At 36.9% G+C, this 243,793-nt stretch overlaps 7 protein-coding genes across 22 annotated transcripts in view; 3 read left to right on the forward strand and 4 right to left on the reverse strand.

Annotated features, from left to right (window-relative positions):
- phc2b (polyhomeotic homolog 2b (Drosophila)) overlaps positions 1–35,428 on the reverse strand; it is a 45,171-nt gene extending 9,743 nt beyond the window's left edge. Inside the window, exons 1-7 of one of the 3 annotated variants that reach the window (XM_065279690.2) lie at positions 34,251–35,428; positions 15,662–15,917; positions 12,115–12,273; positions 11,617–11,694; positions 11,332–11,493; positions 6,681–6,830; positions 5,952–6,237 (exon numbers count right to left, since the gene is read on the reverse strand). In XM_065279690.2, coding sequence (XP_065135762.2) covers positions 5,952–6,237; positions 6,681–6,830; positions 11,332–11,493; positions 11,617–11,694; positions 12,115–12,273; positions 15,662–15,856 — 1,030 coding nt within the window. In that variant the 5' untranslated portion in view covers positions 15,857–15,917; positions 34,251–35,428. Of the gene's footprint in view, positions 1–5,951; positions 6,238–6,680; positions 6,831–11,331; positions 11,494–11,616; positions 11,695–12,114; positions 12,274–15,661; positions 15,918–21,459; positions 21,605–34,250 lie in introns of those variants that run through there. The other 2 variants (XM_065279689.2, XM_065279688.2) reach the window with 2 other exon arrangements.
- Positions 35,429–61,790: 26,362 nt separating this feature from the next.
- On the forward strand, positions 61,791–81,839 carry slc2a1b (solute carrier family 2 member 1b). Its single transcript, XM_065279691.2, has 10 exons — positions 61,791–62,093; positions 72,679–72,774; positions 77,348–77,508; positions 77,646–77,886; positions 77,970–78,132; positions 78,206–78,393; positions 78,510–78,614; positions 78,701–78,802; positions 78,887–79,090; positions 79,188–81,839. The coding sequence occupies exons 1-10, from the start codon at positions 62,079–62,081 to the stop codon at positions 79,383–79,385; spliced, it is 1,473 nt and encodes a 490-aa protein (XP_065135763.2). The 5' UTR covers positions 61,791–62,078; the 3' UTR covers positions 79,386–81,839.
- Positions 81,840–83,692: 1,853 nt separating this feature from the next.
- sun2 (Sad1 and UNC84 domain containing 2) lies at positions 83,693–97,082 on the reverse strand. Its single transcript, XM_065279692.2, has 18 exons — positions 96,806–97,082; positions 94,083–94,206; positions 93,841–93,968; positions 92,374–92,457; positions 91,257–91,316; positions 91,080–91,173; positions 90,496–90,557; positions 90,294–90,415; positions 90,110–90,187; positions 89,960–90,013; positions 89,753–89,796; positions 89,549–89,666; positions 89,248–89,466; positions 88,482–88,566; positions 86,509–86,624; positions 86,259–86,426; positions 84,869–84,958; positions 83,693–84,780 (listed from the first exon to the last, which is right to left on the reverse strand). The coding sequence occupies exons 2-18, from the start codon at positions 94,202–94,204 to the stop codon at positions 84,667–84,669; spliced, it is 1,758 nt and encodes a 585-aa protein (XP_065135764.2). The 5' UTR covers positions 94,205–94,206; positions 96,806–97,082; the 3' UTR covers positions 83,693–84,666.
- Positions 97,083–109,344: 12,262 nt separating this feature from the next.
- Positions 109,345–209,298, forward strand: rap1gapb (RAP1 GTPase activating protein b). Of its 9 annotated transcripts, none has more exons than XM_065279699.2 (25): positions 109,345–109,596; positions 152,567–152,602; positions 167,945–168,041; positions 176,976–177,011; positions 178,532–178,579; positions 179,867–179,905; positions 179,996–180,181; positions 190,314–190,417; positions 191,680–191,758; positions 191,900–191,953; positions 192,031–192,114; positions 192,197–192,297; positions 192,556–192,685; positions 195,633–195,788; positions 197,446–197,517; positions 198,760–198,846; positions 198,933–199,073; positions 199,296–199,427; positions 203,665–203,774; positions 203,864–203,977; positions 205,298–205,439; positions 205,685–205,787; positions 206,139–206,194; positions 206,290–206,342; positions 207,449–209,298. In XM_065279699.2, exons 4-24 carry the CDS (start codon positions 176,994–176,996, stop codon positions 206,296–206,298), a joined length of 1,965 nt encoding a protein of 654 aa, XP_065135771.2. In that variant the 5' UTR covers positions 109,345–109,596; positions 152,567–152,602; positions 167,945–168,041; positions 176,976–176,993; the 3' UTR covers positions 206,299–206,342; positions 207,449–209,298. The 9 variants fall into 9 exon arrangements, with proteins under 9 accessions (XP_065135771.2, XP_065135772.2, XP_065135774.2 ...); XM_065279694.2 differs by lacking the exon at positions 109,345–109,596 and adding an exon at positions 148,276–148,395; XM_065279696.2 differs by lacking the exon at positions 109,345–109,596 and adding an exon at positions 148,276–148,395 and having other exon boundaries at positions 203,867–203,977.
- On the reverse strand, positions 180,832–189,491 carry LOC135769653 (zinc finger BED domain-containing protein 4-like). Of its 5 annotated transcripts, none has more exons than XM_073815253.1 (7): positions 187,617–189,491; positions 186,193–187,084; positions 184,928–186,097; positions 184,524–184,611; positions 184,304–184,418; positions 182,327–182,365; positions 180,832–182,232 (listed from the first exon to the last, which is right to left on the reverse strand). In XM_073815253.1, exons 1-2 carry the CDS (start codon positions 189,326–189,328, stop codon positions 186,961–186,963), a joined length of 1,836 nt encoding a protein of 611 aa, XP_073671354.1. In that variant the 5' UTR covers positions 189,329–189,491; the 3' UTR covers positions 180,832–182,232; positions 182,327–182,365; positions 184,304–184,418; positions 184,524–184,611; positions 184,928–186,097; positions 186,193–186,960. The 5 variants fall into 5 exon arrangements, with proteins under 5 accessions (XP_073671354.1, XP_073671355.1, XP_073671356.1 ...); XM_073815254.1 differs by having other exon boundaries at positions 184,928–185,738; positions 185,949–187,084; XM_073815255.1 differs by having other exon boundaries at positions 184,928–185,004; positions 185,547–187,084.
- On the reverse strand, positions 209,282–223,578 carry padi2 (peptidyl arginine deiminase, type II). 2 transcript variants are annotated; one of them, XM_065279705.2, is made up of 16 exons: positions 223,353–223,578; positions 219,938–220,106; positions 219,241–219,310; positions 218,990–219,051; positions 217,306–217,423; positions 216,926–217,081; positions 216,550–216,740; positions 215,041–215,144; positions 214,850–214,961; positions 214,173–214,280; positions 213,923–214,074; positions 213,693–213,840; positions 212,325–212,418; positions 212,165–212,238; positions 211,932–212,072; positions 209,282–210,076 (listed from the first exon to the last, which is right to left on the reverse strand). In XM_065279705.2, exons 1-16 carry the CDS (start codon positions 223,550–223,552, stop codon positions 209,843–209,845), a joined length of 2,133 nt encoding a protein of 710 aa, XP_065135777.2. In that variant the 5' UTR covers positions 223,553–223,578; the 3' UTR covers positions 209,282–209,842. The 2 variants fall into 2 exon arrangements, with proteins under 2 accessions (XP_065135777.2, XP_065135776.2); XM_065279704.2 differs by lacking the exon at positions 223,353–223,578 and adding an exon at positions 221,753–222,007.
- Positions 223,579–225,791: 2,213 nt separating this feature from the next.
- On the forward strand, positions 225,792–243,490 carry lrig2 (leucine-rich repeats and immunoglobulin-like domains 2). Its single transcript, XM_065279706.2, has 18 exons — positions 225,792–226,410; positions 229,172–229,246; positions 229,439–229,573; positions 229,753–229,893; positions 230,075–230,218; positions 230,554–230,697; positions 230,806–230,949; positions 231,479–231,559; positions 231,642–231,713; positions 233,350–233,418; positions 233,559–233,722; positions 233,926–234,237; positions 238,140–238,421; positions 238,514–238,957; positions 240,094–240,246; positions 240,832–240,972; positions 241,219–241,485; positions 242,074–243,490. The coding sequence occupies exons 1-18, from the start codon at positions 226,214–226,216 to the stop codon at positions 242,259–242,261; spliced, it is 3,153 nt and encodes a 1,050-aa protein (XP_065135778.2). The 5' UTR covers positions 225,792–226,213; the 3' UTR covers positions 242,262–243,490.
- The last annotated feature ends 303 nt before the right edge of the window (positions 243,491–243,793 follow it).

Below are 243,793 nucleotides of genomic sequence, written 5' to 3' on the forward strand. Positions count from 1 at the left end.
TATGTGGATAGAGCCCAATAATTCCCTTCTGTTAAAAATCTTATGAGCATTTTCATGCACATGTCAACCTTAGCATTAAAATTCAAGTTTGTACTTTCATACTGATACTTCAGATGTCAATATTTAGTGGTTTTAAAATCCATGCAAAATCTTTATTAAAGTTTTTAAAACGATAGTTCACCCAAAAATGAAAATTCTGACATCATTTACTCACTCTCATGTTGTTACAAATCTGTATAAATTTCTTTGTTCTGATGACCACAACGGAAGATATTTTGAGGAGTCTTTGAAACCAAACCGATCATGAGCCCCATTGACTTCCATACTATTCTGTTTTCCTACTCTGGAACTCATGATCGGTATCAAACATTCCTCAAAATATTTTCCTTTGTGGTCAACAGAACAAAGAAATTTATAGAGGTTTTTTTTGTCACATTCATAATGCATGTACATTTTCCTTATTTAAAGGAAAACACCACCGTTTTTCAATATTTTACTATGTTCTTACCTCAACTTAGAAAAATGAATACATACCTATCTTTTTTTCAATGCGTTCACTTAATCTTTGTAAAACGCGTCGTGAATGTGTTAGCATTTAGCCTAGCCCCATTCATTCCTTAGGATCCAAACAGGGTTGAATTTAGAAGCCACCAAACACGTCCATGTTTTCCCTATTTAAAGACTGTTCCACAAATAAGTATGGTGGCACAAAATAAAATGTTTTGATTTTTTAAGCGGATAAAAATGAGAACTATATTGTAGGGCGGAAGACTTAGTTTGCAGTTTTTTATCCGCTTAAAAAATCGCCACGTTTTATTTTGTGTCACCATACTTACTCGTGTGTAACAATTCATATAACAGTCTTTAAATAGAGAACACATGGAAGTGGCTTCTAAATTCATACCTGTTTGGATCCTAAGGAATAAATGGGGCTAGGCTAAATGCTAACACATTCACGACCCGCTGTACAAAGATGAAGTGCACACATTGAAAAAAGATAGGTATGTATTATTCTGTCTAAGTTGAGGTAAGAACCTAACTAAATATAGAAAAACGGTGGTGTTTTCCTTTAAATTAAAAAACAGTTTCTCTGTTTGCAACACAATGTTTGCATCCAAGACAACAGCAGTGGAACCTGGAGGAGTTTTACAAATGTGACTTCAGGAAAATGTGGCTTGAGGTCAGCTCAGCAGGAGAACATTAAAGCACACACAGAGAAACACGCAAAACCCTAAGAATTAGGTACGTTGCAACACAACCTCAAATATTTATGCCCAAGTAAGGAATCTGAGGAACTCCAGCAGTTTATGTTGTTTATTATTTATGTATACACGAGTGTGTGTTTTCTAGCATTACACGCACACCGGATATGCAAATCAGAAGTCAAATGTCAAAACACTTAATGTAAAACAGAAAAGGTTCTGAATGTTCTGTGAATGGTGTGGGATTGTGTGTAGATGACTCAATCTTCTGTTACTTTCTTACACTCTCACTTCCGGACGTTCAGAAAGGAGTTGACGAGTTATTCCCTGCAGAATGCAATGCTGGAAAACCCCAGACTTTCCTGGCTGAATTTTAGCTGTAAGCCGTACGCAGAAAACTGACACACAACATCACACATAATATGTTTAAAGATTTGCAACCATTTGTGACCACAAAACCATAAGAGTATATATATGTAGTAACTACCAACAACACATTATATGGGTCATAGTTTTTATGCCAAAAATCATTAGGATATTAAGTAATGATCATGTTTCATGAAGATATTTTGTAAATTTCCAACCACAAATATATATAAAAATGTATTTATCATTAGTAATATGTGTTGCTAAGGACTTCATTTGGACAACTTAAAAGGTGATTTTCTCAACAATTAGATTTTTCCACCCTCAGATTCCAGATTTTCAAATTGTTGTATCTCTGCCAAATGTTGGATTCAATACATCAATGGAAACATTTATTCAGCTTTCAGATTATGTATAAATATCAATTTCTTATGACTGGTTTTGTGGTCCAGGGTCACATTTGTCTCTTCTCTTTCCTAAAACTGTGGAAATCTCTCCAACAACAACCGACTGATGTTTACACATGAATCTCACAAATATTTCATGTAAATTTGCAGAAGAGATCTCAACGTCTCACACTGTGCTCACGTTTGCCAAAAAATTGTTAAAATGGTCCCTAGCTATCACCCTTTCAAAAAGTACACCTTTGTACCTAAAGTTTAAATTGGCACTAATGTAAAATTACAGAAAAAAAAATTGTATCACGGAAAATTTCTGTAATTTATTGAGCCCGTTATTTTACGTTATTTTTCCGGCACCCCAGCTGCCACAATTGTACGGGTTTTTTTACGGGTTTTTTTTTACAGTACATATTTAGTACCTCAAGGGTACATATTGGTAGCAAATGTATACATATCTGTACTTAAATGGATAGTTCACCCAAAAATGAAAATTCTGTCATTATTTACTCACCCTCGTGTTGTTCTAAACATGTATGAGTTTTTTTATTTTGATGGACACAAAAGAAGATATTTTGATAAATGATGGTATGAAAACAGTTGCTGTAACCATTGACTTCCATAGTAGGAAAACAAATATTATGGAAGTATTGTGATAAATGATAAAGAAGATATTTTGATAAATATGGTAAGCACACGGTTAATGGTACCCATTGAATTCCATCGTATTTATTTTTACTACTATGAAAGTAAATGGTTCCAATTAGCTGTGTGCTTATCATGATTTATCAAAATATCTTTTTTGTATTAATCAGAAAAAAAATCATGCAGGTTCAGAACAACACGAGGATGAGAAAATAATGACAGAATTTTTTATTTTAGGGTGAACTAGTCAACATGAAGTCAAACAATTGTGACCTTATTGTTCAAAGACTTGGCTATGGTATCCATATTTATTTTACAGCTCCATAATAAACAATCTGTTGACATCCAAGGCAAAATTCGGTTATATTTAAGTCTTCAGGGTAGGAAAATACTAACAAATGTTTTACATTATAAGAGCACGCGTAAACAGAATCAAGTGTGCTAAAATGTTTTTTGTCTCTTTATCATTTACGTTTTCTCTTTACGAGCAATAATGTGGGTGTATGCAAAAATATTTAGCATACATTAGTACCTTGAAACCATAACAACATAAATGAAATTGACCTCAACTGGTTGTGAATCGTAATCTAAAATTGTAAAAGATTAATTATAACAAAAATCCAAAATAAATCCAGTATCAACTTCTAAATGGATTGTGAATACGTCTCAATTGTTCTGTAACAATGAACACTCTTCTTCTGAAGTACAAACTCATAATTTCTCAGTTCAGTTGAGCTAATAGGAAAAATCAGCTTGTGATTCCACATCTGTGAATGTTGTTAATGCCCGAGGGAAAAATCCAGCAACGAAAAACACATCACAACAACCACAGCGGCCCTTTGGAGCTCAATGGCATAGCAACCACATTTATCCCCACACAGACACACATACACATCAGGTGGCTGTTTACACACATCTCCACACCCTCTCACAAACTTCATTCATTCTGTTTTTGAAATTTGTGTATATACACATACAAAGTAATGTACATCAAGCACCTGCGACTGAAGAATGACACAGATGTGACTTGAAAGAGGTGAAGCTCTCCAAAAAACAGAAGAAAATAAAGTCGGTGTTATTGATGCACAGATGCAAAAACAGCTACGTTAACCAGAATTACAATAAAAGTTTTACATTTAATTAAATTACGTTTCAACAGTAGCCCTAAATGAGTTGGGTGTGTAAGATACCAAATCTAATGTTGTGTCATATTAATCAGTGTCTTGTTGACTAAAACATAGCATCATTTTGAAATATGTCTGCAGCTCTTAGCAACTTTTTTGGTGGGCTTGAAAATATTTTGACCCAGCGTGGTTAATTGTAAAGCTGTGTTACAACTAACCCCTCAGCAATTATGATATGAAAACCGCTAACGTTAGCTAATTCTTGCCGTTGTTTTAACTAGGCTACACACGAATGATTGCTGGCTGCCAACAAAATAAATGTGTCTGTCTTATCAAAAATTGTGTGTCAAATTAATTTTGTTCATATCTTTAATATTGATTGAATAAGGTCACGTCAAAGATTTTAATCATAATGAAATGAATGGCTAAAATCAGACTTTGATGCTCATTATCTCAGAATTAGATTTTGAAACTTTAGTATGGTTATCACAGACTGGGTCACATATAAAAAAAATTTTTGTCATAATTGTGCTGCTTTTTCTAACATATTTATACATTTGTATCCATTTATAATTGAACTATTGTTAGAAAAGGGCTGGATGAATGAATACAGTGTGAATACCTGTCTATTATAGACAGATATATAAACAATATCCACTTCAAGTATATAGACACAATAATATTGAAATATTTGCCTGCAAACTTAATTTTAGCAAGTGTTACAACTAACCCCCTGCCTGTTACAATGAACCCCACCTATGGGGTAAGTTGTAACGTTTGCAATTCTGTCATGTTTGGTGTAATTGTCCAAGAATGGTAAGTAAAAGAAACAAACTTCAAATGGTCATTTGTAGCAGAGATGTGTGTGTTGCTTGTGTAAAAATATAATTAATCAAACTCAAATATTTTTTGAATGATTGAGCCAAAACCAAACAGCGTTAGGTTTCCCCCGCTCTCCCCTACTATAATTTTCAGGTGACATGAAACTGCTATGGTATATATCAAAGCTATAGAAAAAAGAATTCAAAATATCAGTCAAATATTTTGGACAGTGCAGCTAACCAAAAACGTTCCACTTTTGTAAAAACTCAAACTTTTTGGTGGCTACTCCATTACTGCGCAGTCTCTGCATGCCTTGGCACGCCCAGGTACCTGTTCCTAAACATGCGTGATAATCGCCTGTTAAATTAAGATTACAGACCTGCCAGATGATTGATGGCGTGTATGTCAGATGTGGATTGGCACTGAAAGCTTCAGTTGGAGAAGTGTGTGCGTGTCCTTTAAAGGATTAATGCATTAATGCACCTGAGCCTCAGCCATGCAGAACAAATGTAGCCTTGGGTGCAATTCTCAATTTTTTGCTACTTAGTCTGTGACAACTGTGTGTTATTAGAGCGCACAGTGTTTCAGGATGTATTATGTTAATCATACCATCTTTTACGAGTCAATTCACAGCAATTTATAGATCGCTTTAAGGCAACGGGTCCACAAGCTTTGAGGTAACATTTTTCATTACTCAAAGCCATATCGTAAATACCTGCATTTGTGTCAAGTACTCATCACCTTTTTTTTTTCAAATAAAGTGCCCCAAAGGTATTTGGACTACGATAAATACATTTTACAAGGACACTTCTCATGCAAAAGTAAAAAAGAATGTTTTGTTGATCTGTTATTAGCAAATTTTGCTCTAGATTTTGATAACAAAAGATTTTTATGGTTCAAGTTGTTTTGCTGTAAACCTATAAGAAAATTCCTACTATAATCCATAAGAATTGGTTGCAAATTGTCTTAATTCAGTTTGCTTCAAGGATTCACCCTTCGAATAGGGACACGGCTAATGTTTTATTTAAAGTCACCATGAAATTATTAATTTAATGTTTAATGACTTATATGTTTTATTTAATTAAAATATTTTAGTTCTCTGTTACCTACACTCTAAAAATGCCTGGGTTATTTTTGACCCATGTTGGGTAAATATTGGACAAAACGTACCGCTGGGATAAAAATAATCCAACGCTGGGTTGTTTTATCACAACTGGTGGGTTATGATAACCCATTGTTGCATAACCATAACCCAACCTTGGATAATTTAAAACAAAGCATGTGTTTTGTCCAATATTTACCCAATATGGGCCAAAAATAACCCAGGCATTTTTATAGGGCAAGTGTCCAAACACTTTTTAGGACCACCGTAAGCAGTAAAGTACTGAGTTTACCTGGTGCGATTAGGGGATGTGAAGAGGAGACACTACGACTCATGTTCACAGCTTTCATCTCCGTTTGCGTTTCGGACTCTCCGTTCTTCCTGTCATCCGACGAAGCGGCGTTGGGGTGGCTCTTCCCAGCTCCGGTGCCCGAGGTGGGTGCAGCCTGGCTGGGGGTCTTGATGAGTGGGGTGGGCTGAATGGAGACCGAGGTCTGCTTTAAACTCAGAGCCTGAAGGCCTGAAGACTGAGAGGTGGAAGGCGCCCCCTGCTGGCTGCGCAAGGTAAGATTTTGTACCTGTCGGAAACATTGAGGAGCTGTTTACATCAAAATGAATATATGTGACAATACGTAACAATATGAAAGCTCTCGCTTTTTTCAAAGCAATTTTATGTTAGACATTTCAAAGGACATTCACTTGGGATTTTCTGTCTATAGGATATAGAAGTAAAGGCTTGTTGTGACATTGCCTGATGTGCTTTTCTTAGTGTGTCATTTATAAATAAATAATGTTTTTCGTAGCTCATTTGGTGCTAGTGACACCAAGGTCATGTGTTCAATTGCCAAGGTATTCGTGCGCTGTTAAAGTGTATACTGTGAATGCACTACAGGTGACTTTATATGAAAGCACTTTCCAAATGCACAGATGTCTATGTTTACTCATGACTTTTGAATGCGTTTCAGTAGTGCAGTTAAGGAGTGTTCGCCTGTATACTGTATCAGTCTCTATGTGTGTGTACCTGTGCAGATGCAGACTGTGTGCTATTGGTTGCATTAGTGTCAGACTGCAGAGCGGTTACTGTTGCTGTTGGTGCGATGATCAGCTGAGAAGAGAGAGGAACGGCTCGGCCCAAACTCCTGGCCACGTGCACAAGGTTGCTTTGCTGAGCCTGCAATCACATGCATATATACAATGTCAAGTCTTAAAACCTACCCATTATATGCATCCAAATCCGGATAATGGTATTTACAATGCATGTTAAACCTTACAAAATTAACCATGGTTTTATTATAGTAAAAGTGCATTAATTATCATTTTTTTTAAATAAAGTGGCCCCAAAGGTATTCAAACTCCGATAAATGTAAAAATAAATAATGTACAATTTGCAAAATGGTTTTACTACAAAAAATCTATGGTTACTGTAGCTTAATTTGTGGTAGCAATAACATAAAAATTAGTAATTGGCGTTTTAATGCTTAATTCTGATTGGCCTATCCTTGAATTATGTCATCAAATATTACTGACATTAACCAATACCCTACATGCTTATGCTAGGTTTCATATGTTTCATATATTTTCAAATAAAAAAATTATTTGTCATGCAAATCAGAAGGTATCTTTGGTGTGAATATACCATTATTTCACTCTTTAAAGCAATACTCCAGCCAAATATCAAAATGACCCCTTCCTTCAGACGAGCACATTTGTGGTTATTATGTTGGCTTGAGAAAGCCAACATACTGTTGTTGTACATAAACTTTTTATTATTATTATTATTCTTCCGTGTTTTCTGAGACAAAATTTCTAACTCTAACTCGTCCTAGAGCTTTCAAGCTACAGCCATCAAACTTTGGACATACCTTCGGTCTGATCTGACTTGAGTTGCTATATCTTTTCTAACTGATGGGACCTTCCGAATTCCTAAACGGGGCGCTTAACCACCCCAAAATTTCCATTGACTTAACATTGAGACAAACTTTGACGGGTCATAGCTGTGAGTGAGAAACTTGTAGAAACTTGTGGCTTACCACATTTAAGGAGGCTGACAGGCTGTGTAAGAACATACTTCACAATGGGGTGTAAGCTGTACCCCTGGGGTGTAAGAGGCCCCCAAAATTTCCCATTGACTTATAATGGGGCAGGAAACATGCCCATAAAAGGGAATAAGAGCGTCCCAGATGGAATATCTTCACTTTAGAGTGTCTTAGAGACATGGGGGTGGGCTCATTTTACTCAAGCATCCAATCAGTCTCTTAGGATCACCCCAGAGCTATTAAGCCACGCCCCTAGCAACAATTTTGGGTACCCTAGCAACATCTCCCATAGACTACCATTATAAAAAGCCCAGATGGATATCTTTGCACCAGCGTGTCATAGAGACATAGGGGTGGGCTCATTTTACTCAGGCATCCAATCAGTCTCTTAGGATTCTTATTGAGGTATTAAGCCACGCCCCTAGCAACAAAATATCAAGACCCTAGCAACATAATAAACAAAGCCTTATATCTCTGGATCTGAACATCGTAGAGACACAGGGGTTGGACCGTTTTACTTGTGGCTTGAAGTGTAATCATTATGGGATGCCAATTTTCTCCCTAGCAACCAATCTTAGTACCCTAGCAACGCAATAAACAAAGCCTTATATCTCCGCTTCAGAACATCATAGAGACACGGGGGTTGGACCGTTTTACTTGTGGCTTGAAGTGTGATCATTATGGGATGCCAATTTTCTCCCTAGCAACCAAACTTAGTACCCTAGCAACGGAATAAACAAAGCCTTATATCTCTGCATCAGAACATTGTAGAGACACGCGGGTTGGACCGTTTTACTTGTGGCTTGAAGTGTGATCATTATGGGATGCCAATTTTCTCCCTAGCAACCAAACTTAGTACCCTAGTAACAGAATAAACAAAGCCTTATATCTCCGCATCAGAACATTGTAGAGACACGGGGGTTGGACCGTTTTTCTTGTGGCTTGAAGGGTGATCATTATGGGATGCCAATTTTCTCCCTAGCAACCAAACTTAGTACCCTAGCAACGCAATAAATGTTAGCTTCATGCTAGCTTCCTGCTAATCATGCTAGCTTCATGCTAGCTTCATGCTAATCATGCTAACATCATTCTAGCTTCATGCTAACTTTATGCTAGCTTCATGCTAATCATGCTAACTTCATGCTAGCTTCATGCTAATCAAGCTAACATCATGCTAGCTTCATGCTAATCATGCTAGCATCATGCTAGCTTCATGCTAATCATGCTCGCATCATGCTAGCTTCATGCTAACTTCATGCTAATCATGCTAGCATCATGCTAGCTTCATGCTAATCATGCTAGCATCATGCTAGCTTCATGCTAATCATGCTAGCATCATGCTAGCTTCATGCTAATCATGCTAGCATCATGCTAGCTTCATGCTAATCATGCTAACATCATGCTAGCTTCATGCTAATCATGCTAGCATCATGCTAGCTTCATGCTAATCATGCTAGCATCATGCTAGCTTCATGCTAATCATGCTAGCATCATGTTAGCTTCATGCTAATCATGCTAGCATCATGCTAGCTTCATGCTAATCATGCTAACATCATGCTAGCTTCATGCTAATCATGCTAACATCATGCTAGCTTCATGCTAATCATGCTAGCATCATGCTAGCTTCATGCTTATCATGCTAGCATCATGCTAGCTTCATGCTAATCATGCTAACATCATGCTAGCTTCATGCTAATCATGCTAGCATCATGCTAGCTTCATGCTAATCATGCTAACATCATGCTAGCTTCATGCTAATCATGCTAGCATCATGCTAACTTCATGCTAATCATGCTTACATCATGCTAGCTTCATGGTAAATCATGCTACCTTCATACTTAAACATACTAACAGCCAGATAGCCTACTAAACTAAACTTATGTCAAACCGTTTTAAACGTTCAGGCTACGCTTTCTCAAGCCAACATAAAGTTTGTCTTCAAACTTTACTATCTAGTTTTAGTAAATGTCCTTGCTCTTCAAAGCTTTATAATGGTAGAAAACAGGGATCAGAGAACAACTTAAAACCCCAATAAAGGGCATCCATCCTTCACAGATGTAATCCACATGGCTCCAGTGGGTTAATAAAGATCTTCTGTGGGTAATCAATGTGATTTTGTAAGAAAAATTTCAAACTTTATAAACTATAACGGCGCATTCACACGGGGCATAAGCGTTAACGCTTAACGGAAGGCTTGTCTGAAGCGTCGCCAACAGCCAATCACAGGGGCCGCAGCACATGCTCCAGTCTTCCATAAACGTAATTGGCTGGCTCTGCCTAGGTTATTTGCTTAAGGCAATCTGATTGGCCGTCGCTTGCGTTGCCGCTTGAAAATTTGAGAAATGTTCAACTTCTGCCGCGAGCAATGGCAGTGACGCGGCGCCGACGAATCCACAATTCAGTTCGTCAACGCTTGACGTCACCCATTAAAAGTGAATGGGAAGCGTCAATGCTTACGCCCCGTGTGACGGTACATTCACACGGGGCGTAAGCGTTAACGCTTAACGAAAAGCTTGTCTGAAGCATGGCCAACAACCAATCACAATGGCTTCAATACATGCTCCGGTCTTCCATAAACGTAATTGGCTGGCTCAGTCTATGTTATTTGCATAAGGCGATCTGATTGGCTGACGCACGCGTCGCCGCTTGAAAAGTTGAGAAATGTTCAACTTCTGCCGCGAGCAACGGCAGTGACGCGACACTGACGGATCCACAATTCAGTTCGGCAACGCATGATGTCACCCATTGAAAGTGAATGGGAAGGTTAACGCTGACGCCCCGTGTGAATGTGCCGTGAATGCGCCGTAACCGTGGGTTCACGCCAGCCGCGTTTGGGGCGTCAAAATCGCGTCTACTGTGCCTAGTTTGCCACTTGAACAGTTTGAGTTTACTTGCTTCATTCACGCGAGAAAGCCGCGCGAGAAATTCTAGTCATCGAGACATTTACGTGAAAATTCGCGTCATGGGAGGGGCTTCTGCGACTCCGCTCGCTTCCTGTAATCATGTCACTACTAGAGCAAGCTCCTGATTGGTTAACATTTTTCCGGCAAAGTTTAAAATTTTCAACTTGCGCGTTTGGCGCGGCAACGCTCAATTCGCGGCATTGAGGCGGAATAGCGTCTATCGCGCCGCTCTAAACGCCTTATTCGGGCCGCGAGACCTCCAGACGTGCATCAACGCGTCTTCACATTGACTTAACATTGAAATCACTCGCGCTTGACGCCTCTACCGCGGCTGGTGTGAACGCAGCATAATAACTAGCTTCCGGTAAAGGGGAGAGTTTCGCATCGATTACCTGAAGAAAAAGAGCTTTCTTGGAGCCGTGTGGATTACTTCTGTGAAGGATGAATGCACTTTTTTGGTGTTTTAAGTCTTAAGTTGTCCTCTGATCCCTGTTTTCTACCTTTTTAAAGCTAGGAAAAGCAAAGACATTTACTAAAAAAAACTCTAAAATGTGTTAGTCTGAAAGATGATGGATGTGTGAATCTCACATTGCTTGCGGGTGATTAAATCACGGGGTGATTTTGATATTTGGCTGGAGTATTTAGCAATGCCTCTATGCCTGCCTGCTATGACTGTTTTGCAAACAGTCAGACGGTTGTGCTTTGGCCCTTGTGGGTCTGCAGGAGTGCTTACCATCTGTGCCCGCAGGTACATTTGGGCTTGGCTGGCTGTCAGGGTGGAACTGGATGCATTGCCAAGCAGCACGGCCTGCTGGGAGATCCCGGAGGGGGCGGAGTTTACGCTTTGCGCGCGGCTGATCAACTGAGCAGCGGCAGGGGAAGTGGTTAAATTAATCTGCAGGAATCAGAGACACAGGTGTGACATGAATAGCCTGAGTAATATGCCACAGGAAAAAACATAACTTAACAACCATGTGCTGGCTTGAATTTGTATGCTAGATAAGAGATGAAAGCTTACTGTGGTCTGCGATGGCCCGCTTTGACTAGAAGAGGTCCCATTCTGGTTTGAACTCTGTCTACCAGCCGCTAAACTGGCCTGAGAGCAAAAAATATTTCACATGGGATATTAAAAGACATGTCTGTGAAATCCACACTTAAGTCTCATAATATAATGATGAGATTAGCAGCATCAAAGTTTGATTTCAATCTTTGACATGACCTTACTCAATTTTATCAATATTAAAGATATCAAGGTTATATTTTTTACACAATGTTCAGAAAGTTGCATAAAAAATGACTTTCACAGGCAAGGTCACATAATGTCGCATCCAGGGTGTTGTTGAAAGCAGTTTAAATCCTAACACTGGTATTAGAAACTGGTTTTAGGCGGTGCTTGTCTGTTATTGGTACAAACTAGCCAATCCCAGCCCAGCACTGGTAAATAAGAAAATTCCTGCCGGTCACCAGCTCCAGGCTGTTGTTTTATTCAGTAGGGATGTTATGAGATGCTACACACCTGCTGCACTGCTGCCAGACTCTGCAGCTGCGCTGGACTGAGGTGTTGATGCTGTAACGCCGCTGTCTGTAGCATCAGGTGCTGCTGTTGAGCTGCATACATCTGCTGCAGGTACTGTGCTGCTGTGTTGGGCTGCCGCTGCAAGGCTTGCTGGATCACCTGACATTCAACACATACAGAGATTATGTAGATAGAGTATATATTTTGTTTTGTGTATATTGTATTTATAATTTTAATTTGTAATAAGTAATAGTAATATTTTATTTTAGTATATTTATTAGTGATTATGTGTTAATGTTTCTCTTTTTAAATGTGTGTGTGTTTGTAAGTTGATGCTTTGGCAAAGTTTTATTTAAAACAAACAAGCCAATAAAGATATTTGAAACTGATAGAGAGGAGGAGGCAGAGAGCATTGAAATTTGATCTACACTGCAAAAAATGATTTTCAAGAAAAATATTTCTTAGTATTTTTGTCCTGTTATCAGTAAAATATCAAAAAATTCTTAAATTAAGATGCTTTTTCTTGATGAGCAAAACGACCCAAGAAAATAAGTCTAGTTTTTAGACAAAAAAATATAAAATTTAAGTGATTTTGCGCATAAAACAAGCAAAAAATGTGCCAATGGGGTAGGCAAATTTTTCTTGAATTTAGTGTTTAAGAAAAATGTTCAAGATTTTTTTGCTTACCCCATTGGCAGATTTTGTTGCTTGTTTTATGAACAAAATCACTTAAATTTGATTTTTTTGGTCTAAAAACTACACTTATTTTCTTGGGTCATTTTGATCATCAAGAAAAAGCCTCTTAATTTAAGAATTTTTAGATATTTTTACTGATAACAGGACTAAAATACTACGAATTTTTTTTCTTGAAAATCATTTTTTGCAGTGTAGTTGTGCTTTGAAGTGCTTAGCCAGGTTTATCTGAATGCTTGCTTACTAATTTAGATAATTTAACCTTCCCTGTAGCAGTGTTTGGTTTGTTTTGTTTAGTCTCTTTGCCTTTTTCTCCACCTTTTGGTTGGATTATGAATTGCATGCAAAATTCTGAATGATAAGTGGCATGGGTATTCAAACCAGGGGGCCTCCAGGTGGTCCCCAAAAAGACAAAACATTGTCAATTTTATCCTTTAGGTGTTTTGATTTATGAGATTCATCTCTCAATTTTTGCTACATACATTCCAAAATTGTTTATATATTGCATTTGGTTTCTATTGTTTTAGTTTTCTTATTACAGAGCTCTTTATCTCACAGTGATGTTTGTAACTCATTATTCCTTATAAAGCTACTATGAAACAAGATTTATTGCAGAAGTTGCTGCGGTACAAATACATTTGAATAGAAAACGTTTCTCTTCATGTTTATACATTCAGCATTACTCTAAGTCTATAGACAATTATATGTGTTATGCATAAAAATATATAAATTGATAAATATTTAGGTATCATATTTGGTGGTCCTTGATATTATAAAGTTTGAAACCCCCTGATCTAGAGTACTGACTTATATCAGCCTTAACAGTTATTAGACATAGAATATATAATTATCAGACAAAATATCGATATCCAATTAAAACAATAACACATTGATGTCTGCATATGGTCATAGTTCAATTCATGACACTTTTGATTTAAATACAAATAAATGACATATGCATTAATAAGACTTAATAAGAAAGCAAAATCTAAATCATACGTTTGATTTCCAATATGTAAAAAATGTACACTGCAAAAAAAAAATGACTTTCTTACTTAGTATTTTTGTCTTGTTTTCAGTAAAAACATAAAAAATTCTTAAATTAAGATATGTTTTTTTGATGAAAAAAATGACCTAGGAAAATAAGTCTAGTTTTTGGATATAAAAATATAAAATTTAAGTAAATTTGTGCTTCAAACAAGAAAAACAATCTGCCAATAGAATAGGAAAAAAATTCTTGAATTCATGATAAAAGTAAACTTATTTAAAGAAAATGTTTCTTATTTCATTGGAAGATTTTTTTTTACTTGTTTTAATAACTAATTTACTTAAATTTTATATTTTTGTCTAAAAACTAGACTTATTTTCCTAGGTCATTTTGATTTAAGAATTTTAAGATATTTTTACTGAAACAAGACAAAAATACTAAGTAAGAAAGTCATTTTTTGCAGTTTACTACTATTTAGAATAGATATAAAAAAATCTATAATAATTCTAGTATGAAATTAAGTAATATGGATAAGAAAATCAATTAAACAATTAACTTCTAAATGCTAAAAGACTTCAGCAAAAATAGCAGTTTCACCATGTGCATCACAGCAATCCACATGATTAAATATCATCTCCATCAAGCACATGGTTTATTTTTGTCATGACTTAACTGCCCACAACCAACACAGTTACTAGGCAACAAGCATCATGACCCCTGAACTTGTCGTGGGTAAAGCGGAGCATGAACCGAATGATCCCTGTTTAAACCAGTGATGCTGACTATGTCTGATGCTCTGTTAAAAGAGATCTTAATTATTTGAAAATACAAAAAAAATTAAATTGACATACTTGTTATGATGGTTACAATTAAATATATTCAAATAATATTTATTTAAAATATTTAATATATTTGTAATTCATTTTTTTAAATAAAAAAAAATTATAATTCAAATTACAGTTGGAGGACCCCTATAATACCACCCCGGACTCCCTTTTGAAAACCCATGATAAAGAATAAGATACAACTAAAATATAATACTAATATTAATCAAAACTAAAGTATATTAGGTCAAGAACTTTACTATAAGGTAAACTTTATTTATTAGGTCAAGAACCTTACCAGCTATATGGTTGAATGAAGATTTCAGAAAATGTGACCCTGGACCACAAAACCAGTCATAAGTCGCACATGTAAATTTGAAGCAATAGCTAAAAATACATTGTAAGGGTCAAAATTCTAAATGTTTTATGCCAAAACTCATTGATCATGTTCTGTGAAGATTTTTCCTACCGTAAATATATAAAAAATGTACTTATCATTACCGTAGTAATATAAGGACTTAATTTGAACAACTTTAAATGCGATTTCTCAATATTTAAATTTTTTGCACCCTCAGATTCCACAAATAGTTGTAATGGCCAAATATTGTCATATACTAACAATCCACACCCTTATGACGTTTTGTGGTCCGGGGTCACAGTATCTGTGAAGCTTGATGGTTTTAGTTGTATTCCACTAACTGAAGTTCCTAAAAGCACCAGCAGATGTCAGTGCAGACTAGAAAGACAATCCTTAAAAATGTAGGTGAGGAAAGCACTGAGTGGTGCATTGCGGTGAGCTTATTGAACTGGAGTTTGATAATGAGAAAGTGGTGTGTATAATCAAAGCCACCGTAAGGACGGCCTGGCTTCATATTAAGATCACCTGACCCACCAAATTCACTTTATCTTAGTAACCCCTCACTGTCAGTTCATGCATGACATTTACATGCAGTTTTGCCAACAGGTGCTATTTAAAAATTCAACACTGAGATAAGGGCGTCTGTTTCCTAGTTCTGTGTTTTGGGGTGTTTGTGGTACAGACCTGCACAGTTTGTCGGTCGGGAATACCACTGTATACGGATATCTGGGGAATGGCTTGTCTTCCACTGCTCGAACTGGTGATGGTGGAGCTGGCTGTAGAGCCACTGGTTGTGCCCGTTGAGTTTATAGTGGAGGTACTGGTTCCTGTGCTGCTGCTGCTGGCGCTGGAGGAGGGCGTGCTGTGCTCACCCTCCATCGTGCCGCCCCGTTGCTTCACCTTTGAACTCCGACCACCCTGCTTCCACACTCGACGCAAACTGAAAGTGAGAGAGAAAAGCAGAAATTATGTGGAGGGTGAAATTACATCAGATTTGTATTAAAGATCATCCAACACAAAGGCCGAACCCTAGAACTAGATTTTCTAAACAGGTATCTCCAGTTACCAATAAGCAGAATAAGAGTCATATTTAGACATGCCTGTATATTTACAGTACGATACAACACTACATTTAAAGGATTAGTCAATTTTCTTAAAAAAAAAAAAATGCAGATCATTTACTCACCACCATGTCATCCAAAATGTTGATGTCTTTCTTTGTTCAGTCGAGAAGAAATTATGTTTTTTCAGGAAAACATTCCAGGATTTTTTTCATTTTAATGGACTTTAATGGACCCCAACACGTAACAGTTTTAATGAAGTATAAAATTGCAGTTTCAATGGACTCTAAATGATCTCAAACGGGGCATAAGGGTCTTATCTAGCGAAACGATTGTCGATACAGAGTAGTATTTTTTTTTAATTTTTGATTGGGTGGGCCAGCTGTCAATCTGGGCGGGCCCAGGCCTGTCCATAGCTCCGCGCCTGCTTTTAAACCACAACATCTCGTCCACGACCTCACGCAATACGTCATCACGTCAAGAGGTCACGGATGACAAATGCGAAACTACGCCCCAGTGTTTACAAGTGTGTTGAAAGAGGACCGTTCCGACATTGTTGTATGTGGAATGATACTAATTAATGTCTTTGTGTCAGTTTATTGTTTACAATGGTCCGCAAATGTGCTTTCATATATATAACGCGTGACCTTTCCACGGCATTACGCAATTACGTGAGGTCGCGCTGGCGCGTCACAGAACCGGAGATAGACGAGAAGTTGTGGTTTAAAAGTGCAAATTTTTTATTTTTCTTGTCAAAAATGACAATCGTTTCACTAGATAAGACCCTTATGCCTTGTTTAAGATCATTTAGAGTCCTTTGAAACTGTAATTTTAAACTGCATTAAAACTGTTAAGTGTTGGGGTCCATTAAAGTCCATTAAAATGAGAAAAATCCTGGAATGTTTTCCTCAAAAAACATAATTTCTTCTTGACTGAACAAAGAAAGACATCAACATTTTGGATGACATGATGGTGAGTAAATTATCTGAATCCAAAGCAACTTGCAGCGCATTCAAGCTAAATGTTTTACTAGTATGTAAATTCTGTTATTGCATTTAGGTTATAAATAATGAAATCCGAGTGTAATGTGAAGTCAATTTTATTTATCAGTTTTTGCTATTTTTTTCATACAATTTTAGGGTCATTTTAGTGGGTGTAAAGGCCCCCCCCCCCAAAAAAAAATAGATGTCCTATCAAAGTAACTGCAGGTGTAGTTCTTCACAGTAGCTATGGACATACTATACCAATTTTGCCTACCAAAAGGGTTCAGATACAATTTACACATACAGTATGTTTACCCATTTGGCAGACATTTTACCAAAGTGACTTGCAGTGCATAAAAGCTTTACATTTTTTGTCTTTTTATCAAAATGCATCAAATATTTCATGATTTAACAAACTTCTCTTTTTGGAAACTTTCCGCATATGCAAGTAATCCTTTAAAATACAGCTTGGTTTGATTTTTTTTAAATAACACAAAGACATGCACTGCGAAAAATTATTTTCAAGAAAAAAATTCTTTGTATTTTTGTCTTGTTTTCAGTAAAAATATCTAAAAAAATCTTAAATTAAGATGCTTTTTCTTGATGAGCAAAACGACCCAATAAATAAGTCTAGTTTTTAGACCAAAAATATCAAATTTAAGTCTGCCAATGGGGTAAGCAAAAAATCTTGAACATTTTTCTTAAACCCTAATTTCAAGAAAAATGCAAGAAAAATTTGCTTACCCCATTGGCAGATCTTTTTTGCTTGTTTTTTGCACAAAATCACTTAAATTTGATATTTTTGGTCTGAAAACTAGACTTATTTCCTTAGGTCGTTTTGCTCATCAAGAAAAAGCATCTTAATTTAAGAAATTTTTGATATTTTTACTGAAAACAAGACAAAAATACTAAGAATTTTCATATCTTGAAAATAATTTTTTGCATTGTGCATTCAAACTTAATTTGGGTTTCACAATGTTCAAATGCAATATCAAGTTCAAATACAATTTTTGGAGTGATGCACTCAGAGGAAATGCAGAGAGTCATATGTCTGATTTTCCCATCATCCTACCATTAACCATGTGATCACTGTGGCTAATCGGAGCTATAGAATGTAAATAGTCGTCATCGAAACCGGATCACTTGAGTCGCCATAGGGCGGCTTAACCGAGTCCTCTTCCTGTTTCTCTTCTGGGGTTTGTTATTCATGGGGGTAATGATAATGGAACTGAAATGGGGGATAGAAGAATATGTTGGGGTGGTGGTGGGGGGCCGTAGTTTTAGAGGGGAAGTGTGGAATGGTTTCAATTATACTCATTTAATTACTCGCACACGTGGTGGAGAGCTACTAACCTCACACGCTTCAACCCCATTCCTGAGATAAACCCCAAACGCCCCCTCTTTACCCACAACAAACCATTATGGCTAAACCCCCCCAACGCCTCCCCAAACACCCACCCACACACACACACTTCTCTCTCGTTCTCTTTATGGATCTGTTATTATGGCAAGGGATGGTGTAATATCCGCAATCCCTCCCCCTAAGCCATTTCCTGCGGTCTCTAGAACTAATGGAGTTTGGCCATTGTAATTAGATAATCTAAATATAAGTCCTGAGTCTCATTAATATGTATTCATGGAAGGACCACAGGGACATCTGCGTAAGAACATGGTAACCAAAATGAAATAGTATTAATTTCTGTAGAAAAGCTTTGAGGCTCTCTTTCCTTAAAATTATTACAAATAGTATTAAATAAAAGTTATGTATAATTCAAAAAATAGGTTGGGTTGTTTCAAATCATGGTTGGGGAAAAAAATGACAAACACAATTGACTTTGTGCTTAAATTAACCTGTGCTGGGTTTTTCGGTAAATATAGATGAACACAACTGTTGAGCCTAAATTGACTATGTTGGGTTGATTTAACCCAAAAATGGACAAATCCAATTACCCTTGGAATTAAACTAACCTATGCAGGGTTGTTTCATCCTGTGGATGGGTAAAATATGGACAAACCTAACAAATGGTCTTTAATTAACCTATGCTGGGTTGTTTCAACCAATGTTTGGGTAAAATGAATAAACCCAATCACTGGGCTTAAACTAACCTATGTTGGGTTGTTTCAACCCATGGTTGGATAAAATATGGACAAACCCAACAAATAAGCTTAAATTACACTATGCTGGGTTGTTTTGACACAAAATATTGGGTTGTTTCAAATCATGATTGGATAAAATATGGACAAATCCAACAAATGACCTTAAATTAACCTTTGCTGGGTTGTTTAACCCATAGTTGGGTAAAATATGGAAAACCCAACAAATGGTCTTAAATTTACCTATGCTAGGTTGTTCCAACACAAAATGCTAGGTTGTTTCAACCCATGGTTGGATAAAATATGGACAAACCCAACAAATAAGCTTAAATTACACTATGCTGGGTTGTTTTGACACAAAATATTGGGTTGTTTCAAATCATGATTGGAAAAAATTTGGACAAATCCAACAAATGACCTAAAATTAACCTTTGCTGGGTTGTTTAACCCATAGTTGGGTAAAATATGGAAAACCCAACAAATGGTCTTAAATTTACCTATGCTAGGTTGTTCCAACACAAAATGCTAGGTTGCTTCAACCCATGGTTGGGTAAAATATGGACAAACCCAACAAATGGGCTTAAATTAACCTATGCTGGGTTGTTTCAACCCAAACTGCTGGGTTGTTTCAACCCGTGCTTTGGTAAAATATGGACAAACCCAACAAATTGGCTTAAATTAACCTATGCTGCGTTGTTTTATCCAAAAATGCTAGGTTGTTTCAACCCATGGTTGGCTAAAATATGGACAAACCCAACAAATGGGCTTAAATTACTCTATGCTGGTTTGTTTCGACCGAAAATGTTGGGTTGTTTCAAACCATTATTGGGTAAAATATGGACAAATCCAACAAATAGGCTTAAATAAACCTATGCTGGGTTGTTTCAACCCAAAATGCTGGGTTGTTTTTAACCCGTGCTTTGGTAAAATATGGACAAACGCAACAAATGGGCTAAATTAACGTATGCTGCGTTGTTTTATCCAAAAATGCTGGATTGTTCCAACTAATGGTTGGGTAATATTAATAAACCTAACTACTGGGCTTAAATTTACATATGCTGGGATGTTTTAACTAAAAAATGGACAAACCCAATTAACCCTGGGCTTAAACTAACCTATGCTTGGTTGTTGTTACCAAAAATGCTAGTCTGGATAAATCGAATAATTTAAATTTACCTATCCTGGGTTGTTTAATCTCTTGGTTGAGTAAAATATGGACAAACCCAACCGTTGGGATTACATTATCAATGCTGGGTTGTTTTAACCTAAAATGCTGAATTAAACTCAAATGTACTTATGCTGGGTTGTTTAAACTCATGGTTGGCTAAAATATGGACAAACCCAACCGGTGGACTTAAATATGCTAGGTTAATACAATCCAACAGGGTTTGTCCATATTTTACAAAAATAGGATAAAATGCATTTTTCAGCATATAACACATCAACATTTAACATGATTTATAGAAAAAAGACTCAATCCCTAAAAATCATAATATTCTTACCCCAAAAAGAATACAAGCCAAGATCCTAGCAATCGCCTTTAATTCATAAGGGCAAAAAATAAAGTGCTCAGTGCTAAGAAAAGTTTTAGTCAAACAGGACCTCTCTCAGTGTTCAGGATTAATTTTAACTTTCAACTTCATAAACAATTTTTTACGAATCAACACACATGAATTTAATCAATCCATTATACACCAACTTCTCAAGTGCAATTCACTAAAGGAAAAAGGACAAAAAAGAAAAAGCCCAACCAAGGGTTGAAACAACCCAGCATTTCTAAAAGTATACTTTTGTTTTAAAAGCGACACAGAGGCAAAGTCTTTGCTCCTTCACTGTGATGCATATGAAAATCTCAAACTGTGTTTACAACTCAAGCTCAGAATACATATTTATATTTCTGTCCCATGATCAACGTCCTCAACTGTCATTAACTGTGTACCATAGTAAAACTCTTTATGGTTCATTTTTAGCACTTGAGTGAGTCTCGTAATGAGAGAATCTGTTGTATTGTGGTACCGAGCCCCTCTGAGGTTTACAGCCCGACCATCCATACACGGCCGACCACTGAGGCATACTATTCAAACTATTAAATGCGTTGTCACCTTTAGCAACACTAAAATAAGTCAAACGCAGAACAAACTAACAGCCCATGCCAAAAGTAATATAACGATCTGATGCCAAAAAACAACCAGAGCAAAAAAAGTTAAAGTGATACGAGATGAGAAACAGACACGAGGGTTGAAATAGATGACAGCAGACGTACATCAATATGCATGGACAGGCGGATTTCACAGACGTCCGGGTTAACCAAGGGCCCATCTCGGAGACAAAGCCCAGCTCCTACCTTTTCTGGGGGGCTACACGAGCTCCGTTCGGCCCCGTGGTGAGCCCCATCCCTTAGGACCCCGATGCTTCTTTGTCTAGTGTGCGTGTGCACCCCGGTCCTGCCTGATCACGTTAACATCCACATCCCGGTTGTCACGCACAGACACTCTCTCTCTCTCTCTCTCTCTCTCTCGCTCTCTCCTGTCTGTCTCTCTCTAACACACGCATAAAAGCCCCCCCTCAGCTCTGTGGTTTCCTAGCGACAGCCAACTGGGGTGCCTTTTGGAGCCCCATTCCATAGCTGCGTGCTGATTGGACAATTGGCTCTGCACTAATGAGGATGTTGGTAATGATTTTTTTATACCCCCTCTATAACCATCAACCCCCCCACCCCAGAATATTCACTGGTGATTGCTTGTACTGCCAAAATAGAGACCTGTCCCATACAAAAACCAGACTGAAAGGACATTTTATACTTCAAATGGATTTTTTATTATTTTAGGATTAAAAGAAGGAGATTTTTGAGATGTTAAATACCTCTAGGCTTACATACTACATACATAGTCGCAATGTACGCAAGGTTTAAAATATCCGCTGGAGCGCAGTACACGCGCACTCTTTTGATGACAAAAATTGCTTGTATATGTGTAAAAACGGGACTATACTTTCGAGCACCTGCCAAATAAATAAATGAAATAAAAAATAAAATGCCATCAAAGTCTAAGATAACAAAAAAGGCAGACGGGATGCCAAAGACAATCGGGGTAAAAGGGGAATACGCCGCAGTTTCCAGTCTGGGTTGATTAAGTGCCGTGTGCTGATGAGACCCCCGCTTAATATTCACTAAATAGAGCTTCGCTTAGCAAATGGTAAACACCCACAACTGCTCTTGCAATCACAATCAAATCACACGCTTAAAAAAAAGACAGTATGTACCTCTTTCAAGCACACTTTCAAGGCACCATAACACAAAATTAAAATTAAAATTAGGGCACGTCAAAAAATATTCAGGTCGTTTCTAAATGGAAAAGACACACCTAAGATGGGCCGCATCCTGACCCCAGAGAAAGATACGAGGGCGCCACCGTCATAAAAAGCAAATTGAGGCACTTATTGTGTAATATCTGATGATCATGGCTGTGAAATGTATTCCTTCATCTGTACCGCCTCACATAATATCATATTGATTGCACGCAGGAGAGCACGGACGTCATTGATTGCGATCTGCTTATTAGCATATAGATTAGCTTTTAGGGGGGGCGCCTAAATTAAGGTGGAGCAGAATGTACGGGAGGGCTGGAGGGATGAGAATGGAAAGAAGCAGGCCAAGTAAAAAAAAATCATCCTGAGGAAAAGCAATGCACAATGAATTTATTCACTCGTATAAAAGATTCTTCCCAAAGAACATTTCAGTCACAATTTCTTGAAAGTACCATTGTTTTTAATTCTTATTTTTTTTTGGGGGGGGGGGCATTTTGTCTTTAATAGATTATTGTATGGAGAGGACAGGAAAATAACAGGATGGAGAGAGTGGAACGGGACCAGCAATGGATGGCGAACCGGGACTCGAACTCGGGCTGCCGAAAGCGCGTCTGCCCTAGACTCTTTATAGTCTTTAAAACATTTTCCACTAAAAAAGACTTTTTGTGCGACAGTAAAAGGGATAGTTCACAGAAAAATTTAAATTCTGTAATTTACTCACCCTCATGTTGTTTAAACCTATATATTTTTATATTTTGATGAACACAAAAGAAGATATTTTGATAAATTATAGTAAGCAGAAAGCTGTCGTAACCATTGCTTTCCATAGTAGAAAAACAAATATTGTGGAAGTATTGTGATAAATGATGAAGAAGATATTTTGATAAATGATGGTAAGCACACAGTTAATTATAACCCTTGACTTCCATAGTAGGAAAGACAAATATTTTGGAAGTATTGTGATAAATGATGAAGAAGATATTTTGATAAATGATGGTAAGCACACAGTTGACTGTACCCATTGAATTCCATCGTATTTGTTTTTCCTACTATGAAAGTCAATGGTTACAATCAGCTGTGTGCTTACTTTCATTTATCAAAATATCTTCTTTTGTGTTCATCAAAAAAAAAACCTTCATACAGATTTAAAACAACACGAGGATGAGAAAATGATGACAGAATTTTTACAGGGTTCCCAAACCTTAGTTAACTTTAAATTCAAGGACCTTTCAAGGACTTTCCAGGTCCAATACCCTCAAATTCAAGGACTAAATTTGGGGACACATTTCAAGAGCAAGGTTACATTGTGTAACCTTTTAAAATACATTGTTACAGTTCCCTTTCGAGGGAACTTGCGCTGCATCACTGCGGTGACACTTTGGGGACGCCTCCAGGTGTAAGTGCGTCTTAATGTGTATATCAAATTCAACCAATGGTGAGGCTTAACGACAAAGACAGGGTGACGTGGGAGCCAGGAAATATATCGCTATACTGTATGAAATATTGCCAAAGATGGCATTACAGGGATGCAGGAAGTATAGCAAGGGAGATGCAGCGTCTCGTTCCCTTCTCAGGGAACAACAGTTACATACGTAACCCGAGACGTTTTCATGTGTCAAACACAACTATGCAAAAAAGCATTTTGGTATGAATCAACATTCGCATACAGAAGATATAAGCATTTAAAGTGAACAGTTTAGCACGTGTGCTTTAAAAGGCTAGAAATTTTATGATATTATCCTACACTACACAGGGAATAATATGGATTTTTTTCCCCAGAAAACTTCTTGAATAAAATAGATTCAAGCACTTTCAATGACCTGTATCTATGTATGTATATTTTCAAAAACTTCCCAGGGCCTTGAATTTTCGCCCCCCAGATTCACAAACTTTCAAGGATTTCAAGAAACCGTGGGAACCCTGTTTTTATTTTGGGTGAACTATCCCTTTAAGGGTTAAAAGTTCCGTATGGAACCATGCAGCCTTACCAAAAAGCTTAAAGGAAAATTTAGTTTTTAAGAAGGTACCTATAACACACAGCTTATGCTAATGAACACTGACGTGGCCAAGTAAACAGGGACATTATGAGTTACTCACTGGCTTACACTTTTAAAAACTGCAACCTTATACACGACTTAAAGGAATTCAAATCAAAGACATACAAACCGTCTACTAACAAAACACATCACAACATCTGTCATGACTCACGCCATGGAAAATTTACAATCAGATATTCATCCAGGATGGCTAAGTTGTTGAATAACCAAGACAATATGGGGAATACTTTAAAAGGGAAACTATGATGTGTTCGTGTCTTTGTGACAGGTGCAGTTTCACTGAGAGGCAAACACTGTCCCAAGCTGTTTAGCTAAATAATCAAATAATTGTCATAAGGGATATGTTTATAAAATAAAATTATGATAAATAATAAAGCAATTTTTCTTTTACCTGCCATGGAAAGTACACTTCGGACATTGTTCTTTTTTTGTGTGTTCCTAGTTTTATCACCAATGCTTTATGTGCTTCATTCATTCAGACGACAAGATGTGATGTGGGAACAAGAGAGTAGAAAAATGACCGATGAAGTGTGAACAGAGAAAGAAAAACACGAGGGCTACATACAGATGTGGCCATCTAGGAGAGAGTTTCATGACGGATGGGTGAATGAGAGGCGAATACAGACGGGAGAATGATTAGAGAGGTAAAAAACATAGACAGGAGAGGCGGGCGGAGGTTGAGGCAGTAAATGTGGATGAGATGGGATGGGGGTGCTGCTGTCTGTCTGGTCTGGGTCTGATCCATATTACTTACTCACTCATCCACTCAGCACAAAATGAGTGGGGGCTGGGGAAACGTGGCGGCCAGCCACCAGAAGCGACAAATGGGGCGAGAATATACAGGAGAGAGGTTCGGGAGATGGACGAATGCTGATTTCATGGTGTCTCGCACATCACTAAATTTCGATTCGATTAGGGCATTTAAAACTCGAAGCAAACCCTTGCATGACAGCCGTAACTGGTCTCATCTTCAGAAAAAGGATTTTGTTGGTGATATGATGGAGGTTAACCTGTAGTTATCTTGGTAATGAGGCCTATTTGATGCTATTTTGCCCGATGACTGCTTTTACCAGCATGCACTTAGTAACAAACACAGGGATGTAATGATATATAACATTTTTACATCACAACTAAAGATTTTTTTTCAAGACCAGTAACCCTGAATAATACACTTTACATTTAACCCATTTTATTTTATTTTATTTGCCTAATTTTATTTATTATTTATAATTTTTTTAATTTTCTTTCTTTATTTTTATTTTATTTTATTTATTTTATTTTATTTTATTTTTAATTTATTTTTATTTTACCTTTACTTTTCCAGGAAGGTCCCACTGAGATAAAAAGCAATCTCTGCCAAGACGGTCGCACAAAATATTTCACATTAAAGTTCACGTGAACACACAAAACAAATTCTAAAAAAGAAAAAACATAAATCGATATCTGTTTTATAGCTATATGCTGTGGCTTATAAAGAAATAGTGTGCGATAACTTTTACAAATAATCCGACTAATTATTTTGTTTTTCAAAAAAAAAAAAAAAAAACGGGAAATATGATCAATATAAAAAATAATTGAAACCTGAAAAAGATCTAAGCATAAGAAATCTTTATCAAATGCATAGCAACTTTATAAAACATCTCACTTTGATTACCAAATGTTTTTGGTAACACTTTATTACAGTATAAGGTTGGATTTGTTAATATTAGTTAATGCAGCTAACATTAAACTAACAATGAACAATACTTCTACATCACTTATTAATCTTAGTTCATTGTATTTAAAGCATGTTGGTTACTTTTAATACATTTTTTAAAATCAAAAGTTGTAACTGTTAACATTAATTAATGCACAATGAACTAACATGAATAACTTTAACAGCATTAACTAACATTAACAAGAATTAATAAACAGTGGAAAAATATGCTCATTGTTAGTTTGTGTTAGTTAATGCATTTACTAATGTTAAGAAATACAACATTATTTTTAAGTGTTATCAGTATTTATTTATTTGAAAAAATAAATATATTGTAAAATAAATATAAATAAATATAGTTTGAAATAAATACAATATAAAATAAATAAATATAAATATGTTTTTAGGGATACTATATTGCTTAGAGCATTGTGTTTGCAGCGCAGAAGGTCATGGGTTCAAACCCAAGGAATGCACGTGCTAAAAATTTATTTGCGTACATTTTTCGCATGTGTATATGTATAAAATGCTTTTCCAAATATGTAAATGTCTTTATAACTAAAGCATCAGTCTAGATGTGAGCATCAACCTTTATAATATCTTTTTTTATAAAATCGTTTTTTTTTTTACCGTTGCCAATAAAAACACTAGACACCCTTACATTGATCACTGACCCTTAAACAAAACAAAAGTTTAAAGCAAAATCTGCTGTCAATGGCTGGCTTTCATCTATTAAAAAATAAGTAGCAGATACCGTCCTCTATTGACGGAAAATAATAAAAATAATACAAAAACAAGAAAGAACTGTCTAGTCCTATCAATCTATATCCATTATGTTGCATTCTGTATGGCATGAACAATCCGAGCCACAGAATGCCTGTCAATGTCCGCTGCTTGACTAATGGCAGCTTACGACTGTGAAAAGTCTCGTCGTAACCCCTTTCACCTTCCCTCTATCCTGCTCTCGTCTGCCTCTCCTTTGAGACTCATTTAATTGGTGTCCCCTTGGTACCGCTGCAGCGCCAGACAGACGCTCCCAAGTGACTTCATTTCCCTCTGCAGAGCTTCAGCATCAATGCAGGGGAGATGGATTAACCCTCCCTAAGAAGGTTGTGAATATAGTGCACGGATGATGACCACTAAGATGGGTAAGCGGGGGTCCCTCATACTTATTAATGGGAAAGAGGAAATGAATGTTAGTAATGAGCACAACTGGAGATAGAAACTGTATTATGATTGAAAAAACGTATGGATGTTCTTGTTATTTCTGCATGGATTAGATGACATTTATAAGCATGCATGATTTTGATTCAACATGTCCTTCTTAACTGGATATCATTTAGTTTATTACAAAGAAAGTTTTATGAAAGTTGAAGTGTATTATTGTTGTGCCACTATTGTTGATACACTGAGATAACAGACTTACATTGACAGGCTTAAACAAACTGCGTTTTGACCTGAAGCACAAGAAAAGTATGAAATTTTTGCAAGGAAAGAATTATATTACATTTAGTGTTAAGCAAACGATTAATCACGATTAATCGCAAACAAAAAAGTTTGCATAATGTGTGTTCGCATAAGATGTGTGTGTGTACTGTATGCAATTATTATGTATTTAAATACACACACACACATATACATATATACATTTAAGACAATTGTCTTATATAATTTTGTATATAATATATATATATAATTTTTTATTTATATATAATATATATAAAAAATAAATAAAAATCTAAACAAATTAAATGTTTCTAAAATACATACATGAATGTTATATTTATATATACATAAAGTACACATGCATATTTTATGCAAACTTTTTTTTGTTTGCGATTAATCGTTTGTTACACAGTATGCAAAAACTCTATATTCTATGCGATTATTCGCGATTAATCACTTGCCCGCCACTATTATTATATTAAATTAGTGACTAGGGCTATTTTCGATTAATCTGGGGGTTTTTTTTGGGGGGGGGGTTACGTGGTGGATTCAAAATTGATTCTCAAAGAGCAGAATCGATTTTTTTTTCATATTTATTTCCGCAAACACTGAACGTAAGATTAACGTTAATCTAATTACTAGTCTTCTTTACTAGATGTCACCCTCTTTTTTGCCTTGCCCGATGTTACCAAGGAGCGAAAGGTGAGCCTGCCATTCATTCATTCAGTGCTTAAAATGGCGGTTTCAGGTGCTTCATTGACATTGATGCCACCTTCACATAAAAAGTCAAAAGTATGGAGGCATTTAAGATTTCGCAAGCAAGCTGACGATGATAGTGTTGTGACATTTAAATTCTTTTTATTAATTATCCACTTGTAAACTGCTGTTCATGCTTCTTTTTTATTAATATAGTATTTTTATTAAAAAAATATTCATTGAGTTGAATCGAGAATCGAGTATAAAAACAGACCTGAGAACCGGGATCGAAAATTGAATCGAGAATCGAAATCGATTTGATAGCTTGTGAATCGAAATCGAATCAGTCTGGAACATCTGAATCGATACCCAGCCCTATTAGTGACATCTTTACAAAAAAAGCCAAATGACATTTGTTTTTTTATGACAATGGATAACTTTCCATGTCTAAATATCGGGATAAGTAACTGGAGAAGGATTTGTTCTTCACGTAGATCGTAAACCATTACATTTACACATCTGGCAGACCTTTATATCCAAAATTACTTACAGTGCTTTCAAGATATACATTTTCAATCGAACCCACAAACTTTTGCCCTGTTAGTGCTCTACGCATTGAGCTACACACTGAATTGAAAATCTTATTGTGTATTTTATCCAGTAACATACATCTGCCTATTCACTTGTGTGTGATAGCGCAGTCCTGGCGTTCTTAATATTGGAGTGCCTGACCCATCACAGCTATAGGCAAAAGCACTCAATGTGCGTCTATATATGTTTATGGCTAGGATGCTCCAAACAACAGAGGCACAGTGTTTACAATTTTCAGGGCAATCAACCAATGAATGGCTTACTTGTACAGTAGCTGTCTCTATGTCAGCTTTTTAAACCCCCACTAAACCAGAGCATGCTCATTAGACGTGCTGTTTTGATTTTCTTGTTAATGTGACATCACACAAACAAAGCTCTGTCCACGACCACTAACTTACTGGTTCATTTTACCCAAAAGCTTTTAAATATACTATTGTCTCAGACTGTATTCACAGGAAACAGAACTAATTTGAACAGACAGCGCTCACTGTATGTTGGTAAGGTAGTGAGGAGCAGTGGCTCATTTGCATTTAAAGGTACATACATGAAAACAGCGCTTATTTGCTCCCACCCAAACAGCATTTTGGACATGCTATAATAAATGATCTGTGGCGTATTTTGAGCTGAAACATCACAGACACATTTTAGGCACACCTGAGACTTATATGACATCTTGTTAAAATAGGCATAATAGGTGCCCTTTAACTTAAAAATGTACACCGTTAAGCAAAAACAACTGCTTTCCATTCCTTGGCAAACGTCCTGTAAGTTACACACTTAAAGAAAAGGATTTAGATCGTTTCTAAAAAATCTGTCTGTGTCCTCTGAGTATAAAGTCTTTATTTGTGAATGTCACAAAGGTAGAAAGCAGAACACCACCGAGGATACACTGGAGAATGTAAACGTCGGCACAGAAACACATTGTCACATCATGTGGACAGTATGGAGTACCTGTGAATCTGTGAACATGTTGTCAAAGCTCAACAAGATGTTGTTGATTCAGTTTTTTTATTAAGATTCATATGTTAAAATGAATGTGTTTTTTTTTTGGAAATGATTCTGCCTCCTATTCTTGATACTTACAAACCAAACATTGAAAACCCAGCTAAAGTCTTTCTTATTTTGATGTACTGTTTTCTACATATCATCCTACATAATGTAAAGAACATAGAATGAAAATATAACCTTGATATGTTTAATATCGACTGAGTAAGGTCATTTAAAAGATTGAAATCAATAATTGGGCTGTTAAGCCCTTTGCATTATGGGAAGTCTAATATGGGGACATAAGTGTACAGATCTACACTTTCAAGCAGTTACACACGCACACACATTTATACACTGATGGATTTGTGCTAAACTCCATGGGTTAAAACTGAGACACTTGAAGCCTTTATTCCTTCAAGTAATCTGCACATTATAAATTAAGTGCACAAACCAGCGTCCCTGTGCAATTAACCTTCAGTTCCACACACAAGAGTTCTGGGTCAATGCGCACAGGAAGATGACGGTTTATTTAATAAAACCCACTTCAACAGCCTACCAGAGGAAGACGTTTAGACAGCAAAAGCAAGCATCACCCTTTCGATTGCTTTGCTTTGGAGGAGGTTGGTTGTAAACCCCTAACCATAAATAATATAGTGCTGAACATCAATCTTACTACAAATCGCATGTCTTGATAAAAGTGTCAGGTGTGAGCTTTCACTTTTCTAAGAGACGGGGTTAAAAATCCTTCAGATTTACATTAAAGCCTTAATGTCAGAGCAGAATATCAATGAGATGTTTCTAAGCCAGCAATGCTGCGGTCACTAGAATTTTCGTTTAATTTATGTCAAACCAGAAATGCAAGCTTTTGCAATTTTCCAGTTCTGCACATTAAAAAGTTCAAGTTTGGTGACCTCTGAAAGAAATATTATCATACAGACATGTGACCAATAGATGATCCATAGTTCACAGCATGACCACTAAAATTGTACAATCATCAGGTACAATAAATAAATAATATACTAATAATAAAATTAGCAAAGGGGCGGCACAGTGGCTTAGTGGGTTGCAATGTTCCCTCACAGCAAGAAGGTCTCTGGTTTGAGCCTCGGCTGGGAGGTCTCGTTGCATGTTCTCCCCATGTCAGCGTGAGTTTACACCGGTTTCTTCCGTGTTCAGTCCAAGACATGCAGGTTAAGTAAATTAGAGATGTCAAATTGTCCTTTATCAGCTTGTTTGGTATGCATGATGCCTGTCCATATACGCAAGGGTCTATGTAAAAATTCTAAAAGTCTAGCATGTATGAACCTCTTACACTGTTAGAAATAAAGGTACAAAACTGTACCTTTTCTGTCACTGGGGCTGTACCCTAAGTTTCTGTTTGGTACCTTTACAGGAATACAAAACAGAATACAATTTTTGGTAGATTACCGTACCTTTAGGACCTAGAGTGTTAGAAAAAAGTCAAAATATGTACCCTAGCTGTCAGTGGGGCAGCACCCTTTAAGAAGGTAATTGTATGGACCATTAGGTACAGATGTGTAAACATTTAGTACCAATATGTACCTTTGAGTTACTAATATATATTTTTGAGGTACTAATAAGCTCTCTTTGGTCCCAGCGTGTACTTCTGAGGTACTAAAATGAAATCCTTAGGTGCAAAGCTGTACTTTTTGAAAGGGTACAGCCCCAGTGACAGAAAAGGTACAGTTTTGTACCTTTATTTCTGAGAGTGTAGAACAGCCAAGAAACCACTCAACAGCACCCTAAACCATGTAAAATACCCAAGCCGGCAACAAGTAATGTGCTGAAGCCACTCAGAAAAACTTCATAGCAATGCCCTGCCAACTAGAGGTCTTCTCGTGTCCCACCCGAACCAAAATGACCCAAATCACTTTTTACCCGACGTACATAATTTTTTTTTTAAAGTAAGAACGACGCAAGAAAAACCTGACAAAATTATACCCGAGTCCGACCCGACCCATATGCGCTTTTGTGGAACCCGACTGGACCTGAAAGTAAACGCCTCGAAGTGTGTGCAAGTCAGCAGCCTGCACGCACCAGTCAGACAGAAATCATCCCTGATGGCCTCACAACCAATTTGCTGCTTCATTTATTTTCATTTGTTTCATTTGATGATGATACCAAGTTAACCACCACTACAGTGTGCATTCACATCGATTGACAGGTCTGGCTCAACCTCAATGAAAATTAACCTACCGCCAGACATACGATGTCGCAAGCACTCTTGGTAAACAGAGGGCGGGTTGGAAACCACCGAATAGATAGTTTGGGTATTCTTGCAAATTTTATACTCGACCTGTGTCCGAGGCACACATGAAACTTTTATGGTAGGACCTGGGGTTTTCGGATCTAAGTGAACCCGTGAAGACCTTTACTGCCAAGCCCCTGGAGATGGGTATAAACTATAGTGGCTCAGTGGTTCATGTAGGTTATCTACAAACCGGAAGGTTGGTGGTTCGATCCCTGGCTCCACTGGACCAAGTGTCATGGTGTCCTTGAGCAAGGCACCTAACCCCAGCTGCTCCCGACGAGCTGGATGGCGCCTTGCATGGCTGACACCGCCGTCAGTGTATGAATGTGTGAGTGAATGGGTGAATGTGAGGCAACACGTACAGCGCTTTGGATGGCCATAGGTCTGTTAAAAGCGCTATATAAATGCAGTCCATTTTTTTTATATAGTAAAAAATATGGACGTAGTGTCCGTGACCTCACCCAGAGGTTTGTGAAGAGCTTTGTTGAAGCCGATAGTAGGCGGTGCCTGCCGTCGCCATCTTGGCTACCCGTCACAACGAATCAGAGATTTAAAATAAATGTTAAACAACAAGCCAAAACAATCTATGCACAAAATATGCAATTGTTTATGCATTTGGCATACACTTTTATCCAAAGTGACTCACGGCAATGTGTCCATTGGATCGAACCCATGACTTTTGCGTCGCTAACACAATGCTCTACCAAGCGACTCACAGGATAAATAAGGCCGCACTTACATTTCATGTTTGAAGTAACTAAATTCCGATTTTTTTTCTTATGTGGCCCACATCGTATATGAACCACGAACGTTAAACCAGGAAAAAAGCACATAGATTCCGTTATTCCCTGATCGGCCTCATTCATATTTGGAAATAAATCGTATAAGAAACGAATTGATGCATTCGGGTCCACAGTGTAAGCGGACAGGTCGGATATTCCCATGTCAAGACTTGTCGTGTCATTGGAAATGCAATGCTGGCAAATGACGTCAACTCAGGTGGACACCACCACCCAAGCAGCACAATGGAGGATGACAGCTCCACTTAGTGGAGTAATGTTGAAGTTGAATGTTTTGGTACAGAATTAAAACTCTGTAATCTGCATAATAATTTAGCATAAAGCTAAATTTGACTTCCTCTGGGGTTTAAGCTGTCCCAGGTCAGTATGTCCACCTTGAATTGCTTTGCCAAGTGTTTAGTGTAAATGCCGATATCGGATATGAGTCGCTTTTGAAAGATGATGTAAGCAGGGCATAAAAAAATCAGATACAGGCAACAAATCGGAATTGGGATTTAAGATTGGCAAGAAGCAAGTTTTGTTTTAAACGAAGATTGCCTAAAGAAAATCACAGCCTAGTAAATCCACGACTTTAAACTTTCATTTGTGCGTCTGTAAAACTCTCTGGACTTAATAAACTGCAGAAGTGTTTGCGACGAAATCTGGTGCGGAGTGATTTGTGCCTCTCATCCAGCTGTGTTGTTATTTGGCATCGCATCACCAACTTGGAAGTACTAAAGAGAAGCCCACTTTAAAACGCGCACATGCACGCAATCATCCAATTGCTATCCGGGCTTGCAAACTCCTTCACATGGTATCCATTCTATATCATCTGGCTTAATGTGGGTCACACGAAATGCCAAGGGCACGATGACCCGTACCTGACCCGCACGCTCACCCCTTATGGGTGTTTCACACACACATGGATGAACACAAGTATACTCGACTTGAAGTAAGAACATCAAAGCCTGATTTGTAATCACCCAGTGCTCTTATCCTTCAATATATATATATATATTTTTTTTTTAAGGATCACACTGGCGTGAATTTCCATTTCGAGCCCATCTTTTGATCAAAAGCAATACCAGGTTTCGTGCTTTGAAACAGGATTCCTATTTAAAAGGTCAATTTGCATAGACAGGCTTGTCAACAACAGGCCAGCGCTCTGAACTGTCAAGATATCTGGCTTCTTTAAAACAGGTCTGGAAGCATGCACTGAGAAAACCAACACATTCACACTCCCTTATTTATTCCCACCTAGTTTAAAAGCCACAAGAAAGAGTGGATTTCACAAATCATGCCTACCTTACGCTGCGGCTTCGCCTTTCCTTCCTAGGATTGGATTTCGTCCGGCTTTCCGGCTATCCTACACCATTTCTGGGTTGTGTTTGTGCCGTAAGCTCACCACAGACCAGAGAGAGAGAGAGAGAGACAGCAGATAGAGAGAGAAAGTGGGGGGGTTAGGCATTTGCATTCCAAAGGTCACATGTGACATGACTACAGCCAATCGTAATGCAGTGTGTGCTTCCACGTCCCTCCCCCTTCTTCCTAAATCCCTCCTTCTGCTTCTTGTCCTGTCACTCCACCAGCACCATGGCAACACAAAGGGCTTTAATTCCTCAGTGGGATTTCATGGCGCCTCGCTTGAAATGCATGTTGGGAAAGTTTAATTGTGAAAATGTTATACAAATTTTGTTTTTTATGTTGTTTAAAATTTGTGCAAAATTAGAAAAAAATTAAAGCCATTTGTCAAATGAAAACAAGTAAAAACAGAATGACAAGAATTTTAGGGTGTAATTCTTCATATACAGATAATGTGTAATGCAAATGTATCTAGTTCTGTTTATGTTTTCCTACTTATTTGCTCTACACGTGAAATTATTTGGTAAAAAGATATAACTTGTACCCTCTGCATGCTGGTAAATGGTCGATGTGCATGGAGGGCTCTTCAATATATGCAAATATATTCAAATAATGGGGCATGGAGATCACAGTAAAACACAGTCCTAAGGGCTCTGGGGTTAAGCTGATTGGTTGGAAGGCTAATTTGGGGTGTGTTGATTGGTCTGAAAGGTGATCGCCCTTGTAGGTCATGTGTTTGCTCATCATGGGGGAAGGTGGAAGATATTGGCATAAATGTAGTGCATGTGTTTGGGTATGCATGTCAGATTTTTTGTTAATGGGAAATAGATGATGTTCATTTAGTATGCACGTACATTGGCTTTGAATTTTTCAAATTGACAGTCAGGTTTTTTTAGCGACCAACCCAACACTTTGGGTTTTAAGTTATTCAATGCTGGGCTGTTCTAACCCATTTTTGGGTCAATTATAAGTATTTTCAGGGTTAATTTAAAGACATAGTCACCCAAAAATTAAAATTCTGTCACACAAAAGAAGATATTTTGTTAAATGATGGTAAGCAAACCGCTGTAACCATTGACTTCCATAGTAGGGAAACAAATATTATGGAAGTATTGTGATAAATGATGAAGTAGTTAGCACACAGTTGATGGTACCCATTGAATTCCATCGTATTTGTTTTTCCTACTATGGAAATCAATGGTTACAATCAGCTGTGTGCTTACCATCATTTATCAAAATATCTTCTTTTGTGTTCATCAGAAAAAATTAATTAATACAGATTTAGAACAACAGGATGATGAGAAAATTCTGAAAACATTTTCATTTTTGGGTGAACTATCCCTGTAACCCAACGGCTCCTTTTTTGACCAAACATTTTTTTTATAGTGGGTGCTTAGTAAAGCATATCTAATTAAGCATATCACAATCTTGCAGGTTGACTCTTTCGACTCGGTCCAGTAAGCAACCACTTAAAAATGAGCTTACTAAAACAACCTTGTGACTTTGCACAGCAACATACTGTAGTAAAACCACTTACCGCTACTCCAATACCATGGTAAAATCCTAGTAGTGTTGCAGCAATACTTGCACAGCAAGCACCAATCATATAAGACTCTGAAAATGCAAAAAATAAGTTAATCTTGGGTATTATTGGGTTATAAATGGTTATTTAGCTTATGGATCTACTACAAAATAGCATTTTTTCCCAAATGATAGTAACTTACATGAAAAGTGCACAAGAAGCCATGTCTTTATATCTTGCAATCAATTTCTAAAAGCGTATAAAGTTCGAAATATTTCTCATGACAAACTAAAACCCATCTTCTATCTAACTTATATAATAAAACCTCTGTATACATCATAATTATTTGAAATAATTAATCTGCAATATGACATATCTAGTTTGACCAGTATTTAATTATCTGGCTCCCAAAAGCTCCCTTGATACTCCATTCCCAGATACAGTAACCCACTGCCATCTAACCTGTTTTCCAGGAAAACAGTAATTCCCAAAAGCCCCGCTGTGGAAAACCATTAAACCAAAGGGATCTGCTGGTGTATCACATGTCACCTGATAGGTGGATTTCGTAGCCTTCACCCTGTAGAGCAATGGACCTCCAAATTGACATGAGCATCATATTATGTGGGTGTGTAATAGAGTATGCATAATTCATGGGCGAGGGGATGAAATTTTAATGTGGAATCCCCTCTGTACTGCTGTTGTCATGTTGTTATAGCTACACCACAGAGAAATACCTGCAATGGTTGATGTCCCCTGAGTCTCACTTTAGGGAACGTATGACCTTGTGTGGAGCATAATGAGATTTCAAATAGGGTGAATGGGGGGGCAACTAAAATCAATTAAAATTACATATTTTAATAATCTGAAAAAATGTATGATGGTTAAAATATCTCAAGAACCGATCAAACATCCTCCCAATGATAAGTTAGAATGTCCTTACCTCATTTGACCTCAGAGGACATTAGAAATGTACTGAATCTGATTAAGATATAGATCTACAAGTCATTAAAATACAAGGAAGTAGCGATTTCTTTAGCAACACTAGAGCTGATCTAAACTGTGTGTTGTTTTAAAATATGATCATTTTCCGCATATTTAATAAATCAGGTGTGAAATGAAAAGTAGGTCAATGTTGAACATGTTTAACGACTGCCATCTAGTGGTCATATACATATTCACATTTTAAATAGTGGGGTTATTGTCAGTAAAATGTATTTCCAAAACAATCATAATTAATTCCAGTGAACATTCTGGTAAAGGTATGCATCATATAACGCGTCCTTTAAAGACCAATATATCTCAAAATTGGAACATTAACGCGCATGCGCAGTGTGTAAGCGCCTCAGTAAAGTTTTTTGTGATATAAGTTATGGCTATATACTACTAAACAAAAGACTATGTTTAGTTTTGTTTACCGTAAGACAGACTTTCCTGCCCCGTTAAACTAATTTTGTCAGATTTTTTCAAAATGTAAAAATGAATATTTTTTACGTTCTGTCAGTGTATAAACCATCTCATAAATGGCCGAATATATGCTTACCTCGTTGAGACAGGTTGCAGGCTGTACACGAATTGACATTTATCGCGTATAGGAAAACTGGGGTTTGTAAATTGATAAAAATGTACCCCCTTTCGGTTTTGTGACAGCTGACTGGAAACTGCTAAATAGATTTCGTTTCGATAATGGAGATTGATTGAAATGTGTGTAAGCTACAACGAAAACTGGAGTTATTTAGGTTTTAAAAGCAGTAGTTGGAATAAACTAGTAGTTGGAATAAACTTTTTTTTCTTAGCTTCGTTGTTTCCTTAACTCTGCTATTTAAAAAAAAACTCTGGTATTTTAGCCCCGCCTCCCTTTGTGACGTACGCTATGCCGTCGACTCGACAAAAGGCTTGTTCGACTTCATGAGGCGCCGCAAGAACCGACAGCCGGATGACGTCAAAGTACCGCGAGAATGATTCAACAAACCATATTTCGTCTCGCTCTCGCGATATTTGACGTCATCCGCTGTAGATTCTTGCGGCGCCGCATGAAGTCGAACAAGCCTACTGCTAAATTAAAAAAATAACAATAATAATTTTTTTCATTGATTCGTTTTTTTATTTGTTGTGAGTTGATTATGTTTGTACGAATTCTGTACATTTTCTGTATATAAAAATATCATATATTTTCTAATTATATTTTTCTGCACATTTTATATACATTTTCATTAACCGGGGCTTTTCTGCTGTAATGGGTGTTAGCATTTACTGGCAGGTCCCTCCCCTGCTGGCAATAAAAATTGTAGGTTGGTTGTGGCTTTTCTGGTCTGTCAGAGGGCCTGGCAGAGCACGCTGTGAAATGCCAGACGTGTGACAGGAAATGAGGAGAGGTTATCTCAGGACAGGACCTCAAATGATCTGTTGTTATATATGTAGACTTGTTTTGTATGTATGGTGTGTGTGCATACTGTACAGTTCAAAAGAGATGCATTATGAGATTGTTAAATAATGTGCAAAAATCTGAACACCATTATGTTGTGGTAAGAACACTAGGAAGTAAATGGGCATTATTTAAACACAAGGGGGCGTACACCGGCACGTTTTGTGTGCTTAAAGGGATAGTTTACCCAAAAAATAAAATTCTGTCATCATTTAATTACTCTCATGTCTTACAAACCTGTATACATTTTTTTTGTTCTGATGAACACAAATGAAGTTATTTTGAGAAATGTTTGTAACTAAACCGATCAGACGCACCATAGTATAATTTTCTTACTATAGATGTCATTGGGGCCTTTGATCAGTTTGGTTAAATTATGAAAAAATAAAATAGTTAATAAACTTTCCACTGATGTGATATATTATACACACAATGATTTTTAGTATCAGCATGCCATATTTATGCATGTTGTTGTCACAATGCATGCGCTGTAATAAAAATATTTGAACTCGAATTTACAAGTCATTTTTACTTGCAATTATTTATCTTTACTAGAGATGAGTCATAATAACTTATAAAATATAGTTGAAATAACTCAACTTAATTTTATAAGTTATAGCAACTGGTCTTTTGTCAAGATAAATTGAAATGACTTGTAAATCTGATTTGATTGAGAAAAATTTACGGTTTGGTGTAAATGGTCACAATGGTTACCTGCAGTTAACAAATATAGTTGATACAGTTGAAAATACAGTCAACTTCCTTGTTTAAATTTTTGTGTTTCTGGTGATAAGCACGTATAGCCACAAACTAAAAAAAGGTTCTCTTTTCTTTTCATCTTACGTCAAGAGTCTTAACCACTTCCTTTCAACTCTTCACTGAGTTTGTAGAGCAAGAAATGATATAGAAATATTATTCATAGAAAGTAAGTGATGCATATATATGTCACAAGGTGACGATCTTTTCAGGGCGGAACCAAAAGTTGGGAAAGTTTGGTTCCGCCCGGATGTTTCCGTCCAGACCGGAAAACAGGAACACCGGACATCCGGCAGATTCGCGGAGGCTGTAATCAGCCGATTGGGCACAGCTGTGCCTAGTTGAAGAGATCGCCGGGCGATTGGATAACTGGAGTACACAGAGGAGTATTTTAAGAGCAGTTAAAGCACAGTTTGGGAGTGCGGGCACGAGAGGGGGATTGACACGGGGAAAGCTCCTCTGCTTAACGCAGAAAAAGAACTACGTACCTTTTGAAGAGCCCGCAGGCTCTGTTGATCCGGGCTGCGCTTGGAGCGCGCGGAAAGAAGACAGGAGCTGCCTGGGGTGAAAGAAAGGCGATACGTGGGTGGAGAAAAGGAGCACCCCGAAGAGAGCATTGTGCTGACAGAGTTTAGTGTGTGCTGGGAAACGGAGCTGTGCTCATTTTTGGACGTGGTGGCTGTCTGTGTTTCTCCCTCTCTCTCTCGTTTCAGCCTTTGTTGTGGACCTGCTGGAGTAAACAGGAAAGTCCTGTGGGTAAGAAGGAACTTTGTTCTAACCAATACTGAAGGAGTAAAGCAGGAAGAGTTATTGACCGTTTGGTACAACGTAAATAAAGGCTATCCACCGTGAGTATGTCCTAATTTTTGGGTGGAGGAACTGGCAAAAATTAACTTGTGTAGCCATTGGAAACCTCCAGGAGAAGGAGGGCGGCCCTACCCCTACAAGAGTGTGGTGGGCGAGCCGTTAGAAGTACACATTCAAACAGCCGCCGCAACGAGACTTATTGTGGTCGTATTTCCCATCGCCTTATCGTAGCCCAAGCGCAGTGGAGGACACCGGGCGCTTCCCTTGTTGTGGTGCACTTATAGTGTGGTGAGTGAGACTGTGTAATAAATCTTTTCACGTTGGAGTGGTGCTGTGTATTTGCTGTGGGTTGCTGTGTGTCTTGTAGACGAAGCCCCGCATCCTCCATTTTCTTCCACTGGGCAGAGGACGGAGAGGCCAACGACCTCAGAAACTACTGTTACTATTTGTAGTGTGCTGTTCGGAGTACGAAGGGACGCAGACTAAGAGCTGTCCGTGACCGTGAGTAAACCATTGGAAACATTCGTGGTGTGAACTTACCTGTGTCTGTTTTGTCGCAGAGTCAGAGGCGAAAGGGTCCGCCGCCCCGTGGTCTCTACGAAAAGGGCGCCCCCGTCTAGGAGTCGATCGGCCTATGGGCATTGGAGATAGGGTAGCGCTCGACCCGGTGAGGTGGTGTGTGACCTTCGCCCCTCTGCTGACCTACGGAGGAGAACCATACCTACCCAGAAAGCTGTAAACAGCAGAGCCGCGGCCACCTGTGGAGAGAGAGCAGAACGAGAATGAATCATTGAAGAGCAAACTGTGAACGTGATACCTACCCAGAAAGCTGTAAACAGCAGAGCCGGTGAGAAATACCCGAAGTCTCAGTAACAGTGTCTTTGTGTTCTAGCGGCCACCTGTGGAGAGAGAGCAGAACGAGAATGAATCATTGAAGAGCAAACTGTGAACGTGATACCTACCCAGAAAGCTGTAAACAGCAGAGCCGGTGAGAAATACTCGAAGTCTCAGTAACGGTGTCTTTGTGTCCTAGCGGCCGCCTGTAGAGAGAGAGCAGAACGAGAGTGCATCATTGAAGAGCAAACTGTGAACGTGATACCTACCCAGAAAGCTGTAAGCAGCAGAGCCGGTGAGAAATACTCGAAGTCCAAGTAATAGTGTCTTTGTGTCTTAGTGGCCGCCTGTGGAGAGAAAGGACAACGAGAATGAACATGAGGAGAGTGGACTGTGTGGAGATCCAGTCGGCGGTGAATGAGGAGAGCCTAGAGTGGCCATTATTTTAAGTTCCCCGTTTTCCCTTCCCTATTTATTCTTTTTAAGTAAATTAAATAAAGTACATTTTAACTTATGCCTACCTTGTGTGTCTGGTCCTTGGGGTGGCTTTGGGGATCTCCTCGAGGTGGAGAAAGGGGCGTGACCTTATTTACATCTGGGTCCACCCCTACCTGTGACAGATTTGGCGTAGTCGGCAGTCCACCTCGGGTTGAGACCAAGGTCCCCCAATGGCCTACCACATTTTTTTAAGATCAGCTCCCATCAACACTCTTTCAGTCCCCAAACAACGCGTTCTCGGGACGAGAACGGATTGGCGGGGGAGGATGTCACAAGGTGACGATCTTTTCAGGGCGGAACCAAAAGTTGGGAAAGTTTGGTTCCGCCCGGATGTTTCCGTCCAGACCGGAAAACAGGAACACCGGACATCCGGCAGATTCGCGGAGGCTGTAATCAGCCGATTGGGCACAGCTGTGCCTAGTTGAAGAGATCGCCGGGCGATTGGATAACTGGAGTACACAGAGGAGTATTTTAAGAGCAGTTAAAGCACAGTTTGGGAGTGCGGGCACGAGAGGGGGATTGACACGGGGAAAGCTCCTCTGCTTAACGCAGAAAAAGAACTACGTACCTTTTGAAGAGCCCGCAGGCTCTGTTGATCCGGGCTGCGCTTGGAGCGCGCGGAAAGAAGACAGGAGCTGCCTGGGGTGAAAGAAAGGCGATACGTGGGTGGAGAAAAGGAGCACCCCGAAGAGAGCATTGTGCTGACAGAGTTTAGTGTGTGCTGGGAAACGGAGCTGTGCTCATTTTTGGACGTGGTGGCTGTCTGTGTTTCTCCCTCTCTCTCTCGTTTCAGCCTTTGTTGTGGACCTGCTGGAGTAAACAGGAAAGTCCTGTGGGTAAGAAGGAACTTTGTTCTAACCAATACTGAAGGAGTAAAGCAGGAAGAGTTATTGACCGTTTGGTACAACGTAAATAAAGGCTATCCACCGTGAGTATGTCCTAATTTTTGGGTGGAGGAACTGGCAAAAATTAACTTGTGTAGCCATTGGAAACCTCCAGGAGAAGGAGGGCGGCCCTACCCCTACAAGAGTGTGGTGGGCGAGCCGTTAGAAGTACACATTCAAACAGCCGCCGCAACGAGACTTATTGTGGTCGTATTTCCCATCGCCTTATCGTAGCCCAAGCGCAGTGGAGGACACCGGGCGCTTCCCTTGTTGTGGTGCACTTATAGTGTGGTGAGTGAGACTGTGTAATAAATCTTTTCACGTTGGAGTGGTGCTGTGTATTTGCTGTGGGTTGCTGTGTGTCTTGTAGACGAAGCCCCGCATCCTCCATTTTCTTCCACTGGGCAGAGGACGGAGAGGCCAACGACCTCAGAAACTACTGTTACTATTTGTAGTGTGCTGTTCGGAGTACGAAGGGACGCAGACTAAGAGCTGTCCGTGACCGTGGGTAAACCATTGGAAACATTCGTGGTGTGAACTTACCTGTGTCTGTTTTGTCGCAGAGTCAGAGGCGAAAGGGTCCGCCGCCCCGTGGTCTCTACGAAAAGGGCGCCCCCGTCTAGGAGTCGATCGGCCTATGGGCATTGGAGATAGGGTAGCGCTCGACCCGGTGAGGTGGTGTGTGACCTTCGCCCCTCTGCTGACCTACGGAGGAGAACCATACCTACCCAGAAAGCTGTAAACAGCAGAGCCGCGGCCACCTGTGGAGAGAGAGCAGAACGAGAATGAATCATTGAAGAGCAAACTGTGAACGTGATACCTACCCAGAAAGCTGTAAACAGCAGAGCCGGTGAGAAATACTCGAAGTCTCAGTAACGGTGTCTTTGTGTCCTAGCGGCCGCCTGTAGAGAGAGAGCAGAACGAGAATGAATCATTGAAGAGCAAACTGTGAACGTGATACCTACCCAGAAAGCTGTAAACAGCAGAGCCGGTGAGAAATACTCGAAGTCTCAGTAACGGTGTCTTTGTGTCCTAGCGGCCGCCTGTAGAGAGAGAGCAGAACGAGAGTGCATCATTGAAGAGCAAACTGTGAACGTGATACCTACCCAGAAAGCTGTAAGCAGCAGAGCCGGTGAGAAATACTCGAAGTCCAAGTAATAGTGTCTTTGTGTCTTAGTGGCCGCCTGTGGAGAGAAAGGACAACGAGAATGAACATGAGGAGAGTGGACTGTGTGGAGATCCAGTCGGCGGTGAATGAGGAGAGCCTAGAGTGGCCATTATTTTAAGTTCCCCGTTTTCCCTTCCCTATTTATTCTTTTTAAGTAAATTAAATAAAGTACATTTTAACTTATGCCTACCTTGTGTGTCTGGTCCTTGGGGTGGCTTTGGGGATCTCCTCGAGGTGGAGAAAGGGGCGTGACCTTATTTACATCTGGGTCCACCCCTACCTGTGACATATACGTATAAATTAAAGTTTGAGAATTTTAGAAATTTTAGTCAAATAGTTTTGCATTATAAAACCTATAACACAGCAAAACCTCTTGTACTATATTGCTAAAAATCCTTCCCTTTAGGATCATTAAAAACACCCCCCACTTAATTTGTTTAAATCTGACTTCACAACCTTATACCGGACATCTGTGTTTTTCTTTTAACAAGGACGTCAAAAACTCTCAAGAGCGGCACGGCCTTCACTTTGATTTGGATTGTCACTGAGCTTGTATATTTGCATAGAAAATCTCCTTTCTTTTTTCGTATTGTTGCTGGTTTATTTTTGTAGATACACGACTGACTTGTGACCTGTGCAGTCCAGGAAATTTAGTCTGAAATGAACTGTTCCCATTTCCTCGTGCCTTCAATGGCCATTACAAAACAAGACCTTGATCTTTCATGACGCCGACGTCCATGCATTAGTCACATTCACATGGATGGATGTGAAGAGGAGAATGTTATTTGTAACACCATAACGTAAAGACATGACCAAAAGTATAAAGTAGTAAAAAAGTAATTCATACACATTCCAGCGCTGGGTTTTTTAGCACCATGCTATAGTTATATGAAAAGGCTAGCAGGTTATATTATTGTTTTTAAATCTGAACTCCATAATGAATTAAATTTAGGATAAATAAAGGTTCATCTGGTTTACAGGACAAAAACTATGAGGGTGCCCACTGTACCTGTGCAACCAGCCGTTCCACACTGAAGAACTGGCACCAGTTTACCCAGAAACAAAGATGCCAGTGTGCCAACTACACAAAGAGCGAGAATTGCCTGCATGGGTATAAAAGTGTGTATTATGAACTGGCCAATGATGAGTCAATATTAAGATAAACTGTGTCTGGATATGCAGTGTCAGATTTTGTTGGTGTAGGAAAGAACAAATATAAAGCATTCAAGCTATCCAACCTTTTGCAAGGGCCAATAATCACAGTTGCTCTTTGATTGTCAAGGCCTGCACTGTAAAAAAAATAAGCAGCATTTTTGTCAAATCAACATATATTTTGTTACTTTAACTTAAAAAATTAGGTTTAGCCATTTTAACTTGATTGTTTTTTCAACTTTTCACAAGCCGAAACTTAAAATAGTAGGTTGAATTGACTTGAAAAAGTTAACCAATACTGCAGACGTACAGCTCTGAGGAATGTGTGCTTTATGTAAAGACAAACACTACACTTTTTGTTTAAAATATTACTTTTAACTTTCACCACTATGTATACATATCTAACAGACTGTGCTATACAGTACACAATGTGGCACATTTCCTTGTTGTGGTAAAATGCTGCTCTGAATTCATTTCTTTGCTTGGTTTTACCGGAAATGTGATTCTTATAGCACCACACGACCAACATAAAAACAATTTTGGGTAATGTAGTATGATGCATTGCACTTTGCAAGCACTAACACTTAAACTAGCATTAAAAAAATATTAATAATTAAGATATTTTGAAAAATTTGGTTCTGTAGCTTATTTCTAGAATGGGATTTTGAGGCAAAGGCAAAAGATAGACACATTTTAATAGCCAAAACCAGTGTTGTGGAACGTTTCTTTTAAAAGTAATGCATTACAATATTAAGTTACTTCAAAAAAAAAAGTAACTAATAGCGTTACTTAGTTAATTTTCATGGAAATGAATGCTTACGTTACTTTTTAGTTACTTTTGCCTTACTTTTTCTTGTCTGAGGCTTGATCTCTTTTAGGCCTTGGATGTGTTTTTTTATGACTGAAAAGTTCTGCATTCAGAAATTGCATATTTCATCACAAAAATGTCGAGCTCTGGCCTACCATCTCAGTTTCTGACTTAAACCGTTCTCACACAAGCATGTACGCATAGAGTGCATAATGTGACTACGTTCCGTTTAATTCATTACATCATTTTTTTAAATCAAATATAATAATTTAACTAAAAAAGTAACTTGCACTACTTTTTTAAAAAAGTAACTAAAATATTAATGTGTACATTCAAAAAGTAATGCGTTACTTTCCTTGTAGAAAAGTAATATTATTACGAAATGCACGTTACTTGTAATGCCTTACCCCACACACTGCCCAAAACTATGAAATAACACACACATAGTATAAGAATTAGCCACTACATATTGAATTATATCAATATAAAATGACTCCTTATCTACACTCTCTGAAATAATGTTTCAAAAGTTGCCCCTGAGGCACTAAAAAGTACATATTTGTACCCCCAGAGTGCATATTTGTATCTAAAAGACGCATATTGGTACCAAATATATCTATATCTGTACCAAAATGGAACATATTAGGACATCTTTAAGGGGCACTGCCCCAATGACAGCTTATGTACTTATTTATTATAATTTTAGTTAAGTAAATATTTCAAATTAAGCCTTTATATCAAAATGTCAAAAGAAACACAAATCCAGTCAAGAAACAAAAGCTATTTAATTGGTGAAAATGAAACAGTAATGTACTATTGCATGTGTACAGTATGGGCATGTGAAAGCCACACACAGGCTTTAATGAAACCCTGACGTTTTGTGAAACCTGATTTTCATTTCCAGAAACAGAAGCCATTACCGCCTACCAGTGTTGAACGTCGCACTGACAAAGGGCTGTACGATACCTGATGCTACTGATGGTACTTTTCCATGCAGCTGATTTTGAATGAAGTCGGGTTGTTACGGGCTTATTAACTTTCTCCATACCTCTGTAAAAAGCTCAACGGTAGGAGATCAGCAGTAATAACAGGCTGTGGTTAGCACATCAGAGTCAGGACTGCTAAGTTCCAGCTTAAACAAAAAGATGTGAGATGGCAGAGACGAGAGATGGCAGTCCGTGGCGAGCATGCTTGCCGGCACGAACACATTCAAGGGGGTTTGGCTTTCAGTGCATGTGTGTCAGCGAGTGCATATTTACTTCCCTCATTTAAGGGATTAGGTTTTGGTAAAATAAAAGACTTGTTGTGTGGGGGATTAGACAAGAAAAGAGCAAGTGACAGGAAACACAACATAAAATGTATTTTTACTGTAACACTTTGAAGCATTTCAGCATTTATTATCTTTGTTAATGCCAATACAGTTGTTAGGCATTAACAAACAGATACAACTTTTGTACAACATGAATTAAGATTCATAAATGCTGTATTGTGGCTACGTGTATGGGACTTTTTCTTCCTATATATGTTACATTTAAAATTAATAAAGCTGTGTTTTACAAAGCATATTTGAGGATTGGAAGATATTCACGTAGAGATTTACTTTGAAAAGGAGACTGATGAAGACTCTGGTGACAACACAAAGGAAAAAGATATAATAATAACTTAAAAAGGCAGTGAAAGAGAAAGAAAGAGGAGTGGCCGGTGGCACGAAAACATTACACCTCATCCCCACGTGCTTGTAAATTTAAACCGGTCTGATCCTGATCGCACTCACAAACAATCAAACCGGTTTCTGTTGAAATACCGACTTCCCACGCGGAGGCAGTGACACCCGATGACTTAATTCATAATTTATGTGACTTTGTGACGACTCTATAAAGCCATTAACCTGACCTACATATTCTTCAACATGTCACCAAACTATTTGTTACTCAATATGTTAATAATGAAGCTGATTAATGCTCACCATTCATCTTTGGGCGGTCTAAAGTGTGCCACATAAAGCTCCAGAAGATGATATTCTGTCAAACTGCTACTTTTAAATGTTTGGTCCATTACAACTTAAAACCACCATAAATATTTTGGATTGAACAGCTGGACAAAATATCTAAATATATAAAACATAAATTTACTGAAATGGATATATCTATTTACAGTACAAATATCTTTTTGAATGTGTTTAGTCTAATTCTACGTGCTTGTTTAAGCCGGCCGCAAAATGTTGAAGCACGACAGTCCTTCTGAAGCTTCAGGTTAACGCTGAGCGACAGCTTGTTTTTATATTGTGCCCAGTGGCAGAATAGCCGGATTGGCAGATGCTTAATTGGTCATAATGAAAGCCGGAGGGGATGATGCCCGCATGACTGGCTTCAGTGATAACCCTTCATGTCCGTCAGTTTTGCTTTTACAGTAGAATTTTGATTGTAAAAACTTCTTCAGTGGCACAAAAACTGCCTGACTTTCATTGCATTAAATAACAAAACTAACATGTAGTCAAACTGGCAAGTCCGGCGTCCTACAGTATGAACTACGGACATGTTAGTTTGAAAATAAAATTTTGGTAACTGTATATTGGTAACAGTGTATTTTAAATACTTTTTGTTTGATATTTTGTTTTCTAATACAATCACATTTTTAAGTGTGACTTAAATGTTAAAAATTTGTGCACTAACAGACAAAATGGTTAAAAAATGGTCCCGAACTGTTACTTGAGTAGAAAAAGGTCCTAATATGTACCATTTGGGTACTTATATGTATACATTTATGTACCTCTGAGGTACTAATAATACAACCCAGTACCACGAATTACGTACCTAGTCACGTAAATTTGTGAGTCTTTTTCGTGACACTGACAAGCTTTTACGTCTTTTTGCATGAACATGTCACGCATTTCTGTTTACCTGTCACGTATTTGTTACTCAACTGTTTTGTCCTACCATTGTCGCTTCGATTTAGGGTTAGATTTACATAAATGACATCCTTACCCAAACCCGACTCTAACCCTAATGCCAGGCGACAATGGTTTAAAAATCATAAAATATAAAAAAGAAAATCATGAAAAAACGGTATAAACTAATACTTAAAGTGCCTTCCTAACGCAAAAACCAAAACTTACCCTAAACCGAAGCGTCAATGGTTTGAAAATACAACAAAACAGTTAAATAACAAATATGTGATAGTGATACGTAAACAGAAATGCGTGACATGTCCACGCATAAAAGCGTAAAAAGGCATGAAAATGTTCATCATTTTGTGATACAGGGTACTTTTTTAAATTGTACCACCCCAGTGACAGACATCTTTTTTTTGACAGTATGGCCACTGTAATGCATTATATAAGTTCAACAGTTTTCAACTAAATAGATGTAGCTTAACCATTGAGTTAACATTTGGTAGATAAACCCCCGGTTTCACAGACAAAGCTTAAGACTAGTCCTAGACTAAAACACATGTTTGAGGTGTCTGAACTGAAAATAACTTGCACGTACAGATCTTAAAATATGCCAGTGCCATTGATTTGTCTTAAGATACACCAGTAATGTATTTTATAAGGCATGTTTATAAAAAATGGTTAAACATCTTATTTTAACTATAAGTCCTGGTTTTAGCTACACCTTGTCTGTGAAACCAGGCCTTACCATTTTATCCACTAATTCAAGCTCTTTACAATCTGCATGCTATTCTGGGTTAGTACTGTTACCTCAAGTCAGATACTAAAAAAGCAGTATCCATGGCATTGTTTTTTAAGCTCCTGGCATCTACCTACTTAATGTCAGGTAGGATGGATTTCCAAAGTGCCTTGGCCAAGAACATGTTACAACTTTCTGCACCTCACAATGTTCTTGTGCTGGTCTTTCATCACTATTTCAGGAAATCCATGGAAATCTTTATGATGCTCCATGGAGTTTGTCTTGAAGCTTTAATGAAAAACCAAAGACATGTTTACAGAACTTTTTATAAGCAGCTTAAAGCCAAGAAAAATGGCACACTATGGTGTCCACAGCAAAGAAACCATGAGAACTTTTCTAATGCCCCTTTTTGAATTACTGTAAGCCTGTAAACCCCCTCAACAATCAGTCAAAGAAGGGCCTGGGTCTTGAGAAATTGAAGGTCAATGAAGTACTAAACATCAAGATTTGAAGAGTCAAGGGAATGGAGGCCCCACACATGTAGATTCCAATGAATCGGGATACTCATGTGATTCTTGTTGCTAATTAAAGTGTGTGTTTGTATGTTTTGTGTCTTTTATTGGCTTCATGAATGGATATTCCAGCCATTTTATATAGTTACCCATGGTCACCGTTTATAGGACACCTATTTTGCAAAATCCTTCTTTGGACATGAATGTGTGTTGGCAGTGTGAACCACCCTACAATAAAAAAATCCACCCACCCTTTTTTAATCCCTATTAAACCAATGCAATGTTATGCCATTCTGTTTCTCTTGTTAATGTGACATCACACTGATAAAGTGACCACTTACTGACCTGCATTACCATAGTTTCTGCCAACAGCTAATTGTACGCCATATCTCAATAGTTAGATACTATTGATCTATTTAACCCAAAGCGCTTACTGTCTCTCGTGGTATGGGAGTGAGAAGCAGTAGCTCTTTTTTACTTAGGTACAGGTACAGACACGAAAACAGCTCATTTTCGCTCCCACCCAAATAGGGGGATTTTGGAAATGTTATAATAAATGATCTGTGGGATATTTTTTGAGCTGAAATTTCACGGACACATTCTGGGCACACCTGAGAATTATTTTACATAAAAGTGGGCATGATAGATGCCCTTTAAATTGCATTTACCTCTTCTGCCAACTACCATATCCTATCATTATAATTCAAGCCTTGTGACAGCTCCAGACACATGTCAATTACTTCCTCCATAGTTGCAGTGTTGCTTGGTTGCTGTAAACAATGAACCACTAAACAAACATGCTTATTATGGGTTACTGAATGCCATTCATGAATGACATTCAGAACTGAATCTTCCTCCCTATCCAGAACAAGGGTTTGCAAATTTACAAGTCATGTCAACTTACTATAATTTATCTTGACAAGAGATGAGTTGCTACAACTTTTAAAGTGATTATATTTAACAACTCATCTGTGGTTTTAACAACTAATCCCTAGTAAAGATAAATAATAGTACATTGAAATGACTTGTAAATCTGAGTTTCAACAACAAAAATTCCGTGACATTCCGAGTTGTACAGTAAATTCCACTATTATGCTTGGATTCCATGATTCATTCCGTGTTTTCCACATCCCGGAAATCATAGGGCCTTACCTATGATTAAAAGCTTAGTATTATTTAGCACCATTTTTTTGTGTGTGTGTGTGTGTACTAAAGAGAGCTTATTAGTACCTAAATTATGCATATTAGTAACTCAGAGGTACATATTGGTAATAATCAATGATACATATCTGTACCTAATGGTACATATTAGGGCCTTTTTTAAAGGGTATGGACCCAGTAACAGCTAAGGGCCAATGTTGACCATTTCAGTGTAGTTGTAGTTTGTTCAAATAATGTCACAGAAAAACATAAATTAGAATAGATCATTTCTGTAAACTTTATAGTGCATGCACTTTTGTAAGTAATAAACAACAATTAAATATAATAAAGATAAAGATATAGTTGTGCTCAAGAACACCCTTTATACCGCCTCAAACAAAACTATTAAATGTGAACCTGTCTGTGAAATCCATCCAAGTCTCGTAATCTAATAATGATGATATTAGGAGCATCAAAGTTTGATTTCACATTGATTTTAATCTTTGACATGACCTGACTTAGCTGGGATTTCACAGACTAAATGAACTTTGAAGACTTTATAGACTAGTTCCTGTTGCTCATTGCAGCCCAGACAGTCTTATGTAATAAAAACACGTGGACCCTTTAGTTTGTCTGTTGACGTGCCGTCTAGTATTGCATATTGGTCAATGATGACATGAATAATTCAATTAATATTTGTTTGGTAAAGTAGTTGCCTAGTAAAGAGTTCATATAGAGTAGAGAATTCTGTAGCTTTGTAGGCAAGTCAGTATTGCATCAGCTAAAGTAGACATTTCCTGTAGATGAGTCATTTTCAATAGAAGTCATTACTATTTCTAGTGGGAGTTAACATAGAGATTTATTGATGAAATGAGATCTGCTTTGTAACTTTGGAAGAAACCTTAACTGTCCTTAAGCTAAACATGTCATAACTGTTCACCACAACAAATATGAACCTCGAAAAATCACCCTGTGCCTTTTCAAACCACTATAGATTCTGACAGCCAGGTTTGGTCTAAGGCGCAATTATTATGTAGACCAATCAGAATCTAATTTTATCGGTTTTATAATCTGGAGCACAGACAATGAATTCTACAATATGATATAATTCCACTCTATGATAAAAAATATTAGGGCTGTTAAAATATTAATCTTTAATCACATACAAAATAAAAGTTTGTGTTTGCATAATATGTGTGTGTGTGTACTGTGTATATATATTATGTATATAAAAATACACACATAAATGTATGAATAAAAAAAAATTTAGGTATTTTTTATTTATATTTATAATATAAAATATATCAAAATATATACATATTAGGGATGCACCGATAGGATTTTTTGGGGCCGATACCGATATTAAACACTTGTGTACAATACTATACAGTTGGTCTTTTAGCTAGTTTATTTCTGCATCAAATTATTTTTACTGAACATGGATTGGATCTAATTAACATTCAACTGACCAACATAATAAGAGAGGCACAAATTAAGCTAAAACAAATATAATAAGACAGCATGACAACCTTCAAAGGTGGTTTTTGCTATTCAGCATTTATTTTATTAACAACATTAACTAATTTTTTACATATAATGGATTTCTTTATGCAGTTAATTAATAAACAATCGGTATCGGCCTTTCTCGTGCTATTGCCGATATGCCGATGGTTTCTAATTCATCAAAAATTGGCCGATAAATATCGGCGGCCGATACATCAGTGCATCACTAATAAATATACATGTAAATGTTTCTTAAACAAGTGTGTGTGTGCGTGCGTGCATTTATTATATTACACACAGTGCACACACATAAATTATGCAAAAAACTTTTGTTTTGTATGCGATTAATCTTTTGACAGACCTAAATAAATATTTTATTTCAGTAGTCCCTAGTCTGCACAATGATCAAACAGATGCAAAACATTTATGCAATGAACAGGTGAAACTATAGCTGTGGGTGAAACACCAATGAACATTTTCTGTCTGAAAGAAATTAATCCTCCAAACACTCTTAAAAAATAAGATTCCCAAACACTTCCTTGGAAGTTGCGCAACTCCCTCCAGAGTTTGCACATCAGGAGTTAGTTCTATAACAAGCAGAAGTTTTACCAGAAAACAAGCAAATCTGAATTGGAGAAGTGGGTTATGAAGAGTTAGTCATATTACACTTCAGCCAGAGGTTTTATCAGAAAACAAGCAAATGTGAATTGCAGAAGCGGGTTATGAGTTAGTTATATTACACTTCAGCCAGAGGTTTTACCATAAAACAAGCAAATCTGAATCGGGGAAGCAGTTATGTCAGTATTTAGACATTGCACAACAGTTACATAACAGGGGACTGACATACAGCAAACCTTTGAGATCAGCTGATATTAAATGGCTTTGTGGATATTATTTTGTGTAGGGATGCACAGATAGGATTTTTTGGCCCGATACCGATTTAAACAGACAACTTCTGGCCAATACCGATGCCGATATTAAACACTTGTATTTAATACTACCTCCTCTTGATATTTCTGCAGAACACTCGTTGCAAATGGCGATTTTTTTTGTCTTTATCCGAGATTTTGAAGAAAGCCCAGACCGCAGACATTTTCCCAAAATACTCTAGACCGCATGGATCACGTGAATGAGTAATATCGCGTGATTAACTACGTGATTTATTATTTTTTCCCTCATTGCACGTCTGACAAACTATAATTTATACGACTTATTTTGTTTTGGGAAGTATTTAATTATTTTAATAATTATTGTTAAAAATGCTGGATTATGCAACAGACATGCAACTCATTGCCTTTATGCAGTTAATTAATAAACAATCGGTATCGACCTTTCTTGTGCTGTTGCCGATATGCCGATGGTTTCAAATTCATAAAAAAATCGGCCGATAAATATCGGCGGCTGATACATCGGTGCATCACTAATTTTGTGTCTGTCTACAAATGAAAAAGAAAATAGGTTATGCAACGTATACCATAAATAAAGACAAAAGACACATTTTAAAGTGCACCTATTTTATTGCTAAAAAATAACGTTAATTTGTGTATTTGGTATAATATATTGTGTTCGCGTGGTTTATGGTTATAAAAAACACATTATTTTCCACATACCATACATTTTTGTAGCTTCAGATTTCACCTGTCCCTGATTGGCCAGCTAATCTGTACGTTGTGATTGGTCTGAATACCTCTGAGGTCAGCCGGAAATGTGACGCTTACCATGTTTGAAAGATTCGGTCATAATGCAATGCTAACAGGAGTTAACTTACAGGCTGTGAGTCTGAAGCGGGAGGAATTATGATAATGTCGGTTTTTACTACATCATAAATCCCAGGAAGTAAACTGTTGCCTACAATCCGTGTGTTTGTTGTAGTCCAAGAAAAGAGATTTACGTTGGAGATGATAACTCGCCTCTTTGTTTACTTTGAGGTTTGTACCTTTTAGATATCGTTAACATGTACTAATACAAACCTACACACCAAAGGAAATGTACAATCGTGAATCGGACCATAGGTGCTCTTTAACACTTTGACTCAGTATTTGGTCAAAAAAAGGGACGAACCTAACCTGTTGGTTTGTACTTAAACTATAGCATCCTGGGTTGTTTTGAAGTATCTGTACCAAAATGGTACAACATATCAGGACATTTTTAAAAGGTACTGTCCCAGTAACAACTTTTGTAACCTTTTTCTGAGAATGCAGGAAATTAAAAACTCAAATGGTATTTCCGATGGCAAATATTATGAAATACAGCGAGCTTTTGAGATCAACTGATATTAAATGGCTTAGTGGATATAACTTTGTGTCTGTCTACAAATGAAAAAGAAAATAGGTTATACAACTTATACCATAAACAAAGACAATAGACACACTTTAACACTTTGACCCAGCATTGGGACAGCAAAAAGAGACTAAACAAACTTGTTGGGTTGTAATTGAAGCTTTAGTACCCTGGTTTGTTTCAACCTAAAATGCTGGGTTGTTTTAAAAAGTACACTTTTGTACCTAAAGGTGCGTATTGGTGCATGATGGACATAGGTAGCACCAAACACATATTTTGACTTGACGAGCAACACACACAGCACTCCTAACACAAATTTTGAATTCGCGCCCCTCGGAAGAGAAATCACTGACCGCCACTGATAGGTACATCATTGTATCTGTACCAAAATCTGTACTACATATCAGGACCATTTTAAAAAGTACTGTCCCAGTAACAACTTTTGTAGACTTTTTCTGAGAATGCAGGAAATTAAAAACTCAAATGATATTTCTGGAATGGCATACAGTGAGCCTTTGAGACCAACTGATATTAAATGGCTTTGTGGATATAACTTTGTGTCTGTCTACGAATGAAAAAGAAAATAGGTTATACAACGTATTATATAAACATAAACAATTCCAAGACAATAGACAACACCTTGAACCAGCATAACCTAACATGTTGAGTTGTAATTTAAATTACAGTATAGTATCCTGTGTTGTTTCAACCCAAAATGGTGGGTTGTTGTAAAAACCCATTGTTGGAGTACAGTACAAACAAACTCTTAAAATAAAAGGTACAAAAGTTGTCACTTGTTGTCACTTTGTAACTAAAGGTGCGTATGGGTACCAGTGGTGGCTGGTGACCTCTTTTTCATGGGTGCACGATGCAAAGCTCGTCACAACATGTATTTTACCCATCATGTATGTGGCTCGTCATGTCAAAATATGTGTTCGGCACATCATGTAAACTTGTGTGCATCATGTGTCATGTCAAAATACGTGGCTGCTTCACAAAGGGTTTTATGATAAAATAGACGCTCATGTTTGCCAGATACTAGCTTAATCTTAGTCGTGCAAGTTTTTGAGCATCTGTTTTATTATAAACCCTTTCGATGCGTGTGCAGCAGGCACTCATTAATTTTGACATGACGCATGATGCACATGGATGACATGACGCAACGGACACATATTTTGACTTGTTGAGCAACACATATTTTGAATTTGCGCCCCTAGGAAGAGAAGTCACCGGCCGCCACAGATTGGTACCTCAAAGTTTTTAACTACATATCAGGACTTTTTTAAAGGTACTGTCCCAGTAACAACCTTTGTAGCCTTTTTCTGAGAGTGCAGGAAATTGAAAACTCAAATGGTATTTCTAGAATGGCAAAGATTATACAAATATACACTTATACAAATCAATGATCGAAAGTAGCCAACATAGGACCTAGCATACCATATAGCTTAGTAAACATAATATACAAAAATATTAGCCACAAAACAAATACTACTTTGTTTAAATTGTATCTCTAAACAAAGCTGACATTCCATCAGGCTAATCTTATTATATAATATATACCACTTAGCACATTTCAAATAAATACTTATCCTAAATCCTCTATTCAACTTGTAAAAACATTTGAATCCGCTTAGAGCTGTAACATCGACCTTCATGAACCTGAGAATTAGTTTAGTTTAGTTTCTATAACTAATCCAGTCGGAGCATACAGGCTACATTTTACGAACATGTTGTTGTTTTTGTTAATATCAGTTAATGCATTAGCTAACATACTTACAAAAAACAATATGCCTACAGCATTTATTCATCTTTAAAAAGCCTACAGATTTTCTTTTATAAAGAGTGCAGACAGCTTGAATCTTTAATATGCCTGCTATCATGTGGTTGTATTAACAAGCCCGTGAGACATGCTATGCCTTCTCTCTTCGCCCTAAATAGTGGCCATGACTCAGCAATGGAAGGGCTTGGCAAAACTGGCAGAAACGACATTGGCTGTTGTCGCAGGCTCGCCAGTTCTGCAACCAATGTATCAGATTTCACGGCTAAGAAAAACCATTGCCTTGTCACCTCTGGTCCTAAAATGTCATAGGTAGAGTAAGTTTAGATATAAGAAGGACAAGCCTCACACGAGTTGGCCTGGACCATGGCTGGATTCTCCCCCAGTGGCTCAGATGACACCAAGACACTGTTGGACTTTTTTTCTGGGCCTTCGATGTTTATGGATTGTACCCAGGGATGCCGGCTGACTTGGCATCAACTTGGACAGCTAAAAATATGGATGATGGGTTCTTCAGCACCTCTAATTTTTGTACACCGAGGCAGAATGGCATAATGCCAGCGTTCATTTACCTTTTGGACTGCCGCAGTGCATATTGTTTAGAGTTTGCTGTAAATATCAAACTGGGAGTTTAGTCTATATGTTCATATTAGATTAATGAAGAGCATTAACTCCAATGCTAACTTTTTTCTTACTCTGCTTAAAAAACACCCATCCTCAGATTCAACAGCTTGCAGAGAAAGTGCATTGAAATATGTATAGTAAATAATCTGAAATGAAAGTTGGATTGCAGATTTCCAACTGAAGAATGAAAGAAATCAGATTGTAGTTTTTTTTTTAAAGAGCAGCTATCTTCCAATTCAAAATTTTACATTTACTTTGGTGTGTATTAGGTGTTTGGTGCATAATTAGGCATCGTTTAAATGCCACGGCCTATCTGAGCATTGTTTCTGACCATGATCTCTTTCCTTGGACTACAACAAACACACGGATTGGCAACAGTTTACTTCCTGAGATGTTGTGTGATGTAGACCAACAGTATCATAATTCCTCCCGCTTCTGACTCACAGCCTGCAAGTTAACTCCTGTTATCATTGCATTGTGGCCGAATCTTTCAAACATGGTAAGGTCACATTTCCAGCTGACGTCAGAGGTATTCAGGCCAATCACAATGTACAGATTAGCTGGCCAATCAGGGACACAGAGCTTTTTAGATCGATGAGCTTTGTACAAAATCAGTGCATTTCAAGGAAGACAGGATATCAGGAGCTACAAAAATGTACGGAAAAATAAAGTGTTTTTTGAACCATAAACCACGCAAACGCATTGTATTATACAAAATACACAAAATAACGCTGTTATTAGCAATAAAATAGGTGCTCTTTAAAGCTTAGTTCTTAACACTTTTCACACTTAGTAACACTACATTGCTAACCAGACTGTAGTATTTGCTCTTTTGAAGGAGTTATGCGGCTGGAGGTGAAAGGTCAGGCAATGAGTGCTGTGTTACGCATCCTTGTTTTGTTGTTTGCATTTTTTATTGCATCGTAATGATCATATTATTCACACAGATTACGCGTAGAATCTGTTTTAATTGAGCATATCCGTTTTATTCCAGGATATTATTCACCCTGTTTTATCTCACAATACTAAACCACCCATTAATGGAAAAGACCTTTGGACGTGGTTTCGAAATAAAACCCCTTTGTGCCACAAACCCAAGCCTGACAGATTTGTGTATTCTAGCACAGCTGAAGGAAAACCACCCGCTTGGATGTGAGGTGTGATTGTTTGTCACTTGTAACTCAGCCTGTATGTTTCCGCGTTCAAAGATGCGGGTTATTTTTCACACCTTTCAAGTCAATGAAACACTTTATCTCAAGAGGTTTGAATTAACCTGAAGTACTACTAAACTTTGATGCGTAACTCGTCCCTTGTAGTTTACTTGAGGCCTTAAATAATGGAAGATGAGGTCAAACTTTACCTCACTGTTTTCGAAATTGGGTCAAAAAGGGACCAACCCAACCCGTCGGGTTGTAATTTAACCTATTCTGAGTTGTTTTAACCCATTGTTGGGTCAAATATTTAAAGAGCACCTATTTCATTGCTAAAAAAAACAATGTTATTTCGTGTATTTGGTATAATGTTGTTAGTGTGGTTTATGGTTCAAAAAAGACATTCATTTCCACATACCGTACATTTTTCACTGTCTTCCTGAAACGCATGGATTTAATCTGTACGTTGTGATTGGCCTGAATACCTCTGACTTCAGCCGGAAATGTGACGCTCCTTACCATGTTTGAAAGATTCGCTCACAATGCAATGCTAACAGGAGTTAACTTACAGGTTGTGAGTCCAAGCGGGAGGAATTATGATAATGTCGGTCATGTCTACATCACCAATCCCATGAAGTAAACCATTGCCTACAATCCATGTGTTTGTTGTAGTCCAAGAAAAGAGATTAACGTAGGAGACGATAACTAGCATCATCGTTTACTTTGGGGTTTGTACCTTTTGCATTTCATTAACATGTACTAATACACACGTACACACCAAATGAAATATAAAAATGTGAATCGGACAATAGGAGCTCTTTAACATTTTCTAGGTTATAACCCAAGGACTGGGTTTGTCCCTTTTTGACCTAACACTGGGTTGTAAGCAACCACCCAAACATTCCTAACAACCACATAACAACAGACTAAAAAATCTCATTAAAAATCTCAAAAGCTCTGGCAACCACCAACAATACTGTATTATTACATTTCCTTTTAGATGTCACCAACTATGGGATTTGTAAACCAACCAAACTATATAAGGTTGCTAAAAATTTCTGTAAATTTACTTTTATCCATACTTTTCTTCCTTCACCCATCATGCAGATGCAAAGAGATGTTCAATTTTCACATCCAGATGTGTTACGGTTAGAAATAGTTTTTTATAGTCAAGGTCAATGTAAAAACGAGTGCTTTTATTTACCCAATAGGTTAGCATACTCTTAACCAGAGTTCCCCATGAAGTCTATAACACAAGTGGTTGCTGGTCTGGTTGATATGGACGATGGAATGAGTGTGGATGCTGGCAAGCACATTAACAAAACAAAAGCTCACATTTGTTAACCTCATACGTGCAAAACCTCACAGACCCTGCCAAGAGGGAGAACGGCAACTGCCCTGGACTGATTGACGATGGTTTTATGAATAAGGCCCACACACCACAGCCTGTTGGCTCCCAAGGGAAATCCAAATATTTGAGGAACAACAAAATATGACTAAGATGTAGTTTATTTTTCTAAAAATGTTGCTGATATTTCTGTTATCAGGCGTCATCATACGACGTAAGTTGCATGTGATTGAAGGGTTTCTTGCAAAAAGAGAAGATGAAGATTTGTTTCAGTTTTGTCACTGTTTTATGTCACTGTTTTCCTACACGGGTAATTCACTATGTTACAGCAACTCATATAGGCCTACATATATGAATAGTTGACATGTTTTGTACAGCCAGTTTGGTAATATAAGGCAGCAAAAAATGTTTACAGTGTATAACAATGAGTGTTTCATTGACTCCAATATTCTTTGAAGTTTCGAGACGACGAACATCCGGCAACTGTGACGCTTCTTTTTTATTTATTTATTTATTTGAATGTCACAATGAATCCCTTTTTAGAAATGTCTGTTTTTGTTTATTTTTGAAAAATCAAAAGAATTTAACAATGAGTCAAAAGGTGTGTACCTTTTACTCTATGTTTGCTAAATTCTAATTTTTTTTGTGTGTACTTTTAATTCTTGTCTGAATGTTTGGTTGTTTCCTGCCTTTGCAGGTTGATTATTTTGTTTTCCAGTTGTTACGTATTATCCCGTCTCATCTCAGCCCTTTCCCACGATGCACTGTGAATTGTCTGTAGTGGGACACACAATCGCCCCTTTGAGTTTCTCTCTAAAAACTGGTTTAATGTGCCCACAAATCTAGTCACCTAATCGTTGATCTGGAATCTACTGTCCTGAACAGTCTTGGCACATCATTGGCAGTGCCAGTGTAGTACAATAGTTTGAGGTAACTCCCCCAGCACAAAGTGTCCTTGAACCTATGTTGACTGTTTTACCAGAATATGCATGTGTCATGATTGCATTAATAATTTTGCCACAAAAACCCTGATCATTTATGAATTTGGCAGATGCTTTTATTTAAAGCGACGTACAGTGCATTACAAGGTACAGTTTTCCCATACACAGTTCCCTGGGTTCGAACTTATGACCTTTTGTGCTACTATACGACTATATTTTTTGGGTCGATACCACTGTATTAAATGAATAAATAACACACAATACTAAGCCTGGGATTTGACAATGGCATAATAATAAATTTCCCTACATTGTGTTACCTGTGCAAAGGTTGTGGGGTTGAATCCCATTCCTCACACATACTAAAAAAGTATGTATGCTTACAAAAATGTACTTTGATGCACTGTAAGGTCACTTAATATAAAATCGTCTCCTAAATGTTAATTAATACATCAGATTTATTGCATTGTCTTGTATTTTAGTTGCGTCTCTAATAAAGTTTTATGATAAAAAAATATTGTCTGTGTTCATAAAATGAACAAATGAGTCTTTATAACACATCCCGTATTAATCTCTTACTATTAATAGTTTTAAAATAATAATAACTTTCCAAAATAGTAATAATAACTCCCCAAACAACAAACTCATGATAAATCATCACTGCTTAGTCAAAAAAACCTGTCTTGGTTATTCTTATCAAAGAAAAATTGACTCAATACTAATGATGTGTATGGTTGCACGCTGTTGCGCATTCATTACGCTCTTTCTCAGCCAATCACAGGGAAGGTCTCAGTCCGGCCCCTTTACCCTGACATTGTTGCATCATGTGCCTACATTTTGGATTTCCCATCTATGGTCCTAAACAGTTTTGGCATATGGACAGTGTAGTCCAATTGTTTTAAGTAACTCCCCAGCACAAGGTTTCTTGGACACCTATGTTCTGTTTTATCAGAATATGCACGTGTCGTGTTTGCATTAATGATTTTGCCACAAAAAACTGATACTTATTTATGCATTTGGTAGATGCTTTTATCCAAAGTGACTTAGATTGCATTATAAGGTGTAGATTTTTTATATGTGTTTCCTGGGTTTGAACTCATGACCTTTTGCACTGCTACAGTATACTACTGTATTTTTACAGCTATACCACTGTATTTAATAATACTTTTTTTATTAAAACAACACACAATACTAAGCCTGGGATTTTATAATTGCGTAATAATAAGTGTTCCTGTAGTTTAATTGGTGAAATATTGTGTTAGCTGCGTAAAGGTTGTGGGTTTGAATCCATTTCTCACACATACTGATAAAAAAGTCTGTAGGTTAATAAAAAATTTCTAATCAGATTGTTTGTATTGTCTTCTATTTTAGTTGAGTCTCTAATAAAGTTTGATGATGAAATACTGTCAATGAACTAATGAGTCTTCATAACAAATCCTGTATTAATCTCTTACTATTAATAGTTTTAAAATAATTATAAGTTTCTAAAATAGTAACTCTTTTAAAGAAATAACAACTCATAATAAATCATCACTGCTTAGTCAAAACTTGGTTATTCTCATCAAAGAAATATTGACTACTCGCTATGTGTATGTTTGCACGATGGCACGCTCTTACGCATCTCATATACGTCGTCACATCATGTAACCAATCACAGGGCAGGTCTCAGTCCGGCCCATTTTACCCCGACTTGTTGCGTCATACATATTAACCCGGCGACCCCCCGACAGCATCTCACACTTTTACCGGCACGAGCAGACGATAGACATAGACGAGACAAGAAAGAGAAAAAACGAGACTAAACGAGAAATAGACGATTTCGAAAAGAGAAACAGAATGCTCATAGTCTTCTCCTGAAGTTACGTTACGAAGTTGTATTATTTATTTATTTATTTACTTATTTATTCGTCATTGTAAGTTTTATTTGTAAGTTTCACGCTGAAGATAAAGTAGGAAAAGCGAAGGTTGAGCAGAGTTAACGTGCGTCGATACGTCATCGAGATTTTTGACAGAGCACGATGGAGGACGGAAAGGTACGTTAACTCAAAAAGTATTTTTTTCAGTCAAAAATAGCCAAAAAGTAATAGTAGTAAAGCCTAACTATACAATGAACTGGAAAATATACTGTTTTTACTGGTGTGTATGTTGGCTTTGTAAGTTATGTGTCTAACGTTAGGTAAATGGTTTTCTCTGTCAGTCAGAAAGATTAGCAACATAGCTTCACGAGCCCGCATTTCAAGCGACAGAAAGTTGACAAACTAGTTTAGTAACAACTAAATCTGACCAAAGTCATGACATGAGGGTGTTAAAGTTTCCTACTGCCTGCAGTGTTGGTGGTTTTCCTCAGTCGATGCCGGGAACTCGTTTGTTTAAAGCTGAGAGGCTGCGTCTCAAAAACCTAGGGAGCTACCTACCTAGACAGCATTATTGATCATACTGGACGCTTACTTTTTGACTGTCTCAAAAACGGTGTTGAATGAAAAAGTCACATCTTATTAGAAATACTGTTATGTCTTACAAAACTAGTGATTTGCGTATATAGACAGCATTTTTTGGTAAAAAAATGTTGGATGACTAGAATGCTGTGTTAGTGGAGAGTAGGTATTGAGACGCGGCCGGAGTCGTGGTGTACGTGCCCACTTTCATCTTTCTGTCATCCATCCTACATCCTTTCTTTCTTTGTTTTTTCTCACATAAAAAGACCGTAGTATGCTTTTATGTTTACTATAGTAAACTTTAATAAATTCAAGATACAATAGTGGTTTTGAAACCTTACATTAAAAGTATATAAAGTATATTAAGTACAGTTTATTAATTCACTATAGTTAATACTACAGTTATTACCACAAGTATGCCCTACTTCAGTTTACTACAGTTTAATTTAGTTAATAATACCAAAGTATAACACTTTGAATCTATAAATATGAACATGTTTTTTCCTAACAGTATATTTCTGCCGTAAGTAGGTACATAATGTTAAAAATACCTTGTTTGAGTACTAATTTTATTAGGCATCTTATTAGTAGGTTTAGAGCCAGAGGTGTGATGTACGTGACTGCTTGCATTCAATTGGTGGAATCAATTATATATAAGTGGCATCTTATTGGTCTGTGTCTCTTTGTTAACTGTGGGCCAAGCCACTGACTAATTCTGAGACTCATACGTGACTAGTAGACTGTTATACATGGCTAACCTAACCACTGATGTGATAGATGGAGTTAGTTGCTGAACCTTGAAGCTTTTCACTGTCCTGCTAGACAATAGAATGAATAAAGAGCTGAATAGGTTAAGACAAATTGGTTTTTTTATTCATTTTGCAATGTGTTTTTCTCAACTTTGTCTAAATGATCCCTAGGTAAAAAAAAAACGTGTTAGTCTTTCTACAGTGTGTTGTGATATTGCTGGATTTATTTTAGTTTTCAGTAGACGTGCTGGGAATGATGGACCATTCCTTAGGGAGAGGAGAGCTTCAGCTGGCTTCTAGATAGGGAACGTTGAGCCTCAACCCTAAAGGTCATGTTCTTGACCTGTTCCCAGCACACACAGGGTTTTGCATTTTCAATGCTTTTCAATCAGCACAATTGTGGTCGTGTGCTCAACTAATACTAGAGAAATGTGCATACATAATATTGGTATTAACACATCCCATGTGCTTGGGCTTTTCGTTCCAGTCCTGCTTCTGGTTTGAGCTGATTTATGATGTTTTTTTGTGTGTGTGGAAGAGGTTTACATATATTATCCAGCCACACAGAAGAACATGCTCGGATATTTCCAATAATAGCTGTTTCTTGATGGGCATCAAGGCAGTTTCGTTTTTTTTCTCTTTTGTTTAGCTTTGTCCGTCCACATTGTCTTTGCTAATACCTTCAGTATTGTGCACTCTTAGGGTGCGTTCATACTTGGTTAATTTGCCTGGTCTGAACCCGAGTTTGATTGCTCTCCCTTCCCCCCGCTGGTCTCTGTTTGCATTATATTATTTGGCGTCATCAAGCTGCAACCTTGAACTGATATTGCTAGGCAGTGGCTATAAACGGCTATGTTCTTCATTTGAATCTTTGGTTTTGTCAAAGAATAAAAACAGAAACCTACTTGCATCTATCTGCTACAAAAGTACTTAAATTGTACCAAAGAAAACGGGCCGTCCATTGTCATTTGCGTAGGCAAGCAAAAAATAAGCAGAAATTATGTGTACGACGCGTCACTCCTTATAGCAAAAACGCGCCCATGTGCATCATTAATAGTGGTTTACTTACACGATTTAGTTCGATTTCATTCGTATAATTAGCGAACCAGACCGCAATCCACACAAATTGTACCCCATACCACGATTTTTTAAAGGACTTTGGTGCAGTTCGCGGGTTCCCAATTGAGTTCGTAAAACAGTGTTTACATCAGTTCTGGCACCAAAAGTGCTCGTGTGTGGAACCCCCTTAAGTGGGATCTCTTGACAGAAATGCTATATTATAATATACGTAACACAAACGTCCCTTTGCATTATTAATAGCAGTGTACTTCACACGATTTGTACCCAAGACCACCATTTTTAATGGGACTTTGGTGTGGTTTGGTGCTGCTAAATATAGGTCTACAACGATTAATCGCGTGTACAATTAAAAATGCCTCTGAAATCGATTCAGAGTCCATTTTGAATCGAATCTGTGTTTCATGCACAGCTTGTGCGTGTACTACGGCATTTGGTCAGTGGGAAGTCCTTATCAATCTAAAAATCATTATGAGTCGGAGTCGTTTATAACGTGCATTTAAAAAAGCAACACTCATTAAACAAACTCATTCAAAATATTCTTTATTATCATGAAAAAACAATTTGAAGAACAGCGATATAAATATTCCTATAGAGATTTCTTGGAATAGCGTTTGTAATGCTACTTCTTCTGTAGTACAAAGGGAGTTTCTGCATGAGAGCGCCCCCTGGCTTTGGGATGTGCTGGGATTTCACCGTAATTCAGCGCACATTTGCACGATTAATCGTTGCAGCCCTAGTTTAATAAATTATATGTAATTAATTATATTATCAGTGGTGTATAAAGACCTTACATAATAAACTGTGTTGTTTTTATTACCTTTGAATGAGCCGTTTTTATCTACATACACCGCGGGCCTTCATACATGGAAGTTGCCATCATGTGACAGCAGTTCGCACTTCACCATCGCGATGGTGCTGCACCATCGCGGTGGTGCTGCACCATCGCGGTGGTGTGGTGGTTATGACAACCATCACAGCCCTAATGTTTCTACAGTAGCCCTAAACGGACAAACTGTGGTACAATGCGTGTTTCGTCAATACATTGTCGACAACATGTTTGCCATGTGGCAGCTACTGTAGTTTGTCATTGCGTTTCGAACTTGAGGTTAGTTGAAATCTTCTACTAAAAACACATTTAAAAGAAATGGTACAAAAGCTGTCACTGGGATGGTATCTTTTTAAAAGGTCCTAATTTGTACCATTTGAGTACATATATATATACATTTTAGTGATGCACCGATGTATCGGCCGCCGATATTTTTTGGCCGATTTTTGATGAATTTGAAACCATCGGCATATCGGCAATAGCACGAGAAAGGCCGATACAGATTGTTTATTAATTAACTGCATAAAGAAATCCATTATATGTAAAAAATGAGTTAATGTTGTTAATAAAATAAATGCTGAATAGCAAAAACCACCTTTGAAGGTTGTCATGCTGTCTTATTATATTTGTTTTAGCTTAATTTGTGCCTCTCTTATTATGTTGGTCAGTTGAATGTTAATTAGATCCAATCCATGTTCAGTAAAAATAATTTGATGCAGAAATAAACTAGCTAATAGACCAACTGTATAGTATTGTATACAAGTGTTAATATCTGTATCGGCATCGGACAGAAGTTGTCTGTTTAAATCGGTATCGGCCCAAAAAAAATCCTATCGGTGCATCCCTAATACATTTGGCCTTTGAGGTACTAATATGCATTCTATAGGTACAAAGATGTTTTTAAAAAAAAGATAACACCCCAGTGACAGCTTTTGTACCTTTTTTATGAAAGTGTGAAAAGTGATGACTGTGAACTACAATAATTGAAGGTGTTCACAGTTGACCTGTACCATATAAAACTACAAAGCCTTACAAATTCAAAGATTTGATGAAAACTGATTTTAATGAAAACTGTCATAAGACTTGATTCAATTTGGATTTCTTAAGACAGGCCGTCTATATTTTTACCCTTGCATGACTGCATCTGACTATGCATGTTACTGTAATTTAGTCTAATATGCACTAATATGGGATCTCTAAGGAGAGCAGGATTATGGAAGATGGAAAATAAAGAGTCATTACAGTAAATTATTTCCTTGATAAATGATGTAGAATCTGTACTGAAATGTTGTTAATCCCAAACTTTACACAGGGAGGGAAAATATTCTGTGCTGATGATTTACTGTAAGTTACATAATATTGTTTGCAAGGTAATAGCCGTGTAAAAACATTTTGTAGCGACAGCTGGAAAATGAATGCTTAAAAAATAGAAACGTCTTGTGCGTAATAAGTTCAAAGTAAACAACGTAGATCAAATAAGCAACAAATTAGTTAGTGACTTTCAAAGTTTATCCAACTAAAAGCTTCAAGTAGATGCTAGAATAATGTAGATCCTTCCAGAGAAAGGGAAACATGCCAAATGCGGCATCACTTTGAGATAAAGAAAGTTTGTCTGAGAGAAACAGAGACATCTTTGTCTGGGTTTGCAGAGTAAGCTCTTCTATTTGAGTGTATTTTAGTAAGTATTTAAACAACAAAGCCATTATATAAAATTTATACATTTTAATAACATATGAAAAACAAACAGTGGCATCTGCAAAACATAATTTCTTTGTAATGTTGGAATTAATTTTAGCAGAGACTTTTAACAAACTGGTGTCAAGGTAATTTGTGTGGGTGTAAGAGGTCATGTACACGTTCGCACAAGTGTAGTTTTTCACAGTTGAGGCCGAAAACCAGAAAGGATACAAAAGTTTCCATAAAATAAGTGTCTTCATTTTGAACAGTATTAGTTTGTTATATTGGCACGAGAAAACAATTTAGTCATATTCAATTTCTAACTAGTTATGCAGTTCTGGGAAAATGATGCCGTAAAGGATTATTATTCTTATAGTCATTCTTCTAAGTAAAAACGTCAACAAGCCTTTGTTTCCTTGTAAATGCTGTGGCCATAACTATACACAGACATAAAAGCTGGACTACGGAAGTTGTTTTGTTTATCTAACTTTTTTATCTAACCCGATACGGATCTTCACACCATTGGAGTTAACAAGGCAGAAATTTGGGCACTTACAGTAGTGTTGTTGTTATAATAAAAAAGGTTAAAAGTGTTATTGCACCTATTTTATGATGTGTTTTGTCCATGAACACCTAACATAAGAAAGTTCAGACACACACACAGTACTTGGCATTGGCTGGTGTCCAAATTCCTGGCTTTAGAAACCTTTGCAGTGTGAAAATTGGATCAAATTTGTTGTGTAAGTCTACAATGAACAACAACCTGAGCTTTGTCATGAATAGGGAAGGTCATTTGCATGCTAGTTTGGTTGCATGGACAGAGGTGATGTCCATTTGAAAACACAAATGCTTTGAACCTGTAAATATGCATTGTGATCTTAATCATACTAAACTAGTTTTGCCCAACCTGAACTGTAATCCAATACACGATGATACCTAAAGAAATAACAAGCATGTATCGACAAAACGTGACATGTGTGTACAAATGTTCATGTGTCTCTAAGTCAACTGTTTGCATGTGATATCAGCAGAAGGGCGTGTCTGTTTATTACCGACCGCCATGTATTCAGAGAGAGAGGGAGCATGACAACGCTAGAAATTTCCTCCTATAAACATAGGCTAGCGTAATGTTATTATAAACCATGTGCAGTTGTCAAACCGGTCCATGTCCCTAAATACAAACACACTTTGTTTTATGGGAAGGGTATTCATTAATGTACTTACTTATAGTGTGTTGTTTTGACATTGTGAACAGGTATGTATTATAGTATGTACTGTAGTTGGTAAGCGTAAATGCAGGGATCCAACAAAGGAATGTTTTATTATAGCCCTACCCCTTACAGGGTAAGGCGCAAGTAAAAACTTCCATATTTAGAGAGTTTTCCAAGCTTTCATCTTCTTAAAGAGATACAAACCCTCTCTTGAGTTGTGTTTGCTATTAGAAATAATGTTTTACCAGCAGGAAGGATGTAGTTAACTTCTTAGGGAAGTTAACTTGGCTATTGTTTGTGGCTTTTCATATGTGAGATTATAAAGCAAGAGCTACCACTTTGACAACATTTTTTACATTTTGAGCTATATTGAATAAATGCTTAAATAGTCTCGCCGTTAGACAGACCTCACGAGGGTTTTGTTTGTGTGTATATGTGGCATCCTGTTCAAGGGCTGGTTTGACAGCCTAGCCATAAACTCAATAAACTACATTTTTCTTCTATACAGTAGGAATGAGCAAAGGTGTGTCCATCTCTGGCCCCTTTTTAGCTCTTACAAGCCGAAGTGTGTACAAGTGTGTACACGTTGGGCGAACACATTCGAGGATGACTCCAAAACTGGAGTCTTGTTCTTCCCAAGCCATTTGTTTTTAGTGAAAGAATGTAAGTGCTTAAAAATGTTCAGACATGTTAACATCTAAAAAAAACATGCTGTCGACAGTAACCTTTAGCGCTGGTTTAAAGGGGTAGTTCATCCAAAAATGGAAATTTTGAGTTACTCTAATCAGAAGCCCCATTGCCTTCCATAGTAATCTTTTTTCCTACTGTGGATGTCAATGAGGCATCTTATCGGTTTGGTTACAAACATTCCTCAAAATATCTTCCTTTGTGTTTGGTTTGTAACAACATGAGGGTAAATGATGACAGAATTTTCATTTTTGGGTGAGCTATCTCTTTAACATCATCACGCAACCACCTAGAATACCTTTAGCAAAGTACACTACAGATAGTGCTCAGAACATCTTGCCGATCACATAGCAATGCCCTAGCCATGTTGGCATGTCCAAGCATCATGACATCTTAAAAAATGCTAATGTTTTGTAGTTTCTTAAGCCCTTAATAGCCTAGACGAAATGATAGGCTGCACCTTTAAGTTAGTGAAGTAGGGTAAAGTGAAGTAAACTTTACCTAAGGAGTGCTACAGGCTTTCTGTACACGTTTTTACAAGCATGTGACATCAAGCAACCAGGATTTGTTTTTTCATATACTTCTACAGCTGTCAAAGATTCACATGGACAGCTCCTGTATAATGAAGTGGTAGAGCATTGCATTAGCAGCGCAAAAGGTCATGGGTTTGAACCCAGGGAACACGCATGTAATACACTGTAATTCGCTTTGGATAAAAGTGTCTGCCAAATGCCAAACTATGCGCTATTTTTTGTTCAGAATGACTTTGGCCAACACTTTTATAAAGTCTCTGGCTTGTTGGTGTGGACGAAAAGTCATTTTCTTTGTTGGATTAATTCAATTCTGAGATAACAGAAGCTAAATGCTGCTGACGGGGTATTGCGCAAGCCCTTTTCTTTTGAGGGTCAATTTGATTAACCCGAAATTCGAGACCAAAAAGTCCTCCAAAGACTTGCATAACAGTCTTTTATAAGTAAAAGTTCAGTTACTGTATTTCCCAGACAACTTTAGCGTCTCATTCAAATCACTGCGACTGTGTCTCATTATTGCAAAAGCACTCAATAATTTAACAAAATGAGCTTTTAGTTCCTCTTTAAATGGTATGAGGAAAATGATTAATCATGAACTTCCCCATGACTCTGTTTACAGCTGGTGTAAAGATGCATAATAGGTCGATCGGATCACAAGTGGACGAGAGAGACACGTGTTCATTCAGACACAGTGTTTTAATCTTTTTTTTATTCACGTTCGACCGCTTCTGCCATAAAATACTTCAAGGGGCAGGAGAAATTACGAGTTTAAGTTGACGCACATTAATTATGTCAGAGTACCGCTGCTTGTGTTGTTAGTAAACATGCTGCACAATGTTTTGTACATGTATATAATGTAAGGACTTTCTCAACTATAGATGGTTTTAGCAGTAACAACTAGTGATGCACCGATGTATTGGCCGCCGATATTTATCGGCCGATTTTTTATGAATTTGAAATAGGGGTGTGACGGTCATTATATAACCGTGAGACCGACGGTTATAGTTGAACACCGTCATTAGAACTCTATAACCCGCCAAAACCGTGTTATTAAAATATTTAAAAAAAAAATTATCATAAAGAATTTTAAAATACTAATTAAAAACAATTGTTAACAGTCTGTGTTACACGCCCCCTCATGTTCTCACGCAGTGAAAATACAACGCGCTGACATACAGGACAAACCAGGTTACTTTTCGGTTACTTTTGAGATTAAACATATTAAACAAACAAAGTCTCACCTTTCAAATCATCTCTTCCGTCAGTACACTCCGCTTTTCAAGTTCAAATCCTCCCATGCTAACCTACTAACTCTGCTGAATGCACATTCACTGCTTGCTGTTAATTTTAAAGAAACGTAGAGCAAGTAGCTAATCAGTGTCTAGTTTATTCAAACGCCGGGTGAGCACTGTGCAGCGCGTCTGCGGAGAGCGTTTGCTGCGCGTGGCCATTGTGCTTTTACACCGGTTGCGTTTGCAGCGCATAGTGTGCAGTTTAATAACAATCTGAAGTTCACATTACTTTCTTTTACCTGCATTTATGAGCAAAACCTCTGGTTTTGGTCCGTGTAATGACAGATATATAGACACAATTACAGACATAAAAAGCCCATGGCACAAATGTGTTTCTCTAAAGATTATTAAGATAGATGATAGATAGAGGATTAATTTATGCTGGGCAGAGAGTGACAGCGCAGTCTTCTGGCAATAGTGTGTTTTTTAAATATTTCATTGCTTTCTGTTAAATTGTTCAACATTATTACTGTTTGAAACACACTTGGCTGGCATAACATTCATGATTTTATGGTAAAATGACACTTTCCCGTCAATCCACAAGCATTTAAACGAGCAAAACGCCCCCCACCGACGGTTATGTTACGAACCGTCACATTTGACTCATGCCATAACCGTCATCACCAATTCTGAAACCGGCACACCCCTAATTTGAAACCATCTGCATATCGGCAATAGCACGAGAAAGGCCGATACAGATTGTTTATTAATTAACTGCATAAAAAAATCCATTATATGTAAAAAATGAGTTAATGTTGTTAATAAAATAAATGCTGAAATCAAAAACCGCCTTTGAAGGTTGTCATGCTGTCTTATTATATTTGTTTTAGCTTAATTTGTGCCTCTCTTATTATGTTGGTCAGTTGAATGTTAATTAAACGAAATCCATGTTCAGTAAAAATTATTTGATGCAGAAATAAACTAGCTAATAGACCAACTGTATAGTATTGTATACAGGTGTTTAATATCGGCATCGGTATCGGCCAGAAGTTGTCTGTTTAAATCGGAATCGGTATCGGCCAAAAAAATCCTATCGGAGCATCCCTAGTAACAACATAAACAAGCGGCTTTCGTGGTCAACACGTAACTTCCGGTAAACTCCGCTAAGAATAAATAACAACAAAGTACTTTTTTTATATAACAAGCAAAATAAAGAACACGTAGATTACCTAGAAAACCAAAACATTTGTTATTTTCGACGAGGTATTTGTTCAAGAGTTCAGTTTAGCAACTAGTCAGACCTTTAAAATAAACTAAAACCGGAAGTAAAGTTCGGACCAGACATGTATCGCGTCACCGCACGTGCGTACGATGAAACAGTCCATTTAAGAAATTAATAAAATAAATTTGCTCAACTTTCACACAGTCGCAAAAATGATAGACCCGACAGCAGTGGCTTTCGTTTGATCAACGATAGCCTAAGGAACGTGCCGAACACTGAGGGTTCGCTCTAGAATTTAGTTTGGGACATCGCGCACGTTACATCAATAGCTGGAGGGTATGTTGCCTTTTGTGGCTGCTCGAACACATCTGATCACATGTGAGCCTCCATGCAAATGCTTTTTTCACTACCTCTGAATGTAGTCGAAAGTGGATGAGCTCAAAACATTTACATCTGTATTTAGGGTTGTCCACATGTGATCCAATCAGCCAAAACGCATCTTAATACCAGGTGTAAACAGCCCTTGTGAGGTATGAATCTCATCAGCCCAAACACCACAGGGTTGATATTTTCTATTGTATTGCAACAGAAGGAAATGCTTGCCCAAAGCTAATCCATAACATCCCGAAAGGAAGGGGGGTGAAGCTGGATATGGAAACAATGGAAAGCTAAATACTTTATATTTAACGCTCTTTGAAAAGGCAGCTGTTTATTATTAGTATAGTTGCTTGAAATACTTGACAAAATAAATGTTTTTTACGTTTTCCGTTTATTGGGTGCCCAATTATGGGTTGTATCCAAAAGTCACAGCCACCTTTCGAGCCAATGTTTAAATGTAAAAATCATAATTTGAGCCAGAAGCTGACATGTCATGTTTTTGCTTATGCAGTACAAGAAACAGTAAAAGACTTTCATACCATTGTGTTGCTAAAAATTGACGGCTAAATTTTGATATTTTTCCCTCAACAGAAGCTGACCTTTCCTCTTATGCTGACTGTTGGGACAGCTGTGATCGGATCACTTCAGTTTGGCTACAACTCAGGTGTCATCAATGCCCCGCAAAAGGTGAGTACACACATTCGTAACCCTCCACCAGATTACATTTGACTTTGCTTGAAATCCAACCAGTGCATTTCGCAATTCATACATGAATGATATATACAGCATTAGATTACACCATCTTTACAACTTCATGTACCAATCGCCCTCAAACCTTTGACGTTATCAGCCACCCATTCAAAATAATGACAGCTGCAGCTGTCCAAAGCCCTGACTGTTAATGGCCACACACATACACAAAGATAACATGCTGTATGTTTAGTTTCAGAAAGGTAACTGAGAGGAGGTAACCTACACTGCTCCACATGGAGATTTTACCCTTTATCTACATATTCTAATTCAATTTGGACAGAAACATCGGATAATTAATAATAAACCAGACAACCAACCAGCCTAGATTTTGTATTGCATTAAACATTTACTGTTCAGGTAAATCCTGGTGTAGGTCAGTTTACACATAGCACAGCTTGTTCAGATGTACATGTTGGATTAGGGGCCAGGTTTTGCTTATGTGAATGAAGCTTTTCTGGCACTTAGACACTGGATTGAGTGTATTGATTTGAAACTCTAACTCGTACCGTGTTTTTTTTCCTGTCCTTAGAGCCCATGGCAATCTGAGTCACTAATACAAACCATAAAGACAAACACGACTGTTCAAAACTTTCTTAAAATGTTTTTAATATCTTTAAAAACCTTTTGATTTGTCTTAATGTTTCAAATAAGACAAACATAAACCAAACAAAAAGGCTTTTCAATGGAGGACTTAAACCAAATAATGAAGCAAACGCAGCGAAAAAGCGGTGTGTATAGATGGAAACTTATTCAATATTGTTTATAAAACATATCAGTGTGAGGTCTCAAGAATTTCTTAGGCTTGATACGATGCCAGAAGTATGATTCTGCAAAATCTAGGTGAAGGGTGACTACTTTGAAGAGATAAAACAGTATAAATTATAGTGACCAAAATCACCGCGATTATCAATATTATCATGGCTTTGTGAACAATGTCTAGAAATCTAAAAAAAAGTACTGATGCAAACCAAATTTAAAATGATTTTACATGTAACTGCAGTTTTTTTTGCATAAACATCACATAAATAACATTAACTTTAATCATGGCACATTTGGGGTCGTGAGATAAATGTTCATCTAGTTCAGAAAAAAAAAACACATAAACACCGGACAAATCAGCAAGTCATCTGCCGGCGTATGTTGTGAGAAATCGAGTGTACTTTAAGACCCAGGAGTAGGTGGCATGATGTGCATGACCTGCAATCAAACAAACAGAGTAGAAAGGAGCTTTAAACTCATCAGATTACATAATTCATGAAGTAAACATGTGTCAGTACAACTAGATTTCCATAAATGTGAAAAACTATTTTAGTCAGTGAAGCGCTGTCATCACAAACACATGGGAGCAGACGTGAATGAATGTATTTGGGTGATTCTCACGAAATCCAGATTAAGAAGGTGTCCAGCATCAGAATAAAAAAAAACCTTAAAGCTAATTTTTTTACACATATACGATGAAGGTTAAAAAATATTTCCTATAGAATTATTTACATTTTTTAGATTATAATTCCCCAAAAATTATCATTACCGCAATATGATATTACATTAAATATATGCATTTACAAACTCATGTTTCGGTAATGAGAACTAAAAAGTTGTCTAGGTACTATGACAAACAATATTTAAACTTTTATCTGGAGAAAAAAATAAGAACTGCTTACCTGGTAGCCATCTTGTGTTTAACAGTCAATTATGTCTCTTCCAACAATTTTTTTTTAAAATGTTAGTTCTTTGAGGGCTTAAACAATGATTGAAAATTGTTGCGGAGGATGAGAAAATTGGTCTTGGACACATTTATATTCCTTATTGTTGTTGTCTTAACATTTACCAATGATCACCAAATACCACGTTTCTTTACTGTAAATGTTTATAGTATAACATGCACTGAAGCTTTTTATTTTTATTTTTTTACTATAAATATTTCCATGTCAAAGAACCCAAATTCAGTCATGGACACGTTGCGGTAATGAAAATTTTCCCCTTAAATGCGGAAAAAATAACAAAATTGGTTTGTATGATGTCATTTGAAATCATGTGCAAAATAGTACGTGAAGAGATGTTTGTAACTGTATGCTTCTTATGATACTCTTATTTGCCACCTCATAAGTCTAATTTCGTGAGAATCACCCACTTGTCTCACGTTATTGCTTAAATTGGTTGATGCTGGATCAAGAGTTTTCGAGCCATGACGTGACTGGCACTGTAAAACAAAATATATATTGCAGTAATACTAACCGTTGGGCATTTTTATATCCATTATAAACCAAGTTGAATTGATTCATCCGTAGGCCCGCAGTATGATATTAACAAATGTTTTGTAGGCTACCTGTTTGCATTGCTAGTACTATCAATAGTTTTATCAAGTGAAGGAGTGTCGCGATATGGGTGTGTCTGTGTGTTTGTTTGACGTAGACCTGCTCTTTAAATAATTACTGCGATAAGATCCTCCAGTACCTGTCAACTAAAGACTAGTGTCTTTAAATGACTATTTCATTTCAGAGTACTTTATCTTTGGCATAAGAATACATTTTGGCCACACAACAGGCACCTGACCAAAACAAATTACTTTTAGTTTCTCACCCTGGTAAAGCTCGTGTAAAACAAACAGGCACCATAGTGTTATGTAAGTGGTTGTATACGAAGGGATTGAGACCTCAGGCACATGACTTGAACTTTGCGTGATATTTAGGTGATGCCGATTCTCTGAAAGGCTTTCTGCATACCGAGCGTGTCAGACAGCTGACAGTGAGAGACAAGGAAGTGGTCACAGAGACCTGCTTGGTGACCTTAGTTGTGACGCCAATGGATCGTACAGAATTTTTTTCTCAAATTTAGCTGGCAGGTGACGGGGAGAGAGCGTTTAATCCTCTTACAGTGACAAGTTCTTTATTCGGGTTACGGACAGCGTGTGTTTATAAACACAAGCTTGTCACGTAGCACAGAGATGATGTAGAAACTTGACTCCCTTTTGTGTGTCTCGGTTTCATTACGAAACCTAATACGGCACAGTTCAGCGAGCCACCTACTGGACAAAATAGCTTATTACAGTATAGATGACTATATTATAAAGTCTGAAGAGCAGATACATAGAAAAAGTAGAATAAGAAAATCTTAAATGTGACCCTGTCTGAATCTCAAGTTTGATTTAAACCCATTGATTTCACACTGATTTCAAACTTTGACATGATTTTACTTAGTTAATATTAAAGCTATCAAGGTTATAAATTCACAGAATGTACTTTACATTATGTAAAATGATTTTATTTAAATCGCAAACAATGACTTCAGCTAGGTTTTGACAGGCAGGGTTACTAATGTTTACAGCTACTGTTTATGATGCAAATTTTTACCTGATGAGTGATAACAAATTATAATAGACTATCATACACTTAAAGCCCCCATCAAATTAAAATTTTACTTTTTTCATTAGGCTTAAGAATAAATATAAACTTTTCTGGTCCAAAACACTGACAACATATTCATAAAGAAGATATAAGCATTCAAAACCTAGGCTGGCACATAAGCTAATAAAGTCTAGAATTTTTATGACATCACCCTGCATGCTGCACTTCAGCTTCTGATCAAATTTCCTGTCCAATCAAATGTGGTTATATTAACTTGCATTAACTAAATTCTGAAGATGAAATTGAGTTCATTCATAAATGTTATTAATTCATATTATCACTAGTGATAGACCAATATATCGGCCGGCCTATATATCGGGCCGATATTTGCGAGTTTTATGTGTATCGGCATCGGCCGATATGTGGCTGCTGTGCTCGCCAATTTTTCCCGCCATTATTTACAGACAGAGTGCTGGAAGGTCATTGCAGGTCATGTGACTAAAAACAACCAACCTTTCCATGACAACATCGAAAGCTCGGCCTAACAGCTGATAATGGCTGCACAAAGCGAGTTTTTATTTCTTCTCTCTCTCTCTCTCTCTCTCTCTCTCTCTCTCTCTCTCTCTCTATATATATATATATATATATGTAGTAGTAAAGTGCTAGAAATTACTATCCTTTGGTATTAGTTCCTCATCATTGTGGAGAGTGCAGTTCATGGTTCCATAGCACCCTCACCTGTTTTTACTATTTGTTAAATATAGTTTTTATAAGTTCAATAAATGTAATTTTTTAAATTGAGACTTGTAACATTTGGCATCATTGCATTTTTATGATGTAAATTGAGTGAGCAAAAGCAGTATCAGCGGCAAATATCGGCTCAAGAAAAATGAAACAAAAAAATCGACACTAAACAAATCCATATCGGTCGATCCCTAATTATGACCATTTATATTAAACTAGTGATGTTTCTTTACATTTTCTATACACAGAGCTCACATTCATTGCATTTTCTTGTTCTCTTTTGATTGACAGGATATATAGGCCATGACTATCGGCTGTTATAGCTTATAGCGGCAGATACCGATTATTGGCCGATATATCGGTTCACCTCTAATTGAGACATTTGTGTATTAATCAATGACTATATGTGTTTGTTTTAGATCATTGAGATGTTCTACAACGAAACATGGTATGATCGATATAAAGAGCCCATTGCTAAAACGACCCTGACCACTCTGTGGTCCTTGTCTGTAGCCATCTTTTCTATCGGCGGCATTGTTGGATCCTTCTCCGTTGGGTTGTTTGTGAACCGCTTTGGAAGGTAAAATCCAGATAACGTGACCATCACCAGTGTTTGAAAATTATTTATTAAATTTTTTATCCAAATAACAGGCTGTCTATTCAATGCCTCATATCTGCTCCTGGATTTATCTCATTTCCTCTTTCCGTCTTCTTTAGGCGAAACTCCATGCTCATGGCTAACGTCTTAGCTTTTATTGCCGCAGCTTTGATGGGCTTCTCCAAGATTGCCGCATCTTGGGAAATGCTCATTATTGGACGGTTCGTAGTGGGCCTTTACTCGGGTCTGTCCACTGGTTTCGTGCCCATGTACATTGGTGAGGTGTCACCCACAGCTCTCAGAGGCGCCCTGGGCACTCTTCATCAGCTGGGCGTCGTCGTCGGCATCCTCATGACACAGGTACACTTTCATGAGCTTGTACTGTATTCAATACTGTTTTATTTGAGGTTCGTATTCAAGTTTGTTCTGTTTGTGCGCTGTAGATCTTCGGTTTGGAGTCTCTTATGGGTAACGCCGACCTGTGGCCGTTTCTTCTGGGTTTCACCTTCGTCCCAGCCCTGCTACAGTGCATCTTACTGCCCTTCTGCCCAGAGAGCCCTCGATTTCTACTTATTATCCGCAACGAGGAAAATAAAGCCAAAGCAGGTAAGCGCAGACCCACGATGACAAACCATACCAGCAACAAAGACCTCAAAATGACCGTCTCGCATGTTTTTAGTGCTGAAAAAGCTTCGCGGGACGACGGACGTGAGCGCAGACATGCAGGAGATGAAGGAGGAGAGCAGACAGATGATGAGGGAGAAGAAGGTGACCATACCCGAGCTCTTCCGCTCTCCGTTGTACCGGCAGCCTATCCTGGTCGCCATCGTGCTCCATCTATCCCAGCAGCTGTCTGGAATCAACGCTGTGAGTGCTTTCACATTTCTCTTTAATGTCACGATGTATCTTCTAGACAGCAGTGAGGTCAAAAGGTCTTTTACTTCTCGGATGTCTAACCTTTAGTTTGTGTTAATGCTGTGCAGGTGTTTTACTTCTCTACAAGGATTTTTGAGAAAGCAAATGTGGAGCAGCCTGTTTACGCCACTATTGGTACTGGAGTCGTCAACACTGCTTTTACTGTAGTTTCAGTAAGTATAGTAAACATATAAGCGTTTATACACTTAAATGATTTCTAAGAGGTTGCTTAGATGTTAATCAATAATCTCTTACGCAGCTGTTTGTGGTGGAGAGAGCAGGCCGCAGGTCTCTGCAGCTCTTGGGATTGTTGGGAATGGCTGGATCTGCTATATTGATGACCATCGCTCTTGCCCTTCTGGTATGCATATACATGAATGTTATATTTATCTTAGGTAGTTGATATAAAATGCAGTTTATCTGACGGCCCAAATCACTTTCACAGGATCAAGTCAAGTGGATGTCTTACGTGAGCATAGTGGCCATCTTTGGATTCGTTGCTTTCTTTGAGATCGGCCCGGGCCCCATCCCATGGTTCATCGTGGCCGAATTGTTCAGTCAAGGTCCGAGACCCTCTGCCATGGCCGTTGCCGGATTCTCCAACTGGACGGCGAACTTTATCGTGGGCTTTTGCTTCCAGTATGTGGAGGTAAGAGACCGCATTCATGTAGCGAAATCGTAGTGAATGATGTTGTCTGCGCAATGCTTTTGCATTGGTGTAACATTTGTAACTTTTGCTTTATTAGGAGCTGTGTGGGCCGTACGTGTTTGTCATCTTCACGTTGCTGTTACTCGGCTTCTTCGTCTTTACCTACTTCAAAGTCCCAGAGACCAAGGGTCGGACGTTCGACGAAATCTCCTCCGGCTTTCGTCAGACAGCAGCAGGTGCAGAGAAGCACTCGCCCGAAGAGCTTAACAGCCTAGGGGCGGACTCTCAGCTTTAAGCCCCACCCTTGACCCTGCCTCCCCTCATCTATTCTGCACGCGACTACTGAGGAGAGGGGCTGTCAATCAAACATTTCCTTCCTCCCCGCCCACTCTCCTTGTTCCCACTGAACACAAGGCAGGGAGTAAGAGTTTCATAATCATTTTATATAAAAACAAAGATGTTTATTGTAAGACTTCTTACATCTCTTGGCTACTTCTTATTCGTTTTTACTGTTACTTTTCTACTGGGGTGTGGAAGATTTTACAGTCAACAAACATGGTCTTTCCCGAACTAGCATTTTGAGGTTAAAATTGGTTTTATCTCTCAAGGTCAATGCTGGATGAACTCTTGTTGTTCAATACTTTATTACTGTATTCCAGATAACTGTAATCCCCACTGTCGTCAGTCTTCACACAAGTGCAGTTGCTTTGATAAATCGGGACAAATGCATGAATATGTGTATCTATGATGTCACCAGTATGCATGGATAGTTTTTTTAAAGACTGATTTTAACACATTGTAGGTTAATCTTGTTTTTAAGATATCATTTTTATCATATCTTTTAAATGTATTTATATATATTTTTTTCACAAGTTTAGTTGCTTTTTCCTGGAGTGCAAGCTTTGAATTATACTTTGAGGTGATAAATACATTTCCTAACAAATCTATTATCTATTTGTTAAGTCAAATTAAGTAACATAGCTAAACATCACTGATGCCTTTTTAAGAAACAGGTCACTCAAAATTTTTTATCTGTCATTAAACTTTACATTTTTCTGTGGAGAAAAATGACAAAAATGTAAAGGTTTGGGTGAACTAATCATTTTACCAAAGATCAGTCACTTTGTAACACATGATGGAGTGATACTTATATGTTACCCTGGACCACAAAACAGTCATATGGGTAATGTTTTTTTAAATTGAGATTTATAATGAATAAATAAGCTTTCCATTGATGTATGGTTTGTTAGGATTGGACAATATTTTTGTAATCTGAGGGTGCAAAAAATTAACATATTGAGAAAATCGCCTTTAAAGTTGTCCAAATGAAGTCCTTAGCAAACATTTTACTAATGATAAGTAGATTTTAGATATATTTATGGTAGGAATTTTACTAAATATATTAATCAAACATGATCTTTATTTAACATCCCAAAGAATTTTGGAATAAAAAAAAAATGTATTGTTGGCTATTGCTACATTTATACCCGTATGACTGGTTTTGTGGTTCAGGGTCACAATATATGAAGTATTTATAAGTTACTCTTCATCTTTTCTCAGAAAGTATTAGCATCAGTACTTTATCAACTGAATGTCAATAAAACAGCAATAAGTACTCCTTTATTTTCCTTAGGTCACATTCATGATGTCACATATCCATTCAGACAGCTTTACTTAGCTTGCCTTTGCTAGCTTTGAACTAAGCCAGGTCATAAGTTTGAACGAATGCTTTTTGCACAGTCGACTGATATATAGACTCACTGAACAGTTGTCCAGTTAAAAAAAAACACTTTCTTAAAGAGAGACCAAAATGCACTGACTCCCATGGGATAATAGTGTAATGTACAGCCTTCATATGTTGCTGCATGCTATAAGAATGGTTTGAAAAGAGACAAAAGAAATCTGCTGTTAAACTTAAGCTTGTGCCTTGCCATGTTTCTATCTTGTAGAATTATGAGGGTAGTCTCGCAAAATTTCAAATGTCTTTTAGGCATAACATATTTGGATGACATTTTTCTATTTGTATTCTGCTTGTAAACTTCCCTGGTATGAAGCACTCCATAATTTGCTTAACTTATTTCATTTTTTAAGAGAGGAAATGCAATTGATGGTCAGCCCTATAAATTCACCCTCATATATTGATCAAGATGCATCAAATGAATGCCGATGATTGAGTTTTGTGTGCTTGTGGTGTAAATTAATATTTTTCAGACATCATTCCTTATGGGAGTATATCTCTGTGTATTTGTAAAGTTTTTATACATTAAAAGTCCACACAGGATGTTTTCCGGCTCGTATGCATGTTCACGTATAAACTGAATGCTCAAACTGAGTAAATCCAATAGTTCTTACTGAAATCAATTATTGTGTGTGTGTGTGTTGCTGTTAACACTGAATGAAACGGATACACGCACATACTTTTAATGTATGGAGTTTGAATTACAGCTGTATATGTAAATAGTGAATATTGAATGTATGATAGATTTGGTTATTTTATGCATAGTTTAATAGTATGGTTTGTAGTAGTACATGTATACAGGTTTCTATATCTGTTTTCTGTTTTTTTTATGTAGTATATTTCACTCTACCCCTGATGCACTATTATAGTCAATACTGTAGTGTAAGACAATGTTAACACCTTGTTGTCTTTGTTTACCATACTGTATTTATTAGGTTAAGTAATTTATTTAGTTTATTTTGCTGTTAGTTTTACTACTGTTGATGAAAATAAAATTATTACAAAACTTTACCATGAATTTTGCGTATTATGTTTAAGAATCAATGTGACACATTTTATTAATAGTAAAGTTATCTGATGATCTTTTATGTTAGCAGTTTTTAAAAATCAGCAATGTTAACGATAAATGGGTCCTGTCGTCAGTGCACAATGTTATAGTCTTAATGTAATCAGATGATAAATATCTCAGGGAATGTGTGTAAAATATTCAGATTTATTCAGTATCCTTAGCAACGTAAACATAACACTAGGCTTTTTCGACTTCATGCGGCGCTGAAGAACTGACAGGAAGATGACGTCAAAGTACCGCGAGCGCGATTCGACAAATCATACGGAGAAATCTAATTTCGACCCGCTCTCGCGGTACTTTGACGTCATCTGCCTGTCGGTTCTAAGCGGACAACAAGCCTATTCTGTTGCTGTTTACAGTCAGTCAAGGGACTACTTTTTCCCGCTGCAGGAAGGCTTTTGGTGATTTACTTCATGAAAGTTAGGTTGATACACATTGTTTGTTTTAATATTTGTATTGTGTGGTAACGTTAACCGTTTATAAAAGCAATGCGTTACTCGGGGCAAGCGATGTATCGTGAAAGTCATGTCTGAAGGGTTTGCTTTAGCATGTAACATTCATTGACTTCTACCGGTTGAACTGGGTACAGCAGTCTAAATTCAACATTTTATCCCTCCCACCCTTTCTGGTTTAAAACAGATAACGTTACAGAAGCAGACAATGGAAGAGCATAATTTTATCTGTTCATTTTTACGTTTGCAATGTTTTGTTGTCTGCTCGTGTGAAACTCAATCGGCGGATCATTTTCCGTTTCATTTAAAGGTATAGTTCACTAAAAATAAAAGTTCTGTCATCATTTACTTACCCTTAAGTTGTTCTAAACCTGAATAAATGTATTTGTTTTGCTGAACATAAATTAAAATATTTTGAAAAAAAATGTTAGTAACCTAACAGATCTGGGGCACCATCCACTTCCATACAGTGGCGGTCGGTGACGTCTTTTTCAGGGGCGCATGATGCAAAGCTCTTCACAACATGTATTTAGCATGTGAGCATCTCTTTTATCATAAACTCTTTTGGCGCGTGTCCATCAGGCACTTATTTTGACAGGACAGATGATGCACATGGTTCACATGATGCAACTAATACAAATTTTGAATTTGTGTTTGTCAGAAGAGAAGTCACCGGCTGCCACTGTTTCCATAGTATATTTTTTTTCTACTGTGGAAGTCAATGGTGCCCCAGTCAGATCTGCTTGGTTACAGTCTCTTCAAAATATCTTAATTTGTGTTCAGCAGAACAACATTTTTAGAAGTTTGAAACAACTATGGTAAGTAAATGATGACAGAAAATTTCATTTTTGATTAACTATACCTTTAAGCAACCGTTATAACCAGCACTGAGCTGTTATAATACACTATTGGGAAAATTGGCAGGATCACAAAGACCAAAACATAAACAGACATTCCGACAGGGAAGGCACATTTCAAAAGATAATAACATAGCTAAAGCATTGTTTTTCAGAAAACAAATAGTTAGCATGTTTCCTAAATATCTACAAATGTACAAGTTTTTATTTTATTTAGTAGTCAAAAACCTATACACACAGCTCCTTAAACTCAACTTCACTTTGTACCTATACCCTTCAGCCGTAACTTATTCATGATACAATTCAGGATGTGTTACTGTATAGCACAGTGGTAGAGCATTGTGTTAGCATCACAAAAGGTCAAGGGTCAAAACCCAGGGAACACGCATGCTGATAAAAATTGTATACCTTGTAATGCACGGCAAGTCGCTTTGGATAAAAGCACAGCCTTGCGTACCTTATTGCTTACAAATAATTCAAACTGTATTAGGTACCATCTTAAATTTATTTTAATAATTGCCTTTCTCTTACAAAATACATCAAATAAAGTAACAGAAATGTCATGTAAACTTTGTGCCAAATTAACATTTAAGGTCTCTTTGAATTAATAAAATGCGTAAAAGTATGCCAAAATAAATTTAGATAAATATGTCATGGATGCATTCAAGCCCTCAACAATTTTCTTAGCATCAAGCACATATATACACAAAAGATAAGGATTATATTATGCAATCTGTGACGATAAAGAGCACTTTGGTTTAAAACCCAAATCCTGAGTTTGTCTCTACTCCCCCTGCCCTGCAGAGGAGATATACACTATATGACAGTTCAAGTACCCTTGACTATCTGAACTCATCAACCAGGGCACAAAATAACAATATTTCAATACAAACTTCTTGAGTGCAATAAAACAATAACAGCATGTCGAAACAATGAACTACTTTGATCATGGAGGTATAAGTTCAATGATAGCTTGTTATACATTACCTATTACAAAATTAACTAGAGAACTTTCAAAATAAAACAAGCAAATTAAACTAATAAAAAGCTTGAAAAAACACTGCTTTGCGGTAAACCTAGCTACAAATAAAACTTGTTATTTAAGCTCCTATTCTTCCATTCAGCCTTTGCTGTACAGTTTGCAGTCAAAATCAAATTATGGTCACATACTTCAAAAGCCTGTCCTTCATAACAAACTAAAACAATAACAAAAACACTTTTCAGTCATTATTTGAAACTAGTGCCAACTAAAAATGCAGTCTTGAAATCAAATCAGTCAACGGATACATCGCTAAAGAGGTTAACATTCCCATAATAGTACACATTTGCATGTAAACAGCAGTTTTTGGTCATAGTACATTAGGAAGCTGTCTGTTTTAATTCATTCTTTGTGAATCCAGTGCACTTTTTAATTATATTATTTTTGCATAGAGTAAACCAGATTGAATTAAGATCCGCTCTCATGCGAGCAAAGGATCTCCGTGTACTCTGAATCGATACACGCAGGTGTATTCCAGGTGGCCCCAGTTGCTTAAAATTCTCAGTTCCACCATGCTGTACATGTCCGATGTTTCCTACAGGAATGTAAAGGAAAAATTATTACAGCTATTACCATTCAAAACCACTATTAGATTTTTGATTTCCTGTGTGTGGATGACTCACATGAAGTTTATAAGTCTGGATGGGCTCTCCGTCCTGGTCGTACGTGAACGTCCCGAGCAAAATTCCGTCTTCCTTCTCATTAGACATTCCCTAAACATGGGACAACTCCATGTTAGACTTTCAGGGTTAACACTCTAAACCAAATGTCAAATTCCTTGACTTTCCAGACTAAAAAGTAGAATTTTCATGATCTATGCCTGAGATGCCATGAGCCTGATAATGTAGTGTACACCGTGAATACATTTTTTTTGTTAAAGGTGACATAGAATGATTGAACGGGGTATTTATCCTTGTTCTGTGATGTGACATGTAGACAAAATTTTTTTAGTTTGGGTCTGTAATGCCTTCTAGGCTTCCTAAAAACCTCTCTCAGATAGCTCTATTAGGGTGGGGGATTTTAAACAAGTGGTTTTGCACCTATTTGGCTCCCCCTACTGGCTTAACTTGCAATCTCATTACTGATTGGCTGACTTTGCTGCCACTCAAAAAATGTAGCCAATTATTTTAAAGTGGAGGGGCAGTGAGATGCCTGTGATGTCATGAGCATCAGTTTTTCAGATTGGGCCATTTTCTGGCTGACATTTCTAAAAGAGGAATTTCTATGAGACTGAGATGTTTAGCATGTCTAGCACTCGTGAATGCAGGTAGACTACCATTATTCAACAAAGACCAGGTAAAAATGTTTTTTCATTCTCTGTCCCCTTTAAAACTGTGAAATTAATAAAAAAAAAATGCCAATAAGCGGCTGTTTAAATTGCACACTTACTTGAAATAAGTGGACCCGGAACAAGCATTCCTTACGTTAAAACTTAACAAGCAGATTACGTTTTAATAAATCCAAACAAAAATTTTAAGCACCTTAACAAAATTCCTGATATACCATAACTTGGACAAAAAATATAAAATTCCCTGACTACAAGTAGGGATGCTAAACAATTAATCGCGATTAATCGTTAGCAGAATAAAAGTTTTTGTTTACATCATATATGTGTGTGAACTGTGTATAATAACTTTGTATAAATAAATGTACACACATGCATGTATATGTTTTAGAAATGTTTACATGTGTATATACATTTGTATATTTATGTATAATTTATATTATATATAAATATAAAAACTTAATATATACTTTTTTTTTCTTAAAATTATACATGAATGTGTTCATATTTATATATATACATATTTATTATACAGAGTTTACACACATATGTGATATAAACAAAAACTTTTATTCTGCTAACGATTAATCGCGATTAATTGTTTAGCATCCCTAAATACAAGTTTTTTAAAATTCCATGATATTCTTGAAATTCCATAGCCCGTGTGAACCCTGGACCTGTAACATACAGTAGTTAAAACGAAGAACAAATGCAAATTGTGGACTCACATAAACGGCGAAATCCTTTGGCGCGCTGTCGATGCTTCCCGTTGGTGAGAGCTCTTTGGGAAGGTGTTCGAGTGACACGTGAGTGATTCTTATGGGGTAGGACAGCGAGATCACCAGGAAACCCTGCGAGCCTCTGAACGCCCAACATTTCCCGGGATACAGCTCTGGCTAAAACACGAACACAAAGTTAAAAAAAAAAACAAATCTGGTGAAACTAAAGTTGACCAGTCTTGGCGGTGTTGTGAGTTACCTGTATAACCGTGCGAGGGCTCTCCGACTGATACCAGAGGGGTATGCCGAATAAACTCAGACATGCAGATCTGGTCTTATACGTCTCTGAACAACGCGTGTTTATAACGCTGGCACCTGTTTACAACACACAATTACTGTTACATCATATACAAACAAAAAAGACTAAATTACAAAAGGGAAGGATAGGGGTTATGGGATAAAGACATGGCCGAGTCCCATGAGCATGTACACTATTCACAATGTCATGACAACATAAAGGGATATTTCATTCAAAAATGAAAATGTTGTCTTATCCTCGTGATGGTAAACACGCAGTTGATGATACCCATGACTCTTCTGTAGTTACACTGTGTACTAAGACTGACTGAAAAATAAGTTGTGATTTTCTAGGCAGATATGGCTAGGAACTATACTCTCATTCTGGTGTAATAATCAAGAAACTTTGCTGCCATAGGTGCAGCAGGCGCAATGATATTACGCAGCGCCACAAAATAGTCCCCTTGGTAACTTTCAATAGCTATTTTCGGGCGCTGCGTAATATCATTGTGCCTGCTGCTGCCATGGTACATCAGCAAAGTCCTTGATTATTATGCCAGAATGAGAGTATAGTTCCTAGCCATATCGGCCTAGAAAATCTTAGTACATGATGTTACTACAGAAGAGTCAAGATATAAAATAGAAAAATGTCAAAACTCTTTGGTTATTTTTTAGCGCAATGCTAATGGTCTAATCAGATTCAATGGATTATGCTAAGCTATGCTGAAAATGGTCCAGCCAGACCCAGAGATCAGCTGAATGGATTCCAAAACGGTAAAAATCAAATGTTTAAAGGAATAGTTCGGCCAAAAATGATATTAAACCCATTATTTACTCACCCCCAAGCTGTCCGAGTTGCATATGTCCATCGTTTTTCAGACAAACACATTTTCGGATATTTTAGAAAAAGTTTTAGATCTTTCAGTTGATTAAATGTAATGTTATGGGGTCCACGACCTTCAAGTCCAAAAAAAGTGCGTCCATCCTTCACAAATTAAATCCAAACGGCTCCAGGATGATAAACAAAGGTCTTCTGAGGGTAATCCGCGCGGTGTTGTTTTAGAAATATCCATATTTAAAACTTTATTAGCGAAAATAAATACCTTCCGTTAGCGCCGCCATCTTAGACTCCTCTGTATTCAGGAGAGAGTATTAGCGTAGTGTACGCACTTTTCTTAGTGACGTATGACAAATTTGGATGGCGGGGGCACAGAGCAGCAGCAGAGTAGCCTCCATAGGCTGCGTAAGCTCTCATTCTGAATGCGGACGCGACTAAGATGGCGGCGCTACTGGAAGGCATTTATTTTCGTTAATAAAGTTTTAAATATGGATATTTCTACCACAACACCGCGCGGATTACCCTCAGAAGACCTTTGTTTATCATCCTGGAGCCGTTTGGATTTAATTTGTGAAGGATGGACGCACTTTTTTTGGACTTGAAGGTCGTGGACTATGGGTGGACTCCGTAACATTACATTTAATCAACCGAAAGATCTAAAACATTTTCTAAAATATCCGAAAATGTGTTTGCCTAAAAAACGATGGACATATGCAACTCGGACAGTTTGGGAGTGAGTAAATCATGGGTTTAATATCATTTTTGGCTGAACTATCCCTTTAACTCTAGGGAAGCTGGAAAATGAGCCTATTTTCAAAAAAAGTGGAGTGTCCCTTTAATTTATGCGTATTTTGGCGTACTGTCCGAGGAGGAGTCCAAGCTCGGAATTTGGCCCGAACCCCCCTCCTTAACTGGGAAAAGTAACCAGCCAAGAGTGAGGGGATGGGGTGGTGGAGGGATGCTGTGAAACTTGTCTCGGGTTGGAGGTGAGAGACGGGTTTATATACCGGCTTCCCCTTGCACTGATTGGCTGATTACCTGAACACGTGCCACCTGAATTTTGTTAAATAAAACTTAATTATGAGAAAAATTATTACCAGATGATTCCAAAGCATAGTCCGCCATTCCAATTCCATCGGCCCTGTACAGATTAATCGCCCTGCTGACGATTTCTTTCACATCCTGTTACAAATAAAAACAACAATTCAAACTTTGTATCATTGCCCTGTGGAATAAAGTACTGTATGCACTACTACAGGAAGTGATGAGGTAATATGTGACCCTGTCTAACCCCAAGTCTCATAATATCAGAGCATATACAGTACTGTGCAAAAGTCTTCGGCCACCACCACCAGACTTGTGTTAGAAGTTTTTATGTCCATGCATATTTATTTTTTAATCTATTTTTTAAGATACAAACAGGAAATACGTACAAAATAAAATTATCAGGACAAAATGTCTTCTTTAAAAATTGTCTGTGTGACCTCTCTTGGCACTAAACACATCTTGAGCATTTTTGAGCAGAATGAAGTAAAAAGACTAATTTCTTTAAAAATAGAAATTAGGATAAAATTTTATTTAGGTTTAAGAGATCCTGCAGTTTTGTGCTATTGCTCAAATGGAAGGGGAGTTTACCCTAAAAACTTGACACATCAATTTACATTTTTATACAGTTTTTTTTAATACTATATACAAATTTCCTGTATTTTCTGGATGTATTCTATTAAAGAGACTGAACAACAATTATATATGATCACTATAACATTGCAAAAACTGGCATGGTGGCCTAGACTATTGCACAGTACTGTATGTTGTATATTCTTTAAGTGGAGAGAAAAAAAGGCTTCTGTAGTGTCTATAAACCTGTATGGTGACCGCTCCAGCTCCTTCCTGTTGAAGTGTCTCTCCCACAGTTCTCCACGCATCCCTCACGCTCTCTTTTTCATGCCTTAGTTTGTCTAATATCCGTTTTTCGAGATCCTCTAGCGCCCTCTGCAGCTCAGAACGGACGACGCCGGTTGATTCCTGTGAGCTCGAATCCTTCAACCGTTTCACAAGCCACTCCGACAGCTCTGCTTTCAGCTAGAGAGGAAATGACATCATTACTTCATTGCAGAGTTTGTCTTGTAGAAAAACCACTGTGAAACTGTGTGTGTGTTCTCACATTGGCATTGTGAGCCTCTTGGGCGTCAACTCTTTGTTCAAGGACGTCCAATGCCAACTGCTGCTTTGAAAGACTTGACTTCAAGTCTGAATTCTGCTGCACATGCTCAGTCTCGACACTGAGGGAGGACAATGAACATTAAACACAGTGCAATGGTTTTATACAGTATGTGGGAATTTATGCATAACAGAAAATAAAACAAACTTTTGCATTCGATCCTTTATGAGCCTCATATCAGTTTGCTGCATCTAGGAGACAAGCAAGCAAACTGCAATTAGGTAAATTATATCATTTCCTGTTATGTGCTTTGTTGCCATGACAGAAAGGCGGAAGGGGTGACTGTAAAAGCGAAATCTAGAAATTGGTAATGTATGCAAATATGCAGAAACCGTGTGGGTACATCACACTTACCTCAGATCTGACCTTCTGTCTGTCACTCTCCAACTTCAGCAGTTCAATATCTCTCTAAAGAAAAAAGTAAGGAAGAAAGACATATTTTAGTAAATACACGTTTCCTGTTAATACAGATACAAAAATGATGGATATCATTGAATGACACACCATCAAACTGGCTTCTCTTTCATATAAGCTGTTGATCTCATCCTTCAGCTTGGACAGATCGGCATGTTGGAAATTATCCTAAAAAAAAAAATGAGTTGTTGTGAGTTCATGCAATTATGAATAAACTAACAATCAATTCAAGAACCAGAATCAAAGATGATAAAGTTTGTGTAACAGGACTCACATGAGTTCTGCTTACATGAACTTCTGCTCTCACGGGTCTGTCTGAAAGTTTAACAGGTGGAGGTCTTGAAACAACCTCACGAGGGCGAAAAGGGGCTACAAATGGGAACCAGTACCATATTCCTACAACAAAACATTACATGTTATAAGAATCCCTCACAATTCCCATGCAGCTACAGAACGGTAAGGGTTTACTTATGTACCAAATAGGAGGAAGATGAGGAGGAGGATGAGCAAAGTAGCCTTTCTTTTATTTGCAGTGCACCTATAAAAAATAGAGAGAATACATGAGGTCAAACACTTAATTTAGCTTGCCGCCATGTTGATACCAAAACGAGGCTGTGAGAGATGTGAGTGTGCACTTTAAACATATTGTTTTGTACCGAGATGCTGGTCATTCAGCAATCAAAACACAGAAAATACATAATTTTACAAATTTCCAGAAATCTCAGAAATCATCGATTGGGACATCAGACCTATTTTTGAGATAAGAGCAGTGCAATGTGTACATAAAATCTGTTTTGTTATCCTGTTTTCTAATGTTGTATGCATGTATTTTTTGTTTTGATGGCTGAATGACCAGCATCTTTGTACAAAAAAAAAGGTTTAAACCGCACGCTCTGGACGTCCATCCCTCACAGCCTCAGTTTGGAATTGGCATTGTGGCGGTCTGAATAAGTCAATGTTTGTCATAGGCTTGCATACAACAATGCCTATTAGTACATTGCATGAACAAACGCATGAATTTGTGTTATGCCTATACAATACAGAAGCATGAGTGCTGTACCTGCTGAGCAGAAAGACGTTGATCATTGACACGCGAGAGGTGAAGCAGTACCATGTGCTGCCCACCCACCAGTAGAGCATAACCAGCGCTTGAGCTGTAACACACACGTAAACATGTGACCAACTGCAGGAGAATAACAGCCATTGTTCATGTTAGTGGAGTTAATACGTTTAATACCTGGAGATCGAAGCATGTCCCACGTGGTAAACTCTGGTTCAGAGACAGATTGGGAAGAACCTGGAACAAAAGGGGTTAAAAGAGCTATAACTCTAACGCTGCGTACACACCAAACGCAAAGCATTGCATTCCTCACTCTAGATTAGTCACAGGATTTAACTTCGCGAATCGCGTTGTGAACTTTTTGCTTGAGTTTAACATTTTCAACTTGTGCAAAGATGCTTTTAAAGGCAAATAACGCGTTTTTGTTGCAATCGCGGCACCTGAATTGCGTCATTCGCATCGCCTGGCGATCTACTCGCGTTGAATTCGGATTGGTGTGTACACCCCGTAACTCTTATGCTGCATACACACCAAATGTGAAGAGTCGCGTTCTTCACTCTAGATTTTTTTTGCGGGAATCAACTTCATGCCATGCAAATTTTTCAATTGAGTTGAATATTTTCAACTTGCGCAGACACAAATAGTGCGTGGTTTTGCAGGAATCGCACTGCCCAATTCCCAATGCGAGTTCGTGTCTTTGCATTGTTTGTCATTTAATCTACTTGCAAAAATCATTGAATTCGCATTTGGTGTGTATGCACCATTATTTTTATTGTACAAAAACAGATGCTGTATTAGAAACCGCCTTCTTCCATACTATATAGTAGCCGACAAGCAGTAGGTGAGGTGAGTTGTATGCCAAATTCATAGTATTCGAAAAACAGTAGGCGGTACCCGGATGACCTACTACTTTCAGCAATATCCTGAACTTTACTATCCCGTGAGCCCCGGAGAGAGTAGTGAAAGGCATTTTATTATAAAGTGTCTGAAAGCGGTAACGCGGCTCTATTTAAACGCATTTACATATACACTTGTGGTAAATTGCACTTGCTTAACGTCATTCCAGTTAATGACTAACTTCTTGTTATGACGACATATGTCTCACTATATGTATTAACATGGCGGATGTAGTACATCCGAAATTCATTCAAACAATTCATATTCATATTATATGGTGCCTACTGTTTTAATGGTCGATGAGTAGGTATTTCATCTAATTCAGTACCTACTGTCACAGTATGTGATTTCGGACTGCCAGTCAATGTGTAATTTTATAAATGTAATGTACACATACTTGGGCTTGAGTTGAAGGGTTTGTCATAACGCTCCTCAGCTGAGGAATATCCAGAGGAGAAACCAGGAACAGCAAACGTCTTGCCTAAAAACAGAAATTAAGAGAGGCAAACTTTGATATAAGCTCTCAGCTTTAAAGCTCCACTGTGTACTTTTTTGAGTTAATTCTTAGCAAAAACCCATGTTTTCTTTCAAAAGTATGTGCTCATTCATGTGTAATTACTTCCACCCACTAATCAAAGTATTCTCGTAAGTGTAGAATCTGCTATTTAAAATACATACGGTGGAGTCGCTCGACTGGCGCATCCATGTTGTGCCTCCATCTTTGAAATACATTCGCCGACGAGGGACATTCCTGAAATTCAAGCTCCGCCTTTCGCGCTTTCAGACTATACTCACGCTGGCCGCTAGCTGAAGCCTCCGGAGGTTGCATGTGTAGGCGGTATACGTCATCAAGACAGTCTTATTTCAGAATATTAACAATTATAAAGCTGACAATTATTCTTAGTTAATTATAAATTGATGTAATATGATTATGACTTGTGAATGTAATGCTCAGTTAATTTAAATAAAACACGAAAAACATTTCCTCAGTGGATATGATTTGGTCTTCCGACCTTTAGCCATTGAGTCAGTTTTGTTTTGAGTAATAAAAGCAGGGAGACAGTTTAAAGACAGAAAGCGTGCGCGCGCGGCTCTGCTCTCTCTGTCACGCAAAAAAACTAAGATCGTCATCACTCATTAATCACATGAAATGAGCCTAATCTTTGCACGGACAGTGCACCGCGAGACATAAGCCCATCGCGCTGTTGTACTGGCTGCTTAATTCGCGCAATCCCACCATCGTTTACAAAAGCTGTTTGTGAACAAGGCACGGCTGCACACACACGGGAGCGATCTGCTTGCAGCAAGAGGCAGAGTTCATGAGTTCTACAACAACGCTTAGGTGCCTGCAGATGTGCCTGCCTATTAATCGGCCTAATTTTGCAGCAAAATCGGCCAAAGCCGATTTTTTTTAAATATGCCAAAAATCGGCCAATTAATCGGCCGGCCGATAAATCGGTCGACCTCTACTAGAAAGTAATCAGTTGGTTGTCATATAGAATTTCACTGCTGGATGGGAGTAGATCTTACACAGCGGAGCTTTAAATAAAACTACTCTTGGCTGGCTTTAAGACATTTTACAATATTTCATTCAGCATAATTAAATAACTTTTTTCCACACAGTTACTGTAAAAGAATGTATACATTTAAAGGGAACACATTGTGCAAAATCCACTTTTACAATGTGCTTAGACATAAATGTATGTTGGCAGAGTCTCATTAGCAGTGATGGGAATAACGGCATAATAAATAAATGGCATTACTAACAGCGTTGCTTTTTTCAGTAACGAGCAATCAAACAAAGTACTGTTTTCCCTGTTATAACGCTGTTACCGTTACTGACAATAAAGTGCTCGGTACTGACCGTTCTCGCTCTCATTGGCCGTGAAGCCAACGCCTTGTCCGCTCGGTATCTGACTCACGCTGCTGGCTCGGCTTGAGTTACGGGACACGCTGCCTGTGCTTTTGCGAGTGCCCCTCTTCTTAAAGATCCTGCAGGAAAGCATGTGAGACAGAGTAACAGGGTAACTATAAATACCCATGTAAAATAAGTAGTATATGTTATATAGCAAACAGACAAACAACAGAGTTCACAGAGTAGCCCACCTGACAGGACTCTCTTTGTAAGAGACATGGCCTGTGGATCCAGTGGAGCTGGTGCTGGCGGCATCATCATCATAGGGTAAGGGCGTCCCTTTGGTCACTAACCTTGAGCTTCTCCTGGACATCTCTGCACAAACACATTGTAGTGGTGCAAAACATGAAAATTGTGTTTGTTATGATTACTTTAAAGCCATGACTAACAATCAACCTATAGTAAAACAAGAGTCTAGTGCAGTGGTCTCCAACATGGTGCCCGTGGGAGTCTGTGAGTTGCCCACCAAAGCACATTCTACTAATAGCCTCAATTTTAATGTTTATTTATTACATATTTTTAAATTAGTTTGGGTTTTTCTGTATGTTAACATTTTAAAGAGGACATTTCACAAGATGTCAAATAAATCTTTGGTGACCCCAGAGTACATATGTGAAGTTTTAACTTAAAATACCATATAGATAATTTATTATAGTATGGTAAAATTGCCACTTTGTAGGTGTGAGCAAAAATTTGTCTTTTGTGGGTGGGTCCTTTTAAATGCAAATCAGCTCATCTCTGCACTAAATGCCAGTGCCGTGGTTGGATAGTGCATATTAAGGGGAGGTAATATCCCCTTCTGACATCACAAGTGGAGACAAATTTCAATTACCTATTTTCCACATGCTTGCAGAGAATGGTTAACCAAAACTAACTGGGTTGATCTTTATCACATTTTCTAGGTTGGTAGAAGCACTGGGGACCCAATTATAGCAATTAAACATGGAAAAAGTCAGATTTTCATCATATTTCTCATTTAAACAATGATAAAACATATCAACAAGTAAAATAAAATAAACACGTAAGACAAAAGCGTTTTGAGTAGACTATACCAAAAAAGGAGCCCTCCAGATTGTTTTTATCCATTGTGGATCTAGGTTAAAATTGAATTTTGTAAGCAAGTTTTTATGTTTAATTAATTTATTTGTTTTTTTCATTTATTTCTGGGCTATGGTTAGACATCTATAAAATTTTCACTGGCAGCCTTATTTTGGCCTGTGTTTGGACGGCTATTAGACGTCTTTCCAATGCAAAATTGCTTGCTGGGATGCAATACAAGTTCCCTCTTTATTATTACATTAACTTGCTAACAAGTAAACCAAAACGTAAATCGAAAACAACAACAAAAAGCGCAGTCTGAAACTGATCTTTGTCTAATTCTTAATCTGAAACTGCAGGCTCATCCTGAGCACGGTGACAAGGCTTTTAGCTGAAGATTACCTGAAGGAGGGCAGAGAGAACGCGTGAAGCAAATTTCCAAACCAGAACAATCGACTTCATCCACTTTCTCTATGACTCAGCTGGACTCACACATTACTCCCCTTTGTTCAAATACATTGTGACACAATACAGCATTCATTATACGGTAATGAAACAGCACATTCTGTTACCCTACAAATCCTTAATCCTGATACAGCTAATACTCTTAAGCAGTATTAAACATCTTACAAACAAGCCTTTAACCATTACTGGAGGAAAACACTAAACTTAACGTTTTGAGAGCAATGTGCAGCAGCACATGTCACAATCCAGTCACAAATCTGATAAGTATTAAAGCGGACTTCTAACTTTTTTCATGTTTAAGTGCTATAATTGGGTCCCCAGTGCTTCCATCAACCTAGAAAATCGGAAAAAGATCAACCCAGTAACTTAGTTTTAGTAAACCATTCTCTGCAAGCACGTCAAAAATAGTTCATTGAAATGTGGCTCACCTTGTGATGTCAGAAGGGGATAATACCGCCCCGTAATCTGCACTATCCAACTACAGCACTGACATTTAGTGCAGAGATCAGCTCATTTGCATTTTAAAGGACACACCCAAAATGGCAAATTTTGGCTCACACCTACAAAGTGGCAATTTTAAAGAGGACATTTCACAAGACTTTTTTTTAAATGTCAAATAAATCTTTGGTGTTTCCCAGAGTTTGTATGTGAAGTTTTAGCTGAAAGACATGGTTAGATAGTGCAGATTAAGGTATTATCCCCTTCTGACATCACACAGGGAACCAAATTTCAATTAATTATTTTTTCACATGCTTGCAGAGAATGGTTTACCAAAACTAAATAACTTACTGGGTTGTTCTTTTTCACATTTTCTAGGTTGATAGAAACACTGGGGACCCAAATATAGCACTTAAACATGAAAAAAGTCAGATTTTCATGATACGTCACCTTTAACACTACAGAGAGAAAATACTGAAAAACAATCTAGTTTGCGTGTATAATAAGTTAATACTGAGCAAAAGTTGACAGCAGAAGTTATAAACTGTGCTATAATAGGCGTGTTTAACTTTACACGACGCTGCGCATATCGATTGGCGTATGACATATTATTCTCGCGAGAGCACAGCTATAAATTCGCTCTCGCGGTATTGTGATGTGCTAGCATGCCCGTATGCGCAGAACCTCATAAAATGCGCCAGTTTTAACCGCAAGCAACATGTCAGGGCAGAATGGGGTATATTTTTGCTTCTCTATCTATTTTGATTGTACTTCCTGTACTACAAGCCCGTCCATATCTCTTTTATCTAAAGTTATAATCAGACATATATGCACACAGAAAGACGTTTTCCTACGTTGCAGCGCTTAGCATCATTTCAAGCCTGTGTGATGACTCGTCCCATAAACACGCGAGCCGACGTTTTTAAAACATGGTTACATAACAAGTTTTCACAACCGCCTGTGATCATCTTACCTTCTCGGTGGGTCTCCAGGAAAACATTCAGCCTGTCAAAAGTGTCTGCGGAGAAGCGCTCATCCGAAACAGCTCAACGATAACGGGATACCGAGAGATTCGTTGAGCACGCGCGAGTTGCACAATACGACGGTGCGAATAACGTGAATTTCGCGATTTATAACGGACTAGGCAAGAGTTGATGAGATGCTTCAGGACGGAAGCGCTCGTGTTATCAGGAAGGGTCTCTCTCTCTCTCTTGACAGTTGTCACAGCTCCACCTCTTGTCGTCGGTTCGGGTTGTTTTTAGAAAAGTTGAGGTAACGCCATCTTGTGGACATGCATAGTTGTAAAACCTTAAATCAGGCTGCAGCCGCCAAAGGTCCCATTTTTAGGCTGCATACGTCATCAAGACTGTCTTATTTCAGAATATTAACAATTATAAAATTGACTTTTATATTTAGTTAATCGTAATGTGTTGTGGTATGCTTATAACTTGCGACTGTAATGCCAAGTTTACTTAAAAAACAAGGCTTGATGACGTATACAGCCTGCATATGCGACCTCCGGAGGCTGCAGCTTTCGGATTGAGAAACGGCCCGAGTCAAAAGCTCGTTCCTAAACGTTTCACTTAAAATAAATTCAGTACCATGGTAAATATATATACAAAAAATCCACGGCATTTAGTACAGAAGACTGTTGTATACAATAACAAAGTGTAAAATTAATAAAAAAATAATATTTTTGTAATGTCAAACTTACCTATTCTCAAGCAGTTGACGTTACGTTATGCTGCGACTACAGAGGTCTTGTACAAAAATTCGTAAGTAAATAATAAACATTACCACTTTAAACATCGCTCAGTTTGATAAATAAACACACAAACAAAAGACTTACATGAAACACGAGGAAACATTTGGAGTATAATATTCATATGATTCAATAAATCAATAAATAAAATCTATTTAATATATATTTAATATAAGTAAGCATGTATACAAAAAATATTTTTAAACGAAACACATTTATTAAATATAAAACAAACTTTACAGTATTTGACAAGCGTAATATTATTATTTATTTAGATTATTATTATTTTTATTAGATATATTTTCTTTATCCCCATTAGTTTTAAGATTCTTCTGAAAATATAGTAATTTGATTATTACAGAAGATGGCGCCATTGAGCTTTGTAAAGACTTTCAAAGACTTACATAAGCTTTTCATATACTTTATTTGAAAACCTTCCCTGGCTGCATCCCAATTCGCATACAATTATTACTAAAACGTCGAAATTAGATTTAGTATGTACACTGTATCTCTTTTAATGCCCTCAAAAGTCTATACTTTCCCAAAAGAAAAACAGTAAATACTTTTAGGGCATAATAAGTAGGTGAATTGGGATGCAGGCAGCTATTTGTTTGCCTCTTCAATACTATAATAAGTTCTTATTCACCTGTTAAAGATCATTTTCTATCCCGAGTTTTTAATACAATTCACTTACTGCCATTTTATTCAATTGAAAACATAAACATACATTTTCCTTTAAACCAGAGGTTCCCAAACTAGGCAAAAGAATAAACGTAATTGACGCAGATGTTTACATTTTCTAAAATGCAACACTTTTTGTTTTATTTGTACATTACAAAATGTAAATTGAAATTAAATGCAAGGAATTAATAGTGAATATTTTTTAATGTACATTATCATGCATCATGAAACTCAACAAACTCGGGCACTATAGACTAAAAATGGAGAGGTCGAGGCAGTGGCACACAGACAAAAGGAAATTTAAAACTGATTAATGAAATCAACTTTAATTTTAATACAACACAGCAACATTTACTTTTGGCCAAAGGCCCTCAGTCAGGTTTAATTTTTGGCCCTTGATAGAAAAAGTTTAAACATTTCAAATAAACCTTATGCACACACCTGATCTTGATAAATGCCTTTAAAAAAAAGTGTTTTCATTTATCCTTTTTTTGTTACATCCAGACAGGTTAATGTGTTTCGTGATCTGCTGACAACACAGACAATGCAATTTGTATCCTTCTCAAGTCAATGACTAAAGGTTAACAGAAAGCTATAAGAGCAAACGGTGTCTGTGAGGATTGGAACAATGTTGGAAATGTCACACTCATCTCCCAGAGGTACTAATGAAAAGGGAGCTCATACTGAGTTGAAGGAAACATTATAAACAAAAAGCTCACTGATACACTAACCAGTTTGAACTTCATTACCATGCATTGTCAGAAAAATGGTTCCTAACTGTCATTGGGGCGTTACACATTTGCACCTAAAGAGTTTATATTTGTACCTCAAATGTATTCAAATCCATATTCATATCTGTATCTAAATGGTAAATATTAGGATATGTTAAAGGTTACCTCTGCCCTGTGACAGCTATAGGGACCATTTTTGACCATTTGTGTGTATATATATATATATATATATATATATATATATATATATATATATATATATATATATGTATTTGTAATGGATGGGATATTCTTAATCTACAGCACCTTGTTGAATTAAAAAGTGTATAAGCCTTGAGTGCAATCCATGCTTTTAGTCAATTTTCATGGAAACGAGCAACATCTATTTTGCCAACTACAGTAAACTAGCTGCTAGAAGGCCTAACATATTTGATGTTAAAAGCCACAAAATGTTATTTTAATTGGGTCATTTAATGATTCATTAGGAGAGACTGCAGTATTCATTTATTCCTCATCCGCTCAGTGCATTACATTGTTTTATCAGACCCATGCTTTGCTCAAGGTCTCAACCTATAAATTAAGTCCAACTCCATTATAACTCAAACATGAGCATTTCATGACTCACGCAGGTGACAGTCAGCTTAAAGGTCATCTAAGATGAAAAGCAGGTGATGAATGCAAGTAAAGTGACTTCCCAAAATTTGATCTTCAGTGCCATTTTCCTGTTGCCAAGGAAACCGCACGTGTGTCTCGGTGTATAGGACCTAGTTCACTGAATGCTTTTCAGAGTCAAAGTCAACCCTAATCAACCTCACTTGCACTTTCTTGTCGCTCACGCACACATAAACACGAAACGAATCTCACATGAGGTCTCAGATCTCAATGCGGCTCTCAGTATCAATAGACATCAGACCCAGATTGAAATTGAATGGCTGGATATGTTGTGTTCCGGCTCAATCAGCTGGGGGATTTATTCATTATTTGCCGGTCCTGATGCAACAGCTATTCAATTGTATGTGAATGCCAATATTTTCTTGCAAGTGCATCCCTATAACAAAGGTTGCTACCACCTCTAAGGTTCTCAATAAGATGCAGAAAACAATATCTTGTAATTATGAATATGGATTAGTCTGAACATGTGTCAGCTGTGGGGATGTGGAGGATAAATACTGCTAATTTTTTTTATGTCAAATGCATTGCATTGCTCATTGCATTTTAGATGTTTTTTTTTTAAACTATTACATTTCCCATCACATTTTAACGTAAAAATTTTCTTCTTGGTGAAATATTGCACAAAATTTGTTTGATATATGGTGATGAGTTTCATCACATCCAAAGGGACCCCAAAATTCCAGTTTACAAAGAAAAGATCCATTCAACACAATCCTTTTGTTTGTTTGCTTGTTATATATCTTAGGCCTATGCGCCTATATTTGTGCCCCTGTCAAGAGATTTTCAAATCCATTATCACGTCCAACCAAAGGGAAATATTTAACCCTTGTAACCGAGACGTGTTTATGGATTGTTTACTTCTTGTGAAACAAGTGATGCAATATAGCTGTCGTAGATGGATCTGCACCATTGCAAATTCGATGAACTAACATTACACAAAAGCCTTTGTGATTGACAGAAAAGCTTATGATGGAAAGTGCTCAGGGGAGAGTGTGTGTAAAAATAATTCAAGTGATGCCGAATGCAAAACAGAAATAAACAAGTATGAAGGGAAAATGAAAGATAGAAGAGAACGATTAATTATTCATCAACACTGCAAACCTGGCAGTCCCCAGGAGAGGTTGTAGTATGGAAATGTTGCCTATTAAACCCCCCTCAACCCTTCCCAAACATGCTAGACCCGAAGTGCACTAAGATTACTGAACTCTTGAACAATACACAGAGGACTTTTCGGTCCTGGCAGAATGAAGCTATTTTCAATTTCTACTCCACCACTTCAGAATAATACCTGGATTATATGTATCCAAATATTTGGATACATATTCTTCTAGGGGAGGTTTCCCGGACAAGGCTTATACTAGCCTTAATTTCAAAACACCCTGTAGTGATATCGTAACATATATCAGTCCCATTGTTTGTCTCAAGATGCATTTGTTTGTAAAAACTACTTAAATGTCCTAATATAAACCTACCGATAAAAGCAGAATACAAAAGGGATACGTTCATTTAGTCCTCTGTTACATATTGATGCTGGAAACAATAACAATTTGTAATAGTGACAGTAAAAGTTATCTGACTTCAAGATATTATTAGCTCTTTACTTTTAAGTAAACTTACAGTAATGTTATTTACTCATGCAGCAATGGTTTGAGTTATGTTTAACCCTTAAATGCATACATTTGGTTTTTTAGTTACCTGGGGCATCATCACTACCTTCCCCCTCATTATTTTTTTTAAGTTACACCTCCAACATTTTAATATGTCACAATCTGTCTTATCAACAATAAAAATAGGGTCACTAAAGACCCAATAATGATTGTTAAAAAACATATGGACAGTTTAAAGGAGGGGTGCATGATTTTGAAAAAAAAAACACTTTGGAAAATGGAGTCGGGCCGATTACCAAAACACACTTGACGCCATTCAGCAGTAAGGGGCGTGTCTACTAAATGAAATCCTTGCCTGAGTTGCGTATGCTTTGGGTGGGTCTATTGAAAGAAGGTCCAGATTCTATTGGGATAGGGGCGTGTTTGTTTAGGTGATTTCAAATGTCAACATTGGCTTTCAGAGATCATGCAGCCCACCTTTAATAGTATTAAAGCATCTGTCAGTGTAAAATCAAAAATTAAGAAATATTTGCAAGGCTGGGTGATTTTTTATTTATTTATTTTTTTTGCATTTTTATATGCATTTTACATTTCTTTGAAAAATAATATACATTTGAACCGTTTATGATTATGTAAATAATACATTTTATATTTTATTTATTGTAAATCTATCTTACCTAGATTATGTTTTTTGAAGCACTTTTTATACACTGTAAAAAAATTCCGTAGAAATTGCAGCTGGGTTGCCGGTAATTTACCGTAGATTTACATTTATGTTATTTACTGGCAAGAGTTTGTTCAAAGTTAAATGAACATTAAACATTTACAAGTCTTTGTCTTTACAGAGTAAAACTAAAAAAACAGCATCAAGCAAAACATTCTGGGAAAGAAAATCTGAAGCAAAAAACAGAAAAAGGTTGATGATGATTTCTGGTTCCCAGAATGCTTTGCATGAAGCTGTAATTGTATAGTTTTATTCTGTAAAGATAAAGACTTGTTAATATTTAAAATTTATTTAACTTTGAACAAACTCTTTCCAGTAAATAACATAAATGTAAATCTACGGTAAATTACCGGCAACCCAGCTGCAATAACATTATAATTTCTACGGAATTTTTTTACAGTGTACAATAGTATCTCTACACCTGCATAGTTGCCAAGAGTTGTTTTGTCATGCAATGCATGCTGGTTCTGTCTTGAAAAACTTTATATTTTAAAGAGCCACTTGTAGAAATGTTAATAACCTTACAGTATTATATTTTCAGGTGAGCCACACGCTAGGGAGATGGATTGTGGCATTAACAACGGCGTGAGGAAAGCGAGGAACACATTATTTCTACTTTTTCGGATGTGAGAAATTCATAACCTTCGTTTCAATTTTCCACTTTCTGTTTCAAATATTTTCTTATTTCTTTAAATAATATGTATTTAACCTAAAGTAAAATATAGCTCTGGTTTATTTATTTTTTATTTTTTTGAATTTATATGTATACAGTTAGATACAGCCGTTGATAGCATCTGCCATTCAGTGGGTGTATCTGCTGTACACTCCAAAAACACTATTTTCAAGATAAAAAATTCTTAGTATTTTTGTCTTGTTTTCAGTAAAAATATCTAAAAATTCTTAAATTAAGATGCTTTTTCTTGATGAGCAAAACGACCCAAGAAAATAATTCTAGTTTTTAGACCAAAACTATAAAATTGAAGTGAAATTGTGCTTAAAACAAGCAAAAATATCTGCCAATGGGGTGAGAAAATATTTCTTGAAGAAAACAGTTAACTTATTTCAAGATTTTTTTCTCACCCCATTCTTGCAGATATTTTTGCTTGCACAAATTCACTTAAATTTTATATTGGTTGTTTAAAAACTAGACTTTTTTTCTTGGGTCGTTTTTCCTATCAAGAACATTTTAATACTACGAATATTTTTTCTTGACAATCATTTTTTTCAGTGTAAGCTCCGTCTTTTAAACGTCACGAATATAATAACCAATAATGAGAAGTACTACAAATATTTTGAAATGTTGATTCACTCATATTGCAAAATGTACTACAAACACAATCTACAACATCAAACCCCTGAATTTTAATAGTAGGACTCACATTGACATCATCATGTGTCTTTTTCACTCTCAGCTCCACTAACACGCTGGCCTTGTCTAAATTCAGGTCCCAAAGACTGCAGTGGATCCTTTCTAGTTATTGCACTTTAATATGGCCATGCTCTGAGGGTCATTACCATTAGGGAGCTTTTCCATTGGCCCAATTATCTTATTTTAAAATAAAGTACGCTTTTATGTCCTTGCAGTGCATTCTGGCCACTGTATAGAGTTTCTTCTATACAGAATACACACAATCACTGGCAATGCTTTCTGAAACATCCAGTCCCTCATATGTAAGCAACCACCCAGAAAAATAAAAGACCATTCAGAAAGCATTAATTACCCAACAGCAACGCTCTATGTTGAGGTGGTTGGTTATCCAAATAATGTTTGCATTTACCCATGCACCTATATTCCTTTCTCTCTTGCTTTGCTTTTGGATATACTGGCTCTTCAATGGATACATTTGCATGGTATTTAAAGTCAGATGGGCCATCAGTCAGACAAAACCAAGGCGTCAGGCTTTGGTTTGACTATACTTGATGATGCTGGTACCCCCGCTGTGTCTCCCTCTGTGCTGTATCATTTCAACACAGACTGATATCTTCTCAGCATGCTACTCTAAATAAATATCTTTAGGGAATAAGTATATTATACAGGATTTAGTAGAGCTGCAGTGAAAATCTGAAAGTAGTGGTTCTATTTTGTGTTATTCAATTTTTATTGTAAATATTAGCAGAATAACAATTTGAGTACAATTTTGATTTAAAAAGTTTACCTTTCAGAATTTCTTAGTGTTTGGCAAACCCACCTTTTGATTTACGGACAGAATGGATTTGATCTGACAAAAGGTAAACATGAGTCCACACATGATTTTTTAGAGAATCTTCTCTGACCAAAGCACTTAACAACGTCAATGAGATGAATTTGCTTACATTTGATTAATGAGAAATAGTAATATTCTCTCTTTGATTTAAGATTTGAACTAGACTTAATTCAGATTTTAAATGTGCACTCTAAATAATGCTGGGTTACTGGGTCAAAAAGGGACAAACCCAGTCATTGGATTAAATGAACCCGGAAAATCTTTATTTTCGACCCAACACACAGCAAAAAAATATTTCTTTCTTACTTAGTATTTTAGTAAAAATATTTAAAAAACAAGCAAAAAAATCAGCCAATGAGGTAAGAACACTTTATTCTTAAACATCTACTTCAAGAAAAATTTAAGAAAAAATAGCTTATCCCATTTGGCAGATTTTTTTGCTTGTTTTAAACACAAATTCACTTAAATGTGATATTTTTTTTTTGCTTTTTTAAGCACAATTTACTTAAATTTGATATTTTATGTCTAAAAAGTAGACTTAAAATACTAAGTTAGAAAGTAATTTTTTTCAGTGCAATGGGTTAAACACAGCCTGATGTCAAGAGAATTCGAACATATTTTACGAGTTGGCTAATTCATATGAATTCATACAAAGTTAATCGTGCAAAAACATACTAATCTCATAAAAAAACAACAACAACGAAACCAAACCCCTAACCCCGCACCTAACCAAAGGTGAATTAATACGAATTATTAGCCAACTTGTAAAATATTTACGAATTCTCACACTGCAAAAAAGATTTTTAAGATAAAAATATCTTAAGATTTTTGTCTTGATTTCAGTAAAAATATCTAAAAATTCTTAAATTAAGATGATTTTTCTTGATGATCAAAATGACCCAAGAAATAAGTCTAGTTTTTGGACCAAAAATATCAAATTTAAGTGATTTTATGCATAAAACAAGTAAAAAAATCTGCCAATGGGGTAAGCAAAAAAATCTTGAACATTTTTCTTAAACACTAAATTCAAGAAAAATTCAAGATAATTTAGCTTACCCCATTGGCAGATTTGTTTGCTTGTTTTGTGCACAAAATCACTTAAATTTGATGTTTTTGGTCTAAAAACTAGACTTATTTTCTTGGGTCGTTTTGCTAATCAAAAAAGCATCTTAATTTAAGACTTTTTAGATATTTTTTACTGAAAACAAGACAAAAATACAAATAACTTTTTTTCTTGAAAATAATTTTTTTGCAGTGCATGCGATAGTGTTGGTTAAAAAATGGGAGTGAAAATAACCCAGCATTTTTTTTATCTCAGAGTTTTACCTCAGATTTTCAGACCCAACTGTTTAAAAATAAACATTGCAGTCTATATAAATATATAATGTGCATTTATTGTGTAGTACAATGTGTAGTATGTATAGGGAGTTGTTTGGTTTTGTTGGGTTTGATTCCTAGGGAGCACACAACTGTAAAATGTACTGTAAACATGCCTGACAGTTTCAAAAATGCATTTATTGGGTTGATAGTTGGATCTGAATCTAAAACTTCTTACCAAATCTCCCCATGCACAAACAATCATTTTATATGAAGCAAAAGAAACATAAGCTCTTAGTGTTTTCACAATATGCATCCATTTATTTTCTAGCCTTCTCCCTGCAGTCTGCATTTATTGCTTTTTCTGCTAGAAATGTACAAACTCTCTTACAAGCACCTATTGATCTTGATCTTACTATGATTAGAAATTCGAAGTGGACTGCCTACACAAAATTACCCGTGAGGGAGGGAACGAAGAGGAGATAGACAAACTTCACAGCTTGATCCTCTGATTCTGGCAGAATGTACATCTGTGCTGGCAGTCATGGCAAACCAGACTTTCTGATATTTTTGGGAAGGAAACATATGCTACAGAATTGTAGGTACCCACCAAAAGACAAACACACTTAAGATTTAAAGTAGGAGGATCCTGGGGGGATTTATGCATGATCCATTTGATCGGGAGAATATGATTTGTTCTGCAGAAATGTCGGATGCTATTTTGGGCTGCACGAATGGTCTGTGGTGGTAGATTCTGCAGATGTTTATCATGGCATGCACCTTTGTTTTTTCCTCCTGCGTTGGATTTAAATTTACCCAGAATTGAACATCCCCAGTAATTATCCTTCAATTAAGCTGGCAGTAAAGCTCACTTAATTGGTATCACAACACGAGCAGAGATTTCATTGCCTAAAGCTGTTTTGCACTTATTTAACAGTCAAAGATACAGTCAGCAAGAAATTCCCTCTCACATCAGGTCTCCAATTTCTCTGGAATAAATGACTCAGATTGTTTTATACGTGCGGCAACCAGTGGCTGTGGCAGACAAGATAACGGCAATGCCATTAATAATGGGTTACTGTGTGTGGTAGTTAGCAGCCTCTGTTGCTCGATGGACCACAAATAGTTGGTGAGAAGATAATTATAGGTCAGGTCAGAGTAAGGGGTTTTTCCCTTATAGGTTAAAAAATGTGTTTGTGACATTGAGAGTGAACTATAAATGCTTTTTGAGTTTGAATACTTTCATATTATTATGACTTCATATAATTATTATAACAGACCAGTGTCTGTTTGTGTAAATGGGTAGATGGCATATTATTAGCATGTGAGCTTTTCAAAATGAAGATTTAGATTAAAACATACAGGCAAGGCCGCAGCTTGTCGTCACAAGGGATATATATATATATATATATATATATATATATATATATATATATATATATATATATATATATATATATATATATATATATATATATATATATATATATATATATATACATATATATCAGTCTCTCCTGATTCTTAGGACACCAAAACATTTGTTATTTTCGACGAGGTGTTTCTTCAGTTTAGCCACAAGCCAGACCATAACAGTGCACCTATTTCATGCTTATACTATGTTATACTATGTTATTTTGTGTATTTGGTATAATACAATGGGGATTCGGATATACGTCTCCACAGGGAAAATAAGGCAATCGCTACTTCTGTTTCATGGCGACTTTAATAAAAAAACACATAATTTTATTTAGCCACATATTGCAAATTTTTGTAGCTCCAGATTTCACTCTCTTCCTGAAATGCACAGATTTGAAAAGCTCTGAGTCTCTGATTGGCCAGCTAATCTGTACGTTGTGATTGGTCTGAATACCTCTGACGTCAGCCGGAAATGTGACGCTCCTTACCATGTTTGAAAGATTGGCTCAAAATGCAATGCTAACAGGAGTTAACTTACAGGCTGTAGCTGTGTCCCAATTCAAGGGCTGCAACCTTATGAGCATTCGACCTTAAAAGGTGAGCACTCGGTCTTTCAAGGTGGAAGTCTTAGAAGTTCGCGAAGAGAACTGAAATGAGACGGTCTAACCTTCGGAGGACCCCTAATTAGCGTCACCTGCTGCACGCGCCCACATGCACGTTTCTGACTTATTAAAATAAATATAACATCAGAAAAATTATTAATTTATTTTAGAAATATGACAAGTTGATGTATATTAAACTATTCAACAGTATACCAAATTAATCAACCTTATAAATATACGCAACATAAAAAGAATATTATTAACACAAAACATAACTTATAATACTAAAACAGGGACAAGAAATTTTTTTTCTGATAAATACACTTTTATTTAATAAAGGTTTTAATTGTTTATATTAGAATATCCACCCATTGTATGCAGCCGTTGCAGACGCGCAATGACTCTTGGGATATCCTCGGCTGTTAAGGATCCATTCGTTCTATCCTTAACAGCGCGGAGAAATGAGGACGCATTTTGAGGCTTCATTCTAAGCATCCTTTGAAATAGGACGGCCTTACTGGCCTAAGTCGCGCTGCTGTGATGCAATCGGTCTTAAAATACATCCTGAGAAGGTCGCAGCCTTTGAATTGGGACACAGCTTGTGAGTTCAAGTGGAGGGAATTATGATAATGTCAGTCTTGTCTACATCACCAATCCCTGGAAGTAAACTGTTGCCTACAATCCGTGTGTTTGTTGTAGTCCAAGGAAAGAGATTTACGTTGGAGACGATAACTTCATTGTTTACTTTGGGGCATGTACCTTTTGCATATGTTAACTAATACACACACACCAAAGGAAATGTAAAAACGTGAATCGGATAATAGGTGCTCTTTAAACAAACAGAGACCGGAAGTTAAGTTCCATCAAGATGTGTAACAGCGACAACGCACGTGATGCCGATGAAAGCGTTAAAAGGCTACATAACCTAATATTCCAGCAGTAATAGACCCTTTTACAGCTCACGTGATCAAATAGCCTGCGCATTTGGGCAACGGAAGTAGTGTTATTCCCCATTGGTTCTAACGTGGTAGCAACTCAGAACGTTTATTAAAACGGTTTCCCAGCATCAAATTGTCTGGTTGTTGCGTTTGGTTGCTCAAATATAATATACTAATAAACGTATATATGTATCTGGCAACTTTATTTTTGGCCATCTGCTAACGTCTTCTATCCACTCCACTATAGTACACGGATCTGGTAGCTGTGATGAAAATGTTGATAAAGTCAACTTTTTTAAAATAACTTACTGTTTGTGTTGCTTCACTGTTGATTCTTACGATACTTCCGTTGCCTAAATGCGCGCGCATACGCTGCCACGTCATCATTGTGTACAAACAGTAAAAGGGTCTATTAGAAGACCCACCAAAATATTTTTTTATGGAAATATTGACAAAATAATAATACACATTAGTTTTCTTTTAGTAGAAAAAAGTTTTATTATCTTGTCATTGTATAAATTAAATTTAATATGTTTAATTGCAATACCAAAATAGGCTACCGTATGGGATGATATGATATCAAAACCAATGGCATTCAATGGAGTACTAGTACTAGTATCATATATCGCTCACTATCCTACTGTGTGACTCACAGAGTTTACAAACCCCTTCAAATCTTCAAATCCATTCCACTAGTTGAACGAATTTAATTTGTTTTATAAATGTATACAAGTATGTTGTAAATATAAGCAGATGAAATAAAAGAGAAAGTGTGTTGACCACAGTGTGTGCGCTCGTGCGCGTTCGAGCGCGTGCGTTGAGGAGTAATCACGTGACTCGGGCGTTCTGTATCACCGTGCTTTGAAAGAGAGGACACGCGACGCGTTCGTGGCTCTCCAGCATCTCTGAGGGGAGCGCTTTCCTCTTGTTTTTGCCTATTAAAATTAATCAACAAACACAGCTCATCGTTCATTTCCTCTCAGGTCGTCAACCTTTAGTTATTGTATCACTGTTTCAGCAATTAGGTAACCCAACCTCGTTATTTTTGAGGAAGAAAGGACTGCACCTGTCCCGCATCATCTGAAGTGAGATTTCACACAACTGCCGGTAAGACAACACTTATATTAATAAATTTTTATAAAGAACGAGCAAGTTGCATGCTTATATGCAATATAATGTAATAAAGTCAAATACAGCCTATTTCATATATAATGCGAGTGAAGTGAATAAACGGATCGGATGAACTGAACATAGTGACCCCCACATCAAAATACTGTAGTATACTCTTCTATTTAGTATAGTATAGTATTGTGTTGTAGCAAAAGATACTATGGTGTTTTTTTAACCTTACAATAGTAAATAGTTTCAGTACAGTATCATTTATCTTGTTAATTCTACATAATGCTATAGATACATTGTACTGCAATAAGTACCACCATAATATACTACAATTTACTATAGTAAATATTGAAGTATATTACAATGTTGTTTCATGTCAGTTCATCACGTTGTCTGGTTAAACCAATGATCAAATGCACTTCATGAGCATGTGAAAATGTTCCCATGGTCCTTTGTTGTAAAGATACTACATTTTAAGATTTTTAAAATTAAATCGGTATTGAGAAGTGATAGATATTTTTGTAGCTTGTTAGTAAAAATGGACCACACTGGTTAGTGGTAATCATAGATAAGAAAAATTTAGGAAGTGCAAAGAGAGGAAGACTTAACTCTCTTGTTTGTAGGCTATATATTTGTTTTGCAAAACGTGACACTGGCAACCTTTTTTTGCTTTATTGTCCTTGTGAAGGTTGACAGCGTTCTTATAGCTAAACTGATGTGTGGCTCTAATGCAACACCAGATTATGGGTTCGAAATTAGGGCTGTCACGATTATGAAATTGTGACGATTATGACGATTAATTGCTTGTTTTATTGCTTTGACGTTTACTTCTCACACTTGATCCTACTCAGTGTTGGGTGTAACTAGTTACAAAGTAACTAGTTACTGTAATAATATTACTTTTTTCAGTAACTAGTAGTGTAAGGCATTACCCGTCTCAAAATGGTAATATTATTACAGTTTTCCTGAGCTAGTTACTTGAGTTACATTCGCCAGTAGCACCTTCATCACACAAGGCACAAAACACAGAGAACAAAAGGGAAGGGGAGGTGGGCGTGAATGGAACAATTATTGGTCTAAGTTTGGCACGAGGTATCATTTACCATCACCGATTGGTCGACACCCGGCAGCCAGCAGCACAGAGCGGCAGCGGCACACTCAAAGACAGATCGGGAAAAATGGAAGCGTCAACAACGGCAAGCTCTTTTTCAGAGGAAGGTTCCCAGCAACAGAAAGCTAGTTTCGACGGGGTGGAGATTCAGTCATATTTTATCACGTTCAACGGAAGGAAAATAACTTGACGGTGAAGTGCACACTCTTTAATGTTTCTCCGAACGCTGTGCCCCACGTCTGGTAGCGGGTAAGGAAGTCAGCATTTTCTTGGCCGTGGCTTGCCCAAATAAACATTCTTGTCCAGAAAAAAAATGTAACTAGTAATATAACTAGTAATATAACTAGTTACTTTCTCCAGGGAGTAATAAAGTAAAGTAAGGCATTACTATTTTTGAGAGTAATATGTAATACGTAATATATTACTTTTTTGAGTAACTAGCCCCAACACTGATCCTACTAAGGTCATATTAGTTCTGGACCACATGTCTGTAGTGGCTGCAAAAAAATCAATTACAGATTCTTAAGTATAGCATCCTTCACTTCCATAAATTTGGAATTGCTGTTTTGGAAATGTATGTTTTACCTGGCAGTTCATACTGCGTTTCAACGTTTTGCAGCATTTCTTTAAATGTTTTTTTTTCCACTGTATTGAATGGGTATGGCTTTACAATGTTGTTTATACAAGCGCTGCAACTCCCCCTTGTGTTTTTAAAAGAGATGTGCAATCATTGTGGTGCTTTGAAATCATCACGATGAGGTCAAACAATCGCGATGAGACGATTATTTAATCATTGTGACAGCCCTACCAAGGGAACACACAAACTTAATGTATACCTTAAATGCACTGTGGGATACTTTGAATAAAGGTGTGTGCCAAGTTTGTAAATATAAATAACACACCCCTTACAAATTTTGCTTATGATGTATGGAAATAAGCAGGCAACAGGGCATTCAGCAGTTTATCTCCTTGGTTTGTAAGAATCATCATTGTGCAGGGCTCAAAATTAACTTTTTTATTTGGTAGCACTGGTGCTCCCAACTGTAAAGAGTTAGGGGCACCAGCAAAAAATTTTGGCACACTCATCCAAAAATTATGAAGCACCACAACTACAATGTAGAAGTTAATAGATTTATTTTATTAAAAATTAAACACCACAAATGGGCTTTACACATCCTATGGCCAGGATTTGAATTTTTTTTTTTTGCAAAGGTTCCTAAAACAATACCCAGATGCTGTTTAAATAATATAGCAGCAATAATAATTTAACAATTAAAGGTAAAATAATTATGATTATAATAGAAAATCTAGCAAACATGTAAAACACTGATTAATTGTGACATTACAAAAGTGACCCTAATATATATATTGGTATTGATAACTGCATTACCAGAATGCTGTTACTACTAAATAGGCAATGTTTTAAAGAACATACCATCAGCATTGTCGTGTTCCACCTTAACATGGAATACAAGAATGTTTGTCGGATGTCCCTCAAGCAGGATGCGCCCCTACATCATCAAACACTATTTGATAGACAGGTCGGTGTCTCCATCAATAATGAACACATTTGTCACGACACTTCTTGTGTTTTTGGCACTTTCGCCATGTTTAAGCAAGGTCTCGCGCTTAAAATGTGTGGCTTCCGCCACCAACGCCGTTTTACATGCAACCTCCGTTTCACAGTAAACACAGTAACATCGAGCCATTTTCATAGAGGAGCCACTCGTAATCTTGAAGCCACTCTCTCCGAAAGGTTTAACGTTAAGCCTTAATTTCCGGTGGCGAAGTTGCATTTAAATCCGTCGTTATGAATTAATACAGTAGTAACATTGCCTATAGTCGGCTCGTTCTCTTCATGCTCACGGTTCGTTTTTTAACATTTTCGCGCTTTGCATACCAACATAGCATGGCAACAAGGAATGATTGACATTCATATTAGCCAATCTGCGCTCTTCATTAAACGCAAGAACTTAATGGTAAAATTTGATTGGTTATGTATTGTTGGAGAGAACGCTGAACCTGGAACAGCACACAGCATACACAATATAAATCAAGTCACACCACAACAAAATAAGCAGTCGCAAAAATGCTCCCAAATATATTTTAAGGTCGCACAGATTATATTTCGGTTGCATATGCGACCAAAACAGTTGCAATTTCGAGCCCTGTTGTGCCATGTTTAAAATTAAATAAATATGATGATGACAATATTTTTTGATAAGGTAATGCCTTTAAAATGGAGCTGTGGTTTTAGTACCAGGTCAGATGCATGGGCATGCTCGGCATTATCCTATCGCTATAGTACCTGTTCTCTATTGTAATACACTCATAAAAGTGCCTCACGATGCCATAGAAGAACTGAATGGTTCCATAATGAACCTTAAACACCCAAAGAACCTTTATTTTTCAAAAATGTGCCTGTGTATCTACTGTGTGTTACTTTTTTAACAACATAAATTTTTTAAAATAATACACACTCTTAAAAATACAAGTGCTGAGGCTTGTCATAGTGATGCCATAGAATGGCTATTTTTGGTTCCTCTAAGAACCATTCAGTCAAAGTTTCTATCTTAAAATTTTTCTGCAACAAAACAGAAAGGTCCTTAAGATGTTAAAGGTTCTTTATTGAACCGTTTAGCCAAAAATGGTTCTTCTATGGCAGGGGTGTCAAACTCAAGGCCCGCGGGCCAAATCCGGCCCGCCCCCTCATTTCATCTGGCCCGCGAGAGTTTACAAATGATGTTAATTATGTGGCCCGCGAGAGTTTACAGATTATTTTATTGTTATTATAAGTTTTATTTTTGCAGGTTATTTCCTATATAGATTTTTTTAGCAGCCACAAAAACTCATTTTTGCCCCGCCAAAGTCTTTTTGTAATGTAATTATAGTGATAATGTTGATGATTGCATGAGAGAGAATGAGCAGTGCCCCGCACGCGCGCACTACTAGAGTGGGCGTGTCTGAATGCGAACGCTGCAGCGTCCGGAGCTCGCATTTCCAGGCTGCATACGTCATCAGGACTGTCTTGTTTCAGAATATTAACAATTATAAAGTTAAATATTATTCTTTGTTTATAGTAAATAGTTGTAATATGCGTATGACTTGCGAATGTAATGGTCAGTTAACTTAAATAAACCAGGCTTGATGACGCTGCATATACGACCTCCGCATATGGAAACGGACAGTATCTGCTCGTTCTTTCTCTCCCTCTCTCGCGCCCGCTCACGCGCATCCAGCGAGAAAATGTTTTCCGACTCGTGTACAGAAATGTTTCGCGATGTCCAGCTGGGATTAGTTTACAACGCGTCTATTTCCGCTGAATACGTGAACTAATGACCCATCTGACTCATTAATAAACGATTGAATCTATTGATCTGTAGCCTACAACAATGAACTCATGAGACGTCAGTCAAACAGTCAGACACTCAAAGCCAGGTAAAAAAATCACAGCTTTTTTGTAAAGAGGGCAAGAAATGACAAGCGAGGGTAGATGTGTTTAATAAATGCCTAATTTTGTGGTGGAGATTGTAAAACTCTTTATTAGTATCTAAAATGCCTCTCATTTTCTGACCTGCACAATGAAGGATAACATAACATTTTGAGTGTACTGTACTCACATACAACATGTGTTTTTGTCACCACAATTATTTTAAAAATAATCTGTAGAATAGTTGTACTCTATACACGTTGTCATTATTTGCCTGGGCTTCTACTTTCAAAGCTAGGTATTAATTGAGTTATTAACAAAACCAATAGTAAGCAAATGCAGAGAAAATTATGCAATATACAGTAATAAAAGAGTTGATAGATACATACAGTCATTCAAATACAACCGGCCCTTTGAGACTAACCGTAATGCTGATGTGGCCCGGGATGAAATTGAGTTTGACACCCCTGTTCTATGGCATCGTGGAGCAACTAATTTTGTTACTAGATGTGCGCTTTTTTTTTCTACTGACCCATTTTTTTTTCTTTGCATGTCTTTCTTTCTTGCCAACATTCAAGGACAAAGAAAAGATAAAAACAAACAAATAATTTGGTGGCCCTTCCACCTCATTATCGCCTGTGTTCCACCCTTCTTTTGCCCCCGTCGCCTCTCTTATCAGCCTTCACCATACCGACCTCTCTCTATCTTTCACCCTCTCTCTCTCTCTTTCTCTATCTCTCTTATCTCCCCCCTTCACTTTTCTTTCATGCTCAGTCAGTGCCTTTCTTTCTTCTCCTCTGTCATGTTTCTTTCTCCTTTTTTCCTCACTCTTCTTCTCTAACAACCTCCGCTCCGTCCCTGCCCGTGGCTGCCATTATGTTGTGCTAATGTGTTTAAAGAGATGGACAGCTGTTGAGCAAAAGGTCCTGCAGCTATTTTACTGATTGTTGGCTTTTTCTCCAACCTCACAAGTTTAATGACCCTGCAGCGTTTTCCAATACAGAAAAATAACACTATTAGATTAGTCAGTGCGAGGGGCGGAGTATTGGCTTCTAGCTCCTGGCCTGGGCTAAAAGTTCAGCGTTTTCAGTTATGGAAAAGAAGCAAAATGGATTAAAGGCCAAAGATGGACAAAACAAAGTTAATTGAGTAGATATCTAAAAGGGAAGGATTATGTGGTTATTTTTAAACATGGAGGAGATAAAAGCTAAAAGGTTTCTGTGGGTGAGACTGAACGCTGGCTCCACTAACAGCCTTTTCAAACGAACTTTGTAAAGCGATATTTTCAGCGAAATTGAACATGCTCCAAATCTTTTACCTCATATAACATGGTTTTTGGATGGCGGCGCGAACATCTACAATCAAATTCAATCTGATGCTTTGGATTCTGATCTTGGCCAATTTCATATGTGGTTGAAGTCAAAGTATGGTATACGGGAGTTGACATTTTTGCAGAACAAATGTTCAGCGTGAACATTTGTGTCAGAATTGAGCTCTAAATCAGTCGAAAGGCATTTATCACAAGTGTGAGTCATAAAATAATTTATAAATGGTGTTTCATGAAGCATTACATACTAGTATAGGCTTTACAAATGTTGCACTCACAATGCATAGTGCAGAAACAGTAGAAGTAAATAAGTTTATTAGTTTATCCATGAAATAGATTTGTTGTCCATGAAATCTCTGTGTTGTAAGGACAGGATGATATAGGACATTGACGGCAAATGAGTCATTAATATTTATGCAGATGGAAGCATCACATTTAAAAGGTCATTTGGCTTGTACTGTGAACATAGCATAAACAAAACTATTGTAGATCACTGAAAGAGATTTAGGAGCGGTTTCTGGAAGATGTGCACACTTAAAGTACATATGTACCTGCCAACTAGAAAAGCATCTTTTGCATTTTACTGCGCTGACTGAGCCTGATTCATCTTCATCATCATCATTATAATCTCAATTTCTCATGTTCTACCATCACAGATCAGACAATGATGATGAGTCCATTTACAGTGTGTAAAAGTCTTAAGCCACCATGACAAACATTAGATTTGTTGTTTTTGCAATGCAATAGTGGCCATATATGATTATTTCTGAGTCCCTTAGTATTAAAATTTAATAAAAGTCTGCTTCTTTTTTGAATTTAGTGTGACATCCCCTTTATGTGTACATATTTCCTGTATTTCTGTTTGTATTTAAATAGAGACCCAAAAATGTATGTATGGTCATTATTTTAAAAAAAGCTTGTGGTGTACTTGCACAGTAAATATTCACACGTACACACACAGTATATGCTAAACCAGAACACACACACACACACACACACAAATCTTTGCTGAATATTCTTGCCAAAAAAGGTGCTAAGGGGAACAAGGACACATTTAGTGGTTTGTGCTTTCGGCAGTAAGTACTGTATTTTACAGCAAGGGCAATCATGGCCAAGGATGTTGAGTGTACCATGTGTGTGTGTGTGTGTGTGCAGAGAGAGAGAGAGAGAGAGAGAGAGAGAGAGAGAGAGAGAGAGAGAGAGAGAGAGAGAGAGAGAGAGAGAGAGAGAGAGAGAGAGAGAGAGAGAATGAGAGAATATTTCCTACAGTCCCAGGACCAGTCAAGTGTAGTCTCATCTGAAGCACTTATGCAGATTAAGATTTTTTTTCCATTCCTTGTTGATTTTTATTTTAACAGAATCAAATTTTCTAAAATGAAACACCTGTTTTTCACAGTCAACACATCTTTGCGTTGGAGGAAACGTCAATCAGAATTTAATATGCAAGAATTTCAATGATGCAATCATGCAATCTAAACCCTTCAAACAGTGTCAAATGGAAAGTCAGTAGGAGAATATCTCCTTAGGGGCAGGACACACAAAAGCTTTTTTACGTGGCTGAAAAACTCCTGGAGGACGCCAAATGCCAGCTGTTTTTTTTGAGCTGAGCTCCAGCTTTCTTCAGCCGAGCGCTTTGGTAGCTGTGATACTTGAGATGTGATACTTTTCCCGCCCCTGTTCCACTGTGGCTGCTGGCTTATTTGAAAACCAGCGAGCTTCCATTGGAAACAATTGAAAACATGAGCCGCCCACAGGCGTTAAAGCTTTGGTGTGCACGCCCCCTTATGGCCGTTTCATACGGTACGCGGTAAGCGGCAAAATCGCTTTGCGGCTTCAGCTTTTCTCTTGTATTGGAAGCGTTTTGTGCAGCATTTAGTGCAAATATGTTTATCTTCAACGGCGCCTGTCATGAAGTACCATGTCCGGAGAAGGAATAGGATTTTGGGTGCACGAGCAAGGCGTGTGGACCAACTCCGCTTCACCTCTGTAACCGCCCCCGTTTTGCCGCTTTCCGCACGTCTCCTATTGAAAAAGAACTAAACACTCGCGGTTGCCGCGCACCGTGTGAAACGGCCTTTACTGTTGGTTCACACCAGCCACGTTCAGGCGTCAAGTTCGCGTCTAACGCGTCTAATTTGCTGCTTGAACATTTTGAGTTCACTCGCATGAAATTCTAGTCATCAAGACATTCACGCGGAATTTTGCGTCATGGGAGGGGCTTCTGCGACTCTGCTTGCTTTCTGTAATTACTTCACTACTAGAGCAAGCTCCTGAATGGTTAACGCAGCGCGTTTTCCGGCAAAGTTCACAATTTTCAACTTGCGCGTTTCTCGCGGCAACACTCAATTCGCGCCATTCGCGTGAACTAGTTGCGTCTACCGCGGCACGCTAAATGCCTCATTAGCACCGCGAGACCTCCAGACGCGCATCAACGCATCTTCACATTGACTTAACATTGAAATTACTCTGGCTTGACGCCTCTACCGCAGCTGGTCTGAACGCAGCATTAGGCTTTAAAACCAGGGAACACATATGCGGAAAAAAAATTATGTATCTTGTAATGCACTGTAAGTCACTTTGAAAAAAGTGTCTGCCAAGTGTGTAACGGTACATACACACAGGGAGAAAGCGTTAACGCTTGACTGAAGGCGTGTCTGAAGCGTGGCCAACAGCCAATTGCAATGGCCGCCCGCAACACATGCTCCGGTCTTGCATAAACATATTGGGTGGCTTGCATTAGGTTATTTGCATAAGGTTGATTGATCTGATCTGTTTGGCTGATGCACGCGTTGACGCTTGAAAAGTTGAGAAATGTTCAACTTCTGACCTTCTGTTGATGGATTCACAATTCAGTTTGGCAACGCATGACATCACCCATTAAAAGTAAATGAGAAGCGTTAACGCTTTCACCCCGTGTGAACGTACCGTAAACGTTGTATTTGTTGTAATCCGGTACTGTAGAACAATATATATATTTGGAACAATTGTGTCTTATTTTTTCATATGTTCAGGATCCAGGAAAATCCTTATTAGTAGGGATTGCTTTGAGCGCATTCCTTTTCGGTGATTCTTTGGGATTTCCAGCTTTCCAGGAAATAAATTAAAATAGCTTGTAGCTTGGGCAAGAGGGTCTTGTTTTTTCATCTTCTGTTGAAGGATGCTGGACAAGTCCATTCATCTGCATTGTATATGATGCAGTCGTAATGCATAAACATCCCAGTCTGTTACGCTGACAGGTTCATCTTTCTAGCAGTGGCAATGAAACGGAAATTGCCTGGAATTGCTTCAATTGGATAATTAGTTTTCCCTTCCATAGAAGTCGTTAGCCTTAATTGAGATGATTGAGATGCTACATATAATAAATCTTATGAAACAAATGATATGACATATACCAAGATTCAATCATTGTAACATTATTGTCATTGGAATTAAGCAACCCCCCCCCCCATGCTCATTACAGTAATGCAAAATTAGTGACATGCATCATATGATAGTAGCTTTTTCAGTGCTATCTCAGTTTATGCTTCTCTGCTGTGCATAACAATACATCCTTGTTATCCTTTGAGTTGGTTTGCATTTCTTTGAGGTGACAGCATTTGATTTCGCTGGGAGTTGTGGACATTATAGGTTGTATATTCATAATGCAGTGTCAACATGCAGTCGTCAATTATCAGTCAACATTACTCAGTGTGTGTATCCGGCGATTTCTACTGAATTGAAATCTACACCAGTATATGTAACTTTTCAACTAGTGTTGAATTATTTAAATGAACAGGCAATCTGGAGCTTGCAGTCTCTGGTTGGCACCGTATGGCTTTCGAAGATGAGATATCTTGTACAGGCTGGAGAGAGCCCATGATGGACTGCTAGTTGACCTCAGAGAAATGAGGTGAAGTGGGTGCTAAAAATGATTTATTGGATAAAGCAGAGGTCATAAAAATAGCATGGCTTACTTTCTGAGGAAACTGTTTCTGACCATATCTGTAAGCATACTGTAATTTAAGGTACGTATAGACCTTTTGCGAGTAGACGTCACAGTTACGTCTCTGCAAGCTGTGCGCGCAATGTGGTGGCAGAAAAACAGTGGAAATGAATTATACACAAGTGAAACGAGCAAGATAACTTACTAGAAAATGTCTTGTTGTGCTGTTGAGCGTCAAAATAGGAATGCTAAAAAAAGATGGCCTTCATTTTTATATAGAATACTGTTGTCATTGACACCATTCGAAGATGAACGTAGGTGTTTATGGTTGCAGTTAGCCCTTAAACGTACAGACTCGAGTGATGAAATCATCTGGAAATCTATTAATAATTAGAATAGAAAATAATTAGAGATGTCCCGCATTCTGTTAAAGTATGTTCCCTCTATGTGTTTCTCATGCTGCGTTCACACCAGCCGCGGTAGTGGCATCAAGCGCGAGTGATTTCAATGTTAAATCAATTTAAAGACGCGTTGATGCGCGTCTGGAGGTCTCGCAGCGTGAATGATTCCGCCTCATTGAGTGCTGCCCCGGGAAACGCGCGAGTTGAAAATTTTGAACTTTGGTGGAAAAACGTGATTACAGGAAGCGAGCGGAGTCGCAGAACCCCCTCCCATGAAGCGAATTTCCGAGTGCCTCGATGGCCAAAATTTCACACGCGAATGAAGTGAGTAAACTTAAAGTGTTCAAGCCGCAAACTAGGCGCGGTAGACACGAATTTGACGCCTCAAACGCGGCTGTTGTGAACCAACTGTTATAGCGTTTTCATCACATTACGTTTATAATTTATTAATTTATGAGATAAGTTTTTAAATATATTTTCCCCACAAAAAAGTTGAGAGTGTATGAACAAGTACATAAAGTTAATAAAAAAATTAAGCATTAAATCATGCAGCCCTGGTACCAACCTATCCTCCAAACCATACGATTGTTTTGTCCATTTCCCTAAATACAACCAACAGATGTGTTTACTTAATTAGCGCCTCTACTGGCAGCAGGTGAAACTTAATATATTAGGGTATAAAATTATATTTTGGGGTATAATTTTGGTTTGATGACATGCATTGGGATATGATTTTCAATTTAATTTAAACTGCCAGGATTAATGTCTTTATAAAACACTTTACACTATTCAGGCATTAATGGCAAATGACATAACCATTACATGGTTATTTGTTCTCTCCCACTCGCTCATTCTTTCTCTGCTCCGCGGCTTTAGGGTAACACAGGGGAAGCTCAGTCAAATCTAGAAGTCATTGTTGGGGGGTCAGTGGGGAGACTCTGAACACATTGTGGGTAATGACTTTTCAGTGTGCAACATTGAAACAGAGGGCCTCGGGCAGCACATTTTTGAGAGTAGCTTACCCGATGAGAACAAATGTGTACCTATAGACCCATTTGACACATCTCACATGTTTTTTATTTTTTATTGTTACATTTCTGCATTTATTTGTCTCCACGATGCAGGTTTTAAGGGAAGGGGTCTCTGATTTCATGATAACACATCACTCACCACATTAATAATATGTTTAACATAAGCATAATTTTACCTCATACGCATAATTCTCAGTTATGGAAGTGAAGTAGTGTTAACAAATCATACGTGATTTAACGCATGTTGATGTCAGATATATCATAGAAGTTGACATTTTGGATGAAATTGTTTGTACATATGGTTAAAGCTATGTTTATGCTCGCCGCGTCCGCACTGGCGCGTTGGTGCGCGCGGCAAAAATGATGTCAACGCGGAGTGGGCGGTCGTGCACGTTGGGTGCGCGAGACCCCATTTCGCGTGGAGGTGTGCACGGCATTTTTTGTAACTTTCCGCGTGGCTCCGCATCCGAAAAAGACCGAACTCGAGGCGATTCTGTCCGAGCAGGCAATCAAGTGACGTATCTCTTTGATCAATCCAAGCAAAACAATGTATATATTTATCTGACACTCTGTAAGTAAAGTATGGAAACTTTGCAGTTAAAAACACGAATTCTTTTACATGATTCAGAATGTTTGGCTTATATTTGTATTGAATGAACCACTAGACGAGGAATAAAATACAAACCTTAAGATATCTGTACTGTTTGTTTAGTAAAAAACGTTAATGAAATGATAATGTTTAATGAAGACATATTTAAAAGATTGTTGTTTTATTCATGTTCTCATATATATCAAACTCTGATGTTAAAAGCACAAGGGTTGTTCCAGAGGACGACTTCTTCTATCATCTTCTTTGTGTTTGTTTTTGACTTTATTGCTCGCGTCGCCCCCTGGTGGTTAAAAAAATAGTGCAACAGCGAGCGCGTCAACTATAAACCCCTCGTCCGTTTGGTGAGACGCACGCACGATCCGCGGAGGCTTGCGTTGCGGACCAAAGCGTGAGTATAAACAAATCTTAAATCTTGCTTAAAGTGCAATGGATAAATAACAGGTTGGTGGTTCTTTGATGAGACACATAAGGTTATTAGTTTATTTACATGCAATTACATGCAAATGTGGATTGGGTTTTTGTATAATAAACTCTCTATTTAAACTCTCTTAATGCGTAGTGTAAAATAATTAAAGCCTTTACAAATAAAATGTTTAATCAAGTAACATTACTGCTCACTGTTTAGTTGTTTTGCTCAAAAATGGTAGTTGGAAATAAGCTTTTAGGTAGATAATCCTATAATTATGTTGCTTATTAGTATTCTGATGTCTGCCTTACACATACACACCGCTGTCTCTGTCTGCGAGTCTTAACAATATGTGCCGAATGCCAAGCTGTGTCTGTGGACAGCACTGTGTTTCTGAAAAAAAAAAATGCAGAAAACAACAGATGTTTTGCATGCAGGTGTGATTTGCATTGTGGAGACGAATTTTTGAGGAGATCCACCAAATTAAATTAAGGTAAAAGTTAAAGTAAAATTCTTTAATCCACTTCGTTTCTTCCATGGCCTCAACAAAAGCATTTAATAATAATCCCTCACAATATGTCTTTCAAGATTTATGTGTTATCAGTTTTTACTTCAGAAATCTAAACCAGACTGTTTACGTCTCTTTCAGCCTCATTGCTCTTCAGGCGTTGACATGTCAATAAGCAATTAACAAGAACGTGCATTCATTTTATTTTTCGTCTCCTAAAAGTAGCGAAACTTGCTCATCCATCACTTTAATGCATGTACTGTATGTGTTCAGGGAAAATAATGCATGACCCAGTCATGTAAACCTCTCTGTAAGCAACAATGTCACTGTAATTCTGTATATTTTTGTCTTTATAGTTTGTAGTAACAGCCCTGGGTGTGGGTGCGTGTATTGGACATGCTTATTTTACTGTATGCTGGTGCAAAGCCAAAGCAAATGCATGCAAATAAGGGTCATTGTTTGTAGTGTACAAGTAGATCCTTTGGTCAGTGATTGTATTCTTGAAGTTTTCATTTGGAAAAATAATGCCTTATATATATATTAGCCGTAAAATTTCTGTCTGAATATTTCTAAAGCCAACTAAATGCTTTTCCTTTCCTATTGCAGCATACTACATGGGCTACATTTTTATTCCTGCAGCATGCATACCAATAGCAGTTTGTATTAAATACCTGGTCGTCTACTGTATTTATATTCTTTCTATTATATTATCATATAGCAAAGAGCTCTTGTAGGCAGGAAGAATGCATGCATTTTAAAAACAGAAATTTGGTCAATTCAGAAACTCTCATATTCCTATAAGAGTTGATCTAGATATATTATATATACTATTTACACTATTACTAGTTACACAGTGTATTTGTCTCCATGATGCAGGTATTAAAGAGAAGCATCTCCGAATTTGTGAGACCATGCATTATGAATTACATAAATCAAATAACAGTATATGCTGTATATTTCTATATTTGTTTGTGTGTTGGTCAGGTCTATGCTACTGTTAACCATGCTGCAGGCGTGTCAACCAATGCTGTGGGCATGAGGTTAGTTGTGGAGGGGTGCGAGATGTGTGCACTCACCCGGGTACATACAGGCCTTTAGGGTCATGAGTCATGGTAAGGACAAACACATTCGCCCATTTTTCGTCCAACAACATGTCAGTCATACATCTTGGATCTAAACCAAGTTCAAGACTGTAATTTGAACTGTTTGTGGTGAAATCAGTATAAGCGGTTGAGTCTCCAATCAGACACAATCAGATCCGGCCTGTGAAATCAGGAATTACGCAGTGCAAATTGTTTCCAGCACAGATTGTTTTTTGATTTGCATAATTTCTAGAATTGGACACTAAAACAATGACGGCAGTGGCTGGAAATAATGACATCAAGTGTGCAATTTCATCTTTAGACTGGCATTACATTTATTTTTGTACTGAGTGATAAAACTGCAAAAATATAGCAGGTCTTTCTGGTCTTAACTGTTTGTAAGGTTTTAGCATCACACAATGCGTGTTTTATTTTTTTTAAAGAATAACACTGTTTACTAAAATGACTTTTGATGGACTTTGTAAATCTCTATAATTTGACTGCAAAACGTCAAAGCTGTCAAGAGATATTGGACTGGTTAATGACAGATTACGGTTTTGTTTAACGCAGCTTAGCTGTACTGAGTCACTTCTCATTTTGTCAGCAACCTTTTGTTTATTTTTTTTAAGATTTCCATAATAGACAGTAACTAACTTCCTTTGAGAAAATAAGATGAATTTCAGTATATCAGAGAACTTTAGGTTACGATTAAAATTTGAATAATAAGTAGGTTTATGAAGAATCAGTTTTAAAAGGGATAATTCTTCCAACACATGCAAATTGTAATCTTCTTTGAGCGCCTATGTCACCTAAAATATTTGCATTTGAGGGGTGGGGCTTAGTGATAGGTCAATTCCACTTACAGTGGTAAAACAAAGATGGACCTATTTGAGGAGCTATATTTAACAACTCAAGCTGCAAAAGAGGCGCCTGGCATTTACACTGCTGATGCTTCTCAAACAACAAGCTTCTTCTTTGGTTTTTGCCTTGATGCTGTAACATGCCTGTGGACATTGCCTACAAGCGATTTGTGTCATTGAAATTGCGCCAATGTAAACAAAGATGCAGAAATCTGAATGAAAACTGACGTAGCCCTACGGCATAGAGGCTACGGTCTAGGTCCTATGCAGAACTATAATGCCAGCTTCAGGGCCAGATTTACAAAGTAATTTAGGGCCAGATTTACTATGCAATTTAAAAAAAACGCTGATGGGAGTGCAGGGCTCAAAATTAACTTTTTTATTTGGTAGCACTGGTGCTCCCAACTTTAAAGAGTTAGGAGCACCAGCAAAAATGTAGGTGCATCCATCCAAAAATTAAAAGGCACCAAAACTACAATGTATATGTTAATAGATTTATTTTATTAAAAATAAAACGCCACCATGGCCAGCATTTAAAATTTGGTCTTCTATTTATTTTATTTTATTTTTTGCTGCATAGATTCCAAAATTAATACCCAAATGCTGTGGAAATATATGCTGTTGAAATGAAGTATAGCAATAATAATTTAACAATTACAGGTAAAATGATTAAGATTACAATAGAAAATCTAGCAAACACGTAAAACACTGATTAATTGGGACAATACAAAAGTGACCTTAATATAGAAGGCTAATATATATATTGGCATTGATAACTGCATTACCAGGATGCTATTACTACTTAATAGGCAATGTTTTAAAAAATACTATAAAAACATACCATCATTGTCGTGTTCATCAACATGGACCACAAGGATGTTTGTCGGATGTCCATTCACCAGTGCATGCGCACATACACTATCAAACACTCTTTGACAGACAGGTCGGTGTCTCCATCAATAATGAACACATTTGTCATGACACTTCTTGTGTTTTTGGCACTTTCGCCATGTTTAAGCAAGGTCTGGCGTTTAAAATGTTTTGATTCCGCCACCAACGCCGTTTTATAGGATTTACAGTAAACACAGTGAGTTACATCGAGCCACTCTCATAGCGGAGACACTCGTAATCTTTAAGCCACTCTCTCCGAAAGGTTTAACGTCAAGTCTTATTTTCCGGTGGTGGAGTCGCATTTGAATCCGGATCGTCGTCATTAATTACAGTAGTAACATTCGCTGTAATCGGCTCGTTCTCGTCATGCTCGCGGTTCGTCTTTCACATTTTTGCGCTTCACGTACCAACGTAGCACGGCAACAAGGAATGACTGACGCTCATATTAGCCAATCTGCGGTCTTCATTAAATGTAAGAAATGGTGAAATTTGATTGGTTATGTAATGCTGGAGAGAACACTGAACCTGGGACAGCAGCACGCAGCATCACAATCTAAATCAAGTCGCACCACACAACAAAATGGGCAGTCGCACAAATGCTCCCAAATATATTTTAAGGTCGCACAGATTAAATTTCGGTTGCATATGTGACCAAAATAGTCGCAATTTCGAGCCCTGGAGTGGAAGCGGGTGATTTACTGATAAGGCACATATTAAAGAACACAGGCGCAAAAATCGACTTCCATATTGAGCAGTTCAATTTTTGAGAGCAGTTCAAATTAGTGTTGGATTTAAGACATGCAGCGTTTTAATAAAGGCGCAAATACCAATAAATTGATGAGTGCAAACCTAAGTAAATCATGACGTGTTGGTTTATTAATTTAATTGCTCGCCTCCCATAAATTTTGCATCCAAAAGGAAAACTCCTATAAATGCAATAAAGTCTATGCCTTTTCAACGCTAATTTTTCACTGTGTGTCTTTAGTAAATCCTGACAGTAGTCCCAAAATCTGACCATAATTTGAAGAGTTTCAAAACGTGATAAACACCATTTAAAAAAAAATTGAGTTACCGCTAAAATCTGTGTTGTATCAGTTCAGTTTTAAAAAGTGAATTCTAAATTTTATGCGAAATATCCGCCATGTTATTCTGTCATCTTTTTTCCCAAAACGCGATAAACGGCACTGCTCTTTTTCTGCAGAATCCGCTCAACAAATCACAGCGCACCATTCCACGCACTGTAAACTACAATGGTGGCGCGTTGAATACTACACACGGAGTAATAGTTTTCCAAAACATTGATCGCTGTCAAAAAAGTTACGCAAAAACGCAGTATAACAGCAGCAATGACAGTGTAAGTGTAAGTGTTGTGATTAATGCCATTAATTTTTATTTTTTAATCAGTGTATACCACTAGTCAACTAAATGAATATAACATGGCAAAGATGAATGCGCATTTATATATTGATTTAATAGATTTATAGCATTTTGAAAAAAAAACGTTTTTATAATAAATCTTTGAAAATCAAATTATGTTTTTATAACCTAAATATGCTATCTTGTCAATTTCTTGGTATAGAAAACACGTTTTTACAGAAATTAGTCAAAATGTATTTATTGCGTTTTTGAACCAAACTCTTAATTTTTTCTTCAGCTATAAGGTCACTTTTATGTTACTTTTTGTTTATTTTTGAGCATGTCCGCCTCCATTGTATGGAAAAGAACAGCTTAAAAAGGTTTTGACCATTTATATCTATTTTTTTGACAATTTAAATATATCATAAATTATATTATGAAGTATTTCTTTATTGCTATTAAGAGGAATCTACTGTATAAGGCAGTTTTTCAGCACCGATTAATGGTAATTCTAATGCGTAATGACAATTGGCATACTAAAAACAAGACATAAGCTGTATCAGTGTCTGTGAGTTGCTGTATGCTGTATTATTGAGTTACTTCTGATTAAATCATTAATTCTGATTTATTTAATGTGAGAAAGACTGTCCACTTGTTCTCCGCTTTACCCTGATCTCTTCCACCTATATCTTCCTTCATAGCTCAGCCCTTATTTGAAAGACCTGTCACTGACAGATTCTCAAACCCCCCCTCATTGTCTGAAGAAATTAAATAGATGAAAGAAAAAAGGTAAACTGAGAACAGATCAGAATCTCTCATGTCTATCTCCTCTGACACGTTGCTTCAGAAGTGTGCATGTGTGGCTGACCGAAAGAAAGGTTTCAGATGAGGGCGAGCGGATGACTGGGATACTTCAGGAAAAGTAGAACGAAAGCACTAAGCTCGAATATTTTTGTGAGAAAGGGTTATGTAATTTCAGCTGTATCTCAAAGTGATTTTTCCTGAAATGGTGCATATGTGGCTCCCTCCCACACCGTCTGAATTTAAACTAGATATGTTATATGTTCTGAACGTAATGTCAGCTGCCTGTGAAAAAACGTCCTGCCATGATTTTTGTGCTAAGGTGTTCCCTATAATATTTTGTCCCCAAATATCGCTTGGGCAAACTGATAACTTATGGGGAGTACACACCAACGCTAATTCAAAGATTACATACAAGGTCAATTCTAAGACGCAAATAGTCACAAACTTGTGCGGGGCGATGTGAATGACGTGAATTGGTTGGCGTGATAGTCACGAAAACGCCCTATTTGCCTCAAACACGTGTTTTTAACTTTGCGCAATTTGAAAATATTCAACTCAAGTAAGAAATATGCATGACATGAAGTTAAATCCCTCGAGAAATCTTAAGCGAGGAACGTGATGCTTCGCATTTGGTGTGTACGCGTGTTTGCATTGCCACGTGCAATTCGCATCTATTTGCATATTTGCATTGACTTTGTATGGAATCTTATGTGTACGCGGCATTAAAAAAAACCTCTCTTCAACAGGTAACACAATTTGAATTGTTTGTGTAAATTTTGTATTTTAACAGTGATGCTTGCCTTACCAAGTAGTACAGTTAGAGGTGTTTTTATGTCAGGGTGCATTAAAATGAGAAACCAAAACTTAAGCCTGTTTGAGAATAGCACTGGGAGATCTCAGATCAGACCAGGGAGCTCAAAATATCATTCTTTGCATAAAGCATGAGATAAACGACAGTTCAGGTTTTTAAAACCATCACAAACACACACAGTAACTCATTTATTCATTTACAGATAAGCATTTTCACGTCTTGTGAGCGAAATGTCAAGTAGATGTGAAATTGTTTAGCAGTTCCCCTGAGTGTAAAACCGAAGCTAAGCAATTATCTTAATTGTGACCCTGTATTGTTTATATACCCTTCATGTTTCCATGTTTAGCACCTCGTCTGTTGTTGTCTGTTTTGCATTGTAACCTTCTGTTTGTGAATCTGTTTATGTTAAATTCTCTATTGTGCAGTATTGTAGTAGTATATCTAACGTCTGTACATTCAGTCGACTTTTTTGTATGTTTCATTTTCTTTTTCACTCTCACACTTTAAATGTTTTGTGGCTTAATAATTTCTTAAACATCTCCCACATCATTGGTCAGACAAAGAGATAGACCCATCCCAAACCCACAACAATAATGCCCCGTTCAGACTACCAGTGACTAGCAGTAGCAAGCAGAGCATCATGATCTCATTCAGTTCAATGAAAGCTTGCCGACTTTCGGTGACAGTGACCATTGGCGTGTTCCTCGGCTCAACAAAGTTAAGAAAAGTTTAAGTTTATGCAAATGATAAGCGACTTTCTGGAGTGACTACCAATAGACCTTTCTCACAACTTCCGTATTTATGACCGGAAATACGCAATCGTCGCGGAAATCTACTTCCTCCGCAGTCAAGGCAATGTAAAAAGCCGTATCTGTTCCATCAATTCCCTGTTGATGGTGAAGTTATACAGAAGTGGATTCAGGCTATCCGGCGAGACTTATAATGTGTCGTTTTAGTTAACAGTTCAGTAACAGTTAGACTCACTCTCTACTTACCTAGAAATTTATGGACAAATTCTTCATTGAAAAAGTTTTCCTCCATTAATCGTGTCACATCAGCAAATGTAATATTTGGCAAATCCGTTAATGAAGTTTTGTAGACTCTTTGATCCATTTTAAACTTGCCCGGGTTTATGTTTTTCTAGTGTGTTGACGCTTGACAGGAACTCCGCTTACATGACGATTACGTATTTCCAGTTACTGTGAGAAAGGTCTATGAGACAAGCCGTTTAGTTCACGTCATCTGTATTTTGTCATTTACTGAGAGAACGATTACTCATTTTTTATAGTTGTAACTAGGACAACCAGAATTAGGAACACCTCCTAACGTTCCTCTCTCTAGATTACTCGCGGGATTTAACTTCATGTCAGGTGAACTTTTTGTCCAAATTGAATATTTTTAAATGAGAAGATGCGCTTAAGGCGAATAGTGCGTGTTTTCGCAGCAATCGCGCCACCCAATTTGAGTCATTCACATCGCCCATGCAATTTGCATCTATTTGCGTATTTGCATTTACTTGGTATGTAATCTAATCACGCAAATTGTTGAATTCGCATTTGGTGTGTACGCCCCATTATATAGTTGCATCCAGTGGCGGCCAGTGACTTCTTTTTTCGATGGCGCACGATGCCAAGTTCATCACAACATGTATGTAGCCCGTCGTGTGTGGCTGCAGATGCGTCTAAAGGGTTTATGATAAAAGAGACGCCTCGCGTTTGCCAGATTCTCGCATAATCTCATGAGTAATCAGAGTTTAATGTTAAGGGAGTGTCTTGCAAGTATTTTGTGAACGTGAGCGTCTCTTTTATCATAAACGGTTTTCGACTTATTTTGACAAAACATGTAATGCACTAGTTCACATGGCATACAAACACATATTTTGAAAACATGAGCAACACTAATGACACTCTCACACATATTTTGAATTTGCGCGCCTCAGAAGAGCAGTCACCAGCCACCACTGGTTGCATCTAGATGTACATTTGTGCAATTGACAGAGACTTTTATCCGAAGTGACTTTCAGTGCATTACAAGATATACATTGTATCTTGCATGTGTGTTCCCTGGGGCTTGAACAAATTAAGGAACAACCTGGTATATGAGGAAGTATTATAAAAAACTAAGAACATTGGGATTTTATTACCTTTTAGTCCTTTATAGTCAAATGACAGCATTATACATTTATTCAACATTGTCATTAGTTTTAGGTTCCTGGTAAGCAGTGTGAATAATTTATACGATGTAAGCTCTCCTCTGTGTCATTGTGTTGACATAATTGCTATTCAGTCACGCATTCAGTATTGGTTTGATGGTTTAATTTTGTCATCATTTTTAAATTGGCCAAGTTTATTTGTTGTTCTAGGCCCAAATTCAATAATGTAATAAAAGGATTTTGTTGTAATTATGATTTTTGCGGCCCCGTTAGGTCTTCAAACAATGTACGATTTCTTCTTTTGAAACATTTTTTCTGAAGACACGAACCCAATTAGCATCCAGAGGATTGAAATGTGCCTCATTGTCAAACTGTTGAGCTCAACAGATGCTGGTTTTTGCCAACATAAACCAAACAAACATGTATAGAAAAAGGAAAACTTTCTGTATGTCAATACGAGTTTTGTCATATTACAGACTGACTTCAAATAGATCACTTTAATAACTCATTTGCTTCTCATACTGTAGCAATAAAGTGGAGAGCAAATACGCCGGTTTACGTTTTTGATGGAGCCACATGGTTTAATCTCAACGCATAATTTGGTTGCTCACAGCTGTCTCTCTTTATGATTCCTTTCTTATAAATTGTTATTTGTTCACTCGTGTCCCGAGATGCTGTAATAGACTTTTTTGCTCCGGTGACCCTGCAATAGATAAGTGGGTTAAGAGGTTGGATTAATGGATGGATGTTATTTCTTCTAGGGAATAATGGTGTAAGGAAGAAAGTGCCTAAAAAGAAAGGGCACCTAAATGTATAGGTTGATCCAGGAACAGTTTAGAATTTAATTTGTGTAGTAAGAAATGAAACACACAGTGTCTGGAGAGATATCGACAAAGTTTAGTTTGAGGACCAGAGTCGATGACTTGAAAGTTGACTACAGGACTGCGGAAGTAACCGGAGCTGTGTTATGAGGTCTCTGAAAGCATCTGTGTTCACTATAGTGCTGTCTGCGGAGGGCTCTTATTACAGGAACACACACACCACACATCCAGGAAGAGGTTTTTTATTAAATCATTGATCATTTTAATGGAGGCTGTGAAGTGCTTATGGTGTGTTACTGCAGTCTTTAGTGTGTAGTGAGAAGTGAATCTTTTAACAGACAGACACTTGTGAAGGATATGAAGCAGACGTGATCACTTGTCTTAGGGTTTCATGGATATTTTATTGGGCAGTGTGCACAATATGTTTGTGACTATTATTTTTCAGCATCAGTCCAAATGGTTTTGATGTCCAGTTTCATCATCTAGCATATTAGTTAATGGGCATAACATAAAATAAATATTGGCTATCATTTTAATCGCCCAAAATACATTAGCAACCATACTCATACTTTAAAGCTCCCATAACACAAGCTTTTTCAGCGTATCTGATGATAATCTTGAGTACCTATGGAGTAGTATTACATCCTTTATATCTCCAAAGAGTCTTTAGTTTAATCAGATTTATAAAAGACAGATTAGCTTTACAGATTCATTCCGATAACGTACAAAAAAATTTGGAAGGAGGAGTTACGAGCTGCGGGGGGAGCGAGTCACGAGTCATGCAGCACTTTATACAACACTAGATAACTTAGGATTCACTATATGTTCATGTCGTTTATATAATATGCACTTACGCACATATTTCCAACATAACACAGAAGTCTTACTTACCGCATGCAACTCTTGACCCTGTTGAGACTTTTCAATGAAATCCAGCGATAAACAAACACAAAAGATAAACAAACTGTTTCCATAAGACTGCCTTTCTTCTCCTTACATCCAAAAACACACTTCTTCTTTTGTGCCATTGTTGAGTCTTGATATAAAACAAAGCTGTCGCGTGAAGTGATGTCTGTAACTTAACGTCCTCAGTTCTCGCTCTCCCGCTGATTGACGTGTGGGCGTGGTTTTCCGGAGGAAGTGCCCATAAAAAGAAGTGATACGGCTTACCCCTGAAACGTCAACTGGACCCATATTCGAAAAAAACTTTCTGAGACTTGTACGAACCCTGGCGAAGTGCATTTGGCACAGAAATACTCTGTAACACGTCCAACTGCTTTTTTGACACCTTGCATTTGTTTGGCATGAGAAAACCAACTCTTAAACTGTGTTAATAAAACAAAATGCATGAAATAGAACCCTGCCTCTTTAAAAATGTTGTTGTATGATGTTGTTTTGTGTATTGCAATCTTTACTAGTGTCTTTAAACATATCTACATGGCAGGGTATGCTTTAATATTTTGACACTTACCTGTAATGTGCACTGTCTGTTCTTAAATATATAGCATTGAGTACATTGGAAAGCTCCCTTGACCTTTGATTTCTCTCTCACCTCTCTCTCTACTCCCCTGTCAATCAAACGAAACCCCCGCCCCGACCCCCAACGGTTCATAAGCGATTTTCCATTAGACACTAATTAGACATGAGAACAGTAGGAGGCAAGTAAACACACACAGAAACACCTTTTAATAGAGAGAGTAGCATCTCAAGGGCAAACAGATTATAGTCATTATTATTTTAAGTGCCTCCTGCTCATTCAGTAAGAATTCGGCAAGTTAGATATAAATTCAGTTTGTAAATGTATAAACACAACCAATTATCAGTTCAAAGTTACCGTGATGCTTTAACGGAGACAACTTAGAAGTCATTAACTCTAACATCATACATTATTCAGCATGGAATGTGTTTCATTATCTAATTCATATCATAAAGTTTCCATTTTCTGCTGAATTGAATGTTAATGGTGTCCAAGGTCCCTTTGCTAATGCTTTTGTGTTAATCAAACAAACAGATATGCATATTGTTGCCTAATGAAGTTGCCATAGTTACCATTATCAGAATGATCCATCAGTCACGCAAACAGACATACGAATCCATTTTCGACATTTGATTTGTTTTTCCAAGCAAACATCAGAGTTCGGCTGCCTCCCGTAAACCATTATGAATATGCAACGGCCTGGATGCAGTCTTTGCCTCCACAATAGACCAGCCTACTAATTTACCACAGTTCTGCTTAATGCATAATTGATATTCATGAGGTCTGTTCATATTGCTTACCCTTCTACTGAGGCTGCCAGGAGATATTATTCCCCTCTGCTCAGACGAACAGACTGATGGGAGTTTAAACTAAACCCCATCACTATGTAATTAATCCCTGCAGGTTTTAAGATTTTTAATGTTGACTGATGTGTTTTATAGCGGAAACGAACTAGTTGTTATAAAAATATGTGAATACGTGAAGTGTTTTCTGTTAGAGACAATGGGTCATTTACCATTTACCAATAATTGCGTACATTTTCTGTATTTATAAGCACACTTGAACTTTTAATGAAAACTTTCCGCCTAATTCACAACACGACATTAATTTGTCCTTATACTTATTCTTATGTTAGTGAATTTTGAGTGTTATAAATGAGTGGCGCATGCACGAGGTTGGTAATTTGTGTAAAACACGCCCAAACCATCTCCATATAAGGGCTTTTCACATCATAGTGCTGGTCCCTAGAAAATTTTAGAGCCTTTTTGTTATAGAAGCAAAAGAGCTCAAAGAAATCCATGATCTTATTTATTATCGGTAAAATTCGTTTTTTCTATTTGGGAGGTTTTGCTATGGCAAGTCGTGTTTTACTTTTATTAGTTGAGTTCTTGATATCAACAATTCAATTTCCACTAGTAAAAATGTTAATATCAATACATGAAATGTAATTGTTGATATCAACAATTGCCATTGTTGCTATTAGAAATGTAATTTCTGATATCGAGAATTAAGATTTTAACTAGTGAAAATTGAATTGTTGATATCAAGAACTCAACGAATAAAAGTTAAAACGGCTTGCCATATTTTGCAGTCGCTGGAGGAAGCCAGTGCTCTCTCCACCGACGGGAGTAACATTAAATAAGTATTGGATGCGTTAACAAATATTATATTTAATTAATATGACGGCGACACACATCTGTATCTTAAATAAAACAGACAGGAGATCAAGTGATTGACGTTTGGACTTCTCATTACATTTACAGACGCTTTCATATAGAGATTTAAGGAAAGCGTGAAGATTTGTCATTACGTGCATCTTCTTTATATGTGTAGAGAAAATAAGTAGGCTATAGTAATGTATATAATAATAATATAGATCACATATAATAATATATAATATAGAAAATATAATAATATAAAAAATATAATCATGTAAATTTTATATACACTGAAAAAAATGATTTATTCAATTTACTAAATTTTTTTAAGGTAATTGGATGCACTCAATTTATTTAAGATTTAAACAAAAAGATAAGTAAAGTAAAATAAAATAAAAAACTTTTGTTTAAATGTAGCTTAAATAAATTGATTGCAACCAATTACCTAAAATAAAAATAAAAATTTATTAAATTGAATGAATAATTTTTTTCAGTGTATCAACATTATTATACACATTATAATTAGAATAACTAGTATTTGAACATAGCGTACATGATTATGGCACTTTAGGTTTTCTTGAATTTTTGCGTACATTTAAAAGAAATTTAGAAAGTTTTTGTTGAATCACGATTTGTTCGTGAAAACATCCGTACGCACATATCACGCACAAACTTGTGCATACGCATGCTTAATGAATGAGACCCATTATCTTCCTTTGAATTGGATTTTGAGCTTTTACATTTCTTTATTGTTTTGTAAGATTTGCCAATTGATAAGTAATAAGTAATAATTTTGCTTAAATGCAACCTGTTTCATACAATGAATGTGGATGGTAACTCTTTTACAAGACTTTTTCTATCTGTTGAGTGTGTTGAATATGTAAAGTTTTTATCTGTTCTTCATTCAAAGCTATCATATGGCTTTAGAAGATTATGAATACAACACCTATATGTCATAATTGATGTTGACTATGCTTTTGTAGTCTCATGAAGAAAGGTTTTGCAGTTTTGGATGCACTGTTTCTTTAAGATTTCCATATAATGCAGAAGACAGTGGTAACGATGATGATCGATTGATGCTTTTTAGTTTCTCCATCATTTGAGACAAATATCCTGCTGAGAGTTTCAGTAAATGTATTGAACTGTTGACCAGCGGATATTGAAACCGTGGGCAGGTGTCCAGTTCTCTTGAGCTGAGAAATTGGCTCAGCGTGTCCACACAGAGAGTGAAACTGATTCACTCCTGCTGCGCCCCGAGCAGTCCCGGAGGACCTACAAATATATAGAGCAGAAACCAGAAGCATCTGTACCGTGAAAATTAGGGTTGTGCAATTACAGCGTAGAATGAATTTTTCTGTGGAATAGTTTTGTCTTAATTGAGAAAACATTAAAGGGACACTTCACCCATTTGCATAAAGCTTTGTATAGTTAGAACCCCAGTCATGTTTTTGAATGGTCGTGCATCATTTTCTCAGTTGCCACTGAGACAGGAGAAATACAGATTTCAGTGTTGCACTTCCTTCTTTCAATGTTGTACAAATCATCATTTTGCATCATTGAAAGCAGGAAGTCAAATATCTTTGTTGAGGGAGTGAGACTACAAACACCCCTTTTCTCTGTCAAATAGGCACCAAATTCTAAATGTATGTTACATTTCCACTACAAATATGACACACTTTCAATAAAGATTAATGTTTCTACAGGTGAAATGCTCCTTTAAGGTGAATCACAAAGTTGTATGTTATTTTTTCCCCCTGAAGTCAAAAGAATAATTTATGATCCAATATTTGTGGTACAATTGAGTTGTATTGCATTCTCCTTCATTCTCATTATTGTAGTGAAAAATGACAGTACAAAGAATGATATTGTCAATGTTTTATATAAAAACGGCAGAAATTAAATTTAGTGCAAAATGGCATGATGGACACTTATGATTGTACATTATGCAGTAGGGCTGCACGATGTGAGGAAAAGTTGCGATGTGCGGTGACATTGTTTAATGTTGCGATGACGATGTGAATTGCGATAAATATTTTATATTTTTTCATGTTTTAGGGGCCATTCACATGTCGCGCCTAAAAACGTGTGGAAAACGCTAGACACGTAGGTTATTGTCACATGACCTGCACGCTGCACTTGTGTCATTCTGAAAAGTTAAAATGTTTTTGAAAAGCCTGGAAAAACGAGCGCGTCGCACCACGTGCGAGTCGCGACCGCGGCGCTTCCAGAGCGCACATACTGCGCGCCTGCATTTGAAATAATGAACTTGAGCGCACAATAGATGCATTATGTGAATCACTGCTTCCACAGTACCTGTGTTTGCGGAGTCATCTCTCCTAAATCCAAAATAATTCCATGATATAGCTGAAGTGCTGTTCCTTTTCACCACAAGGTCTTCGTCTGACAACACATTTTCCTCACTCTTCTCTCCTTTCTCCACCATCGTTTTTGCTAACAGTCACAGCGTCGCAACTGACACCTCACAAATCAATCTGAGCGTAGCTGACTTGGGGGTTCCCCTGATTGGCCTAATAGCATGAACGCGCAAACCATCCGTGCGTCCCAAACTGCCTACTTCTATACTATATAGTATGCAAAGAGTACGAGAAGTAGTGCTTTAAGCCTACTATATAGTATGGAAGTATGCGGTTTGGGACGCAGGGCAAAACGTGATAGGTCAAACGTTTATTACATGCGCTTGCCGTTTTCCCTTCATTCATCGCGTCAAGGCTGTCTGTTGCGATGTGTTCATCGCGTGAGTTCATATCGCGATGACGATGAAAATTCGATTTATCGTTCAGCCCTATTATGCAGTGTGTTATTTTTACAATATGGTAATGAGAGCGCTTTTTAAGAGCAACCAGCATATAAGTTAGTGAGATGCTTAATTTTGTTTGTTCATTTTTTAATCACAGATAGCTCTTAAAATCTGTTGGCTTAGGTTTTGCCCTCATAGAATGAATATAAAACATAAGAGTGTCTTTGGTCTTGGTTTTTCTCTTCTCTACTTGCTGACCCTGCCCTCACTTCACTGGAGATGTGCTTCATAAATAAACTAATACTAGAATAAAAATCAGTGAGGTTAAGCACTGTCAGGACGGCCAGTAATATACAAATTTAGCTCTTTAAAAACTGCTACACATCTACATTTTCCTGCACCGTATCCGTTACCCAACAGTAACATTACAGTAATATATTCTTCAGTTAATGCAGTGAGGATAATCATATGTCACTGTGAAAAATGAAAGCTGTTAAATGGATTCATCCTTCATGTTACATAAAAAATTATATAAAAACGTTTAGGTCATAATTTACTATTTCATAATTACATTTTGTTTATTTCCCAATGTAAAGACAAATGTAGCAAATATGAATAAAAACTTACTTCCCAAATCTTCATACCTGTCCTATTCACCTTATTTTAGATGTAAATGTGGGCGCCGCCATCAGATGCATGGCATGCCTAAGCGACTTACGGTGTCCTTGCGGATTCATTTGAACAAACACAGCCAGCAAAAACATACAGATATGTTTCGATCCTTTATTACTGTCCCGTTTGTGAGTCACCACTATACTTCCTGTAAACAACAAATTCTTGAAATACTTCAGCCGAACACGATCAATATCCACCACGGTCACATAGCATGAATATACGTCATTAATGTTCCCTATTGTCTGCTTTGTAACCTTAAATGAACTCGCCACGAAAACAAATGCCTTTAGTGGACACTCCAACCAAAAGATGCAGCGATATGGCAAACATATTTCAGGTTATGCAGGCTAGACAGAGGTACGTATGAGCCTGTGTAGAAAATATTGGCATGACTGTAATATATCAGAGGACATGTCTTTATTGCCTGTGGGCTTCCAGTGCTGGTGACATGAATTATGTACATTCCCATGGGACACAGAATGGGTTTTAAGCCTATAGCATGGATCCTGTGCTTGATGTCTGCACATAGCACTTAAGTTACAGTTAAAGGGATAGGTGCATCCCAAATTGCACGCTTATCTAAGTGTTTCATTTGGGACGAGACTACTCTTCTAAAATTCATAATGTACACTAGACGGGTGAGTACATAGTGCATAGTTTAAGTGCAAAGTATTGCATGTCATTTAGGACACAGCTGATGACTTTTGGGTGATTGCTAAGTTGTTACTTGTTGGAAATCAGAGCTAACACCTGATGATATTCATATATGTTGGTGAAATGTTTTTCATCATTTATTTACCCTTCCATTCCAGATATACCTGTATGAGACTTTCTTTCAGTCAGTATAGCAAAATATGCTTTCTTGTGCGTTTGTATTGGGTTTAAGTAAAATCCAACCTGGACAAAGTTTAGATTAAGTTCCTAATTTGAAGGAAAATGTGTTCAATTTAACTAACATTGTAGACTGATGGAAATGCACATGACCCCTTTAATAACAAAGACTTTCTTATTAGCATCATCCTGGTATAAATCGCCATAAAGGAGACAGATGGAACTTTAAAATTCAAACCCTCAAGACATTGTTGTCCTATTTGGAGTGCATTTGTTGAGATTAATAAAAACATTACCCATATGCCATTGTATTAGAACAGAATGCCAATGCTGGGCAAAGAGATTTGACTTATTTCTCCATCAGATGCAACTGTGATGGCTGCAAGGATGACATTTGCATATGCAAGAACCTTGATGGAGCGAATATTATGTTGATGGACAGGAGAGATGCTGCTTTCCCAGCCAGACTCCCAATTTTCTCACAATAACACTGTCATTACTGTGGCTATTTGGTGACACGACATCACAAACTTTGCCAGGAGCGTCAGTGCCAAGTCAGTAATGACAAGATGTTTGCTGTTTGATCTGTGACTTTCAATCTTCTGCATTTATAAAGCATTTTGTTGTTATCTCTCTCCTAAAGTAGCTCAATAGCTAGAATAGCTCAATTGCTGTAAGAGTACTATAGCCAGCCTGTATCTCCGGCTCTTATGAACGCATTTATGCACAAAGGTCCGGTTAGGTCACACGGAAAACACCCTGAAATCGCAGTCATTTGTTTGAAAGGGATTGTTGTGTGCGGTCAGACCAGACCTCATCATCTGCACATTTCACTGCACATCAACAAAGTTTTTCAATCTCCCACATTGAAATGTATTATTTGTGATACAAGGTCCCTTCCTCTCCCTCACGCAATGATGCAAACGCACACTGCTCGGCTCTGATATCTCAAGCAGTCTCAGACTGCCCGCGGAGCTCTCTGATGTGGAGGTCAAACACACAGCGGGGGGAGAGATCGGCCGGTCTGAACAACACAGACGCTGGCATTGTAGATCTAGGGGTGGGTCAGTCTGAGAGCAATAAGCCATAAAACATAACCGCAGGCTTTGAAGATCTAACACCCAGCCAGCAGGGTTACTGCAAAGACTATCCATATGGACAAAATGCCTAACCCACCTAAAATATGATGAAAACCTATTGCTAAGGCCGGACTCACACGGCACGATTTTTAAAATCCTTCCTGATAATAAAATATGGTTGCCGCACACCTATAAGGACTTAAAGGAATATTCCAATTTCATCCAGATAATCCATGTCATCCAAGATGTTTGGGTGATTCTCGCGAAATTTGACTTATGAGGTGCATGATTAAAAATGTAAATGCTATCAAAATAAGAAGCATGCAGTTACAAACATCTCTTCATGTACTATTTTGCACAGGACTTTAAATGACATCATACAAACCAATTATTTTTCCCCTTATTTAAGGGGAAAATTTTCATTTCCGCAATGTGTCCATGACTGGATTTGGGTTCTTTGACATGGAAATATTTATAATTAAAAAATCTAAAAAATAAAAAGCTGCAGTACATGTTATACTATAAACATTTACAGTAAAGAAACATGTGGTATTTGGTGATCATTGGTAAATGTAGAGACAATAATAAGATATATAAATGTGTCCAAGACCAATTTTCTCATCCTCCGCAACAAATTTCAATCATTGTTTAAGCCCTCAAGAAACTAACATTTAAAAAAAATTGTTGGAAGGGTCATAATTGACTGTGACACTCAAGATGGCTACCAGGTAAGAAGTTCTTATTTTTTTCTCTCCAGATAAAAGTTAAAATTTTGTTTGTCATAGTACCTAGACAACTTTTAGTTCTCATTACTGAAACATGAGTTTGTAAATGCATATATGTAATATCATGTCGCGCTAATTATAATTTTTGATAATGATAATCTAAAAAAATGTAATAATTCTATAGGAAATATTTTTAAATCCTCTAAAAATTATGGTTATAGGAAGTTCAGACCTTAATCTTATGTGCAAAAAAAATTGGCTTCAAGGGCTTTTTAAAAAAATCTAATGTTGGACACCTTCTTAATCTGGATTTTGTGAGAATCACCCTTTTGTGTTTTTCTTTATTCAGTCAAAAAGAAATTAAGTTTTTTAAGAAAAACATTTCAGGATTTTTCTCCATATAGTGGACTTTAGTGGACCTCAACAGTTTAAAGTGCCCGTATTATGAAAAACTCACTTTTTCTGGCTTTTGGGGTGTTCATTTGTGTCTCTGATGCTCCCACACGCATACAAACTTGGAAAAAAATCCATCCATGCTGTTTTGAGTGAGATACAGGTTTCTGAATGTCCTCTGCCTTGAGTCTCAGATTGTGCTAGTTAAAACTCAGCTCTGTTGTGACGTAACAAACCGTTTCGTCACATTCAGTTTGAATTTTCCCGCCCACCACCCCACTCGCAGGTCTCCACCCACCAGGTAGCTATAGAGCACAGAGCAGTCACACCCTCTATGCTGTTATCATGTCTCACGGAAATAACAGCAATTTGGATATTATCAGAGCCATGGATATTATGGATTATACTCCCGCCTACTTTTAAAAGCAAAGTTTTAACGCGTGGTTTTTGGAACCCGGAGTAATCTTATATACAGTCAGTGTGTTACCGAAATGTGATGTAAACAACAGACTATCACAGACGGTCAGTATGTATCTATATTTCACGGATTATACGCATTTGTGGACAAAAATGGTCATTGAATGTATTTTATTGGACTTTCATGGATCATTCACACATCTGAAACAGACTGGATTCGATTCGCGATCGCGTTGTATCAACAAAAAAAAGTAAGAAGTCACGTTATATTTTGCATGTTGTCATCTTCGGACACAAAATACAACATTAGAGCATCTATATCTCAAAACAGAGATCATACATTGATGCTAATCCCGTAAATTATACCTTTTAAATGTATAGTGAGGTTAAAATTGTTTAAGTTAGGCTATATAGATATTTTTGCAGGCTAGATAGTTTGCAGCATGGTTTCGAAAGTTAAAAAAAATATTTAGCGGCTTTATTTTACAATTCTACAAGAACTAAGTAATAGTGCTTTGCCAAACTAAAAGTGTTTTGCCAAACTAAACGAGACCGGGCCTTACCGCCCCGGCTTTTCTGACGAGGCTAACCCCCGAGCATCTAATAACTGTTACGGTCCGGACCTCCCGCTAGCTTCTAGCAATTAGCACGCGGTCCACAAGCAGTATACATCCCCCGCCGGGTCTTAATTTCTGTAATTTGCGATAATAATGCGTTTGAAAATGTTTTATAACGGGAATATGTTAGCATTGTCCTGGGAAAACAAGTATATTGTTGAAATTGCTACATCACAATTTACGCTGGAATCTTTGTGTGTCATGATGAGTTTGACACACCGAGACCGGGCCTTACCGCCCCGGCTTTTCTGACGAGGCTAACCCCCGAGCCTCTTATAACTTTATGGTCCGGACCTCCCGCTAGCTTATAGCAATTAGCACGCGGTCCACAAGCAGTATACATACCCCGCCGGGTCTTAATTTCTGTAATTTGCGAAAATAATGCGTTTGAAAATGTTTTATAATGGGAATATGTTAGCATTGTCCAGGGAAAACGAGTTTATTGTTGTGACTGCTAACGTAACATCACAATTTACTCTGGAATCATTATGTGTCATGAGTTTCTTCTCCTGTAGTGTACTTATTAGTGATACTTTTCTGCATGATTTGTCTGTTGGCAACATAAACCGTTAATAATAATAATATATAAAATAATAACACAGTATGGTCTGTACTGCTCACGATACCACTGAGCATGCGCACGGGCACATGACGTTAGTAGTGGGGCGTGATCAAAGGAGCAGCAGCTCATAAATATGTAAGACTAGCTCAAAACGGCACAATCTGAACTGCCCTGAAACAGAGGCTACTAGAGATGGGTAACAATCTTTTCCTACAAGCTATTTCGAGCAAACAACTTTTGAAACATGCTTTATGGAACTCATACACCTATTTAACTTGTGGAAAAGCTATTATAATATGGGCACTTTAAAGTTTCAATGCTGTTTAAAATTGCAGTTTTAATGCAACTTCAAAGGGCTTTTAAAACCACAACTTCTCGCCTTGCACTAACCGTATGACGCGCCATGTGACCTTATGTATTACATAATTACGTTGAAAGGTCACACTTTACATATGTAAAAACGCACATGGACCATTTTAAACAATAATCCGACACAAAGACATTAATTATATCATTGCACATACAACCGTAGCTGTAGTTTCACATACGTCATGCATGACCTTTTGGCGTGAGTACATCTGCCATTTTTCCGCAGTCTCTCATTGGCTGTTGTGAAAGTACTGACATACTGCACTGTGTGTCTATTATAATGCTACTGGGGTGTTGATGTGATTTTTAATCATTTGTTTTCTGGTTTTGTTCAGATGTTAGGGTGCTAGGTTCTCGGTAGTAGCCTGCAAGACGAAAGTTTTGATTGGAGAAAATGTGATTGCATGAGGGAAAAACCCTTCTCTGCATCATTCCTGGACAAAAAATTAATACTTCTAAAAAGCAATGCTTTTCTGCTGAAATTTACATTTACATTTAGGCATTTAGCATATGCTTTTATCAAACATTAAGCTTTAAGAAATTTAAGAGGAGATTCAATGGAGAGACAGTGCTTTTTGTCTAAACATCCCAACCCCCAGTAAACCAACCTAAACCAACCGAGTGCAAGTTTTGATGGATAATGTGATTGCACGGGGGAAAATTCCCATAATTCCCTGCTCAGAGGCAGCCCTGTGCCTCCTAAGCACTCTGGCAACACTTGCACTGGGCTCTTACATGCCTCCAGCAGATAGCAGCTGTAAATTGATCTGTTGCTGTGAGAAACTGTGAAGTTTGATGGTATATTTTCATGTGAAATTTGTTTGTATGATCTGATTCTTGTCCCTGTCCAGAGTTCTGAAAGCCAAAGACACAATAGACACCAGATACAGTATGTGTTGCCAGGTAACCACACCTTATGAAAATAGTGTTTAAATGAGCCTTAGTCAGAAAAATTGTTCGTCTTTATCATCTTTATCATTCAGTAAAGCCCGGGGGATAATCTGTTTTTGTCTGTATGAGAACATACATGCACGGCCGAATGCACAGCCTTGCAAAGTATAGTTTATTTGACTTCCAACGCATGGATTGAAATATCCTGTGTGCGTACAGTACGCGTGCAAACTTCTGATGACAAAAATTGCATCCTGTGCACTGTACACAGACTCTTGCATATGCATAAAAAGTAAAAACAGGACTATACTTCGGCTTTAACCATAAGCTATAACTTTTGCCATTAGGCTATATGTGAATTCATTTGTGCTAGGAATTATAATATTAGTAAACAAATTTAAAGAGCAGCTGTCATCCGATTTACGTTTTAACATTTCCTTTGGTGTGTAAGCGCGTGTTAGTAAATGTTAAAGATATGCTAAAGGTACATACCCCAAAGTAAACAATGAGGCGAGTTATCATTTCCACCGTGAATCTCTTTTTTTGGACTGCAACAAATAGCCGATTGTAGGCAACAGTTTACTTCCTGGTCCGGTTGACGTTGACAAGACCGACATTATTATAATTCCTGTAAGTTAACTCCTGTTAGCATTACATTGTGACTGAATCTTTTAGACATGGTAAGGAGTGTCACATTTTCGGCTGACGTCAGAGGTATTCAGGCCAATTACAACGTACAAATTACCTGACCAATCAGGGACACAGTGCTTTTCAGATCGATGAGCTTTGGACAAAATCAGACCGTTTGAGGAAACCAATATATCTGGAAATACAAAAATGTACAGTATGTGAAAAATAATGTGTTTTTTAAACATAACCCACGTAAACAAATTGAATTATACCAAATACACAAAATAACGTTGTTTTTAGCAATGAAATAGGTGCACTATAATGTTTAATATCACTTTTATGTCACTGTAAAATGGTGGTGCATCAATATTTTGCTTCAACTTAGAATAGAAAATGAAAGGAAGTTTAATTCAGTTATCATTTACAGATGTCACCTAGAAAGTAAACTGGACAATCTGCTTGATATTATGTTTATGATTAATGGTGCTTTAGGTCCCTGACAGGCCCATTTCCTCCCGCTTGTTTTGTCTGGAATATACTGTAGCACCACACAGTGTCTTATAAAGGGCAGTGTCGATTCAAACCCTTCTGTGCCGGACAAAAAAGCAGTGCTTTTCTGCAGAACTTACATTAACATTTAGGCATTTAGCAAATGCTTTTGTCCAACATTAAACTTTAAGGGGTGGTTTCCAAGACAGGGATTATCTTAAGCCAGGCCAAGGCCTTAGTTTAATTAGAAAAAATAACTAGTTTTAACAAACATGCCGTCCTAAAAACATTACACTGAAAAAAATGATTCATTGAATTTAATAAATTTTTTTAAGGTAAGTGGTTGCAATTAATTAATTTAAGCTACATTTAAACAAAAGTTTTATATTTTATTTTACTTTACTAATCTTTTTTTGTTTAAATGTAGCTTAAATAAATTGATTGCAACCACTTACCTTAAAAAATTGATTAAATTCAATGAATAATTTTTTTCAGTGCATTTTGAGGCAAAACATAGGGCACTGGTGTATTTAAAGATATGTCAGTGCAAGTTGTTTTCAGTTTGGATAGCTCTTACATTAATTTTAGTCTAGGACTAGTCTAATCCCTGTTCGGGAAAGCGCCCCTAAGAAATTTAAGTCAATTAAGTCAATTAATGCACTGAAAAAAATTATTCCTTGAATTTAATCAATTTTTTTAAGGTAAGTGGTTGCAATCAATTTATTTAAGCTACATTTAAACAAAAGTTTTATATTTTATTTTACGTTACTAATCTTTTTTGTTTAAATGTAGCTTAAATAAATTGATTGCAACCACTTACCTTAAAAAAATTTTTATTAACTCTTTCACCGCCATTGACGAGATATAACGCCAATGATCTTTCCGCAATACCGCTATTATCCACTAGGTGGCCCTTCCGCAACTTTTTAAACCCGGAAGTATTGCCCTATGGCAAGCGGCTGCATGTCCGTGTCTGTTTTAAAGATCGCTCTGAATGGGATCTCTATGAAACGTCCGTCACAAAAATGGAATTATCTCTGCTTTTTGCTCAAAATGTGTAATGTGTAATGTGTAAAATTAATTTATTAAAGCAGAGGTTCCCAAACTTTTAATCTTGTGTCCCAATCAAATATGTATAATCTATCCATGTACGGTGGGTACATGTATAGATTATACATATTTGATTGGGACACAAGATTAAAAGTTTGGGAACCTCTGCTTTACAGCATCATTGCAATTTTGTAAGTTTTGCAAAATTGGCATTACCTGAAACCTTTAAAGCAACACTAAAGAGTTTTTGCTCTTTGCTCCCCCTAAAGGTTAGAAGCGTAATTGTCAATTACCACTGTCGTAAATACTGCAGCATAGCTGGCTCTGATTGGATTGTAGTTCTGCCGTAAAGCAGGTTTTTGTAGTTTTTCACTCGAACTACAGGACCACGACCCGACGGTTGGAAACTTCTTTAGTGCGGTTTTGGCCGATAGAGGGCTGCAAAGCGAATGTGAAAGTGCCGTTCACCCTGTTTCGAGTGGATGAACGACTGAAACTTTTTAGGAAACCTTATATTGAAAGGTACACTGAAAAAAATGATTAATTGAATTTAATCAATTTTTTTAAGGAAAGTGGTTGCAGTCCATTTATTTAAGCTACATTTAAACAAAAGTTTTATATTTTATTTTACTTTACTAATCTTTTTTTGTTTAAATGTAGCTTAAATAAATTAATTGCAACCACTTACCTTAAAAAAATTGATAAAAAAAAAAACCTATTTGGTGTTGCTTTAAAGGTCCCATTCTTTCTGTGTTTTTGAAGCTTTGATTGTGTTTACAGTGCGCAATATAACATGTGTTCATGTTTCACGTTAAAAAAACTCAGTATTTTTCACACAATTTACTTTACATTTTATCTGTATACTGCTGTTTTCACTGTTCTCAAAACGGGCTGATGTCTTCCTTGTTCTGTGAAGTCCCTCCTTCACAAATACGTTCAGTAACGAGTTCTGATTGTGTAGTTTGTTTAGTGTGTTGTGATTCGGTAGCAGCTTAGCTTGATGTTAGCTTAGCTGGCAACTGACGTATTCCTGTACCATGCAATGTACAATGTGCAATGTTCTGCACATCAGTTTATGATAAAAGTCCAAATGGTTTTGATATTTTTACTCTAAAAATGCTACAGTAAGTTATTTTCAGCCCAGTATTGGGTTAAAATGGACAAAAGTTCCTATCGCTGAGCACTGTTAGCAACATAAAGGTCTTGGGTTCGATTTCAAGGAAATGCACAGACTGATTACAAATAATATATACGTAGAATGCACTTAGTCGATTTGGAAAAAAACATTTGCCAAAATGCATGCATGCAAATGAATGAAAGATCAAACGTTGAGCAATGTGTTGTTATCTCAGTAGTTGTAAATATACTTTGAATTCATTAAAAAAGAATTAAAGATGGAAGAAAGAGAGAGATGTTTATTAACTCTGACGTTTTCTTTCAGCTGATATGAGATAGCACATTGTGCTTTGCCAGTGTTTCCATAATGTAAACATCCATTTCTTTGAGCCTGCGGGTATCAAAGGCTATTTGTTTATGTTTTCTAAAGGTCTGCCTATAAAAATGATATGTGAAAATGTAACAAAACATTTAGTCCCTGATCAAGTTTTGTGAATAATGTTTAACGCATATAATTTGAATGTACTGTATTACATTTCATGCTCTCTTCATTTGTACAGCACCATCGGGAGTATTTTATTATGCTAGAGCTTTAAAACCTTCAGCAGCAAACAGAATAATTTTTTCTTTTTTTTTATTTCTGTCTGCACAGACTGTTCAACATGACAGCGAACATGGACAGCATGTCTAAATTTCAGTAAAAATGACCTTTTTATGATTTTTAGAAATGTCTACCTTAGCTTGTAAAGAACCATAACTTTTTTGCTCTTAAAGGAATAGTCCACTTTAAAGATGGGGTCCATTGACTTTTCATAGTAGGAAAACATCTTTAAAGTGGACTACTCATTTAATGCATATTTGGCATTAATATGTTATCAATAAAACAGTAAATTATATCACTGACAGGTCCTGCATGACAGCTTGTCATCTTTCTACGTTAAATGAAGGGATCATGATATTTGGAATCATGAATTGAACTACATGAAATAACATCTTCACATCATAGAAAGGTCAAAACAACTATCTCTTCAAAAATATGATAAATCGACCTTCTTTATGATCTCCTGTGTGATTATTCATTCCAACAGCAATATGTCAAACATTTCTTCATTATTTTTCATCTATGACCAAATGATCTAAGCTCTGCTGTCCATGCGTTATGTTCTTACTGTACTTTTCATCTTTATGTCTTTTGTTGTGGTTGCTATGGTTTTTCTTTAAAAGTAATGAAATACATTAAAAGCAAACCTGTGGAGCTCCATCTCAGGTAGAGAGAGAAAGAGAGAGAGAGAGAGAGAGAAAGAAAGAGAGGGAGAGAGGGAGGGCAGAGAGCAGACGAGAAGGAGGGACAGATTCACATGCTGGAACAGAGACATAAAAACACTTAGCCGCTGTCAAAGAGAAACATACACAAAGAATCTTCTCTGTTTGAGGAAAACTGGCAGAGGAGAAAGAAATTCAGTGTTTTAGCTCTGTGGACATCATGGCTCAAAGGAAGAGGAGCTTCACTTTCGGAGCATATGGGGGGTAAGAGAGACCACTGGGTATTTGTGACGTATGTGACAGATGACTTTCCTTTTTTTTTTTTTTTTTGGTGGACCATGCTGTTGTAGTTAAAGAGATAGTTCACACAAAAATTAATTTGAAAGAAAAGACAATGCTCGGCTCCTGTTCCAGTGATACACAAAAGAAGTCTTATTGATTTACATTAATGCATTTGGCAGACGCTCCTATCCAATTCGACCTACTGTGCATTACAACATGGTGTACGTTTATCAGTATGTGTTCCCTGACTTTGCACTGCTAATACTAGTTGAGCTACAGGAACATCTTAAAAAATGTATGCAATGCTTTTTTCAATACAGTAAAAGCAGATGCTGACAATTTGAGTCTTCCTGTAGCTCAATGCTGAGGTCATAGGTTTGATTTTCCAAAAAAAAAAACACAGTGACAAAAAATTGTATAGATGTAATGCAATGTAAGTCTTTTGAATTTATAACTACTATTATTTTAACAATAACAGGACATTTCTTTATCAGTTAAACGGTTTATTTATTCCCTTGATTTTTAAAATGATTTCTTGTATTATTTGTCTTTTACGGTTGCACGTGCTTGTTTACGTTATGTTTGTTTTGCCACCTGAAACCATTGTTATGGTTTGGTAGGAATGCGTACAGATTGACATGGATAAAGTAACGCATCACTTGAATTTGTTTCGGCAACAAAGTAGAACAATAGATGGACAGATCACACCGACATTAGCGACCTCATCTTATATCTCGTTGTAAAGTTTTTAGGCACTTTTGCATGGTATTTGTCTTAATGAAAAAACATATAAAGATTGCGTGATGCCTTTTTGACATTTATACATAAATACAGATAATCTGGTTTTACTGGTTTTCATTTAGGACTGTATAAGTAATCTGAAACTGGTTCCGTTTGATCTGTTTTGTTTACTAATACTAGAATGTGACGTCACTATTTATTCAAACATAATTTATACAAACAAACATAGATCCCACGTGCTGTTTTTTATGTCTCAACATTAAACATGGCACTTTTATGAGGTCAACCTGTGATGACTTGATTAATTTTCAATGTATTTTTGTATAATGCTTTTTTTCACAATACTTGCTCCCAAACAGTTTCAGAACAAATTGTGTTTATTTTTTGTGCACATGGGTCAATACACAATACTGGACCCACTGTAAAAAAGTTTGTGCAACTTGAAAAAAGTTTCATTTAAAAATATTAGTTGACACACAATTTTTACACAACTTTTTTTGACTTAACTAATATTTTTAAATTTAATTAACTTAAACTTTAAACTCTATTTTTTAAGATGAATCAGCAAATCCTTTTTTTACAGTATGTCTGCAATTCAGATTAAATATATTTAAAAATTTAAATGCAAAATACACCCTAAAAATGCTGGGTTATTTTCATCCAAACGTGTCAAAAAGGAACAAAGCCAGCCATTTGATTAAAATAACCCAGGATTTTAGGTTAAAACAACCCAGCATAGGTTAAATTACAAACCAACAGGTGGAAAATAACCCAGCATTTTTTTAAATGTGGAAATCTGGGCTCTTATGACATTAGAAAAGAAGCCTCTATATAATTGCAATAATTTATAATTGCAACACCACCGCTGTGAAAACAACATTATGTCCATTTGAATAATCACCAAATTTAGGCATCATTTGTTTATGTACCACAGGTCACTTGCTCATTCTTTTCTCATTTGACAATGAAGTATTACAGGCTGTTTAACTATTAATATGTCAAATCTTCAAAAATAAAGTTTAACTTGCAGATGGTACTGGTTTTCTGTATGTAATATTGATTCATTATCCATGTTACCAACATGCTAAGATTGTGTTTTGACCCATGTAGTGTATAAAAACTTCACAGTGAGCAAGTGAGAGTGGCAAGGAAAATTCCCACAGTTATGTTATTTATTTATTTGTCTGTATGTTTGTTTAACTCAAAATAAATCAGGATCAGATGTTAATTCTCTCATAGTGAAATTTAACACAGACTTTAGCTCTGGAGGAGCAATTAAATTATCAGATACCGCTCGTCCTTTGCCAAACACAAGGTTATGAAAATATTTGTTTCTCAATGTTCTCAACCTGAAGCATTACTACACATTGTTGACATAACAGCAACACTTTCCCTTAACTCAGCAGAAGGTCAAATAGCATGCTAGTGCCTACAGATTCCGATGATGGTGTGACATGTAAACTTTTCATCAAGATTATTGCCAGATTATTTCCTGGAAAAGATAGAGGTCCCAATATTTCTTCCATTTCAATTCATATTGTTATTAGTGAAAGTGAATTGAGTTTTTAGATGCACCTAGTGGTCATAAATAAAATTACACCCAGGGGCGCAAGAAGATGTTTTAGGTTGGGGGTGCTGTGTGTATGGCTGTAACCAGCTATGATGTCACTGAGATCCGGACCACTGTAAATCTTTAAAATCCTCTCTAAATTAAAAATAATTAGTTTAAACTCTTTGTGATGAGGGCATGAGTCCAGCCTTTTATATTTATACTTTATACAATTTGCATTCTCGGTATTTCTGCATATTAATAGGATGCAATAATAACAGAGTGTAAATGTATTTAATGTATATAAAAGTTATTAAATGAATGCTGTATTATTGGGAAAATAAAATCCCAATAATTTGGGCACTTAAAGCAACACTATGTAGTTTTTTTACCTTTAAATAATGTCTCTAAAATTATTTCAGTGATAGAACAACTTTTAACTGGACAAATTGTACTGTTGCTGCAACCTGAGCAGCCTCCTAGCTGCTACAAGCACACTCTGAAAGTGGCGGTGGAGGGTAGGAAACACAGCCCCACCCCTCCCCCTGCCTGCAGAAGAGTGTCTGATACCAGGCACTGTTGCGCTTTTCAACCACATGGGGGAGCTGTAAGTAATTTTTACATGGAAACTACATAGTGTTGCTTTAATTTCAACTTTTCTTTATTTCTATTGTAAATAAATGCCTCGCTCGGGAGATAAGCGAGTTTGGCAAAAATCAGATTCGAACCAGGGACATCGAATAAGCATTTGAAATGAATAAATAAATGAACCAAACTTTGTGTTGCTTTTACAATCTTGTGAAATTAGAGGGTGCTACAGCATTACACACCAAAATTATTACGTTTGCTAAAATTATTTAGTTTTCTTTTCATGCACAGCAGCCATTGTGTTCTGCATTGTGGCTGTTTTGCTATTTAGCTTCATGAAAGTCTGGGCTTTTTTAACCACAGTCATTGTCAGATGATTATTAGCACAAACAACCATCTGCTTTCTCAGAGAGAAAACTACTCAGTGTTTCACAACCTCAACCGACCTCACCACACACGTGCGCTTTTGTCTAGAAAAACTATTGAGTTGTCCATCAAAACTACTATGAACAACATGCACAATTGAATGAAATGAACAGTTAAAGGTGCAGTGTGTATCTTTTAGAAGGATCTAATGACAGAAATGCAATATAAAATACATACCTATATTATCAGTTGTGTATAAAGACCACACATAATGAACTGTTATGTATTTATTACCTTGGAATGAGCTGTTTTTATCTATATACACCGCAGGTCCCCTTACATGGACGTCGCCATTTTGTTGCCGCCATGTTTCTACAGTAGCCCTTAATGGACAAACTGCTGTACAGAGTGTGTTTTATCACTACTGTATTTTGTCTTAGACAACAACATGTTTGTCCTGTGGCGGCTACCATAGTGTTTCATTGAATGGTGGACTGCTGTTGGTTGCAATTCATAATCACACTGCTAGATGCCGCTAAAATCTACACAATGCACCTTTAAAGGTTTGGTATACTGTACAAAACTTGCAGATGGCAGAAATGTTTCGAGGGAATTTAGAGATGGCAATTGCATGAATTAATTGATGATGTGCTTCAGTGGTTCCTCATCATCTCATTGGCCTTCACCTTTCTTTAACTTGAGAGATTTGCAGAGTCATTATCACATCAAGTCGAGTGTTAAAGAGGAATTCGCTGAATTGATTAGCCTTTAGCATTTAGCACGCTAATGGCTCTGTGTGGAGATTTCTGAGTGTTGAATGCGTGAAATCAATTAGCGCCCTTGTCTGTACATGTGTTACTCTCGCCTGCCCACATATGCGAACTATAATTTTTTTTTTCTTCTTTGCAGAGTGGACAAACACTTTTCTAGGACAAGACATATATGGTAAGGCTACATTTGATATTTTCAAGAATATGTATGCATGTATAAAACCTATATCCTTTGGCTAAACAAGTTGTTCTTATCATGCTGTTGTGTACACAACTTTTGTTAGAAAGTTGTATACACCATCAACTGTGCCATTCACTTATTCTCAAAGGTCACCCAAAGCACATTTTTCTGTGTGTGCGTGCTGTACTTTCAAGGTTTGGATCAGATTGTCAGATAAGTCAGATTGGATCCATCCGCACAAATCTCATGCGAGCTGTTTTTGTCTGATTTTTCACCTGCTTGACTAGTGGGATTATTAATATAGAGAAGGAACTGGTTATGTGTAAGGCTGTATTATAAAGACTGTGAAGATAATGTGTCTGGAGAAATCCAGAGAGGGAGTAGAAGGAGTGTGGAATGTAATTATGGCAGGACCTGCGTTTCACTCCACGTGTATCGTCCCAGATGAGCACTGCGGTGCATGATAATGTGACCAGGCAGAGACGGCATGCATGTAAACCATCTTTCTTTTACCTTTTCTTTTAAAGGGACTGTAAGATTAATCAAAATCAATGTCTTTATTCATAAATATATCCTCATTGGTGTCAAATGACCTCTGCCAATGATCTTACTTTTCTTTGTAAGCTTAGAATTTCTTCTCTTTACTTACATTGAACGGGTAAGTCCAAGGAGGCTTCCATGTCGTTCTGCTGTATTGATAAGCTACAATAGCAGAGAGGGACACAAAGCACTAGCCTACCGACGTTTCCACAACCCGTTTTCATTCAGCACACGTAAACCAGCTGAAACAGACAAGGAGATCAGTGAGTACATAACGGCTACCGTAGTTGTTAGGAAAAGCGAGGCGCTAGAGAGCACAGGCATCTTCCTGCTTAAATCAGTTTTCAGATAAACACTTTGCATGTTATAAGGCATAAAAGACATTCTGTGATGTTTTAAATATGAATATCTATACATTTTTATTATCGCTAGTCCCAGCTAGAACCAACTATATATTTGATGTTCATCAAATACTTTAACTTTACATCCGCTTAATCCTCACCTCAGGCCATTTAGAAATTTAAATGAAAAAAATGTCAGACACAATTAGATGGTTTATGTATCTGAGCTCTTCATTTGTATTGGCATTAATGAACATTAACAAAGATTAATAAATGCTAAAATTAAAACTTTAACCCTCTGGGGTCTTCACATTCATTGGCCCCCCTTGAGAAGTTTTGACCTGCAGTGACGCAATAATTTAAACGGATATTTATAATTTGCAGAACTAGCTATATAGACCAAAAACATTTTTTGTACCAGGCTATAAACATATTTATTTCTGTTGTAAAGTTGGGCATTTTAACATTGGGAGTCTATGGGATTGACTCCCCTTTGGAGCCAGCCTCTAGTGGCCAGTCGATGAATTGCCTTTTAAGTCACTTCCGTTTTGGATTCACGACAGAGGTTGCCCCTTGTTTAAAAAATAATAATGGCAAAAGTCTCATAACATTGTGTTCAGCACAAACTGGGCTACAATATTATGTGAGCAACATGTATGTACATGATTATATTTTTGAGAGAAAAATGTTTATGGATGGATTTTGAAAAAGCAGAAAGAGTCACTTATATAAGGCCAGAAAACTTCTACTAAACATGTTTTTACAAGACCTTTAAAACTGGATCTAGTCGTCTAGAGTTAAAATGAGAATCATTCTGCCTACTCATTCACATTTAACAATATATTGATTTAGTATTTCTAAGAAATGTTTTGCTTAGAAAGGCCATTTAGAATATAAGGCTTTAGATGTCCCACTTGCAATCGTGTCATTTATATGAAAAGCACAAAAAACATGCCTTCACTGCACTAAATGCAGAAACTGGATGAGGTATTGACTGTCCCTAACTGTGGGGCGTGAGCCATGCATATGGATCGTCTGAGCTTTTTACTTGTGAATAGCTTGGGTGTGCCGATTTCAGCTCATTTCAGGTAATAAAGTATTAAGGGAAAAACTGTACCTCTCTTTCTTATACAGTTTACACAAAGTGAGAATATTTTACTTACATCATTTAAAAGAAGGCATTCCAAGCATTATGTAGACATTTATCTTTTGTTTGTCTGACAAGTATTCGCTAAGTTATAATTAATTTTGTGAGTGTTTCTGAAAGGACTTCACTGAGGGAAAGAAAACAGAACATCATGTTTATTTTCTTAATTTTACGAAAAGCACAACATTTTGTTTTTATTGGCACTTTTGAATGATGTGAAAATTATGTAAAATCATGTATGTCCAAAAGAAAATATGTCCAAAATCTGCAAAGTAATCTCAGTCTCTTTGCACAGTGATGAAAAAATGAAGAGGTTGCGGTGCCCGCGCGACCCCCTTATTGCCTGTTTTTGAAGTGGTCTTCGTCCTAGAGACAAAGCGGGCTTGAATTTTAAAGTCACTTTAAGCACTACCGCACACTTCCTGAAAAGCCTGATGCACCCACCAACACTGTCAGAGGGCTGTTATTTAGACACTGTGCATTTATAATTTTATCTATTCAGATTGGTGTTACACATTAGCCTGGTATTCTACTCTACATGGCGTGAATGTCACCGGTTTGATAGCTGCATTTAAATCACAGCCCAAGTGGGCATCTTTATGCTGATGTCCTGTCTTGATCAGCCAGCCTGTGAAAATTGTCAAGACAGGATTCAAGATTTATTGGGAATGGGAACAAATATGGAGGCATAAGTACAAGCTCTTTACTCAGTGTGGCATTTTCACTCGCTTCCTTGGGGAATGACAGTCTGTTCCGAATAAGATCTTGCATTATGCAAATAAATCAGTTCTCTTATACAGTATATACACGTCGATTTACAATACATTTATACTTTGTCATTTAGCAAATGCTTTTATGAGTGACTTACGAATGAAAGTGCATTTAACATTTAGTGCCCTATTTAAATGATCTAAGCGCATTGTCTAAAGTGTCCAAATCCACTTTTGCTAATTTAACGATGGGAAAAATGGGTTGTGCACCAAGTGCACAATCTAAAAGGATTGTCTTGTTCTCGTAATAAGTAATGGGTGTGTTTTGGGCATAACCTGCAATAAACCAACGAGAGTCTTTGCTCTCATCCCCTTTAAAAGTCAGTTGCTCGGCACCATGCCGATTCCCTATTTAGATGGCGGAATTTGTAAACTGAAAAACTAAATGGAGGAAGAAGTTCCTCAGTTTAAGTCATCATATACAACAACTCTGTGGGGTAGCATAAAAAAAGATACAATATTTCCATTTGTCTAAAAAAAAACATTTAAATACTTACCAGGCTACAGGTGATGCAGCTCTTTACGCCTTCTAACGTCTCATAATTGGTCCTCATTTATGTTCAAGATACTCAATAATAATCTTTTACATTTTAATCCTTGAATTTTTCACATGTAAACATGTTTGTGTGCTACTGCGTATCAGTGTTGTTTTGATGATTTTGTTGACACACCTATTTTTTATGACGCTAACTAACGCGACAACGACTAGCTAAAATGTCTCTAAGGTGACGAAAACATGACGAGACGCTTTCAAGTTTTCATTGACGAGGCGAGACGGAACGAAAATGATTATAAGTCTGACGTTCACAATGCATGTTATTTCTGCCTATTTTGCGTAAAATCTGTCTTGTTTTTAGCTAAAAAAGTATCAGCAATGCTGCCGCTTCCTATCCTTATTTTGGGTCAACACAGTCTCACTCACAACCACCACACGGCTGCCGCCATGCCTACATTTTTACTAAAATTGACTTAAGCTTGACTAAAACCTTTTTGCTTTTCATCGACTAAAACTTGACTAAAACATTTTTGTGTTTTGTCGACTAAAACTTGACACACCCAAAACGGCACATTTTTGCACACACCTCCAAAGTGTCAATTGTAACATTCTATAATAAATTATCTATATGATATTTTGAGCTAAAACTTTACATATGTGCTCTGGGGACACCAAAGATTTGACATCTTAAAAAAGTCTTGTGACATGGCCCCTTTAAATAACAAAAACAATATTGGCCATTGACTTTAGACTTTAGACCAGGTTTTAGTTAGTCAATGGGCGTAGTCTATTTTAGTTGTCTCAAAATAGCAACACACCAACAATGCACCTAAACACACCTCGTGTTCAGACCAGTACGACCATGGGCGCAAAATTGGGGGCGCAAATGCATTTGGTATTTAAAAAACGTGGCGCAAAACTTGAAAATTATAATTGCGCCGGGTTGAAACTAGCAAAATACGCGTGCGTCGCCAAACTACCACTTAACTTTAATCGATCATTTAGGCACATCTAGTGTTGGTAAATACAATTTTCTGAAAAGAGTCAAAAATCTTCCCATAAGTCAGCCTCGGTTGTTGTTTGACAGTGGACATTGCGTTGCAAAAAATAAAGCTATTACTGTTAAATAAGTCTTAGCTCAGGTTAATGTATCCTGAATGCATGGAAATTTTCAAACAACACACTTACGTAATTAAAATATTCCTTTCCGGGAAAGCAGTTTCTCTAGAGATTAGTTGTTTTTGTTTTTTCAGACTTTAGTTTGCCCGGATACTGCGAGGACAGCAGTGGTCTTTAGGGACACAAGTAAGCCGCGTCTCTCAGCGACATATACTGTCAACTCAGATGACTCGCATAACAGCTCTCTGTGCTTTTACTGGATGTGCTTGGGTCTGAAAGAGATCATTACAGTTCACTTTACAGCAGTTCAGATAGTGTCGAACATTTTTCACAGATTTTTGGTTGTTTGGAGCACATTATGTGAAACATGTGAAGTGCCTTCTGAGGACAGGAGCCTTGCTTTGGTGGAGTTTTCAGTTGAACAGATTGATCAAATGTAATTTTCATGGCAGATGGTAGAGTCTGGATTTGTAATATTACTTTGGGACTTTTTAATGGAGAAAATGAATATTTTATCTAGCATCAGTTTTGATATTGGAAATGTACAGTATGACTGGTCTGCTTTACCTATCACTACTTGAAATTTTTATCAGTAAAAGTATGTAAGATATTTATAATATTACATAATATATTATGAATATTCAGTTATGATATTGAAAGTCTAAGATTATTCAGGATCTGTAAATCCGTACCATACAAAAATATACAATTAATGGAATAAAGCAATAAACAAGCCCACTGGGCCACACGCAGATTGTACTTAAACATACAACTGTGAACGTTCAAAGTTCAAACGCAAATAGCTACCTTGTAAAAATACAGTGCCGTGAGATTGTGTCTGAGAGATTCTGTTTATTTTTTGTTTGTGAAATACTTAAAACCACAGGTTTGAAAGGTGGAGTATGGATGCTGACACTGAAAAAATGAGCAAAAAATAGTCCCTAGCTGTTACTGGGGCGGTACCCTTTCAAAAAGCACACTTTTGCACCATGAGGTACATATTGGTACCAAATATATACATTTCTCGGACTAAATTGTACATATCGGGACCTTTTAGAAGGGAATTCCTAAACAGAAAATTAATTTTGGCTTTATATAAGACAGTTTCACTCTGGATGTTTTAATTTGTACTTTTGTGCAGTGACGGTTCGTGACCGCTCATCCGAGGGGCGCAAATTCAATAAAAGTGTTCGGAGTGTCATGTGTGTTACTTGCGTTTTCAAAATGTGTGTTTGTTGCATCATGTAAACCATGTGTATCACAAAATAAATGCCTGCTGCACACGTGTCAAGACCCTCACGTTCACAAAATAAATGCAAGACACTCCCTTAACAGTGAACTCTGATTACGCATGAGATTATGTGAGTATCTTGCCATCGAGAAGCATCTCTTTTATCATAAACCCTTTAGACCAGAGGTCCCCAACCACCGGTCGTGACCCAGCACCGGGTCATGCACAAGTTGCCACCGGGTCGCAAGAACGTCCCGTAAATTTTTTTTACAATAGCCACGTAATAGCTTAATCGGGTATTTTGTACTTTAAGAGCCGACTTCAAATAACATCGATCATTTCCACTTTTGTACAGAGCCGCGCTCTCTCTACACTTTTAATGTAGATTTGAAATTAACCTAAACAGTCCTGTGTCAATCATCATAGAAATCCGCGCCCAGCAGCAAATTCTGGAATCTCTCCCTCTCCACTGCATTTTTTTTCTGTTCTGTTACTTGGACTTGCGGCTCGAGCTCGACCAAGATTTTTTGTTAAATTATATGACTAAAGCTGTCGGTATCGGCAAGTACTGAAATGCAAGTACTCGTATTTCAAAAAAGTGGTATCGGTGCATCCCTAGAAAACAGCAAGCCAAGTTCGTTTACCATTAATTATTAAGACTAAATGGGCAGGCAAACAAGTGAAACAATGAAAGTAAAAAAACAATTCGTCTCACCCCCCGGTCCGTGAATATTTTTTAAAGCTGAAACCGGTCCGCGGTGTAAAAAAGGTTGGGAACCCCTGCTTAAGACGCATCTGCAGCAGGCACTTATTTTGAAAAGACACGTAATGCACATAGAATCCCTTAACGCACAGAACACATATTTTGAAATATGGAACCACACACATCACGGGCTACATACATGTTTGACGAACTTCGCATCGAACTCCCACAAAAAAAGAAGTCACCGCCGCCACTGCTTTTGTGTACAATAACACGTTACACAAATAGACATTTTTTATGTACATATTTTGTGCATCTCTCGCTGTCTACCTGTCTGTCTGTATAACTACTGTGAAGAAATTGCAGCATTTTTGTCAAATCAACATATATTTGAATGCTCCTTAAACGTAAAAAATAAGTTAAACATCTTCAACTTGTTTTTATAAGTTATATTAACTATTCATCGGTCAAAACATAATTTTTTGTTGTTTTAATTTCATTGTCTATATGAATTATATCAGCTATTCCAAAATGGAAACACATTTAAACAGAAGTCTTAAGTTTTGTTTGATTGGTTTATTCTGCTATTTCCAAAACAAGGCCCTTTTAGATTGTCTTTATAGTTGAAACTGGCCAGGTGAGAAACCAGACCGATAATGTGGCAGATGAGGGTCTCCACCCATTGTTGTTGTTACCTGATAGCTCAATCTGAGTTCAACTAAAGGAAGAGAAGCTGACAATATTGCTCCACTTAGACAGCAGGAGACCATTCTGTTGACTCCTTTAGTGTATACTTGTCTTTATCTGTTTGTCTAGACAACATATATTTATTTATTTATTTACTTATTTTCACCAGAAAGTATGAAGGCCAACAGAAACTTATTTTTTATGACCCATTTTTCAGCATGTAGCAAAGAAAACAGATATGAAAAACCATTCCAATGACAGCAAGGCCAGCCGAGAATGTAGTGTCATTTGTCTAAGATTTGACAGTTTTCTTCAAAGCATGAATAAATATTAATTTCATCCTTGTACAAACGGAAAATTCCTTGAAAATATAACTTCAAAAGCAGACAAATATTTCATTTTAGAGAATGTGAAGCAAGGATTTTTCTGAATTTTTTTACATTATAAAACATTAAAAGAGGATTTAGGGTTTACTAAACTGTAAAAACACAGCATTTTGTTACTTTAACTTAAAAAATTAAGTTAAACAATTTCAACTTGATTTTATAAGTTAAGTCAACTTCTTTAAGCCAAAACTTAAAATAGTAGGTTGAATTGACTGCATGCTGCATTTTTTTACAGTGTTTAGGGTTTTAAACAATTTAACCCTAGCATAATAGTATCTTATTTTATTACAGAATGTAGATTTTTTAAAATCTATTTTTATATAATCAAAATGCAAACCCTTGTCTGTTACCAATTTGGATATTTCATTTCACATGCATTGTAAAAAATCTTTGGTGCCTTAATTTTTTTATTTAATCAACTCAGATTTACATGTCATTTCAATTTACTATTATTTATCTTGACTAGAGTTGTTATAACTTATAGAATATTGTTGAAATATGTCAACTTCATTTCATAAGTTGCATCTCTTGTCAAGATAAATAATAAAAAAGTTGAAATGACTTGTAAATCTGAGTTGATTAAACAACAAACATTTTAAAAAAAAAATTTTTTTACATTGTGGGTAAAAGAGAAGAACATTTCCATGGTCAGTTTTTACGGCTGATGTTGTTTGTTAACCTCACAACAGTTACGGCAGAGTTAAACCATTTAGGGAGGAAAAAGTGGAAAACGGGTTTGGCTTCTTTAGTTCTTCAAATACAAAGAACCGGAGGATCAGGTGGACATCTCAGACGTAAGTCTCTGTCTACTTGGGTGTGGATAAAATATTTAAGAGAAAAGTCTGGTGCCGCTGGCTGTTTCTTTTCGCCAAGCTACTGGGAAGCATGCAGAGGATCTCAAAGGACAGAGGTGGCAGAAGGTTAAGCCTTTCAGAGGCCGTTCTATGTAAAGTGCATCATCTATGGTAAGGGAACAAGATTTAAAAGCACAGCTGCCACGTTCTCTCGGTTTCTAAGGAAACCTCAGTTAAAATACTGAGAGGTCTAAGAAAATAACCCACTTTGCCACAGTTTTGCTGGATACAAAAAAGACCTTGAAGTTTTTAGGATTGTGCAGGAAAACGTTTAGTGCTGAGAGGTTAGTTTTATGAGTAATAGTACAGGACTAGATGTTTATAGCAGGAATTGGATGTAATTTTATTGTGAAATTATTTGATGCTAAATGTAAAAGTTGGTTGAGTGTTGTGCTAGCAACAGAAATGTCCGGGGTTCAATTCCCAGCGAACACACATTCATAAAATGTACCTTTAATGCAATTGTATAAGAGCATCTACCAAATGCATTAATGACTTTTGTTTCTCTGTCTTGATAAATCTATAAACAAAGTTTGGAAAGGAGAAATGTGCATTGCTGACTTGGGAGACATTTAGTGCAGGGATACTAAAGAGATTTTATATTTATGAGTGATTTGTCTTTCCAAATGGCTTGTGAAAGTGTGTTTTGGTGGTGGTAAAGCATAAACAAAGAGTTTCAGTTGGATTTAAATGAGTAAACAGAGGGCTGGTGTGAACTCTGTGGGTACTGTGGCTTTGAAAGGGATGTTCCTGAGGTGGTGCTTTGGCTTAATGGGTTTGAAACTGTGGGAATGTTTTGGGCTTGGCTTGAAGTACATTTAAAGTAGTTTCGTGGGTCTGAGTGGGCTAATTGTAGGCCTGAAACATCCTTTTACAACTACGTAAGAAGCTTGAATTACACACACCAGCACACACACATACAAACTTACAGTATACTGTACATGCATCATGCATACATACACTCTTGGAAAGGATCTGTTAATTTTTTACACATCTTTGTGCATTAAGCTTTTAACACATTATGTGTCATTTTGTGTTGATTTTTTGTTAAAATATAACACAAGTTGTGTTAAAATTAACACAAAATGTGTTGTTTCAATAATAACACAGAGATGGGTGGATTCTGGGACAACACATTTAGTCTGTTGTCCCAGAATTAACACTAATGTGTTGTGTTTAACACATCCGTTCTAACAGTGTACAAAAAGCACTATTGCACAGTACTAACAAGTTAAGCTTTGTGACATGCTCGCAGTTAGCACTAAAAATAACCTTATTGGGTTTGAAATGGGAGTCAGTCCATGAGACAAGGCAATCCACGGGTTTAAAAGAAGAAATATGCATCTCATATTTTGTTAATAAGTGCTTAATCTGTGCAAAAAATATATTGTCTGAATTATAAAGTTATTCAAATAGTACTTTTGTCGGTGTGACTACTGTGTTATTTAAGTAGTTGAACTTGAAGTTACATCTCATAACACATAGAGGCAGTTTTCTAGACAGGGCTTAACCTAGTCCCAGACTAAAATGCATGTTTGAGCTGCCTTAATAAAAAAAACACCTTGTATTGCCACATCTTAAAGGAACACACCACCGTTTTTCAATATTTTACTATGTTCTTACCTCAATTTAGACAAATTAATACATACAAATCTTTTTTCAATGCGTGCACTTAATCTTTGTACAGCGCGTCGTCAATGTGTTAGCATTTAGCCTAGCCCCATTCATTCCTTAGGATCCAAACAGGGATTAGTTTAGAAGCCACCAAACACTTCCATGTTTTGTCAGGCAGAAATGTTTTTAAGATAAAAAAGAGAACTATATTGTATGGCGGAAGAGCACTTAGTTTGCAGCAATTCGACCTTGGTGCGCAGTAACATATTCACTCTTAACTACTCCTCCACTCGCTCAAACTTTCGTTAATATTACTGCGCCCGAGAAAAACGGTGGTGTTTTTCTTTATCATATATAAATGCCATTGTTTTGTCTCAAGATGCACACCTGTATTGTTTTTGTAAGGTATGTTTGTAAAAACTACTTAAATGTCCTAATATAACTAAGGCCTCGACCTGGATAAATCTGAACCCTGTCCGGGAAACCGCCCCGTAATGTTTAAGTGTTGTTTTTTAAGTGGTCATACTTTTAAAACATTGTCTTTTAAACGTTCCCCATTTAGCATTAAGGGTACAATGTCTTGCCCTATGTACTTCCCTTAAAAGCCCATTAGTTTTTACAAACTGATGGACAAGTCAAAATAATATTTATGGTAATTGACATCCCATCACATCCTTTCGAGCTCAACCTGTATTAATTCCTGTAAGCCAGTGTTTTAATCACCTAAATACCAGTGGGAAGTGTCACAGTAATGAAAAATGGGAAAAATGTCAAACTGGAGATAAAATCAGATAAGTGAATGTAGACTTAAAAGTAACAGATTAACCAAAAACTGGAGAATAGGGAGTGAGTCATGAAATGTAGAGTGCAGCCAGGAGGGGAGGGAAAGAGAGAGAATAAGTTAGGAGGACGAGAAAAAGAGAGAGAGAGGAGATGAGCAAGCAATAGGGAAAACAAGCGCTCTGTCTGTCACCTGCCCATTTGGTTCGGAGCAGCAGAACAGATTGCTTGATGTTGATTTGTCCTCTGTGCATGCTTACAAGTAAGTAACATCTCTCTCTGCCTTTCTCTCTCTCTGTATCTGTCGCTCTCACAAAACATTTTGATAAGATCAGCTGTCTTTTAGGTGATGTGCGGAGCTCAGGTGGTTGTATAGTGAGACATGTCAGACAGCATTACTGAAGCAGATTTAAATCAAACAGATGACAAGTATGCCCTATGTGCATGTGTTTTACGGGCATGCATGCATGTTCCAGTTTGTATGTTTCAAAAAGAAGTTGTTTAGTATTGCTGTCACTTTTCATTTAGTATCGAAGGGCTGATGGCTTGAGCATTCTTAATAATTTCATAAGCTGTTTTGTAATCTTGAGGATAAGTTGAGTAATTTATTAAGACCTATATGACTTCTTCATATTGCAGCTTTTCTCCATAAAGTGAAAGTTACTGAAGCTTTAAGTCACATTTTGCTTAACTTCCCCTTTAAAGAAAGTCACACATTTGCAACAATACAAAAGACCAATCAGATCTAAGGATGATACAAGTTTCTTTATGAATTTAATCTCTTTTATAGCTGGTAAGAAATGCATTATAAAATCAAAATACATCTTTATGATGTGGGATGTGAGTATATTAAGTGTAAGAGTCCAGTTTTAAACCAAGTACTAGAGTAGGTACAATTGGCCCAGAATAGATATGTTTCACACATGCTTCAAATGTATATGTATAAATGAAAGATTTTGTGTGTTTTACCGCAGTTTTGTAATGCACAGATTTTTCAGATCATAATGTTGCTTGTATTCACTTGCATTGCTGCGACTTTTAAAAGATCCAGATATGTAGACATACTGTTCTGTACCATTAAGGTGCTAATATGCACTCTTTTAGTACAAAGGTGTACTTTTTGACAGGGTACCACACCAGTTGTACGTTGTTGTTGTTTTTTTTCGTACAATCTTGTACTAGCGTTGCAGTGATTGTGTCTTGAACGCACACTATGTGCTGTAGTTCTTTGCTAGTGTCGGATAGCTTATTGTTAATTCATGTAAACACAGTCAAATTCATTTGTATTAGCAGGTGCACCTGACAGCATGGGAGCAGCGCTGCTTTGCATTCTCTATATAAAACCTTATTTTACCTTCAGTTTTTCCCTGATCTTTTCTAACCCTCTCTGGGTCATATTATAATTATTTTGAAATACTTTTCTCCCATGTGGTTTTCAGCACTAAAAACAGCCGTGGTTAAGTTTTACTCGACAATTCTCTAACCTTTGGCATTTGAATTTAAACAAGCCATTTTTGCTACTGGATCTTTTATGTAAATATCCTGTTTTATGATTGGCTAACCTTTTTACATCCTTTTAACAACGCTCTCACACAAGCTGCAGTATCTTTTGTTCAGTCCAGTATAGTATCCCACCAAGCAAAAGCTGTCATTTCCTTGTCTAGGTTTACTATTGACCCAAGATAGTCCAGCTATGAGTATCCCATTTATAATAAAAAATTATCCTATTTTTTTTTTCTTCTTTTTTATTTAGCTTTTCATAAATAGGGAAACATTAATAATCACAATGTTCAATTATAATAGATAATAGATATTATAAGTACTATATTATAAGTCACAGACTGTACTCAAATAAATAATAATATATAAATAAATCGTGATTAATCGTTAGCAGAATAAAAGTTTTTGTTTACATCACATATGTGTGTAAACTGTGTATAATAAATATGTGTGTATATATATATATATATATATATATATATATATATATATATATATATATATATATATATATATATATATATATATATAAATTATACATAAATATACAAATGTATATACACATGTTATCATTTCTAAAACATATACATGCATGTGTGTACATTTATTTATACAAAGTTATTATACACAGTTCACACACATATATGATGTAAACAAAAACTTTTTCGCGATTAATCGTTAATCATTCCTACTATATATATACTATTACTTTGATAATGTATACAAATGATATATACCTACATATATATAACATACCTGTATATACTCCTACATTTAAAGAAAACTGTATATACCTACACAATTATACATATATGTGCATTACATATATTTACACACCACATATACCCATATAAACACATTTATACTTGTACACCTGCGTTGCCACGCGTACTTGCATAATCATACCATATGCATTCCTATTTGTAACAACCCACATACATTTATTCTCATGCGTGTCAATCAGAAAAAAGGAAACAAAGTTAACAGTGGTCTTAAATGTGATTTTTGTTATATGTATGATATTCCCTCATGTAAGCGAAGTCTTTGGTTTCTTTTATTTTTGGGACGTTAGACGTCTATTACACATTCACTTATTTTGCCTTGTGTTAGCCTAGACATCTGGGCTGTGTTTGAACGACTATCAGACGTCTTTAAAATGCAAAAATTGCTTGCTGGGATAGCATTGGCTTTGTGCCAAAGACAGATTCACAAAACAGTCCACGCTGAAATATTTCCACACAAACTGTTATAGTCAGATTGCTGTGATCAGGAGTTTTCATAGTAGTTACACACAGCCAGAAAAAGCATAAAATTTCCCTATTCTGTTCGATCTTCTCTTTACTTTACTGTGACTGGGCAGACCTTGTTGCTGAACACCAAATAGGCGTAGCTGATGTGTAAATATGGGCTGTTATGTGTTAATACATTCATCATTATGAAATCAGAGACATTGAGATTTTGAAACACTCCTTCAGCTTGGTGTCATATGTTTAAGTTTTGAAATCTGAAAGGTACAGTACATTTACAGATGTTTCAAGTTTAAAGGGACACTGCACTTTTTTTTAAAATATTGTCATTTTCCAGCTCCACTTTTAGCATAGCTTAGCATAATCCATTGAATCTGATTAGACCATTAGCATTGCGCTCAAAAATAACCAAAGAATTTTTCAATATTTTTCCTATTCAAAACTTGACTCTTCTGTAGTTACATCATGTACTAAGGCCGACAAAAAATTAAAAGTTGCGATTTTTTAGGCCGATACGTTTAGGAACTATACTCTCACTCCAGCGTAATAATCAAGGACATTGGTGCCGTAACATGGCTGCAGCAGGCGCAATGATATTACGCACTGCCCGAAAATAGTCCCATGCTATTGAAAGTTACTAAGGGGACTATTTTCGGCTGCTGCGTAATATCATTGCGCCTCCTGCAGCCATGAAAAATATTGAAACTCTTTGGTTATTTTTGAGCGCTGATGCTAAATGGTCTAATCAGATTCAATAGATTGTGCTAAGCTATGCTTAAAGTGGTAGCGCCAGACCTGGAGATCGGCTAAATGGATTCCAAAATGGTGTCCCTTTAAGATATACAAACATGCTGTAATTGTTTGATGTGGCAGGCTCTTACACACACACATAACGATTGGGAATGATGCTCAAAGGAATGTTGCTTGCATTGGGTTCACCGTGCCAACTCTCGGTCAAGCTTTGCTTATGTGCCCTGACAAATCAACAGCCTGTACTAGTGTCAAACTGTCAGTGGCCTTGAGGGGCTTTCAGCACGCAGCCCGCCATCAAGCTAATGAAGTCCGTCGGCCCTTTTAGACCTCCGGCAGTAAATAATTGGCACGTTTGGTGACAGGACATGATGTCATAAGCATTTGACATCACTTCCGACTCATCCCAGACAAATACATCACATTTATGCATTTGGTAGACGCTTTAATCCAAAACGACTCATGGTGCATCTAAGCTATGTGAATACCTAGGACAAGTACAAGGACATGCATTTGCTTTTTGTCCTGCTGATTTGTCTACATACATTCGACCTCGTCTGCTATATTTCACAAAAGCATACAGAGAAACTGCCCTACAGATAGAAAAACATGAAAGTAAACGAAATAAAGTCCTTTACTCGGACAATAACCTCTATCAGTTTTCTGTGTAATAATGATGCTGTCCTCTGATCTCCACAAAATGCTATAACAAGCAATACATGCCTTCAGGCAGAAATTCGTATACGGGTGTAGAGGAACAGACTGAATGCCAAATGGTGGGTTTTAATTGATTTAGGATCGGTTGTTAAAAGCTTTGTGAGGGTGAGGGCAGTCAATGTTAAATAATGTGTCTGATGGCTTGAGTTAAATTACAGGCCAGTGGTGTAACGCCAGTGGCTGCTAAAAGAGACTTGAGGGCTCTTTCATCCCCCATGCGGTGCGTGCCATCGAGTTATTCGAGCTATTCTGCCGTCTGCATGCGTCTGCAAACCTACACACCTGTGGGTTTTTCGAAATGTTCATATTGATGGCCAACTAATCAATACCTTTCTAGTTAGAGCGATCAATGATACAGAGCTACGGCTTTAATTTGATCTCACTTAGATTTCATAACAGGATAAAATGCTTTGGTTCTAAACATATTTGCTAAGGGTTTTTGTTATGTCCACAGGAAACAAGATGGCCAAGTACCACGTATATCAGACCCGTTAGAACGGCCCATTTTGGTCAAGTCTTTACCGTCACCAGCTGGACTGACTCTTCTAAAGGTGGGACAGATTTTAATATCTCACTTCACAATGACTTTTTCTAACTGTGATTTGTTGGAAACATACCTCCTTTTTTCTGTTTACCTGTCATTTTTCATATGTGAACCATCTATCATTGATACAGTAGATGAACTTGCTTTTGTTTTTTGTGTATATTTACACAAATTTTTACCCTTATCTTATACATTTTATCTGAAGGTGCACTGTTAAAAATAAATGGTCAAAATATGTACCCCAGCTATCACAGGGCAGTAGGGGAGAGCGGGCACAACCTAATGCTTTTTGGTTTTGGGTCAATCATTAAAAAAAAATTGAGTTTGATTAATTATATTTTTACACAAGTAACACACACATCTCTACTACTGTACAAATGACCATCGAAGTTTGTTTCTAGTACTTACCATTCTTGGACAATTACACCAACCGTGACAGAAGTGCAAACGTCACAACTTACCCCATAGGTGGGGTTAAATGTAACAGGCAGGGGGTTAGTTGTAACACTTGCTAAAAATTAAGTTTGCAGGCAAATATTTCAATACTATTTGATACTTGAAGTGGAAATTGTTTATATATCTGTCTATAATACACAGGTATCTACACTATTCATCCATCATTAAACCATATTTCAATTATAAATGGATACAAATGTCTAAAAATGTAAGAAAAAGCAGCACAATTATGACAAAAAAAATTTTTTTTATATGTGACCCAGTGTGTAAAAACCATACTACAGTTTCAAATTCTGAGATAAGAGCATCAAAGTCTGATTTAAGCCATTCATTTAATTATGTTATTATATTATTTCAATCTTTGACGTGACCTTATTCAATCAATATTAAAGATATGAACAAAAATCAATTTTGACACACAATTTTTGATAAGACAGGCACATTTATTTTGTTAGCAGTCAGCAATCATTCATGTGTAGCCTATTTAAAACAACGGCAAGAATTTCGTTAACATTAGCTGTTTTTATATCGTAAGTGCTGAGGGGTTAGTTGTAACACAGCGTTACAATTAACCCCCCTGGGTCAAAATATTTTCAAGCCCACCCAAAAAATTGCTAAGAGCTGCAGACATATTTTAAAATGATGCTATGTTTTAGTCAACAAGACACTGATTAAGATGACATAACATTGGTTTTGGTATCTTACACACCCAACTTAGAAACTGAAAAAAAAACATATGATAAAAAAATTTACTTACATGCCACCAAAACACTCATTCATCAATAACTCTCTGGAAAAACATTATACCTTTTCCTAAATTTGCGGGAGACCGTCTTTTGGCAGCGTGAAAACAATATTAAAAAAAATCGCTCAACCCTAATCAAACAATGTAAATTTTCTGTGTAACAACAACTAATCCCACATTAGTTTTTGCCCTGCGCACCCCTACCCAATAAAAGTCTTTATATGTATGAATAAGTATGAATATGTACCTCTGACGTACTAATATGAACTATTTAGGTCCACAGCTGTGCTTTTTGAAAGGGAACTGCCCCAGTGACAGCTGGGGTACATGTTTTGACCATTTTTATGACAGTGTGTGTATACTGTATGATTTCTTACTATTTGTGTGTAATTCTTGCTTTATCAGATGAAGTGTGTAAACAGATTTCAATAAAATTTTATTCATATAGCAATTCAAATAATTGTTCCAAAGCATCTTTACATTTAATAAAAACAAGAAAAAACTGAAAAATCATAGGACAACAAAGTACCAAAGTACTGTTATAATGTAACATAGTTCTAAGTTAAGCTAATGTCAGCTGACTCCCAATGAGTTAAAAAAACTCCTAGGAGAAAAATCTTGTGGCAAAAAAAATCCTTGGGAGAAAAAAAACCTTGAAAGAAAGGCCAGACATAGCTGATACTATAGAAGATATACTATATTGAGCACTATAATATAAAAAATACATTTAAAATTAAAAGTTTTAATAATGTAAATTAAAATTTAAAGGAAGCAGTTGGTTGTCGCTGGGCAGACTTTGGCGATTAAGTAGAAAAAAATATATACTATAAGATTTATTAAAGGAATATTCCATTTTCTTAAAAGAAAAATCAAGATAATTTACTCACCACCATGTCATCCAAAATGTTGATGTTTTTCTTTGTTCAGTCGAGAAGAAATTATTTTTTTTGAGGAAAACATTGCAGGATTTTTCTCATTTTAATGGACTTTAATAGAGCCCAACATTTAACACTTAACTCAACACTTAACAGTTTTTTCAACGGAGTTTCAAAGGACTATAAACAATTCCAAACGAGGCATAAGGGTCTTATTTATCGAAACGATTGTCATTTTTGATAAGAAAAATAAAAAATATCCACTTTTAAACCACAACTTCTCGTCTAGATCAGGTCGTGATGCGTGATGTGACCCCACGCAATACGTCATGACGTCAAGAGGTCACAGAAGACGAACGCGAAACTCCGCCCCAGTGTTTACAAATGTGTTGAAAGAGGACCGTTCCTATGTTGTTGTATGTCAACCGATACTAATTAATGTCTTTGTGTCAGTTTATTGTTTACAATGGTCCGCAAATGTGCATTTATATATGTAACACGTGACCTCCCTACGTCACTACACATTTACGTTAGGTTGCGCTGGATCAGACCTAGACGAAAAGTTGTGGTTTAAAAGAGCATATTTTTTATTTTTCTTATCAAAAATGACAATCGTTTTGCTAGATAAGACCCTTATGCCAAATTTTGGATGACATGGTGGTGAGTAAATTATCTGGATTTTTCTTTTAAGAAAATGGAATATTCCTTTAAGAATCGTATAGAATTAAAAAAATAAAAAGTACAACAGTCTGAAAACCTGATCATCGTCTGCGTTCTTCATGTTTACAAATGCTGGGAAAATGAAACATTGGTCCAAAAAGTACTACATTAGCACTCCATTACTCTAAAACCAACATCCAGCTGCTAAACTTTAGAAAACAACCAAATGTTTTTTGGCTATAGTCAAACTCCTTAAGGACTCAATTATGTCAATAGCTTTTGCAGCTATTTTCTGAATCTCAAAAATACCCCACCTCCCTTTTGAACTGAGTTGTTTATATCAGAGCTCAATAATTTATCCAACTTTATAAGCTGTAGATGGATCACTGTTTCCACAGTATGAGCTCAACCCATGGGATATCTACCCCCTCATTTACCACCCAAGTGCTTTTTTAATTGAACAGGTTTGTGTCTTTGTGCGTATCTGTGAGCCATTATCCCAAAGGCTTCTGGGAACCTGGTGAACCGAAGTGTACGTGTTAAGGGATGTCCTAGATTGATTAGAGCATCCCGACGGCATTGCAAACAGTAGAATAAGATTACAGTTGTTTTGTTACCGAATGTGTCATAATTGGGGGGCGTTGAAGCACAGCGGGGTCGTGAATTTGGCTCCTGCTTGTCTCTTTCTGGAATTGGATTGTAAACAATTGTGCATAAATTGTATTCTTTATTCTTGTGTTATAGACCTTTCTTGTATTTGGCATGCTAATAGTAAGCAATAATGCAAATAGGAGATTTTATTAAGCTATAAATATATGGTCAGCTGTTAGGTTACCACAATTTACTGTGGCGTGTAATTGTATTTTAGTGATTAATGTACGTTTGGGGAGAGATAAACAGACACCCACTGCAAATTCCATTTGTCTCATCCCTAGGAAGCAAAGGCAAAAGCAAAGTTTTTTTTCATAGATAGTAATGAGATATATGTCCAAATGATTTAGAGGAGATCTTGGTAAGGTCACAGACTTTGCTCAGATTTGCCAAGATACTAAAGTTTTTTAATAATATGAATTATTCTTGTCAAATATCTTAAAAAAGCAAATTATCAGGATTATTTTCTTTCAGCGCAGTGTCAAGAATTGTTTAATCTCTTTATGTTTTTATGGAAATTGCAGGAAATAAATGATTGATAAGGGTGATACTGAAAAAAAGACAAATGAAAAAGATAGTATTGCACAATAAATTTCTCTCCACAATGAGAAAAATCTGTCTTTCCCATACAGATTCCTTTCGGAGTCTGTAAACACATTGATCCATGTAATCGAAGGGTGATCCAGACTGAGATGTTTTGGATGCCACTTTAAATTCCCCTCAATCCCTGAACATTCGGCAGGATGGGTTAAGCACAACAACCCAAGTCACTTTTGTACAAATTCTTGCAGAATAAGACTAGGCAGACCTGAAACTTTTTAATGAAAAATAAAATTAAAAAATGATTCATGAGAATTACATCCAAACTCCCATTGCTCCTTAGTTTTTGTTGCAAATTCATCAAATTCGTAGCATATTCAAGTATTCTTTTTCTGTCGTAATAATGTGCCAAATTCTCACATTAAGGGTTGTGCAAACACCCAGCTGCACACAACACACTCTCTTGTTGAAATTCTGTAATCCCGCGGAGGAAATTTGTTGTGCAACTGTGACCGTAATGTGACAACAGGAAGTTATATTATATTTCAGGAACTGTGATATCATCCTTCTAGTGTACCTTTAAAATCTGATTAAAATATATTAAAATTACACCACTGACAGACACAATGTGACAGAGCGAACATTTTTTGAAGCTAAAGTATCATTTGTCATTAGAGAGAGAGAGAGAGAGAGAGAGAGAGAGAGAGAGAGAGAGAGAGACAGAGAGAGAGATATATTCTTTTTAAAGAGGTCCTGTAGCTTGAAAGGTAGAGCAAATCAAAGGTCATGGGTTTGATTTCCATTGAAAATAAAATGTACAGTTTATCTTCAATGCACAGTAAGATGCTTTGGATGAACGCATCTGCATTAATGTAAATGTAAAAGTTTTGCAAAGCATTGCATTCACACACATAACACACCCCACCTCGCCTGTTTCCTCTATTGCACCCAGAGGTCACTCAGAGGTTTTTCATTTAGATAATAAAGTCGTGTGAATTTTAAGTCTTAGAAAGAAAAACAACGCTATACGATCTATTATGAAGTTTTTCATGAACCTTCTTTACTGTCATGGTTGTCGGTTGAATGTTATAAAAAAATGTAGTGTATTTACCAAATATTATTTTTTATTTAACATTAGGGCTGAGGAAAATATTCATTCTCTGATTTTAATCTATTTTCTATTGACAAAGCATAATATTGATTCGGGAAATCCTTGGGTTCATGTTTCCTTGACCTTGAATATTTGACACAAAATTACATAAACGTAGTCTGTTGTGTCAATGTGAACAATTCAGAAAGTAGTGATGGTCGCTTTCGTAGCACTGCTTCATAAGGGCGAATCTTTACGAATCTTTTGTTTCGAATCATTGGTTCGGAGCGTGTTTCAAACTGGCCAAGTCACGTGATTTTAGCAAACGGGGTTTTATTACGTCATAACAGTTTCAAAACGTTTCCAAAAATTGACGGTTCACCACTAGGGGGAGTTGATCACAAATGACCAGTGTCTAATATGGTTAAGTAAACTCAAGTCAGTTTTATTATGCAAGTTTATAAAACATTCATCCTTCTTACTGATAACAATCCCATTATGTCTAATTTTTGTTTATAGACAGATTTAACGACAAAAATTTGCATAATTAAAAGTGCTCAATAAATGACCTACAGTAGATAAAACTAAAAACACAGAATACAATATTAATTATGGCATAATTAAGTCAAAACAATTCTTAAAAACATAATTTTAGAAAAGTCTTGCTTTTATTTTGTAAAAAGTCTTAAAGGGATAGTTTACCCAAAAATGATAATAATGTCATCAAAGTAGTCCATGTGACATTAGTGGGTCAGTAAGAATGTGTTGAAGCATCGAAAATACATTTTGGTCCAAAAATAGCAAAAATTACGACTTTATTCAGCATTGTCTTCTCTTCCGCGTCTGTCGCGAATGCAAGTGCACAGTGACGCTGCTGACATACGACGCTGATGACGTGTTATCCTCAGATATATTTGCGAAGATTTTTTTACAGCGTGCGTCTCCTTCCAACTAAACAACACTCGGGTGCAAAAAAAATATCTGGGGCGCACCAGATAACACGTCAGCAGCGTCATACGTCAGCAACGCCGTGGACTCAGTTCACAACAGACCCGGAAGAGAATTATAATTAAATTATAATAATAATTTTGTTTTCGATGCTTCAACAAATTCTAACTGACCCACTGATGTCACATGGATTACTTGGATGATGTTTTAATTACCTTTCTGGACATGGACAGTATACCGTACATAGATTTCCAATGGAGGGTCAGAAAGCTCTCGGACTAAGTCTAAAAGATCCTTAACTGTGTTTCCAAAGATGAACGGAGACCTTACGAGTTTGTAATGACATTATTTTCATTTTTGGGTGAACTATCCCTTTAAACATTTTGACAGATCTTGTTGCTTTTACACTATTTTGACCAGCAGGTGTCACCACCGTGTGTGGTGTTTCGAACGTTTCGAAAAGCTGAATAAATTTTCGAAGCAATTGGTTCATTTGATTCGAAGCTTCAAAATTGAATCAAAACAAAAGAATTAAATCAAAGTGAATCGCAAAATACCCAGCCCTAATGAACATGCAAATTAGCATTATCATACGCTCTATTTTATTATATATAATAATGTCATTTGTGTCTGTTTGCTGCTCTGTGGGATTTACACGCTCCAACAAACTTACATCAACATGCCCGCACACCCAAGATACGTTTGTGTACAACCGCACACACATTGACAGCTAGAACCATACACACAAAACCATGTGTCGGTTAGCAGTATTCTCCTTCATTACATGGTAAATTTGGGGAAGTTGTAACAGATAGAGGAAGCTGTCAGTCTTATCTTGCCCTCCCTATTGCATTTCTCATAAGCAGAACATACAAGAGAGAGAAACAGAAAGACTGGCAGGCGAGGCGAGCGGCCGAATATTCTATCGCTTGTCAGAAGTCAGGTTAGGAGTTCATATCTCATAGCTTTAAGTTGATATACAATATCTGCGACTTCATCATGGCTAAGAGCATGCACAGGTTTCGCAGTCCAGCCCTCGCTGCTATGCGCCAGCGCAGGAGATACAGTGATGTGAGTACACAACAAGCTGCTGTATGAAAAGTAAAAGTAATTTGCGTCAGTCAAATAGAAATAGTGTGATAGTGTGATGTGTCTGATTGTTGTATCGTGATTTGTTTAAAAAATCTGGACACAGTGATTTGAGACAAACAATATTAATGCATATATACTGTATGTCATGTATTAATATTCTGGAATACTCTAAACTCTTTGCATTATGGTAATGAAAATGGTAATTAATTGTCTCATAATGCAGATAATTTAGGGTGAATAAATATTTTTTTATTGCTTTTGTAAGCTCATAAGATTGCATTTTATGCTGGAGCAAAGTTTTTATTAAATTACAGTTTTGAAGAATATTGTTTCTGAATAATACATTATGGTTATGGTCCAGTGCAAAATGAAAAGATGAAAATAGATTTTTATTGCACATTTTTATCATATTATAGATCATATCCGCATCTGATAAAGATTTATGAATCAAACGTGCTTGCGTAGGACTTGTACTTGAACTTACTGTTCTGTACATGCTGGGTAACTTTGTGATGCAATATGAAATGTTATAGGATGTTTAAGTTGAGAAAGAATTCAAGAAAGATGTTGGGAAACTTTCACTTCTGTGTCCTTCTGACTGATTCATAAAATGAAAATTGAAAGTAGTAGCACATCAGAACTCATTCATATGTGACCCTGGACCACAAAACCAGTTTTAAGGGTCAATATTTTAAGCTTTATACCATTTTTGGAAGCTGAATAAATATGCTTTCTATTGATGTGTGGTGGATATGGATATGACAATATTTGGCCGAGATACAACTATTTGAAAATCAAGAATCTGATGGTGCAACAAAAAATCTAATTATTTAGAAATTCGTCTTTCAGTTTGTCCAAATGAAATCCTAAAACTGATATTACTAATGATACATTTATATATAATTTATATATAAATATTTACAGAATTTACAAAATATCTTTATGAAACATGATCTTTACTTAATATCCTAATGATTTTTGCCATAAAAGAATTTTGACCCATACAATGTATTGTTAGCTATTTCTACAAATATACCCATGTGACTTATGACTGGTTTTGTGGTCCAGGGTCACACATGTCCATTGTAAATCATAAAATGCAATAGTTTTCATGTAAGAGGTGAATGTTAAATTAATTTTACTATTTTAAACTATTCTATAAACTATAACTATATAGCAACCTGACCAATGGATGATAACGTCATGTTTACTCTTAAGTTATCTGATGATTCTGCATTTTAGAAGTTAACAAGAAATACTTTTAGTTTCAAGTTCTTGTTTTTATACCGCCTGTTACATTAGAGATTACAGAGTCATTTAAGGTGCCTTGAACTGTGTATTTTTGTAGTTTTCATCAGATGCCTGCTTGGGCATTACTAGAGAGACTTTTCTTTAGATTATCTTGTCTTCATATTCCAGTCTGGTTCATCATGAGCTGCGAGTTAATTAATATGACATCACAGCTGTATCCAGCTAGGTCACCTCCTTCAGCTTCTCTGTCCCGTGGTAAATGAAGCTGTTTCACAGTTCTCACCTTCAATTGAGATAAACGTGGTGAGAGAGAGGAAGGACATCTGATCGTGTGATGCGCTATTGATTTTTACATCAGGGGAGGACACCTTATCCGTTACTGAACGGACACGCTCAGTAACCAGGAAGAAGTTCAGTAATATTGTCAAGCTGTTTCGCACGCTGTCAGATTTAATAATAACACCTGGAGGAACGTTGGTAGCACTCTCATTCGTCTCAGTGGCACCTGCTTGGCTGACCACCAAATGTCTTACACAGTTTGGAATCTGTCATCTTTGCTCATGGGAGCCAATCACCTGATCTCATTTTGTTTTAATCTCTCTCTTTTTTCTCTCTAATCCCCATGATTCTCAGACATCAGATATATTTGCAATGATAGAGCGAATTCAGGTGAGAAGTGTATTTCTTGTCCTAATGCAGTCTTTTGCTTTGACACGATTTCAACCTTTGTTAACCCTGCAATAAGATGACACCTTCCCAATCCTCCTTATTTTAAAGAAATTCCTCATTCTATATTTGTGTCAGTGACAAAAACGGTTTGGCAAGATGAGAAATTCAAAAATCTTTTTAAAAAACTTGTTTTAAAAGTACGAAAGGTTTATTTCAATGCACATAGTGTTTTTATGTTAATTTTATGCAATAAAAAAATCACATTTGCACCATTTTTATGAAAGTTAAGACTGAATGGACCTGAAAATGTCAAATGTGTAATCGCCAATTACGTCAAAGAATGAGAAATATTAAATATTGTATCCATCTTGATGGCATGTAAGCGTAATCATAAAAAAATACATTTTAAAATATCATTTTATTAGTTATTTCTAAATGTCAATTTTAATGCATTTTTGTAATATTTCTCCTGACATATGCTGAAAACAGCTCTGTTTTCTAAATAATCGTTGACAAATGATGTTAAAATGTATGTAAAAAAATAATTATACACTTAACTAGATGATTATATTTTATTCCACATTTTTATGAATATATTTATATTTTTAATTAAAAAAATACTAGTTACACCAATTGACACAGTCTGGTTACACCACATTGACATTTTTGCAATTATCCCCCAAATATTCTTTCAAAATGAAATAAAAATACATTTTTGACTTGGTCCTCAAAAAAGAGAATGTATGCAAGTAATTTGCAAATTTATTTTGAAATTGTAACTATTTTACATTTAATTGAACCATACGGACAGAAAAAATTTACTTCATGTCATTGACCCACATCATCATCTGAAAATCACATTATAACTAATTTCTTTAAATCATACAACTCTTGAAAACTAAAGTCATTTCAATAGATGCCACATTATGTCACATTTGCATTAAAGGGAAAGTTCAGCAAAAAATACCCCATGATTTATTTACCCTCAAGCCATCCGAGATCATCTTTGAGACGAAAACAATTGGAGTTTTATATAAAAAATATCATGGCTCTTCCAAGCTTTATAATGGTTACTTTATAAAAGTTTTCTTACAAAATCGCATTGATTACCATCAGAAGGCTTTTATTAACCCCATTAAAGCCGTGTGGATTACTTGTGTGAAGGATGTATGCACTTTTTTAGGCTTCAATCAAAACCATTCACTATCATAATAAAGTTTATCCGATGAGTCATATACATCTCAGATGGCTGAGGGTGAATAATTCATGAGGTAATTTTCATTTTTGGCTAAACTGTCCCTTTAAGTTGAACTCTGACAGGCAACAGAAAAGATTGAAAGTGAATGTGCTTTGGTTGCTTTGTCATTGCAAATCACCCATCGTTGTGATTCCTTAAGTATACTAAAAAAATTACACACTTCATCTTTAAGCAAGCACATAATTGTGTTTTGTAGACAGTACTGATAATGTATATCACTGATAATGTTGATTTGTTCTGAAATACATTTTCTGTAACACAGAGCTGTAGAATGGATGAACAGAGATGCATTTTCCCACCCCCTCTCAAAGTAAGTACATGTATTTACACAAATGCTCATGCACATACAGGCATCAAGTGTTATAGCCATCATAAAGTATATAACGTTCTCAGCATTGTGTTCACATGCACGCAGATGCACATGCTTTTATTCCTTCATCAGATGTTTATCTCATTCTTTATAACTCATAACTGTAATTTCATAATTTCTCATAACTGTAAACTACATACAGTACTACATGTAGGTCAATTTACTGTATGACTTAGCTACCTATCAAGGCAGCGTAATAAGGTCTATGCTATGTTTTTTATGCTGATTGGTTCATGTAGTCAGCATGTGCATTTTATATTAGCAAGTGCATTTTAGTGCTGTCAGCGATGAATCACGATTAATCGCAAACAAAATAAAAGTTTGTGTGTGCGTGTGTGTGTGTGTGTGTGTGTGTGTGTGTGCGTATGCGTGAGTGCGTGCGTGTGTATATATATATATATATATATATATATATATACACACACGCGTAAATGTTTCTTAAATATATACAAGAATATTTGTGTATTTATATATACATAATAATTAATAATTACGCACAATACACACATATTTATTATGCAAACACAAACTTTTATTTTGTATGCGATTAATTCATTCTCCGCCAGCCTTTTTTTTTTTAAGTTGCCCACAAGCATTTTTTGTGATGTTCACAAAAGTTTCACAAAATGCCTTCCAGAAAAATTTTCTTCAAAAAATAAAATAAACATACAAATATATCAAATGAAAGAACCTTTCCTTTCAAACAAACACACAAACAAACAAAATGGTAAAAAAATATTTCATCTTATCTATAATTTTTTTCTCTGCTTATAAACTTTTAAATATCAGTATTTTTCTTTAAAAAAAATCAGCAAAAAGCTGAAATGATTGCATTTTTGTGATGGAATTTTGTTAGAGATTAGATTCAGAACGATTATCAAAACATACACAGAGTTAACAATTAGTAAATACTTTTTTGCTTCAGTTTTTTTTATAAATTGGGTAAGTAAGCCATCTAGTGGATAATCGCGGTATTACAGATTAACATAAAAACTCATCAGGGACACTTTTTATGCACAAGAACAAATGATCTGTTGCACGTGGTTCTGGATGTATAAATATAGTATAAAGTTTAGGGTTTGTTCAGCATTATGAGTCTCAGCAGGTCTGAAGTTTTGGGCTTTTCCTTTATAAGCCCTTTATATTGCCTTTATCTGCAGCTTAGTGTGACTACAATGGAGGGTTGAAAATGTTCACATCATCTAATCTATCTATATTTCTCTACAGACAGAAGAAGACTACATCCCCTATCCCAGCGTCCATGAGGTTACAAACAAACATGTTTGGATTTTTATATGTATGTTAAAGTGTTTGGAGTGGTTGCAGAATTTTTAGGTTCGTTTTCTGTATTGGCAGGTCTTGGGACGTACTGGGCCCTTACCGCTGATTTTGCTGCCCCAGTTTGGGGGCTACTGGATCGAGGGGACCAATCATGATTTTGGCTCCTCTTCGACAGACGACCTGCCCCCATGTCCTGCATCACAGTGTAAACTGGAGACAAACAGCATAGCAGAGATCTACAGGAACCACTGTTTGGGCAAGGTGAGATGCAAAGAATTTACTCTCACAAATAAAGGTACCATAAAGGGTTCCTCACAGTGTGGATTTGGATGTTAAAGCTACTTTTTGGAATCCTATTGTAAAAAAGTGGTTCAACTTAAAGCATTAAGTTGCCTGGTAGCCTTAAAAATTTTGTTAATTCAACTTAAAACTATTAGTTGATAAAAGGGCTGTCACGATTAGGAAATTTGGTTGACAGTTAATTGTCTAATAAATTGTGACGATTAAATTCCCTGGGCTTTGACATTTCATTTTCATAGATTTTTTTTTTGTTCATAAAATGTTCACACATTGTTGAGATTATTTAAATTAAATATTTTGCAAGGTTTACCTGGCAGTAAATATTAATACTAGGGCTGGGCATAGATTAATCTAGATTAATCTCATACAAAATAAAAGTAATTTTTTGCATAACAGTTTGAGTTTGTGCTGTGTGTAATTATTATGTATATATAAATACACACACAATCATGTATGTATTTAAGAAACATTTACATGTGTGTATATATTTATTTATATTTTTATATATTTTAAATTATATATAAAACAAAAATGATATTTAAATAAAACATTTCTTAAATGTATATATAGGTATGTGTGTGTGTTTAAATATACATAATATTTACTAGGGATGCACCGAAATGAAATTCTTGGCCGAAGCCGAAGCCGAATAATAATGAAATGCTTGGCCGAAGGCCGAAGGCCGAATACCGAACGCGGTGTTTCGCATTTTTTCCATTTATTTTGCCAATTTTTTCACCATTACAATAATTAAATAGTAAAAATTTGCTTTTTACTATTTTGTGTTGCTTTTCAGATAAATAAATCAAATAGCAAAAATACAATTTCAAAATATTTATTTAACACTGAACATTTTTGAACATTCCAGCAAATATTATACAAACAAAGCACAATATAACTTAAAATAAATAAATTAGTAAAAAAAAAAATTTGGCCATTTTTGAAGCCAGCCCCCCTTCTTGAATAGCCTATGTTAGGCATATAACTGACTGCTGAAAGAATGTAACTCTGTATGTCTACAACAACAAATGTGCATTGAATAGTGCAAAAAATGTGGATGAACCCACAACAAATGAATAACTGTCCTAGACATAAGCCTACTTAGCCTACTTCTTCAGGAAAAGTGGCAGGTTCTTCTTTATGAAAAGTACACTGTAAAAAGTTTATTGTCAAATTAACAGTAACTTACTGGCAACAATTATCCAGTAGTTCCTGTATTTCAAACAACAGTAAAATTACTGTAGAAAGAATGACAGTAGTTTAAAGGATACTGCAAAATGAAGTACAGTATTATACTGTTTTTTGTAAGATCCAACATACAGCATTTTACTGTTATACTGGAAATGTTACTGTTATTTATTTTACAGTATAAAATATATACTACTGTATTTTCCAATTTTACTGTTATTTATTTTACAGTGTAAAATATATACTACTGTATTTTTTAAGATTAAATTAAATACTGTTATTTTATTGGTTGATGTTAAATATAAAGACAACAACTATATCTTTAAAAGCAGAAAATTTATTGTGCAGTTTTAACTGTATATTTGTAACAATATTAACAAAAATAACAAAAAAATGATTCGATTTTAAACAAAAAGTAAAGAAAAAATAACAAAATCAGTCAGCAATCAATGTATCCAATTGTTGCCATAGTGTAGTTACCCTAAATGAGAAAACCACATCATACAATACAGTGAAAAGCATAATTACAATACAGTTTTTTGTAGGTAGTATGGGTGGTGGTGGCAGTATGAAGGTGTAGGTCAGTAGTAGGCAACGTCGGTCCTGGAGTGCCGAAATCCTGCAGATTTCATTTCCAACCCTGATAAAACCTCGCCTACCTGTAGTTTTCTGGTGACTCTTCAGATCTAGTTGTTCAGGTGTGTTTGTTTAGAGCTGGAGCAAAACTCTGCAGGACAACGGCACTCCAGGACCGACATTTCCTACACCTGGTGTAGGTGGTGGGGGCGTCATATAAAGCAGGGGCGACAGCACTTGTGATAATCCTGTAACAAATGATAAAACAAATTAATAATAAGTCAAAAAATTAACTAATCATCTAAAATGCTTGTTTTTAGCAATAATGTACTTTGAGCTCACCAGTTATAATCTAGAACATGGCCAAGTCTCGAGATCCACCTTGAGAGAACAGAGAAAATATTACGGAGAATGTTACAATAACATTACTGAAAGCTTAAATAACCCAGTCGCAGTGCTGGTTGGTGACTTCTTTTTCAAGGGTGCACGATGCAAAGCTTGTCACAACATGTATTTAGTGCGTCATGTAAACTTATGTGTATCACGCATCATGTCAAAATGCGTGTCTGCTGCAGATGCTTCAAAGGGGTTTATTATAAACGATCTCGCTAAATCTCATGTGTAATCAGAGTTTAGTGTTAAGTTAGTGTCTTGCGAGTATTTTGTGAAAGTGAGTGTCATAAAATCATAAACCCTTCTGACGCTTTTACAGCAGGCACGTATTTTCACATAAGGCAAGATGCACATGGTTAACATGACACAACGAACGCATACTTTGACATGATGAGCAACACACATTACACTCTGAACACATATTTTGAATTTGCACCACTTAGGAGAGAAGTCACCAGCCACCACTGCGAAGTAGAATTACATTTTGAATAAATAATATTTAATAGACCACAGGTAGACTATTAAATATTTTTGCACGATTTTACACATTTCAGTGACTAAAACATGACACAAATATTACCCATAAATAGGGGTGTGCCGGTTTCAGAATTGGTGATGTCGGTTATGACATGAGTCAAATGTGACGGTTCGTAACATAACTGTCGGTGGGGTGTGTTTTGCTCGTTTAAATGCTCGTGGATTGACGGGAAAGTGTCATTTTACCATAAAATCATGAATGTTATGCCAAGTGTGTTTCAAACAGTAATAATGTTGAACAATTTAACAGAAAGCAATGAAATATTTAAAAAACACACTATTGCAAGAAGACTGCGCTGTCACTCTCTGCCCAGCATAAATTAATCCTCTATCTATCATCTATCTTAATAATCTTTAGAGAAACAAATTTGTGCCATGGGCTTTTTATGTCTGTAATTGTGTCTATATATATCTGTCAGTACAGAACAGCACAAAACAATGTGGATTTAAAGCGTATTGAAGAGGTTTTGCTCATAAATGCAGGTAAAAGAAAGTAATGTGAACTTCAGATTGTTATTAAACTGCACACTATGCGCTGCAAACGCAACCGGTGTAAAAGCACAATGGCCACGCGCAGCAAACGCTCTCCACAGACGCGCTGCACAGTGCTCACCCGGCGTTTGAATAAACTAGACACTGATTAGCTACTTGCTCTACGTTTCTTTAAAATTAACAGCAAGCAGTGAATGTGCGTTCAGGAGAGTTAGTAGGTTAGCATGGGAGGATTTGAACTTGAAAAGCGGAGTGTACTGACGGAAGAGATGATTTGAAAGGTGAGACTTTGTTTAATATGTTTAATCTCAAAAGTAACCGAAAAGTAACCTGGTTTGTCCTGTATGTCAGCGCGTTGTCAGTGTTGCTCCGCTCTGTATTTTCACTGCGTGAGAACATGATGGGGCGTGTAACACAGACTGTTAACAATTGTTTTTAATTAGTATTTTAAAATTCTGTGATAAAAAATGTTTTTAAAAATATTTTAATAACACGGTTTTGCCGGTTATAGAGTTCTAATGACGGTGTTCAACTATAACCGTCGGTCTCACGGTTATATAATGACCGTCACACCCCTACCCATAAATAATAACTGGTGTATGAAATAAATAAATGTGTTAACTATAATAATTATTATCAATAAACACAAAACTAATTCCGTATAGACCATTCCAAACTTAAGATGTTAAATGAACAAATTTACACAAAACTATATACGAACCAATTACCACTAAGTAAGGTTTGTTATGGCAAAACAATTTATAGAAATACATTGTTTGTACAATTTTAGAAGTGTTATAGACTGTCTTTTGTAGTCACCAAAAATGTTTAACGTTTAGTGTGCAATGATGGGTTTGGACATGCTACACTGAAGGAGACAAAAAAGAGATACAGTACCTCTGTTACCTCCACTTTCAGGATATTGACACCATCCATTCTGATGCTGGCTCCTCACATCAAGGTGGTTTAAAGTGCCATGAAAAATTGTTGTTGGTGTTAGCTTTGCTGAATCCTGTGAAAATAACATGTACTGAGTAACTAAAAATACAAGTTAAAGAGATGAGTAATAAATTGCATCAAAATCTAACCTCTATTGTTAGCCAAACTCAAAACTTACATTTTCCAGACAAAAGGTAAACTTGCTGTATTCTCAAGATGAAGAAATGAAATGAGCAGTGCAGGGTTTTTCTCCATATCAGAAACACCTGTGTAAACATAAAAATAAAACACAAGTTATTGCCACACTGATTAAAATATACTGTACTAAGTATGGGAGCTGTAAGAGATTAATACACACTCATTAAATACACTCAGCAAGTAGTTGCTTACCTATAAATATTAAAATAATTATTGGATAAATTTCATCCTTGTTAATGTGCTCCGAACTGATGTGCTGTTCCAGTTCTGTGCATTTTTCAAGTGTATAGGCAGTTCCTGACCAAACGCTTGACCAGTCCAGTACAGTAAAGTAAAGTAAAGTAATTGTTCAACATTTCAAATTGGGTATAAAAAAAATTATACCTTTTTGAGCCAGTATGTCCTGTCTTCAGATTTAGATGAAGGTCCTTCCTAAACCACATCTTGATGTCATAAAGAATCTTAAACACATAACATTTCAACAGAATGATTCAGGGCACTTGCACAGTTATACCTGAAAATGAATAGATTTTGTTCTAACTCAGATGATCACATGATATTGTCATAACAACATAATAATAAGTAAGATATTGTTTCTGTCTTAATAGATTGATTGCAGGCTTTGCCTGATGCTAAATGCATGGTAAAAAAATTTTATTAACAGATAATTGAACCACGTAAAAAAAAAATAATAATTGAACCACGTGACTTCTCCCGATCATCCGGGACATATGACCATCATGTAATGGCAGCGTATACAAAACAGGGATACAAAGGAATACGTTGATCATTGGATTAATCCATATCAGGTCCTAGAACACATTTTCAGATCTCATGTCAGCAGAACACTAATACATTTTCACATAAATATTCGCAGATATTACTTAAATCCACAATACATCTTTGTGTATGGATAGTCCTATTATTAGCAGATGAACAAAAGTTATGTGACTGAAAAGAGTAAGGCTTTTATGAAACTACACAATAATAAGTTAGTACTCACCCACTGTTTAAAAAAGCACTGCTGGTCTCAATCCAAGTGAGCACACAAACACACCGCCACGCAAGCACAGGATCTCTTCAGTGCGATGTCCGCTGAAGTGATGATATCCCCGCGATAGACGAAAGGACCAGCATGCAGGCGTAAAACTACCGTAGAAAATTTGTCGTGGACTGTAGCCCAGATTTACATACACTAATAAAGAAGATAAAACATTGTTAAATCTATTATACGTCTTTTCAATACTTCTAGCTGCCATAATGTTCAGTCAAGTTCACGTTCAGTCATTAATGTATTATTTTAAACCTATTCCACAGATATTCATTAAACAACGTATTCTGGCACAACATAATTCAAGTTTATAACGTTATTTATTTAACACATTAATTTCTTTCTCTTACTTACCTCAGCAAAGTCTCTGTCAACACAACACGATAAGCTCAGACTTGCCCTGACCGTTAATTTGAAAATGCCCTGAGCGGGGTTTTACACAGTGAACGTGCTTTATTTTGCACACAGGCAGACAATCATTGTGTAGTTGCAGAAGTTGTTTGCTGTTATGACAGAAATTAAGTAAAATTTAGCCGAAAGAACCCTTTAACGTTAGTGCCAATAAAGTCTCATACCAGATATTGCATATAGCACTTACCAGATAATGATGAAGTGAGTGAAGACAAACACGACGACACAATATCTTGTATAATAGCTCGCTGTCATTTTGTGGTAACAAAATTAATGTTAGCATATACGTATTAATATTCACCCAGCAGATATTAATAAAGAAATACGCGCTAGATGAGCAGAACAGATACGACGACACACACGCGTTCTCCCACTCCCCCTACTGACAGAACTGAGGAGCACATCACGTGACCGACTCGCGCCTGAACCCTCCGCATTTGTTTAATCAAATTCTAAAATTAGCGCTTTTTTAACTAATCGACTGTTATTTGAAGATTATACATATATATTATCGCCGAAACTAATCTTAAAAATACATTTTGTGACCCAGAGGCAACAATATTAAGAACTGATGGTATGTCTATTGAATTGGCTGGTGATTTCATTAAAGCCTCAGAAAAGGCACCTGATTTATGTTAAAGGAACACACCGAGCATCTGATGTGAAAACAGACATTAAACCAAATATCTCACAAAAAAATTAAGCATTTAAGATATAAATAGACGTTTGTCATTGTGTTTTGCAGTTGGTTGGTAATACTGTATTCAGAGTAATATTTCCCATAATGCATTGGAAAACTACAGTAGCCTACTGTACAAAGCTTATGCAGTAAAAAACTGTTGAAAATACATTAAAATACTGTGGAAACAACAAATCTATAGTAACAAACTGTAAACAACTTATACAGTAAGAAACTGTCGAGAAAAACAGTAAAACACTGTGAAAACAACGAAAATTATTTACAGTGTAGCTTCTCTGCTTTCTCACATGAAAGTCGGTTTCTCTTCTCATCGATGACATGAGATGCAGCACTAAACAGTCTCTCACTGTCGGTGCTTGTGCATGGAGCAGACAAGTACCTGCAGAATAGTTGAACATTTTATTGCAGTTTTCTGACAGTTGCTTATTTCAAAACGAACAATGTCTTCAAGATAATGAAATGGTTGAAACCCAGTGTAGGCCTACTATTTTACTACACTGAAAATAGTTAAATTTTCACAAAATACATAATATAAAATATAGGTAGTAACACTTTACAATGTTTGTTAACATTATTGCATGAACTAACAATGAGCAATACATTTGTTATGGTATTTATTTATCTTCGTTAATGTAAGATAATAAAAAATATTTAGTTCATGTTAGTATAAGTGCATTAACAGTTTTAACAAATAGGCCTACCACTTTTGATACTTTTTAATTCAAAAATTACAAATGTGATACTTAATTTTAATACTGTATTAGTAAATGTAAACATTAAGATTAATAAATGCTTTTAATAAGGGTTTTTCATTGTTAGTTAATGTTAAAAATAGAAACTACTTATAAAGTGTTACCATAATCCAAAAAATAAATAAAATCTTAAATTAATTTCCCATACAAGTAGCCTACCTGCGTGCCATCTGCGCCAGGTCGGGAAAGCGGCCTTGATTGGTCCTCCAAAATTCGAGAGGGTTATTGCTCCTGGGGATGGGGACTTCTGAGAGATACCCATCTAACTGTTGAGCGGTCGAGCTTGTCCTCTGTCTTGCAAATGGGTTATTCTCTTGGAGGATCTCATCGAACATGTCAGACAGCGAGACTGTGCGCGGCTCATCTGTAGTACGAGCCCGTTTACTCTCTGCGCTGTTTTCATCTCCTGCGCTGTGCATCACCTGACCGTCTCCATCACCTAGCGGCTTTCCCAAATCCAACTCGGCCTGGATCATTTCTCGTGTGCTCATCTTTTTCCCCACATCCAAGTAATGATCTTTATATCGTGGATCAAGCACAGTCGCGATGCAGTACAGGGGTTCTGAGTCCGCCTGACTAAATCGTGAGCTGACAGCTTCTAAGAGCGCACTTTTAGTTGTTTTTACTCCGTGGTCTGTTTCAGCCTCTTTGTTTAAAAGACGCTTTAGTGCTGCAAGTAAGGGTATGACGTCTGCCACAGATGCATCAGATGAGCTTATCTCTTTTGTTATCTGCTCAAAGGGGGCGAGAAGAGAGAGAACGTTCTCGATTAACACCCACTGGTATGCGGTGAATGTCGCGGGCAGGTCATGATCTGCTATGTATGTAGCCAAGACTCGCTTTTGCGCAAAAAGGCTTTCCAGCATATAATATGTACTGTTCCACCTTGTGCTCACATCTTGTTGGAAACGTTTTTGTGGCATTCCGAACTGTTCTTGGATAGATTGTAGGCGCGAATAGGCAAGCGGTGAATGTTTAAAATGGCCAACAATTTTCCTGCCTATCGCTATCACATCTGCTATACTGCGCTGACTCAACAGTCCCTCGTTGACCGCCAGTTGAATTGTGTGTGCCATACACCGTATGCCTTTCAGATTGCTATCTTCCATGGCTTTAGCCATATTTCTTGCGTTGTCACTTACTACCGCATGCACTTTAGATCGGTCGATACGCCAAGTGTCAAACATGTTGGCGAACGCCTCAGATATGGCTACAGCTGTATGGGACCCTCTAAACTCTTGCGAGTGAAGCACAATCTTTTGTAGCTTAAAATCTGTGTCGATCCACTGCGCAGTTAAACTCAGCATACTAGTGGGGCTCACATCCGAGCTCCAAATATCAGTCGTGAAGCTGAGGGCTGCAATATCTGTAGCCAAAAGCTCATGGACGTTAGTTGAAATGACGTTATACATCTCAGGTAAGCACACGTCTGAGAAATGCCGTCTACTAGGGATGGTGTAACGGGGCTCAATATAGTCTATAAGCCTGCGAAATCCAACATCCTCTACAACAGAGAATGGTTGATCATCCAATGCGATGAATTCCATTATCCTTTTAGTAATACCTTTAGCTTTGGCACTGTCATTGGCAAACTTTTTTGCCTTTTCTAAGAAGTCAGCCACAGATGGAGTGGGTGTGGGACCGGGAGCTACTTTTCTTTTCGCTGCTGCTGTTGCCGTTGCCGCCGCCGTGTCTTTCTCGTACTCTGCATGATGTTCGGGGTGTTTTGATTTTAAGTGATAAATTAAGCTTGAAGTGCTGTACGTTTTTGCAGACGCACCCCCTCTGGACAATTCAGCAGAACAATGTCTGCAAACGGCCGTTTTTGCCTCTTTCTCTGACACTTTAAAGTGCTTCCACACTGCTGACATGTTTGCTGCATAAAGCGCCCGCCTCTCACTCTACGCGGGTTTGATTGCGTCATTAAAAACGTCATTGTTCGGCAAAATTTATTCGGCCTTTTTACTTATTCGGCCGAACACCGAAAATGCGTTTTTTGGCTATTTTCGGCCGAATAATTTCGGTTGCCGAACATTCGGTGCATCCCTAATATTTACACCTATTACAAACTCATTTATTATGCAAAAAATGACTTTTATTTTGTATGAGATTAATCTAGATTAATCTATGTCCAGCCCTAATTAATACACATAACACATATTTTAAAGTAATTATTTAATGAATATATCTTTAAAAAATTAAAAAATAAAAATTCTTTAAATGCTGTTTTCCATTCTATTAAATGGCTTTGCAATGTATTGCGTTACACTGTTAGTCAAGGAGCGCAATTAGAGACTGTCTTGTTTATACAGACGCTGCAGCTCCCCCTTGTGTTTTTTAGAGAGATATGCAATCATTGCGGTGATCTGAAGTCATCGCAATGATGTAAAAAAATCACGATGAGACGGATATTTAATAATTGTGTGAGCCGTAATTGACCAAATCATTTTTTGGGGGTCTATTAAATTTTTTTAGGTTGAATTAAATATAAATTTAAAGGCAACCGGGTAACTTACTTTTGTAAGTTGAAAGTTTCAATTTTCAAAGCCTAATGTCGTTTTTAAACTCATTTGCTGTATGTTTTCATTGAAAATTAAAAGATTGAAATCTTTTCCGTATAAAGATAGCCACAGTGACCACATCTGGTATCTGAATCAATTCTTAAATGTAAAAGTAATTATTTATATACTGTAACACCTACAAGGCCATGTGAGCTTTATGTGAGGAAGTGTTATTTGCATTTTTCAGTTGTGTCACTGTCAAACTGTCTGTCAGCCGATAGCATTTATGATCTGTAATTAAAAAGTGAGTCATTTAAAGAGTTTAAGTGTGAATATACTGTGTGTCTTCCCACAGGAACACTTTAATTATTACTCCATGGACAGCGTCTTGGGCCACCTGGTGTTTTCTGTAAAATACGATGTTATTGGAGACCAGGAGCATCTTCGACTGTTGCTTAGGTATTGCTTTACACACATATACTCTACGTGCACACACAGTGCAATATTGCTCTTTGAAAAATCAAGAGCTTTAACTTCTGAATCATGTTTCATTCGTCTCAGATGTTTAAGAAATGTCTGTTTTGACACTGAAATCTTTGACATTCTCTTGTTTTATCAATGCAGTATTATTAAAACTTATATAGGCTATTAATTCAAATGCACAAAGAATGATGGCAGTATTTTCTCCATTAGCCCTTATGCAGTGGCTGATCACAGCTCCAGGTCATCTCCATAGAAAAAAATAGTTCCTTATAAAAACTTTATACTTTATAATCTAAATGGTGCACAACCCTGTTTATAGGCACCTTTAATTTTAAGTAACAATCAATTCCCACAATATTCAATTCTCCACCACATATATCCTTTAGTCTTTGAAGCTGGTCCAACTTGACTGCTCGAAATATCCAGTAGGGACACCAATGCACATTTATTCTTTATAATCCAAAAGTCCTTTAATGATAGGATAGGGACAAGACAGGGTGTATGTGTATGTGAAGGTATGCAGACTGTCGAGCGCACAGCCTTGCAAAGTATAGTTTTTTTTACTCGTATGTGTACACAGACATTTGACGTATGCATATTGTGACAAAATGCAATGCATCTCCTGGGCTACATTCTAGGGTTTTAAAAATTCGGTGGTGCGCTGTACGCAGCCCCCACATACACGTAATTTTCCATTTCCCCTAGAGTTAAACATTTGATTTTTACCATTTTGGAATCCATTCAGCTGATAGCTTAGCATAATCCATTGAATCTGATTAGACGATTAGCATCGCACAAAAAAATAACCAAAGAGTTTCGTTATTTTTCCTATTTAAAACTTGACTCTTCTGTAGTTACATTATGTACTAAGACAGACGTTAAATTAAAAGTTGTGATTTTTTTAGGCAGATATGGCTAGGAACTGTACTCTCATTCTGACATAATAATCTTTGCTACCGTAACATGGCTGTAGGATGCGCAATGATATTATGTAGCACCTGAAAATAGTCCCCTGCTATTGAAAGTAACCAATGGGACTATTTTCGGGAAGTGCGTAATATTATTGCGCTTCCTGCAGCCATGTTACAGCAGCAAAGTCCTTGATTATTACGCCAGAATAAGAGTATAGTTCCTAGTCATATCTGCATGGGTTGCAACTTTGATGCCCTCCAGATGGTTCTGTGGTGCGCCCTGCATAACAACAAGCACTCTGTAAATCTAATGTCTTTTAATTCCAGGTCAAAGTTTAAAACCTTACATGATGTGATACCAATTTCTTGTTTGACGGAGTTCCCCAATGTTGTCCAGATGGCGAAGGTACATTAATACATTGTGGTATTAGCAGATAAGTCAGTAGTAGGGCTGCCAATCAAAAAGCTTTATTATACAGCTCTATTTATTATATAGATCAAATTATTTGATAAACAAGGTAACAAATCACTTTTTTTATCTTTCAAGCTTGTATGTGAGGAGGTGAATGTGGACAGATTTTACCCCGTCTTATACCCAAAGGTAAGCTGTAATTTTAAAATCGATCAATTCAAAATAAACTTTATGATTCTTGAGCCTAATTTGTGTTCTTCTTCAAGGCATCCAGACTCATCGTGACCTTTGATGAGCATGTCATTAACAACAATTTCAAGTTTGGGGTCATTTACCAGAAATTTGCCCAGGTCAGATTTGCCCCTGCCATTTCTCTCATACCTAGTATTTACGTTAAATATATCATAACTGAACATGTTTACTCATTCATAGACTACAGAAGAGGAGCTTTTTGGCAACAGCGAGGAAAGTCCAGCATTCGTTGAGTTTTTAGAGTTCTTAGGAGAGAAGATTGAACTTCATGACTTTAAAGGGTATGGTGCTCAAAGAGTATATAATGTGATGTGGTTTACCCATGATAAATCTGTTTTTAGATCTTCAAATATTTTGGTTCTGAACTAATATCACAAAAACCAGATTTTATTGTTGAATTGGTCACTAAATTGATCCAGATCATGGGTAAATCATGTTTTTTTGTGTTTATTACACTAAATGTTTGACAGAATTGTGTGGTTTTTTGCATGTTTTTTGTTTGGATTTACCGTAAAAAGCCCTCTCCATTTATTATGCAGGTTTCGTGGTGGTCTGGATGTGACACATGGCCAAACAGGAACTGAATCAATCTACCATAACTTCCATGATAAAGAGATCATGTTTCATGTGTCCACAAAGCTGCCATACACCGAAGGTGATTCTCAACAGGTAAAGCCTCTATTGTTTTGTTTTGATTTTCTTGGTTGTTTTGTTTTTTGATCAGATTTTTGTTTGCTTTGTTTTGTGCTTTGTTTTGCTTTGCATAATTTTTTTGTTTTGTTTTGGTTGCTTTATGTTTTTGTCAAAATAAAAATGCATCTTATCTGCACATCTCTTATTTGGCAACAGGCAATGATTTTACACATGGACCATTTTTTTTACCTATTCAATGAATCGTAACTTAACAAATATTTGGTCACCCAAAGATATACTTAAGACAAAATAGACAGCAACACTTAAAGGGATATTTCGGCCAAAAACGATATTAAACCAATGATTAACTCACCCCCAAGCTGTCCGAGTTGCATATGTCCATCGTTTTTCAGACAAACACATTTTCTGATATTTTAGAAAATATTTTAAATCTTTCAGTTGATTAAATGTAATGTTACGGGGTCCACCCATAGTCCACGACCTTCAAGTCCAAAAAAGTGCGTCCATCCTTCACAAATTAAATTCAAACGGCTCCAGGATGATAAACAAAGGTTTTCTGAGGGTAATCCGCGCGGTGTTTTTGTAGAAATATCCATATTTAAAACTTTATTAACGAAAATAAATACCTTCCGGTAGCGCCGCCATCTTAGCCGCCTCCGTATTCAGGAGAGAGTATTAGCGTAGTGTACGCACTTTTCTTAGTGACGTATGACAAATTCGGAGGGCGGGGGCACAGAGCAGCAGCAGAGTAGCCTCCGTAGGCTGCGTAAGCTCTCATCCTGAATGCGGACGCGACTAAGATGGCGGTGCTACCGGAAGGTATTTATTTTCGTTAATAAGTTTTAAATATGGATATTTCTACAACAACACCGCGCGGATTACCCTCAGAAGACCTTTGTTTATCATCCTGGAGCCGTTTGGATTTAATTTGTGAAGGATGGACGCACTTTTTTTGGACTTGAAGGTCGTGGACCCCGTAACATTACATTTAATCAACTGAAAGATCTAAAACCTTTTCTTAAATACCCGAAAATCTGTTTGTCTGAAAAACGATGGACATATGCAACTCGGACAGCTTGGGGGTGAGTAAATCATGGCTTTAATATCGATTTTGGCCGAACTATCCCTTTAAGAAGGAATCAGCAACATCATGTGCTGTAAATTGTTATAATGTTTTATGTTTAGCAACGGTTCTCAGTACATTACCAGTTGGCCACCTCCAGAGATTTTTGACCAGTGTGACATTTACATGCTCTGTAAATTAGCAAGCAACCCACACCACACAACAAGACCGATCCTGAAAGGCCATCTGTTGTCATCCATGCTTTGCATTGCTCAGATAGAAATCATCACCTCAGGGATTCATAGCACAGACTGCCCTCTTATAATGTCCCCAACAGAAAATGCACACGCCTCAGTATGGCGCTTCAGAGGACAGAACTAACATATGGCTCTGGACTCATCACCTGCAGCTATTTAATAGCTATTGTGTGGGATTTTTTTGCTAGAAGTGCTAGTGTTATCCTAATGCCTACTAGATAGACTGTTTTTTAATATGATTCAGTGGCGGCTCAAACGAGGGGCGCTAATTCAAAATAAGTGTTCGGAGTGTCATGTGTGTTGCTTGCGTTTTCAAAATATGTGTTTGTTGCGTCATGTGAACCATGTGCATCACGTGTTTTGCAAAATAAGTGCCTGCTGCACACACGTCAGAACCGTTTATGATAAAAGAGACGCTCACGTTCACAAAATACACGCAAGACACTCCCTTAACAGTAAACTTTGATTTGCATGAGATTATGCAAGTATCTGGCAAGCGCAAGTGTCTCTTTATCATAAACCCTTTAGATGCATCTGCAACAGGCACTTATTTTGACAAGACATGTTATGCACACCGGATCTCTAGATGCGCAGAACACATATTTTGAAAAAAGGAACCACACACATGACGGGCTACATACATGTTGTGACAGACTTCGCATCGAGCGCCCTCGAAAAATGAAGTCATCGGCCGCCACTGATATGATTTGAATCAGTTAGGGCTGCCTGTCACCTTCAGTATTATTTATCTGAATATTTTCAGAGTTAGGATTTAATGTTTGAGCAAGCTGTAAAGAGAAACGTGAGTTGAAAGGAAATCAGATCAAGTTTATTAGAAGATTATTGTAGTTCAACGTGGGAATTCACTGCGAGTCGCTTTGGATAAGCGTTTATGGCATAAGTGCATAATGTGTAAATGTCATGCTGCTTTGTGGGATTGTAAAAGGATAAATGTTGTTTTTGTTTTGATATTATTAATGTTTTTAAAAGAAAATTAAATGTGTATTGCAGTATGTTATGTGATCCGAACATTACTATTTATTACGGGTTACGTGGGTCAAATGTGCCAGCAATAAGTCAATGTTTACTAAAACATTCAGGAACACATCAGATAAGGATTAGTTTTATGTTAAATTTATGTTTATGTTTTGATTAATGATGGTATGCAAATAGCTGATTGTAACCATTGACTTCCATAGTAGGGAAAATATTACGGAAATATTGTGATAAATAATGATGAAGATATTTTGATAAATGATGGTAAGCACACAGTTGATGGTACCCATTGAATTCCATTGTTTTTGTTTTTCCTACTATGGAAGTCAATGGTTAAAATCAGCTGTGTGCTTACCATCATTTATCAAAATATCTTCTTTTGTGTTCATCAGAAAAAAGAAATTCATACAGGTTTAGAACAACATGAAGATGATAAAATGATGAAACAATTTTCATTTTGGGGTGATCTATCCCTTCAATGCAAATTATACCGTTTCATACCTACAGTAATAATTGTTTTAAGACTTTCAAATTTCAGTATAACATTTCTTTTAAAATTGTAGGAAGTCAATCTTTAAACAGTTGATGTTATGAGCAGCATCCTCCTGTGACTTAACAGGTATCATGTTGTGTAAATTATTTTCAGCTCCAGAGGAAAAGGCACATAGGAAATGACATCGTAGCCATAGTGTTCCAGGATGAAAACACACCGTTTGTACCAGATATGATTGCATCAAACTTTCTGCATGCTTATGTGGTGGTGCAGGTAGAGAACGCCTGCACGGAAGATGTCCTGTATAAGGTAATATACATGTCCTAATTTAATCATTCAAATAGACATGCGTTTTTAGATTATGTGAATTATGTTGATCATTTGAATCAATTCAAAACAAGTGTTGATGATTCACTTTTGAAAATGGTCCCATTGTAATGAGTCAGACCTTACAAAATGAACTGTATTGTTTTTTATTACAACTTTTTATCTACAAACATTGTGGGTCCCCTTATATGGAAGTCGCCATTTTGCACCACCATATTTCTACAGTAGCCCTAAATGGACAAACTGCTCTATAGAGGGAGTTTTGTCACCACTTTAGGTGCATCCCAATAGGCTTTATGCCCAGATGCACTACTTCCTGAACTTCAGCCAACTCCTTGTTTCCTGTCTGCCATTATTGGACAAACTGATTAATCCAGGTGTGCCTGACCTCAGTAGTCACAAACAAACTGATTAATCCAGGTGTGCCTGACCTCAGTAGTCACAACAACAATAATCAGACACACCTGGATTAATCTGTTTGTCCAATAATGGCAGACAGGAAACAAGGAGCTGGCTGAGGTTCAGGAAGTAGTGCAGCTGGGCATAAAGCCTATTCGAAGGCTGGATCCTCCAAAGTCCACGAAGCAAACTGAGATGAGACGGTCTAGCCCAGAGGTTCCCAATTTTTTTTAGCCCCCCTTGTGTATGGTGCATTCCTTCGCGGCCCCCCAAAGAAAATTTGTGACAAAAAACTGTTCTAAAACTCAACATTTTAATAAAAGAACATTAAATTATACAAAAAAAGTAGTGCTTTTGGTTAGTAGACTTTTTTAGGTTTAATTACACATGATTCATGATAAATTTATGTTTTTCATAAAATGTCATAAAACTGGGGCCCCCCTGTCACCATCTCGCGGACCCCAGTTTGAAAACCACTGGTCTAGCCTATGGAGGGAGTTGTCACCTTTTGTTCCCGCCCATTGCGCCTGTCAGCGGGACACAACAGCAGACTATGAAAAATAAATATGGAGCCAAATATTTTGTATTATTTTATTTTAGAGAATGTGACACATTGATGGAGAACTCTTTCCCCGCCAATGATACTTTCCTGACAAGTTTTTATGGTAATCTGTAATTAAGCTATTATCCACTAGATGGTGCTGTTACTCAATTTATAAAAAAAAACTGATGCAAAAATGAATTTAATCAATTTTAAACTTTTCACTAAATGCAATTTTTTCAGCTTTTTGCTCAAAATTTGGTATTCTTTAAATTACAAAAATGCTGTCTGGCAACTTTTTTTCAAAAAGATCATTAAAATATTATTTAGGCTATAATAGTAAAAAAGCGACTAGGACAGTTAATTAACAAAATATACTTTTATTTAACTTTAGTTATGAATGTTTATTTAAAAATACATAGGCGTCAAAGGCACGCATTAAATCTTTGGATAACATGGTTATGTCTTTGGCCTTCGAATTGGGATGCACCCGTAGACAATGACTTGTTTGTCCTGTGGCGGCTCTATAGCTTCACTATGCGTTTTGAAAACTGTGAGCTGCGGACTTAGCCGTTGGTTGTAATTCACAATCTCACCACTAGATGCCGCTATAAATCTACACAGTGGATCTTTAATTCTGCTTGTTTACTTAAAAGTATTGTAAATGTATAGTAAATTTATTTTCCATTGTCACTGCAGGTATCTGTGACGGCGAGAGATGATGTGCCTTTCTTTGGACCAGCTCTCCCAGACCCTGCCATCTTTAGGAAGGTACGCAGTTTCAGCACATGATGTTTTACATTTGCCAAAATGGTCCAACTCTCTTTATAAACATGCAAAAATGGGCTAATAAAGCAAAATGTAGGTCTATGTGGAATCTTTTCCTGCAAAACCTTGCAAAAAGCTTGGCAGATGTTTAAAAATATTACCCAGTCTGTGAAAACCTCATCTACATAAACTCATCCTAAAGAAAATCGTGTGAAAATATAATCTTGACATCTTTCATATTGACTGAGTAAGGCCATGTCAAAGATTGAAATTGATTTAAAGGGATAGTTCAGCCAAAAATGATATTAAACCCATGATTTACTCACCCCCAAGCTGTCCGAGTTGCATATGTCCATCGTTTTTCAGACAAACACATTTTCGGATATTTTAGAAAATGTTTTAGATCTTTCAGTTGATTAAATGTAATGTTACGGGGTTCACCCATAGTCCACGACCTTCAAGTCCAAAAAAAGTGCGTCCATCCTTCACAAATTAAATCCAAACGGCTCCAGGATGATAAACAAAGGTCTTCGGAGGATAATCAGGTGTTGTTGTAGAATACCATATTTAAAACTTTATTAACGAAAATAAATACCTTCCGGTAGCGCCGCCATCTTAGACTCCTCTGTATTCAGGAGAGAGTATTAGCGTAGTGTACGCACTTTTCTTAGTGACGTATGACAAATTTGGATGGCGGGGGCACAGAGCAGCCGCAGAGTAGCCTCCGTAGGCTGCGTAAGCTCTCATTCTGAATGCGGACACGACTAAGATGGCGGTGCTACCGGAAGATATTTATTTTCGTTAATAAAGTTTTAAATATGGATATTTCTACAACAACACCGCGCGGATTACCCTCAGAAGACCTTTGTTTATCATCCTGGAGCCGTTTGGATTTAATTTGTGAAGGATGGACGCACTTTTTTTGGACTTGAAGGTCGTGGACTATGGGTGGACCCCGTAACATTACATTTAATCAACTGAAATATCTAAAACATTTTCTAAAATATCCGAAAATGTGTTTGTCTGAAAAACGATGGACATATGCAACTCGGACAGCTTGGGGGTGAGTAAATCATGGGTTTAATATCATTTTTGACCGAACTATCCCTTTAAATTAAACTTTAATGCTTCTGTTCTCATCATTATATTATGAGACTTTGGTCTGGATTTCACAGACAGGGTCACATATCTATACACTTACACATTTCACAACTATCCTTTTTACAAAGTCTGTTTTTTGTCTAGAATACCGAGTTTCACGAGTTCCTCTTGACCAAACTGATCAATGCTGAATATTCCTGCTACAAAGCTGAGAAGTTTGCCAAGCTGGAGGTACACTGCTGGTTTCAATGCTGATACAGTTTCATGTTTGTGTGAAAAGCACTTGCATGATACATGAAAATGTATTTGTCCTCCAGGAGAGAACACGTTCTGCCCTGCTGGAAACTTTGTATGAGGAGCTTCATGTCCACAGTCAGTCCATGATGGGTCTGTGTGGAGATGATGACAAACTGGAGAACGGCGGAGGAGGCGGAGGCGGCTTCTTTGAATCTTTTAAGGTAGCCCATTACAACTCCGGTTTATAGGCTTATTGAGAAGCACCCACAGTGTGCTCAGGTCAATCCGGGTCATCCATGATCCGGAAACCAGTATACTTAATGCATTCTGTATAAATAGAAAGTGAAGTATAGTAGGATGCAATTCTGAACATAGACATATAGGCCCAGAGTGCCCTCTACTGTTGTGCTACAGTAATGCATCTCTATCGATTTCCTTTTTAGCGAGTCATCCGTAGTAGAAGCCAGTCTATGGACGCTATGGGTCTCAGTAACAAGAAGCCACACACCGTCTCCACAAGCCACAGTGGGAGTTTTACACACAACCCTCCTGAAACCCCCAAGACAGCCGGCATTGTGAGTATCCGCGGGCTTCCAGCTGGATCTTAAATTATTAACAAGACAAAACTTGATAAAAAAATGAATGCATGCACAGCCTACCGGAGTCTGTAAAAGCAATATGTCCTGAGATGCCTCCGAATGTTGTCTGCCAGCAAACTCTCTGCTCTCAGCCTGGCAGAGTCGCAGCTGGTACGCAGTGTGGCTTTGACCCTTTAGTTCATGTGTCGTGCTGGCACATCTGTGAGGTTAGGGCTGGTTCTGGATCAGGTCTTTTGTTGTCATGTCAGATCTTCATCATTTCACTTTAAGAGATAAAACTGATCTGTTATCGGTCTTGTGATATGTTTGGATGGTGGTCAGTAGAACAGATGGGGCTCCACAAGTGACTATCTGTCCTTTTTTATTATGGCAACGAATCAACAGCTATGAGGGAGGAAACTAGTCATGACAGCTTGAGAAAAACAACATATTTGCCATCCAGATTGGCTACTAAACACCCAAAGGAAATAAAATATTTTGTTATCTCAATTGTTCCTCCTAAACAGAAGTAAGGTTAAATGGAAAGCAAAAAATGTTGAGAGTTCACTGTCAGAAATGAATGGTAAAAAAATGAACCCAAGCAAAAAATGTATAATTTAGGTATAGATATGTATACATTCAGTACCAATTTGAGGTACTTATATAAACTTTTTAGGTAATTTTTCAAAGGGAACCACCCCCGTGACAGCTTGGGACCATTATTTCTGACAGTTTTATAATCTCATGTGTCTTAGTTTAAAGGGATTGTTCACCCAAAAATGAAAATTCTGTTATATTTTCTTACTCTCATGTTGTTACAAACCTGTATACATTTCTTTGTTTGACAAACACGAAGGAAGATATTTTGAGGAATGTTTGTAACCAAACCGATCATGAGCCCCATTCACTTCCATAATAGGATAAAAGAATATGGAAGTGAATGGGACTCATGAACAGTTTGTTTACAAACATTTCTCAAAATATCTTGATTTGTGTTCTTCAGAACAAATATATTTATACAGGTTTGAAAGAACATTACTGTGCGTTCACACCAGACGCGAATGAAGCGAATAAATCGCGCATAAACAGTAGGGCTGGGTATCGATTCAGATGTTCCAGATCGATTCAATTTCGATTCACAAGCTATCAAATCGATTCGATTTCAATTAAATTTTCAATTCCAGTTCTTGGGTCGGTTTTTATACTCGATTCTCGATTCAACTCAATGAATATAGATTTAATACAAATACTATATTAATAAAAAACAGTGAACATAAGTTTACAAGTGGGTAATTAATAAAAAGAAATTAAAAGCCACAACACTATCATTGTCGTCTTGCTTGCAAAATCTAAAATGCTTCCATACCTCTTACTTTTTATGTAGAGGTGGCATCAACGTCGATGAAGCACCTAAAACCGCCAATGTAAACACTTAATGGAAGAATAACAGGCTTCTTGGTAACATCGCGCAAGGCAAAAAAGAGGGTGACATCTAGTGAAGAAGACTAGTAATTTGATAAGCGTTTATGTTACGTTCAGTGTTTTCATAAAAATAGGGGAAAAAAAATCGATTCTGCTCTTTGAAAATCGATTTTGAATCGACCACGTAAAAAAAAAACAATGAATTGAAAAATCGAAGTTTGCGTCATTTGCGTGTGAAATTCAGACGGGAATACGCTTACTTTGCCAGCTTTAGCTAGCTTGTAGTTTTAATCGGTATATATATATATATATATATATATATATATATATATATATTTACAACTTACCAGATTGTCCGACCTCCTCGCTCACTTTCTTCAAAGCAAGATTCTTTATATTCCTGTTTCTATAAATGTACGAAGATGTGCGTGCAGCTCCGGGTGTCCACATGCAGCGAGGAGGATTTTGTCCACCATCGTATTTTCAGATTTCTGCCTCAGCTCACTACATTGTTATCACGTCACTACTAGACCAAGCTCCTGATTGGTTAAAGCAGTGTGAATATCCACCAAAGTGCAGATTTTTCAACTCACCTGATTCACTCAAACGCCCAAATTGCGCCGCAGGATGTCTATCGCGTCTTTGCGTTGACTTAATATGTAAATCACTCGCGCTTATTGCTTCATTCGCATCTGGATTCGCATCAAATGATGAGAGAATTTTTATTTTTGGGTGAACTGTCCCTTTAAGAGATCTAAAGAGATGACATCATCATATAATGACATTAGAAACATCTAAAACATTGGTATTAGTTTTCAAATCAACTTAACTTAAGCGTTACTTAGTTACTTTTCATGGAAAGTAATGCTTACGTTACTTTTTAGTTACTTTTGCCTTACTTTTTCTTGGCTGAGGCTTGATCTCTTTCAGGCCTTGCATGTGTTTTTTATAACTAAAAAGGTCTGCATTCAGAAATTGCATATTTCATCACAAAAATGTTGAGCTCTGGCCTACCATCTCAGTTTCTGACTCAAACTGTTCACACACAGGCGAGTACACATAGAGTGCATAATGTGACTATGTGGAGTTTAATTCAGTACATCATTTTAATTCATCAAATTAATTAAACTAAAAAAGTAACTTGCATTACTTTTTTTTAAAAGTAACTCAAATATTAATGTGTACATTTAAAAAGTAATGCGTACTTTACTCGTCATTACTACAGAAAAGTAATATTATTACGTAATGCACGTTACTTTAATGCGTTACCTCAACACATGCATTGGAAAGCAGCTTTACAGAAAATATTTTTTGCACAAAAACTGATCAAAATAAAGATATAAAATTAAAAAAGTTGAATGACACATGACATTAAATCCTTTTAATAGCTAACCTGTCGCTTTTCTTGTTGCGTGATTCTGCGGTCATTTCCAAGGACGTTCCTTTGGGTGGAGTTGTAGTATTTTGTGTCCCATTTGCCTTGGCATTTGTATGTGTTAACAAGCAACTCCCTGTATGACATTATGTTTTGCTTACAGGTAAAAATCTCTAGTACGTTATGCAACATCATTCAAATAAGCAGGAGTGGTTCCCATAGTGCCTTCATCTGTTAGTCACTATAACAAAATGCTCATTGTCTTTACTGTTATACAGTCATGGTTGCAAATTATTACATTGATGCATTCGGCAGACGATTTTATCTAAAGCGACTTACAGTGCATTACAAGGTATATATTTTTAAAGTATGTATAATCCCTGGGTTCGAACCCGTGACCTTTTGCGCAGCTAATGCAATGCTCAACCACTGAGCTATACAGCAACACTGTTCTGGTACTGAGTTTAGCTGTTGAGTTTTTAGTATACAAACAACATGTTACGTACATTTAAATTGAAATATGCCTGAAGCCTTTAGTACTGCAGTGAGATAAACATTCATAAACTACGGATATGCAAGTCACGTATGTTGTAGAGTAATTTACATTTATTTGTTTGATAGATGCTGTTATCCAAAGTTATTTAAAAAAAAGTATGATTCGATCCTGTGACCTTGTCGTTGCTAGCAACATGCACCACTATTTAAAAAAAACACACTTATAAAGTTTGAAACAATAACAACTTCAATTTTCTCCAAAATAGAGAGATAGAAATACATCAAACACTGACTTGAAATGGTTGCAAGAACAGCCCTTCAATGTCATCATTGTTCAAGATTTAAGAGATCCTACAATCTGAGATCAGACTTTTGTGATTTGTTGCCGTTCTGACATTAACAAAATGATCTCTGACATATACATTTATGCATCCGATTGACACTTTTATCCAAAGTGACCTACAATGCACAAGCTATACATTTTATCTAGGGCTGCATAACGATTAATCGCAATTAATCGTTTGCAGAATAAAAGTTTTTGTTTACATCATATATGTGTGTGTACTGTGTATAATAATTATGTATAAATAAATATACACACATGCATGTATAATTTTAAGAAAAAATATTTATAGATTGAATATTTATATATAATATAAATTATATATAAATATAAACATTTATATACACATGTAAATACGCCTTAAATACCTACATGCAAGTGTATTTATGAATGCATAATTATTATACACAGTAAACACACATATATGATGTACACAAAAACTTTTATTCTGCAAACGATTAATCGCGATTAATCGATATGCCGCCCTAATTTTATCTGTATGTGAATCGAACCTACAACTTTTTGTGCTGCTAATGCAATGCTTTACCCATTGATTTACAAGAACACCTCAGGAACACCACTTTTTGATTTCTCCACAGTCTTTGATCATTCCTGGAAAAAGCCCAACCCGGAAAAAATCTGGCCCATTTACCCCCAGGAGGAGCAGCGCCATTGGGATCGAGAACATACAGGAGGTTCAGGAGAGAAGGTAGGAAGAGAAACTGACTAGAGGAGGATTTGGTGTTTAATGGCATCGAAAGAGAAATATCTGAGCATTTGTTTGTTTCTTTGTCCTAGCAGTAGAGAAGTGTCTCCTAGTCCACAGAGATCGGACAGCGGCTACCCTCAAGAACTCCGGTTAGATAACTTATCCAATCACAGCTCACCCGAGATGAACACCACTAAGATCGGGTCAGTCTATACATCTATTTACTGCTGTTTTTATTTTATATTTAGTGCAGAATGATGATGATATTTAATAAAAATGCAGTAATTATACACAATATGCAATATGATAATACTTCAATTTTTTAAAATCAAATAATAGTATTCAAAAATGTAAAATTATATATCCAACTTATGTTTTATGTTCTTTCTGAGAAAAAGACAGCATCACTCTTTTTGTCTCCTCAGTCTCTCTGCCATCTGCATCAACCTAAAACATTGACTTTGCGTAACTTTTTAAGTCTTAAAATCATTCAGTCATTGCTAACTATTGCGGTATGCATAGTGCGATGTTGCTATACCTTTCGCATAGCTTGCTGCGGTATTTCCAACCACAATTCGTGCAATATTGTAAAACCAATGCTGGAAATTCTGTTATTGTCAGGAGGACATTTTTAAACTTCTTACAATCATTTAAATGAATATATTTTTTCAAATGAGTACATCCAAATGTGACCCTGGACCACAAAACCAGTCACAAGTAGCACAGGTATATTTGTAGCAATAACCAAAAATACATTGTATGGGTCAAAATTATAATTTTTTTTTTTTTGCTAAAAATCATTAGGATATTTAGTAAAAATCATGTTTCATAAAGATATGAATTTTATATTGAAATGCCGTTATGTTATATTTTTTATACCACGGGTCTGTTAAATGCTGTATTCTGATTGGCTGAGAAATGTTCTGTGGATATGCATTTATATTAATATTAAGTAAAGATCATATTCCATAAATATATCTGGTAAATGTTCTACTGTAAATATATCAAAAATGTATTTATCATTATAATATATGTTGCTAATGACTTCATTTGGACAACTTTATAGGCGATTTTTTTATATAAATAAATATTGTCCTAAAAATGACTTTGCATTTCATGCATTGTAAAATCAAATTAAAAAAATTTTAACATTTGCTGTAATTACCATGTGTGAAAATCTTCTATAATTTGCACATTACCTGCGATACGCCCACAATGCGCACATGCAAATGTAATTGCAACCAAATGAGTGCATTTAATTTTAGGATTTTATTTCTTGGTTAATCGGGGTCTTTAAAATGCAGTGTATTATTTCTGGGCACACATCACCACCATGGCTTACATGTAGTCTCTGCAAAATCAACTAAGAGCAGTATTTTAACAAACTTCATCTGTAAGACTAACATGATCCATAAAGCAAAGTTTGTCACTTGTTATGTGCAGAAACATAACAGAATGTTGATGAATGTCAGTATGCTGCTTGTGTCTTTCATTTGACCTCATATATGTCTAACTTCCCATAGATCTGCTCTGTGCTGTCGTGCGCCTTCCATCCCCGAATCTCAGGACCTCTCCCGCTCCTCGTCCAATGCCAGCAGCTTTGCCAGCGTGGTGGAAGAGAACGAGCATGAACATGAAGCAACAGAGGAATATGACACAGGACTGGTAAGGCAACGCCCACTTATGAGTCATCATCCAATCAGCGATCAATACAAAACACACAGAATTACTCACACCCATATGAACAGGTGTTAATGCATACAAGCACGTAGTTCATCTGAAAGCATGTATTATTTGCTTTAAGCGTTTTGGAATTTGCATTAAATTGCTCAAACAGAATGTTTAATACCCTGAGACTGACTGGTTTTGTCGTTTGCATGATGTATGTTTTTGCTCTTTCTCACGTCTAGGAAAGCCTGTCGTCGGCTGGTACCCCACATAAGAGAGATTCATTTACGTACAGCGGTGTGTGGCTGGAAGACAGCACCGCTAGTAATCTAAGCAGTTCACATGGTGAGATATAACAAATATTTAATATCTCAACTCTCAAATAACCATATTTAGCAAATATATAACCAGTCTGTGAAAACCCAGCTTTAGTATTTTCTACATAAATTCTTCCAATATAATGTAAAGAATATTCTTGAAAATAAAACCTTCATTTCTTTAATATTGACTGAGTGAGGTCATCAAACTTTGATGCTCTTAATCTCATCATTAGATAATGAGACTTTTACAGATTTACTCACTGATTTATCATAAACAAAGTACAGTGTGTATATATAGTTTTTTTGCATTAATGTACAGATTCTATAGTGTTTAGTAGTGTGTATAGTGTGCTCAGACTCTGATGTTTGCCTGTAGGTCCTCTTCGACAGCAATCTGAACCCCTGCGCCCCAAAACAGAGAGGCAACAATCGGTAAGAAACCGGACACAACGGTTTTTAAACTTTCTCTTGAATTTTCTCTTGTGTTTCATTAAACAAAATACTTTGGTTCTTCTGTTTGTACACAGAACTGTTAGCTGTCCAGCAGGCTGTAGATGACTACTCTGATGTCCATAAGCATGTAAGGAAAGATAATTATAGGATTTATAAATAAACTGTATATTTTTGGCATGAAACCTCATCACATGATACCATTACATCATTCTATTTCCATTGCAAGTTTGATGAATACTTTGAACTGTATATGTCATGTTTAGCGAAAGAAAAAATCTTGTTTGCTGTTATAAACTTTAATCTCATACACTTGAAAAGCTTCATGTGGTATATTGCTTTTGTTGGTATTAAAGCGATATTACAGCCAAATGTCAAATTTACCCCATGATGTACTCACTGAAAGACACATGTCCATCATCTTTCATTCGAACACATTTGGAGTTATTTTAGTAAATGTCTTTATAATATAAAGCTTTATAATGGTGGAAAACAGAGATCAGGGAACTACTTCTGACTTTGAAGCCCAAACAAGTGCATGCATCATTCACAAAAGTAATCCACACGGCTCCAAGGGGTTGATAAAGGTCTTTTGCGGTTAAACGATGCAATGTTAGAAAAATATCCCTATTTTAGATTAAAGGATAAGCCATTTTCTAAAAAAAAAAAATCCAGATAATTTACTCACCATCATGTCATCCAAAATCTTGATGTCTTTCTTTGTTCAGTTGAGAAGAAATTATGTTTTTTTGAGGAAAACATTCCAGGATTTTTCTCATTTTAATAGACTTTAATGGACCCCAACACTTAACAGTTTTAATGCAGTTTAAAATTGCAGTTTCAAAGGACTCTAAATGATCCCAAATGAGGCATAAGGGTCTTATCTAGCGAAATGATTGTCATTTTCCAAGAATCCAAGATGGCGCCGCTACCGGAGGCTAGTTATTATAGTTTATAAAGTTCGAAATCTGAATATTCTTACAAAATCACATCGATTACCCGCAAGAAGACCTTTATTAACCTGTATAATCTACCATTATAAAGCTTGGAAGAGCAAAGACATTTACAAATAACTTCAAATGTGTTGGTCTGAAAGATGATTGACATATGTATCTCAGATTGCTTGAGGTTGAGTAAATCATGGCGTAATTTTCTATATTTGTCTGGAGTATTCCTTTACAGTTTGGTTTTCTCATAACAGGATCTAATTTTCAGTCTCCATTTCTTTTTTCTCAGCATTTTCATTAGCAGCCCTCGCACAGCGGAAACACTGGAGTTTCATGTAGAGACAGATGTGAAGGAGAGCTCACGGCTAGTTGTTCAGGCAGGTGTGCATCAAAATATCAGCACACACTCTTCTATCATGTGGCTGTTTGCCTATAGGCAAAATGAGAAACCTGCCAAACACGTCTTGGCCAATTGTGAAGGCTGCCAACATCATGACAAGGGCCAAATTCACAATAGAAAAGATCTCTACCTTCTCTAACATCACTTTTAGCTGAAAAGCTTTCTTTTTTTTTCTTTCTTCTCTCTGTCTGTATACATTTTACATTCTTTATATTTATTTATTTATTAAGGAAGTAGATTCTATTGGAACATCTATACCTTTCAAACAAACAAGGTTCATCATCAACGAATCATGCTTGAAGCGGCCAAACGTGTGCAAACTTTTTAACACACAAACACACACCCGACTATGTGTAGTTTTGTTTCTAAAAATTGTTTTCGTTGCGTTTTGTGTCGATGTCTGTGACAGCAATGAATAATAATGTTAAAAATGAATGTTAATAAATGTTAAGTGTTGTCTGAAGCCATTTCAAATCCCATTCAGTGCAGTAAAGCTTTAGCCGTTAACATAGGACAAAACAAATAGAGGTCTGTATACGTTTTCAATATTATTTATTGTGTTTTAAGCATAGGCTGATATTTCTGATTTTGTATGAGCACAGCTTGACCGACTGTTGTGGTAAAACTGACATCTGTTCGAAATATACACTAATGTAGACATTGTTTGACGATATGCAGATAAATAAGCAAAGCGAGCCGCACAGATTACTAACGTATGAATCTCTGATGCTTATTCAAGGGTTTCGTGTGTACTAAAGTTTCTGTTTTATTTCACTTGTATTGGTGACAGTAAGCAATATGAATGTAAAGCTGTTGAAACTGGAAGCGACTAAGAGTAGATGTATATATACAGGGTTCCCATATCATGAATCAATTAATTTTTATAAGCCTATTGGATTAGGACTTTAACAAATGACTTTAGAAAATGGTGTGATGATATCACAGCTATTGGTGTTAATGTATTTATTACTGTTTACTACACGTGACCATGTGCTGATTTGTAAACAAATGTCTCCAATAAGACAAAACAAATACCGGGAAATGCGTATTCATTATAGAAGTTTTATACATTTATTTATTTCCATACATTTTTCAGTCACGAATATTAAAATTTCCTTGATTTTCCAAGTTTTAGATGACTTTGGGAACCCTGCATATTATATATGATTCAATATCTTGTTCTTTTTTACACATACACATTTTTAATTATTTATATAGTTTCTTTTTGTATACAAATATTTGCATATGTCAGATCATATAATTCACTTTATATTTACTTAAAATGCTCTGGATTTGCTGTAGTACCGTCATGATTTCGGATTGTAATATTTTAATGATTTATCATATTCAAATACCCAGTTATTTATTTAGTACTCTTACTTCAAAGACTTGCGTGGTATTCGCATCATGCTACAAAAAATTGTAGGTTTGTTTCAAAAGGGGTACTAAACTGGAAATTCTCATTCAGAAATATTGCTATTTAGATTTTTGAAACTCTTCATGGAGAAAATGTAAAGACTTCAAGAAAAAATTGTACATAATGCGATTGCACATAATATAGATATTTAAGCACAAACTCATTTCAAGCAAAGCGCTGAATGCTTACTGCAATTGATTGTTTTCTTTTACAACTGCTTATAAAACTCAAGAAATATTGCACTGTACATAAAACAATTTCTCCTGTTTTGTAATTGAAAAATGATCAATCATGTTTAATAAAGATCAGAGGGTTCGTGAAATCTTTATTTGTTGCTGTTGTGTATAATAGAGATTTATTATGAAATCACACACACCCAAAAGAGTTAAAAAAGGAAAGACAATGATTGTAGAAAGCAACCCAGAGATATAACGTAATGTCATAGCATTTTTATCCACAATTCACAGTTAAAGCTCAGTATAGCATCAAGTAAAATAATTGTAGACGTGTCAAAAAGACAAACGCAGGTTTCTTAAGCTTTAAATGTTTAGTGCAATTTACAGCCACTTTTAAAATGGTCTGAATTTATTCCTGCAGTCACAACTGTAACCAAAGATACGAAGCTTGATTGGTATTCAGAGTAAAGTTGTATAGATCTGACATCAAAAGGAGTACATGACTCAATTTTACATTTTGATGAGCCCTTTGTTACCTTTTACTAGATAGTATTTGAAATGATTTGGTATTGCTCTGCTAGTACTCTGTTGGTTAAGGCACACATTTGTTTTGTTTAGACCTGATAAAAATACCCGTTAAAGAATAAATTTCAATTTAGAAAACGTCTTCTGCCTAGATGTGCTTCTCTCTCACAGCTCTAGGTTCCACCATTTGAACTTCGATGCTTCGCGAAGAACATTGGAACCGCAGTGAACTTCACCCAGCTTTTTGTGGTAGGGGGCGAAGTCATCTATGAAGGTACATTTGAGTCCCAGGGGTTCCAAAAGAGAACACACCTCCGTCTCCAAGGCACATTTGCCATTCACCTGGGGCCCAAACGGCTTTGGGATGCCCAGCTGGTTACCCAACACAAGCATGTTCACCTGATGATAAAAATATAGTTAATATAGTCAAAACAAATGAAAAGGCCACAAAGTCTGAGTCAAATATTGAAATCAATAAATAAAATCAAACTTTGCCCCATTCATTCCTATGGCTCCAAACACAAGTTTTATTTTGTGTGCCACCATACTTACTCATGTAACAGTCTTTAAATAGGGAAAACATGGAAGTGTTTGGTGGCTTCTAAATTCATCCCTGTTTGGATCCTAAGGAATGAATGGGGCTAGGCTAAATGCTAACACATTCACGACGCGCTGTACAAAGATGAAGTGCATGCATTTTAAAAAGATAGGGATGTATTACTTTGTCCAAGTTGAGGTAAGAACATAGTAAAATATTGAAAAACGGTGGTGTTTTCCTTTAAGATCAAGTTATTTCAGTTGAGACATCTTAAACATGTGTTTTAGTCTAGGACTAGCCTTAAGCCTTGCCTGTTAAACTTGGGGAATGTTTTATATTATTATTATTAAAGGTGGGGTAAGCGTTAATTGGTATCCGTTGTATATATTTTTTAATTTTCCAAAACAAACATGCGGCTTCCCCCTAAAAGACTCTGGATCCTCTTTTAATAGCCACGCCCCACACATACGTATGCAAACCAGGCAACAATGTCGTAAATGAATGAATGAAAGCAATCTAGGTCAAATGTGTTTTGATAGTATTGCTTGTTTTAACATGTGAATGGATTTTCTCCGCAGACGAAAGCCTGGAAAGAGGAGACATAGATGGAATGCACATCAGTAGTAGACACGCCCCTTACTGCTGATTGGCTACAAGTGCGTTTTGGTACTCAACCCGACACACTTTTGGTCTCTGGTCTCTGCAGAACAAAAAGAGGCGTTTCCCAATTTTGGAGCGTTTTCAAACTGAAATTGGTGTTTTTCCACCTCTTTCTCTGATTGGCTTAAATTGAGTGGGCGATTCCCAAATGCATTTTTGAGAAGGATGTCTCTGCAGACCAAAAAGAGGCGTTTCCTAATATTGGGGCATTTTCAAATTGAAATATGTTTTTAAAAATTAGCCCCAAAATCGGGAAACGCCCCTTTTTTGTTCCGCGGAGACCTATACTTTCTTTTACGAAGCGTTTTTCAAATATTGCTTACCCCACCTTAAAAGGCCAACTGAAGTGCCTTTGTTATGTGCAGTATTATTTGATGTAGTGACATCAGTTGAACTAAAACAGGAAGTCATAACGGAACTATTGAGAAGACACACCCCTTTTTATTAAATAACCAATAGCGTTTGATTTATGGCACAGTCCAGCAAAGACGTACTGTAACAAAACGTAGAGGGCGGGACGATTTAGCATCTAATGAGCATGTGATTGGACAGGAAATTTGATAAGAAGGTGAAGAATGTGGTTATGTCATAAAAATTCTAGACCTTTCTTAGCACACATAAACTGTACATTTTAAATGCTTATATCTTCTGTATGAGAACCAGTGTTTTGGACCAGACCAGTTTATATTTATTCTTAAGCCTAATGCATTTATACTAAAAGGAATAAAGTTAAGTAAAATTTAAAGGCGGGGTGCATGATTTTTGAAAGAAACTTTGGAAAAGGGAGTCGGGCCAACTACCAAAACACACTTGTAGCCAATCAGCAGTAAGGGGCGTGTCTACTAACCAACATCGTTGCCTGGGTTGCGTATGTGTGGGGCCGGTCTATCAAAAGAAGGTCCAGATTCTATTGGGGTAGAGGCGTGTTTGTTTAGGTGATTTAAAATGTCAACACTGCTTTCAGAGATCATGCACCCCGACTTTGCTCGATTGACATTTTCTAGCTGGTTGAAGTAGAAAAATGTAAAAAACTAAGTTTCATTTCATTTAGTGTACCATGTCTGGGTAGTAAGCCACAGCTCTGCGGTCACCCTCCTCTTCTTCCAATATTTTAAACAAGATAGGCAAATCGATGATGTCATCTTCATCCAAACCGAGTTCCTTCTTCAGAACATCTCTGTTCCAGTCGATACAGTTCTGAGCGGGAAAGAAAACAGGTTTCACCAACATCACATAACTGCGAGTTATTTACATGCTGATATTTATTGTGTTTCCTGACATGCACTGACCTGCACATAATTGTTTTCAGCCTGTAGCTGCTTGTCACCCAAGATGTCGTCTACGGTGATAGCCTCTTCTAAACCTGGTGAAGTCAAATTGGATAGCTTGTATAGTTAACTGTGGCGGTTATCATTCCTAATATATATAAAAACGTAAGCGAGTGCTTACCAGGAAACATTTCGGCTTTTCCATGCCCACTGTTCTGTAAGCTTTTAAAAACTTTGTAACCAGCGTCAGGGCTAGCCAGCAGCAACCGGAATTTCTGCATATGAGAAACATTTAGGAAGTTAAAGGAATATTCCATTTTCTTAAAAGAAAAATCAAGATAATTTACTCACCACCATGTTATCCAAAATGTTGATGTCTTTTTTTGTTCAGTCGATAAGAAATTATGTTTTTTGAGGAAAACATTGCAGGATTTTTCTCATTTTAATGGACTTTAATAGAGCCCAACATTTAATACTTAACTCAACACGTAACAGTTTTTTTCAACGGAGTTTCAAAGGACTATAAACGATCCCAAACGAGGCATAAGGGTCTTATCTAGCAAAATGATTGTCATTTTTTATAAGAAAAATAAAAAATATACACTTTTAAAGCACAATTTCTCGTCTAGATCCGGTCCAGCGCGACCTAATGTAAATGTGTAGTGACGTAGGGAGGTCACGTGTTACATATATAAAACGCACATTTGCGGACCATTGTAAACAATAAACTGACACAAAGACATTAATTAGTATCAGTTGACATACAACAACGTAGGAACGGTCCTCTTTCAACACACTTGTAAACACTGGGGCGGAGTTTCGCATTCGTCCTCTGTGACCTCTTGACGTCATGACGTATTGCGTGGCGTCACGCTGACGCATCACGACCGGATCTGGACAAGAAGTTGTGCTTTAAAAGTGTATATTTTTTATTTTTATTGTCAAAAATGACAATCGTTTCGCTAGATAAGACCCTTACGCCTCATTTGGGATCGTTTATAGTCCTTTGAAACTCTGTTGAAAAAAACTGTTAAGTGTTGAGTTAAGTGTTAATTGTTGGTGTCTATTAAAGTCCATTAAAATGAGAAAAATCCTGCAATGTTTTCCTCAAAAAACATAATTTCTTCTCGACTGAACAAAGAAAGACATCAACATTTTGGATGACATGGTGGTGAGTAAATTATCTGGATTTTTCTTTTAAGAAAATGGAATATTCCTTTAAGTGAAGGAAAAAGATAAGAAAAGAGGTTTGCGCTTTGCAGTAATCTAACAATTACATGTAAGTGCATTGCATTGTGGGATACAGTATTAAAAAATAATCTGCTTTGGCTGTATATTGCACATTTTGGCAAGAGCAGTTGTGTGTGAAGTCTCATAATTTAATAATTCAGTCATTGATTTTAATATCATTACTCAGTCAAATTTGAAAGATGTCAGGATTATTTTTCATACATTATATAGGATGAGTTTATGTAAAAAACAGTACATCTTTAGCTGGGCTTTCACATTTATACCAGTACACTATTTATAATAATAGAAGCCTGTTTACCTTTCGGTCAGGAGCTGGGACAAAAGACAAGAACTCGTCCACATGACCCACAACCAGCCAATCAGAGTAGAGAGCGACTGGCTCTTGAACCTTCTGTGCCCACAGGAATTCCTGGACAACTTGGGTCATGTTGCGACCAAGTGTTGCACTTAAAATGAAACATGGGTCCTCCTCATGATTAATTATTTAAGAGTACACAATACACTGGTAATCCTTTAGTTGGTACTTACGTAGGAAAAGCCACTCCGATGATAATCCTGCCGAGCGGATAACTCTTTCCATTCACTGTAACTGGTGGGCTAACCTCCAAATTACCAAAGGAGTCCAGACTAGTCACAACCTCATCCAGAGCGTGCCGTGTCACATATCCAAAATCTGGCCCCTGTGACAGACATTTTAGACTTTAAATGCATATCTAATGCAATTTTAATGTAATGCCATCACGTGTGTTGCACGTAAGGAATTGTCTCCGTCACTAACCAGAAGGACTTCGTATGGAAAATCATTAAGTTCCCTATCCCGGGGAGAATCCAGTACAACTGGGAATCCATGATGGGGAGCATCAATGTAGCCAATCTCAATCTCATCCTGTACAAACAGTCGGTAATATTACTTGTTTTCATATGACAACCACCATTTATATGAGTTATACCAAACTAAAGCTAAAACTACAGATTTAAATATTGTTAATGCAAATATAAACTTCCTTCCTTCGGCGCGCAGTAACTTCATCACTCCTGACTACTCCCCCTCTCGCTCAAACTTCTTTCAACATTACTGCACCTGAGGTCGAAGTGCTGCAAATTAAGTGCTCTTCCGCTATACAATATAATTCTCATTTTTATCCACTTAAAAAAAATCGGCACGTTTTATTTTGTCCCACCATACTTGTGTAACAGTCTTTAAATAGGGAAAACATGGAAGTGTTTGGTGGCTTCTAAATTCATCCCTGTTTGGATCCTAAGGAAAGAATGGGGCTAGGCTAAATGCTAACACATTCACAACACGCTGTACAAAGATTAATTATACGCATTGAAAAAAGAGAGGTATGTATTGATTAATCTAAGTTGAGGTAAGAGCATAGTAAAATATTGAAAAACGATGGTGTTTGCCTTTAATAGTTTCATTAAAGAATTTTACATAAAAAAAGTTCTGACCTGCATCCAGCGATCACCTCGGTTCATGTACTCGTGACACACTTTTAGTTTGTACCCACTGCTCTCCACCAACTTCCTAATGCTCTTCAGAAATGCCAAGTTATCATCGGTGCTGGGAGGAAAATCAAACATTCAAATGAAATGGACATCCCATATATCATGTTTGGTTAAATAGACCTTTAGTCTCTCACCTGCAAACAAACACTGTGATGGGTTTGAGGGTGTTGGGGGTCATGATCCACGGAGAAACACGAAACATAACCTGATCTGTAAAGATGGGGGTTTCAGGACAACCCTGTTTAAGAACAAACAAATCTAATCTGTATTTTTCAAATTGTTCATTGTGTTTTTTCATGCACACACATGCTGTTAGTTTTTTTTTCAATTCACAACAGACTATAATAAACAGGCAACATTATAATTAGCATACAATTAGTCCATGCACTACATTCAGAGTTTTTACGAGCCATATATTTGCTTATATATGTCAAATTCCCTGACTTTCACTGACTAAAAAGCTGAAATTTCATGACTTGTGTCTGAGATGCGTGAGCCTGATAATGTAGTGTACACCGTGAGTTTTAAAAAAAATATATTAAATGAATAAACAATGTCACAGAAATCACAGGCTTCCCACACCTTAGTTAACTTTAAATTCAAGGACCTTTCAAGGACTTTCCAGATCCAATACCCTCAAATTCAAGGACTGAATGTGGGGACAATTTTCAAGTGAGAGCAAGGTTACATCGTGTACCTTTTAAGATACATTGTTACAGTTCCCTTTCGAGGGAACTCACATTGCGTCACTGCGGTGACACTTTGGGGACGCCTCCAGGGGTAAGTGCGTCTGAATGTGTATACCAAATTCAACCAATGGTGAGGCTTAACGACAAAGACGGTGACGCGGGAGCCAGGAAGTATATCGCTATCTGAAATATTGCCAAGGATGGCGTTACAGGGATGCAGGCAAGGGAGACGCAGCGTCTCATTCCCTTCTCAGGGAACAACAGTTACATACGTAACCCGAGACGTTTTCATGTGTCAAACACAACTATGCAAAAAAGCATTTTGGTTTGAATCAACATTCGCATACAGAAGATATAAGCCTTTAAAGCGAACAGTTTAGCACGTGTGCTTAAAAAGTTTAGAATTTTTATGATATTATCCTACACTACACAGGGAATAATATGGATTTCATTCCTGCATAAAATAGATTCAAGCACTTTCAATGACCTGTATCTATGGATGTATATTTTCAAAAACTTCCCAGGGCCTTGAATCCCCCCCAGATTCACAAACTTTCAAGGATTTCAAGGACCCATGGGAACCCTGAAATCAGTGGAAGCTAGGACCTGGAAACGGAATTCCTTATGTCACAATTTAACAAGCGAATTACATTTTGATAAAATGTAAAACTAAAATTTTAATCCCTGATATTCCATGACTTTATAAAAAATATATAAAATTCCCTGACTTTTAATGTCTGGAATAGTCTTTTAAATTACATGATATTCCAGAAATTCCATGATACAAACAAAAAGTGAAAATCGCAATAACATTCTTCAAAAAATATTTTTCCTTTACAAAAAATATACTAAACGAAATATGTAGTAAAGAATAGCCTAACATTTACTTCCAGACTATTTGAGATTTTAAAAAAAGGTTACATTTGAGATTATAGGATTGCCTGTCACACAAACCTTTCCACTGGGTTCTAGTAGACTAAGGTTTATGGTGACGAGGCCATCAAAGTCTTTATCGGGAAAACGAAGGCCTTCTACGTAGAACTGCAATTCAGTTTTTCCTCCCAGATAGGGCACTTCATCTGCCAACACGTCCTTTCCCACCACCATGACATAATCCTTCAGGAATAACTTCAGGAGTTTGTAATCTGGTACAAAAAAAGACAACTCATTTCTTAAAGCAATATGCATTATATTTAAAATTTTATTTGAAAAACTACCTCTTAACATTCCTAAATTCACATTATACAGGCATAAATCCCTTTGTCTGACAACATATTCATTTTCTTTCAGCTTTGATATTTGTTTTGCAGATGTTTGTGTCTTAACTCACGCCACTGGTCTGCTTGTCCACCTTTATTGACTCGAGGTCTGAAGACTCGGATGCTCTCGGAAGCCGGCTTTGAGATGTGCATGCTCAGTTTATAGCCCTCTGGGAGTTCGGACGGCCCGTTGATGCGCAAGATCATCTTAGACATGTCATGCAAATCTGCCATCACAGAAAGATAAACTGTTAGCCTTCTCATTTTCTGATGAAGTGGTGAGACCATCTTAATGACTTTAAAGCAAAATATAAATCTTAAATATACAAGCTGTTTCTTAAATGCAGATAAGTCCTTTTAAGATATGACTGTTTGTAGGGTTGGGATAAAAATTGCTTGACCGAAACACAGGTGCATATGAAACAAATGTTTCTCGAATACTAAAACTCACCGGAGACTTTAGTTATCTCTTTTTTTTCCGAGTCGATTTTCTTATAGTATCCCGACTCAGAATCACAGTTGACCAGAACAATCGCCCCATGGCCATCAGGACCCCACTTCCATGATGCCTAAAGCAAAAATAAACAAATAAATGTTAATCAAACCTGGAATTATGTATTATAACAAATGCCTGCAGAGGGCACCAGCAGACTCACGATTGTAATTTTTGTTTCATTTTTGATCTTGAAAATACTTACTTTTAGCCAAAGAATGTTTAAATAAATTTTAAACGTTAATATTTCAATTTCAATGTTAAGTCAATGTAAAGAAGCGTTGACGTGCATCTGGAGGTCTCGCGACGCGAATGAAGCGTTAAGCGTGGCGCGGTAGACACGATTCCGCCTTATTTGCACATCTAATTGAGCTTTGCCGCGGCAGACGCGCAAGTTGAAAAATTTGAACTTTGGCGGAAAAGCGCGCCGCATTAACCTATCAGGAGCTTTCTCTAGTAGTGACATGATTACAGGAAGCGAGCGGAATCGCAGAAGCCCCTCCTATGACGCAAATTTTCAAGTGAATGTCTCGATGACTAGAATTTCACACGCTGTTTTCACGCGCGAATGAAGCGTAAACTCAAATTGTTCAAGCGCAAAACTATGTGCAGTACACGCGAATTTGACGCCCCAAACGCGGCTGGTGTGAACCCACAGTAATAATCACCAAAAAAGGCTTTTCTACAAAGTATTAAATAAAGTGTGTTCAATACTTATTCCCACTGTCTTTTCACTTTATTTATTATGACTCAACTTGTATACTTAAATGTTCGGATTTCTTTGTAGGAATTCAATATTTGGCTTGATGGCTACATCTGTTGGAAATTTTGTGTCAATAGCCCACTTAGAAATCCCCTTACTGATAAAAATGCTGATGTGTCAAATACTTATTTTCCCCGCAGTATATATTCGTTACAGTTTTATCTTTAACTGTTCGCCCAACATGATCTCACAAAGTTCCGTGGGATAGTCATGGAATTTTGTGCTCATTTTTCCGTGGCATTCTCACGGATTGGTTACTCAACTGCTTTTCCCTATTTTCAAACCATTTTCGCTTCGGTTAAGGGTTAGATTTGGTGTTTGCGTTAGTATGTCACTTTAACTATTGGTTTATACTATTTTTTCTGATTTATTCTTTTATATTTTCTTAACTTTAAACAATTGTAGCCTGGCTTGGGGTTAGAGTTGGGTTTGGGTAGGGATGTCATTTCATGTAAATCTAACCCTAAACCGAAGCGAAAATGGTAAGAAAATATGACAAAACAGTTGAGTAACCAATCCGTGAGAATGCCACGGAAAAAGACAGTCCGTAGCAGGGCCACAGAAAAATGCGGAGATCCGTGAGAATGCCACGGAAAAATGAGCACAAAATTCTGTGACTATGCCATGGAAATTCGTGAGATCAGGTTGGTTCGCCCTACATTCCCCTCCGATTCTCATGACCTTGCATCACTTGATGATAAACTAAACATAGGGAGGATCCTAAACATTCAGTCCTGTCAATCATGTAAAAGAGTATATAAGCTGCAGTCTTTGTGCTTTTCTTTTGTCAATTCCTCCAGCATCCCTCCTCCTTCTTAAACACATCTCCCCAAGGGCTAAACAGAACCGACCACAAGACTCCAAAAAGACAAAGCTCACCTTGTTTGGATTGTTTTTCTCAACAATGCCATCTCGGTCTGCATCTACATCCAGAGATATCTCTGCGACAGAACAAAGAACAGATCACTTGTTGCTACATGTACAGTTGTTTATTAAAAAAGCTTTGTAGTTTACATAATAGACAGCTTTTAACTGGTATGCATACACAAGCACTTAAAGGTCAACTATGGCCTTTAGTTGTAATTACTGTGTGTGTGTTATGGCCGAGCTAGATGAATTAGGTGACGTACCGACGACTGTAAAGTGCACCACGGCGTTCCCAATCGTATCTTTATTTGCCTTGTAGTACCTGACAGATAACTGAAACAGATCAGATGCTTAGAAACAAACATGAAGAGGATTATTGCAAAATTTCATGTGGTGATTCATTTCAGCATTGTTCCAATGATTTGAAACCTTTATTTTAGGCTGGCAGTTTACTGAATTGCAGAAGTGGCTTATTACTGTGTCTGAAAGAAAACCACAGTTTAGTCTGAAACGTTTAACCACATGGTGCCCGACAGAGATGTTGACAGACTTTAAATTCGTTTCTTGGTTATTAAAGCGAAAGTTTATCTAAAGCTCATTTGTTCTTAAAAACTAATCGTTTTTTATGGATGGATGCATTTTTGAATTTTATAAAATTGGGGCACTATCCAATGCCATTATAAAGCTGAAAAGAGCCAGGATATTATTTCATATAACTCTGACTGTGTCTGGCTTAAAGAAAAAACTCATATTCCTTTAAGTTTTGACTACACATCTTTCACTATGTCTCTAATTGAACATGCTTTTATCTGCTAACAGGAATGTTGTACTTTCATGTCATTTAAAGCATTTTCTCTGTGTTGGAATCCACGCAGCAGAAAGCGCAAATGTTGTCTGGACTTGCCCATTGTAATCTGTAGCTACAGGCTTCCCTGCACTGTTGGGATTGGTCGGAGTTACCTTTCTGTCATTTGCAGCCTCGCTGGCTGTGTCCATGGTGATGAATAGGAGAGAATTTGGGGTAAGCGGGTATGCGGCGGCATTCTGGTCTTTTGCCACGGGCAGGATTTTGTAATGTATTTTGGGGGAGCATCTTACAGAGAAAAACCTGGATTCGGGTGGGGCACACCTGCAGAAAGCACACATGCATTGCAGAGGTTACAATGTATATGCATATACGTGTGTATAAATTTTAAAGTAAAGTCTTGATAAATCTTGACGGCCATGACATTTGATTATATGGATTATTTTGATAAATACTGAAATAGTTTAGACGTTGCTGCTTAGGGATGTCATCAGTCCAAATATAATCAAGAACATATTTTATTATGAGCAATACAGTAAGGATGTCATTAATCATGCTCATGTCAGTAAGGTTTGGTCTCTTTCTGTATAATACTGTAATAAGAAACAGGAAGTCTTTCTAAAAGCTGAAGAAAAGAGCTATGGGTTTGTTTGTAAAGCCATCAAACACAATAGCTGACAGTATCAGTTACAAACGGAGGCGTTCAGACAGATGAATTTGAATAATGTCACAGCACAACGAGTGCATTCATATGGGACTGAAAAAGAAAACTATTTAACAATCCAACCAACTTTCAGTCATAGGAAACATCACTGCATCCAAATGTTGTAATGTAGCTTACATTACACATTTCACATTGATTATGATGAAATGTTTGCTAATGTAAGAATGCATTAACAAAGTTAAAGATTATGGTAACACTTAATAATAAGCTCTATTCATAATAGTTATTGCATTAGCTTACATAACTAACAATGATGAGCACCAGCATTTGTTCATCTTTCGGTCAATTAGTCATCGTTTGTTTATGTTAGTTCATTGTGCACTGACGATTGTTAACTTATTTAATTTATAAATATTTTTGTATTTATTTAAATATATATATATATATATATATATATATATATATATATATATATATATATATATATATATATATATATATATATATATATATATATATATATATATATATATATATATATATATATATATTAATCTCATACAAAATAAGTTTGTTTGTTTGTGTGTAAATATTTGGTATATAAATACGCATGCATGCATGTATGTATTTAGGAAACATTTACACACACACACACACACACTCACGCAAACACACACATTTACGTGGGTGTGGGTGGGTGTGTGTGCGCGCGTGTCAAAAAATATATCTCAAATTTTTCTTAAATGTTGTGTGTGTGTGTGTATAATATATATATATATATATATATATATATATATATATATATATATATATATATATATATATACACACACAAATATATTATTCAAACACAAACTTGCAGTAAGAGTAAAAGGAAACCGCAATATATTGTAGTAAATATTTGACATTCGCCCAACCCTGTTCTGTAAATACGATTAATTTCAGGTTCACTTGTTGGTTATAAATGTGATCTCCTCTGAAGTCTTAAATGAATAAAACCCAACCCACGAAAAACAAACAATAAAAGAACACATTATCAGTACGCTTCGGTTGTAATCGATATAAATAAAAACCGGAAACCGCTCGATATTTTACAGTTATACGGTCAAAACGGTTTAGTTTTTTTATTGTTCTATGTTTATCCACATGATTCAGACGGACATATTTGGCAATGTTTAAAGTGCTCATGACCACTGAGTGAGTTTTCATTTTAACGTTTTTAAAAATTAAAATTCAAGAAAATAAATTTCAGTCAGTACACACACATGCGCGCGCAGAGCGCGTGGATATTAATAAGCGTGCTCACCTGTCTATATATACAGTCAGCTCGGTTCCGATCACATAGGTCGTGAGTGTCGTTTTATCAGTTTCAATTCTCAATGTCCGCTGGACCACCATGATGTGTCGAGACAAGTTTCTTTCAAAGTGAGTGTCTAACAAATACCTCTAAGCCCTTTTACTCTTGTGATAACAGCTCACGAGCAGTCTATTGGTTAACAGAAAACAGGTGGATGTCTTCTAGGAAACTTTAGATGACCATTATCCGACGACTGTAAACGCCCACACAGCCACACTTCAAACGACCCACCGCCTGGGGTCGCTGTTTAGACTACAGTGCTTACTACTTACTGTGATGAAAACATATGATACATTTCTCAATAAACCCCTTACAAGGTAGTGTGTTTTGGGTCTTATTTTAGAACGATTTAATGGCGCTTTATTGGTTCCCATTCACTTGATACTGTAACATTTCACGTTAGAAACCCAAAACATTACCAGTAGTGATCCACAGAGACCATAGTTTACAATCAAAACAATCCCCATTATAACCATTAAATCCATTATAATTGCTGCAATGGTTTCCATTGGTTTACAACAGTGAATGTTGGCCATCATGCCAAAGTACACTCGGTTCGGTTCCTTAAAGGTTTCTAATGTACTTTGTTGAGCTGTGTGGTTCCATAAAGATCATTTAAAGGGCACCTATTTCATTGCTAAAAAACAACGCTATTTTGTGTATTTGATATAATACATTATGTTCGCGTGGTTTATGGTTAAAAAAAACATTGTTTTAGTTGTATATATGGTGCAAACGCACTTCCGGCGACCCGAGTTTGAATCCCGGCTCGAGGTCCTTTGCCGATCCTGATAAAAAAAAACAAATTATTTTCCACATACCATACATTTTTGTAGCTCCAGATTTCACTCTCTTTCTAAAATGCACGGATTTGAAAAGCTCTGTGTCTCTGATTGGCCAGCTAATCTGTATGTTGTGATTGGCCTGAATACTTCTAACGTCAGCCGTAAATATGACGCTCCTTACCATGGTTGAAAGATTCAGTCGCAATGCTAACAGGAGTTAACTTACAGGCTGTGAGTCCGAGCAGGAGGAATTATGATAATGTTGGTCTTTACTACATCAACAATCGCAGGAAATAAACTGTTGCCTACAATTCGTGTATTTGTCATAGTACAAGAAAAGATTTTTCGTTGGAGATGATAACTCGCGTCATCGTTTGCTTTGAAGTTTGTACATTTTGCATATCTTTAGCATGTGCTAATACACACCTACACAACAAAGGAAATGTAAAATTGTGAATTGGACCATTTGTGATCTTATATTAGCAATATATATTATATATAAGCAACCTTTTGGTTTGGCTTAAATTGACTTTATAGGGAACGAAAAATGGTTCCGGCATGACCTTTTAAATATCTTATGATTTCATTACATTTACACATTTGGTTCATGCTTTAATTCAAAGTGACTTACAGTGCACATTTTTATCAGTATGCGTTTCCCCTAGGGCTTGAACCCTTTGCACCAACCGAGCTACAAGTACACTGACAATTTCATAAAACTAATACAAACTATGCATTTGTTGACAGAGCATTACTTTACCTACCTGTACAGGTTCGCCTTCAATTCCGTACCAATTTTATACACGATTTTTGTGGTTTCATTGACATCTATCCGACAGCTTCGCTGATGCATTGTCACCGTGTCCGAGTGCCTCCTCTTCTTGCGTGCTTTCTGAGGTGAACTGGTTGATCGTTTTTGTTGGTGAACTGGTTGATCTGTCATTTCCATTTTAATATCTTCCATGTAAACAGGTTTCAGCTAACCTGTTATTTACCACAGTGAGGCGTATTATGCAAAAGGAGATGTAATAAACATGTTCTCACCTGTTCAAGAACGTGCTCAGGGCTAGATATTTCAGAAGACTTTAAAGGGGAAATGTACCAGGTTGACTTATGCTGATGATTATTAACAAAGCCTGTTATAGCAAATGACCACCAGTAGCCGAGTAAATAATCTGAGACCTTCTTGAAGCTTAGCAATGTTAAAACAGGAATAAGTGTCACCTTATCAAAAATGGTCCCAAGCTGTCACTGGGGCAGAACCCTTGTTCATGTCTATTTAGGTACATATGTGAATACATTTGGTACCAATATGTACCTCTGAGGTACTAATATGACCTTTTTAGGTATAAAGATTTACTTTCTCTTTAAAGTAGCATTTTGAGATGCATTTGAGGACATCAATTCACAACATACCATCTCCCCCAGGCACAATAAGTAGACTATACTTGCACACTAAAAAGTACCTTGCATTATAGGGCTTGAGAGCCCCACCACTAAAAGATGGCTACACCCAGACATCACCTGATTTAAGACTATTCCCCACAGGCATTTTGAGGATCATGCTGTGATCTTGCAAAGATTTATGACAACAATTTACAGTCTGACTCACAGTTGTGACATATACTGTACACCCATAAAAACAGCACTCAAATGTCACTGGGAGGAGATTTGGCAAATCAGATACTAAAACACACAATATAAATGGTAAACCCTTTTATTTAAACTCACTTCTTTATTTAAACTGACCCCTCTTTTCACTACTTCAACTTTTTGTTATATCTATTTTTGTCTGTCAATCCAGAGGCGTCAGTTTATGTTGAAAAGTGGTGGGGACAAAAGATAAGATGAAAAACATTACAGCAAGATGGGAAAAATATTAAATAATGCATCAAAAATTCTCAGTAATTTTAGTAAAAAATATCTAAAAATTCTTAAATTAAGATGATTTTTCTTGATGAGCAAAATGACCTAGGAAAGTAAGTCTAGTTTTTAGACCAAAAATAACAAATATAAGTGATTTTGTGCATAAAACAAGCAAAAAAATCTGCCAATGGTGTAAGCAAAAAAATCTTGAACATTTTTCTTAAACAGCCCCACCACCAAAAGAAAAAAATCAAGAAAAAATTGCTTACCCCATTGGCAGATTTTCTTGCTTGTTTTATACACAAAATCACTTAACTTTGATATTTTTGGTCTAAAAACTAGATTTTTGCTCATCAAAAAGCATCTTAATTTAAGAATTTTTAGATAGTATTTTTGTCTTGTTTTCAGTAAAAAAATAAGATTTTTTTTCTTGAAAATCTGACTTTCTTACTTGGTATTTTTGTCTTGTTTTCAGTAGAAATATCAAAAAATTCTTACATTAAGATGTATTTTCTTGATGAGCAAAATGATGTAAGACAATAAGTCTAGTTTTTAGACAAAAAATATACAATTTAAGTGAATTTTTGCTTAAAACAAGCAAAAATGTCTGCCAATGGGGTGAGAAAATTTTGCTTAAATTAAGTGTTTAAGAAAAAATCTCATTTTTAGATTTTTTTCTCACCCCATTGGCAGATATTTTTGCTTGTTTTAATCACAAATTCACTTAAATTGTATATTTTTTGTCTAAAAACTAGACTTATTTTCTTAGGTCATTTTGCTCATCAAGAAAAAGCATCTTGATTTAAGATTTTTTAGATATTTCTACTGAAAACAAGACAAAAATACTAAGTAAGAAAGTCATTTTTGCAGTGTAAGTCGCACATGTATTGATTGATTTTTCAGAACATTTTAACCAAATGCTTTCAAAAAGTGGTGGGGACAATAATCAGCCATTTCAAAAAGTGGTGGGGACATGTCCCCAGCGTCCCCAATGTAAATGACACCTGTGTGTCAATCTCTGAGACCAAAACAATTAATACATTGAATAATAAATGTGTAAGGCATAATATTGTTTATTTTGCCAAAAAATCTTGCAAATATTCTTCAAATTAAACCAAATATACATATTTAAAAAAAAACTAATATTTTTGGCAAATAAGAATAAGATAAATAAAATAGAGAAAATAAATAAATAAATAAATAAATATATGTATATGTGTATTGTTTATTAAACAAAAATATTTATACATTTACATTTATAATTTAACAGAGTAACATCAAATGTTGAAAAAGAAGTTTGAATGACAAGTTGACTGGCCAATCAGGTAAGGCTCCAAGCAGCACGAGTCAGAGCAGTGGGCGGGATTACGTGCAAACGGAGGAGATGCTTTTGTTTTCCTTGGGAAAAAGTCGAGGAACAATGTTTGGAAATGAGACTTTTCTGCCTTGTTTCACATCGACTTCAAACGCAAACTCAAGATATCATATAGCATATTGACTCGTGCGAAATAATTAAACGATATTTCGGCATCTCGACGCTTGTTTGACGCTCGTGTGGGAATTCTCCTCAGAGCTGCGGAGATCTCGAGGCGGAAGACGGGAATCGCGAGGGGACCAAGTGATGACTCCGAGTTGCTCCAGTTTGATTTTATGCAATGTTTTGCATCAATTCCGATTCACATCAAAGCAAAGACATATCCTAAAAGCTATATTATCCTTTCTGTATAATTAATGCCATAATTTGGAATAATCGTTCGCAATGAAGAAACTCAAAATGGCGGAGGGCTGGCCCATCCCCCAGGCCCTGCTCCTGTTAATAGTGAGTGTCGTGGGCCTGGACACTTGCCCAGCTCCTTGTGTTTGCTCCAGTGGTCCAGCTGCCTCTCAGATGTTGGACTGTAACAGAAAAAGATTGACCACTGCGCCATTGGATGCCCCAGCATGGATCACTCATGTGTAAGTAAACATAGACTGTTGAGGAAATGTTGTTTACAAATTATGATGGTCACTCTACTGCAGGGAACACGTGTGAAATAAGCTTACTTATGGCTAAGATGGTAAGGGTTGCACAGATTTAAGTATTTATTAGTATGTAATAATTACTATTACCATGTGGTACTGAATGCATGATGTCACCTGAATTCCTCGTCTCAACACACCTTGTAAACTTCTTGTACCTTGATCCCTGGCAAACCCTGGTAACTTTGGTAATAGCCACCCTCTTTTTGAAAAAACAATGCAAGCTTTCTACACTGGAGGAGTGGCCTATTCATAAATGTTTTAACAGTAACGTTTATTTTAGTAGAGTCATTTTGTGACAGCATCATCTATATTGACATAGGAGTGTCTCCATCCATTTGTTTAAATTGTTCTAGTTTGTTTAGTTTTGATTTGTTATGTTGGCTTGTCTATGGTTTTTAATCAGATCTGCATGTGCAAAACAGAAATACACTGTAGTAAATGTAAAGTAGTGAATGCAAATAATTAAGGCTGCCACTAACGACTATTTTTATATTAACTAAACAATCGACTAATTTATTGATTAATCGATTAATCTGAACAAATAATTTACCACCAAAATCAACAAACATTCACACGCTCCTTATTAGGGATCAACCAATATGGATTTTTTTTAGTGCCGATACCGATTTTTGTTTCATTAGCCTTAGCCGATGACCGATACAGGCTGACGCTTTTCTTGAGCCGATATTGCTTTTGCTCACTCAGTTTACATCATAAAAATGACACGATGATGGCAAATGTTACAAGTCTCAATTTAAAAAAGTAACATTTATTGAACTTAAAACCACTATATTTAACAAATAGTAAAAAACAGGTGAAGGTGCTATGGAACCATGAACTTCACTCTCCACAATGACGAGGAACTATCAGCAAAGGATATTGATTTCTAGCACTTTACTACTACAAATATATATAGAGATGAGAAATAAAAACCCACTTTGTGCAGCTATGATCAGCTGTTAGGCCGAGCTTAGGCCGTCGATGTTGTCATGGAAAGTTTGGTTGTTTTTAGTCACATGACCTGCAATCGCTTGCGGCTTCCAGCACTCTGTCTGTAAATGTAATAAAGCCGGAAAATATTGGCGAACCCAGCAGCCCAATATCGGCCTATCCCGATACACATAAAACTAGCAAAAATTGGCCAGATATATCGGCCGGCCGATATATCGGTCTATCACTACTCCTTTTGATCTTGTCATAAACTATAATGTAAATACAGACTGGTTACAACTGGTAAATGACAAGTGTTAAGTGTTACAGCACCATGATGCACATTTGGATGATACAAGTCTCAGTCTCCCATTGACATTGAGGTGGGTACGATGGGTGCACCGATATATCAGCTTATAATCGGTATTGGCAGCTAAAATCCTCCCCCCATTAATCGGAAATCAGACGATTTAACAGAATTGCTGTTTGTACTCTTTGCACTTTTAGCATTTTATGACAATAATTTGAAAGAAGGGGTAAAAAACCAGAAACTATCAAAATGTATCATAACTATCAGATTTTTTAAATATATATTTTTAAACCTTATGCAATTGATTTTTTCAACTATTAATACTTGGTTAAGTTGCTTATGTGTAGAAATGCATTGATATATCGGCCAATAATCATTATCGGTTGAGAAAAGCAGTTTTTCTGCTATTGACTGATAGTTTAGAAACACTGATAGTCATGGCCGACATATCCTGTCAATCATACGAAAACAGGAAAATGCAATGAATTTGAGCTCTGTGAACAGAAAATGTAAAGAAACGACAACGGGCAGTTGGATTATTTAAAAATAATGCACACCCAAGGTGGTAATGCGAAGCTGAGTGTCATTACACCTCGGGTGTGCATTATTTTCAAATAATTCAGCATCGGTATCTGCAGTCTATCGCTACCTGTGGAAAAATGTAATATCGGTGCAACTCCACTTATGTGCATTTGGATATATAATGGGCTGTATTATCATATATTGTTCTGTGGAGATGATATACATTGATAAAAGTAAATAATTTATTTATGCATTTGGCAGACTCTTTTATCCGAAGGGACTTACAAGGTATACCCAGACTGTAAAAAAAAGATGGGTGACGCCTGTTTGGTCTCTTCCATTGGTGAAAAGTGAAGCCGCGAGTGTCCCGATACGGCGCTGACATCTTGGGTTTTGAGTCTGTGCACTAGCGATTTCGGGACCAGTCATGCGCATTAGTGAGCAGGAAGTAAAGCCGCAAAATTAAGGCATCACAGCTGTCAATCATGATGCGAAACCACTGTTTTTATAGCATTAAATAACTAACTAAAAGCAAACTTATTTTAAAAACAAACACTTGTATTTACATCAGCGTGATAAAATCTACAGTAAATGACAGAAACCAGCTTCGGAAAAAAGATAAATGAAGTGTAATTAAATTGTTTGGTTGGTATCAAGTCCCATTGAATAACCTGGGGGAGGCGGTGTTTATGACCTATACTGGGACCAGTCACTGGGGGGCGATCGAGACGTTTTTGCTTCACTTTTCAGGGCTTGTGAGGCACGCTTGTGTATACCTTGTATATACTGGGTTTAAACCCACAATCTTTTGTGACGCTAATGTAATGCTCTACCACTGAGCTATAGAGAAACATTGAATGCTACAAGAAATATACTACCATCTTGTATTGTGCCGCTCTTTTATGTTTTTAAATTTCCCTTTTATAATTTTAGGTCTTTGAATCAAAATGAACTTACGGGGGTGCCTTTCCTTGGAGATGTGTCATCCAACATCACTGTGTTATCACTGTAAGTTGATCTTTTATGCTCAAAGCTGATTTTAGGAAAGATTTATTCAATAAAAAACCAGAACTGTAACAGTACACATGTTGTGCTATTGCCAATATTTCACTTTTCATTAGGAGCAAATAGTGTCGGTCAGTGATATGAAAGTGGACAGATACATCTATAACTAGTTTACCATCTGTTTGCAATTCACAGCGTTCATAACCGAATCTCAGAGGTTGTGGCTGAGCAGCTGTTGCCATATTCATCACTAGAAAGTCTGGACTTGAGCTCCAACTCCATATCCGAGCTCAAAGCTGGATCCTTTCCACCCATGCAGCTGAAATATCTGTAAGTTTTCCATTATTCTCACATTATTTCTATTTTAGTAAGACTTACTTGCATGCTTTGCAATAGACTTCCTATTTAAACAGTAAAGTAGATTAGGATATCTTACTTGAAAGGTATAGAAAGATTGTCAATGCTTGATTTATCATTTGATAGACTAATTGATTTTGTTTTCATTATAGGAACCTGAGCAAAAACAAGATAAGTTTCCTGGAGCCCGGCTGTTTCGGAAACATCAGCTCTGTGCTTGTGTTAAAGATCAACCAGAACCGAATCTCCATGCTACCCGACAAAGTCTTCACCCTCTCTCAGCTCCAAGTCTTGTGCGTATTCACGGCTAATGAATTGGATGTTATTGCATTGCTCAATTAGATGATATCTGACAGGATTACTGGCTGCTAAACGCACTGATATTATCTGGCAGGGCCTTCATTGTCTGCGATTGTTAGCGCTGCGGTTTCCATTTTCTCATGTGTCACGTTTGAAATATGTCACTTTATTCAGGGAGTTGAGGCGCAACAGGATCCGCGTCGTGGAAAGCCTCATCTTTAAAGAACTGAAGGCTCTTAAAACATTGAAGATGCAGCGTAATGGCATCACTAAGCTGATGGATGGAGCTCTGTTTGGCCTGGAAAACATGGAGGAGCTGTAAGTCAATGCAGTCCGGGTTTTTGTAGATCAATTTTTGCACCCACAGACTCTCATAATCCTTCATCATCACCAAATTTTGCATGATAGGAATTTTATTGGGACTTCTGGTTCTTTTTATAGCATTTTTCCTGAATAACATTAATCAACAATTAAAGTTTTATGGCTTAGTGGTTAGCACACATCAAAACTGCACTTGAGACTTACCCTTATTTCCCAATAAACACATGACCTCTGTATGTTTAGCTTTTCCTCATAATGTGAGACGGTTAAGTAAACCAAATGTTAGAGGTAAAGTTGTTATTGACTGCTTTTTCCTTTTGATGTATCTCCAGAGAGTTGGAGTATAATAATCTAACAGAACTGAATAAGGGGTGGTTGTATGGACTGCACATGCTCCGGATTTTACGGGTCAATCAGAACAATATCGGACTGATCCGGGCCGACGCCTGGGAGTTTTGCCACCGCTTGGAAGAACTGTAAGTGACTATCAACCTTCAACCTTAAATAGTTTTACATTTTTCTTTGAGAAAAGTATTTGAAATGTAACGCCAGGCTTGATCAGTTTGCGTGTCTTGCTTTTACAGGGATTTGTCCTTTAACCATCTGAGTCGTCTGGAGGATTGGGTGTTCAATGGTCTTAACCTGCTTCAGAGTCTCAACCTGGGTGACAACCAGATCACACATCTGGGAGTAGGAGTGTTCAGCAGCCTGGCAAATGTCCGCACACTGTAAGATTACCCACAATTCTCTCCTTTTTTCTATTCATACACATGGCACTGTAAATGTAAAAATAATGGCTCAGAAATTTTTAATCAATTGGTCTAGTTGCCACACTAACATTTTCACTGACCCACGCACGTTATGTAACAGCTATAATGCGGCAGATACATTGAATCCATTCTACATTCCAACCTACACCTTGCAAAGCACATGCAAATATGCCCACCTCTCCTAACCTCCGCCACGTCCCTTTGGCACAAGGATGTCGGCCTTTCGTAGCCGATGAAGCGTAAAGACAATCTCACAATACTCCCACATGTCATCCAGTTCACACAAAACCTCTTTTAATGCAAACTATGACTCTGAGCTACAGAACAGAGCCCTAGAAACCCAAGTCTGTTTCTATATGCAGACCCTCAGTCTCCAAAAGAAATTAGCTTTGACATTTTTGATGAATATTTTAAAACGCATTGTACTCTGCAGTTTGGGGGTTTATTAATATTCAGATGGTTCTCGTTTTGATGTTTTCTGTTCCAGAGACATCCGTAATAACGAGGTAGCTCTCGCCATCGAAGACTCCGTTGGCATGTTTGCGGGTTTGAAGAAGCTCAACTCGCTGTAAGTTCGCTGCTCGAATCGTCTGATCTGCTGTGAACAGTTGGGAAGATTGGCTTGACGCCTCCATGTGCTTGTTTTCCAGGGTTTTGCGGAATAATAAGATCAGGACCATCACTAAAAGAGCGTTTGAGGGCCTGATGGAGCTGGAAAATTTGTGAGTCTCGTTTTAGCCTTTCTCAAGAACGACTTGTCTATGTATATCATTTGTTAACGGGATAGTTTACACAAAAATGAAAATTCTGTTATCATTTACTCACCCTCAAGTTCTTACAGATCTTTATACGTTTCCACAAAGGAAGATATTTGTAAGCAAGCAGAAACGGGAGCACCGTTGACTTCCATAGTAGGAAAAACAAAAACTATGGAAGTCAGCGGTGCTCATAAATTCTTTGGTTACAAATATTGCCCAAAATATTTCATGGTTACCACGGGTCCTTGAAATCGTTGAAAGTTTGTGAATCTGGGGGAAAAAACTCAAGGCCCTTGGAAGTTTTCGAAAATATACATACATAGATACAGGTCATTAAAAGTGCTTGAATCTATTTTATGCAAGAGGTTTTCTGGAAAAAATCCATATTGTTTCCTGTGTAGTGTAGGATAATCTAAAATTCTAGACTTTTTAAGCACACGTGCAAAAGTTTTCACTTTCAATGCTTATATCTTCTGTATGCGAATGTTGATTCATACCAAAATGCTTTTTTTCATAGTTGTGTTTGACACACAAAACCTCTCGGGTTAAGGGCGATTTATAGTCGTGCGTAGGTTTGAGTTAAATCACTCCTCAACTTGGCTCATCTTTGTTTTCACCGTCTCAACCGGAAATACCTATGACGCAGTTTTTTTACCTGACGGGAGGGGTTCTGGTGGACCAATCACAGAGCTTGCGGTCCGCGTAGAGCCGACGCGCTGTTAGGAATTTTGTGAGGTGCGCGTCAGGCTACGCAGAGCTACGCACAGGCTACGGATAGCCTACGCCGTAGCTACGGCGTAGCACCTACGCACGACTATAAATCGCCCTTTACGTATGTAACTGTTGTTCCCTGAGAAGGGAACGAGGCGCTGTGTCCTTGCCATACTTCCTGCGTCCCTGTAACGTCGTCTTTGGCCATATTTCAGATAGCGATATACTTCCTGGCTCCCACGTCACCCTGTCTTTGTCGTTAAGCCTCACCATTGGTTGAATTTGATATACATATTCAGAGGCATCTACCCCTGGATGCGTCCCCAAAGTGTCACCGCAGTGATGCAGCGCGAGTTCCCTCGAAAGGGAACTGTAACAATGTATCTTAAAAGGTAACACGATGTAACCTTGCTCTCATTTGAAATGTGTCCCCACATTTAGTCCTTGAATTTGAGGGTATTGGACCTGGAAAGTCCTTAAAGGTCCTTGAATTTGAAGTTAACTAAGGTGTGGGAACCCTGACATTTTTGGGTGAACTATATCTTTAGAGATGGGACCTTCTAAAATCTTTTAGTTTTTTTTTCTAAGCAATAAAGTTAATTAGTAAATGTTTATGTCTCTGCAAGCTTTCAAGCCTTCTAAAGGACCAAAAAGTTATCCATATGACCTCTGTATAATATATATACATAAAGTCTTATATGAAAAACAAAGCAAAATTATTGTTCAGAAAATGTATAAATAACATAAATTGTGTAGACTATTTTTGGTTTACTCATAAAAACCTATTTATGCTGGTACATTGCACTCTTTATGCAATTACAGGTTTTTTGTTCTTATTTTCCGGTTATTCAGTTCAAAATGGTTTTAATTGGTTGTGTGTCATTTGCAGGGACCTGAGCAAGAATGGGATAATTTCCCTTCATCCGGATGCATTCTCTCATTTGAAACTCAAAACGATGTAAGTGATTGTACAATTTATCAGTCTTTATCTTTCCATACTGACGAAATGCTGAAGAAAAGTATATATCAAGATGGTAGAATAGTAAATTTATATCAACTGGATTGTCAATAATGCATGATAATGCTCGTTTTCGTCAGTGATCTGAACACCAGCAGTCTCCTGTGTGACTGTCAGCTGCAGTGGTTGGGTCAGTGGATGATTGACAGCCGCTTCCAGCAATCCTGCATTGCCGTGTGCGCCTATCCCGCCTCCCTGGCAGGTTCTAGTGTGTTTGTGGTTAAACCGGAGGAGTTTATTTGCAGTAAGTGGTCTTACACCATGTTCTGTGTTTTACTTTCAAGCACATCTAATTCTGAGGTTACCTCCAACAGTTGTGATTTTTGTTACCCTATTTTTTTAAAATGAAAAGTGCTCAAATGCCAGCAGCAGCTGCACAAATATGTAAATATTATGGTTCAAAAAGCTTTCTTGCATTTAAACATCTCTTCTGTTTTCCGTGCACAGATGACTTCCCAAAACCTCAGATCAGCGCTCACCCCAAAACCGTTGTAGCCTTAAGAGGGACCAACATCACATTGAATTGTTCTGCATTCAGCAGCAGCGACTCTCCAATGAGCACCGCTTGGCGTAAAGACGGAGAGGTGCTGTACGATGCACAGGTGCAGAACTATGCCCGCTACCAGGACCAGCGCCTGCTGTACACCACCTTACTACATCTGCTCAACGTCAACTTCACTGATGAAGGACAGTATCAGTGCGTCATCTCCAATCATTTTGGCTCCAACTACTCAACGCTGGCCAAGCTCACTGTCAATGGTTAGTGCTTCAAAAAATTCACTTTAGGGGATATAGATGAGGTGCTTTATAGGGCTGTGCAAAAAATCACCTGCAATTCTCATGCGTGATTCATCAGTAAAGCTGTGATTGGAAGTAAATCATCATCAGCTGCTTTCAGATGGAGCGGCATTTACTACACAGAGCTGTAGTTCAACGAGAAGCTAGGCAAAATCGCATAGATTATTGGAGTCGATTTTTCTCGATCATGAACGCGATTTTGCCTAGCTTCTCTGTGAACTATGGCTCTGTAAATGACGCTCCATCTGAAAGCAGCTGATGGCGATTTAATACTAATTTACTGATGAAACACGCATGAGAATCGCAGGCGATTTTTTTGCACAGCCCTATTGCTTTATTGAAACTAAAAGGAGTTTTGGTGATGTAAAGACATGAATTTGTTCTTTGGGTATTCCTTTTTTCCCCAAATGACATCACATCTGGGTGATTCTCACGAAAACTTGGTTTTAAAAATGTCAAGCATGAAAATGTAAAAATTGCTTAAATTTAGTTTTTTTCCCACCAGACATTAAAAACAAAGTCTGAAGTAAATGGGAACATTAATTTAAACACTTTTACTTATCATTTAACACTTTTTGTAACATAATTTAAAAATTAGTCCTAAAAAAATCTCATTACCGCAACAGTCAGAAAACATCAACACTGACATATTTTCAAAATGACATGACAAACCTGAAAGAACATAATTTGGAGATTCTGCACATGCATTTAAAATCAAAGTATTATGCTTCTATTAATTAAATTAACATTTAATAAGCATCTGTTGCGGTAATGATAATCAAAATGTCGCATTCTGACAAGACAATATTTCAAATTAACTGTAAAAAAATGATCTTACCTGGTAGCCATCTTGAAGTAACTGGTCCATGTGCTTGGTCACTCAAAATCAAACTGTATTAAAATTCTGTATGTGTGCTTAAACTGTTCTCAAAAAGTGTTGCGGAGGATGAGAACATCAGGCATGGACACATCATTTTCCTAATTTTTCTTCATTATTATTATACATGAATATTCAGTAAATATTTTTTCTGTCATCTAAAGTAGTCTAGCAAAACATCCATTTTTTTTTTTTTTCTAAATATTTTTGTGTTAATTTGAATAAATTACAACATAACGCATGTTCAAACACAGCCGGACACATTGCGGTAATGAGAATTTCAGCAGAAAATGAGATAAAATTGACAAATTATAAATTCTTATGTTGAAATCACACATTGTGCAAGGTAGAACACAGTATTGTGTTAATTCTGATGCTTTTTAATATTACTATATTACACATTTTATAGCTAAAATCATTAGTGCCGTGGTGTTTCAATGGTTTCGTGAGAATCACCCATCTATTCATTGTTAAATTTGCTTGGACAGTAGCATCATGGTTTTGTCTTTTAGAGGGGCAAAGTTTCTCCTCAGAAAATATAAAGCTAGTCACAAATTTAAAGCTTGTTTGCCGGTGTCTAGGGTTTGGTGTACTGTTTAAATTGTTACCGTTATGTAACCTGAAATTCGGTAATGGTACCCAATGGTACCTTTTTCCAGTACTTTACTCTCTATGTAAACAAAAGCATTAAGTTCAAAGAGAATAGTCCAAACATCAACATTTTGCTATTTATTTAGAATTATTATGAATTTGTATCATTAGTACCTACTAGGGATGCATAACTATTATTTGCGATATATTTATAGTAGGGCTGTCACTTTTGTGAAAAAATCATTTTCGATTTTTAATATATAAGTGTTCATTGAATCGATTGTAAAATCGATTTTCCATGTCTAAAAAAGACGTTTCCATTTTCAACGCCAAATAACAGACAAATGTAAAGAGAGCGCCTGAAACGCACAAGTCAGCAATACTTCTTATTAATTGTCATTAAGTTTCGTGCAGAATAAAAAACAGCAACAGTAGTGCAACATTCTCTAAAAAAATATGCAGAGTGGACTGCTGCCATAAATGAAAAACATTACTGCGGGCTTCAACCGGCTGCTTTTATGATTTAGGCAATTCAAAAATTATTTTAAATAATGATTCGATCCATTTCAAACAACTGTTCAAAAATGAAACTTTAAATAGACTTACTTGAAGTTGAGAACATGCTGTGTATTTTTTTATTAAACGTAACCGACACTTAGGCGGCACTAGGCAGGCATAATGAAATGCGCAAAAAGACTAGGGCCATTACAAATTATTGGTCAGGAAAACAAGTCGATCAACATTTTAGGGGTCAAGAGCAGAGCGCTTTTCATTCACTATATGTCCATCTGTTGAGAAGACGCACTCCGACCGCACTGATGTCCCAGGGAAACTCGGGTACTTCGTTGCCAGCTGCGTATTTTGTTCTGCCAATCTTCCATCACAAAAGCGGGTCGCTGTCAGCTCGCAAGGGTGGCTCCTTGTCATAACTCATCATCTCCTGTAAGGTCACAATTCGACGCTGTCTCGTGTTGCACAGGTTTATTGACGTTGTCCTCCATTTTCTTTGCAAAATACTAGATGCAGCGATTGAAAGCGTGAAACTATAGGTGCGTAAAATTGCTGGGTATTTTCTGTATAGCTTTCGCACACCTACTGCACTTTCGGAATTCTTTATTTTCTTTTTCTGCTTGTTTGTGAGTTTTGTTACATCTATATTTTTAACTGTTTAATTCTTTTAAAATTAATAGTGTACATATTTGGTTAAAATCGATTGCCTATTTTCGTTTTCGAAACTTTTTTTGGTTGGTCCGATCGATTGTGCAATCGATTTTCGAACGAAAAGTGACAGCCCTAATTTATAGCAGAATAAAACTTTTTGTTTACATCATATATATGTGTGTGAACTGTGTATAATAACTTTGTATAAATAAATGCACACACATGCATGTATTTATTTAAGAAATGTTTACATGTGAGTATATACAATATATTTGTATATTTATTTATAATTTATTTTATATATAAATATAAATGTTTGGTATATAAATATATATTTTTTCTTAAAATTATGCATGCATGTGTGCATATTTATATATACATAATTATTATACACAGTTCACACACATATATGATGTAAAAACAACTTTTATTCTGCTGTAGATTAATCACGATTTATCGTTATGCATTCCAAGTACCAACGTATTTCAGTCGGTGCTCTCAAAATTACTGGGTTCGGTACCCAACCCTACTGGTATCTGATTGTCAGATTGTCAAATCTTCATTACATTAAGATGAATTAGCAAGTGTCCACAGGCCGTTTAAATTGGTGTCGCACTGTGATCTCCAGTGCTTTAAAAAGCTTTTTGGCTTCTGGTGTTATTCTGCCCTTTTTCCCCTTAATTCTCAAGCATATTTCATATTCAATTTCTGTTGAACAAAGACTCAGAAGCCCTCTGGGATGCCGACCTTGGCAATGTAATTACTTTGCTTACATCAGTTTATAAAACGGATGTAAAAGTGTTTTTTCACGCTAATAGTATTACGGAAACGTGATTGAGAAACTAAATGAGGTTTTAAAATGCCATTAATGGAGCTGACACTGTTTAAGGTTTTTATTTGCCGGTGGGCTGTTATTTTACTAGCTTTTCATTCAAAAGATATACCGTGGCAGTATCGTGATTCTTGTTATAGTGATATATGTTGATGGTGTATGATTACCATATTCATGTACTGTGGTACGCCAAAGTACTTCAAAGAGTAGAAACAAACTTCAAAGATTTTAAACTCTCCAAGGTACTTCAGCTGTTGAAATCATGGTAAAGCCATGTTTTATTGTTTTTGTACCATGGTATCATGTCCACAGATGCACAATTACTTAGAAAAGGAAAATATGTGAATGTTATTACATTAAAACATTCCCAACATTTACATTTTTATGTACTCGCTTTCCCAGAGCTCCCCAACTTCTTAAAGACCCCCATGGACCTGACCATCCGCACTGGTACGGTTGCTAGGTTGGAGTGCGCTGCAGAGGGACACCCGACACCCCAGATCGCCTGGCAGAAAGACGGGGGTATCAATTTCCCCGCTGCTCGTGAAAGAAGGATGCATGTCATGCCAGACGATGACACGTTTTTCATCGCCAACGTGAAGTCTGAGGATATGGGCGTGTACAGTTGTACAGCTAAAAACGAAGCCGGCAGCCTGTCAGCGAATGCCACTCTTACAGTGTTGGGTAAATGCTCTATAAAATAATCACAAACAGACACAGATTTAGGATAGGTGTTTTTTAATGATATATAATAATTTTTTCTTTTCTGTTCACAGAAACACCATCCTTTCAGCGCCCTCTAGAGGATCGTACCGTCGCCCGAGGTGAGACAGCCGTCCTCCAGTGTATAGCTCGTGGCAGCCCCACCCCACGTCTCAACTGGACCAAAGACGACGCCCCATTGGTGTTGACGGAACGCCACTTCTTCGCCGCTGCCAATCAGCTTCTCATCATTGTAGATGCCGGACCGGCCGATGCGGGGAAATACACGTGCATCATGTCCAACACGCTCGGCACAGAGCGTGGCCACATCTACCTCGGCATCTCACCTTCGGCCAACTGTGACCCGGTGACAAGTGTGTACGGGCAGGATGGCTGGACCACAGTCGGCATTGTTGTGATGGTGGTTGTCTGCTGCGTGGTCGGCACCTCCCTCGTGTGGGTCATAGTCATCTATCACATGAGACGCAAGAGTGAGGATTACAGCATAACTAATACAGGTCAGTGGACGATTATGCACATGTCATATATATATATATATATATATATATATATATATATATAGAAAAAAACGTTCCTATTGATATATAAACTATGTTATTACCTTAACTAAGAAGAGTTGATACATCCCTCTATCATCTTAGTGCGTGCACGTAAGCGCTGGGGTGCGCTGCGACACTTCGATAGCATTTAGCTTAGCCCCATTCATTCGAGCAAGTTTGGTGGTACAAAATAAAACGTAGCGTATTTAAAAGGGTAACTATAATGTATGGCGGAAAAGCACTTTTGGGGGTACTTCGACTCGGCGCAGTAACACTCTCCCTCTCCCATTATGAGAGGGAGAAGGGGAGCGGATTTTTCAGGCGAGTTGAAGTACTCCCAAAAGTGCTGTTCCGCCATACAATATAGTTACCATTTTAAATCCGCTTAGAAAAGCGCTACGTTTTATTTTGTACCACCAAACTTGCTCGTATAACTACTCATCTTAAATAGGAAAAACGTTGATGTGTTTGGTCACTTCTAACTTTATCTCTGTTTGATACCATTGAATGAATGGGGCTAAGCTAAATGCTATCGAAGTGTCGCAGCGCGCCCCAGCGCTTACGTGCACGCACTAAGATGATAGAGGGATGTATCAACTCTTCTTAGTTAAGGTAATAACATAGCTTAATATTGAAAATGAGTGGACTATTCCTTTAAGTCATTGTCGCTTGGGGTTGGGGTTAGATTCAGGGTTTTGCGTTAGGATGTAATTTTATGCATTGGTTTCTACATGTTTTTCTTCACCCTTTTAAAACTTTTCTCGCCTGGAGTTGGGGTTACAGTTGAGGTTTGGGTTAGGATGTTGCAGAAAGTGATTCTAACCCCAACCAACAATGGTAAAAAAATAGGAAAAAAACATATATATAATATGTAAACGTAAAAAAAAAAGGTAAAAATAGGGGTAACAGTTTGGCCCGCATCATATTTTCAATTAAAAAAATCTGGCCCTCGAAGAAGAGTATTTGAAGACCCCTGCATTAAAGCATTTGAAGCAAAAGCACATATCCTTGAAGTAGTACAAGTACAAGTTTGCACTAGTAGAAGAAAAGTTGGCACTACTAAATGCAGAAATGTCCCTGTGGGTGTGTTACAGATGAGTTGACCCTGCCAGCAGACATCCCAAGTTACCTCTCATCTCAGGGTACGCTGTCTGAACCTCAGGAGGGATACAGCAACTCCGAAAATGGAAGTCACCAGCAGCTCATGCCCACTCACGTCAACGGATACGCCCACAAAGGCACTGATGGTAAGATTGTCCTGTTCAGACCTGCTGTGCTAGAGATTTATACGCTATAGAAAGCCTATATGCAAATATAAAGTATGTAAAGTCTTTGTGTTGTTGCTACATGTCTCAGGTTTGGGGCTCGATTTACTGTTTATGGACCAAGATCAATTGGCACACTGCAAAAAATGACTTTCTTACCTAGTATTTTTGTCTTGTTTTCAGGACAAATATATAAAAATTCTTAAATCAAGATGTCTTTTCTTAATGAGCAACATGACCTGAGAAAATAAGTATAGTTTTTAGACAAAAAATATTTAAGTGCATTTGTGCTTAAAAGAAGCAAACAAATCTGCCAATGGGGTAAGAAAAAATATCTCGAAATAAGTAAACCTTTTTCTTAAACCTAATAAAAAAATTCAAGAAATTTTTTCTTACCACATTGGCAGATTTTTTTTTTTGCTTGTTTGAAGCACAAATTTGCTTAAATTTTATATTTTTGGTCTAAAAACTAGACTTTTTTTCTTGATTTAAGAATTTTTACATAGTTGTACTGAAATAGAGTCATTTTTTGCAGTGCAGAAGTATAATTTGATGTGTTTTTTATAGGCGTGTGTTACGGAGATGCTAGGGGTGAGATGGATCCAGAAGCCAGTGGAATGCTGGGTAGTCGCGTCGGTTCGTTCTTTGCTGGCCGTAGCAGCTTTCACAGAAGTGAACCCAGAGAGGGGCAGGCGAATGTACCCAATGGTCTGTACCAGCTGTAGGCTGCATGCATTAATGTGTAATGAGGTTAAATTTGGGCACAGTTCTTACATCTGAGACCTAAATAGTCAGTTGTATTCATGTTGCATAAAAAATTCAGAGCCTGACAGTCATTGTCTTGAATTTATTGTTGAAACCAGCTGAGTTTCTCTAATAAATAATCTCCTTTAAGTTGACTAGTTCAATTTGACCCATCCCTTATTTTTGGCACACTGTTTTGTTTATTTTTAGGAGGAACAGGCCCTTTGGTCATCTGCTCGGACTGTTATGACAATGCCAACATCTACTCTCGCACCCGCGAGTACTGCCCGTATGCTTACCTGGCTGAGGATGATCCACTGGTGGCCCAGATCTCTCAAGATGGACACCTGAATGGCCTTCAGGACCAGCTCACGGAGCGTGCAGATGGGCCAGTGGAGGGTTTGATAAATCAGAACTCATCAGGGTTCCTCATCAACCCTGAACCAAGACTGCAGGCTTCACAACACTACAGCGCTGGTGAGACTGAACACACGGACATTTAAGAGACATCAACTCAATCTAATATTTCATGTTACAATAGGCTTTATGCCCAGCTGCACTACTTCCTGAACTTCAGCCAGCTCCTTGTTTCCTGTCTGCCATTATTGGACAAACTGATTAATCCAGGTGTGCCTGACCTCAGTAGTCACAACAAAAATAATCAGACACACCTGGATTAATCAGTTGGCCAATAATGGCAGACAGGAAACAAGGAGCTGGCTGAAGTTCAGGAAGTAGTGCAGCTGGGCATAAAGCCTATTGGTTGGTTTTAAAATCTAGCTTCTTAGTCGATACAAGCAGATTTCTATAATAAAAATAATACTGCTGTGTATTATACATCATTGTGCAAAATTAAAGACAGTATAGCATGGATTATTTTTAAACGAGGCATTCCCGGAATGGGCACAACATAAGCAAATAATCCTGAAGAGCGATTCTGTATATCTTTACCAAAAACGGACGATACAATTATGCATGCATGAATAAAAATGTTATAGCTTATTATATACGCTATTGTTGTTTATTTACCCATTTCTCACATTCTCCCTTTTCCTGATGCTATAGATGTGCCAGGCAGGTCATTTTGGGATGGTGAAGAAACCTACCCCTCCATCCTCGCCCAAGGGTCAGTGACTGTACACAATCCCCCGACATCTATTCCTACCGGGGACGATCGAGAGGAGAGGAGGGAGGCATTGGAAGAAGGCTCATATAGGACTAAGCCACAGGAAAGCACCTCTGCGCCCACATAAACCCATCAAGTCGCGCCTTCACCCTCTCAAACTCATCACCTCGTCCCACAGTCGACTTCCAGTGTCCCTCACCCCACTACCTCCACTGAGAAGCCTCATTTTCTGCCAAATGAAATGCCTCTCTCCTCAATGTTTACACTGCGCCCTCCCTCCATTGGTACGTGCGTGTATTGAGGAAAACGGGAAACGGAATTCCTGCTGTACAACTAACTGATCTGGTTTGAGCATGAGACTCTGAACGTAACGTTTCCAAGAGCTTGGCTAGCTCTACAGTAAGTTGTACAAATTGGCTGTGGTACCTTTACCCCGCCTACTTCAAAGCATTGAGCCTTTTGCATATGCCAAAGCTTGTCCCAGACACCTGGTAATGCTATGGAAAAGGAGTCGTACGATATCGACTGTGAAAATATTGACCCTTTAAAGGCGGACAACTTTCCACAAGGACAAAACAGGGCAGTGATGTCCTGTGAGTGACGTCGGAGGGTCAATGATCTATTTTGCATTTCTCATTTGATCCATCACACGGTACTGACTGATAATCATTATTGTGAGTTATTGTACGCCAGCCTTACTGTTATTTGTCGTTACTAATGCATTTTATTTTGTGCTTTTCACAAACTCAAAAGTATTCCAGATTATTCCTTATGTGTGTTATTTTTTTTTGAAGGCACTATAATAGATCGTCAGAAAAACAAGCTATATTGCACATTTGACAATCTGCCCAACACAGCCTGTAATACACTATGTTGTTTTAATTCTCTTCCATGTTAAGCCTCTTGTTGTTTTGCAGACAGATTTATAAGGGTTATCATTGTTATCGTCTAACCCTACCTGTGATTTCTTACATACTTGCACACAACAGTGTTTAGGCATCCAAACATGGCGCTCTCATCGCGATCGGTTTTTTGGTGCTGCTATTCACACTTGCAGTGTGACTGTATGCTGATAAATATATGTATTACTATATATACATATATTCATTTGAGATCAGGCTACGTTTTTCCCGTCCAACATATGCTGCATCAACTAATCACCCCTCAACCCATTTTGAATTCTAAGTATTTTTTAAAAATTTGTATTAGTTGTAAAGCTCAGAATTTTTTTATCATACTCTCCATTGTGATGGAGTTAGGCGCGTTCATGCCCAGTATTATTATTTTATATTGTTTTGGCCTTAAAGGGATAGTTCAGCCAAAAATGATATTAAACCCATGATTTACTCACCCCCAAGGTGTCCGAGTTGCATATGTCCATCGTTTTTCAGGCAAACACATTTTCGGATATTTTAGAAAATGTTTTAGATCTTTCAGTTGATTAAATGTAATGTTACGGGGTCCACCCATAGTCCACGACCTTCAAGTCCAAAAAAAGTGCGCCCATCCTTCACAAATTAAATCCAAACGGCTCCAGGATGATAAACAAAGGTCTTCTGAGGGTAATCCGTGCGGTGTTGTTGTAGAAATATCCATATTTAAAACTTTATTAACGAAAATAAATACCTTCCGGTAGCGCTGCCATCTTAGTCGCGTCTG

This window comes from Paramisgurnus dabryanus, chromosome 7 (genome assembly GCF_030506205.2).
Source record: "Paramisgurnus dabryanus chromosome 7, PD_genome_1.1, whole genome shotgun sequence".
In the NCBI taxonomy this organism is placed as follows: Eukaryota; Metazoa; Chordata; class Actinopteri; order Cypriniformes; family Cobitidae; genus Paramisgurnus; species Paramisgurnus dabryanus.

Bases quoted from the DNA above. Each gene is read 5' to 3' on its own strand.
- padi2 (XM_065279705.2), bottom strand. From the start codon at position 223,552: ATGGAAGATATTAAAATGGAAATGACAGATCAACCAGTTCACCAACAA. The intron at 214,962-215,040 runs GTGAGAGACTAA...TTTTCCTCCCAG, and splicing joins ATCACAGTGTTTGTTTGCAG to CACCGATGATAACTTGGCAT. The intron at 210,077-211,931 runs GTACACTAAATG...TTTTATCATCAG, and splicing joins TGGCTTACTACCCAGACATG to GTGAACATGCTTGTGTTGGG.
- sun2 (XM_065279692.2), bottom strand. From the start codon at position 94,204: ATGTCCAGGAGAAGCTCAAGGTTAGTGACCAAAGGGACGCCCTTACCC. The intron at 90,558-91,079 runs GTACAGCACTCA...TATTTTTTATAG, and splicing joins AACGTCTTTCTGCTCAGCAG to GTGCACTGCAAATAAAAGAA. The intron at 89,467-89,548 runs GTGAGAACACAC...TTTCCTCTCTAG, and splicing joins AAGAGGCTCACAATGCCAAT to CTGAAAGCAGAGCTGTCGGA.
- lrig2 (XM_065279706.2), top strand. From the start codon at position 226,214: ATGAAGAAACTCAAAATGGCGGAGGGCTGGCCCATCCCCCAGGCCCTG. The intron at 240,973-241,218 runs GTCTGTACCAGC...GTTTATTTTTAG, and splicing joins GCAGGCGAATGTACCCAATG to GAGGAACAGGCCCTTTGGTC. The intron at 241,486-242,073 runs GTGAGACTGAAC...CTGATGCTATAG, and splicing joins TTCACAACACTACAGCGCTG to ATGTGCCAGGCAGGTCATTT.
- slc2a1b (XM_065279691.2), top strand. The intron at 78,133-78,205 runs GTAAGCGCAGAC...GCATGTTTTTAG, and splicing joins GGAAAATAAAGCCAAAGCAG to TGCTGAAAAAGCTTCGCGGG. The intron at 78,803-78,886 runs GTATGCATATAC...TCACTTTCACAG, and splicing joins CCATCGCTCTTGCCCTTCTG to GATCAAGTCAAGTGGATGTC.
- rap1gapb (XM_065279694.2), top strand. From the start codon at position 148,352: ATGGCTCAAAGGAAGAGGAGCTTCACTTTCGGAGCATATGGGGG. The intron at 152,603-167,944 runs GTAAGGCTACAT...TTATGTCCACAG, and splicing joins TCTAGGACAAGACATATATG to GAAACAAGATGGCCAAGTAC. The intron at 192,686-195,632 runs GTAAAGCCTCTA...AATTATTTTCAG, and splicing joins CCGAAGGTGATTCTCAACAG to CTCCAGAGGAAAAGGCACAT.
- LOC135769653 (XM_073815253.1), bottom strand. From the start codon at position 189,328: ATGTCAGCAGTGTGGAAGCACTTTAAAGTGTCAGAGAAAGAGGCAAAA. The intron at 187,085-187,616 runs GTAGGCTACTTG...ACTATTCTGCAG, and splicing joins CTGGCGCAGATGGCACGCAG to GTACTTGTCTGCTCCATGCA.